This window comes from Caretta caretta, chromosome 11 (genome assembly GCF_965140235.1).
Source record: "Caretta caretta isolate rCarCar2 chromosome 11, rCarCar1.hap1, whole genome shotgun sequence".
In the NCBI taxonomy this organism is placed as follows: Eukaryota; Metazoa; Chordata; order Testudines; family Cheloniidae; genus Caretta; species Caretta caretta.
The window spans coordinates 44,934,896-45,160,481 of NC_134216.1; the positions used below are offsets into that span (position 1 = coordinate 44,934,896).

General features: G+C 41.2%; 1 protein-coding gene across 11 annotated transcripts; it reads left to right on the forward strand.

The window, feature by feature from the left end:
* The first annotated feature begins 607 nt into the window (after positions 1 to 607).
* OSBPL6 (oxysterol binding protein like 6) lies at positions 608 to 200,354 on the forward strand. Of its 11 annotated transcripts, XM_048869606.2 has the most exons (28): positions 609 to 955; positions 13,021 to 13,111; positions 44,585 to 44,641; positions 49,796 to 49,930; positions 93,106 to 93,371; positions 114,647 to 114,742; positions 119,314 to 119,436; positions 124,059 to 124,112; positions 125,678 to 125,791; positions 125,922 to 126,092; positions 126,666 to 126,798; positions 128,058 to 128,161; positions 129,237 to 129,329; positions 135,150 to 135,224; positions 139,065 to 139,230; positions 153,738 to 153,868; positions 166,391 to 166,498; positions 170,730 to 170,867; positions 179,156 to 179,243; positions 179,471 to 179,724; positions 184,105 to 184,242; positions 184,607 to 184,670; positions 185,161 to 185,239; positions 186,548 to 186,692; positions 189,313 to 189,457; positions 191,611 to 191,737; positions 192,477 to 192,599; positions 193,524 to 200,354. In XM_048869606.2, exons 5-28 carry the CDS (start codon positions 93,270 to 93,272, stop codon positions 193,630 to 193,632), a joined length of 2,880 nt encoding a protein of 959 aa, XP_048725563.1. In that variant the 5' UTR covers positions 609 to 955; positions 13,021 to 13,111; positions 44,585 to 44,641; positions 49,796 to 49,930; positions 93,106 to 93,269; the 3' UTR covers positions 193,633 to 200,354. The 11 variants fall into 11 exon arrangements, with proteins under 11 accessions (XP_048725568.1, XP_048725566.1, XP_048725563.1 ...); XM_048869605.2 differs by lacking the exon at positions 44,585 to 44,641; XM_048869611.2 differs by lacking the exons at positions 44,585 to 44,641; positions 119,314 to 119,436 and having other exon boundaries at positions 608 to 955.
* The last annotated feature ends 25,232 nt before the right edge of the window (positions 200,355 to 225,586 follow it).

Here is a 225,586-nt window from a genome sequence, read left to right on the forward strand (position 1 = left end):
CCAACCCTGATATTCTATGAATCCCTGTGATTAATCCCAGTATCTGTGTTGAGCATCATTCATTTGAAGGTTTCAGAGGAACAGCCGTGTTAGTCTGTATTCGCAAAAAGAAAAGGAGTACTTGTGGCACCTTAGAGACTAACCAATTTATTTGAGCATGAGCTTTCGGGAGCTACAGCTCACTTCATTGTGGCTGCAGTGGTCTGGTCTGTGCTGGAGCTAACTAGGATCAGGCCTAGTCTGCACTGTACCGCTGTCACTAGGCCGGTGCCGTTGAAGGGGCACAACCACCCCTAGTGTGGAGGCAGTGAAGTGTAAAGGCGCTTTGGACTGGTCTAGCTGTGGCTGAAGGGGGAATATGCTGCAGGGCTGTAAAACACCTCGGCGGGGCTGTAAGTGCGCCCACAGGGGAGTGAAGCGCTCTGACTATTGTGGTTACCAGCCATTACCCCGCACCCCGGCAGGAACAGCTGCCAGGGCAGGAGCCGAGCCTTGCCCTGTCTCAGCCTGCCACCCCGCTTGCACGCACCCAGGCCTGTCTGCCGGCCGGGGCAGGGCGCTGCTGCCTCCTCCATGCGCGGCCTGCGCCTCCCCCGCGGCTGGGCTGCAGGCTGGGCGGGGGCAGGGTCAGCGAATTGGCCGCGCCTCCCGCCCGCTGGGCAGGGAGAAGGGCTTGGCTCTGAATCCCGCTCCGTGGCCGCCGCACTCCAGGCGTCCGCGTCTTGGCAGAGCCCAGCCCGCCTCTCCGCTGCCCTGTGCAACGAGGCAGAGACGCCCGGCAGTCGGCGAGCACGGCCCGGCGGAGGAGCCCGCTGCAGCAGCACCCGCCCTGCACACAGCTCAAGGGCGGGGACCCCCCCGACCCCAGCCTCTCCGTGCGTGAGGGGACCCATCCTCAGCCAGCCCGCCGCCGGCATCCCCCGGCTGCAGCGACTCCAGCGCGCCGCGCTACCAGGTGGGTGCCTGCAATGGGCAGCGGGGGCTGCAGCCTGCACAGGGCGCCGGCTGGGGCTCCTCGGCCAGGGGCTGGGTGTGTGCGCGCCGGGGGGCATGGCGGGCGGGCGCACATTTCAGGTGACTGCATAGCCTAGGGGGAGCAGGAGGGTGCGCCTGAGGTAAGGGGATGCTGCAGCAGCAGTCCTCCTCCCCCACCCCAGTCGATGTCAGACTGGCCGGGAATTGCAGCTGGATGGAGAATAACTGATGCATGTTACCGGAAAAGCGGAAAGGAGCCGGTGAGCTTCATTGCCTGGACTTCAACAAAAAATCTACGCGGGATCCAGGTGACCGAGCCTCTGAAGTTCTGCATTGTCGCCTTCTGGCATGATGCGCACAACAGAGGGGGCCATGGATGTGTTTTTTTTTTTTTTTTTTATCAGCACATACTGGGACAGAGAGACACAGAGATGGGGCCCAGGCTGCATTTGCCGGCTCAGACTGGGACAGACGGGCAGACATGCGCGTGCACACATACAGGCCATGGCTGCATGTACAGGCTGGGATGTGTGTGTATGCTCGCACACACACAAATGGTTGAATTTCTCAGCTCACACTGAAGACTGAGAATGCCACACACACATCCAAGGGCATGTCTGTGTTTTCCATCAGGCATTGGTGGGGGCAAACACACAATCACTCATGTACATAGGGACAAGTCTGTTTCAAACTGGTGGGAGATAGATACATTACAATGGCTAACGTCTGACTTTCCCAGTTTCTGTTGGTGGGGTGCCTACACACACTCACGCAGGATGATATGTCTTCATTTCCCAGCTGATGCTGGAAAGGATGATGATGATGATGATAGGAATAGTGTTTGCATTCCAGTCAAGATATGTTTCCTGCATAGAGCAAGTTTTCTCACTGCATGCACTATACCACCAGCAAAGCTAGGAATGAAGAAAGATGCTATGCTTGTATCTAATAAAAGAAGCTGGATATGGATGCTTTAAAAGTTGTGATATGGTACTGTAACAATGGCTGGGATAAACCTCTAGTTGAAGCTTAAACATCTGGAACTGGCAGTAGGGCATGGTATTATATAACTGACTCAGTGGAAATGGGGCAGAGCCATTTAAAATGTTTCTTCATAAATTGTGTGTGGCTTTTGTTAACATGAATTGTAAATGAAATTTTACTCAGGAAGTTGCTACACTGTTACAGACAGTAGCTTTTCATTTTTTCCCAACTGGTTCCCAAAAGTAAAAGAATGCCCTGTATTTTTAATTTGTGAGGAGTGCTACAAGAGCATAACAAGCTTCTTGAGTTTGTGCAGATTATTTAAAACTGTGTGTTTTGGAAATCATTCCCCCAACCCCCAAAGTTCTAATGCTTAACATGATCATCTGACCTGGGTTTTGTCACTGTCCCCCCTTCAGGTATATTTTTATAACCACTTCAGCATTCTGGAAGTCTGCACTGTTGATATTCCTATCAAATAAAGCAGCAATGCAGATATTATGGACTAATAACCAGTGAAACAGAAGACCTTGCTGTGCTTCTCAAAGTGAATTAGGTTTCCAAGGTCGAACAACAAACTGCAGTGTAACTTGTGTATGTTAACATATTGGTTCAGAAATATTCATGAACCTCACTGGAGGACTAAAGAGAAAAGTCCTGCTTAGGTAGGCTTTTAAAAAAATAGAGAATATTCTTCTTCTGCTACTAGTGTATACTCTAAATTATTTATTACTTAAAGTGCAAGAAACTGATTAAATTTATTCTCCAAATATCCATAGCTGAGTTTTAATGGAACTAGTTTATTTCACTGCATGACTAACAGATTTTCTATTCACTAGATGAGTAACTTGCAAGATGACACTGGCTCAAAGATTAAAGTCTCATCAAATATATTGTATTTTCTTTATAATGTAGTCCTGGTTGGATTGTAATATTTATCATATATAATAACTAGCCTTTGTTCTTATATCCATACCTACCACAATTAAACTTTTAATCTTTATGTAAATAACATGACCTTGACTTTTAGAGGTTACCCAAAGGTGGCTAATATAATCTGAAACAACTGTAATATTTCAGAAATTCAATAAGATGAAATGGTGAAGTTCAATTTAGTGTTACTTGAAGAATTAATGACCAGAGTTTTTTCTTTTCATTTATTAAAGTTGACAGAGGCAAAAGACTTACTACTTCTCTCATATCCATATTAAATAAATTACATACATTTGTATTGATTTAAGTGTCAAGTATGAGATTTAGTATTTGCATATTTCTTTAGAATATATTTTTAATCAACATCTTTCCAATATAGATAAATGGTAAAGATATATCTGAAAAAAGAGTTTTCCCCAGGTGAATACATAATTGGGACATAATATAGTACTTGTGATTGAAAAGTACTGTACAGTAGAACCTCAGTTACGAACACCTCAGGAATGGAGGTGTTTTGTAACTCTGAGCAAAACGTTATGGTAGTTCTTTCAAAAGTTTACAACTGAATGTTGATTTAATACAGTTTTGAAACTTTACTATGCAGAAGGAAAATGCTACTTTTAACCATCTTAATTTAAATGAAACAAGCAGATACAGTTTCCTACCTTGTCAAATCTTTTTTAAAATTACCCTTTTTTTAATAGTTTACATTTAACAGAGTACTGTACTCTCTCTCTATATATATTTTTAGTCTCTGCTGCTGCCTGATTTCATAGCTCCAGTTCCAGATGAGCTGTGTGGTTGACTGGTTAACACTGGTATTCGTAACTCTGAAGATTCTACTGTAGTCGGAAAAACTCTTTCTCTCCTCTCAATATCTCTCCAAGCTTTCACCAGTTTCCTTAGCACACTCCTGGCTCTTTATGGTGTTGGCTGCCTCATTTACCATTTGGCCCTTTGTGCTCAGTTGCCTCATGGAACTGACTTTTTTCCTCAGTCCTCTGATGCTCAAAGGTTCTGATACAACTTTTCTAGACTTCTGATTTTTATCTTGGCTCCATTCCTTTTATCTTCTTTAAGCTTAGGAATGGTTGTACCATGGCAGACCATTGGTCATCTGTTCCTGTAGAAATACATTTTAATTTTAGATGCTGATACCTGAAGGGCTCTGCTTAACAGAGTATATAATAAAACGTTTCAGAATCTTTTAAAAATACAACTTTGTCCACAGACAAATACTAGAACTTATGTAAAAGTAAACTTAATAACCCGTCACACCTAATTATAATGAATATTCCCCACCAACTAACCTCAACTAAAAAGGAAATACAATTTTTTAGTTTCTCCCTGATAATACCACAGTTCAGTGTGGCATCCTTATTAAAGGGAAGAGCATTCTAATGTTATAGTCTGGCAACATAGGAAGCCTTGCCCCTTCTTTTCACGAGTTTTCCCCTAAAGACAGCATTGCTAATCTCCATGGCCACTTCCTTACTCCAGTGCCAGTGCTTGATGTCAGGTGAAGGGAGAATATATTCATAATGCTAATTGTACCTAATTCACTTTCCTTTAGTTTCTTAATCTTGGTGTATTTGTATAGAGAAAGTTCTATAACCACTCTTGGGAGACTGGTGATTTGCTTCAGTACCTTCAGATTTTTTGGGGAGTGAGGGCTTCTGATTCACTTCAGATTGGTTTCTCGGTTTGGGGGAGGCTTCATCTTTGGTTTCTCACGGTGCCTTCAGCTTCAATTCTTGGGTGTGTAGAAGGTTTTCTCAAATAATTCTGTTATATACGGCTTAAGGTTTCTACGTGTCTGTGCTTTTAGCTCCACAGAATATCTTTATCTCACTAGGGATTGTTTCTCTGTGGAAGGCTAGCTGTTTGGTTCAATATTCCTGTGCTCTTCTACCATCTGTATCAGATTTGCAGTGGGACATGGGTAGGGAAACTGGATGCAGCTCAACTTGTTAAAATGTTTCTACTGTTGTGTGGACTAAGCCTGCCCTGATCAGGGGACTTGCCTTATATACGGAGAAGTGGATAAATTGTTTTAGCATTCCTATCTCTCCTGAATTTTAATGTTTTCTAGACACCTTTTTCCAAAAGATCATTATGAAAGATTAGGGGTGGTATCCTGGAATTCCTGCAGAGCCCATTTTTCAAACATGTCCTGTGTACTTGTTATCTGCTAAATTTGAAGTCTGCTGCCCTACTGGAGCAGGGAGAGATGGTTGTTCCTGGAGATGAAGTTGAGGGGGATGATATTCTGATATGGGGGATTCACCTCTTGTTCCCTAAAGGTTCTCTTGGGTATTTTCCCCTAAAGTTCCTAAGGGGTTGTGGTTCTTTATCTGAATTTGATTTGCCTCGCTTACTTAAAAAGATTCCTATCCTTTGCAATAATAGAATGAGTGTACTCAACCTCTTTCTTTGGTTGAGCATATTTTGCTACAGCAAGGTTCTAGTCCACTAAGCTCGTAGCAAAGGTCCTACATCAGTGTGCAAACCTAAATACATGTGCACAGGGGCTGTAATGGTGTTGAATTATTGACAATTCAGAATGTGGGTTTGATGGTGACTATGGTTAGACAAAAATGAAAAACACTATTAGAAGTTGCAGAAATCTGATTTTTTATTAACAGTTTCCTTAAGATTTGCATTTAATTGTACTATCTTCAGATTGGGATAATTTTCCAGTTTGTAAATATGAACTTGCAATGTCCAGCTACCTTCCATATAGACTTTGAGGCAGTTGTGACTCATTACTATATACTAGTTCATCAATTCTGGTTAATGGAAATTCTGTTATGTTCCTCCACTAGGGAGGTTTGTTACAGTGATGGCAGCAGCAAGGGTCTGAAGGGAATGGGTTTTGAAGTTTCTCTTTGAGGGAAGGATTAAGGGAAGGTTATCAGATGATCTCAATGTGAGTTCCCCAATAGCCAATTAAAAACAAGTCCCATATACCTTACTTTTTTTGTGCACTATTAGATAAAATTAAAGGCAGAGGAAGCTTTCAGGAAAAAGACTGCAACAGGTCAAATACTGTTAAGGACAGGACTTTGGAGGAAAGCTTGGGCAAAGTGGCTGTCCAGATGTAGCTGGTGAGTTTTGAGGGCCCCTCTCTTTCAGTTTCTAAAAACTTTCTTGCTTGAGATTTGATGTTTAAAGCCTTACTGCTACTAACAGAGAAAATGAGAGCAGGGAGGGAATTAGAAGTCTCAGCTTTAAAAACCACCAGAAAGTTAACCTCTTATCTTTAACGTGAAGCTCAAGTCCTGTGAGGAAATTACAATTATATTTTATTAAAGTTCAGGAGGATTTGTATAACAACCTTTTAGAAGTGCCCCAATGTAGCAAATAGAATAGCTGTAGTTTTAGAAACCAAATTCAATTATTTGCCTCTTGTTTTGAATTCTCTAGAGCTAGGTTTATTTTACATCTTAAGAAATTACTATTTTTTCAACACAAAATTAATTTTGTTTCCTGAAGAAATAATATATATTTTAACTTATAGTAAGATAAAAATAAAATCTGAATTAAGTAAGACCTCTAGCCGGAGCTGGAAGACTTAAGCCTTCTTAAAGTAACTGAGGTTATACAGAATATTATTATTGGGGCTTGAATTAGGCCCTGCTAGCTAGAGGAATAAATTTAATAACCAGAGGTAGATATTGCCCTGGTGAGAAACTCAGCCCTCTTGTCATCCTCAGCTGGAGAGTGTTGGTATTCCTACCAGAGTGCTGTCCCTGGGCACTGCTTAGGGACTCCATCTCTCATAGCCTCTGGTAGTTGGTGTCTGATGAATTTGGCCTTTAGAGAGTGGGGCATGGGGAATGTGAGGAGGAAAAGATGACCTAGCAGGTGCATGAGAACTCTTTTCCCTGAGTTATTTAGGGATTACTGAATAGTTAGTTTATGAATCCCTATGATCTCATTCACACAAACAATTCACAGTCCCTGCTTCCCCTCCTGCTCCTTCCCCAAAATACTGTAGTGAGTAAAATTTCATCTCACATGAAGGTAAGGGTGCTACTTTGAGGATGATGTACTGCCTCAGGTGTGAGAGAAAAGGATTCAGATAGAGAATGGCTTGCTCTTCTTTCTCAGGAGAATGGCACTAATCAGGCTGTGCTGAGGTCTGGGTTTTCACCTGCACAATAAAAGCTTCTCCAGTTTTGAGCCCTGAGGAGGGGCACCCTAGCAAAATAGCAGGTGGAAGCTGCTTTTCCATGAGTACTAGCTATCAGATTACTGCCAGTTAGGGTGGCTAGCAGCACGGGAAACAAGAAAGCTAAAACTATGGAGATAGGGGGTATAGAAATTAACAAAAATGTACTAGATACAAGAAAAGAAGGTACAACCTGCAGATCCAAAATGGTCTCCATACGATAGCAGCTGATGGGCCAGCTGCCAGAGAAGGTGACCAGTGGTGTGGTAAAGGCAATAGATAAAAGGTGGGAGTTTAGATGTAAAGCAGTTAGTTGGAATCTGACTGTCATTGAGAACACAACTCTAGCTGACATTGGTGAGGACCCAATAGTTAGGGTCAAGGTGTGATATACTAGCATCACATATCTATCCTCAAGGAGAGTAACTGTGTTTTGCTTACATTGGGTCTGTGTTTTTTGTTTGTTAATCTATGTTTTATTATATAAACATTTTTTTCAAAAGATGCCTACGTCCTTGTTTTTGCTTTTTTACAAATATTCCAAAAGAAATTAAAATATCAGTCAATAAAAACAGAAATAAGGGCTCAATATGAAATACAGAAACAGGTGAAATCACACAATGATTCTGATCCACAATACCATCACTGTTGGAAGACTGGTTCCATACTTTCAGAAATTCCATATGCTTAATGTAATGGTTTTTCCAGCTTGAGATCCCACTTATTTTCATTTCTCTGTTCCTTTCAGCTAAATGAAGTCTAACTTTCCAAATTCATTTATATCTGAGACCTCTGCTTCTTTCAGACATAACTCCTGCTGATTGTAGCTTGGTATTAGCCACCAACCTCTTTTAGTTTTCTTTGGTGCGAAGGACATGATCAAAACCAGACTGTTCTCTGATTGAAAATTGTAGCATTTCTGTAACAGTCTAAGGCTCTACACTGCATCTATCTGACTATGCAAATCGCACAGACACTTACCCTGTATGTACAGACACAAATGACAGTTTAATGTAGCCGGCTTCTCTCTGTCTCTGCTACTGTTGCTGATGTAATTCGCATGTAAAATCACTGCTCTGTTACCACATTGACTATATACAGCATACTGCAAAAAATGTATTTTTTTTTACCATGAGTTTTTGGAGACATAATTCAGTAGCAATTGCACATTATACAGTGGGGTTGAAGCCCAAACTCGTGACCACTACAAACAGTTGTGTAAGATTCTTCTAAAGAAAAAAGAGACTGAGGGACTTCTGTTGTATTCCTCTAATTAATACTGGTCTTGTTACATTTTCTCATTAAATGTAACTTCAGGACTACTAGGATAGACTGAAATGTAATCAAAAGATTAGGGTTAGAATCAGTTGAACTGGCTAACCCTGAGACATTCACAAGACTTTGATAAATCTGCCTACGTATGTATTATAATTGAGTTTAGGGATATAGAAATAATTTTAAGCTGCAGCTATGATACAAGGTTAGTTATTACCAACTGATTCCTATTTCCTCCCTCCAGTGATTCAAAACCTGCTTTTGAAATTTGTGAAATGGTTGTTCGCTCTTGTCAGTTGCCAGAATGAATGAAAGGAGACAACTTGTATATGCATAATGGCTGCTGTCCATCCACCTGTGGAAAGAAAAAATATGCACTACCAGTTTTAAATGTTTATTTCTATTACTAATAGTGTACTTGCAATAGGAGGCAGAATCTATGGGTTTCAAGTTCACAAATTCCACGTCATGATTTTATTTATTTTGGACTATTTTCCTGAGTTTATCAGATTCATGGAACAGTAATATAGATGTCATTTAGGTGAAGGAGGTGGTGGATGGGATTTTGTTAATTGCTTGATCCTTTTCAAAAGCCTACAGTACCTTTTCTAATTTTGTTCACTCCAGTTTTAAAAGACCCAAATATGAATGCCACCTCTTGCTTCTCTCAAGGCTTTTCCATGGCTTGTAAGAGAACTCACTGCAAGGAACCTTCCTGATATTCAACCCTTTCTGATTTCCTCTTGTTCCTAGTTGGAGCTTCCTTTACGATTCTAAATAATTACTCTCCCTACTTGTTGTTTACATTCTTCAAGAGTGTTATTCAGTGTATGAATTCAGTTTACAGAGGGACTGTTATATTCCTGCTATGTGATGTAATGCCTGTGACTGTGCAGTTCAAAATTGTCCTGGCCTTTATAGCTGCCATCTCATATTGCATATTCACTTATAATTTGCTGTCTACTGTCACTGCACATCTCTTCTGGCATAATTGTTTTCCAGGTTTCTCCCCCTTATTTAAAACTGTTTTGTCTTCCTTTGGGAGGTGTGGTTTGGGGTTTGCCACTCTTCTTAATTTAATATCCTCTGAAGTTGTTAACTCCTTCTTTCAGATCATCATAAATAGAGATGCTAAATAAGATCAAATACCAATCTCTACTGCACTTCCCCCAGTTAGATATATTACCACTTTACATTACTCTTTACTGGCCTTCAGCCAATGTTCCTACTACAACCAGCTTGCATTAATTTAAAAAAAATGGATAAAATATACCAGGGGTGCTCAAACTGGACCCCTCAGGGGGTCGTGAGGTTATTACATGGGGGGTCACAGGTTGTTAGCCTCCACCCCACTTTGCCTCCAGAATTTATAATAGTGTTTAAATATAAAAAAACTTTTTTAAATTTATAAGCGGGGGGGTTGCACTCAGAGGCTTGCTGTGTGAAAGGGGTCACCAGTACAAAAGTTTGAGAACCGCTGAGGTATACTATTCTTTACTTAAATATATTAACTATTGCATTCTAATAATCCACTAGCATTATTATAATTTATTTTGTACCTACTGCATTTACATGTAATACTTAAGATTATGAAAAATGTTAGTGGGGAAATAATATTTTTCCACTCTTTTTAGTTTATTTACTTTGTACATTTGGTAGCATTTTGTTTATAATTCGGTTTCACTGTTACTCTGTATAATCATTTTCTCATTTGCTAAAAAGATCCTCATAAATATCAACAGGGGAGCAGAAAAACTCTGAACAGGATTTATAAGGAATTATTAAAAATATAATGACATCCTGTTTAAAGGTACTTTATTAGAAACTAAAATAATTGAAATGGGTCAATTTGTGGAAAAATTAAGTTTACAGAGACCCTTTAAGGAGGGATTTGAATTAAGAGAGTGGCTCTAATTGTGTAGTTACGTCAAAAAAGAAATCAAGTTGTCTAGCACGATCCATTCTCTATAAACCATACTACTTTTTAGTACACGGTCCATTATCTTCTCAATGTTGGATTTATTTTTTTCTATTTGTGAATAAAATTCCCGATGAGAATGTGCAGGCTAACTTATTTATGTGGTAGCATGAAGAATTGGTCAATGTTTTAAGCCTTTTATAAGCATGGTTGTAAAAACTTATTCTAAGATCCACTTTGGACATAAGTGGTGAAATCCTGGGACCATTGATGTGAATGGGAGCTTTGCCATTGACTTCACTGAATTTCACCTAATTAAAAACAGATTTAGTCATTTTAAGACACTAAATATAAGAAAAGGTCTTTGTATAAACAGCATCTACTAAAAATAAATATTTTTGGCAATCAATTAGGACCTGATTTAATAAGCATTATTTATTTACTATACGTACTGATACCACACATCCTGGGTGCATAATTACATGGCAGAAATAATAAGGAAATAGGATATAAAAACTGTTTGCAATTAATAATAAGGATCTGATATAGGTCATAATGTACCCAAACTCAGAAAAATAAAATAAAAACACTTCTCAACTTATATGCCTTTTATATAATATATTACTCCTAATTAATTAGAATTAATATATAATTCTACGCCACTGTGCATGCACAGAATTCATGTCCCCCCACAGATTTCTTTGCTTCCCTGCAGAAAAATGACTTTCTGACAGGGAAGCAAAGGGAAGCTGCAAGAGCAGAGTCACGCACCACTCCCTAGCTGCACAGGTACATTTTTTCAGGCACCTGGAGCAGCCACTGAGAGGTAAATCACTGCTGGGCTGGGGATACCCAGCCAGTGCCTCCTACCCTGAGCCAGGATTAGCTGCGAGTCCCAGCTGGGCTGGAGGCAGGAGGGTGGGACTTCCTCTTTCCCTGCAAGGAGTGGCTGGGGCTGTGTCAGACCCACCCCCAGAAACCTCCACCAGCTGCAGCTGCTTCCTGCCCCCATTGCTCCTCAGCTGCGGGGTGAGGGGTCATGGTATGGGGAGCTGCTCCCCTATCCACCCAACCCGCATGCATCTGGACCTCCCATACCCAGACACTGCCCCCCAAGACTCACCTGGTACATCCAGAACCTCCAGCCCTCCATACCCGAACCCCACCCCATTGAACCTTAACACCTCCTCTGGAGCACCCTGCACTCCAGGCCCCCACCCCTGTACTCGGACCACCTTCCACTGAATACCCTGCACTCAACCCCTGCCCCCCAACAAGCCCCGCCCCACCCCGCTGCACCACCCGGAGCCCCCAAATCTGGACCCCCACACCACTGACCCCCAGTTAGCTGCACCCAGAACCCCACCCCACCAAGCCCCACTCCCCCAGCACTCAGATTCCTCTGCTGATCCCCAATCACTTTCACCTGGAAGCCCTGGCAGAGTCTCATTGCCCTTGCACCTGGACCCCACCCAATAAGCCTCTGTGCATCCAGATCCCCCCACACCTAGACCCCACACTGAGCTGCCTGCACCCAGGGTGTTTCTGGGGCAGGCCCAGGCCTTGTGCTGTGTCAGGGTTGGATACAGCTTCACCACTGAGTCCATGTTCCTGGGGTGGGGAGGCTGCAGGGTGATCTCCCACCTTTGTGCAGCCAGTGGCCTGTGCTCCCCACTGCGATGCTGGAGCCTCTGCATTTATTTATTGACTAATAAAACTGGCAGAATTTTAAAATAGTGTGGATAATTTTTATTTTTTTGGCACAGAATTTTTATTTTTTGGCACAGAATGCCCCCAGGATTAATATATAGTGAGGTGAATTAAAGATGGTAGGCCAAATCTTCAGTTGTCCTAAATTGGTGTGTAGCTCCAGAAAGGCTAATAGAATTATGCTTTTTTTACAGCCACTTTGGAGCTGGCTCGGAGTGTCTATTTTAACTTTGGATTTTTTAGCATTAGTTGGTGTAACTCAGACTCTTAACACTATTGTAAAAGTCCATAGTATCTCACAGTAAAGCAAGTGCTGTTTCTTGGCATCAGAACATGTTTTCAGTGGTTGCTGTACAGTTTTTTCTTTCTTTTATTTGTTCTCCTCTCATTTCATTTGAGTTGTGGACTTTTTATAAGTTGTAAGAGATGTGAGTTTTATGCTGGGAAGTGATAATGTGTTTGTGGGTGGTATGACAGTTTCATTCCATTTCATATATTCCAATGTTTCTGGCAGCTTTACCACGTTGAAAAGTTGGCTGAAACAAATTGCCATGTAAGCTGCAGGTATCTTGAATTTGCACCTCTTATTGTGCACTTCTAAAAATGATCTTGGTTAATTAGAATCTAAAAATGTGTCAAAAGGGTGTGATGAGGTATTTCAAAAACAAAACCTTAAATGAATCTGTTTATGGACTGGGGTTACTTGCTGTCTGCAAAAAAGATCTTTTAGCTGTTTGTACTTAAAGTCATTCAGATAATCTTATTTCTCATTTGCTTAAGAAATTTCTAAATATCTGCACTTGTTGACAAATTAGATAAGAAATAATGGCTAGTATTCAAAACAATTGATAAAATTCAGCTTGAAATATATGCAGTCTCTGAAAGATATTTTATTATATAGAAATCCATTATAAACAAAACTTTAATGGAATCACTGAGATGTACACATAACCAATATGAGTAACTGTGTTTATCTTTGTTATAGTTTTCCTTGTCCTCTCCACCCTTCTCCTATTATTATGCTCATTCCTACTGTCTTCTTTAAATTTAGGCCCAGATCTTGCAGTACACTGATGGATTACATACATGGTAGGAGGGACCTTAGGATCTGATCCCGCAGACACTTCAGTTGAACTACTCATGTGAGTAAAGTTAAGCAAATATGTAAATGTTTGCAGGACTGGGGCCTGAGATTATGAAATCATTGGGGCAAGGGCAAGTCTTTTTAATAGATTCAAGGATATTAAGGTCTGAAGGGACCATTATGATCATCTAATCTGACCTCCTGCACAATGTAGGCCACCAAATCTCACCCACCCACTCCTGCAATAAACCTCTCACCTATGTCTGAGCTATTGAAATCCTCATATCATGGTCTTTTATTTGTTGGGTAGTAAGCTTTTGGGTGTTGTGTACAAAAATAATCACAAACTGGATGAAGTGTTGGGGTCAATTCTGCAATCCTTGCTTAAGCAAAACATCCTTTGATTTTAATGGCAGTTTTGAAGAGTTGGTCACACATTCCTTATGTTTTTGTAAACTGACTGAAGGGAGAATGATTAAAACAACCCTCTCCAAGCAACCACAAATTCAGTACTAGAGCCGACTAAGCTATATAATAATACTTCAGAGGTACTTTTGTACGCACTTTCCCACTGAGTGGGATTGTTTAGATTGTAGTATAAAGAATTTCTTTACATTTTATAGATTATGAGGTGATTGATTAATGAATCAATTATTTGTATAAATTAGAAACTCCATATGGTAATTTATTGGATCACTGAAACATTCAAAAGTTGCATCCCGGAATATCAAAAGTTCATTAGCAAACAAGGTTAAATTGTATGTTTCCAAAATTATTCACTTAATCCTCATAAGTATATCGCCTTACCAAACAGCAGAGTTAAGTATTTGATCAGTTTAGATTAAAGTGATCATTTACTACTTAAGGAGCCTTTGTGTTTGGGCTGTAAAAGTACATTGCACCTCCCTCTCTTTCTCTTGTGTACATGCTGAGGAGACACCTGTCTTCAAAAATTGTTGTGAAAACCCTCAGGAGGGTTTACCATTCGTGTCACGTACAGGTCTTTAGGTGACCTAATCATCTAGAGTCAATAAATGTGTCAGTTCTACGGAGGAGAGAGGTCTCAATGTCTTTTTGTTTTTGCATAATTTTGTTTTTCACATACTGGAGTAGCAGTTCTTCCACACACACATAGTTACAGTCTTGGCTTTCAGATCCTGTTTATTACTGAATTCTGTACAATAAAACATGATTACACACACAAGAGTTGTGTTTCTCAGATTCTCTCTGACCATCTTCAACACCAGTGTAATGTGCTGAACTCATCTTATGCTCCTCCTCTCGGGCAGGACTTACAGATCTCAAAAGAACACTGGTGAGTCCCATATGTATAGAGCCCTGCGCAGATACAAAAATGTGGATCTGCATCCGATGAACATCCACCAGGATCAACCTGCGATCGGCTAGCTGTGTTTTACCTGCATCCGCATCTGCACCCGCAGCAGCAAGTCATCTCACAAGGGCTAGCAGGGGGAGTGGGGGAAGGGAGTGAGTGGGGAGGTGGGGTCTCGCAGAGAAGAGGCAGCGTGAGGATGGGGTCTTGAGGAGAAGGGACAGCACTGGGGAAGGCTGGGGGGAAGGGGCGTCACATTGCGTGCTGCTCCTGAGGGCTCGCGAGCGATGTCACATGGCAGCAGCAGTGCGTTTTGCATCACAGTGAAGTGAAGGAGTGGGGGCGCCAGGGCCCCGCCTACTCCAATACCTGTGGTGGGGGGCGGGCCCTGCTGCCCAGGAATTGGCAAGCCCAGGACTGGGAGCACGGCCAGTGCTGCCTGGCCAGGCCGTGGTAGGGATGCTGGCGCTGCCCAAGGGGCCGAGCTGTTGGACAGGAAGTGGTGCGGTGAGTGGGTGCTGGACAGTCCCGACTCTGGCCTGCCGCCCAGCCACTGGCTGCCAGCTCCGAGCACGCTGAGCCCCCTGGACTGCCTGAGCTGGACGCTGTGGGCCAGGCGCCTCCAGTGAGTAGAGCCCTGCGAGGTTGTATCTGTATCTGATCCACTAACTGCAAAAATGGTTCGCGGATATCCGCATCTGTGGATGTGAAGCGGATATCCAGGATTTGCAGGGCTCTACATATGTAATGCTAAAAGATGGGGAGAGAAAAGTCTTCAGCTCACAAGTAGCATAAAACTGAACAAGTAGCATAAAATTGGAGCGGGTAGCATAACGGTGAAAAATTTCATTAAAATATTTTTACTAAAATTTGAAAACCAGTTACTACTTATTCATACAGCAACGCTGGGTGGCATGGTATGGAATGCATTTTTAATAATGACTTTGGACATTTTTTAGTGTTTTATAACATTTGGAGAGAATATTTCCAGTATTGTATTCCAAAATAATTGCTTTATGCAGTAATTGTATTGGGATTTTTACATGTAATTTTTATTAATAGTAATGGGAATTACACAGGTAATTCTTTGATAAACTATGGCAGAACACAGTTGTGCACACATCTATTCAGGGGACACCATCATAGGGCCTGATCAACCACACTGTCAGAGGCTTGTTCACCTGCACATCTACCAATGTGATATATGCCATCATGTGCCGGCAATGCCCCTCTGCCATGTACATTGGCCAAACTGGACAGTCTCTACGTAAAAGAATAAATGGACACAATCAGACGTCAAGAATTATAACATTCAAAAACCAGTCGGAGAACACTTCAATCTCTTTGGTCACTCGATTACAGACCTAAAAATTGCAATGTTGCAATAAAAAAACTTCAAATCCAGACTCCAGTGAGAGACTGCTGAATTGGAATTAATTTCCAAACTGGACACCATTAAGTTAGGCTTGAATAAAGACTGGGAGTGGATGTGTCATTATACAAAGTAAAACTATTTCCCCACGTTTATTCCCCCTTACCCCCCGTTCCTCACATGTTCTTGTCAACTGCTGGAAATGGCCCATCTTGATTATCACTACAAAATTTTTTTTCCTCTCCTGCTGGTAATAGCTCACCTTAATTGATCACTCTCGTTATAGTGTGTATGGTAACACCCATTGTTTCATGTTCTCTGTGTATATAAAATCGTTCTACTGTATTTTCCACTGCATGCATCCAATGAAGTGGGCTGTAGCCCACGAAAGCTTATGCTCAAATACATTTGTTAGTCTCCAAGGTGCCACAAGTACTCCTGTTCTTCTTTCAATGGTGAAAGGGTAGTGAAAAGGTGGTGTAGCTTTTCTAGCCACTGGCAAACCAGGAAGCGAGGCACCTTATTTCTGATCTCCTATAAGACGTGTTAGAGTGTTGGGAAGATGCACTTAGAAAATCATTTTTTTTTATATAGTTAACTAATTTTAAACAACTACAAGCTTTCTGGTAGATCCAGCAACAAAGAATGGTCCTGTTGGATGTTTGCCATAACTTGTGGCCGAGTGTTGGTGTTAAAGTATAGCATGGTCCTTGTCTTGTGGAGGCTTGGCACAGCGGTTATAAATATACTCCCTGACCCTTTAGAAATAAAAGTCCACTAGTGGGAGCGGTTACATCCACCATATAGTGAATCTGGTGATATTGCTAAATACTTCATCACCTTTGAGAGGCTGTGCCTGCTCCATGCAATTCCTGATGATCAAAAGATGACCACTTTGGGTGCAAAATTGACTGGGAGAGCTTTGGACATATTCAATAAGATGCCAAAGGGTGATGCTTCCAATTATGGTAAATTTAAGGAATTGGTTTTGAAATAGTTTCAGATTACACCTGACACTTTTAGAGTAAAATTTAGAAGCCTTAAGAGAGGGGCTGGATTAAATAATGTGGCTTATGTGAAGCAAATGAGAGATCTACTGGATAAGTGGGTGAGGGGAAAAGGTATTATAAACTTTGAAGGAATGTGTGATTTGGTTGCTCAGGAACAGTTCCTGAATATGTCTAATGATGATGTAAAGCAGTGTTTATCGGATAAAAAGGTGGAAACAGCCAATGAACTTGCAGCTTATGCTGATAAATTTGAGCAATCCCAAGTACCTAGTAGGAATAAATCACAGGCAGAGGGGTTAAAGGTCCCCATTTTACGCCTGGGATGAAGGAAGGTGGATGGGAGGCTGGACGCTCACCTTCCCCAAGTTCATTCCTCGTCCCAAATCTCCTGTAAAAGCAGAAGAGCCTAGAAGCTGCTATCGCAATTCCACTGAGCACCTGAGGAATAAATGCCTTGTGCTGAGTGGGAACAGGCAGCAGCCAACTCATGGAAATGCTGTTACCCAGAGTACAGAGGCACCTCAAGCAGTTGCCACTTACCACATAGAATTTGTAAAGGTTGCCACTGCACAGCCAGGCAGTAAGCACATGAAGGCTGTCAGAATAAATGGCAAGGAACTCCCTGCATGGAAAGATACTGGTGCAGAAATCTCTGTGGTCAGGATAGACCTGGTTCAGGAGAAGGACATACTGCCAAGACCAGATGGCAGAGCTTTTGTTAGTAGGAGATCACAAAATCCTTGTGCCTTTGGCTAAAGTGCACGTGGAAACTGGGGATTTGCAAGCTGAATTAACTATTGCTGCAGTCCCTCAGAATCCTACACAAAATCTTTTGGGGAATGACTTTTTTAATGTGGCTAGGGCTGTCCAGGGGTCTATCAGAAGCCAGGAGGAATCTTGTGCTGAACCCCAGTGTGAAGGAGCAAAGCTACAGAAACTGCTGAGGAAAAGGGAGAGTGTCTCTTTAATTCCTTTACAGCCCTGCAAAGCAATTTGCTACCAAAGGTGGAGTTCTGTAAAACTAGCTCCAGTCAGGCGGCTTTTCCCTCAGGGGATGGGAGTGTTTTGCCTGACAGTAGGGAGTCTCAGAATAGCAGCCGTGTTAGTCTGTATCCGCAAAAAGAAAAGGAGTATTTGTGGCACCTTAGAGACTAACAAATTTATTTGAGCATAAGCTTTCGTGAGTTACAGCTCACTTCATCGGATGCATACAGTGAAGTGAGCTGTAGCTCACAAAAGCTTATGCTCAAATAAATTTGTTAGTCTCTAAGGTGCCACAAATACTCCTTTTCTTTTAGCAGGGAGTCTGTCCAGGTTGCTGGCTGCCAGGATGTGGCAGTTAAGCAAGGAACAGAACTCACTCTATAATGCATGGGAAAATGTGTCATAGCAGAAAGCCCAGAGAAAGGGGGTGGAATCCTGGGGACCGCTGCGGTGGTTAAGGATTCCGTGGACTCTGTGTTTGGAGGCAAACCCAATTCGAAGAGGGAAGAGGGTACAAAGCTTACCAGTGAGGGGTCTGTTTCTGCTGTTAGCTGTGAGCCCATGGCTGAACAGGGGGCAGATTCCGCTCTAGAGAACACAAGTGTGTGCCTTAGAGGGTGGCCTGGAGAAAGATGTAAGAAGGAATGTGGGGGAGTATAGGAGTGTCTCCCCACTTATTACAGGAGAGGGTTTACCCAGGAGAAATTTGCTGGATCTGCATCTGCACTCCTAGGTGCCTCACTTGTGGCTCAGGTTTTAACAGAGAACTGTGTAACTGACCTCCCTGAGGGGAGCAGCCATACAGCTGACCTCTGGGGAACAGAGAGAGGGGTGACCAAGGGCACCCTAGTCCAGGTTCCACTATTGAAAAATGTTTGTACTTGAGAAAACCGACTTTGTCCTTTTAAGGTGGGGGCTGGAGGGTGGATTCTTCGCATGGGCTTAACCCTGGAGAAGAAATGCAAATCCACAGGGTGTAGGCCAGTAACATACAAGGTCCCCATACACCCTTTCCTTCAGGGTGGATTTGATTTAAATCAAATTGATTAAAATCACTAGTCAGGAAGACTCGATTTAATCATGGATTTCTACATAAAAGTGCATTTTTGTGGCTGTTATAACCTTAATACACACCGGTATTCTTCACAACTCAGAGATAGATGTAGGTTTCATTTTTAGAAGGTACACACTATACATTTTTAAAGTGGTTTATTTTGAAAACTGTTCAGATTAGTTTTACATCTATATCAGAAAATGAATGATTGTTTGGTTATTTCATTTAGCAAAGGTAATTGAAGCAGATATTTATGAAATCGTTGGGAGGTGAACTATCTCCAATTCAACAGATTAATCGTTAATATTTGGGGGATTTTCTTGCTATCCTGTATTAGGAGGAGAACATCACCTGACAGACATTTAAATTGTTTTATTTAACTAAAACAACAATGTTATGTATTCTGGATTTTTTTCTTCAACAGAAAACACATAATATTTTAACAAAACAAGCATAAGAATTTTTTAATTTAGTTAAACATCCAAGTTTTTTAAAATCAGGTTTGTTTTTGTTAAAATTGTTTTTAACTAAAATAGTTAAATGAAATCTATTTTAAAAAACCCCAAAATTAAATAGACTGTGTCAGCGAGGTCAACATGAGAAACTTAAAATATTGGCTTCTGCAGCTAACTCAATCGTCTTCACCTTCATTTTCCTGTTTGTTCATAATCTGGAAAAGAAAAATAAGCTTTCTTGCTTTTTCAGGTCCCAAACGATTTCTTAATTTGGGATGAATTAGTCCAAAAGAAGAAAGTATTCTTTCTACACTGGCAGAAGAAGCTACTGCTGTTAAAAGTGAGATTATCGCTTCAACTGTCTCTGAATCCAAGTGCTTAAGTGACTTCCACCAATTCACGGGTGTGACATTCTTTAAAACATTATCAGCAAACATATATTTCTTGAATGGTTCACCCTTATCTCTGAAGTTTATTATAGTTGGCATTATGGAGGGATGATTGCTGGATGTCCATGTCATAGCCAACTCCTCTTCTTCAGCAGTTAAGGTTTGACCCTGGTACTGAGTATTGAGAATTTTTGCGAGATAATGAGCTGGAGATAGTGCTTGTCCCATTTGTTTTTTTAATGCTTGTAATTTAACTCTGTCATTGAATATTTCTCTTTTCAACATCTATCTCAGTTCCTTCCAAATTTCAACAGCGTCAGCAACAAAACTGCTATTTCCCTGCATTTTGTTCAAGGCTACAGAAACTTCAGGGTTCTCAGCATGTGTTCAACATTTGTCTTCAGCCCAATGGTGAGAACTTTGGCTGTGACAGTGCCATCTATTTTTTCACGATTTTGTTCACAAACTGTCATCAGATTAGGCCAGTTCTTGATATCGTGTTCTAAACAGTCCACTACTGACTTCTATCGCACGTCTTGTGGGAGAGTTCGCTTGGTTCCTCCCACTTTTTTCAGAGCGGCTGCTGCAAAGTGATTGTTATGGAAGCATTTTGCAATTTCAACAACATTTGCCTTTATTTCTGGAACACAAATGAGCACTGCAACCGTATGTTATTAGCTTGGGACTCTTTTTTCACTCTCTTCTAAATAATTTCTTCTCATCTTGGACACGTTTGCAGCATTGTCTGTGACCAAGCTGCATACTAGACATTTGGATTTTTTTCCCCACAGTTTGTTATAGCTTTTACTGTTACTTCTTGTTAGTATTCTGCTGTGTGTGCATTTCCTGATGTATCAGTTGTTTCTGTAAGGAAGACATTCCCTTCTTCTGTTGTCACACAAGCACATACAACAGGATCATTGTGGACATTGCTCCACCCATCAAGACTCAGGTTAACAATTTCACCCTCTAGACCTTTAGCACACTGCTCAATTTCTCTTTCATACACTTGATCCAGCAATTTTCCTGCAACATCTGCTCTGTTGGGTGGACTGTATCCTGGTCTTAATGACTGAACCATGTTAATGAAGTGTGGGTTCTCAAACATCTGGAAAGGAGAGTTTGTTACATAAACAAACCAGGCAATTTTTTCATCAATTACCTCTTTTTGTAATCTGCTGGTTCTTATCACAAATTTATCTATGTTTTTTTCTCGATGATGCAGATTTTTTTTTTTTCTTTTTGCTACAGGTGATATGCTGTGGCTATGTGACATATATGATGTGACTGAAACACTATCATTGGCAGATAACTGAAACTATAGAAAATGATGGTGACCTTGCAGGTGGATTGTCTTCAGAATCCTGTATGTTGAGGATGGATTCTCCTAAACAAAATAAATCAATACAGTTATTTAATTATTGTTACCATATTGCTCATTTAGTATTACTCATTGCCAGGGCTGTCCCTAGCTATTCTGGGGCCCTATGCAGACCCCCTGTGGGGAGTGTGTTGGGGCCCCAGGCCTCTGCTGAGGGAGCAGGGCTGGCTTGGGGGAAGGGGGGGGAACCACCCTCTAGCACTCACCGGCAGCGTGGCTGGGGCTGGGTTGCTGCACTTCCCGCCATGGGTGAGTGCAGGTCCAGTCCTGCCCGCACTGCTGAGAGGAGTGGGGGCAGGGCTGGGGGGGGGGAAGAGGTGGGGCTGGGGTTGGGGTAGGGTCAGGAAGAAGTGGGGTTGGGGCAGGGACCATGGGGAAGAGGCGGAGCAGGGGCTGGAGCAGCATGCAGCTGCACAGGGCACCAGGAAATTTGGCACCAAATTTCCTGGTGCCCTATGCAGCTGCGTACTTTGCGTATGGGTAAGGACGGCCCTGCTCATTGCATTCACTGATACTCAGTACTACTTTAAAGGTGAAATTGTAAATGGAAGATCTGCCTATTTCAGCTATTTATTTTTTATCACAACTGCATCTAAAATGATAGTACCATAGAGTAACAACTATATATTTTGCTCAAACATGAGAATTCAAGAATAGTCCAGAAGGAAGACAGGCAGTCCTTAAGAAAGAAGTATTAAACAAAAAAGTTTACCAACCTGAAGATCCTGCATGTTCAGACATGTTCCTTTCATCATCTTCAGTGCAGCTTCCTCCTGAGAAGGAATGCTTCTCATGATGTTGTTTCATTTGGGAAACCAGGCCTTGCATTTCTTTGTTGCACTGTTTGCATTGTGCACGCATGCCTGTCTTACCCACAGGTAGAGAAACTTCCTTAAAATATTCCCAAACCAGGTCTCTTTTACGGCCTGCTGTCATTATAGGTTTTCCCGTCTAGTGAGAGAATGGTATAGTAGATCTCAAATCAATGAATTCTACACTCAGAAAGACCTCAAGACTTCTGGAATATGCTGATCAAAGTTTCACTTTTGTTTCTACTGCCTGTCCCTCCCTTCTCACATTTATTTCCAGACTTCTTCTCCTTGTCCAGATCTATTCTGCCCCCAACAATCTTCTGTTCATTGAACTTTTTGAAACTTTGCACTTTTAGAGAGAGGTAAGGGATTGACTCTGTATACACAAATTTGCAGAGGGACAATAGGGTTGAGGGCTGTTGTTTCTCACCTCTATATATTTATTTATTTAAAAACATTTTTGCTAAGAAGCATGTTATCTCTGGAGACACAAATCCACAGTTTGAGAACTGAAAAACTAATCATCTCTGGTGGTATCTTCTAGATTGAGCACTGACTCCCATTGGGTATCATAGAATCATAGAATATCAGGGTTGGAAGGGACCTCAGGAGGTCATCTAGTCCAACCCCCTGCTCAAAGCAGGACCAATCCCCAATTAAATCATCCCAGCCAGGGCTTTGTCAAGCCTGATCTTTAAAAACTTCTAAGGAAGGAGATTCTACCACCTCCCTAGGTAACGCATTCCAGTGTTTCACCACCCTCCTAGTGAAAAAGTTTTTCCTAATATCCAACCTAAACCTCCCCCACTGCAACTTGAGACCATTACTCCTTGTCCTGTCCTCTTCTACCACTGAGAATAGTCTAGAACCATCCTCTCTGGAACCACCTCTCAGGTAATTGAAAGCAGCTATCAAATCCCCCCTCATTCTTCTCTTCCGCAGACTAAACAATCCTAGTTCCCTCAGCCTCTCCTCATAAGTCATGTATTCCAGACCCCTAATCATTTTTGTTGCCCTTCGCTGGACTCTCTCCAATTTATCCACATCCTTCTTGTAGTGTGGGGCCCAAAACTGGACACAGTACTCCAGATGAGGCCTCACCAATGTCGAATAGAGGGGGACGATCCAGTCCCTCGATCTGCTCGCTATGCCCCTACTTATACATCCCAAAATGCCATTGGCCTTCTTGGCAACAAGGGCACACTGCTGACTCATATCCAGCTTCTCGTCCACTGTCACCCCTAGGTCCTTTTCCGCAGAACTGCTGCCTAGCCATTCGGCCCCTAGTCTGTAGCGGTGCATTGGGTTCTTCCGTCCTAAGTGCAGGACCCTGCACTTATCCTTATTGAACCTCATCAGATTTCTTTTGGCCCAATCCTCCAATTTGTCTAGGTCCCTCTGTGTCCTATCCCTGCCCTCCAGCGTATCTACCACTCCTCCCAGTTTAGTATCATCTGCAAATTTGCTGAGAGTGCAATCCACACCATCCTCCAGATCATTTATGAAGATATTGAACAAAACCGGTCCCAGGACCGATCCTTGGGGCACTCCACTTGACACCGGCTGCCAACTAGATATGGATCACTACCTGTTGAGCCCGACAATCTAGCCAACTTTCTACCCACCTTACAGTGCATTCATCCAGCCCATACTTCTTTAACTTGCTGATAGATGATTAGAATGATTAGATAGAATGATTAACCGAAATAATCTATACAGAAGCCCCTGGAACCCCATAAGATTTGGTCCCTAATCCATGAACTACTAGAACTCATTTACAAAGCTTTTCTTAAACATTACATGAATATATTGTCTTACACTCTAGAATTAGAATGTATAATCCCTATTCCATGATGAGATATCTTTGAGCTATAATGTGTCTGAAATAATAAATGCTGAACAAACTGATCTGTGTAGACAGAGGGCATGGTATGGTAATAATACTTGGAAGTGCCTCTCTGTCATGAATTTGCTGATAATTTTATGTCTCTTACTACACTCTCTGTGGGTTAAGACAAAGAATTTGATACTGGTGGTAAATACTTCAAAGATACGTGACATGCATGATTTTTGGAAAAATCTTTGGTACAAAACTGAGTGGCAACAAGAAAGACTTATAAGAATATTGCTTCTCAGCTAGTACCTGAAAAGAAGCTTAGAGCTTGGCACAGCAGAGAAAGCATAACCAATCTAGACTGCTATGTGGAAGGGGAAACTGAGGCACGCTGCCTCATGGCATTGTTGGCTAAATGCCAAGACACATACACTTTAAAATATATTGATATCTGCATTATGTTCACAGTGCTACACACCAAAATGTTTTCAGGTAACCTGGGAACAGAAACCAAGAATTTTGCAGAAGCACCTATGGATGACACTACAGCGTTTGGTAACACTTGGAGGTTGTATAACCAAGCCAAAAAGGGATTTTAGGTATACTGCCTCTGCATTGGTCAGTGACCAACCCCTGGAGTCAGGTGGCGTAGGTGCCTGAAAAGTGTCTTGTGAGGAGTCTGCTTCAATCCACACAAAATGGCTGGAGGACAAGGTGGTGCCCACTTCATAATTTGTAGCTCAGTGGTTAGAGCATTCACCTGCAATGTGGGAGACCCAGGTTAAATTCCCCCCCACTGCCTAATGGGGAGAAAGGATTTGAATGGGGGTTTCCCATATTTCTCAGGAGAGTGCACTGACTACTAAGTTATGGAATATTCTGGTGTGCGTCTCCTTCAGTTTCTCCTGTTGAAGCTGTTCCACTTTGGCTAAATAATGAAATAGTCATTAGAACAGGTGGAATGGAGCCCAGGTCTTCTACCTCCCAGGTGAGTGCCCTACCCACCAGACTACGGAGTCACTGTCACGCTTATTCTCCCTCTGACCCAATGACTCTTTCAGTAGTTATACACAGTGGAATGGCTTCAACAGGAGAGACCAAACGAGCCTCACATCAGAGTATCTATAGCTCAGTGGTTAGTGCACTCTTTTGAGAGGTGAGAGAGCCCTGTTCAAATCATTTTTCCTCCTGAGGTGGAGGTGGGAATTGAACACTGGTCTCCCACATCACAAGGTGAGTGCTCGACTGGGACAAAAGTTAGAAGGTGGGCACCAGTACCATCTCCTCCTTTTGGCTAGATTTTGAATGGGACCTGATCTGGTAGGTGGCCCCTTGAGCACACCTACGGGATTGGGCCCAGTGGGCAAGATAGGCAGACAAACACGTATCGTCCCGCACTTCTGGGATTGCTCTGGGACTTAGGTACCTGAGTACCTAGAGTGGGGCAGCAGTGCATATGCTTGGAGGTAGAAACACAGTCAGCTAGAAACCTTTATTGAAAAAATGTGGGCACCAAGTGAGATTAGGTGGCTACAGGGTTAGGCAGTAGCCAAGTGGAAGTTTTGTGGGTCGCAGTGGAACCTACGACTTTGATTTAGGCACCTAAGTATCTTTGTGGATCTGGGCCTCAGATACAAATTGGGCACAGTATACAATCTGAGATGGATGATGTAACAGGCAAAAGAATAAAAATAGCCATGACTTTAGAGTCTGTTTGAAACCAACAGATAGTTCTTCTTGTTGTGGTCAGGTTGGCAGGCCAAATATACAATGGGGAAATCTCTTCAAAACAAGAAAGCAAAACTGCCCTATCTGGGCTCTTCTCTGTCCCAGTTCTTCAGCTGACAGCCCAGAAGGGCCTGCTCGGTATTGCCAATCCCAAAGTGTTCAAAAACCATGACTCAGTCCTCAGTAAATTATGAGATTGGCTTAAAAATAATGGAATTTTATAAAAACAATAAAATTGGGGTTTTTTATTTGCCTTCTTGATTTTAAACCTTTGAAATATACTCGGGCCATATTTCCAGGCCTTTCTCTGCAACCCATGAGGTCTAGAACTCTCTAAAAAAATGAAAGCTGAGATTCTCACTTAGTCACATGACTCTGAGTAATGGAAAATCCTTAAATACTCCTCCCCCTTTTGGGGTGCCTTGTCAGGTGCTGAGCAACAGTTCCCAGACGCTTGCTCAGGCTGAGAGGTGTTCTAGCCCTCTCTGCACTTTGGGATTGTGTCCTTGAGCCCAAAACAGTGACAGGGTTTCTTTCTCAACTCCCAGCTGCCTTTCTGAGGCCACTTCCTCACACTGAGCCATATTCACTGTCCCACAGGTATGTTCCTTACAAAAAATCCTTGAACAGGATAGTGCTGGCCCCAGTGGCTTTCTGTGCTAGCTTTAAAGGGCCAGTACAGCCTGTTAGAGGTATTTGAAATTTTAAGCACATTTCACTATCACCTAAAAATATGATCATATTGTGAGTTCTGAAAAGTGTTCAGACTAACAGCTATGATGTATTTCTATTTTTTTAAAAAAGCTGCAAAAAATTACATGCATTGTTACGTTCCCACAAATTGCAACGTAGGAAATCAGTTCTTGTTCAGTTGATGCCATTGTATATTTTCATTTAAAAAAAAAAAAAAAAAAAGAACATGGCGGTGTGAGTGGTCCCTATATTTACCAGCTAGAAATAACCATTCTCAGTGCAGCCAGTCTGCATTTTGTCTTTGCGTTTTGCAAACTCTGTGCTTAGATATTTATCAACTTTTTTTGTTTTCAAATTTTTTTTGGATTTAAAAGATGAACGCTAAAAGGATGATAGAATTGAGATGGATCTTGCAAACCTTCTCTTGCATGTTATGTTTGGAGGGGGGACAGTATTTTATTTGAGGAAAATATGACACCTGAAAATGAATGTCTTCTCACATGCTAGCTTTTCTAATGCAGTGTCTGATGCTATGTTTATAGTCTTCGTAGTATAGTCTGTGTGTGCTCTCAATAAATACCAGTTCTACTGTGGCATAGTTCTTCAATCTATTTTTTCCAGATTAAAATATTACTATTTATTTATCACCAACAAGGAGGTTCTCTTCTTAATACATAGACAGCAAACCAAATGTATTTTCATTTTGTTCAGTGCTGTTTAAATCATTTCCCAAATTTCCCCCACACTTCCTTTTGAAATATCCTCTGAGTTAGTTCTATATTAGGAGTGGCTTTTAATTTTTCCGTAGTCTCTCAAGCATTGTACACCTTAGATTCCCATTTCACATACTTAACAAGAGTGATAGAGGACCAGATAATCAGTTGGTAAAATGCAGATTCAAATGTCAGACATACAGCAAAAGTCAAGTGGCTTTTCTCTCTTATTAATTTTGTTTGTGCTAGGTAGGGGATTGCAGGCATCTGAGCAGGATGCAGAAGGCAATAGGATTTGCTTTCACCAGATTAAAATTAAAGAGGTAAAGCATCTTAGGGCGAAGGTATTCTATCCTATGAAGAGGTAAATCTTGCAAACAGTGGCATTCAAATTGGGATAAGCTTTAGCAGACAGCACAGGATGTTCATATTTGCACATTATTGCAAAAAGTACCTGAAGAGCCTAAATGCTGGAGGGGAAAGGGCCTATGGTATGTGGCTGCATCACACTTTTGTGCATTAAGATAATGACTATTATAAAATCTCATGCTTCGGAGCTTCAACTGGTCACCTGCAGGGGTCAGGAAGGGATTTTCCCCCGAGGCACAGTTTATTGGCTAGAGGTATATTTTTTTTCTAGTGCAATATAATTTGTATTTTTTTCCTTCTTCCTTTCTTTGAAGCATCCGAGATTAACCTCAGCTGAAGATAGGGTGACCAGGTGTCCAGTTTTTGACCAGATCGCCCGGTCGAAAAGGGACCCCGTGGGTTCCAGTCAGCACTGCCAACCAGGCTGTTAAAAGTCCAGTGGGCGGCGCTAAGGCAGGCTAGTCCCTACTTGCCGTGGCTGGCAGCACGCTGTGCAGTGGAAGTGGCCAGCAGGTCAGCTCCTAGGCAGGAGGGCCACGGGGCTCCGCATGCTGCCTTCAACCCAAGCGCCAGCTTCACACTCCCATTGGCTGGAAACTGGCCAATGAGAGCTGGGGGGGCAGTGCCTGCGGGCGAGAACGGCGCATGGAGCCTCCTGGCCCCACCCCTGCCTCGGACTCGGACCTGCTGGCTGTTTCTGGGGCATGCGCAGCGTAGTGCCTGGACAGGCCGCTAGCGTACCTTGGCCTCCCCGCTGCGCCACTGACCAGGATCTGCCTGAGGTAAGCCCATGCCTCAACCGTGAGCCCAAACCCCTCATCCCTGGCCCCACGGCAGAGCCTGCACCTCCAGCCCAGAGCCCTCACCCCCCTGCACCCCAGCCCCTGCCCCAGCCCAGAGCCCACTCCCACACCCTGAACCCCTCGGCCCTGGCCTGACCCCAGAGCCCTCACCCCCTCCTGCACACCAACCCCCTCCCTCAACCCACAGCCCCATCCCACCCTCTGAATCCCTCGGCCCCACCCCCTATCTTGTAACCCCCTCCTGTACCCCCAAACCCTCATCCCTGGCCCCAGCCCAGAGCCCTCACCCCCTCCCAAAGCCAAAGCCCCTGCCTCACCTTGCAGCCCCCTCCTGCACTCAGAATCCCTCAGCCCCACCCCCGAGCCTGGAGCCCCCTCCTGCACCTCAAACCCCTCATCCCTGGCTCCATCCGAGAGCCAGCACCCCCAGCCCAGAGCCCTCAGCCCCTCCTGCACCCCAACCCATTGCCTTAAACCACAGCCCCCTCCCACACTCTAAATCCCTCGGCCTCAACCCCCCAGCCTGGAGCCCCCTCCTGCACCCCAACCCCCTGCCCCAGCCCAGTGAAAGTGAGTGAGGGTGGGGGAGAGTGAACCACCGTGGGAGGGAGAATGTAGTGAGCGGGGGGCGGGGCCTTGGGGAGGGGACGGTGCTAGGGTGTTCGGTTTTGTGCAACTAGAAAGTTGGCAACCCTAACTGAAGATGGGACACCAGACAGGGTGGACCAGTGCTCTGTGGTGTTACAGAGAATCCTTTCTGGATGCTTGGCTCATGTGCCTTGCCCATTGCCAGATTTGGGGTCAGGAAGGAATTTCCCCCCAGGTCAGATTGTAAGGAACCATGGCAGTTTTTTCACCTCTCTCTGTAGCACAGAGTGTGGTTTGCTTATTGGGATCATTTGTGGATGTCTCCTCTAATCAGTTCCTTACCATTGCAGGGGTCCAAGGCATTGATAGCACCTTAGTGTCTCCTGTTCTCTGCCTGTGGCAGACAGTTTAGTTTCCTGAGGACTAGAATCTTTTAGTGTCAATAAAGTCTTTGGGCTTAATATTGGGGTACCTAGGTGAAATACTATGGCCTGTGATATATACACCCAGTCAGACTAGATGATCTATTCTGGCCTTAAATTCTGTGAAACATGGTAAACTCTAAATAATGCCATGCACACACACTGCAAAAAGTCTGCATAAAGAAGAACGGGGAATGTGGCACTTGGAAGATGGGAAGAGCCAGGAGAAAATTGAATTACAATAGATGTGCATTGAGCAGCCTCTGCACCTCTAGAGTTCAGAATAAAGGGCCAGCAACTTACACCACACAGTGTACATCTTCAGCTCTTGTGTTTACTAGATTGCAAGGGGCTTGGAGTAGTTTGACAGGTACATTGCACACTCTTAGTATCTTAAGCTGCAGCATACATACATGCTAGAGCACAGAGCTGTGCAGCGTCTGAAACAGAATGGGATTTGATAGCTATTGCCATTGTAATATCTTACAAAATGGTTTGACTGGGGACTTGAGGTGTGCAAGTTATTATAGTATTTTTCATAGTAATTATTTCCTTTTCACCCATTTCAGCATGTTTAGCCTCATGTTGCAGTTCCATCCACAAAACAAATCTTATTACCTTTTTATTGTTAAGCAGCTAATTAAAATGGGCATAAAAGTAAAAGAGCTAAGAAGATGTTAAAGAAAAACACACAACTTTCAATGGAGAGGAAGAGGCTGAAAGAAAGCTAGAATTCAGGGGACCCTTTTCTAGTGGTAGTAGATAAAAGAATAAAATAAAAGACTGTTTACAAAGGTAAATAAACAATTCTAAAAGATGAAGCATAGATATCTGAAAGCTTCTTATACAAGAACAAAAAGGAATGAACCACAGACTTCAAGCTCTGGCAATAGTCATTTGTCACAGTTAGTGTTACACCTCATTGTCTTGCTAAGCTTTCAGGCTCTGATTGGAGTCATATAGAATTTAAACACCAGTTCTGTGTATAACCAAAAAAACTTCTTCATAATAAAAAAGCAAAGTAACATTCATATTGGAATTGGCATTTCTAAACATAATAGGTGACAATTTCCTAACTCAAAAAGTGTTTCAGACAACACGAGGAATTTCTGTATTAGACTGTGTCCTTGCAGATAAAGAGGAACTGATTACAGAACTAAAAATTAATGGTAGCTTAGGTACAAGTGATCATGAGTTGATCATATTGATAATATGCAAGGAGAATAAAGTCCAGACCAGTCATGTGTATATATACACTTGGTACTTTAATTTGCACAATTTCATAAAGCTGAAAACAATTATGAGCCAAATGAACTAGGAGGAAGACCTTAATCAGAAAAATATGAATGATAATTGGGACTAATTTAAGAACACCTTACAAGATGCCCAAAAAGCCACAATCAAAGAAGAAAAGTGTGCTGGTCTGTTTAAAATAAAAAATAATAATATACAAAGACCTGGTTTAGAGGGGAATTGAAGGCAGCTGTAAAAAATGAAAATAAAAATACATAACAAATGGAAGAAAGTTGAAGTTGATTGTAATGATATTAATGAATATAAATCAGAAGTTAGGAATAGTAAAAAAAAAATAAGGGAAGCAAAAGGATACAAGGAGGAAATATATGGCTAGCAGAGTTATGTAAAACAGAGAAGGAGGTTTTAAAATATATTAGGAACAAAAGTCCAAGGAAAGATCAGCAAAATAACTCGTGCCAATCTTTTTAACTTGACCGTGCTTCCAGTGATGTTAGTGAAAACATCAGTGAAACATGGTCACTGACAAAGATTGAAGAACATCAACTGTCTGTCACACAGAGGGCGATGGAACGGACATTTTTGGGCATTTCGCTCTGTGATCACATCCCCAGTGAAATAATTAGGCAGCAGTCTGGAGTGCGAGATGTTGTTGTTGAAAGCAGGCTCAGCAAAATGCGGTGGGTGGGACATGTGGCCCGACTCAGCGACAACAGATGGACCGCAGCTATATCCGAGTAGTATCTGCGAGAACAGAAACGGCCACGTGGTCGGCCTCCAAAGAGGTGGGATGACTTCCTGACAAGGAGGTATGGACAAGTATGACGAAGGATGGCCAGAGCAAGAGAAGATTGGAAGACGTGTTGTGATCGGCTCAGTCTCAACTGATGAAGGACCGACAGTCTACACAGGAACAAAAAGAATCCTGACAGTGGTATTCGTCCATTACTAGATGGAAATGGTAGAATTATCAATAATAGAAAAAAGGCAGAAGTGTTCAATAAATATTTCTGTTCTGTATTTAGGGAAAAAAGAGATATGGTGTCATCACATGGTAACGATAGCACTCTTTTGTTCCGCTAGTATCTCTGGACAATGTTAAACAGAGGCTAAAGTTAGACATTTTAAAATCAGCAGGTCCAGATAACTTGCATCCAAGAGTTTTAAAAGAGCTGGCTGAAGAATGTGCTGGACCATTAATGTTGATTTTCACAAGGCTTGCAGTACTGGGGAAGTTCCAGAAGACTGGAAGGGAGTTAATGTTATGCCAGTTTATAAAATGGGAGAACAGGATAACCTGAGGAATCATTGGCTTATCAGCCTGACGTTGATCCTGGGGAAAATAATGGAGTGGCTGATATGGAACTTGATTAATAAAGAATTAAAGAAGGGTAATGTAATTAATGCAAATCAACATAGGTTTATGGAAAATAAATCTTGTCAAACTAACTTGATATCTTTTTTTATGAGATTACAAGCTTAGTTGATAAAGATAATTGTTGATGTAATATACTTAAACTTCTGTAAAGCATTTGACTTGTATTGCATGACATTTTGATTTAAAAAACTAGAATGATATAAAATTATCGTGGCACACATTACATATTTTAAAAACTGGTTAGCTGATAGGTCTCAATGTAACTGTAAATGGCAAATTGTCATCAGGATTGATTCTTGGCCCTACTCTTAACATTATTTAATTGTTTTTATCAATAACCAGGAAGGAAACATAAAATCATCGCTGATAAAGTTTGCAGATGACACAAAAATTAGGGGAGTGATTAATAATGAAGAGGACAGGTCACTGATTCAGAGCGATCTGGATTGCTTGGTAAACTGGGCTCACAATATATGTTTTAATACAGCTAAATGTAAATATATACATGTAGGAACAAAAATGTAGGCTATACTTCCAGGATAGGAGAGACTATTCTGGGAAGCAATGATTTTTAAAAAGATGCATAAACAGGGGAATCTTGACTGGAGTAGAGAGGTTGTGTTACCTTTGTCTTTGGCACTGGTGTGTGACTGCTGCAGAAGTATGTGTGTCTAGTTGTGGTGTCCACAGTTCAAGAAGGATGATGATAAATTGGAGAGAGTTCAAAGAGCCATGAGAATGATTACATCACTAGAAAACATACCTAATATTGATAAACGTAAGGGGCTCAATCTGTTCAGCATAACAGAGAGAAGATTAAGAGGTGACTTGATTACAGTCTATAAATATCTACATGGGAAACAAACATTTAATAACGAGTTCCTTAATCTAGTAGAGAAAGGTATAACACAATCCAATGGCTGGAAATTAAGCTAGACAAAGTCAGACTGGAAGTAAGGCACACATTTTTAATAGTGAGAGTAATTAACCACTGGAACAATTTACCAAGGGGTTGTGGTGGAGTCTCCATCACTGATAATTTTAAAATCAAGATTGGATGTTTTTCTAAAAGATCTGCTATAGGAATGATTTTGGGGAAGTTATATAGCCCGTATTATACAGGAAAGCCGAATAGATGATCATAATGCTCCCTTCTGGCCTTAGTATCTATCAATAAGGCTACATTTTAGTCATGGGTATTTTTAGTAAAAGTCATGAGCAGTAAACAAAAATTCATGGCCTGTGACCTGTCCATGACTTGTACTATATACCCCTGACTAAAACTTGGGTGCTGTGGGTCAGGGGGCAGCCCAGGGGTGCTGGGGGTGCGGTGCGGCAGGCGGTGGTGCATGGCTGAGGACTCCCACTACTGCTGGGGGGCAGAAGAGGGCTGGGGGGGGGGGGGGCTCGCAGGCTCCCTATCTAGTTCCATGCGGCTCCAGAAAGTGGCTAGCATATTCCTGCGGCCCCTACCTAGATGGAGTCGGAGGTAAGGCCAGGGGCGGGGTCCGCACGCTGCCCCCGCCCCAAGCACCCACTCAGCAGCTCCCATTGGCCAGGAACCAGGGCCAATGGGAGCTGCGGGGGTGGCGCTTGTGGGCGGAAGCAGCGCGCAGAGCCACCTGGCCGCGCCTCCACCTAGGAGCTGAGGGAGGGACATGTTGCTGCTTCTTCCAGGGAATCCCCCCGAGGTCAGCGCTGCCCAGAACCCTTACCGCACCCTAACCCCCTGCCGCAGCCCTGAGCCCCCTCCCACACCCAAACTCCTGCTGCTGCTGGGGGACAGGGCCACAGTGGCCTGAGACTGCCCCAGCAGCGGTCAGTGTGTCTGGCCCGGGGGCCACCCGAGCTGCTCAGGTGGCCCCTGGGCCAGCCACACTGGCTGCTGCAGAAGTCATGGAGGTCCCGGAAAGTCACGGAATCCATGACTTCCATGACCTCCATGACAGACTCGCAGCCTTATCTGTCAGTCTCTGACTCATCTTTTTTCTTGATGAAGATGCAGTGGTTCTCAAACTTTTGCATAGGTGACCCCTTTCACACAGCAAACCTCTGAGTGTGACCCGCCCATACATTAAAAACACTTTAAAAATATTTAACACTATTAAAACTGTTGGAGGCGAAGCGATGCTTGGGTTGGAGGCTGATGGCTCACCATCCCCCCCATCATAACCTTGCGACCTGAGGGGTCACGATCCCCAGTTTGAGACTCCCATCTTAGTGGATGTGTGTGAATTTGTGAACTGGTAAAGCAGGTGCAGGTTTCCTCTTTCTCAGACTGTTGTTATAGTAGGGACTTGTCAGATGTTTCCTCCCACAAAATCCTTCAGACTTGTATTGAATATATAAAATGTGGAGTGTTACACATTTTTTGGGAACCAGTACACACAAACCATATGTTGTAGAACTGGTGTTCTGACAAGTGAGATCATGCTATTCCTTTATTTTTTCTTCTAAATAGCTATTATTTGGGAAGCAGTTTAAAAATATAGTTATGCCAGGAGTCACCAGATGGTGCTATTACAAGGTTGTACAAATTCTTATCATGTAAGCAGTGTACAGGCTTTGAAGAAATGATGTACTGTTGTTTTATGATACTTTTGGGGAAGGTGTTGCAAATAGCAAGAGAGTTTCCTCTCAGTCTTGATATCTCTAAGTAGCGTCAGTTCTTGGGGCAGAGCTGCTGCCTTGAAACTGGTTATTGGTCTTTTGGCTGAGATTTCTGAAAGAGGAGTTTGCTTGAATGTTGTTTGACCACCTCTGTCCAAAGACTCTTGTATATAGAGTAAATAAATCAAAAGACACCAGGAAAATATGCAGACTAGCATTACTGATTTCTCCCCTAGTGGGAAATCTGCCACTACATGGCAGAGTGGTGACAGTACTAACAAAGTATTTGATGTCAGGGGGATGTTGGTTTCTCCCAGAGGGGAGATTGGCAAGTCCATGAAGTGTGTCTTCAGAAATGGTGGGTAAATATAATACTTTAAATGTTTGTTCAATAAAAAAATATGTGATGGAAAATGTAAATAGAAAGCTATTGATTAGTGCATATCTTCTTATGAAGGGATTTCAAAGTATAGTGTTCTGCAATTCTTTATTTTTAAGAATACACATTTGTAACTTTACGTAATCCTAATATAAAAGTGACACTGTTATGAATGGGCATACATGGTACAATATGCTGATTTTATGTCAAAGTCTAAATGCTTGCTGTCAAGCTGTCTGGAGTGACTCATGATGGTTAGTGCGAACCCCAGGGCAGACTGTCAAGAAACAGTGCATGAACCCCAAACTGGTTGTGTCTTCTGTACTTAGATTTCACCAACCAAGTATCAAGTGTCAACTTCTGAAGCACTATAACAGCCTTAACATGGAGTTACAGACAGCCCCTTTGGGCACTCTAGTCTATCTTGCCAACCAGGTAAGCTTGACCTTTGTGGTAGATGGTCCCTTACACCAAGAATCACATCAGTACTCGGGTAACTCCCACTCACTTACCCCAGGTCAAGAGCACCTTAGATCTCTCTCCAAAGACAATGCTTGTAGCCAATTCTATAATAAACTAACTCTTCCTAGTGTATGCGCAATGTGCCTCAGGTGGAGAATGAGATACAGTTTTAGGTTCCAAAGGTAATAGTAGCTGCTATAATATGCAAGCTTTATATGTTGTGTAGAACTAACTGAAGCTAAACAGCTGGGGACCCTTGAAATCTTAGTCCCTCAAGCAGAGTTCCAGCAGCACAGGGATAAAAATTGCACCTTAACCGGGATTTTTATTCCCTTCCCCAGCATTCAAGCTGGTATGGGATGAGTGCTTGTGCACATGCCCTCTGCTTCCCCTCTACCCCTGAAATCGATAAAGTGTTTTGTCCATTGATGTTCTACAGTGGCTTGTCTGGTGTCCATGGGCCTTCTTTTGTTGGGAAAGAGATAATGCCTCTTGTGGTAAACTAGTATTTAACATTGGGGCAAGTCTACACTACGGCGCTACACTGGCACAGCTGCACCTCTGTAGTTCGTCTGGTGAAGATGCACTGTGCCGACAGGAGAGCACTCTCCCGTCAGCATAATTACTCCACCTCTGTGAAAGGTGGAAGCTGTGTCGGTGAGAGAGCATTTCCTGCCGACATAGCGCTGGTGCGTACAGTGCTTAAGTCGATGTAAGCTGCATTACTCGGGGGGAGGGTGTGTCTTTTTCACACCCTGAGCGCTGTAAGTTAAATTGACTTAAGATGGTAGGGCAGACCAGCCCTGTGTAATGCTTCTCCCCTGTCTGCGGGAGTTTGACAGTCTTAGCAAACATTTTTATAGTTACAGAGCAAACACTTAAACATTAACTTATAATATGCGATACATACTATAAGTAAAAGCAATACATGCAGCATTCTACAAGCATTCTATAAAGTCTAAACACTCAACACATTTGTATAACTCTAATATCTATATTAACAATGCTAACACACAGGTGAGCCAGACTGGTTTCCAGCTCTGCATTTGTCAGTGTTCAGTGAGGCCCAGTGGCCTTGGCATGAGATGGCATCTGATCTGCCAGTGTCACTCTGGTCACTGTTTGAGGATAACCTATACAGCATATTATAGATTCACAGATTAGACAATACATGGCTCAAAGTGAATACAGCCTTGTAGTTTACTCGAGGGAAGTTGCTGATGTCAGACTGCACTCTGCATAAGTTGAGCTCATAACCTGTGAATGGGTAGCAAAGAGAAGAGAGAAATGAATTGTAGCCATGTTTTCATTTTTTACCCATTTATTGTTGTTTTTAATGTGATGGCATTTTATTATGTACATTTTAGTATTCTTTTGGATGTAATAAATTTCTCAGAACCACTGAGTGGTTCACTGTTTGCAGACATAGCTATCTAAAGTTAGGGCCCTAAATCAACGTGACCTGATTTTTCAAAAATGCTGAATGCCTACAGTCCGTATAAGTTTTGGGTGCTCAGAGCAGAAAATCAGGCCACTGTGATTTAGGTGCCTAACCTTAGGTAGCCATGTTTGAGCATTTTTGGTCTTGGTCTCTAGTAACGAGAAACTCTTTTTAAATAAAGGTGCAGAAGGCTTGAAAACATTATTTCCCAAATACCTTTGGAAACTAAGCTTTTACCTGATCAGATACCTTCTCATTAATGCTACCTGGCACTTTAATGTAGCATTTCCATCTTCAAAATGTCTTATGAACATTCATTAATCATTACAATATTCCTGCAAAGTAAAGATAATTTTTTTTCATTTTACAGATAGGGAAACTGAGATGTGTTAAATATTGTGTCCATGGCAACTGAGGGTGTTGGTGAAATTAAGGTTAGACTTCAGGCATTCAGGGATTTATAGATTCTAGTGGCTTTCAACTCTATACTTAGACCACTAACTGTACCTCTCAGTGGGGATATGTTGCACTGATTATATCTGATCCATATTTACATAGCCAGTACAATTCTACTTGGGCTGAAAAATCTTCACTTTGTTGCAGAAGCTCAGCTTGGGTGTCAAATACCTAGGCCATGTCTATAATAACAGCTAAATCCGCACTGCTGCAATTGATGCAGCAGTGTTGATTTATTGGGTCTGGTGAAGACATGCTAGGTCGATGGGGAGCACCTCCCTTTGACATAGTGCGGTGTAGACACTGCTGTAAGCCAACCTAAGTTACATCGACTTCAGTTACATAACTTACATATCTGAACTAGTGTAATTTAGATCAATTTATAGCGTTAGTGTAGAGACCAGCCCATAATCTCTGAATGTCTTGATACACTCAAACTGCAAAATCCAGATTGATGGCGAAGACCCAAAATTAGAGCACAAGAAAAACAGCCATGTACATTGGGCAAACTGGACAGTCTCTACGTAAAAGAATAAATGGACACAAATCAGATGTCAAGAATTATAACATTCATAAACCAGTAGGAGAACACTTCAATCTCTCTGGTCACTTGATTTCTGATCTCAAAGTGACTATCCTTCAACAAAAAAACTTTGAAAACAGACTCCAACGAGAGACTGCTGAATTGGAATTAATTTGCAAATTGGATACAATTAATTTAGGCTTGAATAGAGACTGGGAATGGTTGATTCATTATAAAAAGTAACCTATTTCCCCTTGTTTATTCCCCTCCCCACCCGTTCCTCAGACGTTCTTGTTAAACCCTGGATTTGTGCTGGAAATGGCCCACCTTGATTATCATACACATTGTAAGGAGAGTGATCACTTTAGTTAAGCTATTACCAGCAGGAGAGTGGGGTGGGGGGAGAGAAAACCTTTTGTAGTGATAAATACCCATTTTTTCATGGTCTGTGTGTATAAAAACATCTTATGTATTTTCCACAGTATGCATCCGATGAAGTGAGCTGTAGCTCACAAAAGCTTATGCTCAAATAAATTGGTTAATCTCTAAGGTGCCACAAGTACTCCTTTTCTTTTTGCGAATACAGACTAACACGGTTGTTACTCTGAAAACTAGGAAAGAATCACTTGTTCTGGAAGTACTAGAGGTTATTTTGGTCTGCTTGAAAATCTACTCAAACAAAAACTTAAACTGGACCTCATGGCATGTGTCTAAATTAAACTGAATCCCCAGGGAACCACTGACCTAGACCTCTTTAAAATCACTACCGTTTGTAAGAATTGTTCTCAGATTTTGGTAAAACAAGAACAATCCCTCTGTGAAGGAATTTAAAACCTAGTAAAGAAAGCATCATATGAGAGAATCACATTGGGACAGGTTGGATGGCTTTGAAAAAGTATTTTGGTCATTCTTAAGATCTAGAGAGGTAAAATAAGTCCCTCTCTTCCCTCTCCCAGTAAAATAATATTAGCAAATAGAGAGTGCTGTACAGAAGGCTGCTATGGCATGTGTAAGTTTTGGGAGAAGCTAAGATAAAGAAGTAATACACAATATTGTGGGCTTTTTTATGTGAGTGAGTGTTGCTTTATTTATCAGGTTGATGGTTTTCTTATGACTTAAAATGTGTAAAGTGACACGCGCCCCCACACATTTATTAATTTTAAAGGAAAAATTGCTTATAAGATTTGTAATAGAGTGCACAGATAATATGACAATTTTCTTTCTGTCCTTACATGTTAATATCAATAAAAGAAAAATAAAAGGAAGAGTCTACACTCTTCAAAACTGTGAAGCGTGTGAGGAGAGGAAAAGACCTTTCCTCCTTTTCTAGTAGTTGCCACGTGTCAGGATGATGGGATGTTAATCGCTTCAAAGTATCGAAACCACAGATCACAGTTAGAGCTACGTGTTTACTAATTCTCTAGAAGCACCCACCCACCCAGTGTCTTTAAATGCTTTGAGATAAGAATAATGAAACTGTCATATGAAGGTGTGCTTTTGAGCTTTTTTTTTTTTTTTTGGTAGGGCTGGTGGATCTGTCGGTACATGGATCCGGTGGCCATTCATGATTAGGGAACTCTGCGTGCAGTGGTCCTGGTCAATGAACAGAAAATACATGCTCGTGAATGTACACCCAGTTTTTGCATAGATGTGCACATGCTTGTTACTTGTGTCTTTCAGAGTAAAAATAGAACTACAGTCAGAGCGGTGGGTTGAACCTCTAAGTTTTGTGAGTGATGCCTGACATCTTGGGTCTGAATCAAGGAACTCCAGAACTAAACTCATGAGGCTGTATAGCTTGAACTAAAGAGCCAGACTCTTGAAGTGAGAGCTGGGGCACATCCACATCCTGTGTGGATCAGGCCTGGAAGGGGACATGCAGTGCACACGCAAGAAGTTTGTTTTTTTAAGTGAAAATTATAAAACGGGTGGGAGCAACCTAATGAGTTTAAGAGACTCTCCATACTTCCGGTTTTGAAATCTAAGGGAGGTTTGTCTGGTTGATACAAGCTAGCCCTGTTTGCTTATCAGATACACCTGGGAAGGGGTCAGGTAATCCCTATATAGGTCTGCGAGAGGAAGATGGGGCTCGTGCAGTAGGCCCTGGAAGAGGGAGATTGAAGAGAAGGATGTGTCTTCCTTTAAGCACTGAGAAAGGCAAGAGGAAAAGCCTTTGGGAGCTGTAACCCATGGTGGATGGAGGAGCTGCTTTGATCTGATATTTTGCCTAAGGTTTACATTTAAAGAATAAAACTGCCATGAAGGAAAGGCCTGAAAAGTGTCTGGTTGTGGCATTAATCCACCTTGGGCTGGGGAGAGACTCCAGCGGCCTAGGTCACATCTTTCTTTTCGGATGCTTCCCTGCACTCCTTGTGGTTTCTTTCCCTGGTTCATGGCAATGTAAACAGGATGTTAACCGAGTTCCCAGATCATTCTAAAGCTTTGGGAGTGGATTCAGCCGGTTTTGGAAGCAGTGTTATGGTTCCCTCCTCAGTGTTATCCGCTCAGAGTGCTGTAACCAGATCCCTTGTCTTTGTTGTATTTGTAGTGCAGATGGGTTCTTAATGGTGATGGAAATGTTATTGAGCTTTGGTCTGCCTGATGCTTTTTTGATCACCTTGCTTGCTGCTTTGTTCACCCGTACTTAATTGTCAGAGTGTCAGGGTGACCTTTAGACAGACCAGGAAAATATCTTGTTTGCCCAGCGTCCCAGGACAATTAGAGTGTTGCCCTAGCAACATAACATCCCTATCAAATACCTGAGGGACGACCAGGAAACCAATTGGAGCATTACTTCTGAAATGACAAGCTCCATGCTCAAAGCAGCAGAGGATTCAAATATTTTGTCATTTGCAATCCATTTTCACCGTGCTGGAGCTCTGTTGTCTGCTGGAATCTGATGAAGAGCTATAGAACTGGCAAGAAAATGAGAATAAGCAAGGGGAAAAAGATGCAGAAAAATAGATAAGGAAGGGAATGTAAAAAGGGAAATCAAAATAACAAGAAAAGAACAAAGTGGGAAATAAAAGCACTAGAGAAAGACTAAGCAATATGGAGATGGGAATAAACATAGGAGAACACAAACATTAAAAGAAACCAAGAACAGAGGGAAGTAGTTTAGGAAGCATGGAAAACAAATGAGAACACAATTTAATAAGGCAAAGGAAGGCAAGAGAAGAAACCAAAAGAGGAAAAAGAGTGGGAAAAAAATGGAAGAAGAGTTTTAAAGAAAGTGAGCACTTGTTTCTTCTTTGTCATCCTAGTTTAACCAGCTGTGGAAAATTTAGTTCTTGGAATAAAAGCACGCATTGCTTTGTGTCATAAAATTAATTTTAACATATGTGTCTGAAGGCAGAAGTATTTACCGGCTACGCTGTAACTATGTGCAGTGCTACTCTCAGCACAATCTTGATCTTTGTTTACTTTGGATTTTGTTAGACTGTCAGCACGCTTCAGGACTAAATATTTTCCCCGTTACTTTTTAAGATTAAAAATAAATAAACCTCCTGGAGCCCTGACACTTGACATTTTGTGTCCTTGTTATGAGGGGTTTTTTATTTGTTGCATGTACACAGTGCCTTCTAACTGCAAGATTGCTCACAGGCATAGGTCCTGGGCTGAGTTAAATTGTTTTTAATTTTTAAGATTAGTTAAGATTTTTTTTTATGAATTAAAGTAAAAACATAATTATCTGGATTCAAACAAATAGGTTATTTTTAAAAGGAGGTTAAGTTTCAGGCCTTTAAGCCTTGATGTTAAAGGACCTTAAGAAAGGAGGGCATGTTTGTGGTTTTAAAAAAGAAAGCAAAGCAGCAACAAGAAGAGAATGAGTGGGAAATAAAAGAACTCTTGCAATTGTCTTTTTGATAGAGAATGTGTTTTTGTGTGTCTAGCTATGTACTTGTTGAGCAGTCTGTTTATTCCTGCACTTACATGTTGCTGTCTCAGTCTCTTCATGTAAATTCTTGACAGAGAACATCTGTTGTTACCCACAGCTCTTTCTAGTTTTCCTTGTCTGCTTGTCCCTCTAGAGTACATTCAGTCACATTTGTGTCATTTCTGATATCTTCTGTAAGGCTGTTTCCTCCAGTCAGATACAGTAGAACCTCAGAGTTACAAATATCAGAGTTATGAACTGACTGGTCAACCACACACCTCATTTGGAATTGGGCGTATGCAATCAGGCAGCAGCAGAGACCCCCCCCCCCCCCCAAAAAAAAAAAAGCACAAATACAGTACTGTGTTAAACGTAAACTACTAAAAAAACAAGGTTTTAAAAAAAAGATTTGACATGGTAAGGAAACTGTTTGAGTGCTTGTTTCATTTAAATTAAGATGATTAAAAGTTGCATTTTTCTTCTGCATAGTAAAGTTTCAAAGTAGTATTAAGTCTATGTTCAGATGTAAACTTTTGAGAGAACCACCATAACGTTTTGTTCAGAGTTATGAACAACCGCCATTCCCGAGATGTTTGTAACTGCGTGGTTTTACTGTAGTTCAGCATCATCAGAAAAATCTGTTACATTGACATCTCCTCTCCTAATCCATTAAAATCTAAAATTATTGATCCCCAGTGTGCCAGACAAAGAACAGTGATCTGTCAGCTGCTTATAATGTATCTATCTGCTGTAGTCACTATTATAAGAGAAATCACACACACATACAATTTGGTTCTAGAACCCTCGTCCTTTATCTTGAAAAATCACAGGCTTCTATCTCTTCTGCCATTGGCAATAGTAATCTGTTATTCTCTATGGGTCATTCACTAGATGGCAGTATCACTTATACGTATGGTTGAGAGCTGAGTGCGGTCCACCTCTTACCATTCATACATGCTTTAATTTACATTAGGCTTTGGAGGATCCCAAGCTTGTGTTGTCACATGGTGGTGTGATGTCAAGAAGTTCTGTTTATCTATCCAGGTTCTTATGTTGGCATTCATTACCATGGTATCTGAGTATCATGAGACTATTGCCTAAATATATTTAAAGGATGTACACCAAGACTTCTCCTTCTTGTCTTTAAGAGTTGATCTACAGTTATGCAGACTTTCTCCCCTCCTCCCCTACTCAGATAATCTGTCTATTTCTTTAGGAGATTCTGGATTTGATTGTCCCCTCACTAACGTGGTTATAAATTCAGAGTTTCTCCATTTATTTAAAGAAGTAAACCTGGTGTGAGAGGATCAAGGATCCTCTGAAAGACTCTCTGAAAGTTACAAGTATGCCCTTCCTATGCCACACGTATCTTCACTGGACAGAACTCAGTAAAGTTTAAACCGAGCCCCTGAAGTTGGTATTTAATCAGTAAAACATCTTCTCAACATTTAAATTTGAGTAGGTTCCACTCTTAGATCTTTGAAGGGCCAACTCACCAGGCAGGCTTTCTGCTTTTACAATTTTTTTTACTCACCATGTTCATTTCATAGGAAATCAGGAGCAGTATAGTGAGTGCCCCAGAAGTACTGCAGACATTGACCTCAATGTGAACTGCTGGGTGCCCAGGACTCTTGTCAATCAAGCCACTAATATACATGCCTGAACATGGATTCAGGACGATAACTTTAGGCACCCATTTCTGAAAATCTTTCCTTTAATGTTTACAAGACCCTAGTGAGGTAGGTAGGAAGAAAATGTTCTCCCTGCTTTACAGGAGGGGTAGCAAACAGAGAGATGTAGAGACTTGCCCAAGACCATAGGAGAGTGGGCATCAGAACTTGAGTTAAAACTCGAGTACAGAGCTTATTGCTTGGTGTTTTGGAAGTGGTGGGAAGGACAGGGGAACATGGTGCACATCTTATAGTTCCATTTCTTCATATTTTATTTACTTTATTGCAAAATTTAAAGGGATGATGGGGAGTTTGCTGAGGGTGGATTAGGCACTAAACTACACCTTGCTCTGATTTATGGTCAAATTCTACCAGTCACTCTTTTTTTAACTCTAATTCTAGCCTTTTTATTCAACTTGTTTCTGTCCACTTTATCATTAAAGTTTCCCGTGATGATACTTAAGAGGATTCATAGTTTGTTTATCAATTTATATGTTCTCTCCCCAGTTCTTCATTTTCAAACAGTGTCTGGGTGATTTTTTTATTTTACAATGATTTGTGTTTTACCAATGGCGTAATGAATTCTGCCTAGTACTTTGAAAGACTTGTATTTTAGCCAGTCCTTGTATGATAGTACTGAAGGAATTACAATCATTATAATATTTGTTTAAAAAGAGAAAATGACCATTCTCTAATGGAAGATATTTTTCCCCTTCCCTCTTCCACTCATCCCATCTAGTTCCAACCTATTTAATCTTCTTAGTTCCATTTTTCTGATCCCTTATCAGATCTATTGTTTCCTAAGAGATTGTTATGTATGATATTATTAATATCAGGCTACAGTAGAATTCCTGAAGCATACTTTCCACACATCCTCTATTAATGTAATGGGAGCAGGGCTCTGTGAGCCATTGTTTTTTGATCTGTACCCATATGTTGCAGTGTGTGGTCATGAGTAATTATGCAAGCCAAGTGGGTGGTTGAATCAGTCTGTTACCTAAAATGCTGTTCTATTCAGAAAAGTGACTGTGTAAACTAGAGTGTCTCACTCAACTGTTTTTTTGTATATATTGAGTCATCTGTGCTTACTTTACTGACCAAAATAAATTTTACTGCATGTTAGCCCTGCAGGGGGAGGGTGAGCTGGATTGTTTTTGGGCATGCACATCAACAAAAAAAGTGCTAATTAAATTCCAGCTGTAGAATCTTTATTGTGGTTGTGGATGATGCGTGGTACAATCTGGGCATGTTTGCAGCACCGGTACTTTCAAAAGACACATCTTTTACTTGCAAACGGAGTAAATTTAATATGGAAAATTAGTAAGAGGAAAATTAACATGGGACCCACAATGCCATTTTTACAGACATTCTTCAAAATAGGACTCTGCTTTGAGATACAGTAAGGAATTCAGAGAATTTAAGACCAAGGGACATTTTGATTATCTGGACTGATCTACTGCATAATACAGGCTATGGAACCTCACTGAGTAATTCCTGCATCAATCCTATAATTCATGGTTTATCTTAACCGTATCTTTTAGAAATAAATCCAGTCTTGACTTTGAAGACAAGAGATGGAGTATCCACCACATGTGTAGGTGAGTTGTTCCAATAGATAGTTACCCTCATGTAATTTATGCTTTATTTCTAGTTTGAATTTGTCTAGCTTCAGCTTCCAGCCACTGGATCTTGCTATGCTTGTTTCTGCTGGATTAAAGAGCTGTCTATTATCAGAAATCTCTTCCCCATGTAGCTACGTATAGACTGAACAAGTCACCTTTTAACCTTCTCTTGGATGAACTAAATAGACTTAGTTTCATAAGTCTATAAGGTATGTTTTCCAGACCAGCTCTGAATCTGAATCTCTTCCAATTTTTCAACATCCTTCTTGATGATTATTATAAGAATGTACAGGTACATGTCATTCAGGCATATGTCAGGATTAAAGGTGAGTTAGTTGCAAGTGACAGTCAAATATATTGAATTTAGGAGCTGTGGCAAATGTGATCATATTTAATTTGAGAATTAAAAAAATGTTGTCGCAAGAAGGGGCCCCAGGAATTTAGTATGAGGTTCCCCTGACTTCAGACAGGGTGTGTTAGGGGGCTTATTCCTTCCCCACTTACTTCCCTGGTCCTTCTCACATGAACAGAGAGCAACAATACCCGAAGTCCAAAGGTGCAAACAATTCAATGTTTATTGGGGTGAACTTCCAGCAAGCATGATTCCAGTTTCCTTCCTTAGTGTCCCCCTTCCCAGCTCTGACACCACAGAGCCTTACCTGTGTCCCTGTTCCCATTTCTGCCCTTAGCAAAACATGATTCCAATTTCCCTACCCCCATTCCCTGTTCCCATTTCCCTCCTTAGCAAAACATGATTCCAGTTTCCCCACCCCCATTCCCTGTTCCCATTTCCCCCACCCACACACTTCCTGATTGACTGCAGATTATATAGTAAAACTTGAGTTCTGCTTAGCTATACCTTAACCAATCATTTTCCTGAAATTTAACTAACCAATCCTAACATATTGTAACATGATTATGTAACCAGTTATATCCCACAACCTTAATTAGTTTACATCCAGCAAACTTAATTATACAGCAGACAGAAACAATCACAGAACCAAACAGAGACCATGCAAATAAACAATAGAAAAGTGGGAACTATAATGACAAGACAACACAGAAGTGAGGATTTCACATCGCAGCTATTGATAAGTGAGTTCTTGCCAGACAGGGTGCTATAAAACTAAATTTTCTTTTACATTTTCTAGGCACTTCCCTTTCTCTGGAGGCGATAGGCATTATCAGGACAGGATTGTATTCCTAACAGCCCAATAGCACCTTATTTCAGTGTGACTAGTTTGGAATGTGAGGATGTGACCATTCGCTTACCAGCTTATGGCTGCCTCTGCTGCTTAGCCAAAGATCTTAGCCTAAGCACAGGGTCTCAGACTGTCACAGTAAGAGAAAGACCTTACACCGGCAGACAGTGATTTTGATTCTTTCTTTTATACCTCTATAACTAGCCAAGTGATAAGAATACACCTAAATTCTTAGAGTATAGGCCTTTACAGACAGGCCTGAATATCTATATCCTAACAGGGTGTATGCTAGAGGGGCTCTTGTCTTCCTGAATAAATTAATTATTGATCGCTGCTAGTCCGTTCTTGAATAGTGGAGCACAGTGGGAGGAACTCCAGGCAGCACCATAATTACTCAAACAATAGAAAGGTTCCATAGACTTTTATTATCAGCACATTTTCTCTGCTGGCTCCTCCTTGCCCACCTCCTCATATACAAGCTCCTGGTCCTTACTTTCTTACTTATCTATAAGGCCCTTCACATTTTAGTCCCTCCCTACTTATCCACTCTTTGTCATATCATATTGTTCCCTGTCCCTTCTGTTCCCGCAGCTATGCCAGCTGCCATCACCTGTTTATCAGTTTCTTCCACCCAGATCTCTGTGCTTTCTTGCATGCTGACCTTTATGTTTGGAGGGTGAGATTTTGAAATGTACCTAGGGAGTTAGGCACTCAGCTCCCATTGAAAGTCATTAGGAGCTGGGTGCCAAGCTTTCTTTAATGCTTTTGAAAATTTCACCTGGAATGCCTTTCCACAGTGGCAGTGTAAAGTCACTACCCTGTGCTTCAAATCCTTCCTCAAGTTCTGCTTCTACCATGATACCTGCAGGAAACTGCCAGTAGATGTCCACAAGGGACTTCTGATGTTTACCTTTATTAGGCCTGTATAAACACATGTTCTTATTTTTACTTCCCTTATTTATTATCCCCTATTCCTTCCAATTGTTTGTGTTTGTTTTATTAAACCAGTTTGTTGAGGCCTGTGCTCAGCAGTTAGCAGACAGTTTTTATTTTTGGGGAGGTAAGGGTCTCTGGAATCCTTATTTAATTCTTGACCCAAATTCAGTAGTTCTGAGTCACAATGACCGTGTTACTCTCTGGAGATGGTAGGTTATGGTTTCATCTAGAGCCTGGCAATAAACATGGTGCTGAGCATTAGCCATGGGTATTTCCTCCCAAAGGGTGAATGTGCCTTCACTGCTATAAAATAAATTAAAAAAAAAAAAAGCATTTTTCACCTCAGGGTAACTGATGTATATGAAAAAAGAAAAGGAGTACTTGTGGCACCTTAGAGACTGACCAATTTATTTGAGCATAAGCTTTCGTGAGCTAGCGAAAGCTTATGCTCAAATAAATTGGTCAGTCTCTAAGGTGCCACAAGTACTCCTTTTCTTTTTGCGAATACAGACTAACGCGGCTGTTACTCTGAAACTTGTCATGATGTATATGAGCTATCCTGAGGTAAAAACACAGTAAAGATAAGGTGTTTTAGTTTTGCTGCCAGGTAAACTGGGTGAGGTCAACCCCAGGCAGAAGTATAGGGCTGACCCTGATGAGTTTACCTCATGGTTAAACTCAAATACTGTCATACATCAATAGAAATGGGTTTTTGAGACCAAGTGAAAGACATAACAAAATATTTTATGTGAAAAAATATTGATTTTGGCAGGAAAAAAAGTAAATTTGTCAGAATGAAAATCATCATTGAAATCTGTCGTATCAGAATTTTTTGGTGCATGACATGTGATTTTTTTAATTCTTGGAGTTGTAAATAATTTGTATCTACATTCCGTAAAAATTAAAGAAGATGTTTGCTTTTGAAAAATTGCCTTTTCTGTAGTGAAGACAAGGATTCTTTAGCATTCTTAACCCTGTTGGCTGGATATCAGTCTCTGATTTCTCACATGGCTGCAAAAGATATTCCTGGACAAAGCCCCTTGCAAGGTATAGGGCTGATAGAGATTGAGGCTTATTTGTGGACTGTTCATAGTACAGTTCAAGGATAATATTTGGAGTCCATTGTTTTGTTTTGGTGCATAATAGGCTCAAAATGGTTGATTTCTTACCTAAATTTGACTCTTGGTGAATCTGACCCAACGGGGAGACTCGGTGGTCAGAGTAGAGGACTCACTAGATGTCAATAATCCTACAAATCAGAATGATTAAATCAATTAACAGCTTCCCTCCTTTCACTCTAGACCTGAAAAATGTGTTAAAATATCAGGAGTTTATCATCCCCCCCCCTTCTAAATTTAGAACAAAGTCAAATCCAAATCTATGTAAATGAAAGTGACTAATCATATTGGCTACTGGGGACCTGTGCTGCGTGTTAAACTTTAGCTTCATGTGTATTGTTACTCATTGATAAGGAAATGATTAGATACCTTTGTCTATCATGGCACTGCCACAATAATTGTAAGCTACTAACTATTTTAATTCCAAAGCTATAAAAGGTCTTAAATATTTTACAGTATGTTGATGCTGTTATCAAATGCAGCAAATAGTGTCCTTCCTTGATTACATTTTAGTTAGGATCTTTTCCAGCATCTGATAAGCATACGCTAATGTGCAGAAAAACGTTGTTAGAACCGAGGGAAAAGCAGGGTTGCAAAACATATTAAGATGATTGATTTTGTGAAATTCATGTGGAGAGTGTGGGAGACGGATCTCAGGGTAGCTGGGATACCTGTAGAATTTGTATTGATGTGATTATTAAGCTATGTTAGCCAGAGTGCTGAAACTGAAGCCAGATCAGGTGTATATCCTATGGGAAATCTCTTAAATTTGTAAAATATTTTTGCTTAGTCTGCAAATGTTTTTCCAAATGCACCACTTGTCTATGATCTATCTGGTTTGCCAGTAGTATTGTCATAATCTCCTCTAATTATTATCTTCAAGGCTAATAGTAATTAATTAATAACAAAAATTAGGTTTAATTTTAATAGAAGGAGAAGCAAGGGCAGCATGTGCAATCATATGCATTGCAAAATGTAGTCAATTTAATTTAATCTTGCAATGATGCAACCTGCTGTAATCTGTTGTTTTGTTCTGAGGGGGTTTTTTGGGGGGGAGAGAGGGATATTAGTGCTCTTAATGTGATTTTAAAATTCTCTAAATGTTTACGCAATATTAGGACCTTTCAATTTAAATCTATGTGTATTCACCCTAATTTTTCTGTTGAAAGATTAGATTATATGATTGTTGACAGGAGATTTTCAGATTCTTAATTTCTTTGTAAACTCCAGATGAGAATGTTTGATTGGCAAAATATATCACAAAATATGATCATACTTTTAAAAATTATGACAGTGAATATAATACATTTTGATTCAAAAGTAAAATCATACTTGGATGGTGAGTCAGAAAATATTCTGATTTATATTTTAGGTAATGTTCCAGCTGATGCATACAGTAGGGACTTAGTCTCCTTAGAAGTGAAATGTAACCCTGCAGAAATAACCATATAGAACAGCCCCTAAATTTCTAATTGCATCTTTGCAGCTGATATGAAGCATCAACATATTTGACAAATATAGGGGTGCTCTTCATTGAGACTGCATCTGGATCTATCACTAGCATAGGACTTCTGAGTTATGTATTGGGATGATGTAGGGATCTATCTGGGTGGTAGAACCTAGGGCAAGAACAAGGAGGCCCTTTCTAACAGTCAAGTACCAGCTTTCACTTAATGATTGTTCAAATACATTGCTATAGCCAGTTGCCTATGGATTGCTATTATGAGATGGACGTACCTTAGATAAAAGAGCCATGTACAGATCGGTGGTTGTTTTGAAATAATTTCTCTCTGTTTTGCTGCAACTGCTAAATGAAAGGATTCTTTTAACGTTGGTTCTTCTCACTGGTTGTTGGTTCTTCTTACTGGCCACAGGTTCCCAAAGGGAGGATCAAGTAACTACCCAAACTGAGATGGGCCTGCATACTGAAGAGTGATTGGTACACGCAGGGGAGTGTACACTGGGCCTGTCCTAAGAGTGATAGAATTGCGGAATTCCCCCCAGATCAGGTAAGGGCTAGAGACCCAAGACTTGAGGAGGGTGCACTGAGAAAGATGAAACTGGGACAGTGGTGCAGCTAACCCCCAAACCAGGAAAATTGTATTGTTAAGGGGTTGTCTAGGCAGGAAAGTTTTACCAGCATATTTAAACAGATATGGTTATACCAGTATTAACCTCCATTGGGACACTCTTATTCCAATTATAAGAGTGATGCTTTTTCAGTTTTACTTAAATCTCTTCCCACATAACATAAACTAAACCAAAAAAAGGCTGTCTTCTACCAGAATACAGTGTCCACATCAGAATTATACCAGTGTAACTACAGCAGTTTAAATTCAAGCTTAGTTTATATTGGTATAACTTGCCTGTGTAGACAAGCCCTAACTGTGAGGGGGGTGGGGGGAAGGAGAAATAAACCTAATAGGCAACTTCTATTTTCATACTCAGCAGTTGGATGATAAGGAAATCCTTTCACTTTTCCAGGAAACAGCAACTTTTCAAAAAATGCCCCCCTCAGTCTGGCCTCTGTTTGGGGCTGCACCGTTTTGCACATACTTTTTGAATACCAACCTTGAGGACCCTGTTGGTAGATTCACATTTCGGCAAGTGCAGGTGTTGAGTTTTGTGCATATAAAGGTATCTCCCTTGTGTGCAAATGGACATTAGTGCCAGAATGTTTGTGTTTATCACAGAAAAGTAGCACATATGCTTTCATTCACAAATCATAAGACACTATGGCCAGACTGTCATCTACAGCTGAGCAGTGCATAATGCAGCTTGGGAGGAGGCATGTAAAGGTGGCCTTTGTGCTCCCATGAGCCTGGGCTGGTGTGTGTTGGTCTGTTCCTTGGTATAACATAAAGCAAACTGAACACTGAAGGCTATTTTAAGCTATGCCAGTGTCCTCAAGGGGTCAGTGTGGCAGCTGGTGACTTCTGCCAGTGTGTAAAGAACTGCTGGCTAGTTCTTTTTAGCCTGGCCACTCAATGCCAGCAATGGGGGTAGTGATATAGAAGCTACTATGCAGGTTCTTAAAGCACTGACGCTTCCTTCTGGTGCTTAGTGGTTGTCCAGTGTCTTTAAGCTGATGTAGTTGCCACTTTGCACCATATTCAGGCCTATTGTCCTATTAATCTAAACTGCCTCATGGGAGACCTCTGTATGCAGCACTGGTCATGTATGCCATTGGCATGAGCTTTGTACAACCACAAAACTTCTCAAGTGTCTCAGTATCCCTGTATATAATGTATAGTCAAAGCTTCTTCCAATGAGGAACCATTAAATTTGATTTTTTTGGGGAATGGTTTTCTTCTTTAATGTATGGTAATACTTTTAGGAATGAATCAATTTTCTCCTTTCACAGTGTATTAATATTAGTGCTCTGAGAAAAGAATTTGTGTGTCTTTCATTTATCTTTTAGAATGGGAAGTGAAGTAGTCTCATTATAATACATACTGAAATCCACACAGTCTCATATTTTGATAAAGTACAAATATTTATGCAAATAACATCATTAGGCCAATTATACAAAGTCATGGACAGCTTAGTTTATTGTTTATAACAGTTTTGCAGTATTGCAAGAAGACCTTATTTCCCAAAAGATTTTCTAAATGGATTATTGTTTTTGTAGACTTCTGTGAAGAATGTTATGTGTTTGCAGACTTGTGGTTCTCTTGCCTTTTTTCTTTTTATATGTGAATTTGAGCTATCATACATGATTAGTTGTGATTAAACCAGTATTTTTACAATTGTCATACTGAACAATTGCATTGTATGTAGCAGCGGCCATGTAATGATGATTTCCTGTGTCCCCTTGAGACTTTATCATAGAATCATGGAAATGTGGGGCTGGAAGTTACGTCAAGAATTCATCAAGTCTAGTCTTCTGTGCTGAAGCAGGACCAAATAAACCTGGACCATCCCTGACAAGTGGTGTCCAGCCTGTTCTTAAAAACCACCAATGATGATGATTCCACAACCTCCCTTAGGAAGCCTATTCCATAGCTTAATTACCTGTATAGTTAGAAAGATTTTTCTAGTATCTAAGCTGAATCTCCTTTGCTACAGATTTAGCCTATTACTTCTTGTCCTACCTTCAGTAGACGTGGGAACAATTGATCACCCTCATTTTTATAACAGTCTTCAAATATGTTCAGGGTTGTTATCAGGTCCCACCTCAGTCCTCTTTTCTCAAGATTAAACATGCCCAGTTTTTAAACTTTTCCTCGTAGGTCAGGTTTTATCATTTTTGTTGCTCTCCTCTGGATTCTTTCCAATTGGTCAACATCTTTCCTAAAGTATGGCACCCAGGATTGTGATCCAGTATAACCCCTACATCATTTTCAGCAGTATTACCACTTATCCAGCTAGTCCCCATTTTGTAGTTGTGCATTTGATGATTTTCCTTCCAAAGTTAAGTACTTTGTACTTATCTTTATTGAATTTCATTTTGTTGAATTGAGACCAATTCTCCAATTTGTCTGGGTTCTTTTGAATTCTAATCCTGTCCTCCAAACCCCTCCGAGCTTTGTGTCACCTGCAAAGCTTACAAGTATCAAGTCATTAATGAAAATATTGAATAGTACCTGGACCCAGGACTGACCCCATTAAATCTGACCTCCCAATCTGACAACAAACCATTGATAACTACTCTTTGAGTACAGTTGTTCAACCAGTTATGGACCTACCTTATAGGAAATTAATCTAGACCACATATCTGTAGTTGGTTATAAGATTGTAGGAAATGTAGTTTCATATGGGATGATTTGTTCCATACTATTATCCTCTAGCTGCTTACAATTTAATTGTTTAATAATTTGTTCCAGTATCTTTCCATGTATTGAAGTTACACTGAGTGGTCTGTAGTTTCTTTTTAAAGATAGTACTAGGTTTGCCCTTCTCCATTGCTCTGGGTCCTCACTCATCCTCCATCAGTTCTTGAAGATAATTGCTAATGGTTCTGAGATTGCTTCAGCTAGTTTCTTAAGTACCCTAGGATGAATTTCATGAGGCCCTCCCGACTTGAGTACATCTAACTTCGCTAAATATTCTTTAACCTGTTCTTTCCCTATTTTGGCTTGTGTTGCTTCCTCTTTATTGTTAATATTAATTGTGTTGAGTATCTGGTTGCTGTTACCCTTTTTAGTGAAGACTTCTCCAAAGTAGGTATTAAATACCTTCACCATCCTGAAGTTATTAGTTTCTCGTTCCCCACTAAGTAGAGAACCTAGACTTTCGTTCGTCTTTTTCTCACTCCTAATGTATTTAAAGAACCTCTTATTTTTCTCTTTTATGTCCCTTGCTAGGTGTATCTCATTTTGTGCCTTAGCCTTTCTGATTTTGTTCCTACATGCTTGTTGCTATTCTTTTGTACTCCTCCTTATCAATTCATCTATGTTGTAACTTTCTGTGGGTTTTCTTTTTGATTTTCAGGTCATTAAAGAGCTCCTGAAGGAGCCATATTGGCCTTCTACTATTCTTCCTGTCTTTCCTTCATGTTGGGATACTTTGCAGTTGTGCTTTTAATATTGTTTCCTTGAGAAGCCGCCCGCTCTGCTGAACTCCTTTATCCCTTAGATTTTCTTCCCATGGGACCTTATCTATCCGTTCTGTGAGTTTGTTAAAGTCTGCTTTTTTGAGGTTCATTGTCCTTATTCTGCTGCTCTCACTCCTTCGTTTCCCTCGAATCATAACACCTATCATTTCATGATCACTTTCACCCAAATTGCCTTCCTCCTTCAGATTGGCTACTAATTCCTCTCGTTTGGTCAGAATCAAATCTAAAATGGCTGTTCCCCTGATTACTTTCTCCACTTTCTGAAACAAAAAGCTGTCCCCGAAATATTCCAAGAACTTATTGGAAATTTTGAGTTTTGCTGCATTACTTTTCCAACAGATGTCTTGATAGTTGAAGTCTGCTATTGCTACTAGGTCTTGTTTTTTTAGATATTTTTGTTGTTCATTCTAGAAATGCCTAATCCATCTCTTCTTCCTGAATTGGTGCTTTGTAGTAGATCTTTACTGTGATATGATCCCTACTTTCCCCCGTTTTTTTTCTTTATCCAGAGAGTTTAAACTGCTTGGCTTCTTACCTCCTTGTGGACCTCAGAACAAGTCTTGGCATCAAAATAGCTTGACCCTTTGAGACATGAGGTTTGGGAAAAAGTACTGATAAGTGGATGACCTGACTCTCATGAAACTCGAAAACTACTTTAGGGATGAATCTGGGATAGGGGCATAATAAGATCTATTCTTTACAGAAGGTAGTACATGGCGGGTCTATGATGAGTGACCCTAACTCCCTGACTCTTCTGGCTGATGTTACAGCTATTAGAAAGGCCACCTTTATAGATAGATAGATGGGCCACAGAACATGTGGCTAGAGGCTCACAGGGTGGTTTAGTGAGAGATGATAGAATGAAACTGTGGTCCCACTGAGGTGCACATTCAACACTGGTGGAAAGGATCTGAGAATTTAATCCTCTTCAGAAATCTAGTTGTGACAGGATGAGTGAATATTGTTCAATTATCCACTAGAGGATGGAAAGTGCTGATCGCCGCTAAACGCACTTGCAGTAAGTAGATACTCTAAGATAGGAGTGATCCTGAGAGCCTCTAGCCACATGTTCTGTGGCCCATCTGTTTTTCCTAAACCTCATACCTCGGAGGAAGAGAGAAGGGTGCATTCTCTGGATGTCTGAAGGGTTTGGCCTTTTACCTACAAAGAACGAAGGACATTAGAAAGACACCTAAACTATTTGTTCCCAAACTCCTTGCGTTTGTGTATAGACATCGAAGATGTTGAGCAGATTCCCCTATTGAGTTCCCTCTTGTTGCTCCTATGACCCTACTGTAATTTTCCATATCCCCCACAAAACCTAGTTCTTGGTTAAGGTTGCCTTTTTATAATTACCTGTGAGCTTTTGTCACCTTTCCCTTTGAACCTAGTTTAGTGCCCTCCTCACTAGGCTGGTGAGTTGGTGTGCAAGGTTGCTCTTTCCCTTTTTGGTCAGATGGACCTCATCTCTTCCCAGCAGGTCACCTTCCTGGAACAGCATCCCATGGTTGAGAAAGCCATAGCCCTCATTTATTGAGTCATGTCTCCCAACTAAGGATTGAAGCCTTAAATATTTTAAAATTACAGAGCTTAGCTGCTTTCCATAGTAAATTGAGCAAAAATATTTCCATAGTATTGCTATGGGTAAAAACTAATTCTTTTTCTCCCCACTCCATGTGGTGTTATCTGGGAAAACTGATAATGGTTGGAAGTTCCAGGACAAAGATGATACATTTCAAAATGAGATATTCAATGTCTCTTACTACAGTTAAAGTATTCTCAAATTTGTGTGTGAATTTAGGGCTTAGGCGGGTGCCAATTAATAGCACTGGAGACTAAACTCTGTGTAGGTACAGAACAAGTGCTGTAGAGCATGGGCAGCATCAGTGTAATGTGTCCTATAAACATGCTTTTGTCCTAATGTTGGGAGTGAGGATAACCTAAGCTCCATGCATGCTCCAGCCTTGCCTTCTCTGCTGGGACTGTCGTCCAAGGCAGATTACAGACTGTTGTGGTGGCTTTTGTGGTATGCATGCTTGTGTATTGGGAACTGCACTGAGACCTCCAAACTCATTTTGCATATTGTAGAGCACCAAGTAATGTCTGATATTAATAGCTTTTGGTCAGTAATGACCTGGTGTGTTTGAACCTGCAACCTAGAGGTGAATGTCTCTGATTCCCCTGGAGTTATCAATATCAGTCCTCTGAACCAAAGCTGAAATAGTAAGAGATGTGCCAACTCAATTGTAGTAGAAAATTATTAAAACTAATTTAATAAATAGCATGATAGTAGTGGGGATTTTTTTATATGGGAGTGCATGAAAAAAAGCTTTAAATTTAAGAACCCTTCTGATAATTTCTGTCATCCTGTCCCCCCTTTCCTGTCCAAATATATGAAACCTAAACTTTTTACTGTATTCTTTTAGACAAAATCCGTAGGTTGAAAAGTGCTCTTGTTGGTAGAGAGAGATGCAGTCTCTTCTTCCTTTTAAGTTCCTCCATTTTCTCCAAGTGGTTGACAGTTAAACATATTTTGGATATTTACATTGTTTATAGATATACAAACAGCTGCCTTTGTTGTGGCCAAAACACAGTTGGAAGAGGGTTTAATGGTTCAATATTCTCCTGTCATTAAAATGTAATAAAATAAATACAGTTTTGTAGGGAAAATGCTGTACCACTTAAGTAACACTTTTGTTTTCAGCTGCACCTTTTCTGCTTTGAAAATCTTGTTGTGAATTTAGTGGGTTTAAATTTTAATAATCTCTCATATGTTCGCTATTACTGCAATAGAGATAAATTTAATTTCATGTTATTGTTTTGTATGGAGTAATAGTTAACACTCCTGAGGTGAATTTTAAGAGAACTACTGAATGAATAATTCAGCTATGTCGAATCAGGTGGGAAGGGGTCTGATGCTAGGAAGGGGTTGGATGTTCTCATCCAGGCCAAGCTCAATTACTACAACATTCTTTTTGTTTGGCCTTGAAAAAAGCAGTCTTGCCCCACTTGTATCCTTTCAGAATACTGCTGCAAAGTTCGTTTTCTTAACCCATCTGTGTCACCATATTACCCCTCTCTCTGCATGCCTCCATTTTCTCCCCTTTCTCTATTGCATCAAACATAAGCTACTTGTCTTCATTTTCAAGATCCTTTGTGACCTATCCTTCTCACCGACCATCTCAGTCACTGTCAAGAGGTCAGCCCCTGCCTCTCATCAGCCCATGATGCCAGCCTCCGTCACCCATTTGTTAAATTTTCAAACAAGCAGTTTCGTGTTTTCTCCATATTGTTGCTCATGCTTGGGAGAAGCTCCCCTAAAGCTCCTCAAAGCTACCTTATTATATTCCTTCAAATCCCTAGAGCCCTGCATAGATACGAATTTATAGCTGTGGATGCGGATATCCGTGGATATAAATCGGTATCCGCGGAACTGCAGGGCTCTCCCGGGAAGCGCAGTGGTGAAAGGAGCAGAATGTGTAGATGCTGGCTTGCTTAATGTACCTTTTATAAAATAGAAGAAGTTGTGTTTCTCTGATTTTTTTTTTTTTAAACTAACCATGCCAGGACCAGAAATTGCAAACCAAGGAATAAAAATTCCTAAAGAAACTTACAATTTATACCCATTTTGAACAGACATAAGGTTTGTAGCTGGAAGATGGCCTTAAATAAGGCACATAAGGATTTTTTGCTTTATTCCATTTCATTGACGGTTAAAGCCTTAGTCTTCTGAACATTTCATCCAAATTGAGGTGACAAGACACTTCTGTCTCTGGCAAAAAATATAAAATGAAAATCAATCTGCAAAACAAGTTCAGCTATGAAAATGATAAAGATAACCAGGGCCTAGAAGAAAGATATCAACTTGGCTTTTTGGCTCTGACCATCTTTCAAAGACTGTGGGTTTTTTGGTTTGTTTGGATAAAGTCCTTCCAAAAAAAAAAAAATCACCAACAACCTCCTCCCCTTACCCCCAACTTCAACTAATGGCACTTATAGCAGCTAAAACCCCTAAATCTAGATAGTGAAAAATATATGGTAACAGACACCATTTAGTTAAATGGTTTTGAAAGAATTCTTGTTATATTACAAGCCAAATTGTACCTGGCTTGATGAAATGTAGTGTACTGTAGATATCTTTCTCCCTCCCTATGATTTCATGTTGAGCAATTAACATATTCTGTATATTTTGCACATTAGTAGTCCCTGATGGTTCTTGGCTACTGTGTAGGCACACAAAGGCAGTGGAGCTGTAACAAGCACCCCCTCCTTTATCTGCAGCCAAACACAAACTCAGGCCTTGCGCTCCTCTGAGGGTGTATGTGCGCTGCAAGGTAGCGCGGGTAGGCATACATCTAGCTTTAATCTAGTAGCATGGATAACAGCAATGAAGATGTGGTGACATGGGCATCAATGCAGGCTAGCTGCCCAAGTAGAAGCCTGACGGGGACCCAGAGTACATACGCAGGTTGCTAGCCTGCCCTGAAGACCATGCTGCTACATCTTCGCTTCTATTCTTAACTGCAGTAGCTAGATTAAAGTTAGCATGGGGATGTCAACCTGCTGTACAATCACATCTTTATTTGCTGGGTAAATGTGTCCTTTGTGCAAGGAATGTTCCATCTCAGAGAGCCCTGGGGCAGAAGTCACCACAAGGAATTGTGTATGTGCCAGAGAAGGAACAAGCTGTACAATCCCATTCATGCCACCCTGGGACAATAGGCCTTTACACAAGCCCCAGCATTGCATATTGCATAAGTGCTACTGTTGCGCTCTGTCATGACCGAGATGTGAGTGGTCTGGCTAGTGGGTAGGACCAGGAATCAGGCCAACTGATTGCAGCAGGAGTAGTGCCTACTGATTGAAGTGGGTGTTGGCGGAAAGGGGTCAGAGCCAAAGTCAGAAACCAAGAAACAAGCTGAAGGTTGGAACCAGAGTCAGGAATGAGGAGTCTAGTTGGAGATCATAGCTGGAGTGAGGGACTAGCAGTCAAGCCAATGGTTAGAGCCAAAGAACGGTGTTGTGGTCTGATGCAGGGAATGAGAGCAGGGTCTGTTGTAGCAGCAGGTTGGGTATTGCTGGATCACACAAACAGGTTCCTTGAACTTCGTCCATGCTTAAGTAATATGCCTGGACCAATCAGAGGTCGCGGGGAGTGCTGCCAATTGGGTCTTCTGTCAGCGGTGCTTCCTGTGGTACTTAATCTCCCATGGTTTACAGTCATTGATGGCAGCACTGCCAGGCAGTGGTGTGGAAGCAATGGTTGCCCGGAGCTCTGCTGAGCCATGTTTTAGTTCTCTAGATCCTTGGAACCTCATTATGTGATTAGTGTGGTCATATATATGTATATACATACTATACATGTAGTATGTTTGGTACTTTTAGCCATCACAAACACAGTTTCACATCCATGAAAGTATCCTTGCTTTTTGATTTTGGGTGATATTCCAAACAATTGTAATTGGACAAAACATTCCAGAGGGAGAGAGAACAAACAGACATTATGCATAGTCCCATGTAGTTCACAGGAGATAGGCAAACATTTTCAATAAACTCCACCTATTTAATAATTTTAGTCCTCTCTTGTAGCCTTTGCTGGTCAGTAGCCTTGGTTTCACATTTTAAAGCTGAAAAAAGCAAATATTTTTCTGCTAATTTTGAATAGAGTAAATATTAAATAATAACATTTTGCTTCATGTTTCTTAGCTGGTGTAAGTATCCTCACATCTTCTTGTCAATTGACTAAATGGGCCATCTTGATTATCACCATAAAAGTTTTTTTTTCCTCCTTCTGATAATAGCTCATCTTAATTAATTAGCCTCTTACAGTTTGTATGGTAACTTCCACCTTCTCTGTATGTGTATATATAACTTTTTACTATATGTTCCATCCTATGCATCCGATGAAGTGGGCTGTAGCCCACGAAAGCTTATGCTCTAATACATTTGTTAGTCTCTAAGGTGCCACAAGTACTCCTGTTCTTTTTTAAGAAATACATGTTTACTTTCTCTGGAGCAAAACGTTGTTCACTGCTTGTGTGTGCCATATCCATTTTTTCCCAGTGCTTTTGTCTTCATACTGTATTACTGAAAAAGAAGCCAGCTGTGTCAGTAACAGCATCTCAGTAACCATAATCTGTCATGTTGGCAATTTAATCCATCTTCCAATAAAATTACATGGATTCTGTAAAGGCCTTAAAGCCATTTTGGATCTGAAGGCTGTTTCTAATCACATACTGCTTTGCTTGAAGCAGTGAAAACCCAGGACAGTGCTGGATTCAAATTCCTGTCTGTGCAGTAGAAGGGTCTCTTATATACACTGACCCAGATGTTGAAAACCACTGGAGGTTTCCTTGAGACCTTGTACTGTGCATAAAGTAACAAAGACAGGCCCTTCCCCCAGGCCACTCACTTTAAGAGCTGTCAAACTTACTGAATTTTTTACTGTGCAGGTTTCTTTATGATGATGCTCATCTCCAAGTGCAGCTGACACCACTGAAAATGTGAAAATTACCATTTGCAGATAATTATTGTGGTATCTCTGGCATTCCTGTGTTTTGAATGAATTTAGACTGTGGAATAATAGATTACTGTAAATATTTTAGTAGTGGTACCACAAATAGCATAGTAAAGATCAAGTTGCCAGTGATGACCACTATCAATTGGAAAATGCTGTTTAAGCAAAGGATACCACAAACATATATGGTAACTTTAATTTTATAGATAAAATATATTTGCTTTTCTATAGCTTCCTTCTTAGACTTGAGCAATGAGTTAGGAACTGGCAGAGCAGCAGTAAGGCAGGCAAATGCAGCATCCATTTTATGGTCTGCTTGCAACATTACAATCTATTTTTTTAATGTGTGAGACAAAATATTGGCTAAGATACCAGGATGTCCTCTTTTTCAAAAAGTGTCATGGGATCTAACTGCAAGGGACCTTGGGTTAACAGCACTTCATACAGTGCAGCATTCTTCTAGTATTCTGTTAGTGGTGTAATGTGAGGAAATGCATTTTATACAGATTACGTTGACAGCATCCATTAAATTCCTGGGCTGAAACCATGACACTTTGTTTTTAACCTTTTTGTTTAATTGCTTTTAGTGGACTAGTGATGTAAGATACAGCACCTTAAGGTCAATCAGAAATAGTTATAGGGCCACATTCTTCGCCAGTGATAAGGCTAAATGGCCATCTGGGATTCTCTTGGCAGTCTGGAGCTCTGCCCCATACCCATCCCGGGCAGACAGGGCAGACTCGGACAGTGATGAGGAGAGGGCATGGCTGGTATCCAGTGTGCTCTGATAGTCCTGGTGGCGGCAGTGGAGAGCTGTTGCGGGCAGATGCAAATTGAATTAATCTATGAACCATCATCTGTATCTTAAGTTATGATGACAGATAATAAATTGAAAAAGTTTTTTAGTCATTTACATATGATACAGTCACTTAGATGAGAAGTGTGTAGGAAGTTTCACGATTTAAAAAACACAATAAAATAAAGCCCCCCTCAAAAAACTGTAACTGGAGCTATGAAAAACAATGTGGTAGGGGAAGGATCCTAGGATGATGTAATGGTCCTCACTTGGGGTCTGGTTGGGGAGCATGGCCTAGTGGTCACGGTCACAACCCCTGACTGCCAAGGGGGTTGTGGGGAGGGGAGCCCAGGCTCTCCCACTCCACTGGGCTCCAGCCAGGGCCCTTTGGGCTAACAGTGGTCTGGCAACCAAGGCTGCTTAAGGCTGTCATCCCTCGGCCCCTTCCTCTCACCTCATCTTCCCCCGGTGTCAGCTTAGTCCAAGGCTTTCCTCTGGTAGGAATAAGTAAGGGGAGGTTACCAGTGTCCAAGGTCCACAGTATACTCCCCTCTCTGGTGTCTCTGTGGTGGGTCCTCCCTTTCTTTAGGGAGGGCCCCTTTGGGCCGCTGTATATGAGCCTTTAGGCTTCCTTCTGTTCTGTGGTGCTGGAGCTGTGGGCTGCAGGTCTGCTCACCTCCAGCTCTGCCACCCAAATGAGCTAATTCCCTGTTTTTTAATTCCTCCAGAAGATGGAGCATTTGCTGGCCAAGACCCAAATAATCCCTTAACCCCTTGTTGCCTTTGTACACTCCATCACAGATGATTTTGCCATTCATAAAGAAATATCTCTGAAATGTCTAGAGTAGTCATGCAACCTTATTTTTTGGAACCTGTCTGATATAAGAATTTTTAATAACAAATCAACCAGGCTTCAATAGCCCTTGTTTCAGTACAGCTTCAGTTTACTGCTCTCTTTCACACTGTAATAAACCTGATGGCTTGTACTGGGCACCTTCCCTCTACCCCGCTAAGCTGCAGGGAAAGAACCTAGCCAGCTCTCAAGGCCCTTGTGTTATGCAGTTCAAAATACAGCCAGTAGAGGGCTCCATTGTCACCAGAGTTCAGGACAAAGATGTAGATGGGACCAGGATCATGAGGGAGTTGGAGGTTGCAGGAGAGCAGGTGCAGCAGTCTGGCGGTTGCAGCCTGGGGGCTAGGTGTGAAGGGAAATCTGGACAGTGGGCAGCTTGAGTAGGGGGAGCGTGGAATGCTGAGAGATGGGCAGACACAGTGCAAAGGGCCACTGGTAGCAGCAGTGGTAGGATACAGAGTACTATCCTGCAGTAAGGAGGATGATGTAAAGGGACAGTTATCCTTATACCAACTCTAGCAAAAAGGGGAAACTGATACTGGTTCAGGCCTGTAGGCACTGCTGTGATACAATAAAAAAATCATCATAATATGTATTTTCAGTTGAGATTGAGTATGAGATGGAGAGTATATGAAGCAACTAGTTACAGGGACACTGCTCCGGAACACAGGCGATGCAGAGTGCAAGGAAGGCTCCTACACTAACAGTTGTTACAGTTTTGTGGCAGGACCAAAACAAAGACCGCGCTAGATGAGCAGAGGGACGGGGAAGGGGAATTGAGACAGTCTTTGAGGTAAAGTAGATTGGAGAGATATCTTGGATTTTATGGAAACAACTAGAGGAAATTTGAAATGATTAGGGAGCCTGCATATGGAAGGGTGTGATATGATACTTCATTTTACACTTGAGAACACAAATAGTTGTGCCACTAGAACCGCACAACTGATATTGACTTCGTTGGTACAGGACTTGGTCTTTGATTTTGAAATCCTACATTTATTAGCCCTGGATAAAGGCATGGACAGATTTTTTGATCTCAACATTTCAGAAGTATGGGGAGGGTCATAGTTCTTTTCCTAGCTAACCCAGATTGCAAATGCTTCATATGGATGATTCTGCACTTTAAGGTAAAACTGATTTGTTGTATCCATTTAATATCCACTGGCTGGGATGATTTAGTTGGGGATTGGTCCCGCTTTGAGCAGGGGGTTGGACTAGATGACCTCCTGAGGTCCCTTCCTACCCTGATATTCTATGATTCTAATATAGTCAGATTTAAAAATCCCAGAATAGGGTTTTTGCAAATTACAAACCAATTATTTTTGTTACATTCTATTACATTTATTGTAAAAAGCTTAATTGTTTAGTCTCCAACCTGGTAGCTGCTCAGCATCCTCAATTCGTGTTGGGAGTTGAGGGAACTCTGAACTTGTGCAATCAGGCCTGGAGGGAATGTCTACACAGCAAAGAAAAAAACACTGCTGATCAGAAGCAGCCAACTGGGGCTTGGACTGTTTCATTGCTGTGTAGACTTCTGGTCTCGGGCTGGAGCCTGGACTCTAGGACCCTGTGGGACGAGAAGGTCCCAGAGGTTGGGCTCCATCCTGAGCCCAGAAGTCTACACAGCAGTGAAACAGCCCAGCAGCCCAAGCCCTGAGAGCTCAAGTTGGCTAGCACAGGCCAGCCTTGAGTGTCTAGGTGCTGTGTAGACATACCCTAAGTGTTCATGGAATATAAACTGCATAGGGGTGTGTATATATCTGCTGCAAACATTCTGTTGACATATTTTTAGGATGCCATGTATTTAGCAATGAGATGACTTTGGTTTTTCTAGTAGTTTAAAATTGCACATTTGTGAAACGTGTCTAAACATTTCTTTGCAATAGCCCCCCCTCCCTTAAGCAGAAACAGGCATTTTCCTCTCTGGTAGACTACCCTGAATCCAGGGGATTAGTGAGGAAAGTTAAAATACTGCAAAGTCATACTGACTTCATTGTATCTGCAACCAGCTTAGCTTGTATTTGCTCACCATGTTTAATGCAGAGCGGTAATTTTATGATATCATAGAATCATAGAATATCAGGGTTGGAAGGGACCCCAGAAGGTCATCTAGTCCAACCCCCTGCTCAAAGCAGGACCAATTCCCAGTTAAATCATCCCAGCCAGGGCTTTGTCAAGCCTGACCTTAAAAACCTCTAAGGAAGGAGATTCTACCAGCTCCCTAGGTAACGCATTCCAGTGTTTCACCACCCTCTTAGTGAAAAAGTTTTTCCTAATATCCAATCTAAACCTCCCCCACTGCAACTTGAGACCATTACTCCTCGTTCTGTCATCTGCTACCATTGAGAACAGTCTAGATCCATCCTCTTTGGAACCCCCTTTCAGGTAGTTGAAAGCAGCTATCAAATCCCCCCTCATTCTTCTCTTCTGCAGGCTAAACAATCCCAGCTCCCTCAGCCTCTCCTCATAACTCATGTGTTCCAGTCCCCTAATCATTTTTGTTGCCCTTCGCTGGACTCTCTCCAATTTATCCACATCCTTCTTGAAGTGTGGGGCCCAAAACTGGACACAGTACTCCAGATGAGGCCTCACCAATGTCGAATAGAGGGGAACGATCACGTCCCTCGATCTGCTCGCTATGCCCCTACTTATACATCCCAAAATGCCATTGGCCTTCTTGGCAACAAGGGCACACTGCTGACTCATATCCAGCTTCTCGTCCACTGTCACCCCTAGGTCCTTTTCCGCAGAACTGCTGCCTAGCCATTCGGTCCCTAGTCTGTAGCTGTGCATTGGGTTCTTCCGTCCTAAGTGCAGGACCCTGCACTTATCCTTATTGAACCTCATCAGATTTCTTTTGGCCCAATCCTCCAATTTGTCTAGGTCTTTCTGTATCCTATCCCTCCCCTCCAGCGTATCTACCACTCCTCCCAGTTTAGTATCATCCGCAAATTTGCTGAGAGTGCAATCCACACCATCCTCCAGATCATTTATGAAGATATTGAACAAAACCGGCCCCAGGACCGACCCTTGGGGTACTCCACTTGATACCGGCTGCCAACTAGATATGGAGCCATTGATCACTACCCGTTGAGCCCGACAATCTAGCCAGCTTTCTACCCACCTTGTAGTGCATTCATCCAGCCCATACTTCCTTAACTTGCTGACAAGAATCCTGTGGGAGACCGTGTCAAAAGCTTTGCTAAAGTCAAGAAACAATACATCCACTGCTTTCCCTTCATCCACAGAACCAGTAATCTCATCATAAAAGGCGATTAGATTAGTCAGGCATGACCTTCCCTTGGTGAATCCATGCTGGCTGTTCCTGATCACTTTCCTCTCATGCAAGTGCTTCAGGATTGATTCTTTGAGGACCTGCTCCATGATTTTTCCAGGGACTGAAGTGAGGCTGACTGGCCTGTAGTTCCCAGGATCCTCCTTCTTCCCTTTTTTAAAGATTGGCACTACATTAGCCTTTTTCCAGTCATCCGGGACTTCCCCGGTTCGCCACGAGTTTTCAAAGATAATGGCCAATGGCTCTGCAATCACAGCCGCCAATTCCTTCAGCACTCTCGGATGCAACTCATCCGGCCCCATGGACTTGTGCACGTCCAGCTTTTCTAAATAGTCCCTAACCACCTCTATCTCCACAGAGGGCTGGCCATCTCTTCCCCGTTTTGTGATGCCCAGCGTAGCAGTCTGGGAGCTGACCTTGTTAGTGAAAACAGAGGCAAAAAAAGCATTGAGTACATTAGCTTTTTCCACATCCTCTGTCACTAGTTTGCCTCCCTCATTCAGTAAGGGGCCCACACATTCCTTGGCTTATTTGTGTTTTTTGTTTAATTATTTGTTTAATTAAATTATTATTTAATTAATTAAATATTTGTTGCTTGCTCAATCTGAGAGTTTTGCTTGTGTACTTTTTCAACAGAGAAATCAAGATGAGAAGGTATGTTGCAATCAACGGAGTATTAATAACACATTTTTGTAAATTGATTGTTGGGTTATGTTATTTTTTAAAATCACATTTTCCAAATTGCATTTTAAAAATAGAGCTGCCTTATCATTTACATTTTAAGGTCGAGAACAGATAATAAGTACCAGGAAAGTCACTTATTTGTCTAGCTGTCTTACAGAAGATTTGTTGGATGATTCAATGTAATTACTTAACCAGGATGGAAATGATGAAGAACCCTTTAGAAGTATTGTAGTTGAAGGGCCAAATCCAGACTCTTGTCAGACAGGTGTATGGTTGATGTAACCGCTTGTTCTAACTTGTCTGCAGCCTTGCACAGAACACCATGTGAGGTAATCCTGTCAGAGGCTGGAGTAAATCGGTGCAAAATATGAAGTGACTAGGTCAGGGAGTGGCTGTGCTAAAATTTGATGACCATGCTTCCTAACTCCAGGCCCTACCACAGACCATTTCTCTATGGCTGTGGTAGGGGAGGACTTGTGGTGTGTGAATTCTGTGCGGGTAGGGGAACCCCAGAGCAGGGAGCAACAGAGGCATTCTGTTTAGTTATGTCTCTTCCCACTTACATATAAGTATAAGAAGTACTCTATATTTGGCAAAAGGATGGCATTTAATTAAACATAAAAAGGAGAATTTCTCTGTTGTGTGGTGCAATTTTTTTTCCTGTTAGAGAAGGTTATGTTCATAAATGTTATTCTATTTTAAGTTTTATGAAAGGAACAAGCGGTGAAGAGATTAGTAGCAAATGTGCCTTAACCTACTTGTATGTAGTGAAGAGGTGCGTAGGAGTTTACACAGTAAGATATGAGGAAAAAAAAGACTTATAATTAAAGCTGTGAGTGGCAGTATGAGAGTCTTTCATTCCACACAGGACAGAGTGCCATTCAGAAAGAATCTTGCACTGAAAGATTTGTCATTGCCATGCCATATTTTCATGGGAGTGAACTGAAATAAGAACTCCTAAGAACAAATCACCCTTGCTTCATGTGTCCTGAGTAGTTGATTCAAATATATGTGACTGGAGGAAGGCTTAGGTAATTGAACAGCCCAGATAAAGATACTGAAGGGCAGATGTCTCATTTTCAACTGTTTATAGGCTGGGGGTGGCAAAAAGGATTACAGACCCCAAGCCTGTGATCTATCCTGCACCTGATACCTTTGTACATTCAGTGCCCTTAGATTATGTAAACCAGTGTTTCCCAAACTTGGGACGCCACTTGTTCAGGGAAAGCCCCTGGCGGGCCAGGTCAGTTTGTTTACCTGCCGCATCCGTAGGTTCGGCCAATCGCGCCTCCCACTGGCTGCGGTTCGCCACTGCAGGCCAATGGGGGTGCGGGAAGCGGCATGGGCTGAGGGATGTTTTTGTTGTCCTTAGACATATTCAGTATGTATGTCTACATGCAATAATAATTTTTTGTTTTTTCTTAATGTGGTCAAAATTGTCTATGTACAGTAACTATTCTCTAGATTTTGTTTAGCTAAATGTAAACATACACTGTATTTCCTTTATCCACTAATCCTGGTTTTCTCAAAAGTTATTAAAAATGAAGAGAATTAAATGTAAATCAGTCTAAGAAACACTGTATGATACAGTCATGATAGCTGAATGGCACCATTCTTTTGTTGACTTTATTCTGTATTAACAATTCTAAAGTACAAAGAGAGACCTGTTTTGCTGGCCTACTTATAATTCTTAGTGAGATAACACTGGCAACTATATTACTTTCTATTCTGTTATTTAACTTCATTTGTTTTATTTTTGGATTTATTTGGATTTATACATGAATTTAAGTTCTCTACAAGTTTCAGCAATCAGATATTGAAAATACTTAGGAATTCTTTTAACCTTCAAAGAGCTTCACAAATAATAGTTAAAATTACCCACTTCACTCAGATGTTTGTGAGGATTAATTTGTTATCAACCCTTCTTTACCGATGGGGAAACTAAGGCAGAGAGGGTAAGTGAAGGATTGAAGGAGTCTCTGTTAGAGCTGGCATCAGAGCCTATGAGGTTTCCACTCCTCTGCTCAGATCACCAACCTCTAACGTGGTTGCTGGACTGTGTACTCTTTCAGGATCTGATTCTGTTCTCACACCTCATGAATAACTACAGTGAAGTCAATGGAGTCACACAGGTGTAACAGTGTGCACAAGAGTAAGAGCACTGTTTGAACTGAATCCAAGGCAGCATTTTTTTTGTGGGATACCTACTGCATACAGCTACTACAAGATTATAAAGTGTGAGTGATAGTTAAGTGAGCTGAGCACTTAGGATCTACAGCACTGATGGACAGAGCCGATATTTCTCTTTCAATGTGTTAACTGTAAGTACGAAAAGCCACCTTTTAGCAATCCGTGTAGATAACAAAAAGGCTGCACGTTACTGACTTGTGAATTACCATTTTATATTTGAAAAATTAAGTGGTGATTACTGGGTGATGGAGGTGTAAGTATTGGGACTGCTCAGTGCTAGAGTACACCAAACCCTCAGTGTGCCAGGTGCCTCTCTACTTAGAGGCAAGCACTGTAGGTGCTTCAACAGCTAGGCTGGGTCAGCATTAACCATGGTGGGTCTCAGTAACCATTCAGACATGTAACTAAATGAAAGGGTATTTTACTAGGGCTGGCAGGACAGAGAAAGCATGCAGCTACCTTCAATACAGAGGCTTACACAGTTACAGTTCAAAGTGAGCAATAGTAGTAAGTATTTGGACCCCTGAGGGCGGTCCAGTCGAGAGTCAGGGCTCTTCAGACGTAGTTCCCGGCATGCTTGCTCCATTCCAGTCGCTGTTCAAGCAAATAGATACCCGCAGGCTTCCAGTCCAGGCTCCGTGTCTCTCATTGGGGCCCCTCTGCACTGGCTCCCTGCCCAGCCACTGCTGCTCCCTGTTAAGTCCCACTCAGACTTGCACCCAGCTGTAATATCAGGTAGTCACAGTCAGTTCCTCATGTGATTCTGTATACCATTTCTGGGGATTTTTTCCTGCTTCCAGCTTCTCTGCAGCTTAGGTGGCCACCTTGCCATGCCTGGCCACTCCCTGGTTCAGGATCTTTCCCCTTACCTAGCCAGGATGAAAAGGATGTTCAGTGGGGCTGGGATTGATGGGAGTTTTAGTTCCCTGCTTAGCAGCTCCATCACAGAGGCAGTCCAGTTCTGAAGGTGTTTTTCAGAACCTATACTTAGTACTGATTTTGTGTGAATAATTCCAGCCCAAGAGAGAAGCTGCAAGGGATGGGAGGTGAGAACATCATCTCCTCCTCTCTCCAGGGTGGTTTCTCTTGGAGGCTCTTACTTGAGCAATATTATTGTGGGTAGCCATTAGGTTTTGTTGCTGTGTCCTGTGGACTTTGGTTGTTAAGGTGGTTTTGGCAAAGAAAAGCCTTCCTGGTTGACTCCTTTTTTCCTTTTTTGTTCTATTAGTTTGGTGCTTACCTATAATATTGTGTGGTGAGTCTCGGAAGGAAGACTCTTGGTTTCTTTTGTGTGACTATAGTGCACACTTTCCCCCTTTTCTCCTAACCAGCAATTTCTCCTTCTGTCATCTCCTTGAATCCTTCCAATCTTTGGAAGGGCTTTGTAAACTTGCTAGTTTCAGAAGCTAGTTATCAAAATCAGTGCAAACCCCCCTGTTTGCAAAGTGTCAGTTTTAAAATAAAAACTGTGAACAAAATCAAGTTCAGATCTGCATATCTAAAAAGTCTTTTATCTATCATTCCTAATACCCCAAAAAATAATCTATTGGGGGTGGTGATTTGTTTCACTGTTCTCATCTTTTGTCATTCCAATTCTTCTGTGTGTGTGTGTGTGTGTGTGTGTGTGTTAAGAGATTTTTTTTGCTATGTTAGGTTAAAAAATATTGTGGAATTTTAATCCAGCACTGAATAATACTAATTATTTTAATCCACATGCAATGGATGTTTTAAATTTGATATGTCATCACATGAAAATCAAAGCTAGAAGTAATCTCAAGGATTTATTATTTTTAATCAGTCTTATTAAACACTTCATTAAAAAGTCTTTATATTCAAATGTATCTCTGCTCATTCACATCAGCTGAGTCAATCTGGAGTTCTGTATAGGGGGATGGCTAGCAAAACAGCACCAGTGATTTTTTTTCAATTGCTGAAGCCAATTTATATCCCTTAAAAAGATTAATATAATTTAATGTTTTCATAAAATATGCATACTCTTGGAGTACTGCTTCCCCACCTCAGAGGGCCAATAGGGGCCATCATGGCAGTGATGAACACTACACTCCAATCTGACCTTCTGCTGACCCAAGGGGAAAGACATCTAGAAACTAGGTTCAAATTTAGATTTTCTGTATGGCAGTGTATGTGCTACCTTTAGGCAGTGGTGCTAGCTCATAAAACCTGTTTAAAATGTAAACAATTGCTACTGAACTATCTTCAGTGACAGGAGACTTGGAAAGTTATCAATACCACAAAATTCTCTTTCCAAATAAAGGGGTAGTTTCAACCATGTATGCATGCTGAATAGTAGCTTTCTCCATGACTAATCATATTGAAATTAGTACAGCTACTTGTGGATTAAGATGAATCTTCAGATAAGTAATGTTGACAGAATCTAGCCCAAAGACGATTTACAGACAAAGGGTGAAGTCAAGAGAGTTTTTTGCTGTTGTCTTCAGTGGAGATAGGATTTCATCTAAAAATCAGATGCAAAAAAAGTCAATTGATATATGCAAAATAGACAGCACATAACCTGGAAACTCAGGCCCAGGCCCAGACATTCTGTTTAACATAGTTTTAGTGTGCCCTTAGTATGATCGCTCCCACTAGTACCAAACTTATTCAACATGCGGCAATCTAGTTCACAAGTGAGTTCTCTCACCTGAGTTCCTAGGAAGAGAATAAATAATACATAGTAATTTTTACTTCCAGATTGTAATTAAATGTAAGTTGTAGAACAGCTGCTATCTATGCAAATCTCTTCACTTGCCTCAGATGTAATTTTGAGCCAGTTATGATAAAAATATATTGAGAAAGTATAAGCCTACTTATTTTTTCTAACATTCTCTGGTTAGTAAGATAAAATACTTGCTTTAATATGCATTTAGCTTTGATTATATTTAGTCTGTTGTGGTTCTAGTGTGCATGCCATGTATTTTCTGCAGTGAATTTGGGGAATTCACTGTACTTGGAGAATAGTTCATTCCCTTACATGTGTACTCTTCTACATATCTATATAGCCATATATAAATGTGTTTTATCTATATTACACCCACACACAAAAACTGAATTAAAAGAACATCAAGGTTGTAAAGTAAAGCACTCAGATGGAAGAAAATGCCAGAATTAAGGTTGTCTAGGTGACTTCAGTTTGGCCCCTTTGTGTGTATGCGTTGTGATACAGTCTGTAATCCTTTTTTCTCCTATGTCCAGATGCAGGTCTTCAGATTCTTTCTTTCTCTCCTCCTTTTACCATGTCCTGCCAGTAGGCCTTGTATCAAAGCTACCGAGTCCTGGATAAAGATTGGATGGGGCCTCTCAAGGTGTGGACCATATGGACGTTACATTAAAGAAGCCTCATATCATTTCAGACTGATTCTTATGCTATTTCTGTGATCCCTCTTTTTTCATTTTTTATTTTAAAGGCTTGTTTTCACCAATTGGGAATTGGTAGATTAAACACTCTGATTAGTGATTAATCTTCTTCTCCAGGAACAGAGCACACAGCCACTGTCAGATTTAGGGAACAATAGGTCAAACATCTTAACGTTTTGTTTAGAGTGGTGTATGGCTAGAGCCCAGATGAGTTTGGGGTTCTAACAGCAAAGTGCAGCTCAGCTGTGGGTATTAAACAAGGCCTTATAGTGAGCCTGGAACAGCTCACAACAAATGCCCCTGGTTCTCTGGGAGACATTACACGAACAGACTCAAGAACTGAAAACTAAGGACAGTGTCTCTTGCCTTCAGTGCCATTTAAACCGTGGTTCTGTACACAGAGTCCCATCAGACTGGAGTCCAGGCATTGGGTTCATCCCTGTAGATCCCAGTCTGTAGTCTAAGCACTTACTTTTAAAGTCCGGCTTCTCTAATGAAGCCTATCTTTCAGGCCCTCTTTTCAGGACAGGCAGCTCTTATGCTCTCTTTGGGCAGAACAGGTATTTTTCCACCCCTGCAAGGAAGTTTGTATCCTTTCCTCACTTTGCTGGGATGAGGTACACACATCTTGTCACAGGTGGTCCTACATGGTCAACATGCCTTATTATTATTTTGGGCAATTTTCTACTGAATATCTTTTTAATAAAATCTGCAAAGAGCAGTGCATGATTTGCTGTTTGGAATCCTATCAAGTTGAGAGTAAGACTTAAGTTCACCCTAATTATTCAGACAGATTACTTTCAAGTTGTTCTCTTAACAATTTATACTCCTATTTTTCAAATACACAGAATACAAAATAAAGGCACTATGTAAATCTGACTTGGAAGGCTCACAAAATTAAATTAGAGTAATGTTTGAGGGTAGGTTAGTGTCTAATGTATTCATGAAATCAATTTTCTTTTCAAAAAAAGATTGAATTTCATGTATGCAGTTCAGCTGGTGAATCAAGCTTTCAAAAATCCAGAACATGATATGAGGTGCTGTATTTATCCGATAACCTTTTTAATGAATAACAAGTACTGAATTTCTAACAACCTATACCAAGTTTTTAATATTTGATGATACCTTCCTAACCCAATAAGATGCCTTATTCAAAAGAAGCTCTAAACCTTGACTTAGGTCATGAAGATAAAGAAAGGGGTTTGTTTCTGGCTGGCGAGGTTAGAGAGATATTGAGGGCTATTTAAAACATTCTGTTTAAGATAGTCAATTTGGAATTTGGTGACATTTTCATTTCACTTCTGAAGATCGGTCTGTGAATCTTGCATTTGGGCACATGTGAAAATGAGTTTAGTTTTGCCTGAGTTCTCAATACGTTTTCTCCAAAACTACAAAGCTGAACACAATTTCATAGAGTTGGTAGCTTCTCTCTGGGAAAAGACCAGTACTTGAATGGAACATTTGCTTCAAGTTAAGATGGAGAGATGGAGCTGTTTTGGCAATAATGATAGGAACTTGCAGATTGTCTGTATGTACTGTAACTGATTTGAGCCTGTGCTATCATAAAACTTCCTCTCTTTTTCTGAAGTGCTTTGTGATGTATAGATGAAAAGTGTAATGTAAGTGCTAATGCTGCTGTTGACATTCATTATTATTTTAAGTCCCTCATTAAAATTATATTTCAAAGATTCACAAAATAGTTTGTGATGAGTAAGTAAACAGGGTCAGTAAATTGTCAGAGCCAGACAAGGAAACAAGGAAGAACTGGGAAACTGAGCGTCTTGCTGACACAGGACTACACTGGAAACAATAGATTGCAAGTTAAGTATTTTTTATTTTTCTCCAACTGAAGGAAGCCATGTTTTGTTGGACCAACCTGAAGAAAGCCCTACTCCTGACTCACCAGACCTTGGGCCAAGGCAGAGAAACCCTGTGTGGAGAGGTGCATGTGCTTTAAAGTGGCAGGGCTCAGTAGTATGTTTCTTTGTCTCGCTTTTTCCCTTTCTTCTCTAACCTGTGATCAAGGCCACACTCATACAGAGCTGTTTTCATGGGTATAGAAAATAACATTTTAAATTGCTTTAAAATGTTTACTGATGTAAGTGCAGCTGCTGCTGACTCCAGACTGTACTGCTGTCGTGGCTGGGCTGAGCAAGAGTTGCAGGGCATGAATGGAGTTAGGGGTAAGAGACTGGGGGGAAATTCAGGGGGCAAGAGTCCATGAGGAGACATGAAAGGAGCAGGCATGCAGAGGAGGAGAGGAGACTGCGAGGAATGTGTAGTGGGCATTAAGGGCCTGGGAGCATATGGAGAGATGGCATGGAGCTGTACTCCCTGGTGTCAGGGGAGAGGCAGGATGGAATGCACCGAATAAGGGACATAGAGAAGGGGCATTGAAGGGGATGGGACCACGAGGCTTGGAATGCAGTGCAGGGAACGGGGTTATAAATAGAAACCTTGGGGCAAGATGTTAGGGCTGTGTTCTGACTTCTCTGGGCCTGTTCCCCATGCTTATCTGTTAGGCCTATGGCTCTTCTCTGCTGGGGAATCCATGGGTTGTTTGTGGTATTTGGGGATAGGGACATTACAGAGAGTGTCAGACCCTGCACTGGCATATAGGTTTTTTTGGCAGATCCTAAATCTGAATGTCAAATAGGGCCACAGAATTACCCTCCTCTTTAACCATATAAAATAAACAAGTTTTTCAACTGACAAACTGAATAAAGTACCCTCCATTCACTGACACAGCAGTAATTTCTCAGTGTGTGCTTGGTTTGATTGAACACAATGTGTTTGTGCTGAAGTTGCCATCTTTGAAACCCCAATGTCATCTTGCTTTCATATCCGTATATCTTCCATTGCTAGTGACATTGTCCACACTCTGGCAATGGGACAAGGAGCACACTCTGGGCTGTCACATGCCTAAAGGAGGAAAACTAATTTAATGCCCACAAGTTGTACTAATGCAGAAGATCTTTCAATAATGATCATTACTCTAAGGTACTGGAGTGTTTAAAGGCAAATCTTCCTAAACAGAGATGGGTTTTAAGCAGGATTCTCAGCTGTGCATTACTGCCCTGGGGCTTTCTATGAAACATCAAAGGGCAACTAAACATAAATGCCCTGGCTCTAGGTATGAAGGATCAGGGATGGGACTTTCTTTGTATTAACTACAAAGGTAAAAAGTGCTGTCTGAGGGGGTCTGGGAGGAGCATGTTTCCTAACACACTAGGAAATATTTGAGTGATTCATCCCACAAAGATGACAAGGTTACTGCAGCGCTAAGTTACAGCAATGCAACCTTTAATTTTGACAGACATTTTTTAAATTATTCTGCAAATTCATGCAGCTTGATCACTCACTGTAGGTCCTCCTCCTCCTATACTTAGATTTACAAAATCCTTGCACTGCATTCTGGGAGACCATCTCTATTTGCTCCTAATAATCTATGTAGTAGAATAACAATTTTGCGTAAATTTGATTTTTTTTTTTACCTTTCTGTTTCTATAGTGTGTGACTACTAAACCTGTGTGAGATGCAGCTATCATCAGAATAATAGCTCATCTATGTACCTATCTATGGCACCATTAAAGCAAATCATGCTGCAAAAGGACTAGTTGTTCTATAGGACTCTGTTCAGCAGAAATTGTACCACAGAGGTCACAACTTGAGCATTCCAGTATGAACTATTCTGCAGGAAACCAAACCATTTTGTGAGGGTTTCTTGTAAATAGCCGATTGAGAGTGGAGACCATTTAAACTATTCTCTCAAACTGCTGCAGACTCTCATATTGATTAATCAATGCCAAAAATTGGCTCATTGAGCCATAGAAAGATTTTTGATTTAACAAAGAAGTTTAGCTTTGAACTTTCCCAACACAACTCTGGAGCCTATTCCAAGTTGGCAAAAATTATAAGAAGTTTTTAAAATGCCTCTTTATGCGGTCATCGGTCATTCATTCTTTACTGCTTTGGAAATCTCTACTGCTACTTACCCTCTGGGACTCAGCTCACAGGGTGAACATGGGCATGCTCTCAAAGATAGCATATTATATAAGACTGTATAACAGGGGGAAAATTTCCATATGTGGCCATTGGAAAAGGTGGGTAAAAAGACTTCACCTAATGGAGAACAGAATGAAAATCTTGACATAGTCATGTGAGTGGAGAAACAAGTTCCTCCCCTCCCCTTGAGCTAGGATTAGGTGCATGTGGGTGTAGGAACAATGGAAACTCATTTTGCCTAGCACCTGTGAAAACTTAATAGCCGTTGAATAGAACTGTAGATGATTAATACTCAGTGGTAAAGAGAAAGTGAAATCAGTAACACCTAGGTGGTGTAAAGGAGCTGTGAATTTTTCTGCTATTCTACTCAAACTTTTGACAGACTAGTGTGATGGGGAAGCCTGAAATGCCAACTGTCCTAGAGAACTCAAAGTAAAAGCTTTGTTTCTCATTTTGTTCCTTTTTAATTTGAGGTAGGAAAGGCTAGACAGAAGGCACACACACCTTTTCTAATGTTTGTGATTTTTCTCTTCAAATTTGTTCTTGCCTTCCTTGTCTTCCCACCACTCCCTTCTTTCCATGCAACCATACTTCTCTGTGCTTCCATTTGCAGGCAGAATTCAAAGTGTAGGAGCAGGCATTTATAAAATGAGACCCTCTCTTGGTGGGGTTGAGATGGTAAGAAATATTGGTGGTGGAGCCTAGTGTACTACAGCTCTGGTCTTTAGAACACTCTATGGATTCGCTCTGGAGCTGGGAGAAGCTCAATAGGACTTGTATGCTGACTGTAGGTTGATTGAAGCCTAGACCTCTCTAGCTTCTTTCTCCTCCAAATCTAAGCCATACGAGTTGTTTTCAGAGCCAGGACTGTATATAGGGCCCTGTGGCAGGATGGATTAAGTCTGGAGGCCCCCTGCTGGAGGCCTTGCATCCCTGCATCACTCTGCCCCAGAATAAAGCAGAGAGTAGTCCTCCAGGCAGCCTAGAGTGGCTGCAGAGGAACAATCAATCAGAGGGGCTGATGAGCAGCCAATCCGGGGCCAGAAGGGCTCTATATAAGCCAAGCAGCAGAGCCTTCAGTTGCTGTGTGGAGCCCGACCAGGGAGGGCCAGGTGCCTGGCTGGCTAGGTGAACAGCAGCACCACGGACAGCTCACTGCAGAGAGCTCACCAAGCCCAGGGAAGGCTGCCAAAGGCCAGGTGCCTGGCTGGCTGGCTGGATAGAATAGCAGCAGGACCATGAAAAGATCAGCGTGAGCAGGCTGAAACCGGGGGACTGAGCACAGAACCTGGCCATACCAGACAAGGGTACTGAGATGTGCCTTGCTGGTCTTGTTGCAGACAGCCCATGCAGAGTTGCTGAAAGGACACTAGCAGAGGGTACCGAGATGGGCCCTGGCTGGGTGTTGAAGAAGGCAGTGCCTCTGGGAAGAAGCCTAGGAGCTATGGCTCCATACCAGGGCCGAAAAAGAACTTGGGACTGTATACCTTGGAAGGGGAGGACAGTGTATGCGGCTCAGCCAGAGGGCTGTCGCTGAAGATCTGCTGAGAAAACCATCAGCTGGCAGGTGCTCCCGAAAGGTGTGTGTCACCCGTTATAAGACCAAAAAACAAAAACAGGCTCACACCCAACCGAGAAATGGGGGGCACCCATGAGAGGTGGATGCCACCCCATGAAAAAGAACTGTGTTTGCACCCAACCAGAGAAAGGGGGCTCTAGAGAAAGGCGGGAGCCGACCCCATTATAGTCCCTTGTTCCACAGCCTGTTTGACTATATATGAACATATAAAATAAACAACTACAACATTGTAAATACATTTTTATGAAATAACTTTCTATGTATATAATGGATACTGGACATTAGACTATACTTAAAACATATTTAAGTGTGTTTCTCTCCTTTGTACACTCAGAGAAGAGATGCCACACAGCATAATAATCTGTGAAATAGTCCTTTGAACAATGTAAGTTTTCCACAACAAGAATATCCTAGAGACGATAAGACCATTCCCATAGCGAGGGTACCTGCGGGCATTTTCATTTTAGTATGATAACATGATTAGCACTCATTAGCAAATGGGAACACAGCTCCTAATGTAGTGTAACTTCTGCTGAATTTATGAATAGGTCTAGTAGATAACCAGCTGGGTCCAATGGGAAATTTGGTTTTGGGTTTTATTTTTTTACGTTGTTCTATTGTCAATGCAAATAAACATTCATAAATTAATATATGAAGATACAGGGAAAACCAATGCCGATTTCACAATTTATGATAGATTTAGTGTTATGTACTCTGACAAACAACGTGGTAAGAAATAGTTCACATTTTCCTTTTTGAAGAATGTCAGTAGAGGTAGCCATTTGTCCAGAAAACAAGTCCAGTTTTTGTTCTTGATTTGTTCCATCAGGAAACCATTCTTAATTTAAGGAATTTACCCAGTTCTGTATCCGTCTTAATTCCTAATAGACATATCTGAGAATCCTTTAGAAATCATTTTGATTTTATTTCATATTGTAAACTATTTGGGGCAGTGCTGTGTGTTCTAAGGCTTTGGTAAAGTGCATAGCATGTTTTGAATGCTTTCTTTCCATAAGCAGTAATTTTCAGCTGTTATTGAGATATCTGGTCTCCATTACTGTCCCTGAAAGGTACAAATTTAAGATATAACCCCTAATGATTAAGTTAAGTCCTTTGTGCTCTTGTAACCAACTGCACCAATTTTAAATTATTAAGTTGTGCCTATAGCTGGGCAAATACTATTAGAAGGCAAAATATTAGTAATTTGTTGCAATCAAAATGTATAACACATGACCAGAGCTTGGTACTCCTTTGTTTTGTTACATATTATGTCATAATTACTATAAAACCTGTTTTAAAGGATGTTTTCTCAGTTTGAATTCACTCTTGCCAGTTCTCATATTTGTGGCGTTTATTAAAGCTTCAGCTCCTGAAATAATGCGATTATGTGAGAATCTGTTTTTAAAAGAGCCATTTTGGTGGCAGAGAAAAGATGGGACATGTAACTGGAGTTCACCCTAGAGGCTTAAGTAACCAGAAGACACATGAAAAGAAGAACCCAAAATGTATTATTATTTTAAAAATCTCATTAGTTTAAGCCAATCTCATGATATTTTGTGGTTGACAATAACTGAATTAAACCATTAAAAATAACCCTGGAAAATGCAGAGTTATGGTATACCACAATAAGGAACCCCCACACTTCCCCAATAGGGTTTGGCAGCAGGATTTAAAATCCTGGACCTTCGTATTCTTAACCTAGAACTCTAACACTATAACATTATCATTCATGTGGGCCAGCCACCGGCAGGGAATGTAACATAACTTTTCCAGTGAGTTACAGAAATATTTGCTAGGCAGGAGTAGAAATATGGAAAATGGGACTCCTGGGTTCTATCCTTGGCATTGGAAAGGGAAGTGTGTCCTAGTGGCTAGAGCATTGGTTACAGCCAGTATAGGGAAGAGCATAACTGTGGCAGATTCTTGCTAGGAGCCTGAGTGGATAAGTGTCATAAAAATAAAGGGAAGGGTAACCACCTTTCTGTATACAGTGCTATAAAATCCCTCCTGGCCAGAGGCAAAACCCTTTCACCTGTAAAGGGTTAAGAAGCTAGGATAACCTCTCTGGCACCTGACCCAAAATGACCAATGAGGGGACAAGATACTTTCAAATCTGGAGGGGGGGAACAAAGGGTTCGTCTGTCTGTGTGATGTTTTTCCTGGGAACAGATCAGGAATGCAGCCTTACAACTCCTGTTAAGTTAGTAAGTAATCTAGCTAGAACATACGTTAGATTTCCTTTTGTTTAATGGCTGGTAAAGTAAGTTGTGCTGGATGGAATGTATATTCCTGTTTGTGTGTCTTTTTGTAACTTAAGGTTTTGTCTAGAGGGATTCTCTATGTTTGAATCTGATTATCCTGTAAGGTATTTACCATCCTGATTTTACAGAGTTGATTCTTTTACCTTTTCTTTAATTAAAATTCTTCTTTTAAGAACCTGATTGATATTTCATTGTTCTTAAGATCCAAGGATTTGGGTCTGTGTTCACCTGTACAAATTGGTGAGGATTCTTATCAAGCCTTCCCCAGGAAAGGGGGTGTAGGGCTTGGGGGGATATTTTGGGGGAAGACGTCTCCAAGTGGGCTCTTTCCCTGTTCTTTGTTTAAAACGCTTGATGGTGGCAGCATACGGTTCAAGGACAAGGCAAAGTTTGTACCTTGGGAAGTTTTTAACCTAAGCTGGTAAGAATAAGCGTAGGGGGTCTTTCATGCAGGTCCCCACATCTGTACCCTAGAGTTCAGAGTGGGGAAGGAACCTTGACAATAAGACTGAAGTTTCTCATGTTAGAGATATGTGTTCTGTTCCCACCTCTGCTGGAAGTGACGCTGTGCAACCTGTTAGCTTGTGTGACTGATACTGGTTTGTTTGTTTTTGGTTATTGTAAACCAAAACACTTCATTTTTTGATTAAAACTTGAGAAATTATAATGGAACCAGACATTTTAATGAGAAAATTTCCATTTTGTCAAAAAGCCGGTTTTTGTCACAAAAAATGTCAATACATTTTTCAACCATGTCTAGATTGTACACTTAACTGGAAGCAGTGGAAATTTTTCCTATTATAATTTAATGGAGAACTGATGGGCTGTAGTTAAAAGCTTTAAAAACATGCTCTCACCATGTGGTTACCTCTCTGTGCTCATCGCATGCTACGCTACCTCTATTCAGAGTGTGTACGTGAGATGCTTCTACAATATGGCACATATATCCACACAGCTGAAACCTGTGACTCAGTAATATCTTGTAATTGCAGCAGCCTGAGCGAGGAGAAACAACAAATAAATCCTAGGGTCCCTTCAGCTATCGAGTCCATCCTCAGAGAATGAAAATGAGCTGAAGGCTCATTTCCAAATGATCAGTTAAGCTGGAGGTTTGAATACACTGGAACTCCACTAATTACCATATATGCTTCAGGGATTCTGGAAGGGGAGAAAATTATCCTTAATCATGTAGGCAAGCAGAAAATAGGAAAGACAGATGTTGTTGTACTGACCTCTCGTCAGAATCTGATTATCTGTTGTTTGACCTGCTCCATCCATTTGAGATCATGATTAATGACATTCATAAACCAGTCGGAGAACACTTCAATCTCTCTGGTCACGCAATCACAGACATGAAGGTCGCTATCTTAAAACAAAAAAACTTCAAATCCAGACTCCAGCGAGAAACTGCTGAATTGGAATTCATTCGCAAATTGGATACTATTAATTTAGGCTTAAATAGAGACTGGGAGTGGCTAAGTCATTATGCAAGGTAGCCTGTTTCCTCTTGTTTTTTTCTACCCCCCCCCCCCCCCCGATGTTCTGGTTTAACTTGGATTTGAACTTGGAGAGTGGTCAGTTTAGATGAGCTATTACCAGCAGGAGAGTGAGTTTGTGTGTGTATGGGGGTGGGGGGGATTTTCTGGTAATTCTATTAAAGATTATCAAAATAATTACAGTTAGTTTATGTTTCTCTAAATAAATTGACAAAGTATTGTTTGTTAATGCAGTTGATTTTTTTAAGTATGCTTGTTTCCTCACTCTCGAACACACAAAATTCAATTCTCCTCAAAGGATATCAGTGGGAAGTAATGAGGCGTACTCTGCTTAGACTATCAGCTTCAACCAGGTTTCATTAAGTTGGTATTCACTCACAGTTCCTATATACTCCCAAAACACTTTACACTCAGTATGATTTCTATAACAGTGAGTACCACTCCGTTTTTCAGTCCTGGTTCAGATGTATTCCAAAACTGTATAAAGGAAATTAATTCTGCTTTAAAATACATAGCTAAGACTGGTTTCAGAGTAACAGCCGTGTTAGTCTGTATTCGCAAAAAGAAAAGGAGTACTTGTGGCACCTTAGAGACTAACCAATTTATTTGAGCATGAGCTTTCGTGAGCTACAGCTCACTTCATCAGATGCATACCGTGGAAACTGTAGCAGACTTTATATATACACAGAGAATATGAAACAATACCTCCTCCCACCCCACTGTCCTGCTGGTAATAGCTTATCTAAAGTGATCATCAGGTGGGCCATTTCCAGCACAAATCCAGGTTTTTCTCACCCTCCACCCCCCCACACAAATTCACTCTCCTGCTGGTGCTAGCATAAATCCAAGTTTAACCAGAAAGTCGGGGGGAGGGGGTAGGAAAAAACAAGGGGAAATAGGCTACCTTGCATAATGACTTAGCCACTCCCAGTCTCTGTTTAAGCCTAAATTAATAGTATCCAATTTGCAAATGAATTCCAATTCAGCAGTTTCTCGCTGGAGTCTGGATTTGAAGTTTTTTTGTTTTAAGATAGCGACCTTCATGTCTGTGATTGCGTGACCAGAGAGATTGAAGTGTTCTCCGACTGGTTTATGAATGTTATAATTCTTGACATCTGATTTGTGTCCATTTATTCTTTTACGTAGAGACTGTCCAGTTTGACCAATGTACATGGCAGAGGGGCATTGCTGGCACATGATGGCATATATCACATTGGTGGATGTGCAGGTGAACGAGCCTCTTTATATATACACAGAGAATATGAAACAATACCTCCTCCCACCCCACTGTCCTGCTGGTAATAGCTTATCTAAAGTGATCATCAGGTGGGCCATTTCCAGCACAAATCCAGGTTTTCTCACCCTCCACCCCCCCACACAAATTCACTCTCCTGCTGGTGCTAGCCCATCCAAAGTGACAACTCTTTACATAATCAAGTCGGGCTATTTCCTGCACAAATCCAGGTTTTCTCACATCCCCCCCACCCCCATACACACACAAACTCACTCTCCTGCTGGTAATAGCTCATCTAAACTGACCACTCTCCAAGTTTAAATCCAAGTTAAACCAGAACATCGGGGGGGGGGGGGTGTAGAAAAAAACAAGTCAGTGTATTACAGCTATTCTCTTCCTTCCCCACAGCATACACTCCTCAATTCCAGCATAATTATAAACACCTGTAGTTAGAGATGAATGTTTTATACTGTTCAAATCTTGGAAATCCAGTTTTTAAAGTAGCTGAAAGAGATGATGGTAATCAGATGAGATTGTTAATATCTTGCATCTCACAAGCCCTCAGTGCTAAAAATGATTTCCAAGCTTTCCAATGACCAATCATTTCTTGTCTGCAGAGTTCATAAGGGATATGATGTTAAATGGGTTGCTGGTCCCTTGAACCATTTTGTCACCAGTCCAGGACTTAAAATAGCAAGACCTGGACCTCAGACCAGGGTAAATTTTGATCCCTACAATAAATCTTTGCCATATAATACAGCATATATAACAATATAATAGCACTGTACTGTAAAATCTTTACTATGTGGTATGGGAAAATGAGGGTTTTTTGATGCAAATTATTGAATTTATGGATTATTAAAGAGAGGATAATTGAAGTTCTTCCATATTGTAAATATGCTACAAATAATTAGTACTTCTCCAGGACCTTCATTGTTGATGATACAGAGCCTGCTATTAAATTACATTTTTGTAATGGAAGGACTGTATCATTTAAACCTTGAGTAAAAATGTTGGCTATCTCCTGTAGTAATAAAAGTTATGTGGAAGGTCCTGGGGATTTTTTTTCACAGTTCCAACTGTAGTTTTATAATGTTAATACATTGCTTGTAACAAGATGTAAGAGTACATTAAATATACGGCTCAGTGGATGTATAGGTAATGTGGGATGTCTACTTCTCATTTCATCAGAGGCAGGAACTCTTCTAGATGTGACACTTCGGTAACAATAATCTCCTGGCATTGGGGGTTGGCCCATTCTAGGGAAAAACGCTCTGTTGTGGGCAGCTTTGTATGTTTGGGGTTGGGTTCTGCATAACATGAAGTATGTTTAGCTGAGGTGTCTGCCTCTGTTAATAGTCATAGCTTTCTCAAAGAGCAACCGTAAAGTGGAAATCGTGTAATTCTTGTTCTCTTAGCTCAAAAGATTCTGAATAAAATAAAAGTAGTGAAAATTGAGTTTTGTTTGTTTTCACTGTACTGCAGCTTTGCTAAATTGTGAATAGCAGAGACTCTGGAGTTGTCTATCTGCAGACTCAGGAAGACAGTACTGCACTGGTTTACATTTAGTTCAACATTTGACTTTTTTGCAACCATATATGAGACTTTTTTTTTCTTTTCAAATGAAGACTTAGAATCATCGGAAGTTAATGGTAATTGTCCCCTTTGCGTCCCTCCCTCTCCATCCATACACACACACACAATGGGAAGTATACAATTTGCTGTGGTGGGCAGATGAGTGGAACTTTTAAGCCCTACAAAGCCAAATCCTATATTCCTTACACATGACTTAGTTCCCTGTGCATTTCACCTGAATAAGGACTGCATGATTTGCTCCACAGAATTTAAATAGTACATTTTAGAGTAAACCAAATTCCTAAAAGAAGAGTATCAAGGTATTTAGTCCCCCACATTGGCCTTCTTTGACCACATCTTCAATCAATGTGATGATGAAACAAGGAAGGAGATGGTAGAAGGATGAAAGATCAGTCAGAGGTGTAAGCCAAGTACTCTGTTTTGTTGGCTTTGGCAAGCAAATACTCTTGGGTATACCAACTATTTGGTGACTCAGATCTTCACTTTCTGCAAGTTAATGAAAGACCAGTCATTAATAAGGGTACCATGGCCCATAATTTGAATAGGTGTCAGAGCCATGACTTTGCATGTATAACTAAGACCTGTCTGGATGGGGCTGCAGGATCAAGCAGATGCTGGGTTCGGAATGGCTCAAAAAAGGGTAGGTGAGGAGGAGTGGCTGTGCTTTAGCATCTAGCCTCAGGGGTATGAGGTTAAATAGTCCAAAATTGGACAATGATATATTAAGGAAATCCATCCAGAGAAAAAAATCAGCTTCTAGTACCTTAAACAAACCAATAAAGACAGTGCAATGACTGAGAGACAATTAAGCTAATAGGAGTGTCCATTTAATATGTTCCAGTGTCCTCAAATATAAAATGAAACTGCTAGTTGCAGATTTCAGCTATTTTAATTAGGTGCATGGGAATGTCAGACCACCTGAGTATATCTCTGCTCACTTATTTAAAGTATACGTTGTGTTTGTTTCAGGTACAAGATACTCGGTAGCTAGACCTGAAAAAAAAACAGAGGAGTTGTTTTCTCCGTTTCTGTTATTTATGAAAATAATTAAATGCAGTTTCTGAATGTAAAAACATGGGCCCCTTAAATACATATTGAGCAAGAAAGCATAGAATGTACTTAAGGGAGAGCATACCCTTTATTTCTTTTCAAATAGTTCTGTAAAGTAAGTACTACTAGCAATATGTATCCCATGTTTAGTGTTTAATGACAGCTGGAGAAGAAATTTACCTAATTTTAAATTCAAACAAGAATGGGGTCAGGATATGGGATTTGTTGTTATGTTGCACACTGATCACCTATTTGTCCATTAGTGCTGAAAGCTAATCCACGGGCTTCTCTTCTTCAGAGATCAGCCAGTATTGACCTCTGTTATTTTAGGAGGAACTTATTTGCACTTCAGAGATCTTTTAAAAAAAACATTTACAATCAAAAGATCAATAGTAATGCAGAACTCCATCAATAGTTGTTATTCTACCTGTTTCTTTTTTCAGATTCAGATGAATGACCAATACCAGTGTTAATTTACATCTTTAAAATATGTTAACATATTGCTTTTTCTTTTTTTCTGGTTTGCATAATTTAAAAGCTTCTTTAAGTTCTGTAGGGGTTCGTAGGCCACGTCTACACTACCCGCCGGATCGGGGATAGATTTATCACCTCTAGTGTAGACACGATAAATTGATCCCCGATCACTCAGCTGTCGACTCTGGAACTCCACCAGGGTGAGAGGCAGAAGCGGAGTCACGGGGGAGCAGCGGCCATCGATCCCGTGCCGCGAGGACGCGAAGTAAATGATTCTAAGTCGATCTAAGATACATCGACTTCAGCTACGCTATTCTCGTAGCTGAAGTTGCGTATCTTAGATTGATCCCCCCACCCCGCCAGTGTAGACTAGGCCGTAGACAGCTAAGGCAACACCTTGGGTTCTGATGTTGTTGTAGAAACAGGGTATATTCCAGAGATCATTATCCAGAGGTGAACCTTAAATGCTGATGATGCTGATCCTGAGTTAGTGGGTATGAAGTGATTGATTCCCTGTTTTATAACAAAGACAAACTGCTCATTTCCTGTAAGCAGGTTATTAAATCACTGGTATTTTGCCACATTATAAAGATGTTTCTTATTTTATTTTTGTATTTGCAACATCTATAATCCATTGTTATGAGCTGCAACAAAAGCAGGATTATGATTTTACTGCATTGAAAAAGATCACCAGTGTGGGGAGAAACTTTCAATAAAATATGCAGTATGGTTTACAGAAAAAGGATTGGCCCCCCTGAATTGTGGTGTACAGATTTGGCTTTTGTTTTGTACATCCACAAAACATATAAACGTTCCTATCCATTGTCCCTCTCCAAACACAAAACTGCCCCTATTGGTAGACCAATCTGTAGAAATGCTGAGGTTGAAATAATTCCAGTTTTAGAGACAGACTCCCCATTTTTTTAGTTCATTTTTGTCTAGAGACCTAATCCCACACTGTAAATTGTATACCCAAATTATTCCTGAACTGCATATAGATTCTTTGTGCTCCTCCGCATAAATAGCCAGTGCGGAGGAGCACAAATTTTATCAGAGGAACATATCATTTGAGATTGGATTTTATTTGGAGCTATCCAAATAGAACTTTCAAACCCAGCCCTTTTTCTGTTGCAGATTGTAACCCTGTACCTCGTATAACACTGGGCTCTGGGCAGGTCAGACATGTATTGGTACCTTCTCATCACTATTACTAATAATTGTTTTGGCACATGAGAAATCTTGATTCTGCTGCTTCTGGGGGAGCACATGTTAGCCAGGGCTTCAGCAGCATGGCCAGGCTCCATGCCCTTGGAATACTCTCCATTTCTGAGGGTGGAGATGGCTTTTCCTTAGCAATGTCAGTGAGGTTGCTCATAGCTGCCCAGTCTAGAGTGTGAGACTCTGTCTTCAGGACCTCCCACCCCATTTCTATATATAGCAGAGAAATTGCTGAGAGGTGCATAGCTTCCAATAGTTAACAAAAATTAATTCAGGGGCAATGCGCCAAATAAGCAGAGGCCTGGGGACTGCCAAATGTTCTTGTTTGGATCCTAGAGAATAACACGTTCTTTTAAAAGAATATCCTAGTTCAGAGCATCAAATGGTTGCATTTTGACTGTTTCTCTGACTCTGTGGAGTCCATCCCATCCCTTGAGGTGTTTGATCGTTAGATTCTTCTCTTGGAATCCTCATTTCCCATGGCTGTTTCTACTTACGATGGTAGCTTTAAGGTGGGAGACCCGTCCAGTAGGCTGAGAGAGAGGAGAGCTGGTCTGTTCCCCTGCCCTGGAGGTATCTTCAGGTGGCATCTTTCCCTCTTTCTAATCAGTGGGAAAGTCAGCATAGGGGTTCTCTACTTTCCCTTGAGGTGATACAGGCTTCTCCTTTCTTTCATTTCTATCTGGGATGAGCATGTGGCTTCTTCCTAAAATCTTTCCTTGCTTCCCCACACTGCTCCTCCTCTTGTCCCTCATATCTATCTTGTCCTTCATTTGTTTTTTCCAGTTTATATGTCCAACCTTTTCCAAATTGTGCTCCTTTGTGTATTGTCTAATATTGGCTCCCTCATTTATCTGCTGCCATTAGTATAAACATCCTCCTGTTAATCTAAACATTATCCCAATACACCCTTCAAGCCCTTTTTTCCCTATAAAAATAGTTGACCTCTCCTGAATCTCTGTTTTGTTAAATCTCTTCAGAGCAATCGTTTGTTTCCTTTCACTTGTTTCCTTGAACCTTGTAGCTTTTAACATACAAATACACTCTAAAACTTGATGTGAGGTATCTATAGTTGCATATGAATTTAATGTATTTTTTAAAATAAAAATTGATCAAAATAAATTGAAATAATCCCTGGCTGGTCAGTTCAAAGGATAGAGAATTTATTTATGGCAAATCAATATCTTTTTTTTATACTTCTTCATAATTGTTCTGTGTACAAGTTTCCTAAGAAATTATTTCAAGAATGTTGATTTGTGTGCATTCTTCCAATCCAGATCACAGTTGGAGATAAATCAGTAAGTAGCTCTCAGTGCTTACAGATCTTTCAGACTGTTTAATGCAATATTGACACAGAAGATAAGCCAACTGCCTCATAGCTCAGCCTGAGATTGACCAGTCACTATGACTCATCTGCTTTAATTCATGTTCTTTCAGTTAGTAGACAGCAGAAGGGAGGACTAATAGGTTAACAAAGAGGAATTGGTACTGCAGAACCATAGGGCAGAGACTTTAGAATTCTCACATGAGAAATCGAGGAAGGAGTGTTTGTGATTATATTTCCTTCATTTCCCAAAACACAACTGAAATCCTTTGAGAAATGGAATGATGGAAGTAGAAAGTGATTTAGTTTTCATCAGTGTCTAAATCCCAGTTAATATTTGATCTTAAGCACCGAGAAAAGTATACACTAAAAAGTGGAAAACTATAGCTGAGTGAGCAGATTGTAGCTAAATCTAGGGTAAACAGCACTTCCACACAGCTCCCACTCGCCTGGACTGGGAGTTTCTCCCTCTGCTGTAACTAGTGGCTAAATCTGATATATTCTCAATATTAAAGCTAAATTAGGAAGGGGATATAAATACACATGGGAAAATTCCAAATATTAGAGAAAAAGGCCAACTTGAAGTTACTGAATTCAGTTGAACATAGCGTATCTCATAGCGTATCTCTTTATATAAAATATAATTTAAATTAAATAGCAATGGCAAGGAATACCAAATTGAAACTAAACATGAAGAGGTTTTTACCCCAGAAAGAATTGTAAATGGGTGAGATTTACTGCATAAAATCAGTGAGACAGGCAAATTGGGCACAGTCAAAATGTAGATGACAGCTATAAGGAGAGTGAATGGAAGAAGAATGAACTTTAAGGTCTAATGGTCTTGTCTTGATCATGAAATATTTTTTTGTTTATATCTGCAGAAGAGATTAGGAAGTCCTCAATAACTATTTAAGAATGGACACTAGCCCAATCCATAAAAAAAAATTATAACTTACTTCCCATTATAATGTGTATACAGTAAGTATTGTATTTGCATGTCTGTACCTGTAAGTAAAATTTACTTGCGTGAACTCAATGGGCAAGATTAAACAATAAAACAAAATAAGGAGAGGGTATATGAGGAAATGCTTCTCTCCACTGAAAAATGTGTAGTACACTACAATATATTTACATACAACAGAAGAGGAAATTTATATGCACCAAAAGGAGCTGTTGGTGCTGAGTATCCCTGGCAACCAACAACCAGACCATTTATTAAAGTGTCTTTGTATGGACTTGGATGTCTAAGTTTATGTACCCACATTTGAAAAAATTTGACCTAAGTGATGTGCTTGGGTTGAGGGCTGTATGGTTTTTTGGATTAGGCACAGGACTAGGAATCAGAGGAGCTGATTGCTAGTCCTATGTATAGGGCAGAATTGGACCTAAATAATTCTGCCAAGAAACCTCCCCATAGCTAGTCATGCACGCTAGTTGTTGCCAAGAAAAAAGATTAAAACCAACTTGCAGTTATTACTAGTCAAATAAAGCTGGAAAAAATGTTCATAAAGTGAACTTCACTTTTTGAACTTTCATGTTTCCTGAATGTGTTGTCTGATTTTTCTTTTGCCTCGTGTTGGCTAAAAATATTCTACCCAGGCATATGGCTTGATTCTGCTCCCACCAAAGTCAATGGCAAAACGCAGAGTGACTGATGGAAAGGGAGCAGGCCCATCTGTGACATTGCAAGAGGATTGGTTTAATTTTGGTGAATTTAATGGGAAGATCAAAAATTAGGTTAATTTATTAATAGAACTCCAGCTTCAATTTTAGCTCTGGAGACACTAAGATCTCATTACATTTGGAGAATTGTTTTTTATTTTAACTCTTCTAATGTGCTGTAAGGAGGATACGACGATGCTTAAATGATCAGGCAGAATTTGGGAAATAAGCCCTAATTATTGAAGAGGAATGGATCTGAATTTATTGCAACACAGGAAAGCTCAAAGCTGGTACACCATTTCTGAGATTTTTCATTACTTTCTAAAATACAGCTGTTGATCACAGTGTAGGCACTGACTCCGGGGGTACTCAGGGCTCAAGCACCTAAGGAAAAAATTAGTGGGTGTTTAGCACCCACCAGCCACAGGTGTTCAGTGGCACCGCTGATCAGCTATTCAGTGGTGCTGTTTGTTTGGCGGCTGGGGAAGGCGCTTAGGAGAGGATGGAGAGCAGCGAGTGGTGGACAGGCAGGGTCTTTGGGGGACAGCGTGGGGGCGAAAAGAGGTTGAGTGAGGGCAGGGCCTTGGGGAAGGGGTAGATTGGGGGCGGGGCCTCGGGAAGAGTGGGAGTGGAGTACCCCGGGGAAAAATAAAAGTCAGCGCCTATGGATCATAGCTTGTGTTCGTAATTTCTCCTATTGTGCTTATATCTGCCTATTTTTCAGTCATGTTTCTCTAATTGATTCATTAATTCTTTGTCAAAATGTTAGTAATATTGGTGCTAGAAATATTTAATTTTGTTAACACTTGTAATATTTACTGAAGTGTCACCATTGAACAGATGCTGATGCGCATGTATGTTATAAACGTTGTTATATTGTAAAGTTCTGTTTATAAGCTATATTGTGTGTGAACCAATCTTTACATTCATGTTCAGGGGTGCAATTTTGTGAAAATATATACAACTAGGTAAGCAATATGTAAGCAATAAAACTGTCTGGATTGAGTTTGCAGTCAGTTATTTAACAAGTTTGAGTTTGGTTGTCTCAGCTCTGTCTCTTGAGGGAATTTGTGCACATCAAAAAAGCACCACTGAGTCTAGCTCAAGTGTCAAGATTTATTTATTTATGTAAAGCTTTAGACTTGACTAGAAGGCACTTCACAATAGCTCAGGACAAGAGACCATTGGTAAAGCTGTTGTTCTTGCATGCTACTTACTAGCACCGTTGGCTGTAACAACAGTGCATACTCTTCCTGAACACCTTTAAAAAGGATTGACACTCTTAAGTGTCAGATTACTGTCTTCCTCTGCCAATGCTAAATATAATTTTTTCTGCATAAGTGAACTCAGTGGAGATCAGACATGTTAAAACCCATTTGATTTTCATTTACCCAAAAGCTACAATGCAAAAAAATATATTTAAAAGACCTTTATCGTTCAGCATAAATGGCTAAAAACTTGTTTTTAGCTATTACATGACTGAACTGATTGTACAGTTCTGTGAACTGGGATTATCATCTTTGCTTTCTGCTATGTTAGATCTTTCTAAAGTGCATCAGTTTTAAACATTAACATTGATTTTTGATTTGTATTAAATTGTATAGATCTTGAAATACCAATAGTGATATAAATCTCTGCAGCACATACTTATATATCATATTTATACAGTATGAAAACATTGTAAAAATGGACCAGCAGTCCTTGCCACACTAATGTGAAAGGGGGGAGAACCCTTTCGTTGCACAAGTTTGTTAGTTTTTCAGCGTCTGGGCTGAAGAAGCCTAGGACTATCATAGAGATCTATTTGTTTCTTGTAGAAACCGTATTACAGGCTGATACACAAACGCAGTATATGTTTGTTTTTTTTAATAAAAGAGGTATTCCATTTGTTTGTCAGTACAGAGTATCTACTTTCCCCTGTTCATCTGTATTGTAAGAGGGACAAGTGCATATCTGTTGCGTTCTGAAGAATTGTGTCTACTTATACCAATGTGAATTTGGCCTTATATTTGATGTTTTAAAACTCAGTATTTACCTCTCCCAAGTATTTATGTTACCAATATACTTAAAATAAGAAGGTACTATGGTCGCTACAGGTATCTGGAGCATTAAATACTGTTTTTAATGGCACCCACCATATGTGTGCTTTAGCTTTAAACAAACATGAATAGGACTTTTAGTGGCAAGCCATGGGTTAGAATTATATCAGCTTGAGAAAGTATTTCACAAACAGGGTACCTTGAAGGGCCCTGCTCTATAGTGTGAAATCACTAGCATGGAAAGAGCTTGTTGAGGCAAGGGCAAAGCATTTGTAATTGAGTTCATACAGTAATGTCTTAATAACATGGGGCTAAAACCTCAGACTCTAAAATCCAAGTGGTAGATGTTTCCAGCTCACTGGAGAGAGAGCAGGCGCAGGATTTTACTCTCGTCTAGACGTAAGATTTCTAGAAGATGCCTCAACTTTTCTGCACTATTCCTCCATCTTAGGATCTAAATCTTGTACTAATCTCCCTTACTAAGCATCCTTTTTGATGCTGTGGTGAGAAACACCCTTGGATTTTCTGTCTTTTACAGGTGGTCATTCTGGTTGCAATCTCTTTGGCAAAGGAATCTTTTTGGAGTTGAGGTCTTATTGGAAAACAGCAGAACTGTATCTCTGATGAGGGCAAAGTTATGTTAAGAGTTAACACAGGCTTTATTTCCAAAATAAACCCAGTTACAAGAAATGTGTTCTGTTTTTCTCCTATCCTTTTTTTGCCCACATGCAAAACATCCTTTAAATAAATAAATAATTTTAAAAAACAAAACAAAGCCAATCAAGCAACCTACCAACCCCCTGAACACACACACCTCTGCCATACTCTTGATGTCAGCAGGGCTCTAATAATCAACACTGAACGTGGCACACAAGTCAAAAAAATTCTAGCTTTGCTGATCTAACACTTATCATAAAAAATAAAACAAACAAACAAAAAAGCTGCCAAGGCTTCAGTTATTAGATGGCTAAATTGGTGCTTTTCAGAAGCTTTGAAAAATAGACACCACCTTTCCCCCTCAAACGTTTATGGTCATTTTTTCAGAGTCATGGCAGCTTCCTGGCTTGAAGGATTATTTGAAACATATAAAGAGACATGTGGGGATGGTCTCCTGGTCATGTTTCTGTACCTCCTCTAAGTTTGACAAATGAGATGTGCAGGTCTCATCAGTCCCTGCCATTGGAAAGAGGGATCTGTACAATGCTCCCCCAATAAATTATATTGGGGTAGGGGGAGAGGATGCATCTGTTTCCTCATTCATCTTTTCTTTTCCCCCGGGGTGAAACATTATATATCCCATTGTAATGGATCTGCTGACTTTCCTGGCGAAGAAGAATAAGAACATTTATCTGATTGTCCCTGAACATTTCCTTTCTTCTAGTAGGAAAGTCTGCAGATTCAACCCACCTGGCACAAGGCTTATAGTTCTGAATGAGGCTTAAATTGTTGGTTTCTCCTCAATTTTCTTTATGGGCACAATGTATATATGTTTGCTTGTAGTTGGAGTTAAATTTGAAGTTGTTCTTCAGTAGGGAGTGTTTGTGTGACTATCCTGTTCTTGCTAATAACCTATGAAATAAAGTTTGAAGCAATTAGTTCTGTGAAGCAACTTTGGAAATACTTTGAACTGGCTGGGTCTTCACAGGTCGAGATTGACAGATCTAGTTCTGCATCCAAGGTGCTTCAAGCCATGGTAAAATGCATTGTAATGCATCTGTGGGCTTTCCTTCTGGAAGAAAGGAATATTTAAAATCTTCTTGTCAGAGTGAAAAGCAACATTTGTACAGATATTGGGTAATGTCAAGCAACCATAGGTAAATATTTGTGAAATCCGTTAAATGTATTGATGAAACCATATTATAGAACAATGACTACGAGTGAATCTTTTTGTTTGCTTACAGATATGTAATGAAACTTTTTTTCAGAGTGAAAGTGATTCATTCTCTCTTTTTTTCTCTCCCATTTTTGTTTTAATTAAGGTGAAGTTTGGATGCCTTTTGAGTTCATGTCCTCCTTTCCAGAAGATAAACTGTGAAACTAAATAATGTGGAAAATCCTTCCCCTCTCTTTTTGTATGTGAGTTTGAGACAAGATTGGTATGGTCTTAAGAGCACAAGATCATCTCTAGAAATTAGCTGCAACTATGAGTTCAGAGGAGAAAGGTGTATCTCCTGCTCACAAAACATCCACTCCATCACATAAAAGTGCCTCCTCTTCATTGTCATCTCAGAGGGACAGTAAGCAGGTAAGGAAAAGATCCTAGACAACTGTAACTCTCTAACTTGTAACGTTTGGTGGTTTTATTAATTCATTCTTCCTCATGGTAACGAAGCCTGATGCTCAGCAGTTAAAGTCTTTTGATAATAGAATTGTGCATTTCCAATGCAGGTAAGATATGTCAATGTTTCAGTAAGTTCCTTATTCCTTTTCTGCTGTGTCTTGGAAAAGACATGGATGTGGAAGCTATTTGGGGGAAATAAACTCCAGACCTATGACATAGATGCAGGGTGTTAGGTAAGAGGGATAGAATTATGTGGGCATGGGTAAGGAAGAATTCTTCATAAGTCTTTCTCCTTTAGTTCTGGGAGGCATTTTCCTTAGAGGTGTTAACTTATGAATGCTTAAATGTTTTGCTTACTGTGTGTGAATATTTAACTTCAGATCTAACTACAGACATGTGTCATCTGTTCCGTATGGCTTGACTTGCCAGGCTGGGAACAAGCTTCTCTTTGAAAAGGTGCATTGTATCATAAACATTTTGTAGAAACCACAAAATTTCTGAAATTGATCTGATTTAGTAGGGATTCAGGTAGAATGCTCCACATTATATTGTACAATCCCAGTTATGCTGGGCTTCCATTGCTAATATGCTCCCCAGGATCTGTGCAGTTGGAAAGCCTCACCCTGGGTCAACTCCATACATCTTTAGGGCCCTACCAAATTCATGGTCTATTTTGGTCAATTTCACGGTCATAGGATTTAAAAAATAATAAATTTCATGATTTCATCTATTTAATTGTAATTGCAGGGGTCCTGACCCAAAAAGGAGTTGAAGGGAGTTGCAAGATTATTGTAGGGCGAGTTGCGGTACTGCTACCCTTACTTCGGCAGTACTGCTGGTGGTGGCGCTGTTTTCATCATGGTAACTGGTAAAGTACATAAGCCAACATTTTTTTAAGTGGGTGCTTAAGGCTAGGTTGCGAATTCCAGATTTCAGCACATAAATATATAGCATGAAGTTTAAAAATGCTGAGCACGCAGAGGCTTCACTGTACTGAACACTTCAAAAGCAGGTCACATATTTAGGTGCCTGAATATGGACTTAGCATCCTGATTTTAAACACTCATTTTTGAAAATATTGGCCATAATATTTCAAACACATTATAATGTTATAGGAGAGGAATCCATAGGAGCATGAATGGCTTGTGAGTGATTAATTTTGAAGTGATGTTGAGCTATACCATATGATAGCCACTGAAGGTGTTAGTGTACACAAGACAATAAACACCATGAATGTTGTTCTTATTATACAAAAATGTAGAAGAGAGAATAAATCACCATATTTTTGTCCTACTGTCCCCGTTACGATTGCAGTTTTAATTTATATTTCCTGCTTATTGCATTGCTTGTGTTTTTATTATCTTTCTTGAGAATTAATAAAGAAAAAAACTAGAAAAAGTGTATTTCTTGTTTAGCGGGGTGGTCACCCGCTCCGGCCTGGAAGGGGTTAAAACAGCCCTGGGAAAGGGCTATCCCAGGGAGCCAATAGGCTAGGCTGACTGGGGAAGCAGCTGTAGCTGGGGCCACGCCCCAGTCAGGCCACAGCTGGCCCTATAAAAGGGCTGTGAGCCAGGAGCTCAGAAAGTCTTTCTCTAGTGGTAGAGAGAGAAGGACGTGGCTGCCTGAGAGCTGAGGAGGGTGCCTGAGTGTAGCAGGGCTGGGGAAAGGTTAGAGGAGCTGGAGAGCTCCAGCCTGGAGAACCCCCAGGCTGCAGGCCTTGCTAAAGGCCAGGAAAGGTACTGGGGTTGCAGAGGTGCAGCCCAGGGTTAGGCAAAGGCAGCAGGTCCAAACTGCCCTTGCCGATGATGAGTGGTTTACAGACTGCAGTCTGCCCCAGTGAGTGGGGGTTAGATGAAGACTGGCAGTAGCAGCTGAGGCAAGGTGGGGATAGAGGGTTGGGGTTCCCCTGGGTGGGGAGACCCAGAGGGTGGGTGTACTGCCAGGGGGCAGCACCCCACGGTAAAGGAGCACCCGGGTCCGGGAGGGACACGGGGGCCAGTGGCAGGCGAGACGACACCGGCCTGCAGAGGTTGCTCCAGGCTGGAAGAGCTAATTCCCGAGATGACCAGCAGGAGGCCCTGCGCCGGCGAGTCGTCGCACCACTACGCTTGCCATGAGAGGCCTTGAAAATGTTGTGCTGCTGCCTTCTTAGACTTTTCTTAAGTCATTTTGGGAGGTGGCAGTTGGGTAAATAGCGGTTTCCTCAATGGGGTAATCTGTGTGGAAATGCAGTGCGACAGGACTGGATGCAGTGTCAGTATGGATTTCATTGTCACTGTGAGGATAACATTTGATATTTCTGGTCTGTGAATGATTGAAATCCTCTTGTCATACAGTCCCTATCAAAGTCAAACTAGCAATTATGGAACAGTTTTCCAGTAAATTATGGTGCAGGAAACTGAATGAGTGTGAAGACAGCTATGACAAATCATTGCAGAGAGCTGGAAAATTTCCTGCTGTGTAAGTATGCTGGCATTTTAATGTAGGTGGTTTATTTGTGCAACATACATCATCTCAGTGAAGTAGTCATCAGAAAAAAGCTCTGACATCGCCACTTCGCAGACTCCAGAACTAAATAATTGATAAACAGAGTCTACTGCAGCCAGCAGTAAAAGAGAAGCTGGGTTCAAATTTTAATCAACATGGAGACTTACCATCGTTCAGTTGTAGCTGAACATCGCTAATTCACAGTGATGACCAGGGAACCCATTACAAATTAGGGTCAAAATGTAACATTTAGCCACTCACCAGGGTAGGGTTGTTGTGAAGTCCTACCTAGCAGCCTGTGGGGAGCTCTTCAGGATGGTTCAGTGTGCTTCCCTTGGTGCAGCTTTCTATTCTGAGAGCTAGTGCTGGGCTGTGGGTGGGCCAGAGCCATGAGCCCTTGTCAACTTTGCTTCCTTTGAGGCACCAGGGCTTCCCAGCGTGCACCAGGAGAGCAGTCTCTGCAGTGTATTGAACATAAGGACTGCAATTGTGACAGGCCCTTCTCTGGGCCCCACAAGTAGGGAGAGACTCTTGTCACCACCCCACAATTAACTCCGAAAAGGCTAGTCATAATCTAATGCTCAGCAAGTAAGAAATCAGAGTTAAGAGCAAATATCACGAAGCATGTGCTGTCCATTTGTAACAGTTTTGGGTTAGTTTTAAATGTATGGTAATCATAATGTGTTAAATGTACGATCACATGCTTCAAAAATAAAGATGTCTTTGTATTATATGCTCTCACGCTAACACATCGGTATTAAATCCTGGCTGAGAAGGCAGGAAGAGGTTAGATTTTTTTTTTTAACGAGTTATAAAGGATCTGATCTTGCAAACACTTACATATGCAAATAACCTTTCACATGTGAGTAGTTCCATTTAAGTCAATAAGACTACTCACATGAATAAAGTTAGTCTTCTATGTAATAGTTTGCATGATCAACCCAGATATATGGATGTTCGCAGAGATCTATTGTATTATTTAGAGATAATATAAGCCAAGATTTTCAGAAGTAACTTATGATTTTGGGTGCCTAACTTGAGATACCTTGAAGATACCTGTTTTCAGAAGGTATCAACATTTTTTGATAAACAGGCCCCCTTGAAGTATCTCAGGTGGGTATCCAAAAACTAAGGCATGAAAAATCACTGATCACTTTTTGAGAATCATGGCGTGTATATATATTATATATATTACATCACATACACAAAAACTATGTTAAAAGAACATTACTAATGTTGCAAAGTCAAGCACTGAAAAGTTAGGAGATAACAGAATTAAGGTTTCCTGTGCATCCTTAGTTTGTCCCTCTCCTGCGTATGCCTTATGAATAGAACTGGTCAGACAATGTATATTGAAACAGTTTTCCATCAGAATATGCCGTTTTTTCATGTAATCATACAGATTTCATTGAAATTTCCCAAGAAAATTATTTTGGAAACAAAAGATTTTTCACTGCAGAAATATTGTTTCAAAATGTTTTATTTATATATTACTTTTATTCATCATACTTTTCTTTTACATAGTAGTCAAAATATTCTATTAATTTGTTTTATTTTTATATTTTATTTTTACAGTCATTAAGGGCAGCTGCTATTTAGTACTGATTGAAACATCTTATTATCTAGATGAGTGTCTCCTATTTATATTTTAATTTAATATTTTGACACTTCGAACAAGAACAGAAAATAAGCACTCACTGTTGTAATAAATGAGCAGCAGTTTTAATACCCTAGAAAAAGTAGTCCAAGCTAACATGAAAATATTAATATAAACACATTTTGAAATAAAGTTTTGTTTTGAAACAAAAAGTTAAAATGATTCCAAACCAAAAATTTCCAAAATGATTTATTTTTTTGAAACTTTCATTTCACAGGAAATTTTGAAAATGTTTGTTCATATTCTGATTTAGAAATGAAAACAAATTTTCAGGAAATTTTCATTTTTTGAAAGCAGAAATTCAGAGTTTTGACTTGCTCTAATTATGGTAGTCTTTAATTACATGAATCCATACTATTTTCCCCCCCACGGACCTCTGCTTCATTCAGTGCACAGGTGCACCTGTTCTGGGGAGGAATAAAGATTGTGTAGTAAAAGAGGCTAGTGAATGAAGCAGGGGATTGCAAGAGGAGGTTAGACTAGATGATCATAATGGTCCCTTCTGACCTTAGTATCTATGAATCTAAGAGAAAAGATGACTTAGTGCACAAGAAACACATTTCACCTCTAGTATTGCAGACTGGGAACAGTCTGCTTTGTTCAACTCCATAACAGATGGAAAACAGACACTAATTAAAGAGGAAGTAAGGTGGGGTGGAGCATGACTCCAACCCATATTATGCTGAGTAACTCAGTTAACCCTTTGAGGACCACTTTACTACAGATGGTCTCATGGCTAAGATAGGTGACTTCTGCCCACAGAGCAAGTACAGCACAAGCACTGGCAGGCTTCTCCACACTGTCCTGCTTATGTGCCTCAACCCTGTTCTAGGTGTCAAAGGGTATTCCAGGCTGTGTAACTGCTGAAGGCGCTGCTGAAACTGTCTGGAATGTGATTATGTGGCTGGAAATGCCACTGGGCATGGTAATTGAAATGCTGAATTTGTGGTGTCAATGCTTATCCACCACAGGCCAGCAATACAGAATTCAGTGTCCAATGTGTTCAGGCTTAGGTTTTGGTGGTGGGAGAAGTGTAGGTTTGGGATGTGCTCTGAATGAGCCCCGACTGTCCACGTGCTGGCTCTTGTTTATTGATTCTCACTCATGAGTCTTTGATTGTATTCTGTATGTTTTTCTTTGCTTTTCTTGAGTTTGTCTTTCCCCTTTTCCCGGTGCTTCCAGAAAACTAACACTTTATCTAGTTCAGTGATTCCTGAACCTGTTCCGCCACTTGTGCAAGGAAAGCCCCTGGCGGGCCAGGCCGGTTTGTTTACCTGCCGCGTCCGCAGGTTTGGCCGATCGCGGCTCCTACTGGCCGTGGTTCGCTGCTCCAGACCAATGAGAGCTGCTGGAAGCGGCGCAGGCCAAGGGACATACTGGCCGCCGCTTCCAGCAGCTCCCAATGGCCTGGAGCAGCGAACCGCGGTCAGTGGGAGCCGCGATTGGCCAAACCTGCGGACGCAGCAGGTAAACAGGTTTGGCCGATCGCGGCTCCCACTGACCGCGGTTCGCTGCTCCAGGCCATTGGGAGCTGCTGGAAGCGGCGGCCAGTATGTCCCTTGGCCTGCGCCGCTTCCAGCAGCTCTCATTGGTCTGGAGCAGCGAACCACGGCCAGTAGGAGCCGCGATCGGCCAAACCTGCGGACGCGGCAGGTAAACAAACCGGCCTGGCCCGCCAGGGGCTTTCCTTGCACAAACGGCGGAACAAGTTTGGGAACCACTGATCTAGTTAATAAACATCTACAAAACAAAGAATGTTTGAAAAATAAAGAGAAATGGAGGTTTTAAGGTGAGATCTACAGAAGAAGTAACTCGGTGACCTGGAGGGAGGACAGGTATATCTGACAAATGGGGTGGTACTAGTTGAGGTATGACCCCAACTGTGAAGATCTGCTATCATAGGAGGTGTTGGAGGATGGATATTGTGATGATGGTTAGAGTGTAGCTGTATTGACCAGCTCCTAAAGAATGGGTGGAGGAGTACCTCATTTTTCAAATGAGTAGCTTTTCTATTTTAATTTCTCCATTTCTCTTTTTGAGGCTGATTCCCCCATACCTGAAAACTGTTATCATGTCATCCCTCAGTCTTCTCTTCTCCAGACTGAACAAATCCATTTTTTTCGATCTTCCCTCATAGGTCGTGTTTTCTAGACCTTTAATCATTTTTGTTGTTCTTCTCTGGACTTTCTCCAGTTTGTCCACATCTTTCCTGAAATGTGGCACCCAGAACTGGACACAATACTCCAGTTCCTTCTACCCCCGATCCCCACCTGCCTTTCCTGTTCCTCTTCAGGGACTCCTCTCATGAGAGTCTCCTCATGCAGAAGGAAAAGGGTTTACTACAGCTGGGTGCTGGGGTCTGTTCCCAGTACTTTTTAATCCCAAGGGCCAAGGGCGGTCTATGGTGCATCCTGGACCTGCGAGACCTCAGCAAGTATCTAAAGAATTTAAAGTTCCGCATGGTTTCCCTGGCTTCTATTATCCCCTCCCTGGATCTGGGAGACTGGTATGCCGCCCTCGACTTGAAGGACGTATACTTCCACATAGCGATCTTTCAAGGGCACAGACGCTTCCTCTGGTTTACAGTGGGGCCCCACCACTACCAGTTTGTGGTCAGCACCGAAGGCGACAACACCAAGGGTGTTTACCAAGTGCACGTTGGTGGTAGCGGCTTAGTTCAGGCGCTGGGGTATTCAGATCTACCTGTACCTCAATGACTGGCTCGTCAAGGGCAGCTCCAGGTCTCAAGTCCAAAGGGATGTTGCAGTGCTTCAGGCCACGTGCCACTCTCTGGGCCTACTGATAAACGACAAAAAGTCAACGTTAGTGCTGGTGCAGAGGATAAAGTTCATCAGAGTGGTCCTCAACTTGACCTGTGCCAGAGCATTCCTGCCGCTGGAAAGGTTCCACACATTGACGAACCTCATCGCGGAAGTCTCTGTGTTCCTCCAACTACATCTGTCTGCGTCTGCTGGGTCACATGGCAGCGTGCACTTACATAGTCCACCATGCAGAAGTCTGCAACAATGGCTGGGAATGGTCTATTTCCAGTCCAGAGACCCCCCTGGAAAAGATCATTCCCATTCCCCAGGCGATATTTACCTTGCTGCGATGGTGGACCAACTACAGGACAGTCCTGGAGGGAGTTCCGTTCGAAACCCCCCTCACTCCATCGAGGTAGTGTTGGACGCCTTGGCTGGGGTGCGTATCTCGGCAACCTCCAGACACAGGGGATGTGATCCCCGGAGGAGGTGAAGTTGCACATAAATGTCAAAAGAACTCCAGGCAGTCTGGCTGGCATGCGGAGTCTTCCTGCCTCACCTGTCGGGCAAGGTGGTACGAGTCCTCACGGACAACACAACCTCGATGTTCTACATCAACAGGCAAGGGGGAGCGGGCTTGTCGGCTGTCTGTCAAGAGGCATTCCATCTGTGGGACTTCCGCATCAGCCACGAAATCTATCTGGAAGCTTGTTACCTTCCTAGTGTCAAGAATATGCTGGTAGACCAGCTCAGTAGCGGCTTCTTCTCTCACCACGAGTGATCACCTGCATGATCTTCCAAAGGTGGGGAACTCTCCCAAGTGGACCCGTTCGCTACCAGACAGAACAGCAAGTGCCACTGGTTTTGCTCTCGACAAGGTCTGAGCAAGGGCTCCCTCTCCAATGCTTTCTCCTGTAGTGGTCAGGGAGCCTGACGTATGCGTTGCCTCCGATTCCACTCATTGGCAGGCTCCTGGCAAAGGTCAAGATAGACAAGGCACAGGTTGTCGTGATCACCCCGGCGTGGCCTCACCAACATTGGTTCGGCACACTCATGAGCTTTTCAGCGGCCCTCCCCCCTGCTCCTACCCAACCGCCCAGACCTGCTGTCACAGGACCATTGCCAGCTCCTACACCCCAACCTCGAGTCTCTCCACCTCCTGGCGTGGATGCTGTGTGGCTGAACCTGGAGGAATGGACCTGTTCGGAAGGAGTCCAACAGGACCCCCTGGGGAGTAGGAAGCCCTCAACCAGGCTTACTTACCTGGCCAAGTGGACGAGGTTTTCCTGTTGAGTGTCTGAGCGTGGCATCTCTCCCTTGTATTCTTCCATATAGGCTGTCCTGGACTACCTGCTCCATTTGAGGAACCAGGGCTTGGCACACTCTTCCATTAGAGTGCATCTAGTGGCCATCTCCGCTTTTCACCCCCCGATCCAAGAACAGATGGTGTTTCCCATGACATGATGGTCAGTTTCTTGAGAGCGCCCGATAGACTCTTCCTGCAGGTACGGACTCCTGTCCCGCAGTGGGATCTTAACTTGGTCCTCTCTAGGCTCGCCGGCCTGCCCTTTGAGGTGTTCCCTTTCCCATCTGTCATGAAAGGTCATGTTCCTGGTGGCGGTGACGTTAGCAAGATGGGTCTCTGAAATTAAAGCCTTGATCTCAGAACCTCTGTACACGGCCTTTTACAAAGATAAGGTTCAGTTGCAGGCTCCCCCACCACTCCCAGCCTTCCTGCCAAAGGTGGTTTCCAACTTCCATATGAACCAGGACATCTTCCTCATGGTGTTCTGTCCCAAACCGCACAAGACTGGTGAGGAGAGGCGTCTTCACGCCCTGGACATCCGGAGGGACTTGGCTTTCTACTTAGAATGTACCAAGCCTTTCCAAAAATTGACTCATTTTTTCGTCGCTACAGCAGATAGGATGAAGGGTCACCCAGTGTCCTCGCAGAGGATTTTCAATAGGATTACCTCATGCATAAGGACCTGTTATGACCTGGTTGGGGTTCCGCCGCTGCTGATTGTCAGAGCCCACTCAATGAGAGCGCAGGCGTCTTCGGCAGCCTTCCTGGCGCACATTCCTATCCAGGACATCTGTAGAGCTGCAATGTGGTCCTCTGTTCACACATTTACTGCTCATTATGCCATCACTCAGCAGGCCAGAGACGACGCTGTGTTCGGCAGAGCTGTATTGCAATCTACACATCGGGGAATTCCTACCCACCTCCAGGGATACTGCTTTGGAGTCACCTAATATGGAAAGGACATGAGCAAGCACTTGAAGAAGAAAAGAGAGATATCTTATCCACAGCTGGTGTTTTTCGAAATGTGTTGCTCATGTCCATTCCACAACCCGCCCTCCTTCCCCACTGTTGGAGTTTCCAGCAAGAAGGAACTAAGGGTGGGGGGGAGCTGGTGGTGCCCCTTATACCGTGCCATGCAGGCACCCCTCCACAGGGCGCCAGAGCCAGTCCCCTACACATACTGCTGAGGGGAAAACTTCTGGCACTTGTGCCTGTGGTGAGCACACACAGCTAATATGGAATGGACACGAGAAGCACATCTTGAAGACTATCAGTTACAGAAAAGGTAACTGTCTTATTTTCAGCTTTTAGCAGGCTGGGCAGAAACGCTGTCCCACCACAAGTGATTTCAGCTCTCATTTAAGCACTTAAAAGAACAAAGGCTCCTAATGGAGCCTATTTTCTCTATCTTTGAACTGTGGGGAGGAACAGATTAAACCAGGCCGGGAACACTTAGGGAGAGTCCACACCTCCTGACTGGGACGCCTGGCCCCAGCCTTATTACTTTCACAGGGGTCTGGCATTCGAGCCCCTGGCTTAACAAGATCCTCTCTGCTGAGAAAACCTGAATTCGTGCTGGAAATGGCCCACCTTGATTATCATACACATTGTAAGGAGAGTGATCACTTTAGATAAGCTGTTACCAGCGGGAGAGTGGGGTGAGGGGAGAGAAAACCTTTTGTAGTGATAAACACCCATTTTTTCATGGTCTGTGTGTATAAAAACATCTTCTGTATTTTCCACAGTATGCATCCAATGAAGTGAGCTGTAGCTCACGAAAGCTTATGCTCAAATAAATTGGTTAGTCTCTAAGGTGCCACTAGTACTCCTTTTCTTTTTGCGAATACAGACTAACACGGCTATTACTCTGAAATCTGCTGAGAGTGACCCCTCATTTGGGACAGGTTAAGCACAGTTCATACAATAAAGACAACAACATTGATAACAACATTTCACTACCCCTGCGTTCAGTACTAAAGTGATTTGTAACCCAACACCAGCCAAAGTTGATCACTTTGAGCAACACAGCTCAATCTGCTGGATATCTTGGCAGAGTAGGTGTGTTCATGTAAATATAGTTTGCTCCTGAAGTCTCTCCCCCTGACAGCTAGCTTTCAGGGGAGACCCTGCTTACACTTACAACACTCCTGCTAATACATCCCAGAATGATTTTTGTTTTTTTGCAATAGCGTTACACTGTTGATGCATGTTTAGCTAGTGATCCACTATGACCCCCAGATCCCTTTCCACAATGCTCCTTCCCATTTTGTATGTGTGCAACTGATTTTCCTTCCTGTGTGGAGTACTTTGCATTTGTCCTTAATTAATTTCATCCTTTTTACTTCAGACCATTCCTCTAGTGTGTCCAGATCATTTTGAATTTTAATTCTATCCTCCAAAGCACTTGCAACCTCTCCGAGCTTGTTGTCATCCACAAACTTTGTAAGTGTACTCTGTATGCCATTATTGAAATCATTGATGAAGATATTGAACAGAACCAGACCCAGAACTAAACGCTCCAGGACCCCACTCGATATGCCCTTCCTGCTTGACTGTGAACCACTGGATTTCCAACCAGTTATGCACCCACCTTATAGTAGTTCCATCTAGGTTGTATTTCCCTAGTTTGTTTATGAGACGGTCATGCAAGACAATATCAAAAGTCTTACTAAAATCAAGATATACCACATTTACTGCTTCCTCCCACCCATAAGGCTTGTTACCCTGCCAAAGAAAGCTATTAGGTTGATTTGACCTGATTTGTTCTTGACAAAACCATGCTGACTGCTACTTATCACCTTATTATTGTCTAGGTGTTTGCAAATTGATTGCTTAATTATTTGCTCCATTATCTTTCTGGGTATTGAAGTTAAGTTGACTTATCTATAACTCCCTGATGTATTCTGTAGTAGGGTATTACAGTGTAGCCTAAAGCTGAGAGATGAGCAATAGAGGGTCAGTAAGTGAGATGAGGAAGACAAACTGGATATTGTCCAAGCAGAAGTGTTGTTCAGATTTGACGTTAGCAATCAAATGTCATGGAGTGAGAACATGGAAAGAGAAGACACGTCATAGTGGAACGGATGAGGGGGGAAGTATACAAGTCTTCACCAGAAATGAAAGTGATGATTAGAGTATTCAGACCAATAGAAGAGTCACAAGGACAGTGGCTTCCTGGTGGAGAATGATATAATGACTGGTATAATTGAAAGCCATACTGAGATGAGAGAAGATCTGTGGTTGGTAAGGAATTACAGTAGTTACTAACTACCTGTAGAAAGACAATCTTATTACTCTTGAAGGAGCACAGGCAGACAGAAAACTTTCAAGGAGATTTTACTGGGAGAGTTGGTTTTGAAGTGAAAGGAAACAAATTTCTCTGGAATCTTGTTGAATAAAGAGATTGGAGACAGGATGGTCATTTAGCAAGTGAGGAAGGACCAAGTGAAGTTCTTTTTTTTCCAGAAGAGAGTAATATCTAGTTTGTGTGATAGGGAGAGGTGTATTGCAGATGCGACTGACTCAGAGAGTGATGATTTAGTCCTCGATCCAGCAAAGGACTTAAACATATGCTTAACCTTAAGCATGTGAGTAATCCCACTGAACATCAAAAGGATTACTGACATGCTTTACTTTAAGCACATGCTTAGTGCTTTGCTCACATGGGGGAAGAATAGGAAAGCAGATTGCAATTGATGTTAGAACAGGGCAGCACATCTCTGCGTAGTGAAGATGAGAGAGCTCATAGAGGCATGAGTGGGAGAGGAGAGAGTGCCCAATTATAGGAGGATTAGTGGAGAATGAGGTGTCAGGTCTGAAGGCAGGACTGGATTCACCTGTTGTTTTAATTTGTCACACTCCCCATAGCACTTGGGCTGGGGCTGGAATAAGAAATTACACATTCAGAATAGACCTTGTGAGTCATCAGTACCCTGCAAATGTGGATCAACATGTGAAAGTGTTTTTTCACAAGCCATCCAGAGGGTCGTATAGTAAACTGTGCTTTCCATATGTCCCAGTGGATAATGAGCTCCAGTTTTTCACAGATGTCTTGCGGGGTGCCACCAAATACTGTATAAATGAGTTTACATGGCTTATCCATGTACCAGGGTGATGGGAGGTGCAGAAGGAGAAACGATGCGATTAGAAGTGGAGCAAACTGGTAGAGCTAGGTAGAAAGTGGTAGGTATTGACATATGGGTTGGGGACATAGGACAACAAATGAATGTTAGATTAGATTAGAGGTGATTAGATAAGAGAGAACTGAGTGGCCCAAATGTTTTGTGGGATGATAGTACAACAAGGAAATAAGTGGGGGATGGCTTGCAGAGAAAAAAGTAAAAACTGCTAAGAGAGTGATTGCTGCTGGCAGTGAGGGAGAAGGAAAGAGGAGTTGGCATTTGTGACCATTGGAGTGGGCAGGAGAGTTGATAGATGTATAACAGGTGCGGAATGTTAGCTTATTTGTTACTGATTTTTCTAGTTGCCTTGATGTTCAATAAACTTTTTCTGTGTGGCTATTCTAAGATATAGTTATTGGATTCACTCTCTCTACTTTCCACATTTTCTTAGGGAACACTACCACAGGTCATCTTTCCCATTAATTTGATGGTTGAGTTTCTTTTGTGATTTCTGCTACCTGTTAAGTGAGTCTTTGGCTTCTAATTTGAATAGTATGTTCCTTGTTTTGTTTTTAAAACATTTAAAATGTACTGCATTTTAGTTCCCTTCCAGGAGACTTGGAATAAAAGTTTGGACATATACACAGTACAGTGTGATATTTTGTATTATATTGGGATTTGCAAAAATTCTTAACTTACTATTCAGTCATAAAAAGAGATGCAGGTACAGAAGACATTTTTTGTGAATTCATTATAGATTTCTGCCTCATAAGCAGTGGCAATATAAACTGTTTGGTCTACATGCTATTTACCTATTTATAAAGTGTGCCTTAAGAGCAGTGTTTATCACAGGAGATTATAAAGCAGTACAAAGTAATATTTTCTACGTGAAGAGGCAGTCTAAGGTTATTATTGACTGACATCCTTTAATAAAATGTATCCCTTTTTAAAAAAGATGAGAAGAAACAAGCATGTTCACTAATTGCTGATAGCTTTGAGAGTCTCAGATGGACAGTGCTTCTAAGTGCTACGTATTATTATTACTGTGACATATAGTTCTCTTCCATTTTGTCTTCTCTATACTGATAATAAAGCTGAAGCACTGTCAGAGACTCGGGTCTTAAAACAAATAACTTAAATAGCAATATGTCACTGAAAAAATAGTGTGTTCATTCAGGGATTTTGAGGGAACCAAAGAATGAAGTGGCTGAACTGCTAGCAAAACTGAATCTCAAAACAAAATATGAGATTTTGGCCCTCCCACATTTTTAAAATTCATTCATTAACGACTGAATTAGCACATCAAGCAATATTTTTCTTTCATGTATGGGATTTTATTTCTCTTCCCCTACCCCCTTCAATTCATCAACATTAATGGAGTGAATTTCCAGCTCAAGACTATTAAGAAAAGCACTATCCATCCTTTTATTGTAATGAGCCTGTAATCATCATCAAACTTCCTGTCATATACCATCATTTGAATTCTCATTCAGTGTTTGCCAGCTTATTTGTTTGCTTTGTTTTGAGTTAAACATATCACATCTGGACCACAGAAAAAGAAAATTGTCATCAGAGGATCAGATTCTCTCTTACCTGGAAATCATCCCAAACAAACTATTAACACTAATAAGGGAATGTTCCTTTTGCTGAGGCTAGTTCTTTGTTGTAGCTTTTGCTTTATCTAGTTCTGCTGATATTTCTCTCTAAACCTTTATCCAGAGGTGAAAGCTCTTACTCCTATTAAAAGTTCATCTGAGAAAAGTACTTTTAAAGCCATGTACTCTTTCTCCCTTGCACGCAGTCGCATCACTAGTAAAGTGGCACATATAATACAGAACCAGACTTCCATAAAGGGCAGATAGTTGATACTTGAACGAACATATGCTTGACATTTCTGGAATACAAGTAGTATTATAGAACATCTCCTGAGGAACAGACATCGAAACACATATCTGGATATTACTGTTGTGCTACAGAAATGTGGCTGGAGACAGATTTATCTTGTAGTGAAAAGGTGACAAGGAGAAAATGTTTACGGGTGGCAGTTTTGCTGCTCAGCACGTTACTTTACAAGACCAGCATGTGCTAACAGAAGAAGAAATGGTCTAAAGAACTTTGCATGTGTTAGCCATAAAGATATTTGGGATTGTTATTCCTTTGTGTGGTGGTTGATGACCCAGACTGTACGCAGTGGGTATGGAGACAGAGAATACAGGGTCAGTAGAGGTGAATGGCGATATGAATGGGACAGTAATTTAATCATAACAAAAAAGGGAGATTGCCAGAGAATACAAAGGAGTAGGAGGAGGAATAAATTGATGGAGATGCACTTACATTTCTTCCTACTCAACCTTCCCCTGAAATAACTTTCAGGATTCTCTCTCTCTATTCCAACATCAGCAAAAAGAAAGCAGAGGAAAATGGGAATCAGCATAAGAACTGGGAAGCATATCTCAAGGTTGTTCTGTTTACAGATATTATTATTGCAGATGAAACAATGCAGATAAACTCAGTTTATATAATATCTCTAATTAAAAGAAAGGTTAGAGTCACTATACCTGCAATTGTATTTATTTCTTCTCATATTCTTACTGCTGTCCCTCATATGACTGCAATAATATGTGTTTTTTTAGATATCTTGAAACTGTTTAAACTCTCCCAGAGGATGAAACCCCTGGTGCTAGGAAAAATCTCCATGGATAACATCCATGGGTCACTGGATTACACCAACAGTACCAATGATCTCACCACACATGAAGCCGTGTGAGCTGTTTTCTTGCTTGTTGGAAAAGTTGTGTGCCCCTTTAGGGGCCAGAGAGCTTCAGAGTGATTTTCTGCTGCAGCTGCAGACCAGGTCAATGTAGGGATGCTGAGCCATCCCTTCCAGGTAACCAGAAGAGAGGAGGGACTATATAGGTCCATGGCAGTGCAGGAAAAGCACTCTTTTACTTGGACCAGGCGGAGCAGCATCCACTCTCCCACCCATGGAAGTGGTGAAATACAGGTTTTGTCAAGATATGCTGTGGGTGTTGCGTGGGGGCAGAGGAACCTGGGAAGGAATTTTCCCCTCACCGCCAGATTGGCCAAGGTGAAGTGGGTTTTTTTCCACCTTCCCCACAATGGGTTTGTGGGGGAGGGCTTAGTTGGGATGAACATGAAATGGGAGTTAGCGCAATGGTGTCACAACTTATTAATGTAAATGTGGAGAGGATGTCCAGTGCAGGTACTCCATAAGGAAGGGATACAGTGGTCAGATAAAGTGGATTGGTAAAGGATTTAAAGGAGATATTATTTAAAAGGAGCGGAAACAGGGATTTCAGGACTCCTTTGACTGGTATGGCAGGGAGCCAGTGTGCCCCCCCCGCTCCAGCTTCCTCTCAACCCTCATTAAAGGGGGGGATGGTGAGGTCCCAGCAGTGGGTTGGCTGGAGACTAGGATGGATAAGGGGGAGGGCTGACAGAATCCCCTGGATATTATTGAAATGATTATGGGAAGTACCTGCACTGTACACCTTTAATGGCCTGGGTTCTTCCAGACAATTAAGAAGAAAGTTTGCAACCTAATTAAACCACATCCAGGTCTCCTGACCGTCTTTCAACATAGCCGGACAATGCATCAAAGCTAGTAAAACAGGCACAAATTAGTCTTCTGGAGATAAGGGAGTAAATACCTTCCTATTTCATACCTCTCGATTCAGACAATATCTTTCCCACTTCCTATGTGTGCAGCTCCCAAGGATTACAGGTTCTGTTTTATTCAGACCATTGCCACTGAAGATGGCAGTGCTGTGAAGAGACAGAAAGTGACTGTTGCCTCTGCTCCATTAATTAGCCAGCAGCTGATTCTTATGTATGTTTCTGTGCTAAATGGAGAATTCCTGAGCCTGTAGGGCAGTGTGAGTGGTAGTTGCTTTGCAGAGCTCTTTCTCCCTCCCCCACCCCCAATTACGTAAATTTAATTAAAATAATTAATTGTGTAAAATAATTAAGCAGCAAAACTGGGAAGAAAACACAATGCCAGATTTATTCTACTTTGCATTTCCTGCCTCCCTCCCCATGAAACATCACTTTGAAAATCAAATCTGTGCCTTCTGTGAATAAGATTCATTAAGTCATCTACAGTTACTTTCATTATCTAGGAGATTTCCCTCATCCCTCTGATTTGAGGCAGGTTAGCATAGGAACATGCAGGCATTCACTTTGATGGTGAGGATATTCTCAGATCATTGAACACCAACACAGAAACAAAGTTTTATAAGATTAAAGGGACCATATAAAATACATTTTTCCAGCCTTATTCTCCAGAGCAGATAAGCAGCTTTTCGCTGTATAAAGGTAGTGAAGACGCAACATAAGTAGGGCCCTACCAAATTCACGGTCCATTTTGGTCAATTTCACGGTCATAGGATTTTAAAAATAGCAAATTTCATAATTTCAGCTATTTAAATCTGAAATTTCATGGTGGTGTAATTGTAGGAGTTCTGACGCCTGCAGAGCTGAGCCCCCAATCAGCAGCTGCCCCTCTCCGGCCACCCAGGTCTGAAGGAGGAGCTCAGAAGTAAGGTTGACATGGTATGGTATTGCCACCCTTACTTCTGCACGGCTGCTGGTGGTGGCACTGCCTTGAGAGCTGGGTGTCTGGCCAACACCTGCCGCTCTCCAGCTGCCCAGCTCTGAAGTCAGCGCAGAAGTAAGGGTGATAATACTGCGACCATGCCTACAACAACCTTGTGACCTCCCCTGCAACACCCTTTTGGGTCAGGACCCCCAAGTTGAGAAATGCTGCTCTCTCCCATGAAATCTGTATAGTATAGCGTAAAAGCACACAAAAGACCAGATTTCATGGGGGGAGAGCAGATTTCCTGGTCGGTGATGCGTTTTTCATGGCCGTGAATTTGATAGGGCCATAAACATAAGGATCAACTCTTCACTAGCCCTCATCCTCCTTAGGGACTGTGCTTGTCACAAGCTCACCTTCCTGTTGCTGCACTTTGGAATTTTGAGGGAGGGGAAGTGCAGTGATGGGGAAGGCGTAGGTTGGGTTTCATTCAGCTAGAGGTTCTGTGTGCAATGGAATGGAGTATTTTAAGCCCCCTTTGTGATCACAGATGAGGTGAGTTGTGATAGTCTCACTCTTTCCCAGCTTCATTAGAAAATTATTCCTGGGATAAAGTAGAGGGAGGGATTGCAGTTAGGGTGAAGGGTTTGGAATGGGCATTGTAGAAAGAGCTCAATTAAACTCCAGGGGTAAAATCCTGGCCCCCATCTTGCCACTGACTTCTACAGGGCCAGGATGTCACCCCAGGACTTCAAGTTAACTGAGAGAAGTTTTGTGGTGTGAGAGGAAGCCCAAGACTAAATGATGGCTAGATTAATTCTCCTCACACCCGCAAGATAAGGTGGGGATGAGAGTCCCAAGCAAACTGGTGCTCCTAGAAACACAGATTACATTTTTTTTTGGTTGTATGAATGCTGTTGGTTCAAATTCCGATAACTTGGTTGTTTCCTTGTCTTGTTTGGCCTCTTCCTTCCTCATTCTTCACCTTACTTTTTAGTTTACTGTTGCTGTCTATTCCTCTAACTGTCTGTATTTTTAATATTTTAAACCAAAATTCAGTAACAACATTTAGGGCCAGAGTGATAGCAAATAAATAAATAAAGGTGTTCCCTTGTCAAATATTTCTATCTTTCAGGACGTCAGACAATCTGCATAATTTCTAGCTGTAAATTTGAGGAAGCATAACACACAAACGTTTTCCCTTAATGAAAAGCATTCCATACTAAATAATGGCCCCATGGACTTTATCCCAGCAACACATTGCAAAGTAGAGGTAGTTGTTTTGTGTCAAGGTATAATAGTCATGACAGAAAATAACTGTAAAGAAGAGCTGTACAGAAAAGTAGAGGACAGTTTCTGAAATAATTTAAAGAAGGTAATTTTGTTTGAAAAGAGTTAATTTTCTTGTTTCCAAACAAATAATCGAGTAAATTAGTCTTCATTAGAGTGCTACTGGCTAATACATGTGCCACTCAACCCAAGTGGATCTAGAAAGATGAGGGCTGCAAAAGAGTCATTTGAGTTAAAAACAGATCATGGAAAGGGTTGCTGGAAATCTGGCAGCCAAAGTTCTGCTGGGTTTCTCCATTCTAAATATTGTACAAAAATGAAATTGCAGTTATGCAACATCCTACTACATTGGCTGTTCCAAATGAGCCCTTCTGAACATCTGTGGTGGGCAAAGTTCCATCTCAAAACGGAAGGATTCTTGCCTGCCAAACAAAACTGGCGGTTAAGAAAGTAGGAAAATCATCTTGATTATTATAGTCAAGAAAGACAGTTGCTACCTCCTTAAATGACTGGACCCATGTTTTATGGTTTATTGTTTTAAATCTGATGTCATGTAAAAGTGTACGGAATCTCAACAATCTCAGATTTTTCATTAGGGTTCTTTACTGGAGTTTGTAACTTGAAGGTGCTAAACTCCTGTGAGCACATGAGATTACTCAGCATGTGATGTGGGATTTTTCATTGAACCAGCATTACAAGTACAATGCACAAATGTTTGTCCCAGATTGGTAGCTCAGTTTGAGCACTGGCATTGGACTATATGTTGTAAAGCAGAAGTTTCCCACTTGCAGTCTGCAGAGCTTTTGCTGGTGGTCCCTGGAGAGGTGGCTGGTCACATGATGCTGCATCTCTTTCTCATTTCTAGCTGCTAAATGACATTAAGAGCAGATGAAAATACATTAACTATTATTTTTTTCATGTGATTAATTGCCTTGGGGATGTTTTGTGATTGCAAGTGGGAATGGAGGTAGTCTGTGCTATTCTGAGTGGATGGGAGGATGGTCTATACAATTGTAAAAGACAAGAGTGGAGGCCCATGAGACAATCTTTCTATCAAGATGTGACCCACACTGTGAAAAAATTTGAGAACCCAGGTAGTAAAGAGGGTGAAAGGTGATCTTGTGCTTAAGGCTTAGACTGGGACTTAGGAAATCTGACTTCTGTTTAACTGCCACAGACTCCCTGTGTGACCATGGGAAAGTCATTTAATATTTTGGGGACTCAGTTTCCAATTTGGAAATTGGGAAGGGTAGTCCTTAATGTCAAAGGGGTATTAGAAGAAGACATTCAGTAATTTTTGTTAGGCGCAGGGACACTGTGATGATGGGGGATGGATAAATTTCTAGATAGGAATTTGGCATGCAAGAAACATTTTTAGATTATAAATAAAGAACAGTGTTGCGCTTCTAGTAACACAGTATGCAAGAATTTGATATGTGGGCTGCTCCCACATCTGTTGGTGAGGGAAGAGGGCCAGGGATCTAAAAGGTGTCAGGCCAGCCTGTCAATAAAAATGTGGCAATAAATGTGAGTGCAAATGGAATCGCTAAAGGTACTGGTATTGTTCAGCTGGAAGAGGAACTGGGAGACTTTTCTTATGGTGTTCACAATAGGACTGAAGACTAAGATAAAAAGGATATACCTCAATATGATCTCTTTTCTTTGAGGCTTCCAAAGAAACTACAGAGACTCCTACCCCCTTGCTGTACTCTTATGCCCAAAGATGGTCCTACCCCAATACATACTCTTTCTCCTATTTTTGGATATTATATTTTTAAAAAGTCATTTATTTAATACTTTACATATTCATATATGTTTTGGAGGAAGGGTTTTTGGTGGGTTTCTATGAACATCTGTGTGTACTTTTTTTTGGTTGTGATCATTGTGAACACAAGGTTATGCGAATAAAAATTTCATTGTACTAAAGCTTCTAGTTATGTTTAGGTTTGATCTTGTATGTATTTTTCTATTCCCTAACAGCTTCTGCCCTCATTTATGTCCGTGGAATCTGAACCTTCAATGCATGTAAACAAATTTAACAGAACAAAATGTAACTCTTGTTTGAGTTTGGAGCATATCTTTCCTGGGTTCTTTCCCCTCTTGCAGGATTCTCTTGTTGTAGTAGTTTTTTCATGTATAAATGAGAGGTGACTACTTATACATGGTAGAAACAAGAATAGAACATTTTGTGCAAAAAAGCCAGTACTGTCATGTTCTGGTGTTACTCCTACCAATTTATATTGACAGAAATAGTAAAATCCCACCCTGGAACAAATCACAAATCTAAACACATTTGATACAGGCAAAAATTGGCTATTCCCCTCCCCCTCCAGCCTCCAAGTTAAAAAATGCTTTTTACCTGCAAATATAGGCTTTAATCTTTGCTGGAAAATAGAAAAAAGTTTGACAGAATTTCTAAATGTTTTGCTTTTCAAAAACTTTGGGCAAAATGTGATATTGGTGACATTTGTTTTGTTTTGTAGGGGATGATAATACCTACCCCACAAGGTTGTTGTGAGGACCAGATAGTTCACATGTATACAGAGCCTTAGAGGTGTGGAGTGTTACTGAAGTGCTAAATATATTAGTTAAAGTTTCCAGCTCAATTTTCTCATGCATTAGTCGGAAAATGCAATACATGTAGTCAAGAACATGTATTCCACTTTGAAGTCTCTCTAAATGAGAGCCAGCTGAGGCAGCATCTGTCCTTTCCTGGCACTTAACCATTTTCTAGGCATTGCTGGGTAAAAGTGCATCTTGTTTAGAAATCAGTAAGATTTAATTCCTTCTTGAGAGCATTTCAGAGAAACCTGCATGGTTACACTGAAAGAAAAAAGCATGCCGAGGAATTGTAATACAGCAATGGATCACTCAAAAAGATCATGTTGTGCTGTTATGCATGCAAGCGTTTGGTACTCATTTTAGCCAGTCAGGGCACTGTGCCACATATTTCTGTTTCCTGTAAACTGTGTAACCCTCCATTGCTCATAATTTAATGTGTTTTTTCAGCAGACATGTTCTGTGACTGAGCACTGAGTTTTCTTTATTCTTATTTTAGAGTGCTCATGTATTAGAGCGAAATATTTCTTTTGGAAGTGCAGACTCATCTGTAAGCAAGCAATTGCTCGAAACTGAGTCCGTCTCTCTGTCTAAGGTCAGTGTGGGAAGGGAGGATCTCTGTGTGCCTACTTTGCATGTTTTTTAAAGAAATGCTTTAACTAGTAACTTTGTTGTGGCAGCTTTTGTGGGTGGGCTGTCGAGTATGATGCAGTTCCAGTCCTACAGCTTCTGGTTTCCCAAATGAGACTAGGGTAAAGCATACCCTTAGCTGTCAGAGAAGAAAATTTCTTATAGGGTTCACACTAACAAAATGAAAGATTTGAATTAGTATAATGTCCTGAAGCACCTAGAAACAAGCATGTGTTGTTAATGAAAATGCAGGATGCCTAGCTCTCTTTTTCAATGGGGTGAAAGAGAGAGACATGGGCAATTTGGGGAAGAGTTGCTTTAAGTATAAGGAAGCTTGTAATCTGGTGGTAGATTAATGCCATAACATGCAGGGGATAAGAGACTCACTCTGAATTCACGTTTTCCAGGGCAGTGGGGACTAAGATAGGTGTGGAAACAGCACACAGTCCCAGGGAAGGGAGAACCTTGTTTGGGTTGATCTGCCGCAGACCTCTCTGGTTGACTTTGGAGCAGCATTGCTGGGTTCTGGAAAGAGTCATATCCAGAACTCCTTTTCTGGATGGGTAGTTGGCAAAGCACAGGGGTACTAAGAGTGTGTATATGGATAAAAGGGAAAAACTGAGAGGTGGGGTGTCTCAGTGCATCTTGTGTTTCATCCATTTAGGTCTGAATCTTGAGCTCCCTGGAAGTCAACAGGGTCAATGCAGATGCAGAGCTCTGCCTGCACAAAGTTCAGTGATTATAAGATCCTTATGGCTGGGACCATATCTTCTGTTATGTTATTATGTAAAGTATCTGGCAGAAATTCTCCTCTTAACAAACAATACATATTAATTCCATAAAAAACTGCTATTTGAAGAAGTGGGGTTTTTACCCACGAAAGCTTATGCTTATGCCCAAATAAATCTGTTAGTCCTTAAGGTGCCCCCCAGACTCCTTGTTGTCTTTGTGGATACAGACTAACATGGCTACCCCTCTGGTATTTTTTTTGAAGTGTATTGTAAAGGCAGGGTGCAGTGGAGAGTAGTGATATGACCATGTTCTTAAAGATCATATGCGCACACACAGGAAAAGAGTGAAGGTTGCACAGGCAATCTTGTCTTTGCCATTTGCTGACTTTGGAATGTTTCACTTTCCAATCTTAAATGTTCTTTTAATTTTAAAATGAAATTTCCTAGGTTTTTTAAAAATAAATTTTTATCATATGCAACTGTTTACATAACACTCACCTGTGCATTCCCTAGATCCTGCTGCTGCTCTGTGCAGGGCCGGTCCATTATGTAACTTATGGTGACACTCTCAGAGGACGAAAAATGCAGCTGGGAATCAATGTTAGATGAAGGTGTCCCAGCCATATCATAGAAGCATGGGACTGGAAGGCACCTCGAGAGGTCAGCTTGTCCAGCCCCCTGCACTCATGGCAGGACAAGGTATTACCTAGACCATCCCTGACAGGTGTTTGTCTCACCTGCTCTTAAAAGTCTCTGATAATGGAGATTCCACAACCTCCCTAGGCAATTTATTTCAGTGCTTAACCACCCTGAGAGTGAGGAAGTTTTTCCTAATGTCCAACCTAACTCGCCCTTGCAGCAATTTAAGCCCATTCCTCCTTGTCCTATCCTCAGAGGTTAACAAGAACAATTTTTCTCCCTCCTCCTTGTAACAACCTTTTATGTACTTGAAAACTTATCCTGTCCCCTCGCAGTCTTCTCTTTTCCAGACTAAACAAACCTAATTTTTTCAATCTTCCTTCATAGGTCATGTTTTCTGGACCTTTAATCATTTTTGTTGTACTCTTCTCTGGACTTTCTCCAATTTGTCCACATCTTTCCTGAAATGTGGTACCCAGAACTGGACACAATACTCCAGTTGAGTCCTAATCAGCGCAGAGTAGAGAGAAAGAATTACTTCTTGTGTCTTGCTTACAACACTCCTCCTAATAATACATCCTAGAATGATGTTTGCTTTTTTTTCTTTTCATTGCCACAGTGTTACACTGTTGACTCATATTTAGTGTGTGGTCCAATATGACCCCCAGATCCCTTTCCACAGTACTCCTTCCTAGGCAATCATTTCCCATTTTCCCCATATCACCTTTCAATCAGCCCATGCCCCTTTGTCTTGCTCTTCTAGCAGCAGAAAGGGGGAGTGATGGAAGAATCCCTGTGTTGCGTATATATCATTGGAGAATCACACGTACACTGGCGTGACTCTCAGTGAGTCAAGATGGCTTTAGGATCAGATTATGGCATTGGTGAAGCACAAAGCAGAGCATTACACTGAATAATCTGGCCCTTTTTATTTGCCAGTCTCTGACCATTTGTTTAAATTAATATATGTATGAGTTCTTGTTGAAAAGTATTTAATGCCAGTGCTACCTTGCAGATCAAAGACCTTTCCCTGCAGCTAAGCTTGTGAAGGAGAAATCAATGAGGTGGGGATCAGTAGACATAAAGCTATAGAGAGAGATTCTGTACTTACCTCATGGGGCTAATTAGTTTAAATTTCCCCCCCTCAGGTGTTAGTATTTTTTATTAGGGAAGACTTTTTACACATGTAATAAGCTCTTCTACACCAGGGAGAAAGAAATAATCATCTTAAAATAAGGTGAAGTCAAAATAAACCTGGTGGTCTTCAAAACCATGATACATACATGCAAGAAGAGAGAACACTGGGAAAGTGTGAGTTAGGGCTTCTGGAGACAACACTAAATTGTCTATGCATTTGCATGGGCATTTGATATAGTTATTACTTTATTGTTTAGACAGGTGTTTCTAGCAACCCCTTTCCCAAATAAAAAAATTTTGTGATCCCCTTATGGTTACTATGAAAGTAAGCATCTGTGGTAAAAATAAGCTTATCTAATATAATTTTTTTTGTGTGTTTCAAGAGGTAGACCGAATACTTGATCTTGAAGGTTGAGGGTATGCAGGGGTGGCGTGGGAGGGGGAGGATGAGAGTGGGGTTTTCTTTGCTTTAAGTTGTAATACATTTTTCAGTGCCTCACAACCCCCCAGTTGCCTTTTGTGTCTCCCCCAGAGGTTGCGACATACCAGTTGAGAAACGCTGATGTGAAGCCATGAGAAATAGTATTAGTGAGCACATTATTATGCAGGCACAAGTAGCATTTTAAACTAGAGCAGACTTTTGTGGACCCGAGTGGCAGCAAAGGGGTATAAATAAGGGCAAAACTGTTTTGCATAGGCACCTTATACTTTCGTTGCTCTCTTCCCCTTCAACATATTAAGCCATAATTTTGGCTTAAGTCATATAAGTCGTAATTCCTGATGGCTGCTAAGTGTGGAGAAAGTGGACTAAAGAGCCCTCACATGGGCATACAAATTATAGGGGACATAATGGAGTTATATAGAATAGTCAATCATATAGAGAAAGTAAATTGGACACTACTATTTAAATGTCTTATAATGCAATGAAGCTGAATGGGAGACGCTGTAAAAGGAAATACATTTTCCTAAAGGACAATGAGCCTGCGGAACTCTGAACCACAAGATACCACTGAGGTCAAGCTCTTAGCATGATTCAAAAAATGATTAAACATTTCTATAAAAAACAACAGAGACCATCCACAGTTACAGCAGACAGGATTTTAAAAAACCTTAAAATTTAGAAGGGATGTAAACTCTCATGCTTCAGGGCACTAACTGACAGAGGTTAGGAAGAATGTCTTCTATGATCAAGTTATTCTATAATTTGCCCACTTTTGGAGTTTCTTGTACCTTCTTCTGGAGACTTTTGGCCTTGGCCATTGTCAGAGGGAGGATATTGGACTGGATGGACCACTGGTTTGATCTATTCTATGCAAACATAGTGTTAATATGTACACATAACTTAGCTACGAGAGTGCCTTGTACGGTTCTTCACACAATCCATTGTTTCTAAGAGAAGGAATAATACCAGGTTGTAAGTAGAGACCACTGGTGAGTCAGGAAGTATAAACATTCTAACAGGAAGACTGTGCCCCTGACGACTCCACCATATCTGCTAAGCCTTTCTACATTTCCTATTGGGGAGGGCATGTTGAACAATGTCTACAGTTTTAATAGATGGTCAGAGTTAGGACAGCCAGCTGTCATCTTGCATTTCCCCTTCTGCTTGCAAATTGGTTGGTGTGTGCCCACTGTACGCTTACCCCTTCCAGAATTTACCTGACTAATATACAATTAATAAATATGAAATGCCATTTCTTCTCTTAACACACAGTCCCGCCATACACAGGTATGAATCTGCAACACAAAGTTCTTGGCTGCTTATAGTGCCAGATTTTTAAAAGAGTGCGGCTTCAGTGTAGTTCGCTAAATAAGGTCCAGATTTCCAAAAGTGCTCAAAACTCAGTAGTTCCTACTTCTGAAAATCTGCCCATTTATTTTGGTGTCTAAATGGGTGCTGAGCAGTTTTGAAAGTCTGTCCCCGATGGTGTGTTCTGAGCACTTGAAAATCTGGGCCACATAATATGAACAGTTTTACATCATATATATATTATAAATTTAAAATACTATTTTTATACTTTTCCACCAGGAACCTGACAGCTGGGAAATCATAGAGGGGCTGAAAATAGGCCAGACTAATGTCCAGAAACCAGACAAACACGAAGGTTTCATGCTGAAGAAAAGAAAATGGCCTTTAAAAGGCTGGCACAAGGTAAATGTCTGTTGGGAGGGGCTAGTTAATATCAATTAATTGTGTGTGTTTTAATCTTTGGTTGTTAAGCCCATGCATTGTTAAATAATTGCATTGGTTGAGACAGGGCATGTGACACTCCACCGTTCAGTTACAAGTCACGAGACTTTGATGATAAAAAACACTTTTGCAAGGGTACCTCTTGGCTGAGAAAGGATCATGCGAACGTCTGACCTGCACCAAAGAAGGCGTAACACAGGTTAACCCTGAATTTGCAGCACAATCTTGGGAAAGAGAGACAGACTTATTCCACAGACCATGCAGCATTTGGGCACTAGTTTGATATAGATGTCTGCCTGGTATGGCTAGTCTGACCTTTACAGTCAGAGTAAGGACATCTGCATTTCTGTATTGCAGTGAAATCTTTTAATAGCGGTGAACTCACTTTTCACTGAACTTTATTATGAGGCAAATTCTACTCCGTCCTCTGTGGATGTAGTTGGCCACACATGAAACAGAATTGCTGTCCAGGTGGGGTACGGTTTGGGGAGGCTACACGAGGAGTGTGCACACGCTAGGCAGGGAGGAACTAAGACCCAAAGGGGCATAGGAGTGCTAGGACTGTGGAGCCGACTCTGTCTCTTAGGGCTAGTCTTCTCTACAGGGAGATTGACGCTGCTGCAATTGACTCAGCAGGGATCGATTTAGCGGGTCTAGTGACTACCCACTAAATTGACAGCAGAGTGCTCTCCAGTCGACCCCGGTACTCCAGCTCTCCAAGAAGAATAAGGGAAGTTGACAGGAGAGCGTCTCACATCGATGCAGCGCAGTGAAGTAGCTGGAGTAGCGTAACTTAGGTCGACTTGCCTCTGTAGTGAAGAAAAGCCGTTAGGCTGGAATAAGTAGCTCTGTGGCATGGCTGCTTCCACTCCATGGCCTCCCACCACAGGAGCCAGACTAATTACTCAGTTGAAACACAGGGGATAGGGTTTGAGCAGAGGGCTCACTATTGCTAACATTGCAGTTGGCACATTACCGTGCATTGTGACAATTCGAGTTTTTCATCCTACTTCACTTAAGATGAATTTTTACTCTGAGTTCACCATGAGTAGTTTGTTTGCACTGTAACTTCACACTGTTTGCACTGCTTCATTTGGCTGTTCTCTTATTACCGAGATGTAAAAAACAAATAAAAAACCTCTCCTGCTTGCTCCTTCATTTTGTTGCACTGATTGCCTGCCCACTCTACCCTCTGGTGTTTTTGCTTGCTGGGCTGGTGACTGGGTTCAGCTATGAGATGGAACTATGAATGCACAAAAGCAAGGCCACCTGCCCAAAATCCATTCTTTCCTTCAATTAGTTTGGAGATATTGCTGCCCGTATTTAATTTTATTAGCTCCAAAATTGCTGTTATTGGATTTAGGTCACTATATTTATGTCAAAACAATTATCATCTTTTTGTTTGAGCAACAAGCTGTGTGCTGCAAGGACTGACCCGCCTCTCTTTGACTCAGAGTAATTTTCCAGTACAAAATACATGTTGCTGAAAGAAACAGAAAGACCTGCTTTTATGCGCAGTTTTTTCTGGAAGAGCATTAACCATGGTTTTGCTAAGCAGTGTGGGCTGTATTCATAGGTGAGTCTAAAATGGTGGGTGTAAGTAATATTTTTCTCCTCCTCCCCACACACTATATATTACACTGACTTAGTCTCATTTGTGGTTACCAAAATGTAACTTCCACACATTTGTCCCTTTGAATCCTGAACACCTGTTCTCTTTAGGTTCCCCCCCCCAATAGTGCCTATAAACATAATATTTAAGTGCTGACGCATCATCCTGAATTTGACCACCTGAAAGTAAGGGAGTTTATGTTGGTGTAACTCAGACGCTAAAGGACCAGAAGAGAAGAGTTTATCAAGAAAAACAACATGTAAGAATGTATAGCATAAAGCAAGGCATCTCCTACTTCAATATGCACTAACTTAGGCTCCTTCGCACCACGTTATATATTAGTAAGGGATTGTAACTGGATAACTGGCTCCTTAAATGGAATCAGGCTCAGCTCTCCTGTTCCAATCTAGTTGTGACCTAGTTTGATGTAATGAGGCAGGCCAGGCTGCCCCTTGGTGTTATAAATGGGAGATAGCACAAAGGTGAGAAAGTCCAGATCCCAGAGTTCAGAGAGGGAGCGTTGGGAGTTTGGAACCCAGAGAGGGAGCTCAGACGAAGAGCAGAACTGGGTTGAGAGCTTCAGGGCAGGTACCCCTGAAGGAAGGTGAAAAGGTCAGAGTGCCTAGTTGAGCTGTGGAGCCACATCAAGCTGGTGAAAGCAGAAGGTGGAAAGGTAGCCGGGGGTGGGAGAGCAGGGGTGTGTGTGTGTGTATGAGTGAGAGAGAGACAGAGAGACCTACAAATTTGAATGTACTGCTTGGGCTATGCTGGGGAATTCTGGATTATGACTGTGGTACTCCTATAATCAATTAACCTTACAAAGGGCTATTCATACTTGGAAAGCTTGCATTGAGTTACTGGGGACTCCAGAAGAAAGGGGAAACTGAGGTAGAAACACCAGTTGTGCTGCGGCCTGCCACTGGAGGACATCTCTGATGGGGCAGCCTTCTCACTGGGACTCCAAGAGAGTGAATCTAAGGGAGTCTAACCTTGTATCACTTCCAGTGGCCAAATTATCATCCCCTTGCGCATATTGGTGAACAGTTATATTGACTTAAGTGGGTCTACTCATGTGAATATCTGTTTATGAATGTGAATAAATGGGTCACAGTCTGGCCCTGGATCTTTATCCCATTTTTACAAATCATATACAAATATGATATTCTCAACTTGCATTCAAGAACTGGTTTCATTAAACTGTTTTTCAGAGTGTCTATATGATGTGTAGTCTCTAAAAAAAAATACAGTGTGCTGGGAGATGGTGAAAAATTCACTAAAGACAGTAATTGCAGCACACAGTACAGCACTAATAATACACTAACAGTTTACATTTGCTGTATGCAGCATATTTCATCCTGAAGGGTCTCAAAATGCTTTGGTAACATAAGAGATTCCTTTGTATAATTTGTATATTAGTTTATCCAGTATCCAAATGCAGCATGCTTTGGAGTGAAATGATGTGGCTTTTTCCCTACAATATTCAAAACTGCACTACAGTTTAGAATAGGAAATGGGGGGAAAAGACTTTTATCCAGTGGAAAGTGTGGGAGAAATGTAGAAAGGCAGAATTACCTGCTACTAACATCTCTATCCTTACAAAAAATTCCAAGCAGTCTTTATTGGCCATAATTTGGTTGTACATCTCCTCCAATTAATGTCTCCAGCAACACAGTTCCCTACATACCAGGTTGAGGCATTGGTGTCACCTCCTGAGTCACTAGCATCACTTCATGCAGCACTGTCATGAGGTACTTACAGAGGTCTCTGGTTCAAGTACTGGCCCTGCCCAGGTTGTTAGATTTAACAGGATCACAACACAAGAAGTTTGTCATTCCTCTCTACTCAGTGTCCTCAGAGGGCTTGTCTAGACTAAGGTAAAAGGTGTATTTTTAAAATTTGTTTTAACATGTTAAAAGTAGAACTTGCCCTCTCTACACTAGGGTTTTTAAAAATGTGTTAGGGCTTCTCTAGATTATGATCTAAAGGGGTGATGTTAGCACACGTTAGTTAACATCTTTTAAAAGTCTAGTGAATAGAAAGCACACTGCCTTCAACACATGCTAAGATGGTTAAAATAAAGCCCACTGCCTCGTCAATGCTACAGTTTCAGAATGTGTTAGCTAATCCATTCTAACAACACATCTTTTATCCTAGTAAAGACAAACCCTCAGAGTAGAGAATATTGTTCTCTGCCCATCCTCTGTCATGCGGGAGAGACATATGGTGGTGGAGTAGTGAGTCTCAGCATGGATCCCTTCCCAGCTGGAGATCAAAGGACCACAGAGTTAGGTGGTTCTACCTTTTGGTCTAGGAATAGCTTTGGGTTTCCTTTTTCCTGGATGAGGAAGCTAGAAAATCCATTAATGTGGAATGTGACTAATGTGGGTGGGAAGAAAGTGATGGAGAGCTTGAAGAAATCAATGACCTTCTTTTTAAAAATGACAGGTTTCAGAGTAGCAGCCGTGTTAGTCTGTATCCACAAAAAGAAAAGGAGTACTTGTGGCACCTTAGAGACTAACAAATTTATCTGAGCATAAGCTTTTGTGAGCTACAGCTCACTTCATCGGATGCATCTGATGAAGTGAGCTGTAGCTCACGAAAGCTTATGCTCAGATAAATTTGTTAGTCTCTAAGGTGCCACAAGTACTCCTTTTCTTTTTAAAATGGTAAGCCGGAGCGTCAGCCCTATAGACTCTCTGGACTAGTCAGAGAGCAGGAAGCTATCTTGGGCTACCAACCATTCCCAGGGCAATTCCTGAGAGACCTCTCTGTTATGCCTAGAATATAATTGCTGCCAGAACAAATGAAAGCAAATAGTCAGTTCAGTACTGCATTTACAGGCTTTTTTCTGGCTCCAGACTCTTGACTGCAAGGTGCAATGGGATAACAAACTTGCTTTCAATGGATGCGATTTTACATAGTTAAAATTGTATTTGATCACTAAGAAGGAACTGTATTTTTTTTCCTGCAGCGCTTTTTTGTCCTGGATAATGGAATGTTGAAGTATTCAAAGTCACCAATTGATGTAAGTAAAACTGAAGGCCATTCTTAAATTTTGATTGAAAGCTTCGCCTGCTATGTGATTAAACCTCATTGCACTATGGATTCTTAAAGCAGCACAAACTAGCAGATCATGGCTGATGGGCTCAAAATGGGTAGTGCTGCTTCCATGGAAGACTTCTGTGTGTGCTCTGCATGGATTTAGGATGGATGGAGAAGATGCAGGGCCGAGGGTGGGAGTGGGTAATGCTGGGGACCACTGCTGTTCCACAACATAGTCTCTTCACTAACTCACTGGGGCTATCCTGGTGAACTGATGTTGACTGGGTCAGCATTAATTTGCATAGCTTTCCACTTTGCTCAGTGACCTACCCCAAAAGAGCAGGTTGAGCTGGTGGCCAGGAACACCTTTGAAGAATGGCTCATGGAGGAGCGAGGGTGGTGGCTGCAGGAGGCACTGCAGAGGCTTTTGCTCAGATGAACCTAACCTCCAATGAATTCATCACGATATATGAGTTTCCAGGCCTAAAACCTCTCTCCCAAAGGGAGAGTGGCAGGGAAACTCTGCAAGTGCAAACTAGAAGTTTCCAGTACCCTACATGGGAAAGGAAGATGTTTTCCGTAGTTATCTGTATTGCTCATTTATATCTATGGTATCGGGTACCTCTGGATTTATTAAGCTACTAATGATCAAATCCAGCTCGCCTAATTCATACAAGTGTCCCCATTTAAATCAGTCATGGGCATGAAAAAAATGTGTAATTAAGGCTATCAGGATTTGGCCCTCTATCAGATATTTGCCATAGCAGAGGTATCTAATATGTTTACCATATTTTTGGGTTTACTGTTGTAGCTGATGTACAGTTACAGTATGATGGGTGAAAAAATTAGGCCTACATCTGTGACCATTATAATGAAACTATCCCCTTACTCTTGTAGCCATGTTTTATTAAGATTATGCAAGTTTATTGTATTGATAATCTTTCTGCATTTAGTCAAGACTGTGTTCTATAGCTTTTTTTAAATGTAATACACTGTGGACTCTCCCATTTCTTGTAATTTAACCAAATTTTTCAGACAAAATTCCGCCCTCAGATTCACTGTGCATTTTTGACTGACTGTTGGTTTTCCCATTGGGAAATGCACACATGGACAGAGAATAGGTTATTAGTCGAGTTCTATCCCAGAGCAGAACTCTGCCTGTCCTGACTTTTATGAAAGTACAGAATAGATTAATTAAAGAGTTATGTATTTAATGAAGGGCCTTGACTGATCAGCTGGATGTAATTTTTAACTTTTTAATTTGGTGTCTATTCTGTACAGAATCAAAATGGATCATTTAAACTTAGTTACACTGTGGTGAGTCATCAAGGCTGTTTAATGGAACTGATTCTGGAGTGAACTCTTCTTGGGGAGTAGGGTACTCTTTTTCTCAAAAGAAACCTAGTGTGCCATCTGATGGGTACTGTTTTCTCTTGTTTTACATTAAAATCTTCCCTAAAACAGGAAACAACTACATCAGTATTATTTCAGTGAGAAACAATAAAGCATTTGATGTTACCAGTCTCTTAACATGTCTTCTGATTTCAGATTCAGAAGGGCAAGGTACATGGAAGCATTGATGTTGGCTTATCAGTTATGTCAATTAAAAAGAAAGCTCGTAGAATAGACCTTGATACAGAAGAGCATATCTACCACCTGAAAGTGAGTAGTGTTGCAACAAGTTTTTCTTCTCTTTTCATTCACAAGGGAAATGCTTTCAATAGTAGCTATAAAGGATGAGGGAAACAGGATATCTTTATGAACAGATAATTGACCATGGCCCTTCTTTTAGGTGAAGTCCCAGGATTCATTTGATGCATGGGTATCAAAACTGCGCCACCACAGATTGTACCGTCAGAATGAGATTGTAAGATCACCAAGGGATGCCAGCTTTCACATATTCCCTTCAGCCTCTACTACAGAGTCTTCACCAGCTGCTAATGTTGCTGTGTTAGATGGAAAGGTATACAGCATCTCTTATGTGGAAACTCATCTTGAAGTTAGTGTAATACTTACAGCGGACTGGGTTCCCTAGTGGACAGAGGTGGTGGATTCTGGTTATAAAGTTGGTGTAATCAGCCATGGAAAAATCACCAAATTAGGTAACACTGGCCAGCAAGCATCTGTGGGTATGTAGCTGAAAGGTTCATTGATTCAGCACATCCCTATGGCAGCTTTCGTCAGTGGGTTTCCTATAGAGACCCCATTAGAGCGCTAAGCTTCCCTAAAACAATTTACACTACCCTGAGCCAGCAGGGGTTAATTTAGCTCCTTATTGTTTGATAATGTTCTTCTTAGCAAACAGTTTTTCAAGCTGATGCTCAGGAAGTTTTGTTTTTTCCAGGGGACCTGTTTGGTATTCTAGTGTGCTGTTCTGAAAAGATACTTCTCAAGGACTGAAAAGTTTGTTTCAAATATATCATTTAAATTCAGATATAGAATTTAATTTCTGATTTAAAAGTTAGTGTGAAGATTAGACCTGTCAGCAAAGTATGGATCGTACCAACATATTTTAAATTTTCTTGTGTTGTTTTAGGTTACACAAAATAGCTTTCCATGGCAACCCCCCATACCATGTAGTAATAGCCTTCCTGCAACATATACTACTGGCCAAAGTAAAGTAGTAGCTTGGTTGCAGGATTCCGAGGAGATGGACAGATGTGCAGAAGGTCAGTCATTCTCTTTCATGTCTTTCTTTATAAGTGAGACTATTGATATATTATAAAAAATAGTAAACAAAAAAGGCTAAGATACTTCTGTATGTTAATATAAAATGGCGCAATTAAAATAATAAGCTGGTAACAATTAAAACTGTTCATTGTGGTGGAGTATATTCTTTGTTTTCACATTTCTGGATGTCACATTTTAAATTTTATTTTTGATTGTTAAAAAAAATAATGCCATTCCCCTTTTAGGGCCCAGTCCTGCTTCCATTGTCCTCAGTTGGAGCAGCAGGTGCTCAGTACTACTCAAAATTGGGCCACTTATTTAGGTGCCTAAATGGGAATTTAGGTACCTAACATAGTACTCAGGCTTGGAAATCTGGTCTCATTGTTTGTCTGAAAATTACAATGATCATAACTACTGGAGTAAATCTATTAAGATTCTTCATCTTTAAATACATGTACACGGCATACTGCCACTTTTTACTTGTTTCATTCACCTCCATCTCCAAAAATATGAAATATAATAAAATTTGGTAAGAAGACGGGAATTCCTCTTGTTTTATTATGGTTTATTCTATGTCTTATTTTTTTGCCACCAAAATTATTTATTTAAACAGAATCAAATGGCTAGCAAAGTTAGCTGAGTGGAAAATCAAATGGCTGGCAGAGTTAAGTATGCAGTGAGTGAACTCAGTGGCAAATAAAGTTGATTGGCAAAATAATAGCCACTAGGGACTATTTTCTAAATGGTGAAACAGGTTATTAGACTTTGAGTAATGTATGTCAGATACCAAATGAAGATACTGGAAGAAAGCAGAATTTGGAGCGTTGTGAGAAAACATAAGCCTCAAACCCTGCAAACGCTTACACATATACTTCCTTTTATGCACATGCACTAGTGTTTGCAGGGTTGCGGTAATAGCTGCAGAAATGCCTAGTGATCCTATTAACTGCTGGGGCATAGAAGATGGTGGCTTTATGCTGATGGCAGAAGAAGAGGGTAGAGATCCAGCAAGTGGGTCTGAGGGCTAATTGCCTCCTCTGGTGCCTGTCCCCCTCCCTTTTGCAGAAAGATGAGGTTACCAATTGGTACATAATCCTTATTATAGAGTCTGGACTGCATGAAGGAGCAAATTCCAGTCTTTGATTTCTTTGTAGTTTTATAGTGTAGACAAGTGTGCTCTCTGCTGGTTTATGATACCAGAGTAAAAACTGTCTGTCAGTCAAAGTACTTAATGTATTTTCCTTTTTATATGTATTAGATCTTGCACACTGCCAATCAAACCTCGTGGAACTTAGTAAGCTTCTTCAAAATTTAGAAATACTACAGAGGACTCAATCGGCACCGAGCTTCACAGATATGCAGGTAAAATGTATTTGCAAGCTGGTTTGTAGATGCTCTAGTCATTAAATGCCTCTGGGTTTGAAACATTTCCTACGTATGGCAAAGGATGTTGCATTTTAAATCAGACTACTTTATGTTCTGGAATTTTAGTACTCCTCTGGTTAACAGGATAATTTAATAATGATTGCACCACATGTGTCAACCCCTCTTCCTTCCTCCCCCCAACCCGCCACGAAAAACATCTTATTGATATAAGGTCTTTTACTAATTTGAGGTAGATGGGATTACTCCTATGTCCTTTGCCAAAAATATAACTTAATAAAAAAATATGCGGAGTGCTGTTATACTGCTGTATACAGTATGTTTAAGTAGCAGTGAAATTTAAGGGAATGGGAGACCCAAAACTGGAAGGTATCAAGCACCTCCCGAGTAATGTTGAACGTTATCAGTGCCTGAGCACTCCAGGCAAGTGGGAGTTCAGGGTGCTCAGCACATTACATGATTGACTCAGTAATGTGGACAGTCACAGAGAGCTGAGAGGACTGATTCTGTTCCCACCAATCAGAGTGAGTCTGCCACTGATTTCAGTCGGAGCAGCAGCAGGCCCTAAATCATGAAGATTTCATTAATTTTTTTATTCAGTCCTTGCTCATGTAAAACTCCTGTTGACTTCAGTGGGGGTGAAATCCAGGCCCATCTAAACTCAGTGTGGGTGTTTCCTAAAGGTGTTTTGCCACTGAATTTTCTGGGGCCTGGATTTCACCCTGGGAGTTTTCTCTGAGTAATGACAGTAAAAATCAATAAGAACGCAGGATTTTGCCCTAAATAATTTGTTCTGACAAATAAAATATACTTGGTAATTTTTTTAAATATACAGTTAGTTATGGTATAATGTTTGTCTCTAGTGCTTAGTGGTCTTGTTTTAAATATCCTGTGGCTAACTTTGTAGGTAGATCAACAGAGTGACCACCAGAGTTTGTATTCTGTCCTTACTCTCCTATATATTGATGTCTAACATTATGATTCTATACTAACTGCTGTCCTATCTGTGTCAACTTATAGTGCTTTGTTGCTTTTAACTATTTGTGTAATGTAGGCTAACTGTGTAGATATTGCAAAGAAAGACAAGCGGGTCACAAGACGATGGAGAACAAAAAGTGTCAGCAAAGATGCAAAAATACAACTTCAGGTACTGAATTCGTATTGTTTGCCTTTCCATTGTACTTTCAGATTAATTTATGTATATGAAAGCAATTGATTCAATGTGCTGATTGTTTTATACCTGATGGTTTGATTTCAAGCCTGAGTTGGTTATTTAAACCCAAAATAAGATAGTGAGAAATATATTGATTTTACTCTCATTGGTATGAAGACATTGCCAGCTACAGAAAGGTGGAGGGACTGAGTGCCAGTGTCAATTAGGATACAAAGAAGGCAATTTGTGTATAATGCTCAGCATATTAAGTAGGTAGCTGCTGTGGAGGGCAATTGGACTAGAGGCACTGAGATAAAGATAGAAAACAAGAATGGAATACACAACAAATGTAGCCCTCTTAGGCCATGTCTGCAGGGAGCTTTACCAGTGGGACTTCCACCCCGAAAGTTCCCTGGTTGTAGAAAAGGCCATTCTGTGAATTTTTAGTTTCCATGACACAAATTTACAAAGAATTCATTATATGAGGGGAGAGCAGTGTCCCTTTTCTTGTAGTTGAAGCATAAGGCACTTATAAGAGATGGATTGTGTACTGAAATAAACACTTTACACTGGTGTTTTAGTCAGCTCCACTATGCCTTCCTATGTTTTGTGTGAAACAACTGTGAATTTTGGGGCCTGATCCAAAGCCTATTTGTTGTAATTCTCCAGCAACAGGTAACAAACACTGTGTTCAGCATTATATATCCATCAAAGTAACTTCTTGTGTGTGGCTACGTAAATGACTGTTAGATATTAATTCCTTATAACAGCTTTTGCTCCATTTAAATAACCTGAAAGTAGTAAGAGCTTTGCAAATCTTTGCTGTGTCCCCTAGAGTCAGTTAAGGAGCTCACTGTGATTCATTTGAAATGGACAGCCTGAAGCATAAAGTTAAATAATAAAGTGTAAACGGTTACTGTTTCCCGGCGTTAGTGATGTCTGTTCACCAGGTCTTCACTACACTACATTTTCAAAATGGGTGACAGAGCTAATTATATTAGTATTAAAAGTCTGCATGAAAGTAGGATTCTGGTTGATTTACATTTCTAATTGCCTTGTTCGCAGAAGATAATTGTCATTTGAGGCCGTATGTTCCCCTGCTGCTGCACAGCACAGAGGCAGCAAAAATGCAGGAGAAAGGACTTAAAGGTCCCTAAAGGTGGAAGTGGAGCCAACTTCTCATTCATTACCTCACTCTTGGAGAAGCCTCTGTGCACAAAAATCACATGGGCTCTGTGAGTTCTGGAGCATGTAGAGGAGCTATAAAGCAGCTACTGAATGTGGCATTTTCTCTTCCAAAGCTAGCTAACTCGTTTTTCAGAGGGGGTAACATATAGCCATCAGCAAGACATTTCAGTGGGCCATGCTTCCAGCGAGTGGGACATGAGGGAGCAGTGTAGATGGATGTCCTTCTGTATGGAAGGCCTGAGACCTGTAGGTATAGATCCACACTTAAAACAGATCAAATATAAGATGCTGTGAGGGATTTTGTCCCCCGGTCTGGCATCACTGGATAAAGAAGCCCACAAGAGGGCAGGGGAGAATTCCCCCAGTGCAGGCTACCATAGTCCACCCTGCGCTGGCCCCCTCACAAGCACAGGGGCATGCTGGGGGAACAGCCATGGTTGGAAGGGTCCATAGTGCACAACGCTGTGGTCATTCTGGCTTGTGTTGCAGTACCAGAGAGGCTGTCATAACTTGCAGCCGCCTCCCAGTCTGCTTTAGTTATGCTGAGGGCTGTTTCCATCCCAGAATCAAGAGTGCACACAAGTGATTTAAAGCACTGTTGCCTCTGTCTCCCTGAGATGTGCTTTCTGTGCTGCATCTCTTGGCAGCACAGCTCAGAATCTGACCCATCCTGTCCTGAAGGCCACACTCTTTGTTCTTAGCATAGCCACATTGTTTCACCCTGGTCTACACTACAAACTTATGTCAGTATAACTACATGGCTCAGGGGTGAGCGACGTAATTCTACCGATCTAACCCCCCTGTGTAGACAGTACTATGTCAACGGGTGGGCTTCTCCTGTCGACATAACTACTGCATCTCAGAGAGAGAGAGTACCTACACCGATGGGAGAAGCTCTTTCGTCAGATGGATAGCGTCTTCACTAAGTGCTACAGTGGCGCAGCTACATCGGTGCAACACTATAAGTATCGACAGGCTCTTCATCTTAAGAGGTGTTTGCCTCAGAAACCCAGGGTTTTTAGGATAGTTTGTCCCTGTTATGTTTTGCCTTAGGGAGGGGAATAGAACACTTGTGTGGTTCTGCTAATGGGACATTGGGTCTATCCCACTGCTGTATACAGGATAGACTTTATTATTCATAAGCCTTCCCTAATAGATGGGTGTTTGATCTAGCCTTGAATATTTCCATTAAGTGGAATTCCACACTCTCCTTTGTCAGCTTGTTTCTATTGCCTAACAATAGAAAAGGTCTTATTTTCTTTGTCGTAAAAATCAAACAGCTTTTTTTTTTTAAAGAAACAGTAATGCTTTTCAAAGTAGTCATATACCAGATCCATGAATTTGAGTGGCTTCGTACTTTTGGCTTTGTGTCTTATAATAGTTGCTTGAAAATGGGGATCTAGGGTATCTGCATTTAAATTGATACTGCTTCTATATAGTGTCAGTGGCAGAGTTGGAATTAGAATTGGGGTCCCAGATTTCTATTCCTGTGCTCATCCCTATAGACAATATGGACACTATCAAAATCTCTTCTAGATTTCTATGTACTGTGTTCTACATCTGTTTTTGTAAATAACATTGCTTTTGTTGTATTCCCTACTAACATATATTTCTGGAATATTCACTCTAGGTATACATTAAAACACATGTTTTTTTTCCTGGGACGCAAGTCTTGCTGCTTGCTTTAGTTTCTGCTAATACATTTTCATCAATTTATGTCCCAGTCTCTCAAAGACTTCTACACATGCTTAACTTCACTCACGCAAGTAGTCCCACTGACTACAATGAGCCTAATCTTATGAGTAAAGTTATGTATATGCATGTTTGCAGGATTGAAGACCTTTTTTGTTAAATTAACAGCCCAAACCTGCATACATTTACTTCAGAGATTAGCACTTAATCAGTGGGTATGCTTCTTGGATAAAGGGCTACATGCCTGAGAAATGATGTTCAGAAACAGGCCATAAAGTACAAAATGTTCCAAGATTTGTCTAAATGAAATTATGTAACACAAAAGTCTGGTTGATCTACCTTTTGCCGTTCTGTTAATGGAACTTTTGTACAGGGAAGCTTGGTTTTTGTATTCTTTTTTCTGTGTTATGAGTAAAATGTAAATTTGTAATTCTCGTGATAGGCTAAGGGTTTTCAGAAGAAAAAAAGATTGTGTTTTGTAACTGGAGTTCCATTTTTAGTGTTCTTAAGTTGACTTTTTTTTTTTAGCTCAAAATAATAAAATTGCAGGCTTGTTTTACTAATAAAAATTGTTTTAAAGGTAGTCAAAAATATTTATCTACATTCTCTGTGCTAGGCCATCTTGGAGAGTTAGCTTGCTGTTATGAAGCTCTTAGCATAACAGTAGAACCAAAGCAAAGTGACCCTTCCATCCCCAAAGACTACTTTGACTCCCCTTCTGATTAATATTACATGTTCTGGTTCGCTACTGGGATTTCATGTGTTATCTCACTTTGTAATGTATTCTTGAGGCCATATGAAGTCGGTCATTCACATTTTAGCCTGCGTGCAAAAAACGCACATTTTCTTTATGAACCACAGTACGTGTATCTCACGTAGCTAAATTATAAGAGGCTATTTCTGGCGGGACTTAGAACAGAGGTTCTTTTTTACAGGATGGGGTTCTGCTATAGAACAAAGTCTGTGTTACAATCAGTACAATCTTTCTTACACTGAAGGAGATTTTTTCCCTAGTGCTGGTGTTCTATAAAATGGTGGCTGTGGCAATTACTACTCTGTAGGAATAAAAATTTGATTAATAGGGTTTTTCCCCTTCCCAGTGCCATCAATGCTGCAACTAGAATCAACCAGTCTGTATTAGAAGCAGCTGTCTTCCCATGCACATCACTTTATAACATACCAGCTGAACTTTACTGAGCTCAAGGAGTGGAAGATTTGAATGAATTCTCGAACAGGTTGTCCTATACATATGTATAGCAGTGTCCACAGGCCACCAATCTGGACTGTTGTTGTTCTTTTTGTTTTATTATTTCAAACAATTATTTGGTGCCCAGGCTATATTTTGAATACATAAAAGTGTATAGTTCTAAAAATACCCCAATGCCTGAAATGGGAGGAGACGTATGGAGGAACGTATGTGTATGTATTCTTTTCTTTCACATGTACAATGGGAATTGTGCATGAGGAGAAAATACATCTTTAGGCAAGAAATCAGATTTTCTAGTCTTATAAAATGTTGAGATTTCTCAAAATGGCATTACTTGCAGGTAAATATGAAAGGAGAATGTTTTGTGACAGGTATGCAGCTATACTGCATTGAAAAATTACGTCCTTGACTTTATGTCAACAGTATGAATTTTAAAAAGTCATTTAGAGTCAGTTAAAAAGTGAACCTGGGCATAAATCTTTTCAGTATCAGGGATTCAGAAGTGCAAATAAAAATATGTGACAGGGTATATACCAGGCATTTGATGTCCCTTGCCTTGCCTGCCCAAAGCCGGTGTCCTTTTTGGGGAAAAAGAGAAGCACATTTAGACCTCCAGGAGCTGTTGAGAGACACCACCCAGGATCAGTTGCTTGTGGAACCACTGAGAATTGGTCCTCCAGGAGCTAAAAAGGCCGGAACGGTGTGGAAGCCAATCAGGGCCCAGCAGGCAAGATAAAAGGGCTGACTGCATCCTCCTCTGGGAAGCAGTTTGGGTAGGCTGGGACAGGGGAGAAAGAGTCTCCCCTCCCTTAACTGAAAAAAGCTTAGTCTAGTCAGAGGCCTACCTATGACCAATCCTTTTATGGTTGACTCAGCGGAAGACTGTGGTGTTTTACTTTTGCGTAATTTAAAGCCTAGGTGGCCATCTTGAATTTGACATCAGTTGCCTTCAGGGAGCTTGCCTTGTGAGATGCCCCAGTGGCTCAAATGAACCTGTAACAGTGTATTTGTTAGTCAAAAAAATCATTTTCATTGCTCTTGCTTCACCCTGAGGTAATTTAATTTGTTCTGAAGAACCACAATAGAACTGAAATGAACGGAAATTTTGTACTGCATCATTCATTAACATGAAGAAGGAGGAATTAGAGGTTGAGGAGCTTAGTGGCTGGATAGAGGGAAACTGAACAAATAAACGTGGAGAAAGAAATCAAAGAGAGCTAGAACTGTCCACAGAGAAATGTTTAGATTGACAAACAACCTCTCAAGTATACACTTGTACATTCCATGATTCTGCTGCATAAGCTTCTAGTTTACAAACCATAGTGCACGTACACAAACAGAATTAAATGCTCTCTATAAAATTCATATAATAGATGGTCAGATGACCCAAAATATTAAGTTCTTATTTTGTGTTTTCTGCCATTCCATAGTATCATTTTGTTTTGCTATCCCATAACTGCATTATGACGATGAAAAAATGTTAATGGAATTTATTTTTCAGCATTAGTGAGTACGTATTAGTCTAACTACTCTGGAGATAATTTTAGCAAAATAACTAGCTATTTAAGCCCCAGGCATACATGCATGAGAACATGTGAAGTTAGTGAAATTAAAATCCAGTTAAAGACTTCCCCTCTCCCTTCTCTGATCATTTTTCATCTTCCTATGTCCCATCTTCCCTACCCCTCTCTTTTTTTATTCCCATCTCTTCTCCCCTTCACTGTCAGGAAGGGCCAGCGCTGAAGGGCCAGTTCAGCACAACACGACGCCGGCAGAGACTAGCAGCAGCTGTGGCTACAACAGTGAGTGGATTTAAAATCAAGGGATAGTTTTAAAGATGGGAAGCTGTACAACTTGAATATGTAATAACAATACTGAGAACATCACCTGCACTTTCTACAGGTGTCCTCATTACCCACTTTTGGGTAGGCCATTTGTGAAAGATGAAGTCAACCCTGATGCGTGAAAATAAATTTCATGAGCTTGGGTCTCATATCACTTACATCAGGTGTATATCAGTGTAACCCCATTGTCTTGAAAGGAATTACTTCTTCTTTATACCAGTGTAAGTGATATTAGAATCGGGCCCTGTTCCCTCAGTATTTATGGCATATTCTGTATACATATACAATATAAATAATAAAAAAGCAACCATAAATTTCTAGGATGTAATCCCATCAAAGAATTCTGAAAACAGCACACACCAAGAAAGCAGAAGTGAGGTGGCTTGTTATTAAGCCCAGCATGAAATTTCCTTGTGTTATGCCATTGCATATTTTAATTATATAAGGCAAGCTTTTTTCATTTGAAACACTTTTTGTTTACATTCCATAATCCCAAAAAGTCATATTACTACCACTAGTATCTCTGTTCCATTTTGTTAGTCATATGACTGCTTCACACAAAATATGGGTTTGGGAAATGGAAATGAGAGCTGCTAACTGGACAAAGTTCTGGGACCCTCCCACCCCGCAGGATCCTAGAGCTCGGGCTCCAGCCTGAGCCCAGACACTTACACTGCAATTAAACAACCCTGTAGCCCAAGCGCCAAGAGTCAAAGTCAGCAGGCACGGGAAAGCCATGGGTTTTTAATTGCCGAGCAGACATACCTTAAGTGTGGCAGCTGCTCACCCCAACAGTAGTCATGACACGGAAGCTGCTGTTTGTGCAGACTGAGGAATACAGCACTGTGTCAGTTACATTCAGGTCACATGTGGAGGGTTCTCTTCCCAACCCTATGGGCTAGGAACATCTTACCTTTGACAATAAAAGCTTAGATTCTGCGAAAGCTGACAGTACTTACCCAGGAAGGATGACTGTTCATGGTGGCTGAGTGGTTATTTCAAGCCTTGAGTTAAAGTATCTAAAGGAAATGTGGATAGATTTGAAGTTATGTTTAGCAGAGTGAGGAAAACTGTAGAGGGATAGGTGGGAGAAGGCAAAGAGAAAAAGTAGAATACATGATAAATAACAACAGAAATGACCATGAACAAATATGTGCCCAGTTATGAGGGGAATTGGAGAGTAAGGTGTAGGATGCTAGTGATGAGAAACATAAGGAAAAGTTTAATCAGTATTTCTTCGTCTGTTGGGAGCCAAAGTGGATGAAAGATGTGGTTTAATGTGGTTTTTTTCATCTGTTGTTGAGAGTAACTTGGAAATTCTGCTGAAGGAAACAGAGTTCATGTCAATCAGCTATTTCCTTATTTCTGACTGCTGTATAGTGTTCTCTCAAGCAGTCAGCAAAGTGTCTACTTATTTTTTTCATGTAAATGGGTATTTCCTGCAAAGTGTGTGATTATAAATGCTTGTAAAAATGCAAATGCTGATTCTAGGAGACATTTTAAAATGTTATTTACCCAGGAAGCCTCATTTCAGATGTATTATCTGGTTTTCAACAGGGTCCTGTTTTTATATCTAGTTTTTCAGCCTGACCAGTTGAAGTACAAGGCTCTAGAGTTGGGGTTCTGAACTTGGGGTCATGAAGAGATCCAGTGAGATTGCTACTTTTCCTTTCTTTCTAGTAGATGGGATGGGTGCCCTGAACCTTTTATCTCCTGTAACGGGGCCACAGAATGGAAAAAATTGAGAAAAAATTACACCTGTTCTAGGGTGTAATTGCTCAGTCTATGATGGAACTTAATAGCCAATGTGTGCCTTGTACATTTTTCTAAGCTCTAGGTGGTAAAGCCTTTGAGATTAATTTACATTATTTTCTCTGTTGTGAGGATACTAGCATCTGGTGGGCTTGAGTGATTATAGGTTGACAGAATTCTTAGCAAGGAGATTCTGCAACTATGTTCTCTGACCTAAGAAATGAAAGGCTTTGTAAAAGAAGCGCGACTGTCCGACTCTCTTTGTAAAATAGGGAAGTTCTGGTTGACTGTTGAGAGAAGTGGTGTTAGCATAGTACAAAACGGAAGGTTGCTGAATGGATTGTGATAGTTCTGCAGTTTGCTGGAGAAAGGGGATTGTTTTGTGTTCCCTGTTAATAAAGAAATCGTTCATTATGTGAGCCTAAAAATAAAATCAGATGAAAAATTGTCTTTGCTTGCGTAGTTAAAAATAAGAACACGTGAAAGGAGCTTAGAGGAGAAATTAAATTTGCAGTAGACAGGTGTTACAAGACCATTATTTTGCACACAGTAGATACTTGGAAATCTAGGAAGAGTGAATGAAGGAAGATAGGCTGATATAGTGTACCAAGGGGTGGAATGAAATGTGATAAAGTTATTTAAGGATTCCACCAGGGAGTGAGAAACATATAATGTATAGTGATTGGGCACAGTTCCCTAAAAAGATCAAAAAAGCTGTTGTCCAACCCAGTCAGCTAATCAAGTTAACAAACTAAGGATCCATTGCTAGTGTTATGGTAGTTTAACTAATCTGTTGATAAAGTCTATAGTAATATGACTTTTTATATTGCCTGCTCCTCTGTAGGAAGTTTCAGAAAACAACCTATATTTTGGGCCCATTTTTCATATTTGGATACATAAATTACACTCTGGAATGTGGGTTTTCATCTTCTGCATTTGAGGAATCTAATCAATGCATGAACACCTAAAATAGATATTTAAGTGTTTAACTCTTATCTGAGTGCCAAAATATGATTCTAAATGCCTTAACTTTGACACTCAAGTTTGAAAATTGGGCTCCAGGAATCAGATGTTTATATATATGTATATATAAAAATGTGTGTATATAATGTAATACAACATAAATAAAGTATTCTCTCTATATATGTATATAGAGATTTTTCACATGCATTATATATGCAACTATATAATATACAAATGTTACATATCTCTACATTGTAAATATAATACACAAACATATATGCACACATTTACTATATATGCAAAAATACAGAGGGAGAAAGAAAAGTGGAAATATATAATAAATTAAAAGAAGCATATTTGTTCTGTTTGATACAAGAGACTTAATATGACTTGGTAAAATATCTCTTTTACTGAATTTTATAGTAGATGTGCTTCAAATGAAAATGAGGGGTTTTTTGTTCGTTAAAAAGAGTATTCATACACAAAAAGAACCTACATGATTTTCTATATTGTGTGATCTGCAGATGATTTATACAGTGAATTTCAGTGAACTGAATAATAATCTCAGGGTTTACCAACACTCTTCAAAGTATGCAAATAATATTCTCTGTGGGAATATTTAGCCACATTTCCAGGTTGATCGAGAAACTAATACATTTAAAATGTTGGCATTATGACCACCAAATCATTCTTTATAGGATACCAAAGGTCAGAATGTAAAGCAACATTAGTGGTTTAATTTTCCAGCGCTCTGCAAATCTTATGAAATGCTATGTTAGTGTAAATGCTATAGTTAGAGCTAAAGTGCATCTTTGTCTCTCACGTTAGCTATCACCCCTCCCTCTCTCTATCACTTGTCTATGTTTCAATGAAGGATTTTAAGAGACCTGGTGAATTTTGTACAACTACTGAAACTTGAGATACTAAAAGATTTATATTCTCATAATTTTTTAAATCTCTCACAGTGAAACTATTGTGTTTTGTTCTGTGAATAAAGTGTGTAATGTTTTTATTCAGTGTATTCTGTGGAAGGTGGATACAGTCCTATACAGTAGCTATTTTTGTTGTTGAATCTCCCCATAGGTCCCTTTCAGTGCTACAATGTCACCAGTTCGCCTGCACTCATCCAACCCCAATCTTTGTGCAGACATCGAATTTCAGACTCCCCCAAGCCAGGTAGCTGACCCCTTGGAATGCTCCATGGAGTACATCAAACTTCAAGAAGAGTTTTGCCTCATGGCACAGAAAGGTAACTAAAAATGTAGAATCTGCATCTTACAAAAACTGCTATATTTACATTTACACTATTCATGGTCAGAACTTTTGTCTGGATCAAATATAAATTATATCAAAATCTTTTATCCAAATCTGGTTCAGATGAAGATCATATAGGTTTAATTTTTAAAATATTTTCTATGCATCAGGTACAGATATAGGGATGGGTGAATCCTATGTCATTGGAGATTTTGTGAACCTCCTGAACCATTACAGGGGCTTGCAAAACTTGGCTGAATTTGCACACATTTTTTCCTTTTTATAGAAACCTGTGTTCTTTCCCCTAAGATAAATGAAATTCCACTGTCTCTAATGATCTTGTACAACTTTATGAATGACACACCAATGGAAGTTATAAAAGGTCCTGCTCGTACAAGAATGGATTTCAGAAATGTTACATTGTATCACCAATGAATGACTGGCTTGTAGGCTGAAAATTTAAGTTTTTAAAAAGGCTTTTAAAATAGTGAAATATAAAATGAAGGAGTCATACATAAGCCACACCAGCATGTGCAGGAATTGATGCCCTTCTCAGGTGGTTGAAAGATCTTGCCTCATATTTCACACCTAAGCCATTTACTAATAGCTTATTAATGCACATGCTGTTGTGGCTATTGTCATACACGCACTGTGGCCATTTCTCTGTCTTGTGTGTAATACTATATACTTTACAATATCTTTTAGTGTTATTTATTTTTTACCTCTGTCTACAGAATTTACATGCAATGCTGAATGGGTTAAGATTGAATGATGTTCAAAGTGCATCAAAGAACAGTTTGTTAGAGATTCAGACAGCAACAAATATCACTGTTTTGGAGCATTCCACTTTTGGAGACATTTAATGAAAATCAGGAATGGGATGAATTAAGCTTGTTTGAAAACCAGATCTATTTATCTCTATGGAAAAATGAGCTGGATTGCATTGTGCCTTGCTCACCTTTTCCAATGTCTCTGCTTAGTTCTCATTGTAGAATCTTTATTACCGGTGATAAGGTAAAAGGTAGAAAGAATAATCTGATTTTATTATTTATATTATTGTAGCACTTAGGAGCCCCAGTCATGGACCAGGACCCTATTGTGCTATGTGCTGAACCAACATAGAACAAAAAAGTCCCTGCCCCAAACAGCTTACAATCTAAGTATAAGACAAAAGATGGATACACCCAGATTGGGGGGAAATAATGAGACAATATCCGTTAGCATGTTAGACTGTGGTTTCAGCACGTTAGCAGTCTATTGATTGGTCAAGTTTTGTAGGCTTCCTGGCAGAGGAGGATAAGGAGTTAGTTTTGTGGATGTTTACAAGGAGCTTCTCCCAAGCTCGAGGGGCAGTGTGGGAGAAAAGCACAAAGGTGCTTGTTTGAAAATTTCCCACATAGAATTTGCAGAGCTAGAGTTAGGAAAAAATAATCTCTCTTTAGTTATAAGCAGAGAAAACAACTGATGGCCGTTGAGAAGGAAGAAATACTGAACTGCCTAAAGTCTGCTTTATACACACTTCTCTGATTATAAGTACATTTTATATTTTTGTTTTGAAATGTTCTTTTTCCGTTGTCTACACACTAAAGATTACTTTGCAAGTATTCATTGACCTCTGTACCCTCAGGGTTGCATCACTCTAGTGGTACACAGTCTGTAGTATATCTTCTAGACATATCACTTTGCTGATGTCCCATAAACAATAGATTCAGTGGGGAATTAGCTAAATAATAATCTTTCTTTAAAAGCTTAATGTAATTTGTAACATGACTAAAGATCTCAATCACCTTGTGTCTTGGTTGACTTTCTGTATCTATTGAAATTATATTTTTTCCATTAGTGCAGTCATAAAAATGTCTATAATCATACGTGTGTGTGTGTAATATAAGAACACAAGTAGGTTTGAATAATCTTTTTTCCAATATTAGTTATTTCCATTTGACTAGCCTCCCTGCTGATTCCAAGATTTAATGTATTGTATTTTAAGATTAACTTTAAACAGTCATGCATCATCATTTTTCATTAGTTTTTTAGCCTGAAAGAGTGAAAATGGCTTCCATAAATACTCCAAACTAGTGCTTCTTCAGTGGGCTCATTATGAGGTTATTGTCTTTGGTTCCTCGAGTTTCCTCTTAGGTAATAGTTAAATAAGAAATCATATTTATGCTAGAATTAACTAGGAGTAAAGAATAAAATGTTACAGTCCTGTTGCTTACAATTTAATGTCTTTGAACAAGCATTTCCCCTTAAAAAGTAAGGGCTCACATGAATACATACAAAATATTAACAACTATATAACTTTAACTAAATGCATATTAATATTCAAGTATAAATTGTTCTTATATTCCTGATTACTTTATCATTTTAAGTCACGTCAAACTTGAAATATTAATGCTTTAAAGTATTTCTCACACAACATTGTGAAACCAACAGTCTCTGTATTGATTTTCCTGATCTGTGACACAAAGTAACACCAGTAGGAAACTAAATTTAGTACCTTTTGAAATGTATTTGTCTATGAGATGGACTACAGTTATCTTAAACAACAGGTTAGGACACAAAATGAAAAAATACTGTGCCCAGTTGAAACTAGAGCAGGGATTTAGGTAAACAAAATGTAATTACCTAGTTTGAAATTTGATCAGAATACATGGGTTAACAGCTGTATTCTTGGCAACAAGTGTCATAATCACAAAAGGAGGGACTTGTGCTCTCATTGGAAAAGACTGCTGTGTGTGTATATACCAGACAACACCAATGAGGTAATAGATCGTGCTAGCCACTTAGAACAAATCCTTTTGCTGCCAGCACTATGTCCAATGCCTGACGGTTTTGGAGGGCCATCTGTCGGATTGCCCCTGTTTCTTTGGCCAGGGCTCTTAAACTTTGTCCGGTTTCATTTGCCATTATTTCAACTACTGCTTGTAACCTTAGGAGCCTTTTTGTATGGTGTATTACTCCCCCTAATGGTATTAAGGAACTGCCAATGGCCTCTTCCCAGGTTAAGGGGCTTATGTTATTTACGTGCCGTTGGGCATCTGTTAAGTCCCTTCTTTTTCGCCTGAAATTGCGGAGGCGTTCTTGAGGGAAGGTTCCTAGCACTCAGAATTGTGGGAAGAGTCGGGGGGGATAATAGATTCCTGACCAATTAGCTGTTAGTTCGGTATAAGCTCTGGTCCCACACACCCAGTGATGGCCTATTAAGGCCAGGAAGGGTTGGTTGCACCCATTTGTCATATAGGTGTTTGCAAAGTAGGAGTAGTATCCCCCAAAGCGTACAGGGTAATTCTCCTTATGAGGAGTGGTGTTATTTGCATAACATTGAAAGATTGTATTGTTTTCTGTAGGTTACTGTAGGGGGAACATGAGATTGATTTCTCTGTTTGATCCCGGGTTGAGAAAAAATTCATATCTCTATACCCGGCCCGCCACTTTTTAGTTTTGTTTGAATAATCCCATACACCATTGGCCACAATATGCTGAAGGCAACGGCTTTTCCCCAGATCCAGCCCTGTCCCATTACACACCCAACACCAATGACCTTTTCCCTCCACCACACTTATCCATTTAGTTGCATTTATTCCCACCGCTTCCCAAGTGTCATTGCTGATCCATATTTTGTTAAACGGACAAGGCCCTCCAGTGAGGTCTGGGGACTTGAGTGGGATAGCCAGTCAGGAATGCCAGTTTGAGAGTGGGCTGGGATGTGGCTGCAGACCCAGCAATTAGAAATATTAAGAGTCTGAGCTATCCACACCTGCTGCTGGATAAAAGAATTGTCATTGTGGTCTCCCCAGACCATAAGATACCAGCAGCCGAGGAACAGAGTCTGCTTCTGGTAACCCTTACGAGAGCATAGATTGTAAGGTATTGCAGACTGTTCCTCTACATCTTCTTCTGGAGTCAAAATTGACTCTGCGTTGTCCTGAGGTGATGATTGGTTCTCTGGGGATGGTGCCTTTTTACACTGAAGCATGTATCCATGCTGCGATGCCAGATAGTCTAACAGCTGTCTGTGTAGTGAGCAGGACCTGATGAGGACCCTTCCGCTGGGGCTCCAAGGCGTGCTTTCGATGGTGGCGCCATACATAGATCCAATCACCTGGCTCGAGGTTGTGGCAAGCGTCGGAGGTGGGTTCCGTGGGCCAGGCGACTCGAACCTGTGAATGGAAGTGACTTACAGCTTGCATTAGTCCCTTGCAATACTGAAGGAGCACACTGTGAGTCAAGTTCAAATCTGGAACGGGAGTCATAGCTCGCATAGGCTTAAGTACACTATTTCATCTTTCAACTGCACCTGCACTCTGTGGGTGGTAGGAACAGTGCAACAGGTGTTTGATATGCAACATACGGTCCAGGTGTTGAACAAGTTGTCCAGTAAAATGTGTACCCTGATCACTGGACAGAGTAGCAGGAATTCCCTTGGCAGGCATAATATGATTTAAACAAACATTTGTCAACAGACAGTGAGTCAGCCTTGCGACAAGGAAAGGCTTCAATCCAACCAGAGAATAAACATACCATAGCCAATATAAATTCATATTGTCGACACTTAGGCATTTGTGCAAGAACGGTGCTTGAGGCAGGCCCTGGAACCCCTGGGCCACTTTTACAAAACCAATATTATGGCTTTGTGGTACAAGCTGCACAGTGGCGGTCTGCAAAAGAGCTAAAATGGGGGGTCCACCATCCTGTCTTAGTTACAGCAGAGACCATCCCCTCTTTTCTGACATGCAAAACACCGTGTAGCAAGGCGGCCAGAGATGGGTAAAGTGAAAAGGGGGCTACAAAGGCGCCAGTAGGCGAGCGCCAAAAGGAATTGGGATGTAGAGAGCAACCTTGGGGAACCCAGGATTCTTTCTCGGTTTCTGAGGCAGAGTCTTGAAGCAGGGTGAGGTCAGTGAGGGACCAGGAGGGTAAGAGGAGAGTGGAGAACAAGGGAATCAGACATTTCGACTAGGCACGCTGCAGCAGCCACAGCACGCAGGCAGGGGTGTAAGCCTTGGGCAACAGGGTCTAAAGTGGCAGAGAAATTAGCCACTGGGCAGTTCTTTTCTCCGTGCATCTGAGTGAGAACTCCAAGCACACACCCAGATTGTTCGTGGCAGAAAAGGATAAAAGGCTTAGAATAGTCAGGCAGCCCTACGGCAGGGGCAGAAGCCAAACCCTGTTTGAGGGAAACAAAGGCAGAATTGGCCTCAGGGGGCCACGGCATGGGGTCAGGCACAGAGAATCAAGTGAGTTGCTGGAGAGGTTTTACAAGGGAGGCATATTGGGGAATCCATTGTCTGCAAAATCCAGCCATGCCTAAAAACTTCCGGACCTGGCGTGGGGAGCGGGGTCAGGGAAAGCTAAGGATAGCTTGGATGTGGGTGGGAGAAAGTGCACAGGAACCCTGGGAGAGGAGAAAGCCAAGGTATGTGACAGAAGCTTGACAGAGTTGTAGTTTAGAGCGGGAAGCTTTGTGAGCCTTATTTGCTAGGGCAGTAAGGAGCACTAAAGAGTCAGTTTCAGAGACAGACAATGAAGGGGAACAGAGGAGTAGATCATCTACATATTGGACTAGTGTGGACCTGGACAGAAAAACTAGGTCAACAAGGTCTCGCGCTAATGTTTGGGAAAAATATGACTGACTTTCAGTATACCCCTGGGGCAGTGTGGTCCATGTGTACTGTTGCCCCTTGTAAGAAAAGGCAAACAGGAACTGGGAGTCAGGGTGAACCGGGAGAGAAAAGAAAGCAGAGCACAAATCAACAACAGTAAAATGAGTTGCATCTGGTGGGACAGAAGCCAGAATCTTTGAGAGGCAAGTTTTGATTCTGTCCACTTATGATTTGCCTCTTCCCACCCCTGCATGAAACAATCAACCTCTCCTTTTGCCAATTTAGTTGTAGGTTGGTCGAGTTTGTCTTTTAAGACGTCTGCTTGGTCTTTGTCCCAAGATCCTAACAGTGGCCACTGAATTTTAGGATTCTCCTGAGTTAGCCTTTTGCATTCCCATACACATCTCCCACCCATGTCATGAGGTTTTCTGTTCATTAAAACACAGCAATGATAGCAACAAGACAAACACCACAAACACCACAAAACATAGATCCATGGTATTCTGAGTTATTCTTCCGCTGGCGCCAGCTTGCTTGTAGACTCTAAAAACAAAAGAAACAATTTCCACACCCCCCCCCGGTGGGGACAGATTATTGCTTAATAATAATACCACTTTCTTTTACAAATTTCCTTGCTAATTGCAGGAAAAACAGAAGAATTACCTCCAGGCTCTCCTTATTTTGTTCTATAGTCAGGCTGTTCTACAGTCAGGCTAGTGAATTACCCCACTCACTGGTCATTTATGAAATTCATGAGGTAGTGTACCTCAGTTTCCCCTCTTGTGCAACAGACCATGTTTGCAATAGTTTCTCTGCTGTACCAAGCTATAAATTTATTCTCAGATAATAGCAGAGACACAGCTTCAGATTTTAGCGCTATACACACACACACAAAATTCTCTTTTGTCTAACATCCCTTGCTTACTCTTTTACACAACTGTACCCCGATTACACTTGCATCTTGTACAACTAGACACAACCAGGAGCAGCCAAGTTAAGTTCCAATAGAAACCCCTTATATCCTTTAGTGATTTTGATTATATTACCCAATAGTCAAATAATTTTGATCAGATTCTCTCTCTGCCTGCAGCAGTCCCTTATAGACCATTTCTGTGGGAAAAGGGCCCATTTTCCCTCAGAATAGCTGTAAAGGCTTCTGGGGACAGAAGCGTAGTGGTGGTAGTAGCCACTCTACCTGACCCCCTTAGCCTAGACCATTTTTCCAGAAATTTACAGGAGTCCGGACTCTTCCTAAAATACATAAACTGAGCCGGCATTCCTTTAGGGAACTGTCCCAACTTAGACATCTGGTTACCCATACAAGACGACTTTACACACCAATCACACAAGAAGGAAAGTCTGGTTCATCAGAGCGATGCCCGGTGCAACACACAAAAGGAGCCCACAGGCTACTGCCTCAATCACCCTTGCTTTCACACTAAGGGTTTTACCCAAGGCGCGGTGTGGCTGCGATTGTGCAGATTTCACTCACTCAGACCATGGGGAGAGGAACCTTTTGGTCAGCCAATCCCCGGACGGAGACGGCGCCCAGACTGAAACACACTACAGGGGGGACGGATAGACACAGAGACAAGACAGTCCTCAGTCCGGACAAAACACAGAAATAATTACCTGACCAGATTCCTGATGTCAGATCCCGGGATCCCTACCAGAACAGAGTGGGAACCAACAGGTTCGATAGCGTAGACGTCACTGTGGTCATGTACCCTTCCGTTCTGGCGGAGGACCGCTCGGGCCAAATGCCCAGGTGCCAGCTTGCCGCGGCCATCCTAAGAACAGTCAGGAGTCACACGGCCCCAGTGAAGACGGTTGCCATCTCGGTGGAACCTCCAAATTGTCAAAGTCAGATTCAGGACTCATATAATTTGTCAGACCACTCTATTTATTATCAAAGTGCTTTGCCAATGCACCCAGATGTGAGCCCCTCTCTGAGGCTCAAGATAACTTATTTTTACAGCTAAGCCAAAGCCAATTTAACATAAGAGACAAAAGAAAGCAGAAACTGACAAATATACATATATATCTTATTTGCATACTAACGTTTACCAATCTCCTAGCTCAGAAGGAGCTCTAAGTTAATTAGTTTGAGGACCCATTGTCTCACACTCCTTAATGTTTCTCTTCCTGACAACTATATTTCAACAAACCCTTCAAGTAGCATTTCTTTAATGAATTATAATTTCAATATAATTCATTCTACTTTCACACCTTAAAAACCTCTAAGGATGGAGATTCCACCACCTCCCTAGGTAACCCATTCCAGGGCTTCACTACCCTCCTAGTGAAATAGTGTTTTCTAATGTCCAGCCTAGATCTCCCCCAGTGCAACTTGAGACCATTGCTCTTTGTTCTGTCAACTGCCACCACTGAGAACAGCCTAGCTCCATCCTCCTGGGACCCCCCCTTCAGCTAGTTGAAGGCTGCTATCAAATCCCCCCTCACTCTTCTCTTCTGCAGACTAAATAAGCCCAGTTCCCTCAGCCTCTCCTCATAAGTCATGTGCCCCAGCCCCCTAATCATTTTCATTGCCCTCCACTGGACTCTCTCCAATTTATTCACATGCTTTCTGTAATGAGGGCCCCAAAACTGGACACAGTACTCCAGATGTGGCCTCACCAGTGCCAAATACAGGGGAATAATCACATCCCTCAATCTTCTGGCAATGCTCCTACTAATGCAGCCAAATATGCAGTTAGCCTTCTTGGCAACAAGGGCACACTGTTGACTCATATCCAGCTGCTTGTCCACTGTAATCCCCAGATCCATTTCTGCAGAACTGTCGCTTAGCCAGTTGGTCCCCAGCCTGTAGCAGTGCATGGGATTCTCCATCCTAAGTACAGGACTCTGCACTTGTCTTTGTTGAACCTCAGATTTCTTTTGGCCCAATCCTCCAATTAGTCTAGGTCACTCTGAACCCTGTCCCTACCCTCTAGCATATCTACCTCTCCACCCAGCTTAGTGTCATCCACGAACTTGCTGAGGGTGCAATCCATCCCATCATCCAAATCATTAATGAAGATGTTGAACAAAACTGGCCCCAGAACCGACCCCTGGGGTACTCTGCTTGATATCGGCTGTCAACTAGACATGGAGCCATTGATCACTACCCATTGAGCCCGACAAGCTAGCCAGCTGTCTATCCACCTTATAGTCCATTCATCCAGCCCATACTTCTTTAACTTGCTGGCAAGAATCCTGTGAGAGAGTGTCAAAAGCTTTGCTAAAGTCAAGGAACAGCACGTCCACTGCTTTCCCCTCATCCACAGAGCCAGTTATCTCGTCATAGAAGGCAATTAGATTAGTTAGGCATGACTAGTCCTTGGTGAATCCATGCTGACTGTTCCTGATCACTTTCCTCTCCTCTAAGAGGTTCAGAATTGATTCCTTGAGGACCTGCTCCATGATTTTTCCAGGGACTGAGGTGAGGCTGACTGGTCTGTAGTTCCCCGGATTCTCCTTCTTCCTTTTTTAAAAGATGGGCACTACATTAGCCTTTTTCCAGTCGTCCGGGGCTCCCCTAATCACCCTGAGTTTTCAAAGATAACGTCCAATGGTTCTGCAATCACATTCAACCAACTCCCTCAGCACCCTCAGATGCATTAGATCCGGACCCATGGACTTGTGCATGTCCAGCTTTTCTAAATAGTCCTTAACCTGTTCTTTCACCACTGAGGGCTGCTCACCTCCTCCCCATACTGTTCTGCCCAGTGCAGCCGTCTGGGAGTTGACCTTGTCCGTGAAGACTGAGGCAAAGAAACATTGAGTTCTTCAGCATTTCCCACATCTGTCACTAGGTTGCCTCCTCCATTCAGTAAGGGGCCCACACTTTCCCTGGCCGCCTTCTTGTTGCTAACATACCTGTAGAAGCCCTTCCTGTTACCCTTCATATCCCTTGCTAGCTGCAACTCCAATTGTGCTTTGGCCTTCCTGATTACACCCTTGCATGCTCAAGCACTTTTTTTTTTTTAATACTCCTCCCTAGTCATCTGTCAAAGTTTCCACTTCTTGTAAGCTTCCTTTGTGTTTAAGCTCACTGAAGATTTCTCTGTTAAGCCAAGCTGGTTGCCTGCCGTATTTGCTATTCTTTCTGCACATCAGGATGGTTTGTTCCTGCGCCTTCAGTAAGGCTTCTTTAAAATACAGCCAGCTCTCCTGGACTCTTTTCTGTGGTGGTTTTCAGGGTACCGAGAATTGAGAGTCACCTTGTTACCCACTGCCTCCAGCAAGAGGAAGACTTGCTTGAGCTTAATTTGGTGTCAGCTCCCTGACATCACCAGCCGGTTAGCCACCCAAACAATCTCCTCTGGACTCTGCCACTCCTATGTTTGATTTTCAGGTTAACAATAGGTATACCTTGGTCCCTCAGTCCCCTGGAAGCATCCCTCTGTAGTGGCCAGCCCCTCATCTACTGTACACTCACAGTAATATCAGATCTGCTGTCCACAAAGGAACAGTGCACACACCAGCTTGTATGATTAAACTCAGGATCAGCTCCTTGTGTAATGCCGAAGAACTCAGATATTTATAGTGAAGATAAGATTATTATCAAAGATTTGAGATTCAAGACATAATGAGTAAGGATTATGGAAAAAAAAGATTACATATAAATCAAAATCATAACAATTTCTAGACACTAAACTTAACAGGCTAACCTGCTGTCTATAGAAGTTTATCTCACCCAAATATCCTTTGCAGTGTTTCCAACCAGGGTATGTTGTGATCCCATTTTCATGAATGTAATCACATTGCCTGATTATTTCCTTGGTGCAGGCTCAAGGGATGTCATCCTTGCCTTCTCCTTATATCTCCAGAAGTTCATTGTCTGTACCTCAGAGTCAGGATGACCCCAGTAGCTTATTCTCATGTGTGCTGCCTCCCAGTTAATTTCACACTCACCCTCCCCTCACCCATTGATTTCCTTTGTAAATGACTCTCCATTGTGTTAACCTACAATGCTTAATTTACATGCCAGAGAGACAGGTGAATAACCATCTTTTGTCTGACAGAAAACTTGCCTTGATACAGACCTTAGGAGCATGTTTCAGGTAAACGTACATAACTCCTTACATAGTATGAGTACATACAATGATATTAATGACCAGCATGACCCTGGTTTTCACTTGAGATCTCACATGATTTCAAAATGGCCTTGGCAAACTGGAGAAATGGTCTGAAATAAAGAGGATAAAATTCAATATGGACAAATGCAAAGTACTACACTTAAGAAGGAATAATCAATTGCACAAATACAAAATGGGAAATGACTGCTGAGGAAGGAGTACTGGGGGTTATAGAGGATCACAAACTAAATATAAGTCAACAATGTAATACCGGTAAAGCAAATATCATTCTGGGATGTATTAGCAGGAGTGTTGTAAGCAAGACATGAGAAGTAATTCTTCATCATTGATCAGGCCTCAGCTGGAGTTCTGTGGCTAGTTCTGGGCACTACACTTTGGGAAAGATGTGGACAAATTGGCAAAAGTCCAGAGGAGAACAAAAAAAATATTAACGGTTTAGAAAACATGACTTATGAGGGAAGACTGAAAAAATTGGGTTTGTTTTGTCTGGAGAAGAGAAGACTGACGGGGGACATGATAGCAGTCATCAAGTATGTAAAAGGTTGTAATAAAGAGGAGGGTAATTGTAACCAGGTTGGCACCTGTCCCTTGTGAGCACCTCCTTTCTTTGGCCGATATGCCTGCAATCACAGTCTTTTTCATGGGGTGGCACCCACCTCTCGCAGGCGGCCCCCCCGTTGGTGGGGTGTGAGCCTGTTTTTGGTTTTAGTTCTTACATCGGGGTGGCACTTGCCTTTCGTGAGAACCTCCTTCCTCCAGCTGATGGTTCTCTTGGCGGGTCTTCAGTGACTCAGCCCTGCAGCTGAGCCACATATACTGTCCCCCCTTCTGGGGTATACAGTCCAAGTTCTTATCTTGGCGCTGGTGTAGGGCCGTAGTGCTAAGGCTTCTCCCAAAGGCACTGCCTTCTTCAACCACCAAGCCAGGGCCCATCTCAGTACCCACAGCCGGTGGTGTTTCAGCAGGCTTCCCTGGGCTTAGTCTTCAACCAGTCCAGCAGGGCCCATCTTGGTACCCTCGCTGGCCTGCACAGCTTCTGTGCTCAGTCCCACTGGGCTTCACCCTGCACACAGTGACCTGCTGGTCCTGCCGCTTTGCCAGCCAGCCAGTCAGTCACCCATTCTTCTCTCTTCAAGCTCTGCACAGCAACTGAAGGCTCTGTTCTGCTGCTTGCCTTTTATCTGGGTCTTCTGAATCCTTATTGGTCGCTGCAGCAGCCCCTCTGATTGGCTTCTGCAGCTACTGTAGACTGCTTGGAGGACTTCTCGCTGCTCTATTCTGGGACAGGATGATGCAGCGCAGCAAGGCCTCCAGCAGGGGGCCTCTGGCCCTAGTCCACCTTGCCACAGTAATAAATTGTTCTCCTTAACTACTGAGGGCAGGAAAAGAAGTAATGGGCTTAAATTGCAGCAAGGAAGATTTATGTTAGATGTTAGGAAAAACTTCCTAATTGTAAGGGTTGCTAAGCACTAGAACAAATTACATAGGGAGGTTGTGGAATCGCCATCTAACCTGTTCTTAGAAATCTCCAATGAGGAACACCTGTCAGGAATGATTTATATAATACCTAGTCCTGCCTCAGTGCCGGGGACTGGACCAGGTGGCCTGTCAAGGTCCCTTCCAGTCCTAAATTTCTATGATTCTATGATAGTCTTTGGGGAACCAGAATGTACCTACCAGGATCAGGATATTCTTATAACCCCCTTGCCAGTTGGCATTGGGGGAGTTCTTAGGGTCACACAAGCAATTAAATTAAAGGCCTGATCCAGTATCCATTGAAATCAATGCAAAGACTCCCATTGACTTCAGTAGGCACTGGATTGGGCCCCAACATAACTGAAAACATTTTACTAGATAAATCAGTAAGTCTGCGGCTGGCTGGTTTATCGTGTTAGCAAGCTCATGGGACCTGCAATAAGCAAAGGGGTGTGTGAATTATTCCCCTAAAAGAAGAGTATGTTTGAAACTCGTGGGGGAGGGCGGGGAAAGGGAGGGAGACTTGAAATATGTTGAACTCATTTCACACAAAAAAATATGTCCCAAGTACTGAACTTTGTACTTGCAGGGACCATAATTGATGGTGTCTGTAGCCAGGTCCACAAAATGAACTTGATGCACCTGATATAAAATGTACATTTTGAACTGAGATTACATGCATTTTTAGGCAATTCTGTTTTAATATGCAATGATTTGTGTTTAATTTGATCATGAAATGATAAATGTATTTACAAATACCAGATTAAATTTATTGCTGACGTAAGTGAGAATAATGAATTCAATGGAATTGTCTCCATTTATGAGGTGGAGAATTTGGCCTTCCATATGTAACACCCACAATTTTGGGTCACATTTTTCAGAACGGTCATAAAAATTTGAGATGAATAAAGCTAAGATTTAAGATCACGAGCTTTCTATCTGAATGGGAATAAACATTTAGAAATCTGTAAGATTTATTTTAAAGAGAGATAATAATGTCAATATTTACAGAAATATGGAGAAGTACAAGTGTTTAACGAAGGAAAACACTTCCATGAAGAGAAGGAAAGGGAGCTTTTTAAGCTCACACAGGAGCAGTTAGCATTGCATTTTATTCCGTCTTCAAGAATTTGAATGAGGAAGCAGTGAACATTTCAGTGATTCTTGTCTAATTAGTAAGGTTTCAGTAGTCACTTTGTATTTCTTGATTCTATACTTCAAATCTAGAGGGCTAAAATTAAAAAAACCCTATAAAAATTGGGGAGAGGTAAGGGGTGAGAGGCAGAATTTGCTTGAAAAAAGGTTTTTATTCCTTAATGTTTCGTAATTCCAAAAAAGGAACAGCATTTTAAAGAAAAACATAGCGGCATACTATGTATGGGAAAGGTCAAAGTTTATTTTCCTTCATCCTTTGTGTTTCTTTGTTGAAATTGTCAAAACTGTCATTCAGAAATGTTTCTCATATTTTAATGTTCCATTTCTGAGCACATGGGCTGATTATTTCAAGTGTTGAATATACTTAATGAAAAAGAAATTGTTTTATTTTAAAGGGTTTTTTGAAAAACACAAGGGCGTTTCTAATAGCAAGGAGTGCATGGCCAAACCACATTTAGCAATGACCAGAAGTGTTATTTTTCCTATTGATGGATTTCCTTTTATATGTTTGTTTGCTTGTTTGTTTTGAACAAAGGCTTTAGATAATTGGATTTGAAATAATCACACTGTAACACCATGCAGTGATGTTTATGCAGCAGTGACCATGAGCTGCAAACAGTCTTACACAACTTACGTTGTATGGGCTCTGTGTACTGTAATGTTGGCTAATACATAAAATGGGAAAAACATACTACCCACTGCTTCCCTCCACAGTGTTAGATCATCAAAGTTTCAAGATCAAAGTAATCCTCTTTATTAATGCAGTATTAAATCACTGCAGACCATAAATACAGAAATGACATACATACTACACTATTTGCAGAGAAAAATTAAGGAACAGACTAATTTGCTTTACAGAGAGGGGGGAAAAATAGCTTTAGGCCCAAATATTCAAAAGAACACGCACACTTTTACACATACCCAACCTGCATGTGCACAACCACCAATATGTGCACGTAAGACAAGTGTAGTGCACGTTCACATTGTGTGTGCGTGCCAAACTCAACTGATGCATGTGTGCAATCTACTTGGGCACGAACTCTTGAAAATTTGGGCCTTAGTTTCTTATTTCTGTAAATTTGGGGGGGGGTCACGACCTTTATTATTGATTACAAGCAAGGTGTAGTACTTTGTCTCAGGAAATATTTGTTTTTTCTTTCCCCCAGTTCATTCTCTTTTGAAGTCTGCCTTTAACAGCATAGCTATTGAGAAGGAGAAGCTTAAGCAGATGGTTTCAGAACAGGACGTTGCAGGCCACAATTCACAAATAACACGTCTCAGACAATCACTTTCTCAGGTATGCCCTTGCTTTGATTTCAAGCACATGTGGAATTCTATGACTTGCCAAATGCCTGTTTTCTATACTGTATTTGTATAAGCGGCAAAGAGTCCTGTGGCACCTTATAGACTAACACAGTGGTCTCCAAACTGGTGTGCACGAGATGATCCCATCAGCTCAGGATTAAACAAAGACTGTGTATGGCTAGTCAACTACAAAAGCAGTTTCTCCTCCTGTGGTGTTCACACCTCAACTGCTAGAAGAGGGCCTCATCCTCCCTGATTGAACTAACTTCGTTATCCCTAGCCTGATTTTTGCTTGTATATTTATACCTGCCTCTGGAAATTTCCACTACATGCATCCAACGAAGTGGGTATTCACCCATGAAAGCTTATGCTCCAGTTTGTCTGTTAGTCCATAAGGTGCCACAGGACCCTTTGCTGCTTTTACAGATCCAGACTAACACAGCTACCCCTCTGTATTTGTATACACTTCCAGAGATGGCATGGAAAATGTCAAATCTTGCAGCCAAATATTTCCTCATTAAAAATTAAATAACAAAATGTGTTAGTGGTAAATTCAAACCTGCTTCTCTACCCTTGGCTTTTTGTTGCAAATATGTTAGAGAGCAGGAGCAATATGAATGAGTCCCAAGAAAACTAAGAAATGTAGATGTGAAATATTAAGTGTATCTTATTTCCTTGTGTGTGTTCATTGTGTTTAGTGTCTGAGCTAGATCTGAGGTATGAAATATTTTATATGAAAATCTTAGATATATTTCTTAAAACCACTGACAGCACATTCAAGGGTATTTTTATTCAGTTTTCCTTCATTAATTTAAAAATGATGAATGAACATTCACAGATACATTCCATAAATCCATTACTTCAATTGCAAAAATGATCATAGGCAACAAAATGAGCATTTTACATGTATGAGCATCCAGGGATTAGATTTCTTGCTATTCCTAGCCTCCTGCAAACCAATGTTAATGAAGTTTAATTGCAGTATATTGATTGTGTAACTTTAAGGTGGGATTTCCAAAAGCACTTGGTGTTGGCCAAACTGTGCTCCCACTGATGTCAAAGGGAGTTTTACCAGTGACTTCAGTGGGAGCAGAGTTTGGCCATTGCTGAGTGCTTTTGAAAATCTTTCACTAAAAACCAATCAGGTTAATAGGCTCTTTACTAAGTATCTTAATTCTAAAAATGTAATCTGAAAACCAGGTTCAGTTTATATAATACAGGAATAAGAAAGTATACATTAAATCAATTCAGTCTGACTTACTTCCTCAGCTTGCAAAATAGTCCCACTTCTGGAATTCATGGGTCAAGAAGAGGTACCTAGTTTTTCAAGGGTAATCAGGGCCTATGGTATTATTCTGTTGCCTTCACTCTGAAGAAACATGGACTAGCAGGGAACACTAAGCATGTAAGAAATAGAAAAGAACATGCAAGTTTAAATGCAAACTGTAATTTACCTAGGTTTACATGTAGTTTCCTAAACTGTTATCTTTCTACTGTAAGATTTGTAGTGTTACGTAAAGATATAAAGATAATGGGACAGGAGAAGGGTACAATTTTTTGGCCACATAGTAAATTTGCCAAAAAAAGCCATTTCAGGGTTATCAAAACTATTTGTAATTTCAGGTAGAATTTGGTGAACAATTTTTGCCAAATAAAGAAATGAGGGGAATTTTTTTTAAAGTGAAAATGGTTCGTGCTGACATTTTCTAAATGAACCATTTTGTTTCGAAATGTTGTTTTGACTCAACATTTTGTTTTGAAATTTTATCTATTTTTGTTTCAGTGAGGGGAAAAAGTTCAGCTTCAGTTCTAAAAGAACCAAATTTTTTTTTCAGAATTTTTTTTTTTTTGGTTTGGCCTTTGACCTAAAAAATCAATTATTTACTCAGCTCTAATAAGGAATGTTTCTCTTCTGGGTCTCTGATACAAATCCAACCCAGATCATTAGTGACTTATAGCTGTATGTTGTGAAATGGGCTGATGGCCTCTCATTCTAGTTCCTCTTAACAAAAGTCATTGTGACAATGGGAAATTCTGATGGATGGTCTCAGTGGAGAGGAAATGGAAATCGAACTAATTTCCCTTTCCTATTGGTGATATTTCCAGTTCAGGTTTATGTGAGGGGGAAACTCAAACTGTGTAATGTCTGTTTTACTGATAAACGAAGGACTTCAGTCTTTAGAGCTCTCACTCTAGCAGCTGTCTCAAACACTAAATCAGGGGTTCTCAAACTGGGGGCTGGGACCCCTCAGGGAGTCACGAGGTTATTACATGGCAGGTTGTGAGCTGTCAACCTCCACCCCAAACCCCACTTTGTCTCCAGCATTTATAATGGTGTTAAATGTGGTCACACACAGAGGCTTGCTTTGTGAAAGGGGTCACCAGTACAAAAGTTTGAGAACCACTGCACTAAATCCAGATACATTTTTAAAAGAAGCAGAAGAAAAAGAATTTGACGCTCATAGTTTCTCTCCCACACTTACACTTTTTTATTATCCACATCCCATGTATATTTATAAATAAAGCTCAAGAGAGCAGATTTTTTCCATGCCCAGTTCTAGTCTTAGTAATGAGTCCCTGGATATGTACAGATCAGCTCTGAGGCCACTGGTGATTCATGTTGGGGTGGGGGTGGGGGAAGATGAGAGGAAGCAGTACAGAATGTGCTTTAAACTTCTTGAGTTCACCACTGTTGTGCATGTATATTTCTATAGTTATATACAGTATGCACTTTGGCTAACCTATAGCTGGTTGAATCTTACAAACAAACCCAAAAAAGAAAAGTTAATGAATACCATGGGTTTGAGTCAATTGAATTCCTTTGTTATTAGTTTATTCATGAGGCTTTGAATGCACACAGTGTCTTGAAATGAACACATGCATTCAAATATATCAGTTTGATCTGAATAGATGTGTTTTAATGCACACGTTCATTTCAGTACTGCTGACTTGGAGGCATAGCCTCTCACATTCTGCGACTGCTTATGTTTCTCCTGTCTTTCCCTTCAGTGTGAGAGGATGAAAAGGAGGGGGGTATAGACTGTATGGTGGAGTTTGGGCATATGCTGTGCAGATACCAGGGTGAGAAAGAAAAAGGAGGCATAGTTATAGGGAAAAGGGGTGAAGAACTCCCTATGTGTATCCTATGGTCAGGAAACAGTTAAGATTGTAAAGATACCGATAACACAAATTACTACTATTCTCTAGAGCAGGGGTTGGCAACCTTTCAGAAGTGGTGTGCCGAGTCTTCATTTATTCACTCTAATTTAAGGTTTCGCATGCCAGTAATACATTTTAACGTTTTTAGAAGGTCTCTTTCTATAAGTCTATAATATATAACTAAACTATTGTTGTATGTAAAGTAAATAAGGTTTTTGAAATGTTTAAGAAGCTTAATTTAAAATTAAATTAAAATGCAGACTTTTAAAATGAGATTTTGAAAGTTGAAGGCAGCTTGGGTGAAAGTGATCATGAAATGGTAGTGTTCATGATTTTAAGGAATGGTAGGAGGGAAAACAGCACAATAAAGATAATGGATTTCAAGAAGGCAGACTTAAGCAAACTGAATGAGTTGGTAGGTAAGATCCCTTGGGAAGCTAGTCTACGGGGAAAAACAGGTCAAGAGAGTTGGCAGTCTTTCAAAGAGAAATTATTAAGGGCACAAGAGCAAACTATCCCACTGCGTAGGAAAGATAGGAAGTATGGCAAGAAACCACCCTGACTTAACCAGGAGATCTTCAATGATCCGAAACTCAAAAATTAGTCCTACAAAAAGTGGAAACTAGTTCAAATTACAATGGATGAATATAAACAAATAACACAAGTATGTAAGGACAAAATTAGAAAGGCCGAGGCACAAAATGAGATTAAACTGGCTAGAGATATGAAGGGTAAGAAGAAAACATTCTACAAATACATTAGAAGCAAGAAGAAGACCAAGGACAGGGTAGACCTGTTACTTAATGAAGAGGGCAAAACAATAACAGAAAATGTGGAAACGGCAGAAGTGCTAAATGACTTTTTATTTCAGTTTTCACCAAAAAGGTTAGTAGCAATTGGGCATCTAACGAAAATGCAGGGAAAATGAGGTAGGATCAGAGGTTAAAATAGGGAAAGAACAAGTTAAACATTAGTTAGACAAGTTAGATGTCTTAAAGTCACCAGGGCCTGATGAAATACTTCCTAGAATACTCAAGGAGCTGACTGCGGTGGTATCTTTGAAAAGTAATGGAAGACAGATGATAGTCCAGAGGACTGGAAAAGGGCAAATATAGTGCCAATCTATAAAAAGGGGAAAAAGGACAACCTGGGGAATTACAGACCAGTCAGCTTAACTTCAGTACCTGGCAAGATAATGGAACAAATAATTAAGCAATCAATTTGCAAACACCTAGAAGATAATAAGGTGATAAGTAATGGCATGGATTTGTCAAGAACAAATCATGTCAAAACATCCTAGTACTTTCTTTGACAGGGTAACAAGCCTTGTGGATAGCAGGGAAGCGGTAGATGTGGTATATCTTGACTTTAGTAAAGCTATGTCTACACTACCAACCTTGCAGCGGCACAGCTGTGCCACTGTAAGGTCTCCTATGTAGACGCTCTATGCCGGCAGGAGAGAGCTTTCCCATTGGCATAATTTAACCACCCCAAATGAGTGACGGTAGCAATGTTGGCAGGAGAGCGTCTCCCGCTGACATAGCGCTGTCCACACCAGTGCTTTTGTTAGTGAAACTTATGTTGGTCAGGGTGTGTTTTGCCAACAAACGTGCTAGTGTAGACAAAGCCTAAGGTTTTTGATACTGTCTCGCATGACCCTTCTCATAAACAAACTAGGGAAATGCAACTTAAATGGAACTACTATAAGGTGGGTGAATAACTGGTTGGAAAACCATTCCCAGAGAGTAGTGGTGGTTCACATGGGAAGGGCATATCAAGTGGGGTCCTGCAGGGGTCAGTTCTGGGTCCAGTTCTGTTCAATGTCTTCATCGATGAAATAAATAATGACATAGAGAGTACACTTATAAAGTTTGCGAACGATCCCAAGTTGGGAGGAGCTGCAAGTGCTTTGGAGGATAGGATTAAAATTCAAAATGATCTGGACACACTGGAGGAATGGTCTGAAGTAAATAGGATGAAATTCAATAAGGACAAATGCAAAGTCAGGGCCGTCCTTTCCCATACGCAAAGTACGCCGCTGCATAGGGCACCAGAAAATGTGGGGCACCACATTTCCTGGTGCCCTGTTCAGCTGCGTGCTGCTCCAGCCCCTGCTCCGCCACTTCCCCATGGCCCCCACCCCGGTTCTGCCTCTGCCCCACCTCTTCCCTGCCCCAGCCCTGCCCCCACTCTCCTGTTTAAATCAACAGTTCTGACACTGGGTCAGAAGATGCAAATAGCTCTGCCCCACCTCTTCCCTGCCCCAGCCCCCACTCCCCACTCTCCTGTTTAAATCAACAGTTCTGACACTGGGTCAGAAGATGCAAATAGCTACTGTCAGAACACTCTATCATATCATTAACAGGTACTTGATTGTGATACTTATTTACAGATTCATTGCCACATTGGCAAAACTATTGTCATGAGGGCAGAGATTCTTTTCATGTATACCCATTACACAAATTGAATCTATTTCCCTAAGTTTATATATATATATATATATATATGTATATATATATCTTCTTACTATACGTTCCATTCTATGCATCCAATGAAGTGGGCTGTAGCTCAGAAAAGCTTATGCTCTAATAAATTTGTTAGTCTCTAAGATGCCACAAATACTCCTGTTCTTTTTTCATATATAGTGGGAGGATCCTAGAATATTATTCAGCCAAAGAATCCTAGATGATAAATTCACTCCAGGGTTCTCTTTAGACAGTTTGCCAAGAGGACTGACTTTAAATGACCCATCACTCGAGTTTTTAAAATAGGACTTCATTGTGTGTGAGTAAAGGATTAACTCTGAGACAAACATGGCAGTTTCTTTGTTTGAGAGCAGTGTTTCAGAAGCAGTGTGGCAGGAGGTTTTGAATGCAGAGCTGGGCTTTGTATGAAACCCTACATGAGACTATATATTTGAAAACTTTGTTGCTGTTTTTGTTTTTTATTTCATTTTTGTTTAAGATAGTAATATATTACTGTAATGTACATATTGTAAATAAAATACTCAGAGAAACTCTTTTTGGTCTATCTCTTCAATCACTTCCTTCCCTACATAGGAAAGCTCCTCCACCATAACCAGAATGACATTCACAACAACTACCCCTGTTCCCTGTCTTTTTATGGCCCCATCTGCCTGCTCCAAAAAAACCCCATACACAAATTCACAAACTCAAACTGAGAGTTCTATAACCTGAAAAGACAGAAGAAGTCAGAGACTGCGTGAAGTCCACTAGTGACTTCGCTGTTGTGGATTTATTTAATGTGCTCAGATACTATGGTGATGAGCAGCTGTACAAAACTAAGATAGACAGAAGCAGCCCAGCCTAGATAACTGTTCTTCACTGCTGTGGAGCTTGGATAATGCACGTTTCTTCAGTGCATTTTTATATGCCATATTTCAACATGGAGGAAATTTATATAGATTTCTAAAAGAGTCATTTTCCAGATAACTGTATCTGTAGATAGTTTCTCATGATCCGAAATTGTCACTAGAAATAATCAAAATCAGCAGTTAAAAATTCGAGAGTATCCCCCTCAGTGTTAATTTCAGTATGCATTGTCCTCTCAGCTCCAAACAATGCACATATATTCCCTAGTATTGATTGCAACAGTGTTGTGAGCTACTGTTAACTCAAATTGTCATGTAGCCCACTGATCACATTTCCAAAACTGCAAGAATTATCGTTTGAAACAGATTAAATAATACAGTTGAAGAGTTAGAGAAAACCAAGGGTTTTCCTTTTTCAAAAATTGTATGGGCAGTTTTAAATACTGTGGTAAAAGTAAAAATGGCAAATATTATATAAGAAGTAAACATTGAAGTTTCAACTTTCCTATGGCTGTGAATGACTCTGAATTATTTTTGCCTGAAGGCTTCCAATTGTTTAGTAGAAAGCAAGACGTAAGAGGAAAGATAGGAAGGCGCTTGGACTGCTTTGAAATTAATGGGGAAAGTATTGAACCTTGAATGCTGTTTTTTGGGTACATTTTGATAGAATAATAATCTAGTAATGCAGGTCAGTATAGTTTTGTCAGTTTTGTGCAGGAGTTAGTTATAGGTAAATAACTGGCACCTCCCAAACTGAGAATTGCCAGGACACTCATCAGATGACTTCTCAGAGGGTAGTTGGCATCTAGAGATGAGGTCTGATGGAGTGGTGGAATAAACATGGGTTCTCAACATGGGGATCATGTCTATCCTACTTTTCCCATATTGCTAAATGAGAATGGGGGTCTTGGCTAGATCCTGCTAGATGAGAGAGGGTTATGGGTGAGGGGGTGTCCCAGGAAAGATTTGAGAACCATATGAACCAAAAGAATTAGGGAAAAGGGACAGAGGAGAGAGATGCACCATTTCTCTGGGACAGTGGTGTAGACACCTGAAATTCCTGAAAGCTAGCTGGCATTGGAATAAACAAACAAGTTAAGTTAAAATACATGGCATTTCTTTTAATAAAGTGACATGTACTTAAAAATGGTGCTCAGTCCCGAGCTTGTCCCATTGACTGCAATGCAGAATGAATTCCATCCTGTCCTAATTTCTCTCGCTCCCTGACTGTTAGTAAGAAAATTGCAGCCATCCTGGAACAAGATCAGTGAGAGCCACAGCCATAGCAGAGGTTGAAAATGTTATCTCTTTTGTAAACGATAATGCTAGTTCAAAATAATGAATTTTATTTGACTTTGCTGCAGATCTGAGTAGTGTTCAGTTTGGGCGGGGAAGGGACAGAGAAAGAACTGGCGTTTTCTTTTAAATAAACGTTATGGCCGGGGAGAGAGAAAGTAAGCAGTGCTGGCAGTAGAGAAAAGATACACCGTGATGTTTCATCTGAGATTAGACATGCAGGAGCTGAGGAGGATGGGGCTTGTGCAACAACGCTGGAGTATGTCAAAAGGGTTAAAGATGATGAGGTTAGAACTAGAGAAGGGAGGGAAGTGGGAGAAGAGCAGTGAGAGTCGAGGAATTTGAGGACGCTTGGAATGTGCAGTTTTGAACTGGATCCTGAAATAAATGAGTAGCCAGTGGAGATATTCAGGGGCATGGTTGTACTTTTGGTGTATGACTGAATATGAGTGGTAGCAATCTGCACACACTGCTGTGTAGGGAGCTGGGGGTTGGGAAGGCCATGGACAAGGGAGTTTAGAGTAAAGGTGAGAGGAGATAAAGGCAGCAGAGGGAACAGCCAGGAGTAAATGAATCTACTGTCACTGTGATACTGTGGAACAACTGCTACCGTATGAAGGGGGAAATGCATGTGGACACTTTATTCAGTGCAAGGGCTGTATTTTGGCCATCCAGCATATATTATAAATAGAACTATACAAATAATTGATTTTTTCAGTTTTCTGGCCAAACCAAAAGCTCAAAAAATAGAATAGTTTCAGGAAGACCCAAAACAACAAATTTTTGATTTTCTTGATGAAAAGAAAAACTGAATAAAACAAATCAAAAAACCTCAGTCTGGGTCAACTGAAATGTTTAGTTTGACACAAAATGTTTAATTTCATTTTTGGTTTTTAAACAATTTACAAAAATTAAATTTAGGCAACATTTTGATTTGTTGTTTCAAAATTTTCATTTTGAAATTATAGAAATGCAGTTTTTTTGACTTTTTCTCTTGACTGAAACTCTTTGCTCAGTTTGACACAAAAAGTTTTGGTTGCCCCCTAACTGTATATTTTGGTGAATAAAATATCTGCCTGAAAAATTTCACTCAGCTCTCACTGTAAAACGTTGTGATTTGAACATGGAGATCTGTTTTTTCTAAAGTGTTGTTTAATGGAGTGCATGGGTGGCGAGTAATGGAGGCTGGGGGAGGCTAAGCCTCCCCAAAATCTCCACTAATGCTCCCCACTGCAGCCCTGGGACCAGGCCATGTCGGGCCTCAGTGCTCCTCTGGGAAGCTCGGGCTCAGGACTCTGCCCTGGCTGGCTGTGGCTTCGGGCTCCTCCAGATTGCTCCGGGTGCCAGCAGGCTGGCCAGGGTTCGGGGCTCTCTGGGCACCAGCGGGCCAGCCCAGGCTTGAGGCTGCTCTGGGTGCCAGAGGGCTGGCCAGGACTCGGGGCTGCTCTTGGCACCGGCAGGCTGGCCTGGGCTTGGGCTGCTCCGGTGGGCTGGCCTCCGAGAGCGGGGGAGCAGGGGGAGCCTCGGATAGACGGGGCGGGGTAGGGGGCTAGCCTCCCCAAACTGGGGTGCACACACCTCCCATGATGCTGCGGTTCTCAAACTGGGTTGGGACACCAGAGTGGGTTGCAACGCCATTTTAATGGGATCACTAGGCCAAAGCCTGAGCCCAGCTCCAGGGGCCGAAGTCTGAGCCCCAGTGCCTGGGGCCGAAGCGTGGGCTCAGACTTCGGTCCTCCCTCCTGGGCTCATGTAGTAATTTTTGTCATCAGAAGGAGGCTGCAGTACAATGAAGTTTAAGAACTGCTGGTTTAATGGAACAGTTTGTTAAAGATAGTTGTAAAAAGAAAAGGAGTACTTGTGGCACCTTAGAGACTAACCAATTTATTTGAGCATGAGCTTTCGTGAGCTACAGCTCACTTCATCGGATGCATGAAGCTCACGAAAGCTCATGCTCAAATAAATTGGTTAGTCTCTAAGGTGCCACAAGTACTCCTTTTCTTTTTGCGAATACAGACTAACACGGCTGTTACTCTAAAAGATAGTTGTGTATGTCACATAGAGTGGTGACGTGCATTTATCATCAGGAGTTAACGGTCCATTAGCACTTCATACCAGGAGTTCTCACAGTCAGTGAAAAGAATAGTTACAGGAATTTGTAGAAACTTTTTGGTCTCCCGTTCATTTCCTCCTTTTAAATATACATATTTGCAGTGACTGATTAGCCACTGGGCCAATGGGGTCTGTGCCCAGAGGCCCTGGCTAATTGTAGGCCTCCCAGAAAAATGGGTGCCTCTGTGTCCCGACCCGCTCCACCCGCCCAGTGCTTCTGCTGAGGAGAGGGGTCAGGGTGCAGGGGATTGCCCCACTCCCCCCGCCCACCCGGCACTCCTGCCAGGGCAGGGGAAGCCCCAATGCCCCGACCCTGCTCCCTGGCAGGAGCTGTGAGCAGGCGGGGGAAGCCCCCGCTCCCCAACCCCACTTCCCGGGCAGGAGCGCCGGGTGGGCGGGGGAAGCCCCTACGCCCCAACTGCACTTTCTGGCAGGAGTGCCAGGCGGGCGGGGGAGACTGCAGGTGGAAGGGGTGGGGAGGGGCCCCTCTCGCTCTGGCCTAGGGCCCCACAAACACCTAATCCACCTATGCATATTTGTAATATTTTCCTTTGTCTTGAGTAGTAGCGGCTTAACAGAATGCCTCAAACAGAAAACAAAACAAGAACAGCCACACATCAGATACAATTAATCACTTTAAAAATCAGGAATAAAAGAATTCTATTACTGCATTACCGAAATTCTATTGACCCATCTGTCACTGTGCTTATTATTGCAAAACTCTGTTGACTTCTATAGGAGAAGGATTTGGACACTAGAGAGCAGAGCAGATTCCTACATCAGATGAGCTGAGATCAGACAACAAAAATAATAATATTGCCCCTTTTGCTCCACTAAAGTGTCACAACTAATCGCCTGCTTTGGGTATGTTTACACAGCAATTAAATACTCATGGCTGGCCCTTGCCAGCTGACTTGGGCTTGCAGGGCTCAGGGTAAGGGTACGGGTACATCTATGCTGCAGTTAAAAACCTGCTGCTGGCCCATGCCAGCTGACTCAGGCTTAGGCTAAGGAAGGAGATGTTTAATCCAATGAAGTGAGCTGTAGCTCATGAAAGCTCATGCTCAAATAAATTGGTTAGTCTCTAAGGTGCCACAAGTACTCCTTTTCTTTTTGCGAATACAGACTAACACGGCTGTTACTCTGAAACCTTTAATAGCGGTGTAGACCAATGATTTTCAACCACTTTTCATTTGCAGACCCCTAAAAAATTTTGAATGGAAGTGCTGGACCTCTTTGGAAATCTATTGCCTGTGTATATACAGTTGAATTAGTTTTCAGTCTAAGTTTTTGTGGACCCCTTAGGCATAGTGGGGGTCCGCAGACCACAGATTGAGAATTGCTAGACATTTGAGCTTGGGCTCAGGTTGAAGCCCAGACTATAGGTCACTGTGAGGTGGGAGGTTCCCCGAGCCCAGATGTCTACACTGAAATCAAACAGCCCCCTGAGCCCGAGTCAGCTGGCATGGGCCCACTGTGGGTATCTAACTGCACTTTAAACCTAAGGGGCTGTTTAACTGTGGTGTGGACATTCAGGCTTGGGCTGGTGTCCAGGCTCCAGGACTGTGAGTTGGGAGGGTCCCAGAGCTTGATAGCAACTAAATAGCCCCTTACCTGGAGCCCTGTCAGCTGGCTTGGGCCAGCAACAGGTGTCTAATTGCGGTGTAGACATACCCTTTGTGATTTCTTGATCTTGTCTCCATGCCTTTCCTGTGTCATTGTCTTCTCCTGGAACATTTTCCTGACCTCCCACCCCCAGTCCCTCCTTAGAGCACACAGCTACCAAAAGACCTGTACAACCTAATCCTCGCCTCAGAATGTGTTAATAAAACAGACAATAGGAAATGAAAGTAGAAGGAAAACTTGAAATAAAAAATTGTGTAATTACAATATATGAACTAACTTTATTGCTACTTCCTGTTGCATCCCATCCCCCCATCCTATGTGTATATAGAGTGTGAACCATTTGGAGCAAGAATCTTGTCTGTGTATTTATCTGTAAAGGTCTTGTTCACCTTGGGCTGTGAATAAGTTGACACTAATGTTTCTGTGTATGCATTGTATGTTTCCCTTAATGTGAGTATTTTGAAAATCACGTCATGAGCCAACTGTTCTGTTTTTGCATTGGGGTTAGCTGTTTCCTTTGATTCGCTCTTCATGCTGGCAGCCCAAGCTTAGTACCTGCCTCAAAGCTGTAACACAAGTGGTGCCTCTTTTGGTACGTGGGTGGGGGGGGGTATCTCCTTAGTAATCTGATGCAGCTTCATTCGTCCTTGCTCTTTTCACACCCCATTTTCAGAATGTGCATAACCCAGTGGTATATCTCCCAAACACTTTGAGCTACACAAAGAACGAAGACGGGCAGAATATCATTGCTGTGTAATGGAAGAACATCACTCTCCTTAACATGTGAAATTTACTGAAATCAAAGGGAAAAAAAACCCCCGATATGAATCACATACCTGATGGCCAGAAAGGGTATAAAAATGCAGCTAAGGAGATTCTGTAATTTATTAGGACACTTCTGGGAAGTATGTAGTTCAGCTTCTGTTTTTTTTGGCTCTGTTTTATGCTTGCTTTTTCATTTTAAATTAAATGTGCAATTTTTATTTTAAGGCTCTCAACCAGAATGCTGAACTAAGGAGTCGCTTGAACAGAATACATTCTGAGTCTGTTATTTGTGATCAGGTTGTCAGTGTAAATATTATCCCTAGTCCCGATGAGGTAAGACTTTGGCCTTTAATGGAATTAGTGTACAATCGAACCTAGCTAATTCTCACTAATAACTGAGAGACCTTGTGCAAATTATTGAATTTTGCAAATTGTAAGTTGTACAAGCACATTTATATATTAAAAGCAAGGAGGATATATTCTGGAGTATCTTTCATGAAAACAGTGAAGTTTTAGCCATGTGAGATCTCACTGGAGAACTCTGCTATTAAACCTCTGCTGAGAAAGGGAGAGACTTCACTGATTTTGAGTATAAATTATTGCATATGGATTAGTGAAGTGGGAATTAGTGAGATTCTGTTGTATTTTTATGTAATCAGATGAGTACCTGAGAATGACTGTATCTTGATTGCTTGCAGTGTATCAGGGCCCAGTCCTGCAAATGCTTATGGGGCCTGGTGCTTATTACTGTAGATGGTCATTAGAACGGCCATACTGGGTCAGACCAGTGGTCCATCTAGCCCAGTATCCTGTCTTCCAACCGTGGCCAATGTCAAGTGCTTCAGAGGGAATGAACAGAACAGGGCAATCATTGGGCGATCCACTCCCTGTCATCCACTCCCAGCTTCTGGAAATCACAAGCTACTGATACTCAGAGCATGAGGTTGCATTCCTGACCATCTTGGCTAATAGCTGTTGATGGACCCATCCTCCATGAACTTACTAGTTCTTTTTTGAACCCCCGTATAGTTACGGCCTTCGCAACCTCCTCAGGCACTGAATTCCACAGGTTGACTGTGTGAAGTAGTACTTCCTTTTGTTTGTGTTAAACCTGCTGCCTATTAATTTCATTGGGTTACCCCTAGTTCTTGTATTATGTGACGGAGTAAACAACACTTCCTTATTTACTTTCTCCACACCATTCATGATTTTATAGATCTCTATTTTATTCCGTCTTAGTCATCTCTCTTCCAAACTGAAAAGTTCCATTCTTTTTAATCTCTCCTCATACAGAAGCTGTTCCATATCCTCAGTCATTTTTGTTGCCCTTCTTTGTACCTTTTCCAATTCTAATATTTCTTTTTTGAGGTGTGATGACCAGAACTGCACACAGTATTCAATGTGTGGGTATATCATGGATTCATATGGTGGTATTATGATATTTTCGGGCTTATCATCCATCCCTTTTCTAGTGGTTCCTAACATTATTAGCTTTTTTGACTGCTGCTGCATGTTGAGCGGTTATTTGCAGAGAACTATCCACGACTCCAAGATCTCTTTCTTGAGTGGCAACAGCTAATTTAGACCCCCATCATTTTGTATGTATAGCTGGGATTGTGTTTTCCAATGTGCATTACTTTGCATTTATCACAGTGAAGTCAAGGGGATCACTGAACAAAGTAAGCACTATGCTGGCAGTAAGTGTTTGCCAGATCTGGTCCTTAATGCCTCTCTATCCTCAGTCAACAAAAAATACCCTCTATTGAGTATTTGTGTGAATGGCAGTTCAGTTTACTTCACAAGAAGAATAGATCTGAATTTGGGTATATATCAGAAATTACAAATTAATGTTGTGTGTCTATCACTGTTGTCTGTGTTGGTATTTCACCAATATGTTTTCCATCCGGCATTTCCATTCAGAAGTGTGTTTTTCAGATGTGTCAAGACATTTCCGTTGAGGTACCATTTGTCTCCTAATTATTTTCCCAACGAGAAAGAATAGTCTAAATCTATGTTAAGATATTTGTGTGTTTGATTTTGGAAAGTCCAAAATACAATTTGATTGGAACCCAGCATTGTAGAATCTGTAGATGGAGGATAACATGTCCAACAAAGGAAAGGCACAACGATCTGGAGTTAAAGCTTTAACACAGACTTTTTTTTAATTCTTTTTATTTTGTTTTTGGTGGTTAACATTAATGTTACTTAGTTATTACTTTTCAATATATACACATATATTTTGGCATAAATGTGTATTGACTGTTGGAGCTCAGAGAGTTGGACCTGTTTCATCAGGTCTGAATTTGACTCCTTCTCTTCATCTCTCTGCAATGTAGTCATATGTACAGTGTGGGTATATTTTTCAATCAGGCTAATATGTGGCCTCCCTGTTTGCACCTGCATTTTTGTACCCCAAAATGAATTATATGCAAAAATTTGAGCAGCTGCCCCTCCAAGCTATTCAAATTATTACAGCAATTCATTGCGCAAGTGACATTTGTTCCTGCTGAAGGCAGGCTGTGTTTCTGAAAATGCACTCCACAGTATTTTTTTAAATCAAGTTTAGAAAAAAGTATTCACATTCTGGCATATTTACAAACATTTAATACTTTGTTTAATTTGATTTCTTCAGCACTTATACTTGGCTCTGGTGCATTACACTAATTAGCAAAAAAAAAAAAAGTACAGTCCATGCAAAATTTTAAAACTTTAATGGCCTTCTTATATAAATAACAACAATAAACTAGACCCCTCTGATGATTATGATCAGTCAAACACCATAAAGCATCAACAAGCTCACAAAAGCCCCATCACTTAAACACTCATTTTCCCAAACATCAGTGGTGAACAAAAGGTGTTTAACTTATATTTTTTGTATTTATAATTAACTATTGTACAAATTGAGACAACTTTGTAAAATAGTGTTACAGTATTAGTAGCTTGTGTAGACTAACATGTCAACAAAAAAGTTTTCAGGGTTTCTGTGCTGAGGTTAGTAAGGAGTGCACTTGTACTCCGAACAGGAATTGTTTCATTGGGTCCCAGGTGTATTGTATCTCAGCAACTTTTGTACTGCATCAAATGTACACAATTCAGAAGTAAAGATATATTTTTCTAACTGCCAGCCCTGTAAGCTCCCCCTGGGAGTTGAGTGTCAAGTTGGCCCTTTTCTTGTTCAAGTATCATCATCATTAATTATAACTTGGAGCCAAATTGTGGGCCCCAGATCTGTTCATGTTCCTCCTTTTCCCAGATGCCATAGAGGCTGCTCTGTAGGTCTGAGAACCATCACACGAGGACAAGATGATAATTTTGTGCAGTCTCTCCACACCGTGGAAACCTCCTTTAAGGGAGTATTTTGGGGGCAGCTTGTTGTGGAGGAAGCCTGGGCTAGATGGCATCAGTGGAGCCATAATGCTAGAGAGTTGGGCAAGTGACAGGAGGAGCGGGAAGGGCTTGTGTGGAGTCACAGGGCCTCTGTATGCTGGCTATGGTCTTCTGCAGAGTCTTCACTGTCCTCATGTGTCTCAGCAAGTATCTGGGACGTGTGGGAGAGAATCCTCTTGTTCATTCCACAGTGGAGCAATCCTGACTCCTCTCTCCACCCCAATGGAATGATATAGGGAAAACCTCTCTGAATTTTTTTCTCCCTCTCTCCGGGTTGTCCCATGGAAAGAGTAATGTATCCCATAGTGTACAATTATATTGATTCAAGCCATACCAGCTCATTCTCCTTAGCTGTATTGGCTCTTTGGTGCTAATATCAATAACCATTTATTGTTATCCAAAGTAATCCGAATATGACTCCGAGTACACACAGGGAACTGCTGTATGGAGTAAGAAGTTGCAGTAATCACTTTTCTGAACATCGCCATGTTTCAAGAGATTATTTTGTCACTACTGAAATTAAGAGGGGCATTCATTTGAAAATAATAATTAAAAATAACCCCTCAGCCTTTTAAGCCATTTTTTTGTTTTGATGAAGGATAGTTCCCATGTGGTTAATGAAAAATATTATGAAAGATGTCTCAATCCCAAACGTCTTTGGAGCTCATAATTGAAATGCTTTAGCACTATACAACAAAAGTCCACAAAGCTGTTCCTCTGGGTACAGAATCCAGATCCGTGATTATACACACTACTGAAGCTTAAAGAACAAGAGGACTTGTGGCACCTTAGAGACTAACAAATTTATTTGAGCATAAGCTTTTGTGAGCTACAGCTCACTTCATTGGATGCAACAAGTGCCACAAGTCCTCCTTTTCTTTTTGCAGATACAGACTAATACAGCTGCTACTCTGAATACTGAAGCTAGCTTACTTCTGCTTCTGAGTAGGACTGTATCTCATTTTGATGGATGTGTAATTATTCAGAGGACTAGATTTTTTTTTGGTAATATTTCAAATCTCGTTTGTTAATTGTATGGAAATGTTGGCCCAAATATGTACTTCAAATAAGTGTTTCACATGGATAATTTTTCCTACGCTCCATCTCTTACCCCGTATGCACTAGTTTTGTCTATTAGAAATAGTATTTTAAGTCCTTATGTTTGTTTTGTTTACAGACTGGTGAACAAATCCATGTCAATCTCCCCTTGTCTCAGCAAGTTTCTCATGAGAGCAGGCTCTCTATGTCTGAATCTGTCTCCGAATTCTTTGATGCACAGGAAGTGCTTTTGTCGGCAAGCTCATCAGAAAATGAGGTAGGCCATAGCACTGTGTCATGTGCTGTTTGTCAATAATCTTAATAACAATGGGATCAGATAGCATAAGACAACAATTACCAAATGAACCTTTGACCCTAATTCGGAAATGTTCTGTAAGTAGCATTGACAAGTAATCCTGAGACTCTTAAGTGTTCCATGGAGAGTCACAGCAATTAGAATTATTGTGTAGAAATGCAGTGTATTTGGTATCTATCCTTGCTAGACAATGCAAATCTCCATATAAGGGTAAGATGGAAGGGATCCATAATGTGTGTCTGTGGGTGGCCACTAATCTGGATGAAACCATCTGAATTAAAAAAAAAAAATTACACAAAGTCACTGTCTGTGACTGAAAGTATAGGTAGTATCTGGAAAACTGGGCAAGGGGATTGTTCAACTTTTGTGCAAACTACAGCAGTCAGGAATAGTTCAGGCCACAGAACAATGCTGCGATCCCTAACTCTCCTGGGTTGTTCCAGATGTTTACGTAGCATTTGGAATGGTGTGCTGAGCATTTACACTGCAGAATTCTCCCATGCTTGGATGAGTGGCATGTGGAACTTCCCTTAATTTTTTCTTCTGTTTGTGCTAGACAGTGTCTCTAAATCCCCTACTGTGGTTTTTGTGGATAATCATGTGCTTTTAACTACGACTTTTTAAAAGTGCTATTGTAGAATTTCTAAATGGAATCACTTCATCTTTCCAAATAGCATCACTGTTGAATCCTGAGCCCTTAGTGATAAAGTTTGCACGCACATTCTTTAAGAGCTGCAATAATCCTCTTCTGTCTAGCCCCTTGTTGTTACCTTGCCTGCTGTTAAATTACATTGCACTTGTACACCTTTTCAGGCTTCATTTTCCTAACCCTACACTATACCACACAAAGAAAAGTGATTTCACACTTTAGGGGGAGGGAGCAACATCCTGTTGTTACATAGCGACTGCCTGATGTGAAAGGATTGGGAGCAAGTGGCAGATTTCTTGCCCTGAACACCCAACCTCCTTAGGAGAGCAGTAGCGTCTTTGCAGGGTGCTGATTCAGCAGATTTCTCAACACTACAGACTAGCTCAGAGAGTGAATTCCCCAACTGGATGTTTCCATAGCTGGTACCTTGAAATTAAAATAAATAAAAAATAATTGTAATCCATTTAAAACATATAAGAACAATGTTGCTCTTTAGGATGCATAGACAAATAAGACCTTCAAATTGTTTACTGAAACCAGCAGCTCCAGGTTCTACTTCAACCTCAGTCAGAGCATCTGCTGTGAGGAGCCTTTAATGTTAACATGATGCAGACTAAAGCACCCCTGAAGAGAGACACAGGACACTTAAAACTCTTTTGTATTCTACTACCCACTGCCACATGTAAGGCTTGGAAGTAGCTGAGAGTAAAAGCATCTTTTAATAAAAGAAGAAAATAGCTAGTTTCTCTATTTAAGGCAACTTGAGAGCCAGCGAAAATAACTTCATAGGCTTCACAGTGGAGATCCCACAACTCCACCAGGTGAAACACAGTCTAGGCCAGTGCTTCTCAAGCTATCTGATGTGGAGGACCGGCATTTTTTTTTCCAATGTGCGTGCAGACCGGCAGCCGATGGCTTGGGGACCGGCAGCCGGTCCGCGGACCACCACTTTGAGTAGCACTGGTCTAGGCTACTATCAAATTTAGCAAAGGGAACAAATCTTCAAGGAGTGAAAGCATGCAAAGGCCTCCAGTGTTTTTGTTATTTATCTCAAGCGAGCTGCTGGATGCTTAGCTCTTTGGAAAATCCGCCTTTAGTTTAAAAAACAGACTCTTTTCTTTAACTGTATTATTCGACTTGCCATCAAAATAAATAGTTTATTTTAGCCCCTTTTGGAGATAGGAAAAACCATAATTTTCTTCCTTACTCCCCCTAATCTCAGGGCCCCGGATTGCGGTATTTTCAGTCCCTAAGGGCTGGAATCTATAACCTGAGCTGCTCACAGGAGGGTTCCTCCAGGAACCATCCCCCAACTAATGTAATTGTTTTCAGCACTTTGAGATCTATGGATGAAGAGCACTACAAAAGAGCTAGGTTTTATTATTATTACGGTTACTGTTTTAAACTGAAAATCTTTTAATTTTATAATTGGAATAAACCTCTCCAGGGAGTACAAATGACTGTGCAAGGCTTGGGAGTTCAGCTTCCTGCTTCACTGAGCACCTAGCCTGTGCTGGTGTCACCTAATACCGAACCAGCTTGTTGTTGCACTGCATCCATTGTGATGGTCGGCAGGAAAACCGCTTCTTACGTCGTTCACCCCAGTGAGCAGCTCTTTTAGTTACTATCTGCTGACCAATCGATACAGAGAGAGGAGAGAAACCAGGGAATGCCTGACAAAATCAATTCATTTATTCAGGGGGAAAATATTAATGAAATAACAAAATAACCAATTTTTTCCCTTCTCTCATTCATGTGTGTGCACATTAATTAATTTTGAGGAACAGAAAGTGACTGGGAGGATACTTAAAAAGTTTTTGCTCCTGTTCTACAATAAATACCATTCTGCATATGCTCTTGTCATAGGGCAGTGTGAGGTATTTTACAAGTTCAGGACTGGCCAGTTTATTTGGGTTTGGCAGTACCCAATAAGGGGCATCATGCCAGGGAAGACGTTGGATCAGTGGCTAATTGGAAGTGAGACCTACCCAGGAATGGTGGGAAGAGCCAGTCCCAAACCATCCCCCTACCTCCCTTGCAAAGAACCTTTTCCCCCCAGTTCTTCTGCCTGACCTCTCTCTTTCCTGGTGGCAAGCCCTATCCCCTAACTCCTGGATGTAAGAAGCAGGGGGTGGATAGCTCTGAGTAGTTTGAGCAGATGTAGAGTGGGGGAGTTCCTGGCACAGAGCCCATAGCAGCTCCATCCCAATGATCAGGCTGGTGGGAAAGGTCAGTTCTGTGTAGAATGGAGCCTGTGCAGTCGGCACTTCCAGCACCTGTGCTAAGAGGGGAATGGCCTTTGCTAGCAGGTAACCAGGGAGGCCTTAGGAAGGTGACTGGGGACAGGGCGTGGGAGAAAGAAAGAAGATGAGTTTCGTACATTCCCATCTTTTGTCTTAGAACATGACATTCATGTTAAGGGTTAAACTCCTCTCTTGTGATGTGGCATTCTGCAGCTGCCACCACTATAGTGCTCTGCTGCTATCTGCCCAAAAGGCAGGTGGGGGATGCTGCTATTACTTACAAAAGTCAACTTCTGCCCTGGGCTGAGCCATATGTGTTTATTGGGAAGAGGGGGTATGGAGCCTATTACTTCCAATTTCCCCCTGAAGCAAGTGGACAGAATCTCTATTACAGCCACTGAGGGCTTGTCTACACTTACATTTTATAGCGCTCTAACTTGCTGGCTCAGGGGTATGAAAAATCACCCCTCTGAGCGCAGCAAGTCTGAGCACTTTAAAGCGCTAGTGTAGACCAGCTCCGAGCTAATCCCCTCATGGAGGTGGATTACCAGGAGCGCTGGGAGAGCTCTCTCCCCACACTAGCGCGCGACCACACTCACACTTCAAAGCACTGCTGTGGGAGCGTTCCCGCGACAGCGCTTTGACGTTTCCAGTGTAGCCATGCCCTCAGGAGCACATCACGGGTAGGACCTGGCCTCTGTCCTGGCCGTGCACCCATGGGGATATGTTCTGCTGACTAGCATGTTTAGCACTCCAGAGTATACGGGCTGCTATCTAGGATATCTAGCATGGTTAGGCCGCCTGCTGAATAGCACATATGCTGTGCCTTGCACTGGCAGGATGGCTCTTTTATCAGCGACATGCTGGCACTTTCTGTTCCCCCAGCCCATGAGTCAATGAGGCAGGATTTCATAATTATCTAGTGTCAGTTTCTCTCTAGCACAACAGTCTTTTAAAACAGAGGAGGTAAAATTTTAGTCTTCATGTGGAGCTTGGTGAGTAAGGTACAGTGTGCCATATGTGCTCAGTTAAATTTGAGAAGCTAATTCCTTCCTTCCTTCCCACTTTCTCTGTGGAGCTTGTAATGTGGGGGATTACAAAGGAACACCGAACAGATGCTGAGTTAGTTCTCCTGTTTTATTCTTAACAAATCTGAATTACTGTTAAGATTTTTGACGATATTAAAAAGTTAAGTGAAGCATCATAAAATATTTTGGGTGATGAAAAATGAATGTCTTCTTAAATGACCCTTAACAAATATGGGTCCAAAAAGAATGCTTCATATCCAAGAGCATAATTTTGTTTTGGTTAGCTTGCTGTATGCCACAGAAGAAAGTAATTATTTTTTCTCTGTGTGTATTAAAGCTTTAAAAATATTGCTTGTTCAGTTTGGTAGGATTTTTTGAAACATTTCTCCCTTATCTGACGTTTGGAGGGCCACGGGGGCAGTATTAAAAATACCTTGACTAATTCTTTACATTTTTTTAGTCTATTTAAAACACAGTAATGAAATGATGTTGTACAATTGCCATGTTTTCCCTCCATCTTTTCGGCATTATTAGCTTACTCATGGTAGAGTGTGCCAATGTACTGTACCTTTGACCAGGAAAACTCTCAATTCTCTGGCACAGGATGCTACAAGAACAGTGTGGCCAGGGTTCTCCATCTGGAGAATAGAATTTCTTAATTCAATTTGTAGATCTACCAGGTGTACAATGTATTGTTACCATCTCCCTCTGGATCAGCTACATAGACATGAACAAATTTCAACATATTTTATAACATTTAAGCTTTGATTATCTTAAGTCACACTAATAATATATGTCTGACAATCATTACTTTGCAGTTTTCATGCATTGTGTAGTATTTTGGAATTTTCAACTTTTTAGGAAAAGAAAATTTTGTTTGGAAAGACCAACACAGATGTTTTTTAAAAATAATAATTTGCAAAATAACCTAACACTGATATCAGCTGAATGGCAAAAGCAGCTTCAAAATCAGGAATTTCTGTTTATATAACTTTGCTGTCCCTTGAGCTGTGATTTATTTTTTGTTCTACAGGATAAAAATATGCTAATTAAAGAGAGCTTATCAGGCAGGTTAAGCCTAAAAAAAGTAAAAATAACTCTTCTTAAAAAAACCTAACATCATTAATAAAGAATGAGTGCGAATTTGTGTGAGACAAGATGGATGGATCTTTTATTGGACCAACTTCTGTTTGTGAGAGAGACAAGCTTTTGAGCCACACAGAGCTCTTCTTCAGAGCGTATGTGTGGAACTATACATTATGTGGTATGTGGATGGAATGTAATTCTACTTGCTGTGACACTGGATCAGTCTGTTGCACACAATATGATACATCTCAAGTGGCCTGGTCCAGGGAGCAAACCTCGATGCTCCTTTTCCACTTCACCTTTGAAAGCTGACTGGCTTTCTAATGTCTCCCTAATGGCACATGTCCTGAGCTCCCCATTGTTCAGCTAAATGTTTCAGTCCCCAGATTACAATGGCACTGGCTTCTACAGGACAGTGTACTAGACAGGAAAACTGAAAGCAGGAAATTAACCCTGGGGCTTGGTTACATATAAAGTGGAAACTCAGCCATTCTGAAGCAGTATGGGAAAAGTTGTGCTGCATCACGGCTAAGTGATCCATCATGCAATTCCATTATCTGCCGATAACAAACACTTTCCTGCCAAGCCAGGACGGCATTTCATGAGGAAGCAAGTGGAAATGAAAGTTTAGGAGGAGGCACTAGCCTCATATTTACAAGTGCATGCAGGGCACAGACATATTTCTACCCTGAGCCATACTTTGATTATTGTTATGACGTGCTCTGAAATACCTGCTTGCAATATAAGTTAGGAAGATTGATTGTAATCTTTAAGGACCAGAGAGCATTTTGTGATGCCTGTATGATAAACTAATGAAATTGTGAGACACGTTTTTTAGAATTGCATGTATAAAATTGCTATGCAGGTTTTTTTGCATGCCCAATTACTGTGATTGCAAACTCCAGGTCATATGTCTGTACCATGCATTCATATATATATATATGTGTGTGCCTTGTATGTATGCACAGAGATCTAATTAGCTATTTGCATATGCAGTTACCACACTTGTGCACCCAGTCTTGCCCTGTATGACTGAATAGCCATACATTTGAACGTGTCAAACTACACTGTGCTCTGTTGCCATGTACACCTATGTATTGTACGGTGTACTGCACTGCACAGCAGAAAAAAATTCTTCAATTTTATTTTTAAAAAATGCTCAAAATCTAAATGAAATGTTATGTTTCAAGCCAAACAAAACATTTAGTTCAACCAGAACTCATTGTTTGGACTTTTCAATTCACCAAAAGCTTCAAAAAAATTTGTTTTGAGTCTGCCCAGAAGTAATTTTGGGTGGGTTTTTTTGTTTTTGTTTTTTGGAACTGCCAGGAAACCAAAAAAATCAGTCATTCACATAGCTCTACTTATAACAGAAGAAAAGCATTTAGAATATATTAACCTGGCAACCTCCCTTTGTCACTACCATAGGCAGACTTCCTGCTTCAGTACAGTGGTAGTAAAACAGTTTTTTTGGTTGTGCTATGACATTTAAGTGTGATCAGGCAATACAACAGTCTCACAGCAGCAACTTTGGTGACTTAAAATGGAAGGAAATAAAATAGGTCAAATTATGGTAAAAACTGGCTTGAACTCCTGATTTGAAATTCCTTCATCTGTTGGAGTGATGTTAGCAATAAGTCAGTTTAAAATGAGAGAAGTAATACTTGTGTTCATTTTTATTTTTCATTGTATGATACCTACCTGTGCAAAAAAACTCAGCAAATGTATTACATTTATTCATATACACACACACACACACACACACACACACACACACGCAAAAACCTAAGTGAACTGGTTGCTCCATAACCTGAAAGTCAACAGATTTGTACTCTGATGGATGCACAGGGAAAGCAAATTCCAGAGCTCGAGGGCTGTGTACTGTGAAAGCCATGTCTCCAAACCTGATATTTAAAAATAAGGGCCTGTTAGCAAAAGAGTCCCAGCTGACCTCAGGTATTGTGCTAGAACATGGGGAGAAAGACACGTAAGTAGATGAAGATGGACTGTATTAGCATTTTCGCTCTTTTAGGGCCTGATCCAACTCCTCTTCTATGTAGGTGCTTATACCACACTCATCACTGCAGTATCTGAGCTCATTACACTACTGCATTAAGCAATGTGACTAACATCTAATTAAGTGTTGTTTGTTCTCTTATCCTCTCCCTAGGGCAGGGGTGGGCAAACTTTGTGGCCCGCGGGCCACATCAGGGTTGCGAAACTGTATGGAGGGCCGGGTAGGGAAGGCTGTGCCTCCCCAAACAGCCTGGCCCCTGCCCCCATCCACTCCCTCCCACTTCCCGCCCCCTGACTGCCCCCCAAAGAACCCCTGACCCATCCAACCGCCCCTGCTCCCTGTCCCCTGACTGTCTCCTGGAACTTTCTACCCCTTATCCAACCTCCCCGCCCCTTTACCATGCCGCTCAGAGCAGCAGGAGCTCGCAGCCACACAGCCTGGCGAGAGCCAGCCATGCTGCCCACGTGGTGGTGTGGCTGCGGAGGAGGGAGGACAGCAAGGGAGGGGCCGGGGGCTAGCCTCCCTGGTCGGGAGCTCAAGGGCTGGGCAGGACAGTCCCGCAGGCCATAGTTTGCCCACCTCTGCCCTAGGGGGAGACTTCAACAGGAGTGGGCGTGGACACACTAAGGCCACGTCTTCACTACCCGCCGGATGGGCGGGTAGTGATCGATCTATTCGGGATTGATTTATCGCATCTAGCGTAGACACGATAAATCTATCCCCGATTGCTCTGCCGTCGACTCCGGAACTCCACCAGGGCGAGAGGCAGAAGTGGAGTCGACAGGGGAGCAGCGGCCGTCGATTCCGCGCCGCGAGGATGCAAAGTAAGTGATTCTAAGTTGATCTAAGATACGTCGACTTCCGCTACGCTATTCTCGTAGGGGAAGTTGCGTATCTTAGATTGACCTCCCCCGCAGTGTAGACCAGGCCTACGGGTGAACAAAGTCTAAGATAGAGTCATAAGTGAAATAAATTTGAAGGTCTTTGTTTGGCTCCATAACACTTAATTCAGTAAAATTCAATGAGCATAAAATTTCTCTTGGTGCTATTAGGGGATTTGTTCTTTGCACATGCAAACTGAATCAAACCTGGTAGACCTAATTTTAGCTCTGCCAGGCTAAACGTGGTTCCTTTGAATGTTTGTTTTGCTTAATTTATTTGTGTTTTTACTGTATAAGTGATGTCCTGGATTTCATTCACTAATTTTTAAATTTTTTCTTCTGTAGGCTTCTGATGATGAATCCTATATCAGTGATGTGAGTGATAACATATCTGAGGACAACACCAGTGTTGCAGACAACGTTTTCCGACAAAGTATACACCATATTTTTAAAAAACTTCAGAAAATTACATTTGTTTTCAGATCATGAGCCAAATTTACTGCTGGTATAATCAGGCACAATTCAGCTGAAATCAATGGAATTGCACCTGTAGTGCAATTCCAGTGGTGAATTTGGTCCCATGAATGAATTTTGTTATGTTTTTAAAGGGGAGATTTCAATACAATTATATTTTCTTCCTCTTCTTCTCCCCCCATGCAGTTCTTAATGGTGAGCTAGCAGGAGGTGCATTCAGGAATGGACGTCGGACTTGTCTCCCAGCTCCCTGTCCTGATACCAGTAATATCAATCTGTGGAATATTTTGAGAAATAATATTGGCAAAGATCTCTCCAAAGTCTCCATGCCAGTTGAACTAAATGAACCTCTTAATACTTTACAACACCTTTGTGAAGAACTGGAATACAGTGAACTCCTGGACAAAGCTGCTGAAACTGATGATCCATACGAACGCATGGTAATAAATTTAGTACAGCACAACTTTGTATATGCAAAAGCTTAGATTTTTCTCATCTTCCCCAGGGGCTCTTGTGTGTATCCTGCACAGGGTTCCATTTTGTCATTCCCCTGGTTCATTGTATATGTGAGATTGCCCAGAGAAATTGCGAGACTTTTGGAACCGTAATTCCATCAGCATCCAGATGATGCTGATCTCATCAGAGGCGCCGTCTTTCTGAGTTGCCATAGGGTGCTCGATCCCCATTCCGCCCCAGGCCTTGCCCCCACCCCGCCCCTTCCCCAAGCCCCCACCCCACTCCCGCCTCTTCTCAGCTGTGACCCCGCCCCACCCTGTTCCGCCCCCTTCCTCCGAGCACAGCCCACCATCACTACCCTCACACCACAGTACCTCCTGCACGCTGCTGAACAGCTGGTTGGCAGTAGGCGGGAGGGGAAGGAGCTGATCGACAGGGCCCACCGGCGAGCAGGAGGCACTGGGGGGAAAGGGCAGAGCTGACTTGGGGGGGGCTGCTGGTGGGTGCTGAGCACTCACTATTTTTTTCTGTGGGTGCTCCAGCCCTGGAACACCCATAGGGGCAGTGCCTATTCGTCTACAGTCTCATGGCTTTCTAATTTCTGGATTAAAAGAGGTTGAAATGACAATGCACTAGTTGAGGCTCAGTCCAATGAGGTAGTGAGAGAAAACACCTGAACTAGTTGATGGGGATTGCCTGCTTCCTCTGTTTGAAAGCATATGTCTGCACAGGTGGTGTCTTCCTCCGGGCCCCAGGGATGCTCGACCCCCCACCGCCACTCCGCCCCAGGCGTCACCCCCACCGACTCTCTTCCCCCAAGCCTCCACCCCTGCTCTGCCCCAGCCCCCATCCCCACTTCTCCCAAGCCTGCACCCCACCTCTTCTTCCCCCTGCTCCACCACTGCCCCGCCTCTTCCCGCCCAGTTCCACCCCTGAGTGCGCCCCGTCCCCGCTCCTACCCCCTCTTCCCCTGCGCCTCCTGCATGCTGCAGAACAGCTCATCGCTGCGGATGGGAGGTGCTGGGAGGAAGCGGGGGAGCTGGCTGTCGGTGGGTGCTAAGTACACACTAATTTTTTTCCATGGGTGCTCTATCGCAGGGCTCTGTGCTCCGCTCAAAGTTCCACATCATTTCAGGATGCAATTCCAGCTATTAGTTATGATCTGATAACCCTGAATGATCTAGTACCTGGCTGGATTAGGCATTTCTCCCTACTCCAACCCCATTTCCTATAATTACAGTTCATATGGGGATTGGTTCCTAGGATTGAATAAATGGGGATTGGTGGCCATAGGATTTCATTTAAAAGTCCTTGGCTATACAGTTTTCTTCCTTGGTTTATCAGCGTCCAGTGTGTACACCATTTGTATAAGATATTTTCCTGAGTTTGAGAGTAACAACTAAGTAGTTTGCTGTTGGTACAATAGGCAATGGTGATTATATCTTTGTCTTGGTTTGCTTGCCCATTGTGGACATCGCTTACATTTATATTCTATAGAGAGTGTCTATAAGTATTATTGAGTTTATACCTCACTAAATCTCACTAATGACTGGGAAGCACATTGTGAATTTTGCAAATTAGTGAGTAAACACCCGAACACAATAAAAAGCTTGGGGATATTATATCTGCATACTTGTACATTTATTTAGTTAGTGTAGTTTCTTATTAAGGATACCCACACATAAATGTTAACTGTGAGTGAAGGTTGTTAGACTGCATAGGCCACCAAGGCAAACTGTAAAAAGCAAGGAAATAAGCAGTGATATCATTCAATACCCCATCCACACTTCCTTCGTCGGTTCGCATTCTTGCCCTCAGCAACCTCTCTTTCCTCAAGGCGCTAAAGACGATGGATCTGTGCCAGTGAGTGCTGCATCCTGCTTGGGGTTTGGTGGCAGAACTGGAGGAAAAGAGACTGCGACTGGGAGCCAGTAGGCAGGGGTAACATAGGTGTGGGAGTGATGGGAGGCCGGGGAAGGGAAGAGTCAGATTGGATGAGGAGCTGAGTGGGATTGGCTGGGCAAGCAGCCTGGTGGGGCAGGATGAGACTGGAAGAGGTTAGGATAGGGAGTACAGATGCGGGAGACTGAGACTGGAATGAGAAGCCTGAAGAATGGAGGGTGGGATTGGTTAGGAGAAGAGAATGGGACTGGGACAGTGAGCCATGGGGCGGGGGGAAGAGACACGAATAGGGCAGGGATAGGCTGGAGGGATAGGGCCAGAAAGGATCATGCTTGGGGGGAATGAGCAGATTAGAGCACATTCCCCTCCTTAGCCTAGAATGGAACCCAAGATTCCTGAGTCCTCTGTTGTCAGCAAATATCCGTGAAACCAACTGGGAAAGTGTCTCATCGCCCTCTAGTGCTAGTCCATTCAGAGGATGACAACCAGCTACTGCTATCATTTACTCAATTAGCTCAAGTAACAGAGTGTTCTACAATGGATCTAAAGGTTCCAATCCTGCTGATGAATCATGTGGGTGTCACTACGATGCTGCATGATGGAATTTCTGTTTTTGCAGTTTGCTTTTTTAAAAACCTAGGAAATTATACCAAAAAAACCTATGATGAAAGAACATTAAGATTGAAAACTCAGTTAGTTTATCCTGAATGAGGAGAATATCTTTTTATGGGCCAGATTGTCCACAGACCCTGAGCAGAGCTCAGGAACAAAAGGGAAGGGCAGTCCTGGACCAATTGCAACTCCCCAATCCTGCACCATCTGGCCCTAGCCTAAGTTACTGCTAAGGTCCCTCAGGGTATGTCTATACTTGCAATAAAACACTCACAGCTGGCCCACGTCAGCTGACTCTGGCTCACAGGGCTCGGGCTGCGGGGCTATAAAATTGCAGTGTACATGTTCAGACTGAGGGACTCTCCTGCACCGTGGTGTCCCAGAGCCTAGGCTCCAACCCGAGCCCTAACGTCTACACTGCAGTTTTATAGCCTTGCAGCCTGAGCCCTGTGAACCCAAGTCAGTTGACCCAGGCCAACGGCAGGTGTTTTATTGCAGTGTAGACATACATACCCTAAGAGACTTCACGCCAGTAGAGAACTAGGTATACTTTGCTGCATCCCTGAGATGACCCCTCCTCCTCTCCCTGCACTGGGGTGGGGGGACATCTGGTGAAGGAGGCAGCTCCCCACCTCTGCCAGCTTTATGCCAGCGGAGAGTGAGAGGAATTATCTTCTAGTCAGTTATGGCTAAAATACAGCCATTTTGTACGGCCTGGGTGGCCCAAAACAGCAGACATGTCTACATTGTCCCACAATTCAGATTGTGGATGTGTGAATAGCAGTGCGCCCCAGAGTGCTGCCCTGTATCTCCCTCACATGGATGCTGCAGGTGCGAACTAAAACGTTCCTACTTTGTATTAACATAGACCTTAATGTGAACCGGGAACCTTTTAGTTCATGTCTGCAGTGTCCACACAGGGGAGTTACTGCACGGCACTTTTGTGCGCACTGCTGTTCGCAGCCCTGTAGTCCAATCTATAGGGCAGTGTAGACATGCCATAAGTGTAAAGTTCAAAAGTGGCCTATGTGCAATGTGACAGTTGGGTCTGTGTGTGTGTGTGTGAGAGAGAGAGAGAGAGAATTCTGAAGTTTGTGGGAACTTTGGTTGTTTAGCTAGAAGAGCCCAAACAAATGTGAGGAAGAACAGAACAAAATTTCAAAATTTTGAAAATCTGGCCACAACTGTAAAGTTATTAAATATTTTATCAAAAATATTACATAGAAAATTCAGTTGTCCTCTGAAGAATTATTGTGCCAAATTTGGAGACAAAATTTAATCTGAATTTAAAGGAAGAAACAAAGGGATCTTAATCCTTCTCTAAATGAAAATATCAGTACAACTTCAACTGTGAAGTCATCATTTCCAATGCCTCTATAATGGCACTTCAAAGCAAATAGTGAATGTTCTGTAGTATATTTCGTAAACGTAATAAATTCTTAATATTGTGAGACTTCAGCTAATACAAACTCTGCCATTAAACCTCTGCTGAGGAATGGTGAGAGATCATCAGTTTTTGTTTGTGAATTATGGGCTGTGTAGATTAGCAAGATCCTATTGTATTGTTTTATGTTTTCTGTGTGCCCAGAGGCTATGGTGATGTGCAGCCCAAAGGTTTGTGTATTATTCAGACACATAAATAACCAGATGCTGCAGGCTTTCCTTTCCATTCATTACTTTGCAGGACATAGATAGTTTTCTGTTACTATGTAGCCCTTCAAATAGTGAACGAATAAAGGGGCAATTAAGTGTTTTTAAATGATACATTTATTCACATTGCTGCCCACACAATTGACAATGATGAGAGAGCATACCGAGGAATCTTTAGCTGTTTTTCTGTGTTTTAACAGGTTCTTATAGCTGCCTTTGCAGCTTCAGGGTATGCCTCCACTTACTACAGAGCAGGAAGCAAGCCATTCAATCCAGTGCTCGGTGAGACTTATGAATGTATTAGGGAAGACAAAGGATTCCGATTTTTCTCAGAGCAGGTAAAACCTTTTCTATGTAAATCTTCATTTCTTTGGACAGCGGAGTGACTTTAATTTCTCTTTATAGTTAAGAGCTTGTATTCCCACTAGAGTAAATAGAGTTTGACGTGAAAGTTATTAAATCCAGAAAAAAATGTAAAAGAAACTAAAATGATTTATGTAAAATATATCCTTTAATGTAGGAGGCTGTAAAAATAAAGTCTACTTCACGTTAAACATGCTGAGGCTTTTTGTGTGTTTGTTTTCTTGTAATATACATGACTGTACAGTTTTTAACTTGAGGTAACTGTCGGGTGCACTGATTTTTAAAAATGAAAGACTTCTTTTGTGTTAAACAAGTCCTCACTGTAATTTCTTTTTCCAGGTTAGCCATCATCCACCCATTTCTGCCTGTCACTGTGAATCAAAGAATTTCGTGTTTTGGCAAGGTATATATTTTAATTCAAAAGCCTAAAGATCAAGTTTTTAATCATATAAAAATGTTATGATCTCAAAATTATTATAATTAGGGATGTAGTTCTCTTGAATTTATTTAAGAGATTAGTATAGTTATTATATTAAGTTATGCTGGCTGTTGCTTTAAAGTGTTTCAATTTTAAACTGTAAGGAACGAGCTGATGCAGTATTTTATCATCACTGCCAGAGTGACTTGAATTATGTTTATTTGTTCGGCTGTCTTTATTTAAAGCTTTATACAGAACACACTGTTATCTGTTAAAAGACAAGGGGTACATTAGCCTCTCTGACATAAGGTGGTCCCTCCGGAATAACCCTTTTTCTGTCTTCAAAGCAGGTTAATGTTCTGTTCAAAACAGGCAGTCTGGCATAGATCATCTGGTATGCCATTTAGTGGCATAGATCTCTGAAAGTATAATATTTTGGTCTTTCGTAATTTTCTAATATTTCACTATTATTTAGATATCAGATGGAAAAATAAGTTCTGGGGGAAATCAATGGAAATCCTGCCAATTGGAACACTGAATGTGACTTTTCCAAAGTAAGTTACTGTCTTGTTTCCTTCGGCTGTTTTTTGTTGTTGTTGTTTTGTTTTAAATCTAGGCAGTTACTCTTCCTTCTGAGGGCTGGATGGATTGTGATGGGGGGAGTAGAGATCCCACATGATTAGCAGCTGGCAGGATGTGAGCTCCCTGCTCTGATCTCCCATTGCAGGATGAGGTGATGAAGCATTGTTGGAGGCTGAAGGCTTAGTCAGTCAGGCACTTGGAGGGAAAACCAGGGTACTCTCTAAAAGCATCTCACTGGTAGAGGAAAATAGGTGCATGTGAGGAGGCATAACTCCATACCCAGTCGTTGGAGTGCTGAGCTGCCCGGAGCAAATCCGTTCAACTCTGTCGGCAGCTGGCGCTATGTCTGCAGTAGGGCTCTCAAGGGTGCTAATGCTGGGCTCATCTGAACCAGGATTAACACAACAGGGAAATGTTTCACAATCTTCTGTAGTGTAGACAGGGCCAAATGGCTTCTTTCAAATGTAGCCCTCAGGGAGGGGAGAGGGGATTTGGTCACAGAGGTCAAGCAGTGTGTGGCCTCCCAAACCCCCAAAGCCTGGGAATCTGCAGATCTTAGATCTTGGGTGCACTCCGCCCTTTGGCAGCACAGCTTCTGTAGGGAATCTTTCTTACATTTTCCTCCATCTTGTCACAAAGTGGAAGCTAATACCAAAAGATCAACGTCGCCTTCTGCATATATCTATTGGCCTGGCTATCTGACAGGTTCAGAGGGGAGCATGCCATGTATAGCATCTGCTCTCTGGCTCCATCCTCCCAACCCCCAGGACTGGGGAAGCTCTGACTGCGTGGAGTTGCCAGAGGAATTCTCAGGAAAGGGGACAATATGCCATTGAGTTACTGCTCCCCACTTCCTCTCTATTCTTTCTATTTCAGACCTATTTTACTTTTATTAGTTCCCATTGCATCTGAGAGAAATACATGGTAACCAGGACTCTAGTCCACCACAGCATTGTAGATCATGCTGAACTTTAAATCTAATGCTAATGAAGTCGCTGATCAGGACCAAAGTGTTCAGTACTACAGGGATTGAGCCTTTAATGCAGGATTTTAGTGGTCCACAGAGCCTCTCGTGAATTTCACCCATATAGAATAATTTAGGATTAATAATGGGGAATAATAGTATGGAATCCACACTTTTAATGAGCCAGACTACTGATTCAAATGTTTTTGAGGGATATCTTATTTTGTGTATGTGATTATCTGGCTGGATTTCACTTTTTGTCAGTAATATTGAAATGTAATTTACATTACCAATTATATACTAACATTATTCCCAGGTATGGAGATTACTACGTGTGGAACAAAGTCACCACCTGCATACACAACATCCTTAGTGGAAGGAGATGGATAGAGCATTATGGAGAAATAACTATCAGAAACACAAAAAGCAGTGTTTGTATTTGTAAACTCACATTTGTCAAGGTAATTTATGATTTGTCATGCAACGGTAATATATGACAAAAAGTAAGCAGAACTATTTTCTTAGCCGAGACCTGGCTACAGTTTCCTCTGTCTTCTCAGTCGTCTGCTGTTCCCCTAAATTCCTTCTTCCCTGTTCTGTATCGTCACTGCTATCTTATCGGGTAAGAAGCCCAATAACAAAACTTCACCTAAATTGTGATCTGAGATGTCTGCCAGTATTAACATGTCTCTGTTGTTGCTGGACCAGCCCATTTGATGTCAGTGTGTGTCTGTGCCCATTTGATGTCAGCATCATTGACAATACATTACTATTTTTTTAATTTTAAAATGCAAATGGCCAAATTCTGTTCTATTAGGCCAGTAAAAACCAGGAGGAACTCTGTCCTTCAGAGCAGTTACTCTGGATTTAGACTGTTCTAATTTGAATTTGATCCTAAGTTTCGTATCTATTTAGAATAATGGTGTTCTGCTTCATTGTATTTATATATCCTGGTGATAGTTCTGTATAAAAACAGTAAGATGGATCTGCTAGAGCTTAATTTTTTTGTAAAAATAATTAAAATAATGAGTTTATTATCACTGGTGTTGCTACATACACTTCAATGTCAAAAGGCCCACCTCAGTTGCTGCAGTGATGCATTGTAGCTTGTCTCAGGTCAGGACTTGGTCAGTGCTTCGGAACCGGACTGTTTAAAGGTAAAAGGGAAGGGAATAGAAATGCCTGAGAAAAGGAGGACATAGGAGAGAATGAGAGAAAGCAAATACAGGGTGCTGTGGGATGAAAGTAGTCCCCCCCCCCCACATTTAGGTAACAGGATCTGGGCAAAGAATTTGCCAGTCTTTAGAGTGGCAGTGGCAGCAGCTTAGGCGTCTGGGAAGAGAAAAAATATACGTCTGATTTTTTAACTTTAAGGAGCGGGTCTGTTCCTACTACAGAATGGTGTAGGAATCTGACTGGTGAAAAGACTATATATTACCAGTGTGCACAGATAATTAAATGAGCTTGAACCCTGTTACAAACAACCAGACTGCTATTTTCATCAGAAAATACTGCTATGTTCAGTAAACATATATATGTTGATGCACCTAGTATTCCGATTTTCTTTGTTTTAAATTGCAATCATTATGGGGATTGGCAGTAGATTGAGGTGGGACAAAAGATAACTTTGATGCAGAATCTGGAACCACCCATCAGTGGCAGATAAGAAGCATTTGTAATATATATAGATTTTTATGCAGAAACATTCTGTTATGTTATTAGTTAGTCCTGCCTTGAGTGCCAGGAACTGGACTAGATGACCTATTGAGGTCCCTTCTAGTTCTACACTTCTATGATTCTGTTGTTTTCCTATTGTGACAAAGCTCTGACCTTGTCTCAGTGGGTCCCGCGCTTCCTGGCGGATTACGCTAGCCTCAGAGGCTCACTGTGGCCCTCCACGTAGCCCTTCTCTCTCTAGAGGCAAGGGTCACAGCCTACTGAGCCATTTTCATCATAAGCCAGCAAGGGAGGTGAGGAGAAGCTATCTTCCCTCGCACAGTCTCTGTTGTCTCCCAGTCTCAGTGATTAGTTGCGGGGGAGAGCCCAGGCCCACCCTCTACTCTGGGCTCCAGCACAGGGACCCTGATAGTAGCATCACTTGGTAGCTGACATTTTGGAAACAGGACGAGTACAGTTCCCTGGGTCATTTCCTCACAGCAGCCCCCACTTCCTCAATATCTACATCACCCTTACCTCACGGCCTCCTTTCTTGTGCCTGATAGGGTTTGTACTGCTCCGTTTCTCCAGCAGCGTGACTTCCTCCTACAGCTCCTGACACCACCACCACCCCCACCCCCCCACACACACACCTAACTAACTGGGAGGCTTTTAACTAGTTTCAGCCAGGTGTCCTAATCAACCAAGCTGTCTCCACTGCTTTCTGGAAGGATCTTAATTGGCCCCAGGTGTCTTGATTAACCTGGAGCAACTGCCATTTGGTTACCATGGTAACAGGGATTTGTTTAGCCTGGGGCACCTGTTTCTCACTACTTTCCTATAGCCTTCTGGCCTTACCCTGTCACACTATCTATAAAATATTGTGAACCAAACATTTTTCATTGTAATCCACTTGTTTAAAAGTATGTTGAGATATACAAGGAAACTTTTCCCTAGTTAGTTTTAGAGATCAACACAAAAGCTCAGCATATTATGTTGTTCCAGAATGTTCCAGGCTGCCATTTTCTGTTTTGTGTTTTAATGTAAATGATATTTAATTGGACTAAATTCTAATTCCTGAGGTGCCAACAATGTGCCGGGTACTGGAAAAAAGATACCTAATGATGGAGTCACAGCCCATTAAGACTTTATAATCTAAACAGGGTAGACGTCTGCTAGGCAAGCTAATTCTGTATAGATTTGCTGAGATAATTTTTGTAGCAGAATTGCAAAGATGTCATATCCTTATGCATGTCTTCAATTTCAAGAAATTAATAGCCTCTAATTTTCCTCTGTTGAGGATCTGGCCGCAGTTGACTTTTACGTGTCACAATTTTTAGAAGAAGTATGCAGTGGGATAGTGTGATATACAGTGTGACAAGGAAATCAACTTTGTTCACTTTTTTCACTTTGGTACATTTTCAGGTGAATTATTGGAATTCAAATGTAAATGAAGTCCAAGGGATTGTCATGGACCAAGAAGGAAAGGTGGTGCATCGCCTCTTTGGAAAGTGGCATGAAGGGCTGTACTGTGGGGTTGCACCTTCAGCAAAATGTATATGGAGACCAGGTAAGAAAATTCTGGTCAACTGAAATCCTTCAGGTGGCTTTAGTCTCGTGAAAAGCTGCTTTTAGCCTCCCTTTTTAAATACAAACGGAGAAACAGAATATACAGCTAGATAAATAATGAGGAATTGGCAGAGCAGCTATCGGTATCTTTTATTATAAATGTAAACGTATCTAAAAAGTTTGTGTGCTCCATCTCATGAGTCATTTTTTAGATTTTACTCCAAATCTGAGGCTAAAATTTGGTCACGGGTATTTATCATGTTGGAAACATAATCTGAGGAAATAATTTGATTTTGGAGAAAGGAAAATGTAAATGTTAGCCTTATCCTCCTCTCACAGCTGTGCAGATCAGGGTATCTTCATTGGATTAAACAGAATTACTTTGGTGTAAAACCAGTATAAGTGAAAGGAGAAACAGGTTCGTGTCAATCCCTTATTGCCCTAATGGTCTGGTTTTCAAAGATAGTGCGCACTTGCGGTTCCCATTGACTTAAGTTTCTTAAAAATTGCTTACTTGCTTAAAGAGACAATGAGGGTTCAAACCACCATTACCATGCACCTCCTTACTCTAGAGCAAAGTGGGTGTGTAGCTGTGCCTTTGTGGGTCACAACTGAGAATAGCAAATTCAGGACAAACTGCTGAGAAATAGGGCAGATACACCCCAAAACTGGTGGTTATTTTCCCTTAAGATATACCAGACCAGCAACAAAAGTAAACTTTTGTTTCACCACACTGGCTAACAAGAAGTCAGATTACAGCTGTTTCCTTAGGCATTCCAGCCCTTGTATCATCACCAAAAACACTAGACTTAATGATGAGTGGTTCCTTACAACCAGTTTCATCAAATGAAAGGTTCTTCTGATCCCGAAGGACCAGCCACGCACCCTGGTCAATATATAACTCATATCCTACCCAATAATCATGCTATTGCCTATCCTTTAATATCTAAAATCTAAAGGTTTGTTTATAAAAAAAATAAAGAAAGGCGAGAGTTAAAATTGGTTAAAGGAATCAAATGCTATACAATAATTGCAAAGTTCTTGGTTTGGGCTTGTCGCAGTGATGAAATAAACTGCTGGCTTAAGTCAAGTCTCTGGTTGCTTCCAAATCCTTGTTTAGAATGCTCCCGTTAATATAAGTCCAGAGATTTGAGCAGGAAAGTGGCTGGAGCAGGAAAGAGGCCAAATGGAGATGTTTCCAGGGCCTTTTATAGCTTCTGACATGTGGAGGGAAATCCATTGTTTCAAACAAAGCTCTTAGCACAGCTAGTGGAAAATTACAGGTAAAAGATGGAGTTTGGAGTCACCTGGGCAAGTCACATGTCCCTGCATAATTTCGCTTAGTCATAGCAGGAAAGTCCATTAAGTGTAGATAGGTGTCTCCCATGGTCCATTGTGAGTTAAGTGTTCCTTGATGAGCCACTTAATTTGAATAGTCCCTTCAAGATGTGCAGGCTAAATACCTTGTGGCAGTTATCCCAGGAGCAAACATTTGAAATCCAGTTATAGAGCCAATACTCATAACTTGAAATACAAAAATGATACATGAATAAAGATAGCATAATCATATTCAGTGAATCATATCCTTTCCATAGACATCTTACATGCCACATTTTGTACAAGATTTGTAGTAATTATATAACAGTGATGGCAGCAATGATCTACATGGTCATATTTTATCAGATAACATCACAGAGTGTAAACAGTCCCTATTCTAATTTGATGGCATTTTACACCCATTTTGCACTGGTGGAGAGGAGCCGTAGGGCAATGGTGAATCACACACTACGAACCTGTTTAGGTACCAACATTTGGAGGGAGACCCAGTAAATTTGCTTTTGTGGAGACTGATTTATTTTTTAACTTGAAAGAAGAAATATTTCAGATATTTCCCAAAAGCAAAGAAAGATTTTAAAAGTCTTGAACTGTTATGTAAATAACTCTACTGTGTAATAAGTTACCATTCATATTAAATGAAAGACGTTCTACCTAGAAAATAATATTTGATACATTTTAAAATTATATCAAATAAAGGAATTAGAATGTATAAATATTTTATTGTCTATTATAGCTTTATAAATTCATTGGGCTCTGTGTATGTGTTTATAAAAATAGTAAAATAAGCATTTTTCTTTCTTAAATATGTTTATACAGGCTCCATGCCAACCCACTATGAACGTTATTATGGCTTTACAAGGTTCGCTATTGAACTCAATGAGTTAGATCCTGTATTGAAAGATATTCTTCCAACAACAGATGCACGATTCAGGCCAGATCAGAGGCAAGAAAGCTCATTTATATGTTTAATATTTATGATTGTTTTATGGCAGAGTTTGAACCCCAGCATTGAATTTTTCCCAGATCTGCACTATAATATGTGCTATGCCTTAGATTTTGCTAGAAAAGAAAATGTTAAATGTTACAGTAAAAGTCTTGGCTTATCCAGCTCAGGAAAGGGAAGCATACAGAGATCCTGGTGCTATGGGGATTCTTCTGGCAGAGGAAGAATTCCAGAAAGTTCCAGCAAATACATGCTCTGGCGTGTCCTTTCCTACTCCCATGAATAGAAGCAATGTTTGCCCATTGGTAGTACTTGCTGTTGGCAGTATCATATGATAGCTGGAGAGATGCACATGCCTCACTATAGGTCATGCATGTGTAGCTGGTGAGCCAGCATATCAGCGATTCTTGTTTCTTATTATTCTCTTGCATGCTAGGGAAGGATCCTATCCTGTTGTTTGTGCAGAGAGTAGGAGGCTTGCTCTGAGGAGCTGAAAATGTAAACAAGACTAAGAAATTATATTTCAGATTCCAAAGTATAAATTAAATAATTTTACTTTTTGAATGGCCTTAAAGCTGGTGCATAGAACTCAGTAGCTCTTTTCAAGGACAAACAGCTTTTCTAGGCTTCTGGCCTTGTTTTCTGGGATGAATGTTTTTCTGGCAATGTTGTTACACAATGTGCTTTTACAGAAGATGAGATTGTATATTTACTAAAAGATCCATTGTTATCTGTATAGACTTTTGGAAGAAGGAAATGTAGAAGCAGCAGCCACAGAAAAGCAAAGAATAGAGGAACTCCAGAGAAGTCGAAGGCGGAACATGGAGGAGAACAACATTGAATACAAACCAAAATTTTTTAAGTGAGTAAAGTGATTTCAGTAATAAGTCTATAATTTGTTTTCTGTCCAGCCACCAACATAAGAGGTCAATGCAGAGGGCATCTGCCTCTTAAATAGGCAGGCCCAGGGTAGTGTAATAAAGAAGTGAAAAGATGGAAACAATCCAATTCCAAGAAATATTTTCGGATCTCTGACCCGTATCTGAAGCAATTTTAACATATTTTTAAATTAATTTAATACTGGTTAACCAAACTAGGAAGCTGGCGTTCCCAGTTAGTCCACAAGAGAAGTAAGACGTGGGCAATAGCCTTAAATATTTCTTCAGATCACCCTGCCAATGTGCCTCAAACTTAATAGTGGAGAAGGAAATACCAAAGGAAATGTATCAACTCATTTTTGTCCTAAATTTAGCTGTGTAATTTAAAAAAAGAAAGTGGTGGTGGAAAGAAGGTTTAAAACACCTTGAATAGAATTTTAAGGTCGTTTTTCAAATTGTAATTACTCTGGTTTTTGTTTTGTTTTTGCGGGGAGAGGTAGTGTGGTTTCTTTTTTTTGTTTTAATTAAAACATTCCCTTAACTGGTGAAAATGATTGGCATAATTTTATTGTAGAAAATGAGTGAAATGCAGAAAGGAAACAAACAGCACAAATGGTGGAAGTAAATCAGGCTCCCAACTTGCAATTTCGTCTACATGGTTGGACACATACAGACACACAGAGTCCATTGAAGTCAATAGGGCTTCACATGGGTGCAGGGTTCTATGAATCAGATGGTAGAATTGGATCCTTAGATATTCTAAAATGCCTTCACTTTTAACACAGGTTATGAAATTGTTTTATTTTTAAATCTCTGATGTTTATGCTTTATCCTTTTAAAATATTAAATCAAACCTTTATTAAGACAATTTTCATCTGGGTTTGTTTTGTCTTTTTTTGCTTTTGCAGAAAAGTTATCGATGCCAATCAAAGAGAGAGCTGGGTTTCTAATGACACTTATTGGGAACTGCGAAAGGATCCTGGCTTTAGTAAAGTAGAAACCCCCATACTCTGGTAAACTGAGAATGTAGATCTAGTAAACATATCACTCTCTGAAGAAAAAATTAATAACTATGCACAATATGTTTCTTATAGCTAAATGTGGTTTGTGGGTCTACAGAAAACCTACCATTTGCTTTTATATTCATCTTTATAATGGACTTTCGAAAGTGCATTAGACCAGGTCCCTGACCACTTTTGGATCCTTTTTATTTTGCAGCAGCCATTTAAAAATAACCTTTAAAGTTTCATGTATTTAAAATGCAAAACAAAGGAAGCAGATACATTATCCAAAGTTGTTCAGAAGAGGTTGTAATACACAAAATTGCAACTGGTGCTTAAAACAGACATTGAGAGTAACAACAAACAAACAAAATGCAAGAAAAAAAATTTTGTTTTAACTTATTTTGTTAAAAACTCTTGTGTTACAACAGTCTATCATTTCCAGCTTGAGGCTAGTCCTTTAGTGGGATGTGCTTGGACTGGCCTTGTCAAAAAGACATAATGCTTTTCTGGAAGCTGTTCCCATTCATATGCCATTGTTCATGCCTTAAACAAAACATGAAGATATCCAATAAGTCATTTTAAAATATGTATTCTTAGGCTTGTGTGAGCAGCAGATTTTATTCATATTCTAAATATTGACGATCATGTATTATTAAAAATAAAATCCACCTAAACTGATGAGAAGGGAAAGTGACCTGCTGTACATGCTTTAGCTTTGCGAAGCTGGTTATGTAATCAGACTGAAACAGGAAAACTAGCTAACTTTGTGACAGTTTTGGTAAATGCATCTGGGTTGCTAGTCAGAAAATTCATATCCAACATGCGTAATGCTGTGATATATTTGTCATATGTGCCACTGATTTGACATGGCCTCACACTTTCTCACATTTCCCCATAACTGTTTATACAATTAGAATTCACTATAGCTTTGCAACAGTGTTAGAAACACAGAAGGATTTAATAGGAGGTTTTCTGGTTTCTCTCCAGGCGCTGGATAGCACTATAAACATAACGGGCACTTTCTATCATGCACACTATACTTTACTGGTCTGTTTGTCTGTGTCCGCTCCCAACTTGAACTTCTTAGCTGAATTTGTTTGGGGGATGGGTAGAGGCACTCATGCATGCTGGGTTAATGGCTTTTTGTGTTGTCAAAATAGCTTTTATGCAAAATTAATTTTTACAGTTTTTCATAAGGTGATTCTATAGTTTTTGATTGAGAAACAGGACTCTTAAATGTTTTTATGCCACAGTTCAATGTCTATGGAAGGAGGCTGGGCACTTCCTATCTGAAAAAATGACTGAAATGCATAACCACAGAGGGCAAATATTATTAAAGAAAGTTTTATTAGATAAAAAATTTTATTCCATACTATGGGATCTAGTCTTCTATTAATGCATCTGGTGTTTAAGTAAATTACATTTACCTGTATACATCTTCTGAATGTCCTGATGACACTTCTATGTGTACACATGTCTCACATCTTTTCGCATATACATGGTATATTTACTTTTTCTGCAGCTCAGCATTTCCCACAGTGCTGGACATCTGGGCTTCTCTTCTCTCTCTGCAGCTTCGTGGAGGCAGATCAGTGTTTTGATGCCTCATGCTCTGGACAGGACCCCTCTGCTCCTTCTTACCACCAGGTTCTCTGCCTCCATGGCAGCAGATGGTGTTGGTTTCTCTTGCGCTCACCCTTACCTTTCAATTTGAGTTGTTTCTGCCCAGTTTTGGGGCAGTGGGGAGCAGTGTTCTCCTCTTCCCCTTTCCTCCTCCTTCCTGGGTCAGTTACACCTTCAGTAGTTTAACCCTTGCTGAGCATCCACTGCAGTGTTTCCCTGTTGGCTCTTCTGCCGCTATGTAAGCATGGCAGAGCAGCCAAGAAAACACAGGGTTAAAGCCAAGCAGTGCTCTGTTTGTGAGGCAGCCTTCCCAGGCTCGGCAGACAGTGAGTTGTGTTCAGCCTGCACCCAGCCAACCAACCCTAATTCCATTAGGGCCAAGGGCTGCTAATCGAAAAGGTAGGTGGGGTATTCTTCCCACCAAGGCAACTGTGGCTTCAACTGGGGAAAAATGTACCAGAACTCCCAGTGCAGAGCAGGGAGAAGCTCTAAAAGCAAGGAGGACCCTGATTACTTGAGTCAGGGATAAGTAACAGAAACCCTTGCAGAACAAAGAGGAGAGGCTTGCGGGGCCACCAGTCCCTCCATCCAAGTCTTAAAGTGGATCCTGAGCACCCTGGGGAAAGAAGCAGGGCCTTTCCTCCCAAGCTAATCAGGAAGGGTTAGACAAGAATTCCCGCCTTCCCCTGGGAAATGGGACCCAGTGAGGGAGGATTATGAGGAAGACCTCTTCAGAGGGCTCCAGACCCTGAGGAAGGTAAGCCACAAAAGGCCACACCAAAGCTGAAGCAGAGCTTCAGCACTCCCACAGCACTCTAAAAATGTTAAAAAGGCAAAAAAAAAGGGAAAGAGAAAGGACAAAAAACCAGTCGATATGAGTCCTTTGACTCCTCTTCTGTTCCCCCAGCCCCTTCCCAAACAGTATGGGCAACAGTTTTTTCGTTTGAGAAATGTCAAGCTATATGTAACAAGATTCAAATCCAGCCTGTTCAGCTCACCTCAGATGACTTTGGGGTATGGATGAGGGTCAAACCCAGAGAAGAAAGAGGTGATGGAGCTTGGGAGAAGCAGCTGGAAGAGGTGTAAGAGGTAATATCAGCATAAGCATAACCAGCAAATTACAACCTTTCCATAGACACTTTACTTTACCTCCTTTGTACAAGGTTTGGTGCATCTATAGGGGACCAACAATGGTTGCAACAATGATCTATACGGTCACAGTTCATGTCAATAACATCACAAGCAGGTTATGGTGGATACCCGCTTTCTCTGGGTGAGGATATGTCACACAGGGGTGGAGCATGCTCTGTCTATCTCCAAGCTCCGTCCAAAAACCAAGCTGTGGGGTGAAGATGGTCAGGTTTGGGATGTCAGAGTTGGCCCCAGTCCTGTGTGAGGAGATCAGTTAGTGTGTGGAGGAGGTGAGGTGACATTCGGGTGGAGAGGTTCAGGAGGTCCATGAACCAAAACTGGCGGGGCCAAAACATGGCTCGATCCCGGCGAATCTTGCGTAGGATTTGCGGGAGGGGGATATGGGAAAGGCGGAGTGGAGAGAGTCCATCCAGGGAGGAAAAGGGCATCGCCCTGCGAGTCCTCCTGCACAGCTCCCCTGGAACAGTAAAGCAGAAGTTTGTGGTTCTCACGAGTGGCGTAGAGATCCCATCACAGTGTGCCCCACTTGTGGAAAAGGTACCAGAGGGTGTTGTCGTGCAGTTCCCACTCGTGATTCAGGTAGAGCATCCTACTGAGCACATTGGTGGGTGCCAGGGAGATACATAGCCTGGACTGTGACCTGATGTTTGATGCTCTAGTTCAAGAGATGGATGGACAGAGGGAGGGAGTTCTTGCCCCGCTCTGTTTGTTGATGTAGACCACCACTGCAGTGTTGTCAGAGAGCAATTGGATGTGTTTGGCCTGTATGTGGGGAAAAAATGTCTGGCCGGTGAGATAGACTGAACGCAGTTCTATGAGGTTTAAGTGCATCCTGGCTTCTCAAGGCATCCAGATGCTGTGCGTGGTGTGGCTGCCTAGAAAGCGCCCCCACCCGTGAGGGAGGTATCTGTTGTGAGCCTGGTTTGTGGTGAGGGTGGCTTGAAGGGAGTACTGACCAGCACGTGAGTGGATTGGTCCACCAGATGAAGGACAGCAGTGCCGGCTGGGGAATCAGGATCTTGCTGTCCAGGTGGTCACATTGTGGTCTGTTGACAGAGAGGAGCCAAGCTGCAGGCAACGCATGTGAAGACGGGCATGTGGCATAACTGAGGTGCACACTGTCAGATGTCCAAGAAGGGGGAAGCAGCAGCAGATAGTGATGCGGGGGTTGCAGCGCAGTCCTGCAATTTGATTCATGATGGTGGCGAAGTGGTCAGCCAGAAGGAAGGCCCATGCTGCGATGAAGTCAAGCCAGGCCCCAGTAAAGTCTATCGTCTAGGTAGGGATGAGGACTGACTTCTCCTTGTTGAAGCAGACCCTTCTGAGAGATGCATGGAGGGTAGAGGATGGCGGAGAGTAGGCGGGGGTGGGAAAGTACAACAAGGAGCCATTCTTCCAAGTAAGGGAAACCAGAGTAGCTGAGACTGCACATCTGTGTTGCTACAACAGCGAAGACTTCGGTGAATATGTGTGGAGCCATCGCTGTGCCAAAGGGCAGGACTTGGAATTGACAGTGGCTGTGCCCCAGTGTGAAGAGGAAGAACTTGCAATGGGGCTGGGTGAATATCGATGTGGAAATAGGTGTCCTTCATGTTGAGAGCCAGACCACCAAGGAGTTAGGGGTGGGTGAGTAAAGAGAAACTCCACGCCTTTGGCGGGGACAAAGTACCATCTCTCTGCTCTCTTCGGGTCAGGGGCTCAGGAGGCAGAGGTCTGTCATATCATCTGAGCTGGTTGCAGGATAGCCTCGTTAATGGGGAGAACCATCCATGAGGATACTTGGGGTTGGAGGATGTCCAGCCATTGGTGCTGTGTAATAGTTCCTGATATTGGTGGCAGTCGTCTGGTGGGGACAGAGAGGTCGGAATGAGTGCCTCATCTGGGAAGGAACAGGCCACTGTGAGAACTGGCAGTCCCGGTTCCATCTCTCCTTCCTCCTTCCCATACACAGAGGGCACCGGAGGGCACACTGGGGACAGCTGGTACGAAGCTACAGACAGGGCAGGGCATGCTTGGTAAGGATCTTAAGGTGCCCAGTAGTAAGGGTCTCCGAGCATGGGTGGTCTGCACCAGGATCATAAGGGGGCAAGTGAGGAGGTCTGTGCCATGACTCTGAATTCTGTTGTGGGGCCGGCGAGAATGAAGCCCTCGAACTTGGAGGACAATTCCAGCAATGGCAGTGCCATTGGTACCAGAGGGTCGAGGTGGGGAAAACTGATGCACCACTCCAGCAGCAGCAATAATGGTTCATCTGCCAGGAAGGACAGAGATGTTCAGTGGTCCAGGAAGCAGAGGAGAACCAGGGTACAGGAGCAGCAGTTCTTCAGTAGACATCAGCGGGTTAAGGCGGCTAGAAGTACGAGGAGTTGCATGGGATGACCCCGAGGGTCCAGGCGGCATCGGCAGTACAGGCAGTAGGCTTGCAGGTGCCAGTGCAGTGATCGGAGCCGGCACTTGTACTGTTGGCTTCCACAGGCGCTTGTCCTTACCCTTGAGCCAGGGGAGCTTGGAGCTGGAGCAGCCAGGTCGACATGTGACTTCTCGCCTGACTTTTCACTGCTTGGAGAGGCAATGCCGCATTTTTGGACAGTCCTGGACAGGGATCTGCCCTTATGTCCGTGGCCCTGTTTCTTCTGCTCATGGCAGGCTTGTCCGGCTTTCGCGGTGCCATTGGGATCTGTGCCTGAGAGATGCTCAGCAGCGCGCTGACCGTCTGTGACAGCTGGTGCATCAGCAGTTTCGCCGGTCTCAGATGGGAATGCACCCATGGGCACATGGCCTCTTCCATGAGGAACTCCCGAAGTCAAAGTTCTCAGGAATCCTGCGTCCGTGGCAGGAAGGATTTACAGATTGCACATTGGTTGGCGATGTGGGCCATCCTGAGCATTACAGCCCTGGTGAAAATGGGTGCAGGCAGGAGGCACAGTTCTGGAAGCCTGGATTCCAGGGCATTGTCCCGTTTGGGGTTCCCCCCGCCTCTGAGGGAGAAGAAAGAAAACTACACCAACTACCTGTGAACTGGAAGCTACAATCGGAGGTGGATTAAGATTTACTGGGGCCCTGGGCACAAAGAACATTTGGGTCTTCCATATCCCATTAAAAACACAAATGTATCAAAATGCATTAATACAAAGACTCCATTCAGTGTTTACACACTGCATTAATAATAAAGCAAATCATATCCCAGTTCAGTATGCCTAAATTAACTGCTCAATTTTTCTAAATAGAAAATGAATATGGTTTTGGAAATATGGTTTGGCTTAGATGCATGCAATATATGTAAAATAACTCAAAATGAAATAATGTTAAAACTTTAGTGCTCTTGTAGACTCTTATTTAAGAACTATTAACACCTGTGAATATCCTCCCTGTTATCTGAGTAGCAATGAAACATTAAAACATTTTTTTTAACATCGCTCACTGTGGTAAACTACAAGAAAAACATACAGGCCAAGCCAATAGTCTCTAATACAAGTTCACCAATACCTTATCTTAATTAAATTAAGCAACACACTATCCATGTCAATTGTTTATGAGGCCTGAAACATTAAACAACAAAATACTATATTTATTTGAGTAATTATTTAAACAAACCCTCTATAATCCATTTTATTATTTCACGTTCGGATTGATTATTCTCTGATTTAGTAAGCACATCCTTAAAGTTTCACATTCCTTTTAAAGAGATTACGTGTTGTTATTATTTTGATTCTGTGATGTTTATCCCATCAAAGATCCCTTTTGCCACCATCTATTGAACTGGGAGAAGCTTAGCAAACTGATGACAGGCCGACTTTGCGTGTCATTCCCAGGAGCATCTGTACATAGCAATGGGAAAAATGTGCTACACTTAATATCCTGTAAATGTCTCTCTTTTATATACCCATTAAATTTACCTTTTAATAATACTATCACATTATGTAACCAAAAATACAAAAACATTAAACATAATATAAAATATGTCTTACCTTTCAAATGATCGTTTTCTCCTGAGTTTTGGGGGAGGAAAAATCATGTATAATGTCACCAAAGTCTATTTGTCAAACCAGTTCTGACTCAATTGCCATTAGAGATAATGCATTCCGATGCTTTTACTGCATTGTTGATCTCAGTTCATTTTTTATCCTTGCCATCTTCGAAAACGTACATTCTCCTTCACAATTTGTAACTGGTAGGGTCAGGAAAATTCTGAGAGCAACATTCACATTAGGGAATATCGATTGAAGGTCGCTTTGCCTGAAAACTTTCATTTGTACAAAGAATTTGAACTGTATGAGTTCATTGGGAAAATTTTTGTTCCAAGTCACTGGGGTAAACTGCAGCAAGTTCAGTGGCGCACTTGTGAATGTCAGAAATGTCCAGCAAGTTGTTTTCAAATAGTACTCCAAAGCGGTCGTTCAACAACCTATATGCATCCAGCTGGCAATGAAGACAAGCTTAATAACTGTTCGATTACAACCGAAAAAGTCTCAGTGTGAAACTTTTATATTCCCTCAAATAAAACCTCAGGTTGTCCCGAGTCATCTGCTGTTTTGGTTTTTGATCACTTTGATATTTCTGTGAACGAGTCTTGCATGTGTTTTTAGCAGCATTTTCAAAATTCTCAAATTCTTCTCATAGAGAAGCCACAAATGATTCTAGTGATTGCAGTAACTGAACTACTGCATTCAGGTTGATGTCACTTTTCTGTAACTGCAAGCTGGTCATTTTAAACCCTTTTAAGAACAGTGTCCCAAAGTTATTCCATTGTGGCAATGGAACGTGAGTCCATGCTCACTTAAGAACTTAATAACTGCTACAACATGCTTAAGGACATCTCTCCAGTACTGACATTCTGCCTGAAACTGCTGAGCTAGGCCCACACCAACTGTACCTGTTGCCTTTGCGTGCCGTATCCATGCCAGCATACAATTTCAGTGGGCCAAGCTTTTCTCGTGTTCAGAAAAACATGCAGGGTGTTCCCAATCACTCAATTGTTCAATAAAGGCATATGCTTTGGTTGAAAGAAGTTTGCAGGCAAAGCAGTAAACATTTCCAGTGAGTAAATAAGCAGTCTTACATAACAGATTCACTGTTGTGCAGCTGACAAGAGAATAGGTCTTCAGACAGCCAACACTTCTTCTGTCCAGTCACCTGAGCAGAAGCAGAGAAATTTTTAACGTTTTTGTTTTGACAAGAAGCAGATGAACCCACAGCAATCCAAAAAACTCCTGAAATTTTCATCAATGTTATTCCACAAGGCACGATCGCTGCTAAATTCATCTGATTGCATTGCATTTGTCTCACCTGCATAACTCAGTCCTGGCTTGCCTGCCTCTGGCAGGTCCTGATCTATAGTTTCCTCCTCTTGAAGGCCAAGGCCACCACTGCCAGCAATAGTGGCTGTCAAACCAACCTTGTCATCTTTATCCAGTTTCTCCTTTCTCTCTCTCTCCTTGAAGTATTGATTTATTGTCAGTATCTTTTGTAGCAAAGCAACTTCTTTAACCACCTTTGCTTGTTTCAGCTTTCTCTTAACACTCCTTCTTAAGTGACACCAAGCTGTACTCTGGGTTTCCTAAACAAATACAGGGGCGGTAAGATTCTTTTTTACTGTCTGTCAATTCTAACAGAAACTGTTGGCATCTGACCAATCATGTGGCAGGTCATTTGCATATTGCAACAGGAGTGTCTCAAAGTTTGTTGAGAAGTGACTGAAAAAGAATCATACATACTACATATTTAAAAGCAAAAACCCTGGAAAAATATTTTAGCTTATGTACTTAAAATTCAAAAACAGCTAAAAATAAACACAAGATTTTTGTAGGGGCCCCCAAATTGGCTGGGGCCCCTGGGCTTGAGCCCCGTGCGCCTGTGTGTTAATCCACCACTGAGTACAACTAGATAACACTATGAACAACTGTATACAAATATCTACACGTAGCAAACAGACAAGAAATCACACTCTCACAAAGCTGAGGGTGCGAATGGACAGGGGTTCTGACTCTAGCCATGCGGCAATAAGAGGGAAGTGGAATGGTGTCGACCCTGCATGGCCTGTTGTAGCCTCAGCTGCAAATATGAGGTGGACGCACAATGCATGTGCCGGTCAATGGACGCTGCTACAGAATCTTTCGGCTCCAGTGCATGGCTCACATGTGCACACACATTTGGAATCCATATAGGGACCAGCACTTGAAGAAGAAGGTATATTACCTTGTTTTTTCCTCAATTCATGCTTCTGCTTGACTGAAGAAACGTATGCCATAGTAACTAGCTAGAACTCCACTTACCCCCATGCTAGCAGCAGTAAAATATTGATGCATAAAGAATATGAAGTTTAAATTATGAAGAATTTCCAGTAAGAAACGCTGCTGATGAAGCCTTGATAAAAGAGTTTACATTAGGGATTGAAGGACTAGTTCCAAAGAAAAAATTGAACCATCCAGAAATACTGCCTTCCTCTCTCTTCTGTCTTAGCTATGCATGATTTTTTTTCTCACCTACCCATCTTTCCCCTTATCTCACTATTATCCTATTCTGTACTTCAGGCCATATGTCTGCCTGAGTAAATTGTTCCCCTTCTCGCACACCTATTCTGCTAGCCCCACTACCTCCTCTCCATTCTTAAAATGCTCACCTAGTTGTCATGCTACTAGTAGTGCCTTCAGAGTTCTGTGATACTGTGATCTTGGGGCCCATAGTATTTGCCTGAAGTGCTTCAGAATACAATCCATAACAAAGAAAAGCAGTGTAGAGTATAGTATCACATTAGCAGCTGACAGCAAGATTTACATCAAGGGCAAAGATAACGGGGAATTCTAAAATGGTAGAGGAAAGAGAAGCTGGTTAAGGGGAAATTGAGAATGAACGGGTCATAGAGACAATGAGAATAAGCCCTATAGGAATGTAATAGGGTTTAATGTGGTCCAGTTTGTAAAGAATACATTAAAGGTATAAGTAGGATGTTGGGTCTGGCCTGAGACTTTTTACGGCAGCTGGAGATGAGCAGAAATCTCAGTACATTCAGCTTTTCTCAAAAAGTTCAGATAAACATCCAGATATTATAGTGCTCATCCAAACCTTTCCGAATCTGAGAATCTGTTGAGGTCTTTGGGTCCCTGAGAAGGCTGTGATTTCTCCTTATTGTAAACATTAGAAATGTAAAGGAGAGTCTCAGCTTTCATTTTAAAAAGTCTGTTTCAAATGAAACTATAAAACAAGGTAAACTGATCACTAAGGTTGAAAGGATCAAACAACTAGGTTCCACTTCTGCAGCAGAAGACTAAGGGGACCAAACAAAGCACAAACACACACATACACACTTTTTAAGTCATGTAAAATGCATCCATTATATCTGAGGCATATCTCAAAGAACCACCCGGCTCACCCTATCCATAATCCAGAAACTAGCATTGTGCACAGTGGGGTGACAGTGATAGATAGGAATTCATAGTGTTGTGGTTGGAGAGGCTTAGCAAAATAAAAATTTGCAGGTGTAATCAAAAAATGCTCAGGCTGTCTCTGTCTCAGGGTTTGCTCATCACTAATTAGAATGTCAATGAGAATTTCAAAAGAGCCTTAAAGAGAGAAAATATAACTTTACCATGTAGAAAGTAAAAACAACTGGGGAAACTTGGATTCTGATCCTCGGAGGTGCTGAGCACCTGCAATGCCCATTGGCTTCAGTGGGAGTTGAAGGCACTCAACACCACTCAGGATGGGGCTCTTTCATTTATACATCAATGTAATAGTTCCTCTTTTAGCATTTTGTTTTCCTGTGAGTGCTTGAGATATAAGCTATTTGTCTAGGAGGTTTTGACGAAGAATATTTTTTTATCTTGTAGTCATTCACATTATTTTTACTTTAAAAGAAAGAAGCATGGACTAATGGAGAACTGTTCATTGTTGCAAGATTGCATATTCCATCTGACCGAATGGGTAGGCAGCAGGTCTGCAGAAAAGGACCTAGGGGTTACAGTGGACAAGAAGCTGGATATGAGTCAACAGTGTGCCCTTATTGCCAAGAAGGCCAATGGCATTTTGGGATGTATAAGTAGGGGCATTGCCAGCAGATCGAGGGACGTGATCGTTCCCCTCTATTCGACATTGGTGAGGCCTCATCTGGAGTACTGTGTCCAGTTTTGGGCCCCACACTACAAGAAGGATGTGGAAAAATTGGAAAATGTCCAGCGGAGGGCAACAAAAATGATTAGGGGACTGGAACACATGACTTACGAGGAGTGGCTGAGGGAACTGGGATTGTTTAGTCTGCGGAAGAGAAGAATGAGGGGGGATTTGATAGCTGCTTTCAACTACCTGAAAGGGGGTTCCAAAGAGGATGGATCTAGACTGTTCTCAGTGGTAGCAGATGACAGAACAAGGAGTAATGGTCTCAAGTTGCAGTGGGGGAGGTTTAGGTTGGATCTTAGGAAAAACTTTTTCACTAGGAGGGTGGTGAAACACTGGAATGCGTTACCTAGGGAGGTGGTGGAATCTCCTTCCTTAGAAGTTTTTAAGGTCAGGCTTGACAAAGCCCTGGCTGGGATGATTTAGTTGGGGATTGGTCCTGCTTTGAGTAGGGGTTGGACTAGATGACCTCCTCAGGTCCTTTCCAACCCTGATATTCTATGATTCTCTGATCTCTTTATATAACCTCTATTTAATCTCATTGTGCTAACATAATCCCATTCACCTCAGTAGCATTACACCATGGATGAATTTGGCCCATAATATCCAAAATAGTAATGAACCATTCTTTGCCACTTTACTTAAGTACTGTCTTATTAATCACATGGGCATATAATGCCCCCAGTCTGTGTATGCAGTTCCCACTGACATCAGTCTGAGTTGAGCGTGTATAACTGATACCATGATTAGCAGGAACAGAAGCTTTGTGTGTTCAGTACCTTGTGACAATCAGATTTTAATTTAAGTGCATAACTTCAGACACCAAGTTTGGAAAAATGTCTCAATTTTTCATTAATGCCATTCTTCATGAGGCAAAGTTACATTTTATGAACCCTACAGGTGCTATCACTGACCTAATTTTGTTTAATTATAAGCACTATATCATTCATCAAATGGAAAAATCATTTAAAAAAAATAGCATGAAGCCCGTGTATGGCATACTAAAATCTCTCGTATTCACATTAATGATAGGGACACTCATTGCAAATTACCGAATGTTAGGAATGAGCAAGGAGATGAACACGCAATAAAAAGAGCCCCAAAGAATAATGCATCACAGAATATTCTTTTTTTAGTTTGACAGTTGTCATTGATCAGAATTCTTAATGTACTATAGAATAGTTTGTTAAAATAAGGAATTCTTAATAATACAAGACGTCTCTACAGAATCTGCTATTAAATCTTTGCTGAAGAGTGAGAATAGCACACTGTATTTTGTGTGACTACTAAAGTGTATAGACTAGCAGAGGGCAGATTTGTGAGGTGCTACTAAAACATTTTAAAATAATTTATAGCAGCCCTTTTTTTAGGAATGTACACCACAAATGTAAAGAACTTCCTTCCTGCAATCTGTTCTCTGGCACAACTCTCCTTTGATTTAGTTCATGTTGTCTGAAAAAGGACTGTAAGGTCAGTCCACAAAACAGGCTTGCCTCATTACGTGGTCAGGACCCCAGTCCAAGGAATATACATGAGCAACTTCAGGGCTTGTATATACTATGCCGTAGTGCAGTCTACAGGGATATGAACTGCAGCGTGCACCAAAATGTTGCACTCCAACTGCCTGATGTGGATGCTGCTGGTGTGAACTAAAAGGTAGCTAGTTTGTATTTATGTAGTTCTCTTCAACAGGACTATGTTAGTGTGAACTAGGTGCCATTTAGTTTGCCCCAGCAGCATCCACATTGGGCAGCTAGAGCACAACATTCTGGTGCGCGTGGCAGTTCATGGCCTGGTAGTCCATACTGCAGTGCAGTGTAGAGATCCCCTTACCTATGTGAGCAGTACTATTGACTCTGAAGACTATTACTACGTGAATACAATATTGTCCATGTGCATGTGTGTTTGTAGGCTCAGACCCTTAGTCCTTTAGGCTGGTATGAAAAGAAAAAGTCCATAAGGTGAAATCCAGGTTTCATTGAAGTCAACAGCAAAGTTATCGTTGACTTCACTGGGGCCAGGATTTCACCCTCAAGTCTCTATTTGTGCCAGATCTGTCTGACTCTAAAATGCATCCTTCTATCCAGGAATTATGGGTATTAGGTAGCTAGTAGAAATAGCAGAATGAGAAACAAGTTTCTTTACAAAACAGGATATGTTCAAAACCATTTCCATCATAACCCAATATTAATGAATTAAAGATAGCAGACAAATCCTACCTGCTTGACTTTGTTATGAAGCACGTCTCCACACTGCAGCTGGGAGCATGCCTCCCCGCCCAGTTAGACAGACGCATGCTTGCTCCACTAGAGCTAATGCACTAAAAATAGTATAGTATGGACGTTATGGCCCAGGCTGGCCATCTGAGCTTGGAGCCAAGGGGATAGGCACACTTGTCCTCGGTCAGCCTGTGCCACTGCCCGTTATCGCAGCATTCACCCCACTATTGTTAGCACTCTAGTTCAAGCACAACTAGCGTGTATCTGTCTACGTTCCCACTTATCCGGGTATGTTCTCAGCTGCCGTTTAGACATACCCTGGCGATTTAATTAGACAATTATAAATGCTTCCTTGGTTTGTAGTTTTATTTTTGAAATAATTGGAAAGTGATTTTAAAAATATGAAGGCATTTTATCAACTCAATAGAAATAGTTGATTTTTAAAAACATGAGGATGTTTTAAATTATTGTGGCCTGCACTACAAAGAGGTATCCATCCTGGTCACATGATATTGTTTTACATTGCATCTTAGTAAAATGCACAATCCTTGTGCTTTAATTTTCACAGTGGGACATTATACTTACATTAACATTTTGCAAATGTACCTTAATTTGTTCTGTGCTCTAATGTTGAGTATATAGGCTTTCAGTTTATGTCCCAACAGTAATTTCTCTTAAATACATAGTTTTTGCAGCATTTCTTTCTGTTGTCCCAAGATGGCAGCTTTTTCTGCATGGTAGAAATAGTTATCTTGCTGTGAGATGCAATTTGAACATGAATTGATTTGAAGATTTCTTACAATATCATTGCACTAAAAGCTAACAACCCTGCCCACCCCATTCTGGCTTTAGGCATATGTAAAACGTATGAAAAAAACAGTTAATCTATATTTGGCTTTAATCTAAAAGCAGCCTCTTTCCAGTTTCCTATCCCTTTGATCTCAAAAATAATGTTATCTATTTATTTCACTTTTGAACCCTTACAATATTAGGCTCTGAATGGACAGGGATGTACTTTTAGGTCATTTTGAGGGTTTTTATTTGCGTGTGACAAATTAAGCATATGTAAAATAAGCAGTATTTATGAATGATTAATCAAGGTTTAGCAGACACTGCAATGAACTTCCTACTGAATGAGGTATGTCATGGATTCAAATTATGCAGAGCTTAGTTGCACATTATCTGCTACAGCAATCTGCCAAAATCAGTAGATCCCAATTATGTATTTCTGCAGAAGTGTCTATGATGTAAATTCTCCTATGTTACATTTCCAGATTGGACAGTTCAATTCTTCTCTCCCTTGAGCCTCTTCCTTCTTCTGTGAGTCTGTATTTTGGGGAGAATCTCAAGAAGATAAAGTTTGTATAATTTATTTCCTCACAAAAATGATTTTAAAATCATTTGAAGTCATTGAGCCGTAGTGTCCCTCTCAGGACATGAGACTGCATTCCATTTGTATCCTAAACATTCTGTGATAGGAAGGCTCTTCCTTTCCCAGATATTCCCATGAAAGTACTATAGGATTTTCTCTTCCTCAGTCCAGCCAGGGTCTTGTGGAATCTGTAATGGGCAGAGCAGGTCAGGTTGCTAGGGGTTCTCGTAAAGGCTGCTGCCTCTGGAAGCTCCCTTCAGAGGATATCAAAGCATGGAGAGAGAAAGCAAGTAAGGTTTAAGCATAATTTTACCCTCAGAAGTTCCCTGCATTTGGGAGACAGACAGATGTGTCCATAATGGGTTTGGGTTTTGTTGGTTTGGTTTGGTTTGGTGTTTTTTTTTGGGGGGGGTGTAGCGGGGAGATTCCCACCAGTGGTGTTGCCAGCGCAGCTCCAGTTGATAGCAATGGTGGAAGTAGACATGTAGGCAAGGTTTCCATGGGCCCTGGTTTTTAAGAACTACATTTTGTAACCCTGCTCAGAGCATTTGTAAACGTTATTTTGTTTAAAAGAGCAGCAGCTGCAGTGGTAGCTTTGTCTACGTTAGGGTTCCTACCATTGCTACCAATGGTGGACCTGCACTGGTGGTAGCAAAGGGGGTGGAAACTTTACATAAAACCTCCCTAGGATACATAGACAAGGGGTGTGTGTGTGCATGTGTGCACGTTCACACTAGTATGACAAGAAAGATCAGAAATAATTAGGGAAAGGTTGTCCCACTATTTGCAAAAAATATGTACTAGATATCTTAGAAATTTGTTGTCTCATAAAGCTACAGTACAAATTCATTTTCTTTATCTATGAATGGCCACTAAAGAAAATAGATTAAATTCAGTTTGTCTTAATTTCTCATCTTGCTGTTGAACTAGTAGTGCTGAAAAAATAATATTAGGTGTTTTCCTGTTGTCTGTCATGAAATAGTGTCACAGCTGTGCAATACTTGGATTAATTCCCTTGTGCATATTATAACGCTGGTGAAATAGTGGTGATCAGGGAAATAGTTGCTGCTGATTTATTCGTTCACCTGCTCCAATTTTGTATGTTTATGCAGCATAAAATAATTTCACCTACTGCTTTGCTGAGCCTGGTTACTGTGCTGCTTTTCCCCTACTCTGGATCAGGCAGGAGACGTAGATGTGTTTTTGGATGGGATTAGCTTTACCACCACCACCTGATGCGGGAAACCGAATATGTGGGATTTCTGCTGGTGTCAGCTGTGAAGGCTCATCAGTCTTTCATGGCTTGGCACTAGCCTCCATATATGGGTGCATGTGAGAGTGAGGAAGGGCTTTTGTCTCTTTACAACAGGTATGAAGTTAGTAATCTCTTTGTCTTTGGGTTTCCAGGCCTCCTCCTCTTCCCTTGCAGAGACACTTTAAAACCACTCACTGCCTTTGTTTGGCAACCACAGTGAACATTCTTGGGTGTCCACCCAAAGGGAGAATGCTTTCTGAGTCTGTTTGAAAACAACTTTGATTCCAATCAGTCTTAGAGTGCCTCAGAGGGAAAAATAATTCAAAGCAAAGTTTAATATAGCCTGGCTGCAATGATGCCAAGTCCCCTGGAGGCAGGAGATAAAGTCGAGGGACGTGCTTTTAAGACACGAATGTGCATTCATCTGAAAATGCAGGGGCTCTGCAAAAGTTCATTCAGTCTTTAAAAATGTTCATGTTTCAAAAATAATCACGGTATCTGTGGAAGGATAGTTCTGGAGTATGTGCAGGGCAGCACAGAGGAGCAGGAGTGAAGAGAGATTCATTAACTGACGACACAAAATTTTCTTCACTTTCAATTGGCTCTTTACAAAAACTTTTCCTTCACCCACCACTGTGTTTCCAGGGCTTGCCTTGTTTCCTATTGATCCAGACAGGTGCAGAAACTCTATCTGTGACCTGCTAATACACTGTAATTTCTGGCATGGAAGATTGTGAATCTTCTGTAGTTAATATTATTCCTAGGTGAGTAGTTTCACTAAATTCTTCAGAACAGACTGGCTACTTAACTGAGAAGTAATATAAATTGTCAGAGGTTTCAGCACCTGGTAGATTCACTGTGAAGTAATTCCAGAAAGGTGTCTAATGCCTTAAGAACAACTGTGTTCAGTTCTGTTTGTATACGTGGGCATTTTTGTATACAAATGTCAGTATGTGCCATATCTTAAATATGCGCTATGGATAGTGAATTCTGGGAAGCTTTTTTACAGAAAAGCATGTAGCTAACTTGTCCTAATGAAGGTTTTAATTATACCTGAGAATGTCTTTTGTGCCACTTCAAAACAGGAATTGTGCCTCTTTAATGAATGTTGTACACAGGCATGTTACATTTGTAAGAATAAGGGCATTTCAGTAAATTCAAACAAATGACTTATTTAATGCAGTTTGATTTTTTTTTAATTATATACTGTATTGTAAGGGATCGACTTACAAAACGAACACATCTCTTACTCTTTAAAACAGAGAACGAAAAGCAGGTTTCAATAGACGTTAGCCCTAATATAACGTATATCTTCCTGTGCGTTTCACCACGCTGCAGAACTACTGTCTGTGACCATCCTCAGAAGGACAATTTTGATATGAAGTGTAGAGAGTTTCAAAAAAGGGAGTTAAAAGTAGTTGTAAGTGCTTCATCTGCCTCTGTGCCTCTGCCAGTTTTTGAGGTTTTATAATCACATTCTCCTGTTTTTAAAAATGTTTAGGCTTCCATTTAATCTGTGACAGACCCACTCAAAAACCAGGAGAAACTGACTAAAAAGAGGAGACAGTGAACCTGACTTTACACAGTGCTATCAATCTCATATTAAGTGGGGAAAAAAGAGGATATTTTTCTTTAATCTTTTATTATAATTAATTGAGATATTACTTACAGCAGTAGATGAACAAGTTTCATCCAGAATGTGATTAAGTTAACAGTGTTCCTTTATTTTCCATTGATCATTTCCAGCATGAAAAACTAGAGGAGTGGGTAAAATCATCTCTGGATGATGTACTTTTATTATAGGGGGAACTCTTTATTCTTTTTACAATAATAATAAAAAAAGACATGAAACAGGATTTAGCCAATTGTGTATTTGCAATGTGTGCAAAGAGTGGTTTCATTTTCCCAGGAAAGGAAACAGAGGAAGTCCTAATTTGCAGTCTGAACTATGTGGTATTCTGTCTGATCATTAAGGCTACGATTTAGTCATGGGTATTTTTAGTAAAAGTCATGGACAGGTCATGGGCAATAAACAAAAATTCATGGCCCTTGACCTGTCCATGACTTATACTAAAAATACCTGTGACTAAATCTTGGAGGGGAGGTGCCCGGGGCTAGCAGCACCAGCTGCTGGGGACCATGGCTGCTCCAGTCGGCCGCTCAGGGACTGTTGCCAGGGCCAGCAGACCGCGGCTGCTCCAGCCAGCTGCCAGGGATGGCTGACTGGGGAATGGACCGCAGATGCTCCAGGGGCTGCCCAAGCAGTGGCTGGTTTGGCTGTCCGGGGGGCTGCTCCAGCAGCGGTTGGTGTGGTCGTCTCTGGGGCCACCTGAATCAGATTACACACATGCTCAACTTTATACATTGAAATCAATGGGACTACTCACAGTGTTTAGTAAAGCATGTATGCAAGTCTGTTCAGGATTGGGCCTTATATTTTTTCAGTAAATATTGTTCTTCAAAATGTAGGGACACAACATTGACATTGATAACAGTTCAAAATAAGGTAACCATAAGCTTCACAATACTTCATTTTTAATCCTCATGCACTGAAAAAAGTAACCCCTTGCATGTGTCTTCTCTTGTGCCACCTTTGATATAGCTAAAACCTTGAGCCTGCGGTTTGTTTTGTGCAGCTGGATCTCTGGCCCTGTTGGGAGCCCTATTGACTTCAGTGAGATTCCATGGCAGTGGATGTGTTTACCTGCCTGAATCAGCTTTCAGGTTTGGGACCTAAAGTGGATATTTACTCTCCAGTTGTGCAAACAGCTATGTGCGCTTTATTTTATACACATGAGTAGTCTCAATGAAGTCAAAGGATCTACTCAGATGTATGAAGTGCAGCAAGGGTTACTCTTTGCAGTATTAGACCCTTGTGCTGTCCTCTCACCTCTGATGCTGTGTTGCATTTATGAAAATCACTCTGAAACTCGCGATGCTTTAGGAGACATTTAACTTTCCCTCACTGTAAATTTCAGTTAAGAAAGAATTTTCTTTTGGAGGGAGTTTTTGGAAAATTAGATAAATTATTGACTTTATCAGTTCAGATCTCACCTTTCCAAGCCTGACTGTAAAACCATGTACAATCCCTATTTCTACCCTCATCAACTTTTCCTGAGGACCCCACTACTACAGAGTGGTTACTAGTGCTGTATGCCGGTGAAACAAGGAGACTCCGCTTAGCATTCTCCAATAATATTTTTGAGTTGCTAACATGGGGGTGGCTTATTTCAAATCTCATTGAGAGGCATGTTCCTCACCTCAGTCAAGGAACACCTTATAAACTAGAGAAAGTGCCTGCCCTCTCTTCTTTTAGACTCTAGCATATATAGTTGTTTTTGCGGTATATACGGCTCTTTCTGGCTGACTTCAAAGACTGAAGCCAGGGAAAGAGCTGTAAGAGACAACAGACCCTAAAGTAAGGGGGTGGTGTAAGTTCTCTGCCTTACACTGGTGGAGTATATCTATGTTGGGGGTTTGCACTGGTGTAGCTACCTGGTGTAGGCACGCTGGTGCAAAAATGCCTTATGCAGACCCTGTTAGGCTCTCCACATCTGCTGCAATAAATAACAGAAGCTTACAAATTCCTAGAGGTTCAATAAGTTATCTTGACTGGCAAAAGAAACCTCTGTTGTTCAATTCCCTCTGGAGGTCAGGAGGGGGATTCTAAAACTGAGGGCATTTAAGTCTGAAATGAAGAATTTCAAAGTGGTGAGGTATATAGTATGCCCTGTATCCTTATCATCAGACCCATCTGAAGAGAGGTCTTACACCTTTTGTTAGGAAATGAAAGTGAACTTGGCTATTCTGTAGTTTACATTGTGCACTAAAATGTAACAAAAGGTACCATCTACTTCCTTCAGGCTGAGCCTGATTTACCTGCATATTTTGTTAGAAAACAAAGATGTAAGTTCTAATTTTTTGAGGAAACATGATGCTCTTTTACCTGTTGCAATGTAATTGGATAATGCATGTATAGATGACTTGTTTAGCCTGCCGATGAATGTTGCTAATGCCTTACCACACAAAAAAAAAGTGTATTTTTTGTTTTTATTTTTCCTCAGAGGCAAATCCAAACAATGCTAGATTTGGGAAACTGTTTGCTGAAAAGCATTTTCTAATAGATCTCTGAAGAAGTGCAATTGTATAATTATTGTTGTTCAGTGCACTCAGTTCATTGCCTCTTCATTGCTCTGTGCACTGCTGCTATTCATGCTTGTTCTAATAAATCTCAATGTACGCTGTTTAAGCTGCTGTAACCTCTGTGGTTTGATTTGTTAGTTCAAGATCGTTTGGGTATAATTCATAAAACCAAAAATCCTACATATATCTTTACACAGTTGTGTGAATTTATTGCTGAATGCTAGCGTGCAGTTTGGAGGATACAGTGTACAGATGGTTATACACCAGATTAAAAGATAATTCATATTTAGAGTTACGGAGTTGTGACAGGCTTAACAGCCCTTTCGCCAGGAGCACTCTCCTTGATGACTTCCGAGTCTGTGCTAACTTTTCCCACTGCATAATAACCTTCATATAGGAAAACTATCCCCAGTATGCCTTTCTGAGGCTTGCACTTTAAATCTGGCAGAGTCAAACAACTGCAGCCTAAAGTAACTGATTTCACAATTGGCAATTGCTGACTATATCTTTTTGTTACAGTTGATAAGTACCTGTTTGTGTCCGTTTCCCTCCCCCCCCCCTTGTCTTTTTTATGAATAAGGGGATTCTCAGAACATGGGTCTCAAGTTTTATGGGAGGGTGTAGGAAAGTTGGCATAAAAACATATTAGCTTTTGGTTTAGATCTGCAGAGTAATCAAATGTACAGAATGGAATTCACCCATTACACTTAATTTTGGAATTGCACAATCCTTAAAAATTGATCTAATTTTTAATAATGTAATTAAAACTGAGTCATAGTTTGTAGAAAACAAAGAATTTGTTCCAGAGGAGGATTTAAGATATTTGAGCATTTCTTGGCATTGTGCAATGTACAGGAGTTCAAACAGGTTCCTGGCGTGCTGCCCAGATGGAAACACCAGAGAATGACAGCTGCTTTTCCCAAGCTTGGCAATGCTGTTGCTATGCTGCAGAGCACAGAACTAAGATCATCCAAATATATGCCTCATGCTTGTTTGTGTACGAGAGTCTGTTCTCTGTTAAATCAATTATTTCACTGGAGTTACTCAAGATGTACAGTGGTTTAGCTGAGATCCCAGAATCTGGGCCTGAACATCTTATAGTAAAATGTGACCACTATTCAGCAAAAATGTGCATTAGCTAAGTGTAAAAAGTCACCTGTCATGTAGATTTAATTGACTGGACTTGGGGATGAGATTAGGGCAAGGAAGGACCTTGAAGCACTGCCATTAAACTGCTTCTGTGCTCTTGTAACATGATACCTAATTCAGCATCAGGACCACTTCTTACCTAACCATGTAAGTTAATTTTATTTTTTAAATGTAAGGATGGCGCCTCCTTTAATCACAAACATAGGCACTCTGCTGCAATGAAGCAAGACAGGGCAGGGAAAGAATGGCAGGTTTTCATCCCAAGCCATCTGCAGTAGCTGCCCACAGGAAGCTGTTCAATGTTATAACACGGATTGCATACTTGCGATGTGGTCTGGTACACAGGAATTTTTGGATTGTTTGGGAGAGTAACCCAACACACCCAGACAAGGTTTGTACCTTAGATCCCTGTTACTGTTGTAATGTTTATTTAGTTTTATAAAATTTAAAAGTAGCCATCATAGTCATATAGTATATGTTTAACCACTCTCAGTACTATGTGCTCCTGCAAAAATATTCCTCTATCGCTTTCTTTCCCTTCAAGCGAGTACACAGTATTTTTCACACTCCATTAGCTAAACATTGTCAAACATCCTAGAACCTTTAAATCTCTTAGCAATGGTAGGTCACTGGAATGCCATGCTGTGATGCTAACTCTTCAACAAATCTTAAGTTAGTTCCTTATTCCCCAGTTTCTTATTTGTGTTACCAGCTCTTTATTTGCGGTTCCCAGTTCCTTATTCAAAGGCCAAAATAATTTAAAAATACATCAATGTAAGATTTTTTTAAAAATTTCATCAAATTAATAGATTGAATGTGATAAACATGTAAATTATTAGTTATTAATTAAATAATCAAATAAGGAGCTGGGATTTGATTGACTGTTTGTGACAAAATAAATTTTGGGTCACCCTAAGTGACATGGCCCCACAACCATCAGACTGTTCTGAGGGAGCTGGGACATACCACTCACTGACCCGAAGCTTCGTTCATGTGCAGTGTTCTGCCAGATACCACACCGCATCACAATTCCATATTGTACTTGGAGTTTGAAGAAGGAGGTGGACCCAGTACGTTTTGGGTCACCCCAACTGATACATCCCTGCGACAGATGAACTGTTCTGCGGGAGCTGACACATGCCATTCGCTGACTGAAAGCCTCGTTCCTGAACAGCCTACTGCCACCGGTTATGCTCCCACCACTTTTCCATGCTGTACATGGAATTTGAATAAGGAGCTGGGATTTGACAGACTGTACATGACAAAATTAGCCTTGGGTCACCTCAAGTGACACATCCCCGTGACCGCTAGACTGTTCAGAAGGAGCTGGGACATGCCACTCACTGACCCTAAGTTTTGCTCTAGAGCAATATGCTGCCACATGTCATACACCTACCCTATTTCCATATTGTACATTGGGCTTGAATAAGGAACGGTTCAGACTGTATGTGACAAAAATGTGTCTTTGGTCACCCTAAGTGAACATCCCCATGACCTCAGATTTTTCTGAGGAGCCAGGACATGCCAGTCATTGACCCAAAGCTTTGTTCCTGCTCAATATACTCTGAGATATGACACCCCTATCCCACTTCTATATTGTACATATTGCTTGAATTAGGAGCTAGGATTTGACAAAATGTAAGTGACAAAATGTCTCTGGTCACCTCATGTGATACATCCCTGTGACTGTCAGGCTGTTCTGAAGGAGCTTGAAGAAGTCATTCCCTGACCCAAAGCTTAGTTCCTGTGAAATATGCAGCCAAATATCACATTCCCACCACACTTCCGTATTGTACATGGAGTTTGATTAAGGAGCTGGGGTTTGACTGGCTGATAAAATATATATTAGGTCCCCCGAAGTGATATGTCCCCTGTCATTTTGTCATGAAGAGCTGAGGATATTCCACTCCCAGAGGTGAACCCATCTCTAGAGGAATGAAACAGAAAGTTACAGGGACCATAACTGATGGGTGTCCTTGTGGTTTCAAATAAGCAGCAGCCAGGGAGGGTTCTTTAACCATTCTAAGGAAGCAAACAGTCATAATTAGGGACTCCATATTAAGATGAATGAACAGAGAAGGGACACAAGGACAATAGGATAGTGTGCTGTCTTCCTGAAGTGAAGATATGAGATGTAACGGCAGGACTGGCAACTCTCCACTGATAATGACACACATTGGAACCAATGATACAGCATCATGTGAAACTACATATAGAAGACCTCAGGCATCTTTGAACACAATGGAAGAAAAGGAAAATCCAAGCAATCTTCCCTGTACCTTTCTGGCCCAATGAGCAGCAGAAGACCAAAAATTTTGGAGGTGAACTGTTGGCTCTACAGCTCTTGAAGATTCTGTTTTTGTGGAACACTGGGCCGCATTCCAGTGGGAGAGGGAGCTGTACAAATGGGATGGTCTGTATCTCACAGGTAAGGGAACAACCTTCTCAGTTGGAGACTAGCTGTAGCAGTTAGGAGGGCATTAAACTACCAGCACTGGGAAGGGTGTTAAGGAGGCAAATTTGCTACCAAACTCAAAATGTCACAAACTAATTGAACGGATGTGGCAAAAAATGCAAAAAGAAGACATTTTTCAGTTACTTCTATACCAATGCTAGGAGTCTGAGTAATAAGTAAGAGGAAATAGAAATTCTCATTGCTAAGGATTGTTTTTATATAATTGCCATTGCTGAAACAACATGGGACAATTCACATGACTGGTTACAAACTGTTTAGGAAGAACAATGTGTGTAAAAGGTGTGAGAGTGGTGGCTCTCTACATTAAAGACACCATTATCTGTTTTAGAGTTAATGATAACTCGTGCCCACAGGAACTTGAATGCGTATGGATCAATGTGCTAACAATGCCCAGGATGGGGTCTGGTGGGAGTTGTGATATTTGGCAGCATATTGCATGGGAACAAAGCTTTCGATCTGGGAGTGACTTATTACAGCACTTTCAGAACAGTCTGATGGACACAGGAATGACCAGAGACACATTTTCTCATGTCCAGTCAGTCAAAACTCAGTTCCGTATGCAGTCACCATTTACAAAAAAGGAAATGAGATGGGGACATGACATTTGGCAGCATAGTGTGCAGGAAGGAAGCTTTGGGTTGGTGAATACCATGTCCTGGCTCCTTCAGAACAGTCGAGTGGCACGTTCCAGCTCCTCGCAGAATAGTCACAGAGACGGCCATTTTGGGCGATCTAAAACTTACTTTGCCTTGTACAGCCAGTCAAATCCCAGTTCCTAATTCAAGTGCTACATACAATATGGAAGTGGGGTAGGGTGTCATATCTCACAGTATATTGTGCTGGAACTAAGCTTCCAGTCAGTGAGTGGCATGGCCCAGCTGCCTCAGAACAGTTTGACGGTCACAATCCGAGACACATTTTGTCATATGCAGTCAGTCAAAACCCAGTCTTTCATTCAAACTCTATGTATAATGTAGAAAATGGTGGTGGCATAACGGGTGGTAACATGCTGCTCAGGAACAAAGCTTCAGGTTGGTGAACGGCTTGTGTCAGCTCCTTCAGAACTATCCATCAGTTGTTGGGACAGGTCAGTTGGGGTGACCCAAAACTTATTTTGTCATGTACAGCCAGTGAAAGTCTACCGCCTTATTCAAACTCTATGTACAATATGGAAGTGGAGTGGGGGTGTGAATATGGCAGCATATTGTACAACAATAAAGCTTTGGGTCAGCCACTTATATGTCCCAGCTCCTTCCGAACAGTCTGTCACATTTTGTCTTGTGCCGTCAGTCAAAACCTAGCTTTACAAAATGGAAGTAGAGTGGGGGTGCAATATTGCACTAAAACAAAGCTACGGGTTGGGCGAGTGGCACGTTCCAGCTCTTCGCAGAATAGTTTGATCACTAGGACGTATCAAATGGGGTGACCCAAAACTTATTTGGTCACATACAGTCAGTTAAATCTTAGCTCCTTATTTATTTAATTAGTAAAATAATCATTAAAATTTTTATCACATTCAATCAAATTAACTGGATGAAATTTTAAAAAAAATTATCTTACACTGATGTATTTTTAAACTATTTTTTGGCCTTTCAATAAGGAACTGGGAACCATGAATAAGGAGCTGGTGCCACAAATAAGAAACTGGTAATAAGGAACCAACTTCAGCCTCGTAACTCTTCACAGGTATTTATCCACAGTGGCTGCCATTGTGCAACTGGCAGAAGACAGACTAAGCAACTGGATCCAAGCTCTAATCTTTGATTTCAAGGTAATTTGCTTGAAAGAGTGTACTTTTGGAGTTTGCATCAAGTATGTGGTTGCTTTATTTCTGCCACAGATTGTGCCTTTTTTAATTCCTAACATGCAGATTCTGTGCACACCTATTCTAAATTAATCTTTTAAATCTTGGTTAGTGAAGAAGTACCCATATATATCAGTATTGCAAAGACACTACACAAAGCATAAAGAATTGCTTTTGGGTAACTGAAATGCCAGCTGCATGAGTTGTTTAGTATAACTTACAAGAACAGACTTGAACAAGACTTGTTGTGATAACACATACAAAATTAAGTAGTATCTTCTTCTCAAGCCCTTCCTTGATCTTAGTTACTGGATAATAAACTGGAGTTGCACCACCATTAGTAACAAGTTTCAGAGTAGCAGCCGTGTTAGTCTGTATTCGCAAAAAGAACAGGAGTACTTGTGGCACCTTAGAGACTAACAAATTTATCTGAGCATAAGCTTTCGTGAGCTTTCATCCGATGAAGTGAGCTGTAGCTCACAAAAGCTTATGCTCAAATAAATTTGTTAGTCTCTCAGGTGCCATTAGTAACAAGTATCTTTTTGACCTATTCCTACAATATGAGTCAGTTTATAAATTGAGACATTTGTCAGTATAATTGCCTGTGTCTCCAAACTGTAAAAAACTTCTGACCAAGATGGTTGGGTATTCTGAGGTTAATGGAAACTGAGCATAAACATCACCCAAAAACTCTTTGGAAAAACTACAGTCTAGCAGGGGAAGTATCACATGGTTTATATTTTGAACTGAATGTGGACAGTGTGTTTTACTCAAAGTCTACTAAAAACCTCTACATTTTTGATCTTCAAAAATAATCTTTAATTTATACTGTGCTTTCTATCTCTGAATGCTTTAAAGTGTTGATTACATAGTATTTATAGAGTGCACTAAGTGTAGTAGCAATTAACAGACAAGAAGACAAATCCCATATCCTGAGTGTTGTGCATTTATATAAAGGGTAGATTTATACAGTATTTATAATGGATTAATGGATGTTATAAGCATGTTACAGAGATGAATAATGTGTTATAGATAACATCTGCAGATGATCTTAAAACTACCATAGCTGTTAATTAGCCTTTGTTATTAGCAATCGTTTGGACTAGAAAACATCTATTAATTTATTAACCTGTTATAAACTAATTATAAATTATTCCTTAATATAAAGCCACCGTGTTGCATATAGGTATGTAATCACTCCTCAGCTATTCAGAGGTGTGCACTTCTGGGGTGGAAGGCAGCAGCTTTTTAGCAGAACAGCAAAACTATTTAGAACAGAAAATGATGCCTATCCTATCTGACTGAAACGACAGAGGAATTTTAAATAAGTCAAATGCAGTTATCCAAGTTAGAACTTGGTGAGGACACTGACACTAGCATCTTTATTCTTACAAAAATTGTGATGAACCTTCAATGACCACTAGATATTAGGACGTCTGGTTACATCTCATCCAAAAATCTGCACACTCAGTGCATCCCATGCACTGGTTCAGAACTTTCTGATAGGCAGGAGTGTTACTATGGGTATAGCACCACAGCTTTCCAAAGCGGTTTCCCTTCCAGTTGCAAACCAAGTCAAACCATATTATGTTACCGATATCTGAAGAACTTGCAGTCCAAGGTACGATGATGTAGACAATGCTGCAGGCACTTTTTCTGCTTCTTCAGGCCTGAATGTTACACAGTTAGTTGGTAGAGTCACTAATTCACAGCTGTATCTCGTCTTCTGAGATCTTAATAATGGTCATAGCATCAAACCCCTTGTTCCAAGTGTACAAATAAAACTGTGATTACTAAGACACACTAGAAGCCATAACTCTTCATTATGAAGATTATGGATTTGTCTACAAAGCTATTGCCTATTCCAAACTAGAAAAATCCATAATCTCAAAGGTGGGGACAAGACCCAAAACAGGTTGGAAACCAAGTTACAAATGGAGATACCTTTGATCAGAAGGAACAAAATAACTTAAAACTACACTATACAATTAAAACATACAAACTTAGACTACTAACCTAATTCAGCAAGAGAAAAAAAAAATCACATCTGGAGTTAATTCCAATGAGTGATCAGAGTGAGCGTGCACCATGAGATATGAGGAATACCCATGACCTCCCACTCCTGAGTAGTACTATAGTATCCCCGGTTGCTACAAATACAGAGGCCCTATTGAAAGATAAGTATTAATAAATTGCACCTCTAGCTTCCTTCAAAAGAACCGACAAAATGCCTAAATTCCACTGCTTCACCAGGTTTCTTGTGTGGGATTTTAACACCAATACAAGAGAGAAAAATCTTTTTTAAAATAGGATTATTATAGTAAAGCCACAAGTATTGGCAGGAGGATTCAAATGCCTGAAAATATTTATTTTTTTTAATTGATCGTATCATAGGTTCATGAGTATCCCTGTAAGTCTTTCCTGAAATAGTCAATAGAGGAGAGGCTGGCATCAATGACAGAAGTCATGTAGAACAAGGACACACTTCACTCTTCATCTCTGGCATTTAAGTGGAACCAGGTCTTGAAATAACCTGCAAACCACAGACAACAAAATGATCCAGATAGAATCACCAATATTATATTCTGTGGTTGGAACGTGCATTAGTGCCCTTACGTTCCCTGCGCCTAAGCGAGAGAAGCCATGAAACTATGTAATGGGAAAACAAAGGTTTGAGCTCTAATGTAGTTATATTAAGTTCTGAATTAGCTCTTTGGATTTCCTACCACAGGAAGGTGGACACCTGATCTCAAAAGTTTTAGTCTGTGGGAGCAACTGGGAATTCAGAACAAAGATGCTCACTGGCCCAGGTCCTCAAAGGCATTTTGGTGCCTAACTCCCACTGCAATTACTGGAAGTTAAGAGCTTAATACCTTTGAGATCTGGGTCACAAGATATTTGCACTAGGGCTGTCAATTAATTGTGATTAATTGCAGTTTTAATTGCACTGTTAAACAGTAGAATACCAATTGAAATGTATTAAATGTTTTTGGATCTTTTTCTACATTTTTAAATATATTGATTTCAATTACAACACAGAATACACAGTGTATAGTGCTCCCTTTATATTATTATTTTTATTACAAATATTTGCACTGTAAAAATGATAAACAAAATTAATAGTATTTTTCAGTTCAGCTCATCCAAGTACTGTAGTGCAATCTCTTTATCGTGAAAGTGCAATTTACAAATGTAGATTTTTTTGTTACATAACTGAACTCAAAAACAAAGCAATGTAAAACTTTAGCACCTACAAGTCCACTCAGTCCTACTCCTTGTTCAGCCACACTTAGAGAAATAAGTTTGTTTACGTTTATGGGAGATAATGCTGCCTGCTTCTTATTTACAACGTCACCTGGAAGTGAGAACAGACATTCACATGGCAATTTTTTAGCCAGCATTACAAGGTATTTATGTGCCAGATATGCTAAACACTTGTATGCCCCTGCATGCTTTGGCCACCATTCCAGAGGACATTCTTCCATGATGATGATGCTTGTTAAAAAAAATGTGTTAATTAAATTAGTGACTGAACTACTTGGGGGAGAATTGTATGTCTCCTGCTCTGTTTTACCCATATTCTGCCATATATTTCATATTATAGCAGTCTTGGATTATGACCCAGCACATGTTAATTTTAAGAATACTTTCACTACAGATCTGACAAAATACAAAGAAGGTATCAATGTGAGATTTCTAAAGATAGCTACAGCACTCAAACCAAGTTTTAAGAATCTGAATTGCCTTCCAAAATCTGAGAAGGACGAGGTGTGAAGCATGGTTTCAATAGTCGTAAAAGAGCAACACTTGGATGCAGAAACTACAGAACCCGAACCAACAACAACAAAAAAATCAACCTTCTGCTGGTGGCATCTGACTCACATGATGAAAATGAACGTGCATCAGTCTGCACAGCTTTGGATTGTTATCAAGCAGAACCCGTCATCAGCATGGATGCATGTCCTCTGGAACGGTGGTTGAAGCATGAAGGTACATATGAATCTTTAGCGCGTCTGGCACATAAATATCTTGCGATATTGGTTGCAATAGTGCCATGTGAACACCTGTTCTTACTTTCAGGTGACATTGTAAACAAGAAGAGGGCAGCATTATCTCGTGCAAATGTAAACAAACTTGTTTGTCTAAGCGATTGGATGAACAAGAAGTAGGACTGAGTGGACTTGTAGGCTCTAAAGTTTTACATTGTTTTGTTTTTGCATGCAGTTATTTTTTTGTACATAATTCTATGTTTGTAAGTTCAACTTTCATGATATAGAGATTGCACTACAGTGCTTTATTAGGTGAACTGAAAAATACTATTTCTTGTTTTTTACAGTGCAAATATTTGTAATCAAAAATAAATATAAAGTGAGCACTGTATATTTTGTATTCTGTGTTGTAATTGAATTCAATATTTGAAGATGTAGAAAACATCCAAACATATTTAAATAAATGGTATTCTATTATTGTTTAACAGTGTGATTAATTGTGCAATTAATCATTAATTTTTTTATTGCACGATTACTCACAATTAATTTTTTTATTTCTTGACATCCCTAATTTGAACACATAAATGGCTTATTCCTTACACAGCTATGGATATATCTAGAATTCTGCACCCTTATATATAGATTTATATTTACTGTAAATCCCATACTGCAAACAGTTGTATCTAATTTTCAAAACTGTAACTTTTCAGACCTTTATTTTCAAATATGACAACACAGTCTTAATTGAGATGTGTATATAAGTCACATTTGACTTTTTGAGGTTTCTAGCTGCTAAAAAATATTTTAGTTTCGTTTGACAGAGTGAACTGTCACATGGACAGAACAAAACCTGGTAGCTGTAGGTGTTCCAGCTGGATCCAATCAACCATAATCCTCTCAGAGGCTGCTGGGAATGGGAGGGGTCTGTGGCTTATACAAGGTAGACCCAGCTTGGGAGCACGTGTATATTGTTTGCTTCCTGAAGGATGGCTTCATTAAAGCTGGATGTGTGGAGCCTGATAAGTAGCCCAGGAAGGTTACAGCAGAGCCTTGGAGCAGAGTGGAAGAGAATACTGAAGAATGACAGACCCTTGGAAAGGAAGGTACTGTACCAAGGAAAGTTTGGGTACAGTATGGGCCTGCCTCCCTTTAAAAACTTGAATGCTGGGGGAGAAGGTCTTAATTGCACTTGAGAAACATGGAACATGCAGCACTTTTGGAATCTGGGACCAAAAGTAAAACGAGTGTTAAACTCTGGTAAAAATAAGTACCAATACACCTGTGTTTTAGGTACTACTACATTCTCTGGCTTCCTTCCCCCTCCTCCACATTTCTGTGATAGTCAAGTCACCCTAGGCCAGCAGCCAATAATCTGCTGATAGGTAGCTAAATGCTTAGTTGTAACAATCTGTAAATGATTTAGTTCTTTCGTGTAGAAGGGCCTTTACTGTCCTGACATTAATCTGATGGAAACAATTTTGCTTTATAATTTTTTTAAGCATATACAGGAGGCATCAGGAATTTAAATAAAAGCATGCAATTTGTTTCAACCCTCTCTCTTTCGGTGGCTGCTACAGCCTGTCTTACTGATAAATACTGTGTAGCCAGTGCCCTCATCTGGCCATTCAAGATACTGCACGCAAAATTAAGGCAAGTGTTGAGAAAAATGACTAGGGCCATTTCACACAATTTTGCCAGTGGCAGATCTATTAATGTAATCTTTTATCATTATAAAAACTTATACTAGGAAGCACCTCCGGCTAGTAGTATTTGCAGTTCTGTGTGGATGCCCTCTGAATAGAAAGGCTGGTCTTTGTGGGAGTGTATATAAAATTGCCACCAGAATACCTCTCTCATTGGTCTGTTTTTTTTTCTTTTTCTTTTTAATGTTAATGATCTGGCTGGAGGAAGCAAGTATGGAAGAAGTAGAGGGGAGCTTGTTTTCCCTTCCCACAAATCCAATAGATACCCTTGTTCCACAGGTGAGAGACATGGAAGGAGGGGTGGAGGTGATTGGGCTCTGCCAGATAACCAACACCCAGAAGCCAAAGAGCAAACCAAGCAATGAACTTGCATAGACTCCTCCATACTATGCAACGTCCCTCCCCTGAAATAGCTATAATAAAGCTATAGCTTTTAATATATGGATTGCTGTGTAACAGTCATGTTGTAACACAGGACATCTTGGTACAAGACTTACCCTCTTCAGCCTTATTATTATTACATGAGATGTTAAGCAAATGCAGGATCACAATCTGTTCTGAGACCCATGCATAACAATACATAACAGCAAAGATGTTAGAAAAGCTCTAACAAAGTCTTGTTTCCTTGCTTTATAAGCCTAAAAAGAAGCGTATTGTATCAACAAGCATTAATTTCCAGCCAGAGTACCTGACGTAAGTGTATATATTTTTCCAATGGAACCTTTCAACCAAATTAGATTGCTGACTATTTGCTTCAATTAAAAACCAGTTTATTCATAAACAGGAAAATGTTTTAAAAATGAGGCTAAAGTACAAGGCATATATTCTCTCCTTGTACTGAATAGCTGCATTCTGATTGCCTATCACTCTACTGTTACAACTGGTTACGTCTGCATTTATTGGTGCAACAAATGTATTCCCCAAATACAGGACTGTTAACATGTATCCCTAGCCGTGCCAACTTTCTATTGGC

Excerpts from the sequence above, each read along its gene's own strand:
- OSBPL6 (XM_048869606.2), top strand. The coding sequence starts at position 93,270 with ATGAGTTCAGAGGAGAAAGGTGTATCTCCTGCTCACAAAACATCCACT. Across the intron at positions 170,868-179,155 it reads CAAGCTCATCAGAAAATGAG|GCTTCTGATGATGAATCCTA; the intron begins GTAGGCCATAGC and ends TTTCTTCTGTAG. Across the intron at positions 179,725-184,104 it reads ATGATCCATACGAACGCATG|GTTCTTATAGCTGCCTTTGC; the intron begins GTAATAAATTTA and ends GTGTTTTAACAG.